Genomic DNA, 248,165 nt, shown 5'->3' with positions numbered 1-248,165 from the left:
ATATGGGGCCTTTCATACACACTGCATTTCAGGGAAAAACCACAAACTAGGCTGCCAAGCTTCCTGCACTGTGTTCCTGCCATCTGAGCTGAGCCTTATAAAATAGCTCCTGGTATTACATTTGGACCCATGAGACTCAGACCTTCTCATTCCAATTGGAGCTATGCAGTTATACCAGCCGTGGGCAAACTACGGCCCGCGGGCCGGATCCAGCCCATTTGAAATGAATAAAACTAAAAAACAAAAAGACCGTACCCTTTTATGTAATGATGTTTACTTTGAATTTATATTAGTTCACACAAACACTCCATCCATGCTTTTGTTCCGGCCCTCCGGTCCAGTTTAAGAACCCATTGTGGTCCTCGAGTCAAAAAGTTTGCCCACCCCTGCGTTATACCCTCATTTTCATCTTTATAGACTAATCTGAGCAGCTCAATAATGTCACTCAGAATGGGCAATTCTGGCCCTAACTGATTTGGCTCAGTGGATAGAGCGTCGGCCTGCGGACTGAAGGGTCCCAGGTTCGATTCTGGTCAGGGGCATGTACCTTGGTTGTGGGCACATCCCCAGTAGGGGGTGTGCAGGAGGCAGCTGATTGATGTTTCTCTCTCATCGATGTTTCTAACTCTCTATCCCTCTCCCTTCCTCTCTCTAAAAAATCAATAAAATATATTTTTTAAAAAAGAATGGGCAATTCTGACCAATCACAACAGTGCTATTGGGACCAATCAAACAGTTTGGAGTTGGAGTCCTCATTTGCATAGAAATGTGCCAATGGGACTACGGGAAGGAACTCCTCTCTATGTAAGCCAGCTTCCCCTCAGTCCAGTAGAATACACTTTCAGCGGCATTTCCTCTGCTTGGACTGTAACAGGTGCTGTAACACCTCAGCTGCTTCACTTGAATAAAGTCTCTCTTCACTGCACCCCAAATTTGGGTGTCCTGTTGGCATTGGATTGATGACAGTGAACTTGATTGACAACCTTTTTCAGTTGTGTGCATTTCTCTATTGTTTCAATTTTTGCCACATGCATGTATGTATCGCTTTAGGCTACTTTATTTCCTTTTAACTATATGTGTTTATTGATTTGAGAGAGAGAGTAAGGGAGAGGGGTAGAGAGATAGAAACATCAATGAGAAGTGTGGGAAACCACCTATTGTCTTCACTAGCAGAGAGGTGTAGACAGAGAACCTGGAAGGCTGGTGACCTTTGAAGCCCTAGCCAAGGTCAGAGCTGTGCACCACCTCTTTTAATCCAGGTAATGGTAGCTGAAGCAACCACCCCACCTTTAATCATGTAAATCCTTATTGATAAGAATAAATCTGTTTCACTGGAACCTCCCTGCCTAAGGGCTATACTATGGGTGGATCCTGAACCAGATAAAAGGTTGGTGCAGCCTGAGACCAGGGGAAGTCTTTCCTCTTGAGTTGGACTTACCCGCCTGGCCCCCCAATATTTCCAAATTATCTCTTGTCTTTTCTCTTTCATTTGTGTGAGGCTCCTCTTCCAGATCCTGAACCCTGAACCACGCGAGACGTGGAGGGAAACATTTACAACAGAGAAGGAAATATTGGTCAGTTATTCTCTGTTGTGCCCAGATTTCATGATTCCCAAGAACCCACAGGGAGCCAGCGAGTCCGATGCAAAAGCAAGAGTCATTCATTTCAAACCTAGGTTTGGCTCCCCTGCCACACTCACCAATGCAACGGTAAGCTCCAGTGGCCGAGAGAGAGAAAACTCTGTGGAGAGAGGTTTTATAGCGGTTTGGGGTAAGGGGAGGAGAAAGGACTGTGGGCCCTGCCGATTGGCCAGGGGCGAGTACACAGGATGTGGTCATAGTGATGGCGAGTACACAGGATGTGGTCATAGTGATGGCGTGATGACTGCTGGCTCCTAACTGCTTGCCTGCCTGCTGGCCTTGACTATCTTCTGGGAAGAAGCTTGCTGAGCACATCTCCAAGTTAAGATGAAGGGCATAGCCCTTACCCTGGGGCAAGGTGGAGGGCGTAGTCCTCGCCCTTTCATTCTCCATACGCCTCCTACTGGGGATTGAGCCCTTAACCCAGGAATGTGCCCCAACTGGGAATCGAATTAAGGGCCTTTTGGTTCATGGGTTGTTGCTCAACCACTGAGCCACACTGGACAGGTGCTTTAGCCTACTTTAAAAGGAAAAATGAAAAGCATGTAAGAAAGAATATACTAAAATATTAATAATGGTTCTCTCCTGGTAGGGAAATTACATGTGCTTTTTTGTGTATGTGCTTTTCTTTATTTTTCAAATTGTCAACTTTGAACAAGTAATCAAAGGGAAACATCCTTAAAATGCTTAAAGCTCGCCCTGACTGGTTTGGCTCAATGGATAGAGCCTCGGCCTGCAGACTGAAAGGTCCTAGGTTTGATTCCGGTCAAGTGCATGTACCTTGGTTGTGGGCACATCCCCAGTAGGAGGTGTGCAGGAAGCAGCTGATCGATGCGTCTCTCTCATCGATGTTTCTAACTCTCTCTCTTCCTCTCTGTAAAAAATCAATAAAATATATATATATTTTAAAAAATGCTTAAAGCTCAGCTCAATTACCATATTGCAGTTCATTTAAAAGTACCTCATAGCACTGTGGTTAACTTTACACTCAGCATTCTCCCCTCCTGGATGATAAGTTTTTTGATGGAAGAGTTTAATTCCTATTCCTCTCAGTATTCTCCCTGCTTATTACCTATTACAGTGTCCCAGCATCTTAAACAGAGTGTAATTTGTATTAAATTAATCATTAACTTTTCCTTGTAGGGGAAATTACTATTGTCTCAGAACAGACTGGTCGACTATCCTTTCCTTATTATATATTGCACTAAAGGCCTGGTGCACAAAACTCGTGCACGGGAGGAGGGGTTTCCTCAGCCTGGCCTGCACCGTCTCCAATCTGATACCCCTCAGGGAATGTCCGACTGCCAGTTTAGGCCAATCCCTATCAGGACTAAACCAGCAATCAGACATCCCTCTCACAACCCAGGACTGCTGGCTCCTAACTGCTTGCCTGCCTGCTGGCCTGATTGATCCCTAACTACTCCCCTGCTGGCCTGATTGCCTCCTTACTGCTCCCCTGCCAGCCTGATCACTCCCTAACTGCTCCCCTGCTGGCCTGATTGCCCCTAACCACCTTTGCCTCGGCCTCCACCACTGCGACTTTGTCTGGAAAGAAGTCCGGATGGTCGTTTGGTCTAATTAGCATATTATGCTTTTATTAGTATAGATTAGTATAGATATAGCACTTACTCAGAAGGACCCAGAGGATGTGAGGTTGACATATAATTAATATAATTCTTGTTTTAAGTAAACAACAATAAACACCAAAATGTTTTATTATTTATTGTTCTTATAGAATAAAAATGTCCATAAGATGTTAATGAAAACTACTTTTTGCCCTAACCGGTTTGGCTCAGTGGATAGAGCGTCGGCCTGCGGACTGAAAGGTCCCAGGTTCGATTCCAGTCAAGGGCATGTACCTTGGTTGCGAGCACATCCCCAGTAGGAGGTGTGCAGGAGGCAGCTGATTGATGTTTCTCTCTCGTCGATGTTTCTAGCTCTCTATCCCTCTCCCTTCCTCTCTGTAAAAAACCAATAAAATATATTTAAAAAGAAAACTACTTTTCATTTTACCAGAAATCAGTTTTACTGCATGATCTATGTCATTCCCTACTTATTTATGTTTTCAAGAGAACCATTATTAATATTTTAGTATATTCTTTCTTGCATGCTTTTCAAGAGTTTACCCCTATGTCAGTTGGGATAGAAATGAGGAATACAAAAAAAATTAACAACCAGTCCTGTGAATTCTTTCCTAACCAGAACTCAAGTACTAAGGTTGCCGAACCAAGGTCCGGTCTAACCCTACTAGTCTAATACCTGGTGCCATTCTCCCCACCAACATTCTCATACGTATGTATGTAATGAATTTAGTTATCATTTCTTGCTAATCTTTCTTCTATCTATTTAATTATTAGACCAGCAAAAAGAACCTTGAAGGTAGAGGAAATTTTGTTTCTCCCACACAGTGTTTTGAGACTTATATCATATAGGCTCCAGCCACTTAAAAGAGATATTATAAAAATAAGTCACTTAATCAAAAAATCTTCCTGTCTTTTCTAATTCCTCAATTTCTGTTCCCCCTTCTTACTGTGGATGAAAAAGGGGCCACATACTAAACCTAACAAGCTTAGAGGAGGCCTACCATGCAGAGACCTGTGATCTTCTGAACATAAAAATTCCTAACTAAAAGCAGTCATGGCAGGTAGTCACGTCCTGGGCGGACATCTTTCTTGACAAAGGCCAACCTTTAACTGAGCTGCCTATTGTCTTTTTTGCATCTATGATAACATTCCTCTGAAATGTCAGAGTAATCTTCTTTCCAAACCTCTCAGGGCACAAGCTCCTGTCAGAACATGAGACCACAGAAACCCTCACTGTTATCTTATTCTCCCTCATACCATCTTTCTGTGCTATAAATGTTAATTGTTAAGTATCCTGTATCCACCAAGGTAAAAGAAATATGTATCTATTCATTTTCCTTTTTATCCAATCTAGGGACCATCATAGATCTTCCCCTTTGATTCTGATGTGTAAAATAAATGGTAAAACTGCCATTTTCTGGAAAAATCTGTTGAGATTTTGCTTCCAAGCAATTGTCGTCAGTTTGGATCAAATAAACTCATAAAAATTCTTATAGGTTTGGACATTCTTACAGGTCTTATGTTGACACTACTAAATGTTTTTCTCCATCTTTTCCTTTGTCTCTTTGCTCCTCTTTTAATTTTCCTCCTAGCAATGACCTAAATCTGGCTTCCTATAGGTTAAGCCTTCTTTAACATACTTGCCATCTGTTCTCCTTCTGGCTCTGACGCACAAGATTTTATCCTAGCTCTGAAGCACAAGATTTTATCCTGGCTCTGACGCACAAGATTTTATTATACTAATCTTTGTACAGGTTACAAAATGCTTTTCAGTTCACAACTCTTACATTTCATAATTAGTACTTATTTTATTATTATGGGAGAAATTGACCTTCTAAGCAAATATCTAAATGTTATAAAAAAAATACTATGGCCCTGACCGGTTTGGCTCAGTGGATAGAGCATCGGCCTGCAGACTGAAGGGTCCCAGGTTCGATTCCGGTCAAGGGCATGTACCTTGGTTGCGGGCACATCCCCAGTGGCGGGTGTGCAGGAGGCAGCTGATCGATGTTTCTCTCTCATCGATGTTTCTAACTCTCTATCCCTCTCCCTTCCTCTCTGTAAAAAAATCAATAAAATATATTTTTAAAAAAATACTATGTAAACTGGCCCAGATCCTTTCAAATATGAAACTACATTTTATTTAGTAATTACCTTTTACATGACTGACCATTATACAATTTACTCAAGGACATTTTTATATACAATTTTGAAGACCTGTCTTAATGTCTGGAAAACATTTCCAATATTGTAACTCTTATCTTTTGTTACTACGTATTCCATAACTCCACCCCTGATTACTGACTTTTTGTCATTTCAATGCACATTCAGTTACCTAAAACCTCAGAACTTACTTTCTTGCTCACTCCCTCATGTCCAAAGAACCCTGACTACCATTCCCTTCTAGCATAGCAGAGGGTCAAAGGATGGTAAATTTTGGAAATGTAAAGAAATGTAGAAATAGGGATAATAAGGTAAAAGGTAAACTACATGCTAGCACACATTTCACTGGGCAGATTCAAGCATTGAGGAGATACCATTAAAGTCCCTTTCATTCTAACGAGTCCTAAAAAGCAAGAGAAAACCTTATTAAGCTTCTGTGAGTAAAGGTTTCCAACAACCGAATCAAGTATCAACTTTCAAATTTAAATTTTTTTATAATGCATTAATAGAAAGCTTCTTAAATTTCTTATTGAATTTATTGGGGTGACATTTGGTTAATAAATTTATATAGGATTCAAATATACAATTCTATAATACATAATCTGTATGTTGTATTATATGTTCACCACCCAAAGTCAAGTCTCCTTCCTTCACCATTTATCCTGTCTTTGCCCTCTTCTAGTACCCTGTTTCAAATTCAAATTTAAACCAAATAAAATTGGGAACAAAAATGTCCAAAAACTTTTTTTAAAATATATATGATTTAATCAGATTAGTTTCAGAACAAATAAAATAACACATTAGAGAAAAAATTACTTAAAAATAGTTGTATTTATATTCCACAATTTGCTCAAATACTGGTTTTCTTATAAACTTTCTATAGGATGGTTTTTAAACAAATTCTTCACATTGTGTCTTAGTGAGTATGACTTACAGAATTTCAGAGAAATAGTTCTGTGTTTTAATAGCTTAATTTGTACTAAAGAGATGGGAGGCGGTCACATGCAGTCCATGTGGAATTCTAACATAACATTTAGTGAGTTTTCTGACGTGGACCATCCCTTTGATGCTGAAGGTAATGCATCTGTTGGAAGAAGTGACTGTAGATTTGGATTACTGCTCTCTGCATCTTCCACTTTTTCTGTGTTATCTTCCCAGTTAATGTGGAATCTTGTGACTCTGGGATTAGATGCCAAAATGTTCCTTTGAAGCTTAGAAAAGTCTGGTTTTACTGCACTGGCCAGTGGAGTTCAGTTGGTTAGGCTTCCTCCCATGCACCAAAGAGTCACCAGTTCCATTCCAGTTCAGGGCACATTCCCAGGTTTCCTGCTTGATCCCCGGTGGGGGGCATGTGCAGGAAGCAGCTGCTCCATGTATCCTTGTCACTTCAATGTTTCTTTCCCTCTCCCTTCCTCTCTCTTTATTTGTTATTTTAATATTTTTAATATATATTTCTTTATTTCAGAGAGGAAGGGAGAGAGAGACGGAGAGAGAGATAGAAACATCAATGATGAGAGAGAATCATTGATTGGCTGCCCCTTGCAAACCCCACATTGGGGATAGAGCCTGCAACTGGGGCATGTGCCCTGACCTGGAATTGAACAGTGACCTCCTGGTTCATAAGTTGACACTAAACCACTGATCCATGCCGGCTGGGCCCTTTCCATTACTTTTTTTAAAAATATACTCTTATTGATTTTCAGAGAGGAAGGAAGAGGAAGAGAGAGAAACATCACTGGTAGAGATCCAGACTGAAACCTTGGCATGTGCCCTTGACTGGAATCAAACCCAGGACCTTCCAGGCCCCAGGTTGATGCTCTATCTACTTACCAAACTAGCAAGGGCTTCCAATGCTTTTTTAATCACAAAAAAACGTTATATCTCCAACTCCTTATTGATGACTGAAATTCCTTTAACATGAAACAAAGTCTTCATTCCACATTCAGAAGTTGTGGGGAAAGCGAAGATTCTCCCGCTTCCCATATTGATTCTTATGGCTAGTTGAATAATCAAAATGACAGGAGAAAATCATGTTTTAATATATACGCACAGGAAAAAAAATACACACACACACACAGACACACACTGAGTAGCCAGATTATTATGACCACCCCATCAGTACTTCATTGACACATCCAAAAATACTAAATATTGAAAACTTCTTATGCAAATACTCTCAAAGTCTTATTATTATTATTATTATTTGCATAACTAATTCACTTCATTGTACTGATGGGGTGGTCATAATAATCTGGCCACTCAACGTATATACACAGGAAATTCACATAAGCATGAAAATTCTAAAACATGGGGGGGAGGTTGGGGGTTAATGGGGGGGATGAAGACACATTTGTAATACCTTAATTAATAATAATAATAATAATAATAAAAGAAAATTCTAAAACAGTAAAGCAGAATAAGCTGTGTATGTTATTCTGGACTAAGAAGGAGATAACAGTCTGGGACTTGTGGTACATCTACACAATGGAATACTACGCTGCTGTCAAAAGAAAGGAACTCCTACCATTTGCAACAGCATGGATGGACCTGGAGAGCATTATGCTAAGCGAAATAAGTCAGTTGGAGAAAGATAAATATCATGTGATCTCACTCATTTGTGGATTATAATGAACAACATAAACCGATGAACAAAAACAGAGAAGCATTGATCAGATGCTCAAACCTCAGAGAGAAGGTAGGGGAGGGTGGGGGTAAGGGGAGAGATCAACCAAAGGACTTATATGCATGCATATAAGCATAAACAATGGACACAGACAACACGGGGTGAGGGTGAGGGCAGGACTGGGGGAGTTGGGGGACTATGAGGGGATAAGGACACATTTGTAATACCTTAATCAATAAAGAAAAAAAAAACATCAGAGGGAAGGCAGAGGAGGGTTGGGGTAAGGAGGAAAGACAAACCAAAAGACTTGTATGAACACATATAAGCATAACCAATGGACACAGACACTAGGGTGGTGAAGGCATGAGCAGGTAGGTGGAGGGGCATTTGGGGGTTAAGGACACATATGTAATACCTTAATCAATAAAGAAAAAAAAGCAGAAGGAACCAGGGAATATTGGGGAAGAATAAAACAATAAGAATATACAAAACTTTAGACAGGAAGAAATCACATTATAACAACTTTTGAACTAAAAAAAATTGTGAAATAGCTTGGGCAAGAAGCAATCTTCGGTGTAAAAAAGGCCAGTTTTTGTAACTTGACACTAGACTTAGAAAAATATTATGTTGAGTTTTCCTCTTTTCACTGGGAAATTTATGTTCTGGATGATTTCTATACTTTCTAATAGTCTCCTCCAATTTATTTTATTTTATTTTATTTTATTTTATTACTAAAGGCCCAGTGCATGAAATTCACTGAACCCAGCCTGCACCCTCTCCAATCTGGGACCCCTCGGGGGATGTCTGAATACCGGTTTAAGCCTGGATCGGGCCTAAACCGGCAGTCAGACATCCCTCTCTTATCCGGAACTGCTGGCTCCCAACTGCTTGCCTGCCTGCCTGCCTGACTGATTGCCCCTAACTGCTTCTGCCTGCCAGTCTGATCACCCCCTAACCACTCCCCTGCCAGCCTGATCGATGCCTAACTGCTCCCCTGCAGCCCAGTTGTCCCCACCTGCCCTTCCCTGCAGACCTGGTCGCCCCCAACTGCCCTCCCCTGCAGACCTGGTCGCTCCCAACTGCCCTCCCCTGCAGGCCTGGTCGCCCCTAACTGCCCTCCCCTGCAGGCCTGGTCGCTCCCAACTGCCCTTCCCTGCAGACCTGGTCGCCCCTAACTGCCCTCCCCTGCAGACCTGGTCGCTCCCAACTGCCCTCCCCTGCAGGCCTGGTTGCCCCTAACTGCCCTCCCCTGCAGGCCTGGTCACCCCTAACTGCCCTCCCCTGCCAGCCATCTTGTGGTGGCCATCTTGTGACCACATGGGTGTGGCCATCTTTGACCACATGGGAGTGGCCATCTTGTGAGAGTGCGTGATGGTCAATTTGCATATTACCTCTTTATTATATAAGTGGATTTGATAGGATATAGGGAAATCACACAGGGCCCATTAAATATTTTCTTACCCTCCTGGGGATCCCTGCATTTCATGTCAGTATCCAGAATGGGAGCTTTCCCAATGCACACAATGAGTGCATAAAAGAGAGAATTTCATGTAATAATTGAGACCATTCCACTTAATGTATAATATGAATACAGTGACTAGCCATGCAGGATTTAACGAACTTCTTATTTTCAAATATCAGTTCCTGTTGTTGCATAATTACATCCCAGTATTTGGTTTGGAAACTATGGTCACAGTTAAATGGAAGATATACATTCTTTTCCTTGAAAGGGTTCCGGCACATTGTTCCCGCCAGTGGAGCATCTGTTTGTTCTCTTCAAAGAGATCTCAGGTATCCAGAAAATCTCCCCTGTTGCTACCCTTCAGGGAGCGATTTAAAGATCATTCTACTAACACCAAAAAATTTCTATTAATCTCAAATGAAACAAATGTTTTCAGCTTTAGTTTTAGTTGAGAAATTGGTGTATTAAGCATTCTTTTAGGTGCTCTTTCTCCAACTACAATATGCACAGAGAAAAGGCATAGCCTTCCAGCTCTGCTCTACAAGGAGTTAACATCTGAAGAGCTAAACAGAACTGTATTAACTCCTCTCCTAATAAGCCAGGCAGACAAGAGGATTCTAGAGTACTAGAGGACACCACAAAAGTCAGAGAAAGGAATTAGAGCAGACTCTCTGGAGGAAGCAAAAACTGTAAGTTTATATCTAATACATATTTATGGTCTCCTATTTCTTTCCATGGGGTGTTTTTGAGAACAGTGAAGTAGTTTATTCATTTTTTATTGTACCACCAGCCTCCCAGGCATTAGGCACAGCATCATTCGGTCATCTTTAATCCTGTCACCCTCTTTATTCCACGCCACATCCAACTAATTACCAAGTCTTGATTCTCCTTCCTCGGGGTCTTTGTGATTCATTCCACTCTGCCCCTAATACCCCTCCTATTTCAAAGCTTCTTGCCAGAACCATGGCAATATCTATCCTCTTAACACTCCTCCTCTTTGCCAGTCTTTCTAATTAACAGCAGATGAGTCTTCCTACAGCTCTTTTGCTGCTCTAACTTTAATGTTCTTTTGCTCGAAATATATAACTTGCTGGCCATTTTGACAGAATGAATAGAACACCTCTATTTTAAAGGCAAGGTCTTCCAAAATATGCACTTAAATTCTCACAACTCTTTCTTAAACTCGTCATGGCTACCTGCTATTGTGCAAGACCACTCTGCTTTTTGCCCATCCCTGACTCTATTCAAACTGTCCTCTGTATGGAACCTGCCAAAATCCCTATTAGACTCCAACAACCCTCCCTCCATAATGCTTTATCTGATCCTTCAAGTGAATGTGAGCCTCAGTCTTCCTTTCCTCTCTCACTTTGTTTTGTTTTTCTTTGATTGATTGACTTTATATATTTTACCTCACAGTTAAACTTGTGCTTTTCTCATTCTCCCCCAGCCCCCTTTTTTTTAATCCTCACCTGAGGATATTTTTTTCCATTGATTTCTAGAGGCAGTGGAAGGGAGAGAGACACACATCATTGGTTGCCTCTCTCACACACACCCCTATTGGGGCTGGGGAACCTGCAACCAAGGTACATGCCCTTGACCAGAAATCAAACCTGTGACCCTTCAGTCTACAGGCCAATGCTCTAACCACTGAGCAAACCGGCCAGGGCTCATTTTTTCTCTTAATTATTCACTTCCTGAGAGAAAGGGCTCTATTTTTCTTTTAGGAGCAATTGAACAAAATGGACACACATTAATATTTGTCAAATTAAGTTCAATCCAAATTCCAGGAGTTCCTACCATCCTTTATGAGCATTCATACAATCCAGTTACGGAGACTACACTTTTCTCCACAGTCTTTCTTCGGCTCTGTTCCAAGTATCTTTCTCAGTGCTTACGTCTCATTTGCCTCTGTCCTCTTACATAAGATCAGCTCCTCCTGGGTTCCCGAACTCACTGGAAAACTATTCTCTTCAAGAATCTCTTCGTAATTTGTTACCTTCTCCCCCCAAACCTTCAACTCAACTGCAGTCCCCCTTTCAGAGACTTGAATATTTGTTGGAACTGTTAAAGTTAATTCCTTATACAGGAAATCTTAAATCTCTAATCCATATTAAATTGAAATGTTAAAACCCTGCTTCTGTATATTGCCACACAGGCCTACTCATCCCTTGAATTTTTAAAGAATAGAAATATTTTTGTAGCATTATTTCCCTATTAAAATGCTACTGCCCTAGCTGGTTTGGCTCAGTGGATAGAGCATTGGCCTGCAGACTGCAATCAAGGGCACATGCCTGGGTTGCAGGCTCGATCCCCAGTAGGGGGCGTGCAGGAGGCAGCCGATCAATGATTCTCATCATTGATGTTTCTATCTCTCCCTCTCCCTTCCTCTCTGAAATCAATAAAAATATATATTTTTTAAAAATGCTACTAATATTCCTTTAAGCATATTTGTCACCTGCTTTTTGAATTTTTTTTCCTCCTTCTCTCTTCTACTCAGATCTGTGATACCATTATGGCTCTCATCTCACTGTGTTCTCAGGGGGTGAGGGGATTAATGCAAAACTTTGTAAAAATCATTAAAACCAATTGTAAAAAGAAAAACAATTACTGTCACAATCCAATGTTGTACTACTACATCTGCTGAAAAATTATTATATGTCTCCAGATACCAGGTACTGTGTTAGGCAATATACATACAAAGATATTCTCAAAAGAGCTTATAAACTTGCCCAGCCAGTGTTGCTCAGTGGTTGAGCATCGACCTATCACTGCTCCATTCCCGGTCACAGCACATGCCCAGCTTGCAGACTTGGTCCCCAGTGTGGGGTGTGCAGGAGGCAGCTGATCAATAATTCTCTCTCAGCATTTATGTTTCTGTCTCTCTCCCTCTCACTTCCTCTCTGAAATAAATAAATAAAATATTTATTACTAGAGGCCCGGTGCAGGAAATTTGTGCACTGGGGCGTGGGGTTCCCTAATTTGTGCACTGGGGGGTGGGGTTCCCTCAGCCCAGCCTGCCACTCTCATAGTCTGGGAACCCTCATTGAATGTCCTACTGATGGCCACAGTCTGGCAGCAGAGGCTCAGAGCAGGCATCCCGTGTGTGTGTGTGTGTGTATGTGTGTGTGTGTGTGTGTGTGTCTGCTGGGGGCCTGCCCCCAGCCACACCGTGGAGGCTTGGAGCAGGCACCCCTCTGTGTTGATCTCTCAGGCTCCTGGCTTCCACTGCATGTTGTTCTCTCCCCTGAGCTGTGGCCAGGGTGGGGTGCTGCCGGGAGCCGGTCCATCCTTGCTGTTTCAAGGGACCTGGCATATATGGCATACTGTTCTTAATATGTTTGCTCACCTTCTTGGCACTATGTGTTTTAACCAAGGTCACCTCTCTGAGAAAGGTGTTTCCCCAGGTAGGGATTTTCCCCTGAAGTTAGGGAGGGAATAACACCCCTTAACTAAGTGCCAGGAGGGTAGTTAATCACTTTAACTACGAACAATCATGCTTAAACTACATAATCTTTACTCCCTGGAATGGAGATAAGAAACACCCTAACCTTTGGAATAGAGATTGATAGGATTGGAATCAACTGGTATAAATACAGATGTAACAAGACAACAGGAGACAGAACCTAGACACAGAACCTAGACACAGAACCTACACAGAACCTAGAGACAGAAGAACTTCGCTGGAGAGAACATGGCAAAAGATCCTGGACAGAAACTGGAGACAGAACCTAGAGACAGAACCTAGCGAGAGAACATGGCAAAAGATCCTGGACAGAAACTGGCCACAGAACCTAGAGACAGAACCTAGCGAGAGAACCTGGCTGAAGAACCTAGAGACAGAACCTGGCTACAGAACCTGGATAGAACATGGCAAGAGAACCTAACTAGAACCTGGCAACAGAACCTGGCTGAAGAACTTGGCTACAGAACCTGGCTGGAGATCCTGGACAGAACTTGGCTGGAAAACTGGCTACAGAACCTGGCTGGAGACCCTGACAAGAGAACCCGGCTATGATGATCACCTGAACGCTGTCTCCATGTCATTCCTTCTTCGCCGACTCCGTCCAGGGACCCCTGGACCTGCTGGGGTTGGACCCCAGCAGGGTGCTGCCTGCAGGCCGTGCTTTCCTGCTCACGGATCACCACGGAGACCCGGGGCAGGCCCTGCTGGGTGCTGCCTGGGAGCTGCGCTTTCCTGCTCATGGGTCACCACTGGGTCCTGGATGGCAGCGGGGCTTAGGCAGCACACGGGGGTCCCGGCTGGTGGCAGGGCTTAGGCGGCATGCTGCCCAGGGCCGCACACGGGGCCCGGATGGCGGCTAGCGCTGGCCTGCCCTGCCTGCAGTATGCAAATTAGCTGCCATCTTTGTTGGTGGTTGATTTGCATATCACTCTGATTGGCTGATGGTCATAGCGAAGGTATGGTCAATTAGCATCTTTGTCTTTTATTAGATAGGATATATACACACATAGACGCACACACATATCCTATCTAATAAAAGAGAAACATGGTAATTAGCATACGACCGCTACCCTTCCCATTGGCTAATCAGGGCAATATGCAAATTAACTGCCAGCCAAGATGGCGGCTGGCAGCCAGGAAGCTTCAAGCTAACATGGGGCTTGCTTGCTTCAGTGACAGAGGAAACCAACGTTCCCCGCCTGCCTTGCCGGCCTCTGAGCCTGCAGTTTGAAACATTGTAACAAATATAGAAGCTAAACAAAACCCCAGAAACCTGCTTTCAGCGAGCTGGGATCTCAGAGCTGGAATTATACATTGTTTCGATTATAGAATCCAAACAAACCAGATACCTGCTTTCAGCAGCAGAGGCCTCAGAGCTGGAGCCAGAGCTAAAGCTGGCCCAGAATAAAAAAAAAAAGGAGCAATTGGAAGCTTCAGTCACCCGTCAGCCTGAAAACAGCCCTCAGCCCCTCACCCAGACTGGCCAGGCACCCCAGTGGGGACCCCCACCCTGAAGGGTGTGTGACCAGCTGCAAACAGCCATCATCCCCTCATCCAGGCTGGCCAGGCACCCCAGTGGGGACCCCCACCCTGATCCAGGACACCCTCAGGGCAAACCAGCCAGCCCCACCCATGCACCAGGCCTCTATCCTATATAAAAGGGTGATATGCCTCCCGGCACCAGGATCAGCGTGACAGGGGGCAGAGCCCAAACCCCCTGATCACCCTGTGGCTCTGTGTGTGACAGGGGGCGGGGCCACAACCTGTCTATCTGCCCTGCTCTGTTCGTGACAGGGGAAGGCGCCCCAACCCCCTGATCAGCCCTGCTCTGTGCCTGATAGGGGGGAGCTCCCCAACCCCCTGATCGCCCTGCGGCTCTGTGTGTGACAGGGTGTGGCTCCCCCCCCACCCCCCCACGGGCCCTGCTGTGTGTGTGACAGGGTAGAGCCATAACCTCCCCATCCGCCCTGCCCTGAATGTGAGAGTGGCGGCGCCCCAACCCTCTGATCGGCCCTGCTCTGTGGGTGATAGAGGGCAGCGCCCCAACCCCCTGATCGGCCCTGCTCTGTGGGTGATAGAGGGCGATGCCCCAACCACCCCCCCCCCCGCCACGGGCCCTGCTCTGTGTGTGATGGGGTAGAGCCATAACCTCCCCATCAGCCCTGCTCTGTGCGTGACAGGGGCCAGTGCCCCAACCCCCTGATTGGCCCTGCTCTGTGCGTGACAGGGGGTGGCGCCGCAACCTCCCCATTGACCCTGCCTTGAGTGTGACAGGGGGCGGTGCCCCAACCCCCCAATTGGCCCTACCCTGAACGTGACTGAGGGTGGCATGGCAACCTCCCAATCCGCCCTGCTCTGTGCATGACAGGGAGCGGCACTCCAACTCCCCAATCGGCCCTGCTCTGAGCCCGACCAGGGGCTGCACCTAGGGATTGGGCCTGCCTTCTGCCACCCGGGAGCAGGCCTAAGCCAGCAGGGCGTTATCTCCCAAGGGGTCCCAGATTGCAATAGGGCACAGGCCAGGCTGAGGGACACCCCCTCCCCCCCCCGAGTGCACAAATTTTTGTGCACCGGGCCTCTAGTATATATATATATACCATGACCTCCTGACCTCCTGGTTCATAGGTTGATGCTCAACCACTGAGGCACACCGGCCAGGTGGAAATTCTTTTTTAAAAGATTAATTTGAGCCGAAGCCGGTTTGGCTCAGGGGATAGAGCGTCGGCTTGCGGAATGAAAGGTCCCAGGTTCGATTCCGGTCAAGGGCATGTACCTGGGTTGCGGGCACATCCCCAGTAGGAGATGTGCAGGAGGCAGCTGATCGATGTTTCTCTCTCGTCGATGTTTCTAGCTCTCTATCTCTCTCCCTTCCTCTCTGTAAAAAATCAATAAAATATATTAAAAAAAAAAAAAAGATTAATTTGAGCCCTCACTGGTTTGGCTCAGTGGATGGAGCGTTGGCCTGCGGACTGAAGGGTCCCAGGTTCGATTCTGGTCAAGGGCATGTACCTTGGTTGTGGGCACATCCCCAGTTGGGGGTGTGCAGGAGGCTGCTGTTCGGTGTTTCTCTCTCATCGATGTTTCTGACTCTCTATCCCTCCCCCTTCCTCTCTCTAAAAAATCAATAAAAATATATTTTAAAAAAAGATTAATTTGAAAGAGAGAGAAACATCGATTTGTTGTTCCACTTACTGATGCATTCATTGGTTGATTCTTGTACATGTGTCCTAACTGGGGATAGAACCCAAAACTCTGATGCATGGGGATAACACTCTAACCAACTAGGCTATCTGTCCAGGGCTGCAAGGGAATTCTTTTAGTCTTTCATTCCATTGAGTTTAAATGATTGATAAATTCTCCTTCCTTATATTTTCTCTCCACTCCTTTTTTCCTGAGAGATTAAATCTGGCCACTTCATTGGATTTAGGATGTTTCTTCATCACACCTTCACTGACAGTCTCTCCTGGATTTTTTTTTCTGACATTCTTATAACCTCCATTTCATTTTTAGAGCTTCTTTGATTTCAGTGTTAGTGCTACTTTTCAGTTGCTCCACAGCGGTATAGAGCTTTGGTGGTGTACTTTTAAAGGGTCATAACAAAGCCATCTTCTCTAGGCCCAGGCATTAAAGAACTACAGCATCTCTTCTTCCACTACAGCTCCATTTTTGTTTTTTAATGTTTTATTGATTTTTTACAGAGAGGAAGGGAGAGAGACAGAGAGAGTTAGAAACATCGATGAGAGAGAAACATCGATCAGCTGCCTCCTGCACATCTCCCACTGGGGATGTGCTCGCAACCCAGGTACATGCCCCTGACCGGAATCGAACCCGGGACCCTTCAGTCTGCAGGCCGACGCTCTATCCACTGAGCCAAACCGGTTTTGGCTACAGCTACATTTTTGCAAATGGCTTTTGCTCCAGAGGGCCAGGCCTGTGATGCAGTTACCTCTCCATTCTCTTCCATGTTACTTCTCTACAGAAGGAGGCTGGGAAGACAGGGTATCTTAGCATAACCGCAAAAGCAATCTTAAATGTGGGATATCCTTTAAAACAAAATCTTTTCTTTGGTTACTTCAATTCTGTTTTAATCCTAGGATTGTTGTCTAACGTGAAAGTACATCAACTTTTGGGTTATTGTTCAGCTTTCTTGAAATAAGCATGCTATGAAATCGGTATAGATCCATTTAACATTATGTCACTGGAAAGAGGTTCTCTGCTTACTGTGGTTTTAAAAAATAAAACATTGCAGAACAGAATGTGAATGGCACAATCAAGTTAAATTGTCTGGAAAGTAGATCAATAAAATGTTAATGTTGCCCTAGCCAGTTTGGCTCAGTGGATAGAGTGTCGGCCTGTGGACTGAATGGTCCCAGGTTCGATTCCAGTCAAGGACACATGCCTGGGTTGAGGGCTCAATTCCCAGTTAGGGGGCGTGCAAGAGGCAGCCAGTCAATGATTCTCTCTCATTGTTGATGTTTCTATTTCTCTCTTCCACTCTGAAATCAATACAAATATATATTTTTAAAAAACTATGAAGACCCTAGCCAGTTTGGCTCAGTGGATTGTTGTAAACGTTTCCCTCCACGTCCCGCGTGGTTCAGGGTTCAGGATCTGGAAGAGGAGCCGCACACAAATGAAAGAGAAGAGACAAGAGATAATTTAGAAATATTGGGGGGCCAGGTGGGTAAGTCCAACTCAAGAGGAAGGACTTCCACTGGTGCTCAGGCTGTGCCAACCTTTTATTGGTTTGGGATACACCCATAGCCCTTAGGCAGGCAATTTCCAGTAACAGGAAGACTCGCCCATCAGCAAGGATTTACATAATAACAAATGGGGAAGTTGCTTCAGCTACCATTGTCTGGATTAACAGTGGGTGCACAGCCCTGACCTTTGCCAGGGATTCAAGGATCACCAGCCTTGCGGGTTCCTTGTCCACACCTCTCTGCTAGTGAAGACAATAGGCGGTTTCCCAAGTGGATAGAGCGTTGGCCTCCAGATTGAAGGGTCCCAGGTTCGATTCTGGTCAGGGGCACAAGCCCAGGTTACGGACTCCATCTCCAGTAGGGGGCTTGTGGGAGGCAGCCAATCAGTGATCCTCTCTCATCATCATTGATATTTCTATCTCTCCCTCTCCTTTCCTCTCTGAAACCAATGAAAATATATATTTTTTAAAAAGGCTATGATGTGCCGAAACCGGTTTGGCTCAGTGGATAGAGCGTCGGCCTGCGGACTGAAGGGTCCTGGGTTCGATTCCGGTCAAGGGCATGTGCCTGGGTTGCGGGCACATCCCCAGTGGGAGATGTGCAGGAGGCAGCTGATCGATGTACCTCTCACATCGATGTTTCTAACTCTCTATCTCTCTCCCTTCCTCTCTGTAAAAAATCAATAAAATATATTTAAAAAAAAAAAAAAAGGCTATGATGTGTGATATACTATCATGAGAGTGTTGAAAAATTCCTGCTACAACTTAAGTGCAGCCTACAGAGGGCATGTAATTTGCTGGACTTTTGTTTTTCAATTTCAGTGTCCTCTGGGATCACTTACAGCTTGAGAACTGATATGACATCACACCTCCTGGTGGAAAATACATTAAAGAACCTGTTAGTGTCATAGATTTGATACCTCCAATGATACCAGCATCGAAAGGTAAATACAATGCCTGAGGATGGATGCTTTTTATTTATTATTTATTTATTTTAATCCTCATCTGGGGATATATTTTATATTGATTTTAGAGAGGCAGGAGGAGGTAGGGGAAAAGAGAGAGAGAGAATGAGAGAGAGAGGTGAGAGAGAAGCATTGTCACCCAGCTGGTGTAGCTAATAGTTGAGAATCAACCCATGAACCAGGAGGTCATAGCTCGATTCCCAGTCATGGCACATGCTTGGGTTTTGGGCTGGATCCCCAGTTGGGAGTATGCAGGAGGCAGCCGATTGATGATTCTCTCTCATTATTGATGTTTCTATCTTTCTCTCCCGCTGTACTTGTCATCATTTCCAAAAGATAGATCAGAGAGGTGATGATAGTGGTGGCTAAGGTGGTTCTGAGACTAAAGTTCTGAGCTCTCTTTCTTCCAAGGAAGGAGCTATATTTTGAACTCTGTGGTTTTAGAATAATTCCCATAAGATCAGAGCCAACCCTGGGCCAGTGAACACTCACTCACTGAAAAGTATGCTCTCCAGCTCCTTAAAAAACAAATAAACAAAAAATGTTGGATTTTAAACAGAAAATAAAAGGGGTTCCAGCTCCTGAAAAAAACAAACAAAAAAACAAAACTTGGATTTTAAACAGAAAATAAAAGGGGTTCCAGCTCCTTAAAAAAAAAAAAAAAAGCCCTAACCGGTTTGGCTCAGTGGATAGAGTGTCAGCCTGCGGACTGAAGGGTCCCTGGTTCCATTCCGGCCAAGGGCATGTACCTTGGTTGTGGGCACATCCCCAGTTGGGGGTGTGGAGGCGGCAACTGATTGATGTTTCTCTCTCATCGATGTTTCTAACTCTCTATCTCTCTCCCTTCCTCTCTGTAAAAAAATCAATAAAATATATTTTTTTAAAAAAAAAAGAAAGAAAGAAAGAAAAAGAAAAGTATGCTCTAATTTCCTTGATTAGACCAAGCAGAGGCTCTGTTCCAAGGAGGCAGTTTTGGAGCACTTTCTCCAGACCACAAAAACAAATGAGATGACTCTTGGTAATTAAGAAAGGTTTCTATCCTTTCCCTTTGTGGACAAAAGGGGCCACATGCTGACCTGACAAGCTCAGGAGAGGCCTGCATGGCAGTTTTGCAGACTCGGAGACCTAAAGTAACCACAAAGAATGGTCTGAAATTAAACCTTAACTAAAAGCAGTTATGGTGGGCAGTTACGTCCTAAGCCGATATCTTCACTGATAAGGTCAACCTTTACTGTAACTGAGCCTATCTGTCTTTTTGCATCTATGATAACATACCCTTGAAATGTCTGGGTAACTTGTGATTTCCCTGTATCTGGAGCCCCTGGGGCACAACCAGGTGTGCTAAGCCCAGGACAGATGCAGCAGATTCTTTCATTTATCATGTTAATTGTTCCTGCACCCACCTAAGTATGTGTCCATCATTTTACTTTTTATCCTATCACAGAGGTTTCCCCCACTTCGCTTAATCCCACCTTCTTAAATGTGTCACCAATGAATTTCATGTATAAATACGGATGTAACCCTGCCATTCTCCGGAGCACTTTCTCAATTCGTTGAGGTTCTGCTTCCCGGCATATGTCGACAGTTTGGCTCAAATAAACTCACAAAAATTCTTTACAGGTTTCAATGTTTTTTTTACGTTAACACCTTATGTGAGATTTAAAGATGGTTGTGGGCACAATCCTTGTCTAGGTCCAAATTATCTAATAAGGAGAAAAAATAGAATAATAAATGAAAAATTAAGTAGTCTAACAGCCCTATTTGATATTTTTTAAGATTATGTACTTTCTAGACAGAAAGTTGAGTCATATCTCATGCTCAAATGATATGGAATGATATTTCTTATTCAGGAGTGATATGGAATAATAAAGAGATCCATTATGCATTTCATAAACTTCTTCATTTCCTCTTAAATACTTGACCTAAGATAGATTTAAGCCCTCTGGACAAAATGTGATGAAAGACCTGTAAATGACATGTAAAAATAATCTCCATTTACTCTCCTCTCCTGGGACTTTAGGTAAGAATATTAAAATTCAACCAACTTTGAGCAAAATGAGCCAGGAAAAAATAGAGGACAGTTTGTTTCGTCTTCGTGAAGAACACATGTTGCTAAAGAAGCTTTCTTGGAAGCAACAGGATGAGATCAAAAGGTACCTAGAGTTCTCCTTAAGTCTTTAAAAGCTGTATCTACACCAGGCCTGCACGACACGAAACCAAAAAGAATACATTTTCCTGAGTTGTTTATACCAGAAAACAATTCAAATGTCAAAAATGGTTAACTCTTCCCCTGACCGGTTTGGCTCAGTGGATAGAGCGTCGGCCTGCGGACTGAAGGGTCCCAGGTTCCATTCCGGTCAAGGGCATGTACCTTGGTTGCGGGCACATCCCCAGTAAAGGGTGTGCAGGAGGCAGCTGATCGATGTTTCTCTCTCATCAATGTTTCTAACTCTCTATCCGTCTCCCTTCCTCTCTGTAAAAAATCAATAAAATATATTAAAAAAAAATGGTTAACTCCAAAAACAATATTTGGAGGCAATATTACTTATTCGGTTTTCTTGTCAAACACGTCAATAGACTGTGGCCATAGGCCACAAAGTATCACCAAGAGCTATTTCAGCTCACAGAGCAAGAGCCTGGACAGATTCCACAGAGGGAATAGGAACAGGGCAAATGCCCAAAATCTCAGGGGGACAAAGGGCAAGTAAGAAAGGGTGTGTTTGTTTGTTAATTTAGAAAATGAAACAAAAAATCATATTGATCATTTACTGTATGAAGGTATATTGCAATCACTTTATTAACTAACCAAGAGGTTAATTGCCCAAAATCACAGCTAGTGAGTGGCAGAGCTGAAAGCTCTTAACTCAAAAATCTAAATACGGTGCCCTTAGAGTATTGGCTTTCAAAAGTGCAACTCTTGGGAGGGGACCTGGAGAGGAATCTGAGATAGGGTATGGGTAGATAAACAGATGGGAAGAATGGTTGTTCCCAAAGTTCCGGAATTAACTCTAGGACACAGTTTGAAGATGTTGGTGTCAAAGACCCACAGGAACACATATATAGTTGCGCAGGTAGGGTTTATTACTCATCACAGCTACAGAACGTGCACACCACGGGGAACTAAGGGCATCTCAGCAGAATGTGTTAGAAAGAACCTATTATAGGATTTGATCGTCAGTGAGGTGAGTTGGGGGAGGGGCCAAGATAACAGTTTGCTCCAGATTTGGTGTTGTCAGAAAGCAAGGACCACTCTATGTTTGGATATCTCAAAAAACTCGTCTCCAGGGAGGGTAGACTAGAGTGAGGCTATATCTGTAATAAGTAAAGAAGTAGCAGTCCCTTGTATTAGCCAGGAGACAAGGATGTTTGGTGTTTTGCGGTGGCACGGTGACCTTGCTTTTTGTCTGTGCGTAGACAAGATTACAGCAGTGGTCTCAAATGGCCTGGTCTGATGCTTGTATTCTGTGAGAGGATGTCCAACAGGACAATCACATGGCCTCGCTGTGAGCACCAGGCCAGCTTCAAACAGCACTGAGAATTAGCTGTGTCAGACCAACCCCCAATGTCAGGAGCAGTGTTTTGCTTTCTCATTGATAGTGCCCAAGAAGAGTTCAGAGCTTCATCTACTAGTAGAATCTACAGGGTTGCGAGTTGCCTCTATCAGCCAGTGCTCTTCAGAGCTAGAGTGTCTTTTATATTATAAAGAATCAAGAACCTGACATCAGAAAGTTGCATTGGTCAAAAAATCTTGCTTCTTGGTTGGTAACCAAAAAGTACTTGGGATTATAGATATTAAGTGGCTAAATTGGATTCCATCCCCTTCCCTGGCTTTGAGCAAGTTACCTAGGTATTTTATGCCTTGATTTCTTTTTGTTTTGTTTTTTCAAATGACTCTTTTTTATTTTTTAATATATTTTATTTATTTTTTACAGAGAGGAAGGGAGAGGGATAGAGAGTTAGAAACATCAATCAGCTGCCCCCTGCACACTCCCTACTAGGGATGTGTGCCCACAACCAAGGTACATGCTCTTGACCGGAATCGAACCTGGGACCCTTGAGTCCGCAGGCTGACGCTCTATCCACTGAGCCAAACCGATTAGGGCATGCCTTGATTTCTTTATCTGGATATAAACATAAGTAATAATAGCTAACTCACACAGTGCTTAAAATACTCCATCACTGTCCTAAGCAGTTTTCATATATTAGCTTATTTAATCCTCATCACAACCTAATGTAGCAGGTACAGTTTTGCCTCTATTCATAGATAAGGAAACTGAGCACAAAAGGTTAATGACATGCCCAAGGCCACATAGTAAATGTCAGAACTAGCATGTTCTGATAGTAACAGTAAAAAGCATGATTTTAGGTCTAGACCAGCCGTGGGCAAACTATGGCCTGTGGGCCGGATCCGGCCCGTTTGAAATGAATAAAACTAAAAAAAAAAAAAAGACCGTACCCTTTTATGTAATGATATTTACTTTGAATTTATATTAGTTCCCACAAACATTCCATCCATGCTTTTGTTCCGGCCCTCCGGTCCAGTTTAAGAACCCATTGTGGCCCTCGAGTAAAAAAGTTTGCCCACCCCTGGTCTAGACAATAAATAGTGATTGACTATCCACATATAAGGCTTGGTGTTTACTAGGGGCTATAGAAGGCTAATCCTTAAAGTTGGACACATACACAGGGGTGTGCAGACAATTGGGATGAAGGAAGTAAATATTAAAATTTTACTTATGTTTAATTATCTCCCCTTTAGAAATTAGTATTTTTGTTTATGTTTTATAATGACCATTACGCATTAGTACAGAAGTAAATGTATATAATCCTATATAATAAAAGGCTAATATGCAAATAGACCAAACGGCAGAATGACCAGTCACTATGACCTGCACTGACCACTAGGGGGCAGACGCTCAATGCAGGGGGAGTGCTGCTCAGCTAGAAGCCAGGCTCACAGCTGGTGAGCACAGCAGCAGTGGCGGGAGCCTCTCCTGTCACTGTGGCAGCGCTAAAAATGTCCGACTGATGGCTTAGGCCCGCTCCCTAAACCATCAGTTGGACATCCCCTGAGGGCTCCCTGACTGTAAAAGGGCGCAGGCAGGCTGAGGGACCCCTCCCCGCCCCCACCCCAGTGCACAAATTTCATGCACCGGGGCCTCTAGTTTAAAAATAAATATACAAACAAGTAGCCAAAACCGGCTTGGCTCAGTGGATAGAGCGACGGCTTGTGGACTGAAAGGTCCCAGGTTCGATTCTGGTCAAGGGCATGTGCCTGGGTTGCGGGCACATCCCCAGTGGGAGATGTGCAGGAGGCAGCTGATCGGTGTTTCTGTCTCATCGATGTTTCTGGCTCTCTATCTCTCTCCCTTCCTCTCTGTAAAAAATCAATGAAATATATTTTAATTAAATAAATAAATATACACACAAGTATATTGAGGAATGTTCAAACATTTTTGTTAAGATGAGTGTGTGATCACTGCAACAGAATGGACAAAGATGGAACCACTATGTCCCTGCCCTCAAAATGTTACAGTGTTCTGGGGACTGAAAATATTTTCTAAATATATTTTTATTGATTTCAGAGAGGAAGGGTGAGAGAGAGGTAGAAATATCAATGATGAGAGGGAATCCTTGATTGGCTGCCTCCTGCGTGCCCCACATGGGCATGTGCCTTGACCAGGAATTGAACCATGACCCCCTGGTTCATAGGTCGAAGCTCAACCACCGAGCCATGCTGACCAGGCAAAAATATATATATTTTTTAGAAAATAACAAATTTAAGTGTAAATAATGGACTACAGTGGATAAATTTATATCACAGATTCCCCTAGCCGGTTTTGCTCAGTGGATAGAGCTTCAGCCTATGGACCAAAGGGTCCTGGGTTTGATTCCAGCCAAGGGCATATACCTTGGTGGCAGGCTCCTGCCTGGCCCAAGCCCTGGTCAAGGCTTGTGTGGGAGGCAATCGATGTGTTTCTCTCACATCCGTGTTTCTCTCTGTCTTTCCCTCTCTCTTCCACTCTCTCTGAAAATCAATGGAAAAATATCCTCGAGTGAGGAATAACAAAAAAAAAAATTAATATCACAGATCAGTTCAGATTATTTGCTACCAAATAAACTGTAGAAACAGCTGTCACAGAAGAAGTCACATGCCACCCACTCGATTTTTACCCATAGGATGAGGACAGCCTTGCAGCGGTTGACAGTTGCGGGCCGGGACCTGAGGGCAGAGGCGGCCACCCAGGAGCAGCTCTCAGAGCCGGCCAGGCGGAGGCGGGACGCGGGGCGGCGGCAGCATCCCCCTAAGCACCAGCGCCCCCTGATGCTGGGGCCGCAACAGCAGTTCCAGCGCCGCGGCGCCCCTGTTTCCCACCGCACGCAGCCTCGGGTCCATGTGGGACAAAGACAGCTCCACAGCGCGGGCGCTCAAGCGCCAGAGAAACCCAGGAGGGGTGAGGCGCAGGGCCGTGCCCACAGGCCCGAGTTGCCAGCCGCATCTTCCTCCTCATTGCTTTATTCCGCCCACCGCCACATTTTGTTCTTTTGTTCTCATTCCTTTCTACCTCCCTAAAAGGTTTTTCTTGTTTGTTTTTGTTTTATTTTTATTTTCTTTCCCCTGGGATGTGGGTTCAAAATTCTCAGTTCACCCGGAAATACTGGTGAGAGCAAACTCAGACAAGAGAAGTGGAAATGTGTTGGTCCAGTTCTGCAGCGGGCCTCGAAGACAGACATAGGGATAACATTGATGTGCTGCTCAGATGTAAGCTGCAATGATCTTAAGATAGGTCATGCTGCGACTCTCAGCCTAAACCTGGGGTTCTTAGCCTTTTGGGGGAAGGGGATTTCTTTGAAACCATAACCGAAGTGAGGCCTCCTCCCAAGAAAAAGATACACAGCACATAGACAAAACTTTGCATACAATCGCATGAGTTCAGAGATGCCTAAAGCCCACCCATTCCTGAAGTGCAGGCCCAGAACTCAGCAGTGAGTGAGGAGCTGCAATGTCTCTTCCTGTATCCAGGTGGCCAAGAGTCCCTGGGTGCTATGAAACCCAACATTGAATTAAGTAAAATTTTGTGTGTGAATTTCCTTCACCTAGTGAGTGACTCAGCCCTGATTTAGATCCATGGGAATGGAATTTCTTTACCCTGGGGGGTACAATGTTAAGTTTTGTTTAGTATGCTCCTCTATTTTCAAGCTCCCTATTTGAGCCAACCAAATCTTTGCAAAAACAGCTAAAAGTAGAAAAGCTAAAGTCTAAATTTCACTTCAGTTTAACTTCAGCATTACTGAGTGCCATCAATTATATAGCAGGCACTAGAATGAGAGATGCCTTAGAGTTAGACATACAGTTCCTGCCCTGGATAAACTTGTACCTTCTTTATATTTATACTCACTTACTTGAGAGTCTGTAGTCCCGTTGACTTAAAATTCTGTAGTTGCATATCTATGCAAGGGTAAAGACTGAGAACTCCTCTAGGATCAGTGGTCATTATAAAGATTTCCCCTAGCCTCAAGGCTCCCTACCTCCAACACTTGGTGTTCCAGTTCTAGCGACTGGTGTTCTAGAGAAATCGGTTGCCAATCTGCATGATCTCTCTCAACTTTCAGAGCCAAGAGACAGGCTGAGCTACACAGCCCCTCCCACTTTCAAGGAGCATGTGACAAATGAGAAAAACAGAGGTGAAATATCCAGTGGACCCAGCGAACTGTGAGTTCTTTTCATTTGTCCTGAATGGTAACTCTTTCAGCTTTAATTGAAAAATCCACCATTTAGGAACAAGTGGATGTTGGTATTTTTGAGTTTGTCCAGCATAACAAAAGATGAAAGTCAACCCTAGGTCAAATTCTAACGTCATCGTTTAAAATGGGAAATAAGCACCTCTCTTCTTCCAAGGAAAGGAAAACAAAGGCCTTTCCTTAATGAAAGGTTTTCCTTCTTTTTCTCTTTATATTTTTATTCCTTAGGTTGTAATGTATTTATATTTCTGTTTGAACTTAAAAGTTCTCTTTTGTCAGATTATCTTCCACACATACCAAGATCACTAATTCCTCTGAATTCTTTTTATATCCGTGAGAGCCCAGTTCTCCACTTCAACTTTTATGACGCAGTTTCTTTTTCTTCTTTTTGTGTTTAATGTTCCTAATTCTAAAAGTAGAATTTCTTTCAGCAAAGTCATAATTGTGAGTAAGCTCATTGGTTTATGCATGCCTAACAGTGCCCACAGTATGACTAGCAATACTATGCAAGTGGGAGAATCACCCAAGTCTCCTGAGACAATGTGGTCCAAAGATGAAGATTTTGAACAGAGAAGCTCTTTGGAATGCGCTCAGAAGGCCACAGAGCTTCGGTAAGAGTGTAGCATTCTGTGCCTCAAGCTGTAATGAACTGAAAAAGAAGAGATTCTTGTTTGTATCAGTCGAAGAGGAAAAAAGAATGCTTGAGATTAACTTTAATCTTAAAAGTTGCCCTAGCTGGTTTGGCTCAGTGGATAGAGCGTTGGCCTGCGGACTGAAGGGTCCCGGGTTCGATTCTGGTCAAGGGCATATGCCCGGGTTGTGGGCTCCCTCCTCAGTAGGGGGCATGCAGGAAGCAGCCAATCAGTGATTGTTTCTCATCACTGATGTTTCTCTCTCTCTCTATCCCTTCTTCTCTGAAATCAATAAAAAAAAAAAAAAAAAAGTAGAGCTGGGTTAAGAAGTGGATTAACCTAAAGGGGATGCTTATGTATAATAGAGCTTCTGCTTCACTTCATTGAAGAAAAACTATTTCATCCTCATGACCAGATAGAGGTGGATTCTTAGCCCTGTTCCTGGAGAACTGCTTTTAAATAGTCTTAAATTTTTTAAATTTATTTTTTAAAACTATATTTTTATTGATTTCAGAGAGGAAGAGAGAGACAGACACATCAATGATGAGAATCATTGATTGGCTGCCTCCTGCACACCCCCTACTGGGCATTGAGCCCGCAACCTGGGCATGTGCCCTTGATAGGAATCGAACCCGCAGGCCAGCACTCTATCCCCTGAGTCAAATCAGCCAGGGCTAGTCTTTAGAGTAGTTTTAAGTTCCCAACAAAATTGAGCAGAAAGTACAGATATTTCCCATAAACCCCTGTGTTATCTCCACACAGCTCCCGCACTGGCGACGTCCACACCAGAGTGGTACATTGTTATAATGGATGCGTTTATACTGACATATCACTATCACCAAAAGTCCATAGTTCACCGTAGGGTTCATTCTTTGTGTTGTACATTCTTTTTAAAAATATATATATTTTTTATTGATTTCAGAGAGAAGGGAGAGGGAGAGAGGGAAGTATCAATGATGAGAGAGGATCATTGATTTGTTGCCTACACACCCCCTCCTGGGGATCAAGCCCACAACCTGGGCATATGCCCTGACCAGGAATCGAACTGTGACCTCCTGGTTCATAGGTTGATGCCCAACCACTGAGCAATCCCATTATCTCTCTATTAGTGTGTTGTATATTCTATGGTACAAATGTATAATGGGCCCTAGCCAGTTTGGCTCAGTGGATAGAGTGTCGGCCTATGGACTGAAGGATCCTGGTCAAGGGCACATGCCTGAGTTGTGAGCTCAATCCCCAGTGGGGGGCCATACAGGAGGCAGCTGATCAATGATTCTCTCCCATCATTGATATTTCCATCTCTCCTCCCATCCTCTCTGAAATCAATAAAAATAACAAAAAATGTATAATTACATGTATTTGTCATTATAGTATCATACAGAATAGTTTCACTGCCCTAAAAATCCTCTATACTCTGCCTATTCCTTCCTTCCTACCTTCTTACCCCTGATGTCACAGATCTTTTTACTGTCTCTGTGATTTTGTCATTGTCCAGAATGTTGTATAGTTGGAAACATACAGTATGTAGCCTTTTCAGATCCGCTTTTATTTAAATTTCCTCCATGTGTTTTCATGGCTTGATAGCTCATTTCTTTATTATTATTTTCACTAAATTTATTTGAGTGACATTGGTTGATAATTCATTTCTTTTTAGCACCAAATAATGTTCCATTGTCTGAATGTACCACAGTTTATCCATTCACTTTCTGAAGGACAATTTGGTTGCTTCCAACTTTTGGCAGTTATGAATGAAACTACTGTAAACATAACTGTTGGTTGGTTCGTTAGGCATCATCCCATGCACCGAAAGGTTGCCAGTGTGATTCCCAGGCAGGGGACACGCCTGGGTTGTGGGCTAAGTCCCTGGTGGGGGTTGTGCAGGAGGCAGCCAATCCATGTTTCCCTGTCACATTGATGTTTCTCTCCCTCTCCTTTCCTCTCTCTCTAAAAATCAATTACAAAAATCTTGAAAAAAATTAGCTGTTATGTTTTCTCAGAGCACTGAATTTAAAGTTGGTAGTCTCTCAAATCTCAGCTGATATGAGGGGAAATGGGAGAAAGGAGATTATTATGGGAGTGTGCATACACTTCCTATTTCTGGTGTGTTATTGGGGAGATAGGCAGACAAGCAAGAGGAAGAGATTCTTTTTGGTGCAGAATCAGCGGGGAAAGATGCTTAAGTTTGTCCATTCTCAGACAGAATATTTTAGCACCATCTTCTTCCTATAGAGCTTCTATTAAGGAGAATATAGAGCTGATCCGACTTAAGAAGCTCTTACATGAGAGGAATACCACGCTGGTAGCGACAAAAGCACAATTAACAGAAGTTCAAAAGGTGAGTTGCCATCATCAGCTGTGCTTTTGGGGGTGAAACAATTATTAGTTGAGTATTATTGTCTCCGTTTTATACATCAGAGACCACAATTGAGAGAAATTAAGTTATTTGTCTAAGGTCACACAACTTACAGGTGATATTCAAATCCAAGCCTTGCAACTCAGAGTCCATTCCTTTCCCATTACTTCCCATTATCTCTCTATTAGGAAGAAGGCTGAAGCCCTGCCTGATAAGGTGGAATTAAATGGGGTTAATTTGTGTCAGGGTTCAGGTACCAGCCAAGAGTTATACGCAGATTGTAGGTAGGTTAGGAAGTCAAGATCAGAAGAGAAGAAGGACAGCTTTTACTGAGTTCTCTCTATGTGCTGGACGCTGTACTAGATACTTATAGACATGATCTCATTTTTTTAAAAAATATTTTTTATTGATTTTCTACAGAGAGGAAGGGATAGGGATAGAGAGTTAGAAACATCGATGAGAGAGAAACATCGATCAGCTGCCTCCCGCACACTCCCCACTGGGTATGTGCCCGCAACCAAGGTACATGCCCCTGACCGGAATCAAACCTGGGACCCTTGAGTCCGCAGGCCGACGCTCTATCCACTGAGCCAAACCGATTAGGGCGACATGATCTCATTTAAGCCTGACAACAACCCTCCAGGTAAGTACATTTAATGGGTGAAGGAACTGAGCCTCAAAGAAGTTAACTAACTTGCTCAAGTCTTGCAAATAGTAAGGGGCAGAGCAGGCTTTGAGTCCAGTTTATCTGCCACAAAGGCTTATGCTCTTTTCTCATTATCACACAATAGAAACTTCTATCTGAATGGTGGAAGTAGAGCATTGAGGGTCTAAGTGATAAATTGGCACCATTCTTCTTCTTCTTTTTTAAAAATCCTCATCTGAGGTAATTTTTTCCGTTGATTTTTTTTAAAATTTTGTTTTATTGCGTAAAGTATTACAAAGAGTATTACATATGTCTCCTTTTTCCCATTGATTTTTTTAAATTTTTTTTAATTGATTTCATAGGGGAAGAGAGAGGGAGAAAGAGATAGAAACATCAATGATGACAGAGAAGCAATGATTGGCTGCCTCCTGCACGCCCCACACTGGGGATCAAGCCAGCAACCTAGGTATGTGCTTGTTGGCTGGAATCAAACCTGGGACCCTTCAGTCCGCAGGCTGACACTGTATCCACTGAGCCAAACCAGCTAGGGCTTCTCCATTGATTTTTAGAGTAAATGGAAGGGAAAGGGAGAGACAGAAACACCAATGTGAGAGAGACACATTGATTGGTTGCCTCTGGCATGGCCAATCCTGCAACCAAGGTATATTCCCTTGACCAGAATCAAACCTGGGACTCTTCAGTCTCTAGCCACTGAGCCAAACCAGGTAGGGTGGCACCATTCTTTTATTGAATAAATATTTATTGAGTATCGGGAACTGTGCTAAGCACTGGGATACGAAGATTAAAAGATAAGTAAGATACCTCTTGCCTTCAAGAAACTTAGAGTGCAGGATCTGAAAAGGATTCATAAAGGAGTATATTCATGATTCAAATAGTGGGATACTAAAGGTTGATAACATAATCAATTCCCCCAGCCCCAGAGAAATCACTTTATCTTTTTATAATGTCTGAAATATTTTTGAAATACATTTTAATAAAGAAATAATACATTTGAAAAACTCCTATAAACCACTATTAATTGTTAATTCTGGATAATAGAATTATAGATGACTATTAGTATAATCTTTATACTCTTCTGAAATTTTCAACTTCTCAAAAATTACAAAATCACAAGGAAAGATCATTTGGCAGCAGCATGAATGATAGGTTGGCTGGTATGAAGATTGGAGGTAAAGAAATCAGGTAAAACCTGAGTGCAATGATCCAAGGAAGAAGGGATGAGGATCTCAACCGAGGCAGTGAGAGAGGCTTACTGAGAAAGGACTGTATTGGGAGAGGTCCAGGAAATAGAAGAATGGACTTTATCATCAATGGGGAGTGAGTGAGGGAAAAGGAGAAGTGAAAGGTGATGCCTGAGTCTCTAGCTTGGGTGAGTAGATGATGGTGGTGTCATTCAGTTAGAGTGGTTACAATTAGGACTGCCCTTGATATGTCTGCTCTGATGGAGACAAAAAGCATCTTTACAAGGCCAACCTCCAAGCCCATGTTTAGTAGAGAACTATGCATATGCTTACATTCTTTTGATCTGGTTAATTTTTTAAAAATACATATTTTTAGAAAGAGAGGGAGAGGGGACGGTAGAGAGAGAGAGAGAGAGAGAGAGAGAGAGAGAGAGAGAGAAACATCAATGTGAGAGGGAAACATTGATTGGCTGCCTCCTGCATACCCTCTACCAGAGATCGGGCCTGCAACCCAAGCATGTGCCCTAACCAGGAATCAAATCGCACTTTTGGTGTACTGGACGATGCCAACCAACTGAGCCACACCAGTAGGGCTGATTTGGTTAATTTTGGTAGCACTTAAAGGATGTGGAAATATGGAAAGGAAAATAATTTAAAATTGTGTAGGTAAATAGCTATACAGGTTCCCCCACTAACTGAATGTTTAGTGTTCTTATGAAGGCTTTTATAAGCTGAAATGGCCTAAAGCAAAGAAGCAGTTACCATTAATTTATATAGAAAATTTTGGGGGAATTTCAAGACCCCAAAAAATAACCTACCAAATCAAACCAAATAATATTAACATCCCAGCTTGCATTAGTATATTCCCTGAAACCCAAAATGAATTGTGCTAGTACAAAGTACCTATATGTTGGATCTATACACTACTCATTGTTTTCTGGGATTTATGCCCTTCAAACAGATATTGGCACCTTGTACAAAAATAAAGTAAAATAAAATTAATTAATTTGAAAAAATAAAATTACACTAACATATAATAAATGTAAGAATGATGAATGATATGATAGCCCAGCTGGTGTGGCTCAGTGGGTTTCAGGGAATATACTAATGCAAGCATTGACCTATGAACCAGGAAGTCCTGGTTTGATTCGTGGTCGGGGTGCATGCCCAGGTTGCAGGCTCGGGATCCCCAATGGGGGGCGTGCGGGAGGCAGCTGATCAATGATCCTCTCTCATCATTGATGTTTCTATCTCTCTCTCTCTCTTTCCCTTCCCCTCTGAAATCAATAAAAGTATATTTACAAAAGAGAACAAACCCTGGCTGGTTTGGCTCAGTGGACAGAGTGTTGGCCTGGGGACTGAAGGGTCCCAGATTCGATTCCAGTCAAGGGTTCATGCCTGGATTGTGGGCTCGGTCCCCAGTAGGGGGCGTGCAGGAGGCAGCCAATCAATTATTCTCATCATTGATGTTCCAATTTCTCTCTCTCCCTCTTCCTTCCTCTCTGAAATCAATAAAAGAGAGAGAGAGAGAGAGAGAGAGAGAGAGAGAGAGAGAGAACCATATCATAAATACACATCATACTTTGCACACCCATCAATCCACTCAAGCAGTAGACTCTCCATTTTATCTGTTACCGGGTGTTGACTAACAGAGACCATTTTGCTACTAGCAAAAGCAAGAGGAACTTCTGCAGCTTTCAAGATTCTTCCTCTCTGCCTGTAAATAGTATGCATGGTGGGTGCAGGCACGTTCATGCAAGCACAACATCTTCACTTTATTCATCACCATTGAAACATTTAAAGTGCACCCAGTGTTATGCTGCGTAACAACCTTATAAACCCTCTTAGGTTTTTCTGTTATCTTGCTAACAGATGCACAGAATAAATCGGGATAAAGTACAGATGCTCACAGACACAGTTCAAGCTGTGGCAGCTTGATGGTGAGATGCTGAGTGCAGTTCTGGGGAGGGAGCCTGGCCATGCCACGGCCACTGTGCTCTGAATAAAGGCTCATTGAAAGCAAATTCTGAGTGTTATTTTTGCATTTCACCTTTGCATGCAAATCCGCTTTGAAATGCAGATCTGCTTTGCATTTCTATTGTTTAGTGAAAACAGGTCCCGATGTAGCTCTTTCACAAAAGCTAAGTGGCACAATGTGAACTTTCAAAAAGCCGGGGATACCTGTTCTGTGGGATTAGATTTTTAAAAAATTGATCTATTCCTTCATTGCATTAAAGAAAAAAAGGAAGAAGGCCACTCTAAATTGAATGTCCTTACCTACGTCAGTGGCAGTGGTGGAGATAAGCTAAAATGGTGAACAATCATCCGCAATTTTTTATTTTATTTTATTTTATTATTTTCTTTAAACCTTTTTTTTTTTAAATTTTATTGATTTTTTACAGAGAGGAAGGGAGAGAGATAGAGAGTTAGAAACATCGATGAGAGAGAAACATCGATCAGCCGCCTCCTGCACATCTCCTACTGGGGATGTGCCCGCAACCCAGGTACATGCCCTTGCCCGGAATCGAACCTGGAACCCTTCAGTCCGCAGGCCGACGCTCTATCCACTGAGCCAAACCGGTTTCGGCTATTTTTTTAAAATAAGATTTTTATTGTTGACAGTATTGCAGATATTTCCCATTTTCTCCCCCTTTCTTCCCTCCCATCCACAATTTTTAAAAATGAAGGTTTACAATTTGGTTTTCTTTTTAAAAATATATATTTTATTGATTTCAGAGAGGAAGGAAGAGGGAGAGAGAGATAGAAACATCAAAGATGAGAGAGAATCATGGATCCGCTGCCTCCTGCATGCCCCACACTGGGAACCAAACCCGAAACCTGGGCATGTGCCCTGATCAGGAATCAAATGTGACCTCCTGGTTCATAGGTTGATGTTCAACCACTGAGACACACCTGCCGGACTCTTTTTGTTTTTGTTTTGTTTTTTGTTTTTTTAAAATATATTTTACTGATATTTTACAGAGAGGAAGGGAGAGAGATAGAGAGTTAGAAACATCATTGAGAGAGAAACATCGATCAGCTGCCTCCTGCACATCTCCTACTGGGGATGTGCCCGCAACCCAGGTACATGCCCTTGACTGGAATCGAACCTGGGACCCTTGATTGCACAGGCTGACACTCTATCCACTGAGCCAAACTGGTTAGGGTGAATTATTATTAAACTAGGGGCCCGGTGCACGAAATTCGTGCACCGGGTGTGTGTGTGGGGGAGTGTCCCTCAGCCCAGCCTGCCCCCTCTCACATACTGGGAGCCCTCAGGCGTTGACCCCCATCACCCTCCAATCGCAGGATCGGCCCCTTGCCCAGGCCTGACACCTCTGACAGAGGCGTCAGGCCTGGGCAGGGGACCCTCATTTCCCCCCATCACTGGTTCTGCCCCCAGCCCAGGCCTGATGCCTCTGGCCCAGGCATCAGGCCTGGGCAGGGGACCCCCAGACCCCTCCGATTGCTGGCTCTGCCCCTTGCCCAGGCCTGATGCCTCGGCCAGAAGAGTTGACCCCCATCACCCTCCAATGGCCTGATCGGCCCCTTGACCAGGCCTGAGGCCTCCGGCAGAGGTGTCAGGCCTGGGCAGGGGACCCCCAGCTCCCCGCGATCTCCCGCTCTGCCCCTGCCTAGGCCTAACGCCTCTGGCCTAGGCGTCCGGCCTGGGCAGCGGGGACCCGCAGCTGCAGCGGCCCCGCGATCGTGGGCTTCGCTTTAGGTCCAGGCAAGGGACCCCTAGCTCCTGGGACTGCCAGCTTCGACCGTGCCCAGCTCCCATCGCTGGCTCCACCCCTACTTCCTGCTATCACTGGCCAGGGCGGCAAAGGCACCTGATTCTCTGATCATGGCTGGGGGGCAGGGCAAAGGCGGCCCCAGGGCCGCCTTTGCCCAGCCCGCCAGCTCTTAGCTCCCCCCTGGGTTTCCGATCACTGTCAGTGGCAGGGGGCTTCTTCCTGCTTTCCCTTTCGCCTCCCTGCATTGTGCCTACATATGCAAATTAACTGCCATCTTGTTGGCAGTTAACTGCCAATCTTAGTTGGCAGTTAATTTGCATATAGCCCTGATTAGCCAATGAAAAGGGTAGCGCCGTATGCCAATTACCATTTTTCTCTTTTATTAGTGTAGATTTTGTTAATCCTCACTCAAGGATGTTTTTCCATTGATTTTTAGAGTGGAAGGGAGGGAGGGAGAGAGAGACATTCATGTGAGAGAAACACATTTATTGGTTGCCTCCTGACCTACCGGGGTTGAATCAAACCTGCAACCCAGGTACATGCCCTTGACCCAGAGTTGAGCCTGTGACCCTACAGTGCATGGGCTGATGCTCTAATCATTGAGACATACCATCCAGGGCGCTTCATTTTTTTTTTTTAAATGTTGTGGTCTATTATATTCATATACAATCTGGCAAACTAGCACAGGGGAATAGTATTAGCAATTAGTAATCAGGTACTCAAATGAGTTGATGTATGGGGATTTTTAATGATGATTTAAAAAATAAATATTTAGCCCTAACCGGTTTGGCTCAGCGGATAGAGTGTCGGCCTGTGGACTCAAGGGTCCCAGGTTTGATTCCGGTCAAGGGCATGTACCTTGGTTGTGGGCACATCCCCAGTGGGGAGTGTGCAGGAGGCAGCTGAACGGTGTTTCTCATCGATGTTTTTAACTCTCTATCCCTCTCCCTTCCTCTCTGTAAAAAATCAATAAAATATATTTTTAAAAAAAATAAAAAATAAATATTTAAACATTTGTGTTATAAACATCAAAATAAAAATCAATTTGCTATATCAATAGAATAATACTTATTTTTTTTCTTTCAGGCATATGAAACTCTGCTCCAGAAGGTACTTAATAAGGATTCCTTGAATCTCTGTTTCTGATCAATCAGAGTAATGAAACGCAAAGAATTCCGGATTCATCTTCAAGCAACGTGACACCAGAATTTAACCAACTAAATCAAAGTGATTGTGTCATATAATTTCTGTTAAGAAAAATGATACTACTGTTATCAGAAGCTACCTGTTGCACTGTTTCCACAAAAAAATTGAAATATGAGAGCTGAGTTGAGAAATATTTAGAAGAGTATTTTTCAACCTATTGCTAGAGAGAATTATAGCATTGACTCATAAATTCCTAAGACTAGTCTTTTAGCATGTGTGAGATGGCAAGATATAACAACGTTGCAAATCTTCTCTGATGCTATTAAATATTTGGCCCTCTTCATTCCTGAGATTGGGGTGCAGATGAGCCGGGGGGAGTGTTCGTGCTTTTACGAGTCACTAAGGCAGAGTTCCTCAACAGAAGTGTCCACCAAAAAATGCACACTTAACTTCTAGAATTAACATGTCATTTTGCTGGGTGTAAGGGGAGAAGTATATCATCATAAAAAGCATTCAAATAGCTTAGAAAGTAAAGGCAGCTGTGAAAGGCGGTGCTTCACGTAGAGCCAGGGTTTAATTTGAACCTTGGGAAAATTAAGGCTCCAATTATGAATTACAGTTTATCAGAGTGGGAAATCCTCACTAACAGGGAAACAACACTTCCTGGGAAGTGCTAAGGTGAACAACAAGGCCACGTTAGAGTGCAAATATAACACGCTGTTAATCAAAGCCATTCTTTGTGACATCCACTAGGGAGTGACAGGAAGGCTGGTGTCACTGGTGAGTGATACGACCATTCCCAGAGCACCTTCTGTTTTGCCCCAGAACCAGGGGATCCTGAGTGCAACCCATGATGCCCTCCTCAGCCAAGTGAGTGAGCTGAGGGCAGAGCTGAAGGAGGAGAGCAAGAAGGCTGTGAGCCTGAAGAGCCAACTGGAAGACGCATCCATTCTGCAGATAACATTGAAGGAGGTAAATCATAATATACAACAGATACCACTAATTGTAAGTTATGTTTCAATTTTAACGATGTTAAAAAGTATATCTTAGCAACACTATGGGTATTTCACTTTTTCAGATGAGAAACATGAGGCTCTAAGTCAGTGGTTCTCAACCTTCCTAATGCTGCGACCCTTTAATACGGTTCCCCGTGTTGTGGTAACCCCCAACCATAAAATTATTTTCGTTGCTACTTCATAACTGTAATTTTGCTACTGTTATGAATCGTAATGTAAATATCTGATATGCAAGATGTATTTTCATTGTTACAAATTGAACCTAATTAAAGCATAGTGATTAATCATGAAAACAATATGTAATTATATATGTGTTTTCCGATGGTCTTAGGCCACCCCTGTGGAAGGGTCGTTCGACCCCCAAAGGGGTCGCGACCCACAGTTTGAGAACCGCTGCTCTAAGTGGTTAAATAATTTGCTCAAGATTATAATATTAGGGGAATACTGGGATTTACACTTATGATGTCTGTTCTCCAAAGTCTTTGCTCTTTTATAGTGTTCTGCTGTTTCCCTAACAGTAGAAACTCAGATACCATGATAATTTACTTCAGAAATCTTCATTAATTCCAAGAAAAGTTTCTATCCTATTTTTAATTGGTTCAAGTCTTGGTAGTTGAGTGTCTCCTCATAAACATTGGAGGTGAATGTAGAAAACCTCCCACCCACGCCCCACTCTGCAACAGAAAAGGGAAATCTTGTGCAAGGCAATATATTTTAAAATTTTATCTCAGTCACTCTACTGTCATTCTTAGTTTCAGGAAAGAGTTGACGATTTGGAAAAAGAACGAAAATTGCTGAATGACAACTATAACAAACTCTTAGAAAAGTGAGTACCACGTTTGGGTCCCAGTGCATTGTTTGCTATAAAAGATGATTATAGACAAGTGCCTTCCCAATTGTAAAAATAATACATAGTTGACAAGGATATGGGGAAACTGGTACTCAATACTGTAAATGAGAATGTAGATCAGCACAGTCTTTTTGGAAGGGAACTTGATACTATCTACCAAAATGTTAAACCTCTGTATATCTTTTGTGCCAGCAATTCCATTTTTTAATCAAAACAAAACAAATCTTATTATATGTATATGCAAAGATATCATATAATAAGAATGTTAATTACTGCATTTTTTTTTTTTAGTTTTATTGATTTCAGACAGGAAGGGAGAGGGAGCGAATCATTGATAGGCTGCCTCCTGCATAACGCCTACTGGTGATCAAGCTTGCAACCAGGGCATGTGCCCTGACTGGGAATCTAACCTTGACCGCCTAGTTAGATTCTGAGCAACACCAGAATCCAACCACTGAGCAACACCAGCCAGGCTGCATTGTTAATAATAGTAAAAAATAATTGAAATCATCCAAATTTTCTTTGATAAGGATTGACTAAGTAAATCATTTTGCATTTCCACAATAAAATATGGTGAAGCTGGGAAGGGGGATGCAGGGGGCGAGCAGAGATTAACCAAAGAACTTATATGCATATATGCATAACCCACGGACACAGACAATAATGTGGTGAAGGCCTGGGGGTAGGGGGGCAGGAGCAGGGTGGATGGAGTCAATGGGGGGAAAAAAGGAGACAGAAGTAATACTTTCAACAATAAAAATAAATTTTAAAAAATCTGATGAAGCTATTAAAAATGATGTGGCCTTAGCCAGTTTGACTCAGTGGGTAGAGTGTCAACCTGCGGACTGAAGGATCCCGGGTTCGATTCCAGTCAAAGGGCACATATCTCGGTTGCAGGCTTGATCCCCGGCCCTGGTCAGGACTCGTGTGGGAGGCAACCAATCAATGTGTCTCTCTCACATCGATGTTTCTCTCTGTCTCTCCCCTCCCTTCCACTCTTTCTAAAAATCAATGGAAAAATATCCTCGGGTGAGGATTAACATAACAAACAAACAAACAAAAATGCTGTAGTCATATTTGCCTATTATTAAAAGAAAAATCTAGTTGCAAAAGAATATATTAACTCTGACCCAAAAGGATTGGAGTAGGGCAAAGAGGCACCTTCATTTTTATTCTACACACTTCCACATCATTTTACTTTTTCACAGCACACATACATTCATGCATTTCCTTTTTGGAATTAAAAATACCTGGAATTAATAAAAATTAAATGTTCCTTCTGATTCAGTTAGAGGCGGAAGAGGATCTATTGGGGAAGTTGAATGGGGATATCCTGGGAACAACTGATGCTTTTCACCTCAGTGAAATGAGGTAGTGGGGGATTACCACGCTGAAGCCTCCCTGTTACAAACACTACTATTGGTCTTCCCCTCATCATGCAGAACATTATCTTCTTGGACCGTCATCGAATGTATGGTCAGGAAGTGCCAAGAACTCTTAATATTAGCCTAAGCCAGTTGTTTTTAGACCACATTTATTGAAGCGATAAATAGGAAAAAAAGACATAAGCAGAAATAACAGTTTGTCAATATCACTCCACTTGTGTAAACAACTAAGGACTGGCCGTGTGTGTTTACATTCAAAATGGGTCTGCCCTGCCCTGGCCGGAGTGGCTCAGTGGTAGAGTGTCAGCCCAAGAACCTAAGGGTCTCGGGTTCGCTTCCTGGTCAAGGGCACCTACCTGGGTGGCAGGTTTGTTCCCTGGCTCCTGTTGGAGCGCTTGTGTGAGGCAGCCAATCAAGGTGTCTCTTTCACGTTGATGTTTCTCTCTCTTACTTCTCTCTCCCCCTCCCCCTTCTCTTCCTCTCTTACTAAAAATCAATGGTAAAAATATCATTGGATGAGGAGTAACAAAACAAACAAACAAACAAACAAACCCAAAATTGGTCTGCTCTGACAGCTACATACAATGGTGTTTGTAGGGTATAGTCACTGAAAAGTTGAAACTATTAGTTCCTGCCTTCCTAGTAATTTTTTAAATATTTTGATTTCAGAGAGGAAGGGAGAGGGAAATAGGGATAGAAACATCATGATGAGAGAGAATCATTGATTGGCTGCCTTCTGCACACCCGCCATGGGGGATGGAGCCCTGACCAGGAATTGAACCGTGACCTCCTGGTTTATAGGTAGATATTCAACCACTGAGCCACGCCGGCTGGGCTCAGTGTAGCAATTTATATTCTAGTTCAAAAGCAAGTATTCTCTAAACTAGCCACTGGTGATGGTAGATAGAGGAATAGAGCGAGGAAAAGAGGAGTATTTTGTTCCTCATTTTAATCCAGCAGGCCTGAGAATGTCCTGGTACACAGTTTCCCGACTAAAGAAAGCCGTCATGCTAGAGGAGTTCCTTGAGAAATAGATGTGACTTGGGTGGTTTGCCCAGCGGGCTATTTGGGGCCTAAACAGAAGTGATGCTAAAGAACTCAATAGAACCCAAAGTTCCAAGGCAGTTGGTAACTGACAGTTACAGATAAAGCAGGGGCAGAAAAAACATGTAGGGCAGTGAATGATGAACTAGGCCCAGGAGATGCTGAGACTGTGTAATACAGACATTTTGTCAAACACCTTTGAGTATCCATCTGACAAATCCCCCCTCCCTCCTTACTTCTTCTCGGGTTCAGCATGCTGGACAGCAGTAATCCTCCCCACTGGAGCCAAGAACGTGGAGGAGAACCGCTTCAGCAGAAGGTCTCTCAGTTGCAGCATCAGCTGGATGCTGAGCTGGAGGAGAAGAGAGAAGTCTTACTTCAGCTGTCCAGAGTGACAGGTAGGCTGGGTCTTGAAGAGCTGTCTCAAATGAGGCATCCTCTGCATCTGGTTGGGGAGAAAGGAACCTGGGTCAGCATTTCTCTAATCCCTCAGTTGTTCATAGTTGGCTAGAATAAGGACACTGGCAATGGGGATCAGCTTTACAATCCAGAAAGCACAACACCTACCTCACACTTATACTTTTTTCTATATAATGACTTTCCATTTGAGAGGATGCCAATTCTTAATTTATTATGCATATATATATACATATATATATATACTTTTTAATATTTATTTCGGAGAAGGGAGAAGGAGAGAGAGAAACATCAATGATGAAAGAAGATAATCAATCAGCCTGCCTCCTGCATGCCCCCCTACTGGGGATCAAGCCCAAAACCCTGGCATGTGTCATGACCAGGAATCAAACCGTGACTTTCTGGTTCATAGGTTAGCGCTCAACTACTGAGCAACACTGGCCAGGCTATTATGTTTTTAAACATTCACTTCATTCATTTATTAAATATATTTTTATTGATTTCAGAGAGGAAGATAGAAATAGAAACATCAATGGTGAGAGTGCATCATTGATCGGCTGCCTCTTGCATGCCCCCTACTGGGGATCGAGCCCACAATCTGGGCATGTGCCCTTGACCAGAATTAAACCCAGGACCCTTCAGTCCATAGGTCAACACTCTATCAACGGAGCCAAACTGGCTAGGGCCACTTTATTTATTGAAAGTATTGAAAATGAATTTCTCTGCCTTTTATTCTTTTTTTAAAAACTATATTTTATTGATTTTTTACAGAAAGAGAGGGAGAGGGACTTTTATTCTTATTAATCATTTTAGAAGTGATTGAGGGCCTTATTTATTTTTTTAGCATTTGATGCCTGAAATTGAGAAGCAAATTATTGCTCTTAGTTACCACTATCATTTTCTCCTATCCTAACTCTTGGATCACAGTAGATAGTTACTCCAAAAATGTTTAGGGCTCACCACATTGAGAACAACATGTTCTGTGTTTCCTGGCTGAGGAGGCAATTGGCAGGCAGGGTAGTAGCCCAGCAGCCTGTCCTTTTGGCTGAGTTGTTAGAGTTACATAGTTTATATAAACTGCATCAGAGGCCACATGTCAAAATATTGGAGCCAAAAAATTAAAGCTGATTAATCCCCAAGACTCACATGAAAAAAAGTCTCTTGATCTATACTGGACTTCTCAAGCCCAGACTTCAACCTTGTTGTGTTAAGCCAGGGGTCCTCAAACTTTTTAAACAGGGGGCCAGTTCACTGTCCCTCAGACTGTTGGAGGGCCGGACTATAGTTTAAAAAAAAACTATGAACAAATTCCTATGCACACTGCACATATCTTATTTTGAAGTAAAAAAACAAAACGGGAACAAATACAATATTTGTATTTGCATGTGGCCCGCGGGCCGTAGTTTGAGGACCCCTGTGTTAAGCCATGGAGATACAGCACATATTTGTTACTGCACTATACCGATATTAGTGTATACTGACTAATCACCAGACTATATCCTAAAAGTGAATTAAATATAAAGATTGAAAAAAAGACTCAAAGATTTTTAAATACTATCAAAAAGACCTTTGCCTCACTTTTTTTTGCTAGCCTAGACCTTGATATTTAGTCTTACTAAACTTCGATTTCATACTCTAGTATATTCACATAAGAGAGTGAAAGAAAAGAAATATGACACCAAAAAAGATAAAGCCACACACACAAAAAGAAAAACTGAGGCGGTCATGGTTATATAAAGTACAGCATAGATAACCAAATATTGTAATAATATGTATGGTCCATTTGGGTACTAGAAATATGAGGGGGAGCCCTAGTTGGTTTGGCTCAGTGGATGGAGTGTCAGCCTGCAGACTGAAGGGCCCCAGGTTCGATTCCAGTTAAGGGCACGTACCAGTGCAGCTTGATTCCCAGCTCTGGTCAGGGCGAATGCAGGAGGCAACCAATTAATGTGTCTCTCTCATTGATGTTTCTCTTTGTCTCTCCCCCTCCTTTTCACTATCTCTAAAAATCAATGGAGCCCTGACTGGTTTGGCTCAGTGGATAGAGCGTCGGCCTGGAGACTGAAGGGTCCCAGGTTCGATTCCAGTCAAGGGCATGTGCCTTGGTTGCGGGCACATCCCCAGTGGGGGGGTGGGGGGGTGTAGGAGGCAGCTGATCGATGTTTCTAACTCTCTATTCCTCTCCCTTCCTCTCTGTAAAGAATCAATAAAATATATTTTTAAAAAATCAATGGAAAAATATCCTTGGATGAGGATTAAGAAATATCAGGGGGAACGCTTTGTAAAGTATACTAATATCTAACCAGTATGCTAAACACCTGAAATTAATACAAAATAATATTGAATATAAACTGTAATTGAAAAAAATAAAAATAATTTTTAAAAAGAAAAATTATTTTTTTCAATTAGAGGCAGGAAGCATAAAAGGATAAAGCTAGGAGCACATGTTGACTTTGTAGTAGGTATGATGCACAAGTGAAGTCTTGCAAAGACCTTAGCAGTGGTTCTCAACCAGTGGGTCGCGGCCCCTTTGGCGGTCGAACGACCCTTTCACAGGGGTCGCCTAAGACCATCCTGCATATCAGATATTTACATTACGATTCATAACAGTAGCAAAGTTACAGTTATGAAATGGCAACGAAAATAATTTTATGGTTGGGGGCCACAACATGAGGAACTGTATTTAAAGGGCCAGAAGCTTGAGAACCACTGCCTTAGGTAATCTAATGTAACCCCCTGTTTAATGCATGATAATAGAATGATCACATTGATCACCTTCCTTCCCTAAACACACATACCCACAAATGCCCGAATGCCCACCGTCCCGCCAGATGAGGGTGAGTGTGGAGCGGGTGCCACAGAGTCAACAGATGGCAGTCTAAACGGAGTTGGAGGAGCTGTTGGCACACTGGTTTGGATGGTGCTGTCCAAAAAGTTTTGAGCTGTGCCAGGCCCGCCGAGTGGCTGTTTTTGTTTGTTGTTCTACCTTTCACTCTACAGTTCTGCAGGTGGCTTTTCGTTTTGTCTTTGGAGTCCAAAGATCAACTCAGTTTACGGGGTCAATAAGCTGGAACTCCTTTGTAGAAATAAAAGAGAATTGCTTTTCTCAGGGCAAATTTATAAAATGAATTAAACATTAGTGGGAAATTTGATTTATACTTGGTCCAGCTTTAACCATGGCTACTGATAACTACAGAGTTTCAACTTTCCGGATTACTTTTTCCCCAGCTCAAAACGAGGATCTGAAGCTTGAAGTCACCAACCTGCTTGAGAAACATAAGCAGGAGGTAGAGATCCTCCAAAATAAAGACACAATTTCCCAATCTACTGACAGGCCAGCTGAGCCAGCCACTCCCCCGCCTCTGTTCCTTGAGGCCACTCAGATAGAGGTATGTGCGTCTTTCATCCAGCAAGCTCCCTCTATAGAAAAGATGAAAGGATTACAACACTAATCCATACTTTTTTTCTTTCTACCCTTTACAGTTAAAAAAAAACTTAGCATCTTTTTCAGATGAGGGCTTGAAATGACCTGCTGAAGAGCAAGCAGCCAGTAGAGGCTGCATAGCTTCCTCACTGCGACTGCGCATGAGGGGCTAGGAGAGAGGGCACTTGTGAGCTTGCACCAGAACTCTCTGACATGTTGGAGTAGATTCTGCTGCTGGTATTTTACTGTTACCAACAACTGCTTTATGGAGAATAGTTTCTACCGGACCTGTCATATTTATACTCCCTTCTACCTATGCTTTTCCCTCTACAGCTCTGTGAACCAAAAAAACAAGAAGAAAAGAAACTGTCCCAGTTGTTAAGTGAGTTGCAAATATCATATGCAGAGACCACACTGGAACTAGAAAAGACCAGAGACATGCTTATTCTGCAGCGCAAGATCAACGTGTGTTATCAGGTGCAAGAGAAGAGGGTACAGGAAGGGGAGAGAGAAATAGGCACATGGGAACCACTTACAAGACTGGGAATGAAGCAAGGCCCGAGTTTCCAGGGCTGATGCAAGGTGACATGAGGTCCTGTGCAAACACAGAAAGTGCTGTCCTTTGAAAAATTTGAGAACTCACGCATGCCCACTGGCGACAGAAGCCAGTGAAGGGGCTGGGAATGGAAATGGCGGGTGTGAACCTGCTGAGTTTAAATTTTGCCAGTCCCAGGAAAACATTGCCCCAGGGCACTAATAGCACTACAGGTCCTGGAGGGGTCTGTGAGGAATCCAGATTTTTTCCTAGTGGCTGAATTGGCCCTGCAAAGGAGATAGCGGGGTGTCTTTTACCCCGCTAAATTTTAGATTTATTTTCTTGAGTTATATCTGGGCTCTTTAGTTCTGGGCCACTGAGGTAGAAAAATTCAGACATTATTTTGTTTCAGGAGGAACTGGATGCAATGATGACAAAAGCTGATAATGAGAATCAAGATCACAATGAAAAAATGGAGAGGCTGAATAGACTCTTAGACCTCAAGAACAATCGTATCAAGCAACTGGAAGGTATTTTAAGAAGCCATGGCCTCCCACTATCTGGCAAGTCTTAGTATTTTGTTCTCCTCTCCTTGGGACCCATCACAAAGCTACTGTCTGTGTCCTTGGCGTATGACTTTTCCCTCCTGTTCTTTACCCTACCATCTCTGTTGTTTTAATACATGGCCAGCAGCTTCTTTTGCTTCATCACATCAGCATCTTTCTCTGTTTTCTCTGGAGAGTTTCAACAGGGCCCAGCAATTGCTGGATCTATTTTGAGAATGAGAGCAGATCACCGTTGGCCCTCAGGCTGGTGTAAACACTCCCTCTCTTAAGATTGTTGCCTCAAGCCAGGCCTACATAGCAGTTTGTGTGAGATAATAGAATTTCATCACTCATTTCTCATCATCCTTTTATGTGATTTCTCTCTCAGCGTCTCTAAATTCTTTGTTGTAGTTTGAGGAGGTAGGCATAACAGGACATGTGGCTGGACACGTATGCAAATGTCATAGTGTGGTACTTCCTATATTTAGTACAATCCCTACTGACCAGGACCTGGTTTCAGCCATGCCTGTCAAGAAAATTGGCTTTGTTATTATACCCAGTGGTGAGAGACCTGACTTACACTAAGCGAAATTCATCAAAGACTGATATTTAAGCCAGCATGCTCATTTGTTATATCTGTGATAGCGGCTGCCACGAGAATATTTGAAACCACTGTTCAGGACAGCCCTCTCTCTGGAAGCAGAATCAGTAAGCAGGTTACTTAGTGAGCATGGAGCTAGAGTAAAGGGCGGTGGCCCACTCTGGGGCATGACTTATCCAAAGCAGGGTGAGTCTGTTAAAAGGTCACTGCCATATAACAAAGGAAACCCCTCCTTGGGCTGAAATTCTCATGTCTTCCAGTTTCACGGTCTTTCTCCTGGAAAAGTGCAGGATAAACACCCTTATCTACGTCTAAGGATTTATTTATTTATTTATTTATTTTATTTTATTTTTTAACAGATTCATTTATTTTAACTTAATAGGTCTGTCATTACTGGTAAGGCTAACGAGTTTTTCCTATGTTTACCAGTTATATGTATTATTTCTTTTGAGAATTGCCTGTTTCTGTTCTTTATCCATTTGAACTGTGCCAGTCAGGCAAGTGGCTCTGTATTTTATTGATTTGTAGAATTTCTTCATATGCTAAGATTGTTAACTCTGTGTCATGAAATGCAAAATTTTAGATTTATTTTCTTGAGTTATATTAATCTTATCAATTAAGAAACCCATGTCAATCTCTGTGTTCCATTTATTTGGGGCAGGACGAAATTCTAATGTGTGCAAAATATTTTTATTCTACTACTTTAACTCTTTAAATAGGACCTTCACCATCAACACACTGAAGACTCAAATACTCCCCGATATCAAGTTTCTGGTTGGTTGAATATGGGAGGTAATGCACAGATTTGTTGGACTGTCTTACATATCTTTGCATTCCATTGTCAATATTTTCAACCTCTTTCCAATAGGTGTCCTCCTCCACCTTTTTACTTCATTACTCTTTAACTTAAAGTGGATTTGCTTTGCCTTCTTATGATGAAATCAAATTCTTAACAGAATGAAGATTCTTGGCACTGATCTGGCTGGAGAAGGGGAATCATTTATTAGAAGGGGCCCAAGGTAACCTAATAGACTAGAGGCCCGATGCACGAAGATTCGTGCAATAATGGGCCTTCCTTCCCTTGGCACCGCCTTCGCTCTGGCCCAGAGCCACCTTTCCACCTTCCCATGCTGCCCAGAGGCCCAGAGTGGCTGGGGAAGTGCGGAATGCCTACCCCCAGCCACTCAGTGCCCATGCATGTAAATTAATCTGCCAGTTTTTATGGGTTAATTTCCACTCACTCCTGATTGGCTGGTGGGCATTGTGAAGGTATGGTCAATTTGCATCTTTCTCTTTTATTAGTGTAGATACCATGACTGTAACTTGCTATTTTTTCCATGGGTAATATCCCAACATTTTGGAAATATTCACATTTTCTGTTTCTAGCACTTCTCTGATGGAATTACCGATTTGCTGTAAGCCAAAATGTCATTTGTAGAATAAATTGTGCCTCCAGTGTTTTCCTGAGCTTAGTGTTTACTTTCCCATTACTCATTTTGAACCTTACTTCTAAAGGAGATATTGGATTGTTTAGCCACCGGAATTCAAAGCTCCTGGTTGTCATTCTGCTGCTTTTCCTTTTGAATCACATGGTTTCTTGAAATAATCCCAACTTGGACTTCCACCATGGTTTCTAGTCTCCTTTTGTCCACCTTCCTTTATTCTAAGAACGAGCTCCCTACCCTTTCATGGATAGGCAGTTTTCTTTCCCCTCTAGAACAGCTCAAAGATGTGGCTTATGGTACCCGACAGATGTCATTATATCTGGAAACACTGCCAGCCCATAGAGATGAGGATAAAGTGAACATTTCTCTGTTGCATCAAAGTGAGAATCTGTTTGAACTGCACATTCACCAGGCCTTCCTGACATCTGCTGCTCTAGCTCAGGCTGAAGACACTCAACCTACCACTTTCTGCACCTATTCCTTCTATGATTTTGAAACCCACTGTACCCCACTAGCTGTGGGGCCACACCCGCTTTATGACTTCACCTCCCAGTATGTGGTAGAGACAGATTCCCTTTTCTTGCACTACCTTCAAGGGGCTTCAGCCCAGCTTGAGCTTCACCAGGCTCTAGCCAGTGAGCACCACACCCTTGCAGCCGGATGGATTTGCTTTGACAGGGTGCTGGAGACTGTGGAGAGAGTCCATGGCTCTGCCACACTTACTGGTAAGTGCTATCAGCTTCCCACAGCTCCTGGGTCCAATGCAGAATTTCCCAACATCTATTGTTGCTCCTCTGCTGCTCTCCCATTTCCTTTCCCTTTATTCTTGATCCTCGCCACGCCATCTGTGTCCTCCATGCCTTTCATACTTTCTGCTGCCCAGGAGCTGGTGGAGAAGACTTTGGGGTGCTAGAATACTGGATGAGGCTGCACTTCCCCATAAGATCCAGCCTACAGGCATGCAATAAGCGAAAAAAAGCTCAGGCCTACCTGTCAGCCTGGAGGGCCCAGGAGGATGAGGTGAGAAAAAGGATGTGCCCATGCATCTCAAAGGAGCCTCATCCCAGCAGCTCATGATGTCAGCTCATCCTCCCGTTGAATGTGAATGGAAGAGAAAAACTGTCACACCACAAGTAGTTCAGATTTTTTCCTTGGCCAAGCCTGAGTTTGAAATGAAACCATGCCCTTGGAGCTAGTTACCTCTCCCTGCTGTGAACAAAATAGCTTTTCTGTTCCATTCTCTCAGACAAGGCCTGAGTGCCAGCATCTCCCTCTGATAGCCATCTGCCGGAGTCAGTGTGCAGGCAGGTGAAAGTTATTAGGTTTCTTTGTGACCCAGTTCGCTAGGTCAGAGCTCTTGCTCATTAAGGGTGCTGGGCTTCACCTACAACAACTCTCCTAGGTTGCCCTTTCTCTCCATCCAAGACCAACATCTCTCCAGTCCAGATCAGAGACTTGGAAGCATCAGAATGAGCTGCAGGTGGAAATCACCAGATGCTGTGGCCTCCAGAGTCGACGGCTGGGAACCCAACCCAGTCCGTATGCCATGTACCGTTTTTTCACCTTTCCTGACCACGACACGGCCATCATTCCAGCCAGTAACAATCCCTACTTTAGAGACCAGGCTCAATTCCCAGTGCTTGTGACTTCTGACCTGGATCAATATCTGAGACGGGAGGCCCTGTCTATATACGTTTTTGATGATGAAGACGCAGAATCTGGCTCCTACCTTGGCAAAGTCCAAGTGCCCTTGCTGCCTCTTGCACAAAACAAATCCATTAAAGGTGGGAGTTCAAGGTTACTGCATTGTTATGGTCTTTGCCCAGTGTTATCTTCCAGTCCTAATTCTACTTTTCTTTGATTACTTGCTTGGAACAGTCTCTCTTAAAAACCTGCTGAAAGGACTTTAGAATATTGTCAAAAGTGACAGTGCAGACTTAGAGTTTCACTGGTCAGTGGAAACATTGGCTTCTTCTGCTTCAACAATTAAAGCAAGATTCCCGAGTGGGTAGACCCCCCAACCTGAAGTCATGCCTTTATTTCTGAACAAACATTTTCCAATTCTATAATGCTTCCCAGTATTTGTCTTTACTTAAGAACTATTGTTTCTTAGCACATGACTACATACCTGATTATAAACTGTCCTTAACAGTCCCTCATAATTCTCTTCCTTTAAATATTAGACACAAGTTAGCAAGGGTTCTATGCTATACCACAACTAAGGGAAATTTCTTAAAAATATCCCTTCCCCCTCCCCCAAATGGAGCTTAACTTCATACTACCTTACTTTACTTTCATACCCAGGGTTGTGGGGTGCACCCAGGAAGGGTCAACTCTCTGGAAGGGTGAGGCAGGAATATCCACACTCTCATTTATAAGTGTGATGGAGCCCTAACCGGTTTGGCTCAGTGGATAGAGCGTTGGCCTGCAGACTCAAGGGTCCCAGGTTCGATTCCGGTCAAGGGCATGTACCTTGGTTGCGGGCACATCCCCAGTAGGGAGTGTGCAGGAGGCAGCTGATCGATGTCTCTTACTCTCTGTCCCTCTCCCTTCCTCTCTGTAAAAAAACCAATAAAATATATTTTTTTAAAAAGAAAATCTTGTGTATTTTAAATGAAAATGTGTAGAAAATGTTACTAATAAGATAGCATTTAAAAAAAAAATTTTAAAAAGAAGTGAAATGGATGCAGCCAGTAAACCAACCATATTTAACAAGCATCTGGATGTGCCAGGAAGTGTGTGAGGACTCTCTCCTCCCAATATCACAAGTGCTCTAAACAAACAAACAAAAAGGCTGACACTTCTGCTCACAAGCCATCCTTTGCCAAAGAGGAGATAAAATGTGAGTCATCTGTTAAATTAATCAGCATTACAGATCAGAAGTCTGGCCTTTGGGAAAAAGCTATTTTGCTTGAGTTTCCTTGGCTTTTGTTATTTTAGAAATAAGGACCACTTGAGTATAGATAATGGTTTCCTTGGTGTGCTTAAGGCATAGCAAGCATTTGGTAATAGCAATGATAAGGCGATCCTGTTTACTGACTGAGTGACTGATGACAAGCAAGCTCTACCTATCCATACATCCTTTGCCTATCCCTTCTTGAAACCTGGAGATACCCACCTTCCCCTCCAAATATTTTAAGGGAGTATTATAAGTAAATATTCTTAATGGGAACATAAATATTCAAGACCATTCTATGTCACTTCTGAGTATATTAGCATCATGATTATTTGATGAATGTTAATTGTAAACAATATGGTGAAATTTAAAAATGGAGGGAATAGACAAGGTGCTGATTAAGCTCACTTACCTATTTCATTTGATCAGATTTTATTAATGTCTGTGTGTGTCTCAGGTGATTTTAGCCTCACTGATCCTGCGAGAAAACCCAATGGATCTGTTCAGGTACAGCTGGATTGGAAGTCTTGCTATCTACCTCCCGAGAGCTTCCTGAAAGCAGAAGCTCAGACTGATGAGAACGGCGCCAACCGCAGTTCAGAGATCTCATCTGATGAGGACAAGGCTTCCTTTCCTTCTCAGGTAGCAGGCCTCCACCAATCCTGTGGAGCATATGTGAAGAAAATAGTATTAAAATTGAAGGGGGAAAAAGTTCCTTCTGTGAATGTCATGCGTTCTGCAGACCTAGTCAGCACCCTTCATAACGCCGCGAGGCGTTTCATGGAGCCAAACGCTGGGTTTTATTGTGGGGAGAAGAAAGAGATGGCATCTCTCAGCTCTGTGACAGGAGAGACATGAAGTCTAATGCTAGCCTTCAAATTCCTTTCTTGAGAATCAAGGCTGTCAACTATCATCTTATAAGGCTGTTTCTGCTCCTTTTATTCCGGACCAGGTGGTATCTGCTGAGATTCCCATCGCAGCTGACCAGCATGCAACTAAGAGAAAACCTCCTTATGTGGGAGAAAGAAAGGAAAGGGAACACCAGGTTGTAAGCTACTCAAGAAGAAAACACGGCAGAAGAACAGGTATCCAAGGAAAGAACAGAATGGAGTATCTTAGTCGTAACTTCTTAAGTGGAAATACACTACAGGTAAGGCCTTAGAAACCCGAAGAACTAACATGTGGGTTGTAGTATCCCCAAAGATATTGTTCTCAGAGGAAAAAGCAGAAGCAGACACACAGGATAAGCAATAATCATGGCTTTTTGTGGCTACTATGTGTTTCCACAAACAAGTAGTTTAATAAACCTCTGGACTGTTCAAGTCAATGTAACAGATTATGTAATCTGCAATTTATGCTTAGAACTTTAGTACCACAGTTTTAACCAGTCCACTTCAACTATAATGAAAACAAATTAAAAGGTAAGTATTGCCCTGGCTGGTGTGGCTCACATGGTTGGGCGTCATGCTGTACATTGAAAGGTTACCAGTTTCAGTCCCAGTCAGGGCACAGGCCTGGGTTTTGGGCTCAATCCTTGATAGATGGCATGGATTGGTGTCACTCTCTATGTTTCTCTATCTCCCTCCCTCTCCCTCTCTCTCTAAAAATCAATTAAAAAAAAAAAGAACAAGTATTTATTGAACACCTACTGTGTGCTTGATACTGCCTTTTCTTTATAGGAAAGTTACTATGTAACACCTAAAAATATGTTCATATAAGATTATAAGCCCTGACCGGTTTGGCTCAGTGGATAGAGCGTCAGCCTGTGGACTGAAGGGTCCCAGGTTCAGGTTCGATTCCAGTCAAGGGCATGTATCTTGGTTGCGGGCACATCCCCAGTAGTGGGTGTGCAGGAGGCAGCTGATTGATGTTTCTCTCTCATTGATGTTTCTAACTCTCTATCCCTCTCCCTTCCACTCTGTAAAAAATCAATAAAATACATTTTTTTAAAAAGATTATAAATATGTGTGATATGATTATATATTACATTATTATGTTATAACTAGAGGCCCCTCGGCCTGGCCTGCAGGGATCGGCCCGAAACTGGCTCTCTGACATTCTCCGAGGAGTCCCGGATAGCAAGAGGGCACAGGCCAGGCCAAGGGACCCCACCAGCGCACAATCAGGACAGGGGAGGGACCGCAGGAGGGCTCCAGGGTGTGTCCAGCCCATTTCGCCCAGTCCCAATTGGTCAGACCCCAGCAGCAAGCTAACCTACCGGTCAGAGCATCTGTCCCCTGGTGGTCAGTGTATGTCATAGTGACTGGGTAAACAGTTGAATGGTTGGACACTTAGCATATTAGGCTTTTATTTTATAGGATAATTTGCATTGCATTAATTATATATTAATGTGATTATTAATTTTATTAAATAATTATAATTATACAATATCATTATATGTAATTTTATTTATTGTGTTTATTCTGTAGCAGGTGAACTACACTGAATGGAAATTCTCAGGGTTTAACATCTCCATAGATGATTATTTAAAGAATCAGAAAAAGGAAGAGGAAATGACATCATTCCCTTCAGCACTGATACAAAATGAAGCTCTCCATCCTGTAATTGGTATTGTCTTTTTAAAATCTGATTTTCCTATTTAATCATTGAATTCTTTGATCAAGACAGTTACTTCTTCATCTTCATTGCTAAAGTTTTTATGGGAATGTAGTACTGAAGACCCTAGGCTCAGTTTTATGTTACAGTGGGCTGGTTAGGCCAATTAAGGTTAGAATTCTCAAAGAAAGTAGATTTCTGTGTATTTAAAGCTAGCTATAGCCAGTTTAGTTACCTAGCGATTTTAAGATGTTAATCAATCCAGGGTCTTATGAATTATGGTTACAAAGAAATAGAAGAAGGAGCATAATTGGCTCATTTGTGATGTTAATCCAAATTTTTTATTGTTGTTAATCCTCACCCAAGAATATTTTTTCCATTGCTTTTTTAGAGAGAGTGCGAGGAATGGAGGGATGGAGGGATGGTGGGAGGGAAGGAAAGAGAAACATCAATGTGAGAGAGACACATCAATTGGTTGCTGCCTTCTGCACATGCCCTGACCACAGACTGACAACTAGCCCCTGAGCCAAACCAACTAGTGCTCCAAATTTATTTTCTTTTTTTTTTGTTTTTTGTTTTTGTTTTTGTTTTTTTATTATTAGTTAAGGTATTACAAATGTGTCCTCATCCCCCCCATTAACCCCCAACCTCCCCCCCCAAATTTATTTTCTTTTCTATTTTATTCACCAGTTTATTTTGTTTTTAGATTTCTTGTTTGTTTATTTTGATTTTTAGATTCAATTGTTGATAGATATGTATTTGTTGCCATTTTGTTGTTCATATTTTTTATTTCTTCTTCTTTTTCTTCTTCTCCTTCTTCTTTGTTTTTTTCTTCTTCTTAAGGAATACCTTCAACATTTCATGTAATACTGGTTTGGTGGTTATAAACTCCTTTAGCTTTTTCTTGTCTGGGAAGCTCTTTATCGGACCTTCAATTCTAAATGATAGCTTTGCTGGGTAGAGTAATCTTGGTTGTAGGTCCTTGTTTTTCATCACTTTGGTTTTTTTTGTTGTTTTTTTAATATATTTTATTGATTTTTTACAGAGAGGAAGGGAGAGGGATAGAGAGTTAGAAACATCGATGAGAGAGAAACATCGATCAGCTGCCTCCTGCACACTCCCTACTGGGGATGTGCCCGCAACCAAGGTACATGCCCTTGGCCAGAATCGAACCCGGGACCCTTCAGTCCACAGGCTGATGCTCTGTCCACTGAGCTAAACTAGCCAGGGCAGGTAGTATTTTTTTTTTTTTTTATTCATCACTTTGAATAATTCTTGCCATTGTCTTCTGGCCTGCAAAGTTTCTGTTCAGAAATTAGATGACAGTAATATGGGCACTCCTTTGTAGGTAACTAACTGCTTTTCTCTTGCTGCCTTTAAGATTCTCTCTGTGTCTTTAACCTTTGGCATTTTAATTATAATGTGTCTTGGTGTGGGCCTCTGGGTTCATCTTGCTTTGGACTCTCTATGCTTCCTGGACATGTCAGTGGTTGAGTATTGACACAGGAAGGTTTTATTTTTTAATAACCTTTACCAACTTGGGCTATTTGGGAGAATACCACACTCTACAGTGGGCTGTATCACTAAGCAAATAGCTCACTACTATTTGTGGCCTACATTACATAGAAAATAGAAAAAGAAAAAAAAAAAGTTAAGCATATAGTTCACAACCTGGCAATTCTCTTCCTTAGCAGATAAAGAATCCTGTGAACGAGCTTCTGAGGTCAGTGAAGCACAAACTACAGACAGTGACGACATAGTGACAGCCATATCTCAGAAATGTCCGAAGGCAGTAAGTATGCTGGGTGATCATTGAGTGGGTGGCAAGACGGTAAATTATGACAGCTAGTATGTTTAATGACCAGGCATGTGAAGTTCAAGTCTAGTTGTTTGTTTTTTTTAAATATATTTTCTTGACTTTTTACAGAGAGGAAGGGAGAGGAATAGTCAGAAACTTCAATGAGAGAGAAGCATTGATCAGCTGCCTCCTGCACACCCCCACCGGGGATGTGCCTGCAACTAAGGTACATGCCCTTGACAGGAATCAAACCTGGGACCCTTCAGTCCCCAGGCTGACGCTCTATCCAGTGAGCCAAACGGGTCAGGGCTCAAGTCTAGTTTTAATGATGCTGGTAGGGAATTTAACTTATTCAGTTAAGTATACATTGAGAGTAAATAGAACTCTGTTGATGCAGTCAGATGAAAGGATCGTTTTTCTCGATATGATGTGAATGAGGAGTTGCTTCCACACTTCTCTCTCCTGTTTGAATCCCTTGCCTGCCTTCTTCATTGTGTGGGCCGAGCCAGCTCAGCCAAGGGTTCAAAAGCCTGAGTGCAAGAGGCAGCAAAAGGATGAAGAAATGACAGACAAAGAGAATAAGCTGGGTCTAGGTGGATCTTCCTGTGCCTGGCTGAGGCCACAGAGAGATCCAGAGGCAAGCTGAGCCTTTATGTTATAGCCAGAGGTAAACAAGGTAGTGCTCACCGTAGTTACAATGTTCTTGTGAGTTTCACTTGTTTTGGCAGCACTTGCACTTCCCACAGCCCATTAGCTACCTAGAAAGGATCTAGGGAGCGTCATAAGGTCAAGCCTAATTATCCTAAGAGGACTGTGCCCTCTAAGCTGGGACTTGTTTGTGGCTTTGCCAACAGGTCAGTCCGAGGCTTAACCCTATAGCTGCGCCCTACAATTGTGTAGTTGTGATTCACCCCTTCCTTTAACTCCACTGGAGGAGAGCAGGTTTACTTGGGGAGGTGGAGGCGGAGAGAGAGGGAGAGGTTCTTTCTGGGAGGGCTCAGAGGACTCATCCCGTTTTTGAAGTTTCCGACCCAACCTTTAAAACCTGTCATTACAATTAGTTATTCAACATTTCAGTCTCAAGTCTCTTCGGAACTCAGTGAGGATACACATGCGCAACAATCATTATGTTAGAGTCTTGTGGTTTATACATGAGGTAGAAAGCAATCACTCTCTTGAGCCACTAGAATGCTCCCTGGCAGGTTTGTAGGTGCTCAGTGAACAGTTGTTGAATGAGTAACTGAATGAAAGACGAAAATCTCATTGAGGATTAGGAACTTCATTAGAAACAGTAAAGTATAGGTGACTTAGAATCAAGGGAGTAGATTATGTGATATAAACTCTAAGGTTTTCAAGAATCTAGAAAAGGAAATTCTGTAGAGGTCAGAAAACTTACTTGAAAGTCAGACCTGTCCTGAGGATTTGCAGGAAAATGAAGGATACTGGAGTGGGGAGAAACAACTCGAAGTCTGTAGACTTAAACAGTGAATATGGCAAGTAGTTAAGTTTATCTGTTTATTGAACTTTTATCTGTCATATCTTTTTTAGACATTATGTAATTAATGTCTTGAGAAATGTTTATAAGACAGCTCAGAGCCCTTGAATGTTAGAGCTAGACAACAACATCTTAGAGATAATAAAACAGGTGAACACGATTAAAAGATGTGTCTGGGATTACAGAGCTCGCTAGTGAAGGAGCCAGAACTCCAGTCAAGGTTTCCAAACCATGCCACCTCAGATCAACACAACAAGCAGCCAGCTGGTCAGCACGTTTGTGAACTGCAAGGCAGACGGATTACATTGAAATATTACTCTAAATTAAAGGCTGCTAAATTAACCTCCTTTTTGAAAAATCTTTGTGTACCCAAAAATGTTACTTGAGAAACTAAATATAAAAACTGAGCCTACTTGGCAAGAAAAAAATTAGTGTTGTTATTGTCGAATTAAATTTGCAACATAGACATATATATGATTGTATATATGTCTACTCAATCATGATTATATTTCAAAATAGTTAGACATAAAAGATTGAAAGAGTTGAAGGCCCAGATTCAATACTTGAACTCTGCCACTCTTCTGCCTGGATCAGCCCAGGTAGCAGAGGAGGAAGAGTGTAGTTTAAGAGCATGGAGATTTGGTTCATGCAGAAGTGGTTTAGAGCCTGCTCTGCTGCTAAAATCTATGCAATGTTGGGGGAGTTATTTAACCTGGATTAGGCTTTGTTTCCTCACCTGTAACGCATTAATATTAAGTATGCCTCCTGTATAGTGATGAGGCAAGATTTATTTATTTATTTTTAAATATATTTTATTGATTTTTTACAGAGAGGAAGGGAGAGAGACAGAGAGTTAGAAACATCAATGAGAGAGAAACATCAATCAGCCGCCCCCTGCACATCTCCTACTGGGGATGTGCCCGCAACCCAGGTACATGCCCTTGACCGGAATCGAACCTGGGACCTTTCAGTCCGCAGGCCGACACTCTATCTACTGAGCCAAACCGGTTTCAGCAAGGCAAGATTTAAAGAAGGTGATGTGTAGTAAGAGTTCAGTACAATGCTTGAGACAAATTAAGCACTGAATGATAGGGATGATGATGTTGATGATGTCAGTAGTCTATTCTCTCTGAAATATCCTAGTTCTCAAGGGTAAGCTTTTATAATCCGAGGAGGTCCCTACAAAGAAGGTCCAGGTCCTGAGGGGAGGGGATTAAAATAGGAGTGTCATTTCTATTCTGCCTGACAGGTCAATCGAGGAGTAGGTTGAACAATACAACCTAAATAAGACCCTTTCAAAATGCCTTTCCCTTATACTTTCTTTTCCCAATATATTTTTATTGATTTTAGAGAGGAAAGGAGAGAGAGGGAGACAGAGAGATAGAAATATCAATGATGAGAGAGAATCACTGATCCGCTGCCTCCTGCACGTCCCACAGTGGGAATGAAGCTCACAACTAGGGCTTGTGCCCTGACCAGGAATAGGAATTGAATCATGACTCCTGGTTCATAGGTCAATGCTGAACCACTGAGCCATGTTGGCTGGGTCCCTTTTACACTTCTAAAGAAGTGAAACAATGACAATACATATGGATCTTTGAGAGCCTTTCTTAGAGTCCAGAATTAGGACAGTTCCTGTGTTCACAGGATTGGTGTGGTACCAGTATAACTGGACAATCAATGAGTCCATGCTGCCTGTCACTACTTGAGCCAATTAAGCAGAGACAGGGTTGAATCATATATGAGCGGTTATTCCAATACTGCTGGCAATCCCCCAATGCTTATATAGAGTAGGACAAAGATTACATGGGGAAGCAGGGATTATGGGCATGGGGAAGTAGGCTATGCAGGCTGGGGTGGGAATCCATTGTTCGGGCAACCAGGTTGTTAATCTTTCCATGATAACAGGCAGTTCTTGAATGAGAATGAACCACATTTAAAGGTTGACTCCCTGGTCCAAGGTTGACTCCCAGGTCCCAGGGGCACACAACTCCCAGCCAGGTCAGAATGTCCTTTCTTTAACCAACACAAGGCAATCCTGGTTAACAGAGCATGATTGATATTTCAAATAACCACAGCTAGTCCCCAATATTCTTTGTCCCTAACACCAGCACAATCTTCCTAAAGGCCCTCTGTACTTATCTTCTCCCTAAGACTCCCCAAGAAATGATCTCAATGCCCTAACCGGTTTGGCTCAGTGGATAGAGTGCCGGCCTGCGTACTGAAAGGTCCCAGGTTCGATTCTGGCCAAGGCATGTACCTTGGTTGTGGGCACATCCCCAGTAGGAGGTGTGCAGGAGGCAGCTGATCAATGTTTCTCTCTCATTGATGTTTCTAACTCTCTGTCATTCTCCCTTCCTCTTTGTAAAAAATCAATAAAAATAAAAAATAAAAAAAGGAAATGATCTCAATCCAAACGTGGTTTCCTCCAGATGAAGTCCCATTCCTGGTCCCAGGGTGCAGTCTCCCACGCTGAGTGGACCATAGAAAACATTTCCCTCCCCGTCCTCGCAGCTGCTAATGAAAAGGGAACAATCATTTACATTTGCTCCATGGCCCCGGGTTACTGTCTTTTAGCTGTAGTGTGTATCAAAACCTCCAAGTTTATTCTCTTTCCTTATACTCTTAATTTCAGGTGTGGAGGATGTCCTGACCCCTTATATATGCTAGCCAATTAATTTTAGTAACTCTGCCCCTCCCCCCCCCATTCCCAGCAATATTAGCTAGCACACCTGAACTAATAAACTGAGGGGAACTGCCTATCTGACACTAATGCTGGCTGCATAACTAACTGCTCTTAGGTTTCTGCCAGCAAATCAAATGTGTTAGTATATACAGTGGTTAGTGTGATTTAATATTACTAATTGAATATATTTTTCTTCTGTTCAGTCCCAATAAAATTATATAATGGAACTAGCTCATGTAAAGGATTCCGGGTCAAATTAAAATATGGAACCATATCTTAGTCAGTTTGGGCTGCTATAATGAAATAGCAGAGACTTGGGTGGCTTATAAACAACAGCAGTTTATTTCACAGAGTTCTCAAGGCTACAAGTCCAAGATCAGGATGCCAGCCTGGTAAGATTTTGGCGAGGATCCTCTTCCATGTTTCAGACTGTCAGCTTCTTATTGTATCTTCACAAGGCAGAAGGAGAATGAGCTGGCTCTGACCTCTTCCTATAAGGGCACTAATCCCATTCATGAGGGCTCTACCCTTGTGACCTAATTATCTCCCAAAGGCTCTATCTCCAAAAACCATCACATTGGGATTAGGGTTTTGTATGTTTTTTGTTAATCCTTACCCAAGGGTATTTTTTTCCATTGATTTTTTTTTTAGAGAGAGTGGAAGGGAGGGGAGGGAAGGGAGAGAGAAAGAGAGAGAAGGAAATGAGAGAGGGAGAAACACCAGTATAAGAGAGACACAATGACTGGTTGCCTCCTGCATGCACTCTGACCCAGGCTAGGGACTAGAACTTGAAACTCAGGATGTGCCCTTGATCAGAAATTGAACCCAAGACCCTTCCATGCATGGGCCAACACTCTAACCACTGAACTATGCCAGCCAGGGCAGGATTAGGGTTTTTATATATGACTTTAAAATATATATATATATTTATATTTCAGAGAGGAAGGGAGAGGGAGAGAGAGATGGGAGCATCAATGATGAGAGAGAACCATTGATTGGCTGCCTCCTGCAGGCCCCACACTGGGGATTGAGCCCACAACCAGGCATGTGCCCTGACCAGGAATCAAACTATGACCTTCTGGTTCTTAGGTTGATGCTCAATCACTGAACCACACAGGCTGGGCTTAATATATGACTTTTGAGGTGGTACATCCATAACAAACCATATAAAGTTATCATTTTTATAGATTAAAATGTTGTGTTTCATATGGTTCTATCTAATAGAAATGAATAAAGCCTTCATATGTAACTGGCTCAAATGTTAATCTTATTCATCCTCCTAATTCACCTTTGTTATCAGAATAAATTTGATGTAGTGTGCATAAATATAGGTTTCTGATCATCTGCTATAGGTTTATTTGCAAGTTAAAAATTTATTAAATTACACAAGGTAAGAATACATTTTTCCTTTAAAACTAGAATATTATAGATAAAGCTAAATCTCTTTTGACCACTACTTATAATCCCTGCTGCTTCTTCTGCCCCCCACCCCTGCAAAGAAAATTATTGTTTTGAACTTGGGGTGTATCTTTTCAGATCTTAAAGGACTTTAGCATTCATATTGCTTTGTGTTTGTCTTTATGCTTTCAAATAAATAACATTAAACTGTACATATTATTTTTTCTTAAACTATTTATTTGAAATAATTATAGATTTACAAACAGTTGCAAAAATATGTACAGGGAGGTGCCATATATTTTCACTCAGTTTCCCCCATTTTTTTAATGCATATTATTCTGAAACGTGCGTTTTCCAATCAGTAGTGTTTGGTAGTCTGTCCATGTCGATAGTCTGTCCATATTGAGTTTTTCTATTTAATTTATCTTAAATACTGATCAGTATGCCATTAAATTAATATGTGACCTTTTCCTTAGACCTCCATGTGTAATGCTGCTTGAGCTTTTATGCTATGTGCGTGCCTGTCTAAGTATTTGCCAGGCTCTCTTTTTTCCCTAGAAAATGTTTAGCAGCTTTAGTCATATAGCCCCAAAGTGGAAGCATCAATGTATTGATCAGTAAGAGTATGAATAAACAAACTGTGGTAGATTCCCACAATGTGGCCAGGCTCTCTTCACACAAAATGATGAATAAGACAGAACTGGTCCCTTCCCTCTTTTTTTTTTTTTTTACTCTACATTTTTTATTGATTTCAGAGAGGAAGGGAGAGGGAGAGACAGATAGAAATGTCAGTGATGAGAGAGAATCATTGATTGGCTGCCTCCAGCACGCCCCACACTGGGGATCAAGCCTGCAACTTGAGCGTGTGCCTTGACCAGGAATCGAACCATGACCTCCTGGTTCATAGGTCAATGCTTAACCACCGAGCCACACCGGCTGGAACCCCATGTTGTTCCTTATGGCTAGTTGAATAATTAAAATGACAGGAGAAAATCATGTTTTAATATGTACGCACAGGAAAAAATATATATATGCACAGGAAATTCACATAAGCATGAAAATTCTAAATCAGTAAGGCAGAATAAGGTGTGTATGTCATTCTGGATTGAGGAGGAGGTAACAGTCTGGGAGTTGAAAGGGAAATGGGGCAATTCACCGTGAGTTGAAAAGAGTTACTGTTTAGTAAACAAATGTTTGCTGGGCCATCTAGAGACAACGGATCAGAGAGAGGACTTTGACCCAAAGGGGCCTGCTAGGTTCCTCCCTATCTACCATGCTAGTTCATGTTGTACTATGGTCATCTATGGTGGCAGTTCTTCTTGGGACAGGCCTTCTATCTCAAATGCTTTTAGATATTTTTGGGGGGAATGTCAGTAATTCTTCCTGAGTCTTTTGTTGCTGTTTTTTAATTAAATGTATGGGGTGACATTGGTTAATAGGAGCATATAGGTTTCAGGTGTAGATTTCTATGATACAAAACCTGTGTATTGCACTGCCCGTCCACCACCCAAAGTAAATCTTCCGTCACCATATATCAGGCTCCCTTCACTCCCCACCCACCAACTTCCCTCTGCAACCACCACACTGTTGTTTGTGTGCACAAGTTTCAGTTATATTTCCCACATACTGTTACCGAAAGAGGCGCCTGGCCCTTAGTGGGTCGGCTTAGGACCAGTTGGTAGTGTGTGGGTTCTTGACTTCATGCAGAAAAATAGTTCAGGTGAATTTTAGAGCATGTTTATTAAAGCTGGGGACAGGGAGGGAAAGAGAGAGAGAGAGAAGAGGGAGATGAGAGAGATGAGAGAGAAAAGCATTGATAGGCTGCCTCCTGCACACACCCCAGCAAGGGATCAAACACGCAACCTGGCTATGTGCCCTGACGGGGAACCTAGCCCGCCACCTTCTGGTGTACTGGACAACACTTCAACCAACTGAGCCACACTGGCCAAGGCTGGTCCCTTCCCTCTTGAGTCTTACCTTCTGCTGAGGGAAAACAAATATCAAATCAGCGAAGAAATAAGCCAGATATTTTCTGATTCTAAATACTATGAAGAAAATACATAGGCCCAGCTGGCATGGCTCAGTGGTTGAGTATTGACCTATGTACCCAGAGATCAAGGTTCAATTCCCAGTCAGGGTACATGCCTGGGTTGCCGGCTCAACCCCACTTGTGGGGCAGCTGATCGGTGATTCTTTCCCATCATTGATGTTTCTATCTCTCCCCCTCCCTTCATCTCTAAAATTACTAAAAATGTATTTTCAAATATGTATATTTTTTTAAAAGAAAACAAATAAGGTGACAATAGTAGATTGCAATGAGTGGGGTTGAGTTAGGTAAGGCCACAGTGAGGAAAGACTGCTCAGAGGAGGAGACGTTTGGACTGAAGCCAGGCTTTGTAAACGAGCCTTGAGAGGAACAAATGACCATAACTGGCTTTTAAAGAATTTGCCTTCTGGTCTGTAACTGTACCGCACAACTGTACCGGGACCTTGTCACTCTCATTTCTGTGCCACCAGTTACCTACAGTAAAAGGGTGTGTGTGTGTGTGTGTGTGTGTGTGTGTGCTGTAGTAACAGCCTTATTCACATGTATCTCTGTGCACTTGCCAAATGCTTTAGTGAGGCAGATTCCTGGGAGTGGAACTGCTGGTTTTAAAAGGAATTGTGCAGCCCTGACCAGTTTGGCTCAGTGGATAGAGGGTCGGCCTGCAGACTGAAGGGTCAAGGGCATGTACCTTTGTTGCGGGCACATGCCCAGTAGGGGGGGTGCAGGAGGCAGCTGATCGATGTTTCTAACTCTCTATCCCTCTCCCTTCCTCTCTGTAAAAAATCAACAAAAAATATATTTTAAAAAAATAAAAGGAATTGTGCACTTGAAAATTTCATGCCTGCCACAAAATTATCACCCCCACCCCCACCCCCAGTTATACCAATTTGTACTCTCACACTATAGTGGCTTCTTTCTCACAGTGTTACCAACAATATTCCCCCACCATTCTCAGTTCCTAACTTTAATGAAATGAGAGTGTTTGCAAGGGAAGGAGTCAAAACTAATTTTGAAAATTACTTAGGTCTAAGTGCATGGAGAGGAAACAAATTAGGGGCATGCTAAATGCTGGGACTGGAGAGGTTAGAGAAACAGACTCGTGGTCCTAGACCTCGTGGAGCTTACAGTCCATGAAGTACTTTCCAACAGAATCACAACGTGAGCTACAAATGCAATTAAAATTTCTCTAGTGGCCACATTAAAAGTGTAAAAAGAAACAAGTAAAAATTTTGAAGAGATAAACTAAAAAATATATTTTATTTAACCTAAATATCCAAAGTATTATTATTTTAACACCAAGCCAAGAGAAAAAAAATATTGAGGTAGCTTACATTCATTTTTTTTTTTTAATGCAAAGTCTTCAAAGTCCCATGTGAATTTTACACTGATAGAAAATCCCAGTTCAAAAAATAACACATTTAGATGTCAACTTAAAAAAAAAATAAATCCCAATTCAGATTAGTCACATTTCAAGTGCGCAACAGGCACATGTGGCGAATGGCTATCGTGTTATAGGCCATAACTCTAATGCAATGCTTTTCAACTATGAGCTGGCATCCATTGTCGGGTAATGAAATCATGGGGGCGGGGGAGTGGGGTAGGGGCAGTCCCAGCCAGCACTATGACGACAACAACAACAAAAAGCCCAGTAGGCAGCTCCTTGCTATAGAGGCTGAAACAGCTATTAACTCTCCAATATCAGTCAGCAGGTCTCCTAGGAGCTAATCTCAGGAAAATGCTGGATTGGTTTTCATCTAGAAAGTTGAAGAAAAGCTATCTGCTCAGGAAGTTTCTTGATTCTTCCTGTATGTGGAGATGGCTGAGGAAGGCTGGTCTGAGAACAGGATTCACTGGACCAGGAGACAAAACGACTGGATTCTCGTTACCAATTTCCCCCACATTAGCTGGGACAACCCAGTCACGTAGTCTCAGTGCCAATATTACTGACACACTGATTCTCAAGGAGGAATACACGAGACGGAGTATGCCTGTGCTTGGCAGAGAGCAATGTGTTAATTAAGTGGAGTATAGACTCGGAGCATCTCTAACCGACAGGAAATAAATGTCTTTTTCTTATCAGGATTCAGAGAAGATGTGCATTGAAATTGTCAGCCTGGCCTTCTACTCAGAAGCTGAAGTGATGTCTGATGAGAACATAAAACAGGTGTATGTGGAGTACAAGTTCCACGATCTACCCTTGTCGGAGACCGAAACGCCTGTGTCCCTGAGGAAACCGAGGGCAGGAGAAGAGATCCACTTCCACTTTAGCAAGGGTGAGGCAGCCCCGCAGTCAGTGGGGAGAGCGGGCCGACAGACGTTAAGACTGAGGGGGCAGCACTACTCTGGACTTCCGATGGGGCGGATCCAACCCTTTCTCTTTTATTTATCAAAATAGTATATGCATGTGGTTTGAAAAGATCAGATAGCCTTAAAAGGTTTTGAAGTAAAAGTAAACAGTCCTTTGCCCCTCCCCTTCTCCCCAAATCACTCCCGTGCCCCTTCTGTCATCCCTCAGTCCACTGTACCACTTTTCCCCTTGTCTGTTATTTCCTCTGCTATTTAACTCCATATTTCTGAGTAATGTTTTATTGCAATTTCTTTCACACCACCCCCATGTTCACTTCCCCCTTTAGATGGATCACAATTTTTATTTAATCTAATCTTAATTGTATCTATTATTATAGATATGTAAATATTAATTCTTACAGAGCCAAGGAGATTAGTACACCATGATATTTCCTTTCTTGTTTACATTTTTTGCTTGCCTCAATTTAAAAAAAAAAATGTTTTTACTGAGTTCAGAGAAGAATAGAGAGGGAGAGAGAGATCGAAATATCAATGATGAGAGAGAATAATTAATTGCTGCCTCCTGCACACTCAACAATGGGGATGGAGCCCGCAACCTGGGCATGTGCCCTGACCGAGTCAAACCGTGACCTCCTAGATCCTAGGTCAACGCTCTATTCACTGAGCCATGCCGGCCTGTCTGAAAACTTTTTTTGGGGGGTGGGGGAGCGGGTGAAAACATTTTTAAAAAATGTTTTAAAATTCATTTTTAGAGAGAGAAGAAGGAAGAAGGGAGAGAGAGAAACATAGATGTGAGCGAAACATCCATTAGCTGCCTCCTGCATGCCCCCCAGTAAGGATCAAGGCCCATCCTGAACTGGCAACCTTTCAGCGCATGGGCTGATGCCCAACCCACTGAGCCACAATGGCCAGGGCTGAAAACATTCTTATTGAGAATTTCAAAGCGTTTGGTCCACGGTTCTCTAGATCCAGGCCAGGAGTGAAATCTGTTTATGAAAACTACCCCCTTCCTCCCCAGAAGTTTTTAACATTTTCTCTTTATTGCTAGTGTTCTTAAATTGCAGTAATGTGCATATTTTTTTCTTTAATTGTTCTGGCCATATTGTGGGCTATTTCAATCTGGAAGCTCATAACTTTTAGTCCTGGGAAATATTGCATTTCTTTGATAATTTTGTCTCTAACATTTTCTTATTTTTTTTTAGTAGAATTTTGATCTTCCACATTAATCCTCTAATTTTGTAATTTTCCTCCTAATCTTACCTCTGTTTTTTCTTTCTTTCAATTTTTGGGAGGTTTCCTTCATTTTATCTTCCAGTCATTGACTAAATACTTTAAATTTCTAAGTGCTATTTCTTGTTTTCTATACCATTAAAAAAATAAAAGCATATCCTCTCTTTATAACATACCAGATAGAAGTTTATTTCTCACTGCGTTAAATGATTTCAGAGGTGGGCAGTTCAGGGCTGAGGCTCCATGATACCATCAAGGTCCAAACTTCTATCTTGCCTTCCCACCATCCAAGTGTCTGTCTTGCATCCTTTTAGTTGCTCAGTTACACCATGGTCCTTAAGGGCCCAGGGGAAAGGAAGAATGCCTCCTGCTGAGCCTATTCCGCAGGTTTCCTGCGACATAATGGCTAGCACTTAAACATGTGGCCAACCCTAGCTACAGTAGAGGCTGGAAAACATAGGTCAGTTTATTGGAGACTGCAGCATTCTTATACGAAAATGAGGAGGAAGGGAGAAAGGGATGTTGAAACAAGCATTTTAAGTTGAACTGCCACAAAACCCACATCTCTAGGTCCCCCCCAAAAAAGTGCCTCCTAGAATTCTTCACCAGTGAAGTGGTAAGGGCACATCTATCTTGCCATGTGACAGAATAACTTTCATTGTAGATTGTAAGGCTTTCTTTATATCAGAGATTGGCAAACGTTTTCTTAACGGGCCAGATAGTAAATATTTTAGGCTTTGTGAGCCCAACTGTCTACTCAATTACAACAATTCAACTCTATCATTGTAGTTGGAAAGAAGCCACAGATAATCTATATATATAAAAGGCTAACATGCTAAGTGTCCCTCCCATCATCTGACCGTCTCTATGGTGCACACTGACCACCAGGGGGCAGATGCTCAATGCAGGAGCTGCAGTGACTTGGCAGCAGCGGTTCTTGGGTGACACACCCCAAAACCAGAGAGGAGGAAGACCGATTCCTCATGGGGCCATGCGATTCCACCTTTGGCCATGGGTTATGTTGTTGCTGGGGCACTGTCAGCCCCGAATCTGGTTTACTGCACACTTGCGTTTGTGTTCCACACCCTGTACGACACCAACTTTGCAGAGTGCCCTCTTGCACTCTGGGACCCCTTGGGGGATGTGGGAGAGCCGATTTCAGCCAGATCCCTGCAGGCCAGGCTGAGGGACCCCACCTGCCAGAGGGACTTCAAGCCACAGTGCCACTCCAGGTGCGGCTGGTCGGGGAGGGGCTGCAGGAGGTTGGCTCCAGGGCATGTCAGGCCCATTTCACCCAGTCCCGCCCCACCGGCCACCTTCTAATTAATTTCCTTTCAATGTGCATGAATCTGTGCATATTACATACCAGGTCACTAGTATGTAAATAATAGGTGAGGCTCAGCCAGTATAGTTCCGCAGTTGAGCAGAGACTCATGAACCAAGACTCGCTGGTTGATTCCAGGTCATGTTGCAGCAGGCTCAATCCCCAGGAGGGGGCGTGCAAGGAGGCAGCAGATTGATGATGTTTCTCTCTCAAGGATGTTTCTATCCCTCTTTCTTCCTTTCTCTCCAAAAAATCAACTAAAAAATATTTAAAATAAATAAATAAATAATAGGCATGGCTGGGTTCAATAAAACTTTATAAAACTGGGTGGCCAGCCCATGGGCCCTACTTTTCCAACCCCTGTTTTATATGTACCACTTATGAAAATCTTGGTGCCCAAATAGCAAAGGGTATGATTCTTTGTTCTTTTCCCTCGTACCCTAATATAGTGATAGACCTGGACCGTCTGGAGCAAAAAGGCCGGAGGCAGTTTCTGTTCGACATGCTGAATGGACAAGGTTCTGAGCAAGGACGGTAAGCATTTACTCTCCACTTTGAAATAAAGGAGATACTCACCCGAGAATCCAAGAGTTTTAGTTTGGTTTTGTGCTGATATTGAATATGTTAACTACTTCTTTTATATTGATTTACCCTTATTGAATTTCTCATCTACTTGCGTCTAATTTATGTTCATGGCTAACTATCTGATAAAATATATCATCTTGTAGATTTAGTTCATTTCTCATGCCATACCAGCTCCTATGTGTGTTTTTGTGTGTGTGTGTGTGTGTGTGTGTGTGTGTGTGTGTGTGTGTGTGTGTTTTAGGCAGCAATTTACTTAATACTGACAGTACTCTGGATGGAATGGACAAATGCTTCAATATTTTGAGATAATTAGATTCATTTTGCATAAACACAGTACCATTACTACCTTACCAAATATTATGGCGTTATAATATTAATTTTGTTTGATTTTAAATATTTATTAGCAGGAAATACTTTGATATAACTGAAGTAAATTCTAGATCTACTATAAGTTTTAGGAAAGCCAATCGTCATTATTCCTGTCATCTGAGGAGTTCTCCTTTTAGAGGTTCCAGATGAAACATACGGGATATACCTATACTTACAAAAATTATTCATTGTTTAGCTGAAATTTGAAATTCAAATTTAAGTAAGCATATGTTTGGGGTTTCTTTCTTTTCTTTTCTTTTGCAAAATCTGCCAACCCTAATTCCTTAATGTGTATGTGGGTAAGAAATAAGATAGGGCCAGTGTTTTATTACTTATCTAAAAGCCCAATACATTTATTTAATTTGCATTTACTTTGTCTCCAGTTAGTCATAGAGAGACCTGAGAAAGGAGACAGCTGAAATAAAGAGTGAATCTGACTTCAATATCACAATGGACTTTTAAAATAGATAAAAGCTTACTGATAACTTTTGGGAATGAAAAGTGATTTGGTTGTTTCTGCATTCGTGTTAAATTTAGCTTTTTCTTTTCTTCTTTCTCTCAGCATTCCTAGAGCTCTCTTTTCCTTTACTTCCTTATACTGGTCACACTTTTTTCTTTCCTTTTTGCAACCTTCTACTCAATTTCAGAGTTCAGTTTATTTTTACTTTCTTTTGCCAATATGGTACAAGGGACAGAACATTGTCTTTGTAATCAGACAGACCTGGTTTTGAATCCTGACTCTTCCACTTACTATGATCTCTAAGTTATTACTTAACTTGAAGGCTACTGTGAGCATAAAATTGAAATAACATCACTTACCTAAAGCACTTGGTATTGTGTCCAGCATGCAGTAATGACAGTTACCATCCTTTCCTGGGAAAATTGGGATGGGGGAGTTGGTATTATCCCTTGCAGTTTTGAAGTTCGCAGTAACCATACAGAAACATAACCACAAATGAATATTGCTTACTGTGCTAAAAATGTATCATTTTCAGAATTCTTCTTTCAGCTTAGTTATCTTTAGCTATAATTTTAAGAGCTTGAATTTTTAGTCCTATGCTTGTTCCCTTAGTACTATTAGCCACCAATGTTTGCTTTTTAAAAATACATATTTTTATTAATTTCAGAGAGGAAGAGAGAGGGAGATAGAAACATCAATGATGAGAAAGAACCATTGATCAGCTGCCTCCTGCACGCCCCACGCTGGGGACTGAGCCCGTAACCAGGGCATGTGCCCTGACTGGGAATCGAACCATGATCACCTGGCTCATAGGTCGATGCTCAACCACTGAACCACGCTGGCTGGGCCAATGTTTGCTTTTAAAAATATGTAGAATTATGCCCTGGCCAGGGTGGCTCAGTTGGGTTGAGTGTCGTTCCATGCACGGAAAGGTCATTGGTTCAAGTTAGGCCAGGGCACACACCCAGGTTTCAGGGTTTGATCCCTGGTGGGGAGGCAACTGATCAATGTTTCTCTCTCACATCAATGTTTCTCTTTCTCTCTCTCCTTCTCCCTCTCTGTCTCTCTAAAATCAATAAAAACATTCAAGAGAAGTACAGGATTATGAAGTGTCCAGAATAGGCAAATCGAGAGACAGAAAGTAGATTAGTAGTTGCCATGAGCCGAGGGAGAGGTCAATAGAGAATGCCTGCTTAATGGGTACAGGAGTTTTTGAGGGGCGATGAACATGACCTGGAATTAGATAGTGGTGATGGTTGCACAAGATTGTGATGACACTAAGAAATACTGAATTGCACACTTTAAAATGGTTAAAATAATGAATTTATGGTACTTGAGTTTTTCTCAAAAAATTTAGTAGGTACCAGTCTCTGGAACTCAGTTACCATTTTTTTTTGCTAGGCTAAGTCAAGGTAGTAATTGTTGACTGCTTATCCTGGCTGGGTGGCTCAGTTGGTTGGAGTATTGTTTCGTATACCAAAAGGTCACAGGTTTGATTCTGGGTCAAGGCACATACCTAGGATGCAGGTTTAGTCCCTGGTTGGGGTGTACAAGAGGCAATCTATCGATGTTTCTCTCCCCCTCTCTCTCCCTTCCTCTCTCTAATGTCTATACTAGTAAACATATCCTTGGGTGAGGATTAAGAAATAATAATTGTCGACTGCTCACTGCTTGTGAGGCACAGTGCTGTGTGCTTTATAGTGTCATCTTTCAAGACGTACAGCTCTAAGGAATACACATTTTATATTCATTTTGCAATTCTGTATTTCTTCTGTTTCCTTTACTATGCTCAGGCTTGGTACCCAACTTTTATTTAGAAATTGAAAACCTTTTCTTCTAACTGCTCCTGTTTATTGGTTTTTGTGCAACTCCTCCATATCAAATCTTTCATCAAAATTGTAAACCAGCCCTAGTCAGTTGGGCTCAGTGGATAGAGTGTTGGCTTGGGAACTGCAGAGTCACGGGTTCGATTCCGGTAGAGGGCACATGCCTGGGTTGCGGGCTCAATCCCTTGTGGGGGGTGTGCTGAAGGGAGCCGATCAATGATTCTCATCATTGATGTTTCTATCTCTTTCTATTCCTCTCCCTTCCTCTCTGAAATCAATAAAGATATGTTTTTTAAAAAATTGTAAACCATCTTTCAAGGAATTATATCTCAATGGTTTTGAGACAACTTGATCAATTACATTATCTTGAGTCTTATAGTTCCCTCTTCTCAAGACCAGCTGTTAAATTTTTTAATATACTTTTAAAAATCCTCACCTGCAGATATCTCTTTAATGATATTTTTTAGAGGGAGAGGAGAGAGAAAAACACACATACACATGATGCCAGAGAGAAACACTGATCAGTTTCCAACTGAATGGGGGATTGAAGCCGCAACCTAGGCTGGGAATTGAACCGGCAACCTTTTGGTGTACAGGATGATGCTCCAATCAACTGAGCAAGCTGACCAGGACCCAGTTGTTACTTTAAATTATACCAATTCCTCACTCTTTTGCTGTTGTAATTAGACATTGTCTAATTTATGATTACTTTTAGCCTTATTTTTTTTTAAGCCTTAGGGTATCAGCAGTGCTCAATTAAATGTACTTTCCCCCCTCTCAGTTTAAAGTTCACAGTGGTAAGTGATCCTATGGATGAGGAAAAGAATGAATGTCAAGAAGTAGGATATGCATACCTGAAACTGTGGCAGATCATGGAATCAGGAAGAGACATTATAGAGCAAAAGCTAGACAGTGAGTAATAAATTTTTGTGCTCCTCAGTTCCATTTATTTCAGAGCAAGTCATCGTAATAATGAATACTTTTCCTGTTTTACCTTCAATACACAATTACTGCTACAAAGTTTATGAGACAAATTGGATCAAAATCCCTATAGCTCTACTTACTTCTAGATCAAGCCTGAGCGTAGTCAGTTGTTGACTTTATTTTTTAAAATTTTTATACCTTTTTAGCTGTCAATTTTAGTTCATATACCTCTTATTTATTAGAATCTACTAGGATTCTCCAATGTTTGAGATAGGAAGTTTGAAAAGACAAGTTCTTTTAATTTTAATCAAATTTAAACGCCAGAATTTCTGACCTCTCTGAAGCATATAAAGTTTGTAAAGGCAGCTAATACCCCTTTTCTTTTAATGCCTGATCATGCACCCAGTTTCTTAGACACCAACTTTCTACTTCTCTCACCTCTCACAATATTGGTGACCAAGTCTTATCCATTCTGCTTCAGAAGTGTCTTGACTACATTACAACTGCTAAACTAGTTTTCTGAACTGGTCTCCCTGTCACTGGTTTCTTCAACCCATATCTATCTACTACAGTATTTCTATACATTTGCTAACCACATTCTTCTTAAATCTGTTTTTAAGACTCTTTGTGATAAGGCCAACACGTCTTAACAATATTTGCATTTGAATGCCTTTAGGTGGGCCTGTCCAGTCCTCTGTTCCCTGTTACCGTATACAGCTGGGACTTCACACATTTACCTTAGCTGCTAGGCTGTAGTAGGCATTTACTATTCACCAGACTAATGGTTTTTGAACTTCCTGTCATAACCCATTAGTGGATGGTGAAATTAAATTAGTAAGTCAGATTTTGAAGACAAAACGACACACCAGAAAACTGTAGAAAAGAAGGTATGAATACATTGCACAGAGTAAATATCTTGTGAAACTAGGCTTAATGTACATGTTTGAGTCATGATATAAATTTTTTACTAATTATAAGAAATTTTGAGCAGAACTCTTCAGACCAAGGGTTACAAAGTTCAAACTTTCACTGGTAGACAAGATTCTTCATTATATTCCACTAGTTAACTGTAATATTGGGCAAATTATTTAACCACTCTGTGCTTGTTTCAACTATTGGAAAAATAGTTCCTATTTCATAGTGTTGTCATGAGGATTAAGGGAGTTCTTAAGTGAAGGGTTAAGAGCTTAGGACATGGCAAGTGCCCTCTGTTAGCTGTTTTCCAACTGTCACTCACAATTTCTATTCCTGTCCCATTTCCTGCACGTGCCATACTCTTCCTGACCTCCTTGCCCTTTGCACATAAGGGAAATCCTCTAGAGCAGTGGTTCTCAACCTTCCTGCCGCGACCCTTTAATACAGTTCCTCTTGTTGTGGTGACCCCTCAACCAAAAAATTATTTTCGTTGCTACTTCATAACTGTAATTTTGCTACTGTTATGAATCGTAATGTAAATATCTGATATGCAGGATGTATTTTCATTGTTACAAATTGAACATAATTAAAGCATAGTGATTAATCACGAAAACAATATGTAATTATATATGTTTTCCGATGGTCTTAGGCGGCCCCTGTGAAAGGGTCGTTCAACCCCCAAAGGGATCGCTACTCACAGGTTGAGAACCGCTGATCTAGAGCCTTTTCTAGTGACTTCAAAATCCCTAAAGCCAAAGAATGTTTCTCAGTTTTTTTAACAATAAAACAATTTATAGTAATTTCCTTTTTATTGCCTTCCTTCCATTCAGGCTTCAAAACTCTGTAGCTACATATTCTATTACTTCAAAACTCAGCTCCTTGAAATATTTGCTGAATGGTCAGTCCACAATACTTTTTATTTTGGCACCTCCTATCTTCTTCAATTAAGATGAAGTTTCTATCCAAACACTTTGCACTTTGCTCTTACCAATTTTTCTTATTGCCAAGTCCAATGGTTTTCTTAGTCATTCTACTAGACCCCTGGTCGGCAACCTGTGGCTCACGAACCACATGCGGCTCTTTAGCCCCTTGAGTGTGGCTCTTCCACAAAATACCGACTACTGCGCATGGGCCACGAAGTTTCAATCGCACTGTATGTGGGCGCTCGCACATGGTATTTTGTGGAAGAGCCACACTCAAGGGGCCAAAGAGCCGCAGTTTGCTGACCATTGTACTAGACCTTTCTCATTCTCGTTTTTAAACTCTTCTCCCTTGGTTTTTAGGCCAGTTTGACTGTCCACATCACTCCCTAGGGGATCCTTGTTTATCTTGCAGGTTCTTCATCCTGAGTTTGAATGGTGGGTTCCCCTGGTTCAATTCTTGGCCTTTTTTCTGCATATACCCTTTTCCTGCATGTTTGTGTCCACTCTTAGGATTTTAATTAGAACCTAGAATTGATCTCAGATCTAGGTTTCTAGACCAGATTTTTAATACAATTTAGCATACAGCAAACTAAGTCACTGCTTGTATGTCCTTAGTACAGCCCCACCCCCACTACAAGCTTGTACCTTATGCTCCCTCTTACCCAAATAAGAACGGTCATCTTTGACTCCAACCTTCTTCTCACTCCCAACATTCAATCACAAAATTCTATTTTACCTCTTTAAATATTCTGAATGTCCCCATCCCCATCCCCTCATTGTTGTACTTCAGACCCCTTCATTTCTCCCCTGAATTAGTGCAACAGCCCAACTACCCTTCCTGATGTATTTGTATCCCCTTTGAATATATTACCCAATAATGGAGTTACTTTTCTAGAACCCAAATAAAAACTGTCACTAATAACTACAGCAAAAATCAAATTACTTTCAAGACAAATAAGACCTTTTATGATCTGGCCCCTGCTTATCTGCATAGCCTTCATTTCTGCCACTCCTTGCAATTTTCTAAACTTGTCATGTTCTCATGAATTGGCGTAAGCTTAGGTATCTTTTACTTTTTTAAAAAGACTCAGTTTAGGGATTGTCTCCGGAAAGCCTTTTCCAGTTTCTCCGTCCTGATTAGGTGCCGCTTCTGTGTGTTCCCAAAGCACCTTGTTTTCATCACAGCACTTACCACACTGTAACTGTTTTCCTTTGTCTTCCATTCAACTGAGTCCCCCGGAGAAATGAAGTAGCTTAGTATCCCTAGCACCCAGTGTTTGTTAACGGAATGCCGCTGCTGCCTGATGGACTTTCTTTTTCCTTTCCCAACAGTTGTTAGCCCTGCAGACCAGGCTACCCCAATAGGAAGTCTGAAGGTGTCCCTTCAAGCTGTTGCTGCCTTCCATGCTATTCACAAGGAGATGACCGAAGATTTGTTTTCGTGATAGAATAAGGGCTATTCCATTCTAAACTCTGTGAGGGAACCATAGTAAAAAAGTCTCTTATAAAGTAACTTGCTAATCCATAAGTTTGGTTTACTGTGATGTCTAGCTAGTATCTCTCAATCTGATCATAAAAGCTTAGAATATGAAAGTTTGTTTTTAGGATACTAGCTGGACAAAATCATTATTTTCTAACGCTTCAGCACTTTACCAAGCGAGCAGGCTTGCTTTTAGGAACTGCAAAAAAAACTATCACAGAAGTTGAATTTACAAAAAACAAAACAACAACAAAAAAACCCAGTTTATTTATCTTTTAGTTCTTCCAAAATTGAAAATATCAAGTCCTACTGCTAAAGAGAAAAAAACAAACAAAATCTGAGACCCCTCCCCCCTCCTCTCTTAAAGTCACAAAACACAGAATTAACTGCAGTGGAACAGGTGGGTGCAGAGAACCAGGAGGGGGAGTATGGCAAGATAAACTCCCCAAATACTTAAAAAAGCTGTTCAACAGAAACTGGGATAAATACAGGACAATGCAAGACAAGTAAAAATAAGGAGCAGCAGTGATGAGAGGCCATGTTGCAGAAGTGACCTCCCTTCTTCTCTTCTCTTCTCATCAGGGTATTCTAGGCCCAAGGCATGACTATTGCCCCTTCCAGATCTAAATGTTGATTCCTTAATAATGAGCCTCCTCCTGGATTTTACCAGAAGCAGTACATGAAGCACGGCTGTTCTTACTCAGGTATATCACAAAACAAACAATGGTAGTTTTGTTTCTGCCAATATACCACGTGTGAATTTGAAAGGATGAAACCACGCCTTGGAGCGTTGCTGCTGCTTACGTCTTCCAAGGCAGCAGATACCCCAGCATCTGCATGAGGCAAGAAAGCAGGAAAACTCAGACGGAGGTACCAGCCTGATCTGCCTTACTAGCTCAAGTTGTATGGTTTATCACAATCATTAGCAAATTCCAAGAACCTGTCTGTTCTTGAGTACTGCAAAGATGCAACTTAAAGAGATGTGAGGAAGGTCATGGCTGTAGGGTAGGATGCTGGATCAAATCTGCTGGTCAAGAACCATGGTGCAAGTAGTTATTCACCTTGTACTAACATCTTGGAAATATACTTTGAGACATCAAAGAATAAGATGTCAGAAGCCACTGACGTCCTGGCAGAAGGTGACAGGAAGAGAGGAATGAAATGGTATTAACAGCGGAAGCCTCTGCCCTTCTTCAAGAACACCTCCTGCCTTGCCATCTGGATGGGGCCATTGGCACGTGTCCTGGTGGGCCTGGAATTCCCCGAGTAGATTGGTCCACACAAATGGCCCCCTAAACCCATAAACACAAATGGCAAAACTTCAAAAGAAAAAAGGAAAAATACAGTTTCTGTCATGTAAAATTTTCAGGGGTTGGCTAGAGGAAGAATGGAGCTGAGGGCCAAAGTTCAGGAGTTACTTCCTCTTTTTCTTGGGGGGCGCAGAGCTGTGTCTGGAACCACGGTTAGAGCCACGGCCTGAACTGTGCACAGATGCCTTCCTCTTCCGGCTCATACTTCGACTCTGTTCTTCCTCTTCCTCATAACGACTTTCACGGTCCGCTAAACAGAAGAGGTATTACTAGTTGGATATAGGTTGGCTTTAGTACCTAATACTACTGGATAGCATGGAATAGTACTGAGAATATAGTTTGGAGTTAGACCTTTTATTTATTTATTTACTTTTATTTTTTATTTTATTGATTTTTTTACAGAGAGGAAGGGAGAGGGATAGAGAATTAGAAACACTGATCAGCTGCCTCCTGCACACCCCCTACTGCGGATGTACCCGTAAACAAGGTATATGCTCTTGACTGGAATTGAACCTGGGACCCTTCAGTCTGCAGGCCGATGCTCTATCCACTGAGCCAAACCGGTTAGGGCTGGAGTTAGATCTTTTAATCTGGACTCAGTCACTTACCAGTTATGTGATCTTGACCAAGTACTTAACATTTTTGAGTCTTGGTTTATTTATAAACAAAGAAGGATTAAATAGGGTAATTTATGCAAAGTTCTATCATAACTTTGGATATCATAATTTAGGATACAGTAGATATTTCCTTTCATCTATTTTTTCTTTTTAAGTTTTATTTATTGATTTTATAAAGAGAGGGAGGGAAGGAGAGAGAAACATCGATTTGTTGTTCTACATATTTATGAAGTCATTCGTTGCTTCTTGTATGTGCCTGGCCAGGGATTGAACCCACAACCTTGGTGTGTCAGGAGGATGCTCTAACCTATCTGAGCTACCCGGCCAGGCCACTATAAAAATATTCCTAACCTGGGAGAGGCCTAAAAACTTAGACTATTATATAACTTAGATTTGGAAACTGAATAACCTAATTCTAGAGCCTTATAAGACTATGTGGCTATCATGACTATGGGTCCATTGGGGACTTGACAGATGAAAAAAGTATCCAATTAGGCAGTCATACCTCTTGGAGAATACAAATTACAGACCTTGTTTTCTCCACTAGTTAAGGACTGAAATCTGTTAGAAATTTGTGTCTCAAAAAATAAAACAAACAAAAAAATTTACCTTTTCGGGCTTCTTCCTCTAGTTCATCCCAATCTTTTCCACTCTCTTCTTCACTGCCCAATGATTCCTTGGAATAGTCTGAAGAAAAAAAAAAATGATTAGTAAGCATTAGTCATTATACTGGAATGGAATGATAGAACTTTTCCCTTTTGCAAAAGTGGCTTCCAGAAATGGCATTAGATTAGAAAGCCACAGAAACTTTTCCTTGTAAAGACTAACCTGATTCTTCAGCTTCTGATGAGTAATCTTCATCACTGTCCTCTTCTTCTTCTTCATAGTCATCCTCTGAAGGATTAAATGTCTCATCTTCGATTTCAGATTCTGAATCCCCTTCCTCAGCATCACTACCCTGATGAATTAGAGAAAAAAACCCAACACTATATACTGTTTTAATGGATACCCTAAATATATAATTCATATTTCTTAAAGTTTCACTTCATCTTTCCTTGCCCAGGAATATTAACTGCAGAAATACTCTTGGTAATAATGCATTATGCTGAGGTGGGAGGACCATTTTTTAGAGAACAATTTTTGAAAAATTTCCAACAGTTTTGATAATTTCAAGGAAATCTTGTCAGTGACTACAAATACTTAATTTATTGTTTACCTGTAAAACTAATTTGGAGAAATAACATCAGATGTGTTCAGAGATTTTCCCACTTAGTCTGGTCGTTTATGTGCTACTTCTCCTAATTGCCCAAATAACGGACAACTATTATATAACAGAAAAGAAACCCCACACTCACGCACCTCACCCTCAGGCTCCAGGAAAGACCAGCCACCTTGTTCAAAGAAGCCCTCAGGGTCATCAACAATAGTCTTCATGATTTTAGTCCAGTTGAGGGACTGTACTCCTTCTGTATACTTTAGGTCACAGGAACTGAGAGAAATAATATTACAAAGTCAAAATCAATCCTCTATATTTTCTGAGAATATCCAGTTGTCAAACTGGTGATTATAACCTGAAGAGCAGTTAACCTTTTCTTAAATGAATGGGGAACAGGTATGCTCTGCACTGTGCCACCAGAACATGCCCAGACAGCTGATATTTGGTCTCCCAAAGCACGAACCCTCACATCAAAGCAGCATTCCAACTGCAGCAATCTCTGTCCCTCAACTGAACTAATCTAAGTTCACTTTCTTCTTTTCTATTTTCTTTAGGAAGGCAGAACCCATATAGAACTTGGAAGGCTGTTGGAGTTGAGAGTGAGAAAGAGAAAGAGAGAGAGGAGGATTTGGGGAGGCAGACAGCTAGAATGTGTGGGACAGAGTACTAGAGGACAGAGTGATGGGAAAGCTCTGAAGATTAGCTGAGGATGGATCCCCTCAAATTCTATGGCTGAGGATCGATCTGCACAAACATGAGAGGAAACTAATTAGAACTGGGCAAAGAATCACAGAATTCCCAGATCGCACACAGAGGTGGAAATAATTCTCGTTCCCATCAGCTTTAGTGCAAAGACCTCAAAACACTCAGGGAATCGGGTAGAATCCTCAGAGGAGTTCTACCTCAGCAATGGGGCCAATTAGCCCCAGACTCAAGGCTGTTCTGATCCAGCATTCATGACACTTTGTAAAATGTCCAAGCCTTGACAGATCAAATGGAATCTAAATAACTTAACTGTAGCTTAGAATAGAATCTAAAAAATTTGAAATAACAGAACAGAGCACCCAAAAATGTGGAGTCACAATGTATGGCAACCAATCACAAATTACCAGGCATGCAAAACAGGAGAAAAATCAACCAATGAAAACAGACCCAGAAAATACAAAGGTGATGAAGTAGCAAATAAAGATGTTAAAAAAGCATTGATACATGTTCCATATAAAGTTTAAGAAGAGGGAACCTTAAAGACAATGAGATGAAAAAATGAAATTTGTGTAATTACTCTCAGAAAAAAAGGCAGACTGAGGAAAGAGCAAAAATATTTAAAGATTCATGGTCAGAACATATCCAAATATGATGAAAACGACAAAGCCCAAAGATCTAAGAAGCTCAATGCACACCAAACATTTGAATAATTATAATAAAGAAAACCATACCAAAACACCTGGTTATCAAAATGCTAAAAACCAACCAGAAAAAAACCCCCAAAAACAACAACTTAAAGAAGCTCGAGAAAAAAAGACAGAGGAAAGAAGAATGATAGATATCTCATCAGAAACCCTTGAAAGCTAAAAGACAAGAAATAACATCTTAAATAGTAAAAGAAAAGACCGTCAAGTTAGAATTCTATATGCAGCAAAAACACCTTCTGAAAGTGAAGTACTTTCAATAAGTTGATGCAATTTACACAAAAAACCTGCACCTCAAATACTAAGTTTATGAGGCAAAGGAAAATTATAGCAGAAGGCTACAGGTAGAAGGTTGGAACCACACGATGGCATGAAGAGCACTAGGTATGGAAGATACGAGTTATACAAAAGACTTTCCCCTCATTTTGTAAACTGAAAAGTAACCTTTTTAAAGCTAAAATAATGATAACAAATTGTGGAATTCATAACAGAAGTACAATATATGGCAATAGCAGAAAGGACAGAAGAGAAATTGAAGCATAAAAACCTTCCAACAGTAAGGATGTATTATCTGAAAGCAGATGGTGATAAGATGTATATGTAAACTTTAGAGTGATTATTATAAAAGTAAAACAAAGAGGCCCAGCCAGTGTGGCTTAGTGGTTGAGCGTTGACTTATGAACCAGGAGGTCACAGTTCAGTTCCTGGTCAGGGAACATGCCTAGGTTACGGGCTCAACCACGGGTGGTGGTGTGTGCAGGAGGCAGCTGATCAATGATTCTCATAATTGATGTTTCTATCTCTCTCTCCCTCTCGCTTCCTCTCTGAAATCAAGAAAAATATATTAAAAAACAAAAAAAGCATAGGACAGATGAAAAACAAATAGCAAGATGGCAGATTTAAACCCAACCATATTGATAACTACATTAAATGTAAATGGTCTGTTTTCAACAATCCAATGAAAACGTAGACATTCTCAGAATGGATTTTAAAAAGTGAGACTGGCTAGTGTGGCTCAGTGGTAAAGGATCAACCCATGAACCAAGAGGTCCCCAGGTTCGATCCCTGGTCAGGGCTCGATCCTCATAGGGGGCATGTTGGAGGCAGCCAATGGATGTTTCTCCCTCATCGAAGTTTCTATCTATCCTTCTCCCTTGCTCGCGCTCGCTCTCTCTCTCTCTCTAAAAAAAAAAAAAAAAAAAAAGTGAGCCCTACATGTAAGCTATATGTTATCTATAAGTAAGTTACTTTCATATAAAGTAATATAAGTTAAAAGTAAAAAGATAAGCCATATTAACCAAAGCCAGAAGTCTATAGTAATATTGCACCAAGCAGATTTCAAAATGAGGACTATTACTAGAAATGATGAACATTTTATAATCATGAAAAAAACCCTCCCAATAAAATTGATAATCCTTTAGTCAGATTAACCAACAAAAAACAAATTATCAATATTAGGGATAGAAGGGGACATCATTATAAACAGACACTAAAGCTGGTAACTTAGATGAAACAGACCAGTTTTTTGAAACACACAGTTAATTCTAAAATTTATATAGAATAGCTAAATTAATAATAGCCAACTTTGAAAAGGAACACAATTGGAGGACTACCCTACCTGATTTTAAGACTTACTATAAAGCCACAATAAATAACATGTATAAGAAAACACATATACCAGTGGAAAAGAATGTAATTCAGAAATAGACACTCCCCAGAAAATATTTGGCAATGATATATCTGATAAAGGGTTAATATCCAAAATATATAAAAAGCTCATATAACTTAACAGAAGGAAGACAATCCAATTTAAAAACGGGCAAAGGACCTAAATAGACACTTCTCCAAAGAGGACATACAGAAGGCCACGAGACATATAAAAACATGTTCAAAGTCACTAATCATCCGAGAGATGCAAATCAAAACAACAATGAGGTATCATCTCACACCTGTCAGAATGGCTATCATCAACAAATCAACAAACAAGTGCTGGAGAGGATGTGGAGAAAAAGGAACCCTCGTGCACTGCTGGTGGGAATGCAGACTGGTGTAGCCACTGCGGAAAACAGTATGGCGTTTCCTCAAAATACTAAAAATGGAACTTCCATTTGACGCAGTAATTCTACTTCTAGGAATATATCCCAAGAAAACAAACACCAATCAGAAAGGATATGTACACCCCTACGTTCATAGCAGCACAATTTACAATAGCTAAGATTTGGAAACAGCCTAAGTGCCCATCAGCAGATGAGTGGATTAGAAAACTGTGGTACATCCACACGATGGAATACTACGCTGCGGTAAAAAAGAAGGCATTCTTACCATTTGCAACAGCATAGCTGGAACTGGAGAGCATTATGCTAAGCAAAATAAGCCAGTCAGAGAAAGATAAATACCACATGATCTCACTCATTTGTGGAATATAATGAACAACATAAACTGATGAACAAAAATAGAACCAGAGTCATAGAAGCATTGAACAGACTATCCAACCTATGAGGGAAGGTGGGGGGTGAGGGGTAAGACATCAATCAAAGGACTTGTATGCATGCATTATGAGCATAACCAATGAACACAGACCGGGGTGGGGGGTGAGAGCATGTGCTGGGGGGTGGGGAGGGCCGGGGAGTGGTCAATGGGAGAAAAAGGACACTTATATAATACTTTAAACAATACAGAGAGATGCAAATTAAAACAACAATGAGGTTATCATCTCATACTTGTCAGAATGGCTATTATCAACAAATGACAAGTGCTGGCGAGGATGTGGAGAAGAGGAAACCCTAGTACACTGCTGGTGGCAATGCATACTGGAAAACAGTATAGAGTTTCCTCAAAAAATTAAATATGGAACTGCCATTTGGACCCAGTGATCCTACTTCTAGGAATATATCCCAAGAAACCTGAAACACCAATGAAAAAGAATGTATGCACCCCAATGTTCATAACAGCACAATTTACAATAGCTAAGATCTGGGAACAACCCAATGCCCATCAGTAGATGAGTGGATAAAAAAGCTGTGGTACATTTACACCATGAAATACTATGCAGAAGTAAAGGGTGAGACTCTCTCACCCTTTGAGACAGCATGGTGGGACATGGTGAAATAAGTCAATCAGAGAAAGACAAATAACACATGATCTCACGCATATGTGGAATCTAAGTAACAAAACAAACTGATGAATGGAGTGGATCCAGAGACATGGAAGCATGGAACAGAGTGCAGAATCTTGGAGGGAAGGTAGGGGAGTGGGAGGTAATCAACCAAGGTACTCGTATGCATATATGCATGGCCCATGGACACAGATAATAGGGCAGTGAGGGCCTGGGGCAGTGGCGAGGGCAGGCTGGAGGGGGTCAATTTGGGACATATGTAATACTTTCAACAATAAATAATTATTAAAAAAAGAATAGACCCTCCCCTACATGGTGAAAAAAATTTTTTTTTACAGAAATGCCAAGGTAATTTCATGGGTAGGAGATGATCTTTTCAGCAAATCATGCTAGAATTGGAGATATTCCCGCCCCCCACATCTATAATAATAAAAGCATAATATGCAAATCAAATGAACAGCAGAATAACCATCTGGACAGTTGTCTGGAGGACCTTCCAGACGACCTTCCGGATGACCACGCTATGACACCAACTGGCTCCAGGCCAGCCAAGGCGGGTGCTATGCGATAGGTCCAGACATTGCCCCATGATCACCTTGCAGAGGGAGGCCCAGGCCACCGACTGGTGGGCGGGCAAGGCCTCCCTCTCTGGGGCTATCAATCATGGGGTTCCCAGACTGTGAGAAGGCACAGGCCCAGCTGAGGGATTCCCCCTCCCATGTGCACAAATCTCACGCACTGGGCCTCCAGTATATCCTATATAATGAAGAGGTAATATGCAAATTGACCCCCACACTATAACACCACACAAGATGGTGGTGCGCACAGCAGGGGTGGGGCCAGCGGCCGCTTGAAGCAACTTCTGCTGGGTTTTTGTAGCCCTGCATGCACTCCATTGGGATGGGGCCCAGCGGCCGCTGCACACAGCCCGGAGGCAGGGCATCAGGGCAGCACTCCAGAACTCAGGGCCGTCCCGCGGTGTGCCAGCCACGCGGGGAAGAACTTCAGGACTTGGGGGGGGTTCCATGGCACCGGGGAGGGTGGGAAAGGGATCCCGGGTCTTGCGCGATGGGTCACTAGTATATATCTATCTCCAAAGCATGAACTTTGACCCTTTTACCACAGTAAAAAATTAACTCAAAAGGAATCACAGACCTGAATGTAACACCTAAATCTATAAAACTCTAGAAGAGAACATTTTTTATGACCTTGGGTGAGGCAAAATTTATCAGATAAGCTCTGGTCAGTGTCACTCAGTGGTTAGAGTGTTGGCCTGTGCACTGTAGGGTCAAAGGATCGTTCCCTGGTTAAGGGCATGTACCTATGTTGCAGGTTCAATCCCCAACCTGGGTCAGGGTTTGTTTGGGAGGCAACCAATCAATGTATCCCTCTCACATCGATGTTTTTCTGTTTATTTTTCCTTCCCTCCGTCCCTCTCTTCCTCCCTCCCACTCTCTAAAAACTAATGGAAAAGCCCTAGGCAGTTTGGCTCAGTGGATGGAGTGTTGGCTTCTGGACCAAAGGGTCCCAGGTTTGATTCCGGTAAAGGGCACATGCCTAACGTTACAGGCTCCTTCCCAACCCGGCCCTGGTTGGGACTCGTGCAGGAGGCAACCAATTGATGTGTTTCTCCCTCAATGATATTTCTGTGTCTTGCCTTCTCTCTCTTCCACTCTCTCTAAAAATCAACGGAAAGCCCTAACTGGTTTGGCTCAGTGGATAGAGAGTCGGCCTGTGGACTGAAGGGTCCCGGGTTCAATTCCGGTCAAGGGCATGTACCTTGGCACATCCCCATTGAGGGGTGTGCAGGAGGCAGCTGATTGATGTTTCTCTCTCATTGATGTTTCTAACTCTCTGTCCCTCTCCCTTCCTCTCTGTAAAAAAAATCAATAAAATATATATATATTTAAATAAATAAATAAAAATCAACGGAAAAATATCCTCAGGTGAGAATAAAAAAAATAAGAACCAATGGAAAAAATACCCTTGGAGAGGATTAACAACAACAAAAATTAGGTAAGACTTAAGAGCAACATTACAAAAGAAAAAGTTGACCAAAAATTTCATGAACATTTTACACTTCTGGTTTGTAAAAGACACTTAAGAAAATGTAAAGGCAAAGAAACTATTGGAAGGAAATATATGCAAAATCTGTATTTGTTGAAAGACTTGTATATAGCCTAAAGAATTCTTCAACTCAGTAACAAATTTTCAATATGGGCAAAAAATATGAAGATATTTTTTATCAAAGGTACAGAATGATACATAGCATATGAAAAGGTGCTCAACACCATTAGTCATCATGGAAATGCAAACTGAAAGCATAATGAGATAGCACTACACACCCACCATAATGGCTAATATTAAAAAGACTGACAATAACAAGTGCTGGTGAGGATGTGGAGCAACTACAATTCTCACACACTGCAGGTTTTCTAGCACCCTGGACAACGATGTTATAGTTTCTTATAAAACTAAACATAAATTTAACCATATGGCCAGCACTTCCAATATTATAGGTAGTTTACCCAAGAGAAATGAAAACATGTTTATACAAAGAGTTGTATATAATGTTTATAAGAGCTATTCATAATAATCCCCAAATAAAAACAACCCAAATGCCTATTAACTGGTAAATGGGTCAAGTACAGACTATTCACACAGTATAATATTCCTTAGAAATAAAAAGGAATGTAGTACTGATGCACAACTTGGATAAATTTCAAAAGCATTATACTAAGTAAAGGATGCAAGGAAAAAAAAAGTTATATCCTGTATATTTCCATTTATGTAGCAGTCTAGATTCTTCTGCAAAGTGTATAGTGACAGAAATCAGGGACAGAGTTAAGGGGATTGACTGTAAAGGGGTATGACACTTTTAGGAGTGAAGGAAATGTTCTAAATCCTGATTATGATGATAGATATGAGATTGTATATGTTTGTTAGAACTCATCAAATCATATATTTTAATTGGTAAATATTATTACATGGAACTTGTACCTCAATAAAGCTGATTTGAAAAAGTCATAGGCATCTTACACATAACATTTTGATCCTGTATCACTTACCTGCACATACTTCTTAGGAAAATCCTCATGGAAACCATAAATTTCTATTTTTTCTGTTTATTTCTAAGCTCTTGAAATATTTCTTATGAAGAGACTACATTTATAGCACCTTCCTTTTCCAGATAATGAAGGGGGAAGGAGAGAGGGCAGAGCAAATTATACTCATGGCTATTATACTCACACATTACCTAGGGAGTAACGGACATCCCCCTGTTTATTTGGGTTCTGGTACTTCCACGAGAAATTCTTTTAGCTAAAGTGTGAGCATATGGTGTTAATGGCTAAAAAACCCCCCCCAAAAAACCTGGCTAGCATGCTCAGTGGTTAGAGCATCAGCCCACACACCAAAGGGTCTCTGGTTTGATCCCTAGCCCTGGTTGGGGTGCATGCAGGAGGCAACAAATTGATGTGTCTCTTTCACATCAATGTTTCTGTCTCTCTACTCACCCTCCCATGCTCTGAAAATCAATGAAAAAATTATCCTTGGGTGAGGATTAAAAAATAAAGTAGCCGAACCGGTTTGGCTCAGTGGATAGAGCGTCGGCCTGCGGATTCAAGGGTCCCGGGTTCGATTCCGGTCAAGGGCATGTACCTTGGTTGCAGGCACGTCCCCACTGTGGGGCGTGCAGGAGGCAGCTGATTGATCTCTCTCATCGATGTTTCTGACTTTCTATCCCTCTCCCTTCTTCTCTGTAAAAAATCAATAAAAAAATATATTAAAAAAAAAATAAATAAAGTAAAATAAAATAAAACTTTATCTCTCTCATCTCAGTAATAAAAGAGAACAAGTAAGAAACACTCCCCACTTTTTGTAAATATTATTATAAACGAGTATAGATCTTTTTATACATATATCAAATAGAGTTAGAAAAGATCTGACTTTGATTTTCCTTGTATAAGTATCCATAAATTATTGCTGGGTATTCAGAAAAAAGTGAATAGCTCTAATGGATCTTGAATTTTCAAATCCCAGTCTATAACTCAAACCAAAGACAGGTTCATCTTAAGTATATCAATTTTTATGTATAACATACCATACTTATATTTTACTAGAGGCCTAGTGCATGGATTCGTGCACCGGCCGCAGCTGCGCTTCAGTGTTGAGCCCAGTGTCTGACACCAGCCCATGGATCAGCTGATTGACGCTCCCGCTGTGGGAGCACACTGACCACCAGGGGGCAGCTGCTGCATTGAGTGTCTGCCCCCAGTGGTCAGTGCACATCATAGCAACCAGTCGCTTAGGCTTTTATATCTTTACTAGAGGCCCGGTGCACAAAAATTTATGCACTGGGGGGGGGGGGGTCCCCTCAGCCCGGCCTGTGCCCTCTCGCAGTCTGGGACCCCTCGGGAGATAATGACCTGCTGGCTTAGGCCTGCTCCCAGGTGGCAGAGGGCAGGCCCAATCCCTAGGTGCAGCCCCTGGTCGGGCTCAGAGCAGGGCTGATTGGGGAGTTGGGGCACCGCCCCCTGTCACGCACAGAGCAGGGCCAAACAGGGGGTTGGGATGCTGCCCCGTCACTCACAGAGCAGGGCCCATCAGGGGGATTGGGGCTCCGTCACGCACAGAGCAGGGCCGATAGGGGAGTTGGGGCACCGCCCCCTGTCACACACACAGCAGGGCGGATCAAGGGGTTGGGGCGCCCCACCCTGTCACACTCAGGGTAGGGCCGATGGGGAGGTTATGGCTCTACCCCGTCACATACAGAGCAGGGCCCGTGGGGGGCAGTTGGGGCATCGCCCTCTATCACCCACAGAGCAGGGCCAATAAGGGGGTTGGGGCACCGCCACTGTCACACTCAGGGCAGGGCCGATGGGGAGGTTATGGCTCTACCCCGTCACACACAGAGCAGGGCCTGTGGGGGGGAGGGGTGTTGGGGCACCGCACCCTGTCACACACAGAGCCGCAGGGCGATCAGGGGGTTGGGGAGCTCCCCCCTATCAGGCACAGAGCAGGGCTGATCAGGGGGTTGGGGCGCCTTCCCCTGTCACGAACAAAGCAGGGCGGATAGGGAGGTTGTGGCCCCACTCCGTCACACACAGAGCAGGGCCAATCAGGGGGCTGTGGCCCCCCCCCCCCCCCCCCCCGTCACACACAGAGCCGCAGGGTGATCAGGGGGTTTGGGCGCTGCCCTGTCATGCTGATCCCGGTGCCGGGAGGCCTCGCGGCTCTGCCGATCCCAGTGCTGGGAGGCATATTACCCTTTTACTATATAGGATAGAGGCCTGGTGCACGGGTGGGGGCCGGCTGGTTTGCCCTGAAGGGTATCCTGGATCAGGGTGGGGGTCCCCACTGGGGTGCCTGGCCAGCCTGGATGAGGGGATGATGGCTGTTTGCAGCTGGTCACACACCCTTCAGGGTGGGGGTCCCCACTGGGATGCCTGGCCAGTCTGGGTGAGGGGCTGAGGGCTGTTTTCAGGCTGGCGGGTGACTGAAGCTCCCAACCGCTCCTTTTTTTCTTTTCTTTTTTATTCTGGGCCAGCTTTACCTCTGAGGCTTGGCTCCAGCTCTTAGGCTTCTGTTGCTGAAAGCAGGTATCTGGTTTGTTTGGGTTCTATAATCGATATATAAAAGCCTAAGTGACCATTATGACCGAACAACCGGATCCAGTCAACCAGTTACTACAGTCACTATGACGCACAATGATCACGGGGGGTGGGGGGCGCAGACGCTCAATGCAGGAGATGCCACTCACTGGGCAACCTCCCGTGTCACCCCCCCCCCCCCATTGGCCTTGATTGCCAGCCAGGCTGAGGGACCCCACCCATGCATGAATTCATGCACCAGGCCTCTAGTATATAGATAATATAGGATTCATGGGGTAAATGGGAGATTGCTGGCACATTTACTTACTTCAACCATTCCTTGATGGGGTCAAGAGAGGCTACAGGAATGGCATTTATCATCGTCACTTTCTTGCTGTAGTCCTTGTAGACAATTACCATATCAAAGTTCTTCAGGTGAAACTGAACCCGCTCAAAGTGAATCAGCTCAACTTCATCCAATGTCACCACAAAAGGTGGCTGTCAAGAAGGAACTGGATATTATCATATAAATACTTTGCCAACTATTATATATTAGCAATTTCAAATACTTTCAGAATCCATTACTTAAAGGATAACTAAACAATTTTTGGGTTTTTTTTTGGAAAGACTAATAGCAGTACAACATATTAAGGAGCCCCAGTAAAAGAATCTGCAAAATTAAATTATTCTCAAGAATAAATTTAAGGAAACCATATGAACTATCAACAAAACTAAAGAGGCTTATAATCATTTGTTCAATATGTTTTATGTCTAAGATAAGTGAATATCAAAAGAAATAACAAGGATCTACTTTTCAAAACACCTATCCTCTGTTTTCTCTAAGAATTTTCTTACTAAAAGGGGGTTTAGAAATACTCACCCATTCTGTAGCATTTACCAGCGCACTACTAGTGGGCTGAAGGAGGCAGGTACTCCTATAGGGAGCTCCATTAAATCTGAAAGAGAATAAGAAAAGAAACCACATTAAGACTAAACTTGTTGTAAGAGAAACTGTTATTGCCACAATAAACTTCTGTTTCCCATTCCCAACAACTCCAGCATATTCAATACAGTCATTCCCAACGGAAGCCACTCATCCCAGCCCTTAAAGTTTCAAGAGGAAATGGATATCTCAAAGGATATCAGTTATATGAAAAAGGAGAAGGTATGTTAAATTATTATTAAAGGAAGAATAACCAATTTTTGTAAAAGGTAGATCCGTGAAACTTCAGGCTAGAAAATAGAGATATGCCCGACCAGCGTGGCTCATTGGTTGAGCGTTGACCTAGGAACCAGGAAGTCACAGTTCCATTCCCAGTCAGGACACATGCCCGGGTGGCAGGCTCAGTCCACAGTGTGGGATGTGCAGGAGGCAGCCAATCAATGATTCTCTCTCATCATTGATGTTTCTCTCTCTCTCCCCCTCTCCCTTCCTCTCTAAAGTCAATAAAAAACAAACAAAAAAAAGACGAGATAGTCTGATTGGTGTGGCTCGGTGGTTAAATGTCCACCTATGGGCCAGGAGGTTGAGGTTTGATTCCCGGTCAGAGTAAATGTTTGGGTTGTGGGCTCACTCCCCAATGGGGGGGGGGAGGGGGGGGTGTATGCAGGAGGCAGCCGATTGTGATTCTCTCTCATCAGTGATGTTTCTATCTCTCTTTCCCTCTCCCTTCCTCTGAAATCAATAAAAATATGTTTTAAAAAATAAAGAAAGATATGTTACCCCAAGTCCCTAAAAGGCACTTCGAATTCCAGTTCCTCCTTAGTTAGAGCCTCTACTTTCTCAATGAAATTTTTAAAGGCAGTTTTCAGTTTGTGCCTCATTTCTCGTTCCATCTGTGGAAAAAAAAAAAAAAATACTAATTAACTATAGCTATTACTTTACTTGTTAACAGTGAAGTGCTTTTGCAGTCATAACTATGATACTAATGGGTATACCCAATTAAAGGTCACCATACCATTAACTGTAGAGCTGAGTCTGCAACTTAAATCTAATCCATAAGCCACTGTAGCACACGAACTCAGCAGATACCTAAGTTATTCTCTAGATAGATTCAGGGGTTCTTTATAAAATATAACAATTACTGAACTCAGATTTGGATTACATCCTACCTTACTACCCTGCAAATAAAATACTAAATTTCAGACCTGCTCAGCATAGAGGTCATCTCGGTCATGCATATGCTGATGTTTTCCCAAGTCTGTGGTGATCTCTCCCACTTCTGTGTAAAACTGTACATCTGTGTGCCGCTTTTTTCCAAACATGATGGCATTCTGAGGGCAAAAAGCAAAAAGTCAGAAAACTTAGTCTATACAACAGATAAGAAAGCAAGATAACAACAAAATGTGAAAATATAAAAATATCATTACTAAAAATGACAGCATTTATATAAAAACTAGAGGCCTGGTGCACAAAATTGTGCACGTGTGTGTGTATGTGTGTGTGTGTGTGTGTGTGTGTGTGTCCCTCAGCCTGGCCTGCGCCCTCTCACAGTCCGGGAGCCCTCGGAGGATGTCTTGCGGGGAGCGGGCCTGACATCCTTAGTGCTGCCGCAGACATGGGAGAGGATCTGGCCACCGCCGGCTGTGGGAGTGCACTGACCACCACGAGGCAGCTCCTGCGTTGAACATCTGCCCCCTGGTGGTTAGTGCACGTCACAGTGACTGGTCGTCCCGCCATTTGGTCAATTTGCATTTTACCCTTTTATTATATAGGATAAACTATTCCTGAAGTCACCATAAACTAATGACATTTGGGAATGTAAAAGGGGATAAACTTTAAAAATTACTCCTACTTATTACAATGGACTTTGGAGAGATTATGTTGGTAATAAATTGTGTCTAAAGCAAAGATTTTCTATTTCAGAAAGAGGAATGTGGAGACCTAATACGCTTTGGTGATCATTATGTATCATCACCAAAGGGACAAAGACACTTAGCACCTTCTAGATGTTAGGCACTGTGGATTTATAAACATTATTATTATAACTATTTATTTATTCTTAATCCCCAAAAGAGGATATTTTTTGCATTGATTTTTAGAGAGTGGAAGAGAAGGAGAAGGGAGAGAAGATAGAGGAGAGAGAAACAACAATGTGAGAGAGATACACTGATTGGTTGCCTCCCACATGTGACCTGACCAGGGCCAGGAATTGAACCAGCAACCCAGGTACATGCCCTTGACCGGGATTTGAACCCATGGGCCTTTGGTGTGTGGGCCGATGCTCCAACCACTAAGCTATGCTGGCCAGGGCTTTATAAACATTTATTTTATTCAATCTTCTTAAAGACCATATGTGATCGGTAACGTTTTCATCAATATCTTAAAGGACAGAGGGTGACAGAGAGATCTTGCCCAAGATCACATAGCTAGTAAGTAGAAAGGTATACCTTGAGGTGAAAGTGCAAGACAATAATCATTTCTCCATCACAGGGCTGGAACAATGCATGCTTGATGTTATTGTACAGAATATCCACTTTGTCTCCTCGAACAGATGTGAAGCGGAAACCTGGGGGAAGAGTGGAGGAAGTAGCTAATTACCAAGCAGCACCCTGAGCTTGGCCAAGAGGCACTGCATCTTTCTTTATTGATTTGAACAGGGTCAGAGGAAATGCTGACAACTGTACAGAGTTTTCCTTTTGTTCTGTCCATACAGCAATATAAGCAGATTCCTTCCAGCATTTCCTTGTCGTACTACATTATCTGATGTGTCATTCTTACAAACGTGTCCCTGATGACAAAGCCCAGGCACATGAGAGATGGTCCATACCATTGACATGGGCCTCCAGTGAACCTTGCATCCTCTTTTGGGCAATGTTTGGCCGAATGTATAGATCTTTTAGTTTGGGGTTACTCCGGTTTAGATTGATCACCAGGGAGTCTTGTTTCACAATGCCCTAAGCAGAATGAAAATTAATGTGAATCTTCATGTATCTTTACACATCCCCCAAACCCACGTGTCCTTTTGCAGAAAGTTTCTTTGTCTGTGGTGTTCAGGCTTACCTCCTTCTCCTTCTCTTCTGCTTCCCGAGTCTTATAACGCTTCTGTACCTCTTTTATAATCCGGAAAGCATTCTGAAGGTTCAAGGCTGGTACTGTCTGTTCTCCGGGTGCCTTCATATTTGAAGCTCGGTATGTACTGTAGAAGGGGGGAAGCATTTATATGAGTTTCTTCATCAGGCTAGGTGACCTGCATTTTTCACTATATTTTATAACTGGCTTAATATTTATACTAGCTGGTTTGGCTCAATGGATAGAGCGTCAGTCTGTGGACTGAAGGGTCCCAGGTTCGATTCCGGCCAAGGGCACATGCCTGGGTTGCGGGCTCAATCCCCAGTAGGGGGCGTGCAGGAGGCAGCCAATCAATGATTCTCATCATTGATGTTTCTATCTCTCTCTCCCTCTCCCTTCCTCTCTAAAATCAATAAAATATATTAAAAAAAAATATTTTTAGAAGAAAACAGCACCACTGAATGGAGAAACAACGTTTGAACATTTGGAAAGCTAAACAAACAAACAAACCACCTCTTTTCTTCTCTTTTGAATAGAGAATGTTGGCTAATCCACTGGGTGGGGCAATCACACTTATTTTTCAAATCTGTCATAACCTCCCAAATGATCCCATTCCAAACCATGAAAGAATAGACTCCAATGCGGCACACCTTTCTTGAGATTCTATTGCAAAATATGTGTAGCAAGTATAAAATATTTTCATGAGGATTCTAAATTATGTTTCATCCTCAAAGTGATACAAAGCCTGAAAGGTGATTCTAAACAAGTGTCACTGAGGGAGACTTTGCCATTCACTAACTAGATGGGAGAGGACAGCACAGAGAATGAAATGCTTCTGAGAGTGCCATTCCAGCTAGCAAGGAATTGGGGATGGTTATTTTCTTGGGAACTCACATTTCCTTGACAAAAGTGGCTTCTGGGTTAGGAAAAATGTTGCCTTCATTCCTGCCCAGAGCACTGCCTGGGCAATAGAAGTTAATTCGCAAATAAGTATAATCTCCTTCCACCGACATACTTATATTCTGTTAAAAAAGAAACAGCATTAAAATAAACAAGATTCTTTCCTTGATAAAAATTAGGAGTTATAATAGAAATGCTAAAATTAAGTTAGAAGTTACAAGCTGATTGCTAAACCTACATATTTAGCATCTTTTTATATGGCCAAATATGTTTCAAAAAGAATCATGAGCTTTCCAACTACTTACGCTACGTGTACAACTACAGGCTAAAAAATGCTAAAAAAAAAAAAAGATTCAAGGAAAGAGGACAATTATGCTTCTAAACTACACCAATAAACCCTCTACAAAGTGCAAACTGAAAGGAAGGAAAATGATAGCAGAAGATAAGTGAGAAGGGTAGAGTCTGAAGAAGAGTTAGAGAAATGATTTAGATAAAACAATAATCTATGGTAAGCCCAATTACTATTTTAAGAAGAAGTTTGAGGGGAACCTAATTCAATGTTAGTACCTTGATCGTGGCAATGTGAAAAGGCGTCGCTATGCCAAACACAGGCATTATTACAGTCTCATATTTCTTATCAATATAGATCTTCATTTCCCGAATATGTGGTTCCTTAGGCATCAAAGATGGGTTTTTATAGGACACATTAGATTTCCGAGCTCTGGAGTGGGGATAAAATATTTTATGAGAAATTTCTGCAAATTACATATAATTCTGAGACAATGCTCAATGCAAACTCAGTTACTTCTGAATCTGCTGTTCTCCTTTCTGTTCAGTCAGTCGCCTCTTTGCTTCCTCATTGAGTTGAGCTGCCAGTTCTTTTTGATGTGCTCTTCGCTTCTCTTCTGCAGTCATCTCATTCTAGAGAAGAAAAAACCCCAAGCTATCAAAACATGTGAACCATGACCAATACGAGATCAATGTAGTTAAAAACAGTAAACTCACTCGTGTTCTTTCTGTAAGTAATGCTGCCCGTGAACCTCTTCCCAACAGGTCCTCAGCCTCATCTTTCTCTTCCTCCTCTTCTTCTTCATCCTCATTCTATGGGGAAAAAAGTCATAATCAGAAATTCGAGTTTTTACTTTTTAGCCAATATTTTATATCTTCTTCACTGTACCCAAAATTCCCATACCACACATTCATCCTCTTCCTACCTTTAGAAAAATCCCCACATTCTTTACTTTCTTCTTCACGGAAGTGAGAACAGTGGCTGGACCATCCTAGAATAAAACGGAGAAGTCAGATACCTATAAGAACATTGAAATGAAAACACTTTCACCTTCTAACCTAGTATGTACCTGGGAAATGCTTTGAACCTTTGGATGCTAGACTTTTTGATAATGAATAAGTACAGTTCTTAGGTCCCAATCTCTCAGTAGGAACTAGAATTTGGAAGGTAACACTGGGATAATAGTTAAAAATACAGGCTTGAGCCTGGCCGGCGTGGCTCAGTATCGACCTACAAACCAGGAGGTCATGGTTCAATTCCTGGTCAGGGCACATGCCCGGGTTGCAGGCTCAATCCCCAGGGTAGGGCTCATCATCATTGATTCTCACTCATCATTGATGTTTCTATTTTTCCCATTGATGTTTCTATCTCTCTCCCTTCCTTTCTGAAGTCAATAAAAATATATTAAAAAAAAAAATATCCCTCTCTCTCCCCTCCACTGTGTAACCTGCTCCAGTGCCTGCAGCCTATGGGCAGAGGCCAGGCTATGGTTCAAGGTCACAGCTTGCTCTGGCATGGGACACTATGAGACCCAGGGGGATGGGCCTGCCACAAATCCAAACCAACGCACACAGATTTGATTTGAAATCTAGCTCAATCCCTGTCTAGTTGTGTAATATTTGATTTGGCAAGTTACTTAAACTTCTCTGTGCCTCGGTTTCTTTTTCTGTATATGAGGATAAGAGTATCTACTTAATAGGATTATTGTAAGGACTCAATTAATTCATGAAAGTGCTTAGCTTATAGTAAGAATACTGAAATATTTGCTATCATCATCATAATCAAGAATCAGTTCCTGCTAAGTGGAAAAACAAAAAACAAAACAGTCACAGAAAACCCCAAATGTACAGAACTACCTTAGAGACAGAAGGTAGTTTAGTCATTGTGTAGACCTAGGAGACTTGGGGGTGGGGTGGGGGGTGGAATGGGAATGACTGCTAATGGGTACAGGTTTTCTTTCTGAGGTGATGAAAATGTTCTACAATTACATTGTGGTGACGGTTGAACAAATGAATATACTGAGAAGTCACTAAACTGTACACTTTAAATGGTTGAATTATAAATCAGTTTCATTAGAATCGGCTCCTGATATTATCATTGTTGAAGCCATAATATGGTAACAGTGTGGTTTACATTATTCCCTGTGCGTGGACTACAATCTCTATTCCTAGCTATATTAGGACAGGCTGTCACATGAATTTCTCCCCTTGGCTAGCACTTAACAAAGACTTTTAAGAAGTACAAAATGCTCCTCAAAAGTCAATTCATGAGCACTCAAAAGTTTAAGCAATACAGACCTCATCCACAAGAACTGTGTCACCAATGAATAGGGCATAGGTTTTCTCTTCTGGTTTCTTCCCTTCTTTGTTAGTTAGGTCTGAGAACCCTAAATTGATGCTGAAAACCATCCCTAAAATAGCAAAACAAGAATCAGACTAAGACTGTGAAAGGATGGAAAAATGTACATTTTATACAGAAAAGAGGAAGATAAAGGAAATTATTCAAAACAGTATTTTCCTACTGTATGCATGTAAAACTCACCTTTCTTCAGTTTATACTGATTTTTACTATTAATTACTAAAGAGCCTTCACGGAATTCAATTCCCATTCCAAACCTGAAAAAAGAAACAAGAAACTTTAGCAATAGGCTAATAGATCTCATACATGGGACGAGTATAATATATTCTATTTTTTTTTTTGAGTTTAAAATGAAAGAGTGTATTCGTGAATAAGTAGGACAGAGATAAGGCTACTCCACAGGCAGAGCAGCCCCCCTCCCCCGCCCACCACCCCCAATTAGAGTTCAGTTGAGCCAAACTAGTGACATATGATGGGGAGCAAGATCTCAAATGTTCCCACAATTTATTCTATCTTAATTTTTTTAAAAATATATTTTATTGATTTTTTATAGAGAGGAAGGGAGAGGGATAGAGTCAGAAACATCGACAAGAGAGAAACATCGATCAGCTGCCTCCTGCACACCCCCCACTGGGGATGTGCCCACAACCAAGGTACATGCCCTTGACCGGAATCGAACCTGGGACCCTTCAGTCTGCAGGCCGACGCTCTATCCACTGAGCCAAACCAGCTACGGCCTATTTTAATTTTCAAGATAAGGCAGGCAAACATGTTGAGTGATTTGCTGCTGCTGATCAGTATTAAGGAAGAGGATTAGAGAGAATAGTCTTTGCACTTTTAATAAGCTAAGAATATCCTAATAAAGTACCCCAAATAACATTTATTATATCAAGTGTTCTTTATTTTAGCTTATTTACCCACATTTAAATTTTAACCTCTACCATGAAATCAAGTTAGGAGTTTTCCTATATGCTTAGCAGAGACCATTAAGAGACACATTATTAAGACAGTAATAACTGGATTAAGAGAGGCAATTTTCAGTGGAATGTTGATAAGTAGACTCATTACGTCACCTGGGCCAAGACTTGCCATTTAGATCAATATATTTCCTCTTATCCATCAGAGAAGCCCAGAAAGTAACTATATACTCCAGACTACTTTTCTTTTTCTTTTTTTTGCTTTTTTATCTTTAAATTCTTTATTAGTTAAGGAATTACAAATGTGTCCTCATCCCCCCCCCCCATTAACCCCCATCCTCCGCCCCCCCCCCCCCCCCCATCCAGACTACTTTTCATCTAAGGAGACTGCCTACAGCTTTTGTTTCCCAAAATGTCTTGGATTCTATAAGATGTTATCAGTTATTTCCAGGTATTCAATGGTCAAATACATTTGTGAAACACTGGATTAAATAAAAATTCAAATATTTTTTTCTAAAACAATCGGACTTCTCAGAGTATTTAATTTTCGTATTTTTAAAAAAATTATTTATTTTATTTTTCAAAGTTTACATTCAATACTGTTTTGTAGTAGTTTCAGGATCACAGTATACTGGTTAGACCCCTGGTGGGCAAACTGCGGCTCACGAGCCACATGTGGCTCTTTGGCCCCTTGAGTGTGGCTCTTCCACAAAATACTGACTTCTGCGCATGGGCCACGATGTTTCAATTGCGCTGTATGTGGCGCCCGCACGTGGCATTTTGAGGAAGATCCACACTCAAGGGGCCAAAGAACCGCATGTGGCTCATGAGCCACAGTTTGCCGACCACTGGGTTAGACAATCATACATTTTACAAAGTGTTTCCCCTGATATGTCCAGTACCTAACTGGCATCTACATAGTTATTATAATATTAATAACTGTATTTCCTATGCAGCACTTTATATCCCCATGACAATTTTATAACTACCAGTCTGTACTTCTCAATCCCTTCACTCCCTCGCCTCTGGCAACCATTATTCTGTTCTCTGTATGTATGAGTCTGTTTCTGTTTTGTTTCTTCATTTATATTGTTCTTTAGAGTCCACATGTCAGTGATATCACGTATTTGTCGTTCTCTGACCGGCTTATTTCAGTTAGCATAATACCTTCTAGGTCAGGGGTGGGCAACCCTTTTGTGAGTGAGTGCCAAAACCAGCAAAATCTCTGACTCAAAATTCTTCTGCTGCCAACCCTAATTTTTTGAGAACATGTTACGCCTACTTGATATCTCTTAAGGTGTACGTATGTGAAGAACCTGAAGAAATAATAAAATTCATTCAAGAGACAAAAACAGTATATGATGATGAAAAATACATTTATTTTTTAATGTATACATGTACACTGATAGTCCGACAGAAAACTTTATGACTCCATTTGATATTATCAGTGGGACTTTTGCTGCTGCATCACTGATGACAGACACTTCCATCAGGTTTATATTTCGTGACCTTCAGAGATATGCACGAGCTACTACTTTCATCTGTCAGGCTACTCCTATTACTAGACTTAACAAAATTCATCACTGAGAACAAAGATTCAAAAGTGTATGTGAATGAAAACATGGAGAGTAACGCTGTTGCAAAGTTTTTTAAACAGAAAAAATTTTCTAGAATGGCATTCCAAATCCTCAATAGTTTGTTTTCGACACTTCTCTCTGGTACTCCTGTCTCTAATCGCTTTTTTTCAATGTTTTCCAAGTCAACTTTAAGATCATTAAATTTCTGCTTCCAAATTGAGCTACTCTGAAATTCAATCAACTGCATTTCAAAGTCAGCCATGCCTATCCATGAAAACATTTGTAAGTTTAGTTCCTCCAGTTTCATGCTGTCTGGAAACCTCATGAATTTTGTTGTCTCTTCCAGTTCTCTGAATTTCGCAAATCTTGAGAAGAACTGCTCAATAGTTGACTCGATGATGTTTAAAAACAGTTTTTGAAGGCTTTGACAGTCTGTTCTGTCATCTTTTGGGAGGTCTTTGATGTGCCTCTTGAGGTTTGGGAAATATCTAAAATCTCTCACCATCCACATCCCTCTTAAAGACTTTCAGTTTCTTTTCAAAAGCCTTTATGTAACCAAACATAACATCAAGTGTCTTGCCAGTTCCTTGTAATTTAACATTTAAGTCATTCAAATGTTCACAAAAATTGTAAATGGAAGATTATGAGAGGTTTTCGAGTGCCAGCAAAAGTTACTGGCGTGCCATGTTTGGCATGCGTGCCAGGGGTTGCCCACCCCTGTTCTAGGTCCAACCATGCTATCGCAAATGGTAAGATTTCCATTTATATATGTACCACAGTTACTTCATAGCTTGGCTATTGTAAATAATGCTGCAATGAACATGAGGGTGCAAATATTCTTTCGAATTAGCGTTCTGGGTTTCTGCAGATATACACCCAGAAGTGGAATTGCTGGGTCACAAGGCTCACAGTATTTAATTTTCAAATGTGAGCTGAGGTGCTCTAAGAAAATACAGCATGTGATGTTTCCTAACATTTGTAGTTTAAGCCTGGAACCTTTCTTGATTTCAGTCTAGAAAAATCTCCACCCCATTTCTCGGAGAAGAATTTAAATTTCTCACATTCTCTGATAACACGATGCGTCTGGCACACAGTTAAGTACAACGGTCCATAAATGTTGGCTGAATCAATCTCAAAATAGTTTGCCTGAAGACAGCCAGTCATAAAAATTTACTCAGAGTGACAACTTACATTCATAGCATCTTACCCTAGGTTTTTGGTAATTTTGTTCAGCAGTTCCGGCTTCTGCTTTTTAACCATGTCAATGACAGCATTATACACATCACATATCTTCACACCTAATGACAAGACAGAAAGAGAACATTAAGTATCTTCCAGAAAATAAAACCCCCCACCATATTTAAAAATCAACTTTTCCTAAAGCAGTGTTTCTCGAAGTGTGAAATACGGAATATAGTTTCTTTCAGGAATGGTAGGGCTTAGAAATTTGTATTTTTTAAAACAATCCATCCTGTCATTTTAAATTACACTATTTGAGAATCACTGACCTGGGAGGCTGTGGAACACCAGGTGGTCTCAGAGAAATCGCTTCTTAAGTGTTGATAAATGGCAATACACTAAATTATAAATTTTGAAAAACAGGGCTACAGAAGGAGTGAGTTACTGTTAGAAGGACTCTGGCCTTAATTTTTCAGGGTTTAGGATAGAAAAAGATATTTCAAACCAGAGTAGTCCACGTATGATAGCCTTAGAGGGATCTTTATCCTCATTAAACCACCTGTGACTATGATTTCCAATAGGATTTCTCAAAATTGACTTGAAATATCATGGGAAATGATGTCTGGAAGCTCTGGGCAACACAGATGGGCTTACAAAGTGGCTTAAAGGTGGTAAATATAAAGTCCCACTTAGCCATTTGGGGGTGACGGTCTTAAAAGAGGTTGTACCTTGCTGATTAGCAGGATTACTATTAGTTCTGCTCTTACACTAAGATTAGTCTATCCATTCAATGTAGAATTAACATGACACATTCTGTTGATAGAGATACTAGTTCTTTAACTTTCTAAGGTGCTTCTAATTTCATACACTAAGAGGATCATACACTATGATCAAGAGGGATTTAGACCAGGAATACACGGATGGTCCCACACTCATAATTCAATCAACACGATACACCACATTAACAATACAAAGGTAAAAATCATATAATTACCTCAATAGATGCAGAAAGAGCATTTGACAAAATTCAATGTCCATTAAAAAACTCAAGAAAGTGGGTATAGAAGGAATGTACCGCAACATAATAAAGGCAATATAGGACGAACCCACACCTAACATCATACTTAATGTTTATTAATACTGAATTGCATATTTGAAAGTTGCTAAGAGAGTAAATCTTAAAAGTTGTCACTCATCACAAGAAAAATAAATCTTTATGTATGCTGACAATCACTAACTAGACTTGCTGTGGAGGGCATTTTGCAATATACTAGTATACAAATACTAAATCATTATGTTGTACACCTGAAACTAACATAATTTTGTATGTCAATTATACCTCAATTAAAAAAAAAGAACTTTCTAAAATTCTAAAGAAGAGTAATAAGGCCATAATATTTCATGAAGATTTGGACACAGTGGTGTATCCAGTCAGAGAGGTTTTTGTAAAAATCAATGTAAAACCACAATAACCACACATGCCTAAAAGTAGATTCAAGAACTAAAATGCTAGGATAATTAGAAGTTAGTAAAATCTAATTCTATTTTTAGTATGAGAGTCCCAGGGACATAAAATCACATGAACATTAATAACACTTTTGTTACTTGATTTCCAAACCTTCTTTTCTAAGGCACCTCACCGTGTCTTAATTCCTTTAGCAGCTCCTCTTGAAGCTGGAGCAAAAAGTTGTAATTTTCTTGAACTTCCTGAGAGGGGTCAACCATCAAAGTGCGAACAAGGTTGGAGCAGTAAGATTTGAAACGAATACCCATGGCGCAAGTGATGGCCCCAAAATGCATGTGATTCTTATCACTAGAAACCAAAGGAAGAAAGCATTTCATTGATTACCCAAACTAGGAAAGGCCTTACTATCTCTGACATACAACATCTGTAACATTGGTTAACTTTCACTGCTATATCCCAAAGCTGAACCAGAAGGACCTAAATTTTTTTTAAATAAACCAGTTTATAAAAGACCTGGAATAAAATTAGTGATCAAAACTTTGAGGATGAAAATTCAGTGAGAAGTTGAGTTGTTTCCTAATTATGCAAAGGATATACTACATTCTATTCTAACTAGAGGCCTGATTCACAAAATTTATGCAAGGGGCTCAGCCCTCACCGCCAAGGCAGCTTGCCTTGGCCCTCGCAGCCCTGGCTTCGTCCAGAAGGCCATCTGGCTGTCTGGTCTAATTAGCATATAATGCTTTTATTATTATAGATAGTACAATGGTAAGGAGTCACTTATCCACTGGTCCAGCATGAACTGCAGTATTCACTCTGAAATAATTCCTTCAGGTTTGACCAGGGAAAAAAAGCATTCTTTATAGTATTTTTTTAAAATTAAAGAGGTTACATTATACAACACCTAATAAGGTTTTTATGTTGTTTTTTTTTTTTGTGTGTGTGTGTGTGTGATGTTTTTGCATTTTTTTGCCAGGCATTTTTAATCATTTGGAAAAATGCTTACAATCAAATGCTCAAGTAAGAAATGAGTAACTGTGAAATAAAAGAGAAATATGCATGGAATAAGACAAGAAGACAATATAGAAGGCAGAGTAATAGTTATTCTGTCTCCCACTTTTTTGAATTCCAGAATGAGTCAAAAGAAAAATAGGCTAAAGGTTGAAATGTTCTAGCTGTTTTATTTTGAAATTCTCAAACTTACCTCACCACACTGAACTTGAGATTATAGTTGCCACCACTCTGAATGATAGGAGGATAACACATTTCCACAGTAGAGGGGTCTGCCCCAGCTAGGTATTTTTTCTCTTCAATGGCCTTTTCCACAGATTCAGCCAGTTTGCTGTGTCGAACTTTCTGTAAGTGTACCCAGAAATGAAACAATACTTACTAGAGGGTGGCAAAAAGGGGTGCTGCAATTTTGGATGTTATCAATGGAAGACAACATATATCGTGGTATCCCTTAGTATGCTATAAAAATCTTATGATTTATGCATCAGATAACATACTGGTATTTGTCCAAAGCAAATTTAGATGATAATAATATGTGTAAATCACAAGTATTAAAGAAATTCTCAAGTAAAATATTGGGTAAACACAGAAACTATAGTGCAGGCCTTTAGTTATTTTGAAAGAGAGCTGGCACAATGATATACCACCAACTTAATTATCAAAGTCTTCATTTCAAAGGAACCTGAACAGACCAAAACACTGCATGGTAGGGTACTTCTGGTTTATTAAAACAGTAAAAAGACTTTCCCCTCTCCATTTACCTCATCTGCATCAACTATTTCCATGACTCTTTCTTTGAAGAATTTGTTGAAGACCTCAGAGGTGATGCTGGCCGCTTTCTTCATTAAATTGAGCTCCCCATCCTCCTTTACAGCAATGGTATAGGCCACAACTGCACTGATATCTATCTGTAGTCAAAGTGGTAACAGTTTTTAACATGCAGATATAGAACTGCTAAATAAATTCCTCTCTCCAAATGTGCATATTATAAGTGACAATATTAGGTTATTTAGCAAACGATTCATCAGTAGTTTACAGAATATCTAAATATTCCTTTCTTGGATTGAATAAACATCTGAAGTAACTCTTTAACAGGTCATTGTGTACATTTAAGAGGCATTAAACTACCATTTTAAATGTAAATGCCCCTCTCCAGACATTTTTGTAAAGGTTGAAGAAAGATAGGCAAGAGATCAGGAGACAAAAAACCAAAATTTTTCTGGACAAGAGACTTACTCTAAACTAGTGACCCAGCGTGTGAAATCGCAGGAGACCCAGGACCCCTGAGTCCCGCCAGCGCCACAGGACTCCTCCGAGTCCCAGCGTGCCGCGGGACCGAGTCAAGTCCCCATCCACCGCACACGCCTCGCCGTGCACGCAGCCTCCTGGTGACCGGTTTTTGGTCATTACGGCATTATGACCACTAGGTTTTTATTATATAGAAGATAGCTCAACTATCTCCTGAATGCCTCACACCTGAGTGAAAAGTAAAATGGCTTACTGGCTTGGCTGGTGTGGGTCAGTGGTTGAGCGTCGACCTATGAACCAGGTCAGGTTTCAATTCCCAGTCAGGGCACATGCCCAGGTTGTGAGCTCTATCCCCAGTGTGGGGCCTGCAGAAGGTAACTGAACAATGATTTTCTCTCATCATTGATGTTTCTATCTCCCTCTCCTTCTCCCTTCCTCTCTGAAATCAACAGAAATATATTTCCAAAAAAAGGCTTACTGGTCAGCCAAATGGAACGTAAAATGGAAATGTAAAATCATGTACAGTTTTCCCACATTCTCTGCACTATCTGTTATGGAGGTCCGTCACACTTTTGCCTTCTCAACTCTCAATTTGCTTCTTTCCAGGAGTATTCTTACTTTGTCAAAGCCCTCTTTGTTGAGGCAGTCATTCCAACTCTTCATGAACTCTCCAGGGAATTTGTCTTTGCTGAACACTCCAATCTTCTTGCCATTCTTGCTTTCTTTAATGGCTTCAATCATTTTGTCAAAGCTGCTTTTATTACTTTCATTCTATTGGTGTCACAGGGAAGAAGAGGGGTTTGTCAATTGGTTTTAGAATTAGACATCTATGTACTACTAGTAAAAAATAGCAGAGACAAATACTCTAAACACTGGAAAGAAAGAATTCTATCCCCAGGCCCTACCCACTTCTTTAGGGTAAACAGTAACAAACCAAAAGTTAATATATTTCTTTGTATATTTTTATATGCTTAGGTGAAGTGCCATAAAAGTTGATCATTTCCCCCCAGGAACAGCTGAGAAACTCAAACACATAGGTGAACAATATTCTGAGAAAAAAATCTGTCAGGTGAGCAGTATGAAAAAAACAAACAAACTACATTTAATAAAAACTAGAACTAAGATATATCTAAATTTCCTTAAGGATATTTGAAGCCATTTGTTCCGATTAAGGTACTCAGATGAAAACAAGCATAAGATGACAGTATCCTCGAGAATGGAAAGATTATTTAGCCAAAGAACTGACAGGGTTGTTCAATTCTTTTCTTCTTAACAATGAAGATGCGACAAAACTTTGAAATTATAACCACCCTCAGTTACAACCTTTCCCTCATATTCTACTAAATTCCTAGAAGGCATTTCTGTTTATCACTTTTACAAACATTCTTTCACATTTATGACACACATTCTTTATTAGTTCTGACCTTTTCTCGTATCAGCAGTGTGATGGCAGGGGCTCCATTAGCATTCTCATTGCCCTTAGTATTGGCAATCTGTTTCAAGAACTCCACTTTTTTTTTGCTGGCCATAAAAATGATTTTGTCATCACAGAAGACCATGATAGTATCAGTTAGTTCATAACCAAAGAGCCATGTCTATTGGAAAAGATAACGACAACAGTTTTTATAGATAAAAAAATTAATGTACTTGTATAGAAATACTTATAAAATAAGATTATGTGAAATTAACTTCAGAATAATCTGAGGTAGGAGGGGGCCTGGATGTGGACAAATGAAATAAAATTGGCCAGGAGTTGACAATTTACTGAAACTAAACAACGGGTATACAGGAGTTCAATATTATTATTTTACCTAGTTTTATATGTTTGAAATATTCTGTAACAAAGACCATCAAATCTTGGGACAATTTGTGTTTATTGAAACTATCTTATTTTTAGGGCAGCAGTGCATAAAATGGGACCCAATAAAGCTCTAGGGAACAGTGCATTCTACCTCCCCCAAAGATTGCTAGTTGTGTACCAACTATTAATTTTTTCTCTCCAAAAAAGATGGGATTTTGCCCAGCTGGCATGGCTCAGTGGTTGAGCGTCAACCTATGAACCCAGAGGTCAGGGTTCGATTCCCAGTTAGGGCACATGCTTGGATTGCGGGCTCAATCTCCAGTAGGGGGCGTGCAGGAGGCAGCTGATCAATGATTCTCATCATTGATGTTTCTCTCCTTCTCCCTTCCTCTATACAATCAATAAAATATATTAAAAAAGATGGGATTTTGAGCTGGGCAGACTGCTCAGCATGAAGACTTATTTCCATTCATTTCTTGCAACTAAGTATGGCCAACAGATTAAATTTTGGCCAATAAATTATAAGTAGAAGTATTCCATAGGACTTTAAGCAAGTCTCCTTAAAAAGGGAAGGAGATAGCCAATTTTCTTCCCTTTCTCCATTCTTTTTGCTTGGAATGCAAATGTACTGACTGAAGCTCTAGCAATTTGTGTATCATGAGCACAGGGCTAAACTCTATAAATGGTTGAGATGTGGAAAAAAAACTGGATCCCTGAAGACTATCCAAGAGAAAAATAAATACTGTGTAATCCACTGTTCAGATTTTTTTGATATATAAATTTGTCCCAATTTATATACCTCTCTTTTTTCCTTATTTTCTGATCAGTGCTGTCTACTGAACTTTATGTGAAGATGAAAATATTCTCATCTGCTCTAATATGGCAGTCAGTATAGCATACTTGAGATTTGGGACTGAGGAATTAAATTTTTACGTGGCAACTATACTGAACAGTGCAGTAGATGATTCAATGATAGTCAGGGCTAAGAACTGCTCACCTGTAAGGCAGTTGACTTGGCATAAACAATTTCTTCATCAACACCCACTGATACAACAATGGCATCAATGTTAGCATATTCATCTTCTCCTTTCTGAAAAGTAAAGAGTTGGTAATTTGGTCATTTTCTTCTTACACCAGGCAAAATAGGAATAGTGACTTCAGTATTTACTTAAAATGTATATAATTTTTCCCTAAGAGAACTTGCAAGTTTAAGAAATTCCATGTTTACTTGACAACTTCACAGTCATTGCTCTATGCAACTGTCACCACAATTTAGAACATTTTCACCTCCCCCAAACAAACCCACTAGCAATTATTATCCATCTCCCTCTAACTCATCTAATTTGTCTATTCTGGACATTTCATATAAATGCAATAATAAAACATGTGGCCTTTATGTCTGGCTTCTTTTACTTAACATGCTCTCAAGGTTCATCCATGTTGTAGCAAGTTTCAGTACCTCCTCCTTTTTATTGCTCAATAACAGTATTCTATTGTATATATGTATCATATTATATCCATTCATCAACTGCTACACATTTGGGTTATTCCTATTTTTTGGAGATTATAAATAATGCTGCTATGAACATTCATGTAAGTTTTAATGTGGAGCTATTTCTCCTGAGTATATGCTTAGGTGAGGAATTGCTGGGTCTTATGGTAACTGTTTAACTTTTTAAGGAACCACCAGCCTATTTTCCAAAGTGATTATACCATTTTACATTCCCAACAAGCAATGTATGGGATTTCCAATTTCTTCACATACTGACTAATATTGTTGTCTTTTTTACTACAGCCTTCCAATAGATGTGATGTACTATTTCATTGTAGTTTTGAGTTGCATTTCCCTAATGGCAAATGAGTTGGGCATCTTTTCATGTGATTACTGACCATTTGTATACCTTTTTTGGAGAGGTGCCTATTCACATCCTTTGCCCGTTCTGTAAGTGGGTTATTACTGTATTATTAAATTGTAAGAGTTCTTTTTATATGCTAGAGATGTCTCTTATTAGATTATTTGCAAATTTTTAACACAGTGGGTTCTTTTCACTTTCGTAATGATGCCCTTTGAAGCATAAATTTTTTAATTTTGGAGAAATCCAAATTATTTTCTTGTGCTTTTTAAAAAAATCCTTACCTGAGGATACATTTTAGAAAGAGGGAGAGGAGGAGGGAGGGGGGGAGAGAGAGAAAGGAGGAGGAGGTAGAGGGAAAGAGAGAAGGGGAGAAACATTGATCGGTTGCCTCCCATTAGTACTCGACTGGGAATCAAAACCACAACCTAAGGGAGAACTAAGATGGCGGCATAGATAAAAACCGGGAAATTGCTGCCTCCCACAACAATTGAAAAATACGTCAAAAACACAAAACAGACATCATCCAGAACTACAGGAAGGATGGCTGAGTGTAAATTCTACAACTAGAAGGAAAGAAAAGCACACTGAGAGCCAGAGGAGCTGCGGAAGTAAAGTGCAGAGGTAGGGGGCTCGCGCGTGGAAAAGGGCTGGCACCTGACGACGCGGCTGTCTTTTTGAATCCAGAGGGAGTCACAAGCTCCCGACGGCTCTGAACTCCGGTTCCGGGAAGTCTCTGGGGACCCAGGACTCATACGGGGAGAAACTGGACTGTTTGGCAGCGGGCGAACTTGAGGGCGGCTTTCCCTCAGAGGTGCTTACAGCCGTTACGGGGACACTGAGACTCGCGACTCCTTAGGGCAGGGCTGAGGCTCCACCATAGCTGCTTGCTCCGCCCTTTGATTCCTTGAGCCCCCGCCCCACCCAGGCTGCAGCAGAGGCTTTTGCATATGAATGCCCTGGCCCTTTGTAACCTATAAATACCTAACTGCAGCCTGGCCAGACAGACCCAGAACTTCCAAGAGAAGGCCCAAGGCCCCACAGCGCTTGCATTGCTTCACAGCTGAGCCTCATCAGGGCCAAAAAAAGGAAGGGGAATCTGCAGTTCTCTTCGTAGATCCTGCTGTGTAACCTCAGGCAGAGGCTAAATTAGCACCTCCTTAGACCCAAGAGCCACTGTACCCAGTGTTCAGAGGGGGACCATCCAGATCACAACTCCTCAGATCCATAAGGGACACACTCAGGGTGCAGTCTCAGTGAGCACCAAAGCCCCACTGAAGCAAGTCTTGCCCCAGAAGGGTGTCTCCAGCACAGAAGTTCTCCCACTGCAGACACAGCTGATTCTCACTGCCAATTGGCCTGGAGGTCAATTCCTCCCAGTGACCCTACAACAACCAAGGCATAGCTACCTCAGGTAACTGGGGAGGCTGAGACACTGGGCCCTACAAGACACCTAGCACACAAAGCCACTCTATCAACACAGGGAAGCAGCCAAAATGCAGAGACAAAGAAACAGGTCACAAATGGCAGAAATGGAGGGAAGCAAACGACTGGATATAGAGTTCAAGGCCACGTTTATAAGGTTTTTCAAGGATTTTATGGAAACCGCAGATAAATTTAATGAGTCCCTCAATAAGTATAGTGAGACCCTGGAGGACATGAAAAAGGACCAACTAGAAATTAAGCATACACTGACCGAAATAAAGAATAATTTACAGAGATCCAACAGCAGACAAGAGGATCCCAAGAATCAAGTCAAAGATTTGAAATACAAAGAAACAAAAAATACCCAACCGAAAAAGAAAAAAGAAAAGAGATTCCAAAAATATGAAGATAGTGTAAGGAGCCTCTGAGACAATTTCAAGCGTACCAACATCAGAATTATAGGGGTACCAGAAGGAGAGAGGGCAAGATATTGAAAACCTATTTGAAGAAATAATGACAGAAAACTTCCCCTACCTGGTGAAAGAAACAGACTTACAAGTCCAGGAAGCGCAGAGAACCCCAAACAAAAGGAATCCAAAGAGGACCACACTAAGACACATCATAATTAAAATGCCAAGAGCAAAAGACGAAGAGAGAATCTTAAAAGTAGCAAGAGAAAGACAGTCAGTTACCTACAAGGGAGTACCCATACGACTGTCAGCTGATTTCTCAACAGAAACCATGCAGGCCAGAAGAGAGTGGCAAGAAATATTCAAAGTGATGAATGCCAAGAACCTACAACCAAGATTACTTTATCCAGCAAAGCTATCATTCAGAATAGAAGGTCAGAGAAAGAGCTTCACGGATAAGAAAAAGCTAAAGGAGCTCATCACCACCAAACCAGCATTATATGAAATGCTGAAAGGTATTCTTTAAGAAGAGGAAGAAGAAAAAGGAACTCTTACCATTTGCCACAGCATGGATGGAACTGGAGAGCGGATAAATACCAGATGATCTCACTCATTTGTGGAATATAATGAACAACATAAACTGATGAACAAGGACTGATCCAGAGAAGGAGAGGCATTGATTGGACTGTCGGGCTTTGGAGGGAGGGTAGGGGAGGGTGGGGGTAAGGGGGAAAGATCAACCAAAGGACTTACATGCAGGCATATAGGCCTAACCAATGGACACGGACAACGGGGGGGGGGGGGGGGGGGGGGGGAGGGCATGAGCGGGGGGGGGGGTAGAGGGTAACGTGGGGACAAGGACACATATGTAATATCTTAATCAATAAAAAAATATATTAAAAAAAAAAACAAAAACAAAAAAACCCACAACCTAAGTATGTGTGCCCTGATCAGGTGTATGGCACGATGCTCTAACAACTGAGCAACCCAGCCAGGGCATTTTCTTATGCTTTTAAAAAAATATATTTTTATTGATTTCAGAGAGGAAGGGAGAGGGAGGGAGATAGAAACATCATAGATGAGAATCATGGATCGGCCGCCTCCTGGATGTCCCCTAGTGGGGATCCAGCCTGCGACCCAGGCATGTGCCCTTGACCGGAATTGAACCTGGGACCCTTCGGTCCACACGTTGACGCTCTAACCACTGAGCCAAAACAGGCCAGGGCTTCTTAGGCTTTTGATATCATATCTAAGAAGGCTTTACCTAACTCAAGGGCATACCTATACTTTTCTTCTATAGTAGTTTTATAGTTTAGCTCTTATATTCAGATCTATGATTCATTTTCAGTTGATTTTGTATATGGTGTGAGGAAGGAGCTTAACTTCATTCTGTTGCATGTGGATATGCAGTTGTTTAGCACCGTAAGTTGAAAAAACTATTCTTTCCCCATTGAACTGTCTTGGCACCACTGTCAAATATCAAATGATGTAAACGTGAAGGTTTATTTCTGGATTCTCAATTCTATTCCATTGATCTACATGTCTGTCCTTACACTAGTACCACATTGTTTTGGCTACTGCAGCTTTGTAGTAAGTTTTGAAGTTAGAGTTTACATGTGAGTCCTCTAACTATTAACCACTTCTGGACAGCAATATGAGCCCAAAGGACTGGTAATTGTTTGTGGGTTATAAGGTTAAACCTTCTTGACTTGGTAAAGTCAAGAAAAACATCTACTAAGACTCTTTTCCACATTTTAAGGGTTATAGCTGCCAAATAATACAACAAAACATATAACTAAAAGAAGTTACCAGAAACTGTATTCATTCACCCATTGATTTGCAGTGAGAAAATGTTTTTCTTTAGGTTGCTCAAATTTTTGCTATGTACACTCCAATCTATCTATATAAAATCCTAACATGCAAATAGACCAAATGGCAGAACAACGAACAACCGGTCACTATGACATGCGCTGACCACCAGGGGGCATGCACGCAGAAAATGGTAGGTGTTGCCCTTGTTGGGATGGTGGAGTAGGTGAGCGAGGGGTGCCAGACCAAGGAGGGTCACTGGTTGCTGTCACTGGGGCGAGACTCTGGTGGTTACTGAAAATTCTTTACTCCCATGCACTGTGGTCCTGCCCGGTGCTCGCACCTGCTGCTGGAACCAGCCCCTGATACCCGCTGCCGGCCCTGATCACCCCTTAGGGCTTCTTCACCTCCTCATGCTCCTAAAGGGCGTTTGGAGCCAGCAGCCGCCTCTCACACCCACTGCTGGTGCTGGCCCCAATCGCTGTGCCATCAGTGGGGTCAGCAGGTGCAAGCGGGGCCAGTGCCGTCAGTGCGTGGGAGCGGGGCTGCCAGCAGACAGACCAGGGGCCATGGCATGGGCATGGAGGATGGGCCGAGACCTGCCTCTGTGCCCACCACAACCTCGCAGCCCACAGTTCCTTTCATCGTGCATGAGTTCGTGCACAGGGCCCCTAGTTTGTTAATAAACATGGATTTTGTGTAATATTACTGCTACCTTGATAACCTCCCAAAATTAGTAACAGGCAGTCCTCTATATTTAATGCTCATGTGTTTTAGATATAAAAAAGCACCACTGAAATTAAACAAAGTCCCTTTTAGTATTTTTTGATATTTAGTTGAGTCAAAAATTTCAACAAAGAAAAAGGCATCAACATGTACAAAAATTCAAAAGACACAGTGATTCATTTTTTAAAGTGTACAGAGTATAATCATGTGACTTAATCATTAATAATATGGGAAAATCATCCAAAGGAACCTAAGTACAATTAAAAGTAGGCAGAGAAAAAAAAAAAAAAGACCCACACATTCAGCTTTTTTTTGATAGAGAAAACAAACCCCAAAATCTCAAGGATTTCAACTCATATACTAGTAAAATGTGCAGTTTTCCACTGCTGATCAAAAAAGGTAAGGGGATGGTCTGGATGGTATGATTCAGTGGTTGAGTGTCAACCTATAAACCAGGAGGTCATGGTTCAATTCCCAGTTAGGGCTTTTGCCTGGGTTGTGGGCTTGATCCCCAGTGGGGGGGGTGCAGGAGGCAGCTGATCAATGACTCTCTCTCATCACTGATGTTTCTATCTCTCTCCCCCTCCTCCTTCCTCTCTGAAATCAATAAAAAGAAACACACACACACACACACACACACACACACACACACATCCTATATAATAAAAGCCTAACATGCAAACTGTCCCTTTGACCCCTCGCAATGAAATGCGCTGACCACCAAGGGCAGCATGGAACATGGCAGGCGTCGGCGACACAGCACTGGCAGTGGGTGGCAGTGGAGGCACTGCTGGTCCCAATGGGCCCTGACAAGAGCGGGACCATGGCGGGATGGTGGAGCAGGTGAGTGGGCGGTGCCAGGCCAAGGTGGGTGCAAGCAGGGCCCGATCGCCCGGTAGATGGCGACGAACGGTGGGCTCCCAGGAACTGAGGGAGCCCAGCAGGGGCCCAATGACTCAGCAGAGGGGGGCGTTCAGGGGCCTGGGAGCCCAGGGCCCAGAGGTCAGCTGGGACCTGCCCTTCCATGCCAGACGCTTGTGCTTCGATCTCTGGCCAGGCCTAGGGACTACACCCGTGCATGAATTTCATGCACTGGGCCGTGTGTGTGTGTGTGTGTGTGTGTGTGTGTGTGTGTGTATATAAATTTTTTTTTTTAAAAAAGGTAAGAGGATGAATCCTAATTTCTCTTGGAACCAGTTGCTCTGACCATATATTCTTGGTTGAGTCCTTATAAAAATGAATGAGCTCTAACCCCAGAAGAAATATAATAACACCAGAATTTAAGATATCAAAAATAATACTAGCAAATTTGGATAAATTTTTTCTTAAAATGTGACTCAATGAAAAAGATTACAATCAAACCAAATATTTTTACAGCAAAATCCAGAAGAGTACTTTTTATTTTCAAACTCTTTGAAGAGTACAAATGCCTTATATAGATTACATTTAAAAAGTCTAAAATTGGTCCCAACCAGTTTTCTCAGTGGATAGCATGTCAGCCCATGGACTGAAGGGTCCCAGGTTCGATTCTGGTCAAGGCATGCGCAGGTGGCAACCAATTGATGTTTCTGTCTCTCCCTCTTCCCTTCTACTCTAAAAATCAATGGAAAAACATCCTTGGGTGAGGATTAACAACAATAACAACAAAAAACAAGAAAAGTCTGAAATTGTGGGAGATTTTAAATAATCTTCTTGTGAAACTCACAGGATAAGCTATATACAATACTAAAATATTTTGATTTAGTAATATCTGGAATTCGTTTTGAAATACTGGAGTGGAGGGGACTAGTTTTTTTTGTGTGTGTTTTTAAAGTGCCAGGCTAGCTTAGCAGCCCCTTGCCCCTGGACCGGCCCCACAGCCAGCTACAAATGCCAGCCTGGCTATTTGAGGGGGTTGGGGCTCAATTCTGTGCTGCTTACAAGGTCCCCAATTCCTAACCTGTTCTCTCCTGCTTAGGCTGGTCTTCAGGACTTAGACTGGAGCCCTTGTTAAATCTGGACTTGCAACCCCTATGCTCTTCTTTATAGATGAATTATCTTGCAGCAGTGACCCCCTGGTATGCATAGCTTCTCAACATCTACCAAATCTTTTCTGTCTCCAAATTCTGACACCTTCCAATCTGTCTGTTCCATTTCACATTCAAGTCAGACTGTTTTGGAAGAGGAAATGGACAGAGTGGTTAAGTGACTAAGCAGAGCCCGGATAGCAACACCCTAAGTGGTTGACAAGTATTCTCACTGGGTCGATACTGATGATAAATATGCATATCTCATAGAGCCCCAAGGGGCTTAGATTCAGGAGGCACCAAGTATCAAGGAAGGGAGATAGGGTATATTGTACATGGATGAGCTCAAGGCTAAAAACAGGTCTGGTCAGAGAAGGACCCCTCCAGTTCTTGGAAATCCTGACACAATCCCTAATCTCTCCACAAAGAGACTTACTTTATTCTCTGAAGAAATGAACTCAGAAAGCTCTAGACTCAGATAGTAGGCCCAGCAGAAGGAAAGTGCAAAATGTTGGGGAATTAAACAAAAGTCTGCATTTTAATGACAATTGGGAAAAAATGCCCAAGGAAAAGAATTAGAAGATTTTCTCTCTGTGCATCTTCACTGAATTTAGAGAAAACACTTCAGACACTGACATTTGTGGGTCCTCCATTGACTGAGCCAGCCTATTCACTCTAGAATAACCCCAAGTCGAGAGGCTCCATTCATGCAGAGCTTCCAGTTTCGTATTGCCTTTTTCTTTATATGGATGAATATAGCCAAGCCTCATTTTGATTTTTGTGACAGGGAATAGCATCAGATCAGCCTTCCCAAAATACTGTAAGCTTGAAGACTGACAATAATAGCTTCAATGCTGACAATCCTGAGTGATTTTCAACCTCAAATTTTATACCCACTGAACTGTATTATTAACAAAAAGTAGAGACAAAACCTTTTAAGACATACAAGGGCTCAAGAAATACGTATTTTCTGTATCCTTTCTTAAGAACCTCTTAGAGAAAATGCTCTTAACAAAATAGAGAAAACTCAAGACATGGGCTATAGAATATAGGTCACTCAACATTGGGAAGTCCCAAGGTTCAATAGGCCTGGAGAGCAACCTATCCATATAGAACAGTATAATGTAAGGTTGAAGGGTGGGGTAGGTGGTGGTGGTAGTACTTAAAAAACAAACAGAGAATTAATAAAATGTCTGAAGAGTGCAAGAATTTCAGAATGATTGATGAGATTATAACAGACCCACAGGAATATTAGGGCTGAGGACACTTAAAAAGGGAGAAAAATTGAGGCAATCATGAACGCCAGAAAAAATAAAAACCATAGCAGAAAAGGGAAGGTAACTGTTCTGTTACTTCACCCACCAGTGAAACTATTTATATGAGCACTAACTATGTAAACTGACTACTAATTTTATTAAAAACTATGAAAAAAAAAAGTATAGAGGGGTGAATGTGAGATAAAGCAAGTGTAATAAAATGCTAATTGTATAATCTAGTCAGCCGTGGGCAAACTACGGCCCGTTTGAAATGAATAAAACTAAAAAAAAAAAAAAAAAGACTGGACCCTTTTATGTAATGATGTTTACTTTGAATTTATATTAGTTCACACAAACACTCCATCCATGCTTTTGTTCCGGCCCTCCGGTCCAGTTTAAGAACCCATTGTGGCCCTCGAGTCAAAAAGTTTGCCCACCCCTGATGGTGGTTCGTATATGGGTACAGGCAGTCCTTGGGTTACTTTGGACTCGATGTACGTCGTCTCATGGTTTCATGGTTACGTCGCCATCTCCCATTTATTTATAAAAAAAAAAAAAGTTCCACCATTTTGATGTATGTACATATGTGCTTTATGTTTTTTATTATTTATTTACCACAAGTAAAGGTCAGGAATTGTTATCTTTCAAGTTTTTTTTACTGTTTCACTTCATTACTGCTGTGTATGTGCTCCATGTGAGTGACGTAAGTGCTATATAGGTGGGTGAAGATCACGTTACCTCGTGCAGTGGGAATAGGTCTCCGACTTGGACTTACTGTATTTAGTGTAGAATTCGTTTACCTTTCTGAATGTTTAAAATCTTTAATAACAATGTATTAAGAAGAAATTTTAAGTGTCAGGAGGTAGAGGAAAGTTAAAATAGGTGTGATGGCATAAAAAATTAAATTTAAATCCTAATTTACCAAAACAGTTAACATGAAAAAGAGACAAACCAAGAACTAATAGTATATAGATATTAGTTCAAAATATGAAAGAGAACTAAAAGTGGTTGTTGCTGGGGCAGGTAACTTTTTTTGTTGTTGTTAATCCTCACTGAAGGATATTTATCTATTGATTTTCAGAGAGTAGGAAGAAGGGAGGGAGGGAGGAAGGGAGGAGAGAGAAACATTAATGAAAGACACTGACTGATTGCCTCCTGAATGTGCTCCCACTAGGGCAGGAGGGGTTGGGGGGGTGTCGAACCTGCAACCTGGGTATGTGCCCTTGACTGGGAATCGAACCCAAGACCTGCGGGATGATGCTCTAACTGCTGAGAATGGCAAGGGTGGGTTACTTTCTAAAAAGGCTTTTAAAACTATTTGCTGCTGAGGCTGGTTTGGCTCAGTGGATGGAGCATCGGCCTGTGGACTGGGAGGTCCCGGGTTCGATTCCGGTCAAGGGCATGTACCTGGGTTGCAGGCATATCCCCAGTGGGAGATGTGCAGGAGGCAGCTGATCGATGTTTCTCTCTCATCGATGTTTCTAACTCTCTATCTCTCTCCCTTCCTCTCTGTAAAATATCAATAAAATATATTAAAAAAAAAAAACCAAAACAAAACAAAAAAAACTATTTGCTTTTTTCAAGCCTATGTATTACTTGATTAAAATAATTTTTAGAATGCAAGTTAATAATATAGGTGGTTAGGAACCAGCAAAAATTGTGCAGTATCTGAATGATAAAAGTTGGGGAAATATTGCAGGGCACAGGAACAACTACCTTCCTTTGAACCAATTAGGTATTGCATTAAAAGAGGAAACACTTTGAAGTTTCTGGTGATAGCTGGGATACCCACATAATTTATCATCCAAACGGAGACAATTTTGAGAATAAAAAAAACCAACAGTATACCATTAATAATTACAGAGGGGCTCAGCTGGCGTGGCTCAGTGGTTGAGCATCGACCTGTGAGCCATGAGGTCATGGTTCAACTCCCGGCTATGGCACATCCCCAGGGAGGGGTGTGCAGGGGGCAGCCGATCAATCATTCTCTCTCATCTTTGATATTTCTATGTCTTTCTACCTCTCCCTTTCTCTCTGAAATCAATAAAAATATATTTTTAAAAATAATTACACAGGGGCAGAAGGTGGATAGCTTCAGGAAAGGTAGGAGGACTTCTGGTCATCCTAAGTATAGCCTGGGAAAAATCTTTTCAAACCAAGAAAGGGAGGCATGTAAGCTCAGAAATAATCATCATCGTTCACTGGATGCCTACGCTACGCCAGGCACTAATTATACTTGGTAATAGGGATAAAAAAATAAACATAAAAAAGTAGATAACAGAGTAGACTATAAAAGCTGAGTAAGCAAGAATAAACGAATCCCAACCTGTCCAGGCATTTACTTCCTTCTTTATCCCTCTTTATGAGACCAAAGCATTATTTAAACCTTTCCCTATTTCCCTCCAGAGAGAAAGGAACCATAAGAACTGAGATGAACATTATCTGGGAGAAAGCAGTATGGGGCCCTGACCGGTTTGGCTCAGTGGATAGAGTGTCGGCCTGCAGAATCAAGGGTCCCAGGTTCGATTCCAGTCAAGGGCATGTACCTTGGTTGTGTGCACATATCCAGTCGGGAGTGTGCAGAAGGCAGCTGATTGATGTTTCTAACTCTCTAACCCTCTCCCTTCCTCTCTGTAAAAAAATCAATAAAATATATTTTTTAAAAAAGTAGTATGGGAATTGCCTATATTTCTTAAGTCACAGGAGATAACTGCCTAGTCTTGGAAAGCAATCTGGAGCAAAAAAAATTTATCCATGACAAAAAATCAGCAGAGCCAGGGAGCAGTACTCAGGAGAAGCACTGATACTACAGGTTAGTTTTCTCCAAGGGCAAAAATTTTCTTTTTAAGGTTGGAGCCTCAATCTTGATAGGTTGAGTCACATAAATTAATGCATTGGATCAGCATTCCTTTTGAAAACAGCTGGTGTTTTCCCAGCAGGAGTGGTTCAGTTGGTTAAGCGTCCCTAATCCCATAAACCAAAAGGTCACCTGTTTGATTCCTGGTCAGGGCACATGCCTAGGTTGTAGGCTTGATCCCAGTAGGCAGCTGATTGATTTTTCTCACATCAATGTTTCTTTCTCCCTCTCTCTCCCTCTCAAATAAATATATATTCAAAATAGAAAACAGCTGCTATTTTGACATTTTACAGAATTCTTTTGGGATAAAAGGAAGATGACTAACGTCCAGTTTCACTTATAACAGGATGTCCTAACAGGCAGGTCTCAAATGAATTATAGTTGTAACTGAATATTGTATCCCTCAGTTCTCAAAGGGGCCAAGATCGCAAAATGATGGGAACCTCTACCCTTGTATCACATGCAGTACTAATCCCATTACTTGCTTAAAAATAATTACAATCATGAAATGGTTGGGAAGCCCTGAATAAGGACCTAGTAAGTATAAGAGGACAGAGGAGAAGACCATCGCCCCTCTCATGACCTACCACTAGCATCCAGAGTTTCCTATTGCAAAAATACAATGGTGCTGCAAACCTTTTCTGTTTGTAGCAGGCCTAATTGATATATATAAAAGCCTAAGCAACCGGACTACCGGCCAGTAGCTATGATGTGCACCGTCCTGGTGGTCCACCAGCCCGGTGGCAGCCACTCACTCCCTCAGTAGTCCTGCAGGTCCAATCTCTGAACAGGCCAGGCACCGATGGACCAGTGCCACCGGCACAATCCTTACAGCACCGCCGGCCTCCAGGCACCATGGCTGCTTCCCCTCCCTAGATGCTCCATAAGAAATGATATGAAAGCGGCCACCAGGTGGCTCCCAACAACCGGTGCGAAGGTCAGCGGGACAGATCTGGATCCTGGGCTGGCATGGGCATCCCAATGCCCGCCCAGAGGGCTGATTGCTTTCCAGCCCCCCACCCCCCTTGGGACAGGCGCCAGGCGCAGGGCTCATGGCTGGTGAGTGCCACTGCGGAGGTGCAAGCCTCTCCCCATCAGGACTGACTGGGCGCGAGCCCACAGCTGGCACAGCAGGGCCGGGATGAGTGGGAGCAGCAGGTGGTGTTGGACATGCACAATCCCCGCAGGCCACGCTAAGGGACCCCACCAGTGCACAAATTCATGCACTGGCCTCTAGTTTTAAAATAAGAGGCAGGACTGGACTAGACTCAAACATCCCAGAGTCATAAAACAAGTTCTAGTCACTATGAAGGTCTCCTGTTTGATTTTTGGCAGAGCCTATTTTCTCAGGTATGAGATTTAATGTTTTAAAAATTTCTACTCAATTAAAAGTGTGTAACACTGCAATTGTTTTTAGGACATAAGTTATGAAATCTGTTAAGTAAGAAATATATCTTATTTGCAGTAGCTTCACAATATATATATATATATATATATATATCTAACCCAAACTCAACTTGCAGATAGGTGAAATTAGGACCCAGGTTAGGTCCCACTTTTATTTTTTTTTAAAAAGGAGAGGGGGCAGTTGTAGCTTTCTGGTTTTCTACAATTCTATGTAGTTGAAGAGAGTTTGATCTACTTTGTGTTAGCTTGTGCAACCACATAGTTCTGAAAGGCTTATGCTTAAAGGTATCTAAGACTAAAAAGTGGATGTAGAACACAAGCTAACTTCTCAGTTATCTATATATATAAAAGCCTAAGCGATGGTTACAACCAAACAACCGGTCACTATAACACACATTAACCACCAGGGGGCAGACGCTCAATGCAGGAGCTGCCCCCTGGTGGTCAGTGCACTCCCATAGCCAACCTCCCCCAGCCAGCCAACCTCCTGTGGTCCCTCCCCCCAGCCAGCAGGCCCCAATCGCCTGACTGGGGCTGAGCCCTGGGCTGGAACGGAAAACTGGGGATGGGTGGCTGCAGATGCGGCCCCTTTCCCAGGGGGGCCAAGGACCAGCTCCCTCCTGAGGGCCAGCGGCCAACTTCCCATGCCCTGTTCCTTCCCCTGGCCGGCAGGCCCTGATCAGCCCGCCACCCACCTGCCACAATGGCGGCGAGGGAAGGAGTGGGGGAGGCGGGAAACTGCACGGTACCGGATTAGCGTTGGGAGTCCATTCCTTCTGTGCCTGGCCCGGCGACCACTGCCTCCTCTCCCGACCCTATAGGAACCTTTGGGCCCCGATAGGCCCTGATTGCCGGCCAGGCCTAGGGACCCACCCGTGCACAATTTCGTGAACTGGGCCTCTGGTTTTTGTCATAATAGAGGTTTGAAGATGAGAGCTGACAACACAGGTTTGGGAGTTACATAGTTAACTTCAAGTTCTTCTCTTATTTCAATGCCAGTTTTCTTAAAGGAAAAAGTGCAAACAAACCAAATATAGCATGCACCTACATATTTCACTCTTTCTGGACAGCTAAGAGAATAAACAATCAGAAATTATCCCAAAAACTATCTCTGCTTAAGCAGAGCAGAATGAAAGCACTCTACTAGAAAGACTGTGCATAGAGAAATTCTACAGGTAGGTTCTTAGCATAGTTATTAAAATGTAATTATAAAAAAGAAAGTAAATTTGAGTAAGATTTTATAATAAGCCATAAATTTTGCTATTAATTTTTATGACTTGGCTCAACTGTATAATGCCAGGGTCTTATCAACATCTAACAATCCCCCTTTCAAATGATGTCATTAGCTAAATAGGAGGGCCAACATAAATTTTAATTATTTTTGAGAAATAAAAAATGGGGGCCAACAAGTGAACTTTCATGGGTTTAAAGACTATCACTTGAGATTAAGTTTTTCCTAGTTTCATGCTTTGCATTTAATTATCACATAGGGGAATGGTGAAGTCTAAATTAATCTGTTTTCATGAATGGCTTCGAGAGGATGAATAATTTGATAAAGTCTGAATTACCCAGACTAGAAACAACCTCCACATCAAAGGTATATGATTGTAGGGTCTAGGGGGGAAAAGAAGGGCTTTTGATTATTACCAGCACATTAACACGTATTAATCTTTAAAAGATATCGGGACCCTTACAGTTTTTCTAACATGCATCCTGCTCAAATTTTAAAAGTTGACATTTGTTAAAAACCAACAAAAAATTTTAAAAATAAATTTTATGTTCAAGACTTGTCTAGCATAGAGTCCTTATTTTTGCTTTTCATAAAATGTAACTTTTATGAAAATTATCTAATTTTATTTTATTTTCAATTATCTAGTGCATTTTATTTTCAGTTACTTAATGCATTTCTCCTCAAAAGAAGAAACATGCACAGGAACCTTTAATGTGAATGGCAGGGAAATGATCAATTTTAATAGTTTGGTTTTTAGTAGAGGATCAATTTGGAAGGCAACTTACAATGCTGAAATCAGAACTGAACATTTTTTTACCAGGACGTTTTTCAGGTTTTTAAAAGTCTTTATTAGCTTATCTTCCCTGGTTGACAGAGTTCAGAGGCCAGACTTAATCTAGACAGCTCAGGCTGCACCACAGGATGCAACCAAATGTTTGAATTGACAAATTACTTTCATAAGAATAAATTTTAACAGTGAAGGTTTTTCAAGCAACAAAACTGCCCAATCTTTAAAAGACTGGGAATTGCAACAGCTCTTTTCTGTAAACGTGCCCTGGACACTCTACCAAGGGGGAAAACTAATCAGGTTTCATGCATCACATCGTTTTTTGTATTACTAATGCCTGCAGGTTTTCTGTTACCCACGGCAGGGCCTAGAACATGAGGCGGTTGCAGGTAAACAGCATTTGTTGAACTGTAGCAAAAGGCCCGCAAAGAATAAACGCGAAGTGCCCGATTCACATCCTCCTCGCCCCTCTGTCCATCCTTTACGAAGACCGTTGAGATTCTGGCGGGACCTGGGCAGAATACTCTGGTTCGGGAAGGACAGAGCGAGTGCGTGGGTGTGTGTGAACACTGCAGGAGGGGGCGGCCAGACGTGGTCACGGAGTGGGAGGGAATGATGATGCAAGCCTCTTCTAGGGCGGGAAGAAACTACGAGAGGTGGCTGTTATGCATGACCCGGGCCGGCACGCGGAGAAGATGGTGGTGGCCGCAGGGTGACTGCGGGGGATTCCCTGTTACGGGGCAGCGCTCGGGGCCGCCTCAGGTGAATGCTCCTGGAGCAACTAAAGGGGCGCGACACTGAAACCGGGATTTCTCGAAGGAAAGGGAAAAAAGGGCGCCGAGAAACGGGGTTATTATGGGATGTAATAGAGGGGCTCCCTAGGGAAAATTACGGGATCTAGCTCACCCGCCAATTGCTGTACAGTCTCTTCACTCGCCGGTAATAAGCATCTTTATCCAGAGTCACAGCCATAGCCACAGACGCCGCTCCTCCTCGGGTCCCGAGATTCACGCGAGGTCCCGGCTCCACCACCCGCTCTCGGCCCCGGAATCCCGCACTCTCCCAGTGACCCGGAAGTGTCGACCTCAAAGATGCCCTTTCCGCTTCCGGGTCCCGACAGCACTGGGTTTTGCTTTTTTTTAAAAAAAATCCTCCCCTAGGAGGTTAATAGGAAGAAGGAAGTGTGGGGAAACCAACAAAATGTGCAAAGTCTAGATTTTCGCGGGATTTTGTTAACTTAGTAACCGCACGCTAGTCGACGTCATCACGTGACGCTCTGCCTCCGCCCTTACTCCCCGCCGGGCCGCAGTTCCCAGGAGCTCCGAGCTTTCGCCGAGGCGCCGGCTGGGGAAAGCTAAGGGGGCGGGAGGCCTGACGCGCTGGCCCCGCCCCTCGCAAGCTGCCGCGCGCGGGTGGAACGGCCCCACCCATCGGCAAAGGAAGGGGAAGCAGAAAGAGCGGGATCTGGCGTGGGAGTGGTACGTTCCACTCCTGGAAATGGTGGGGAAGCAAACGTCTCTGCTGCTCCGGGGCTGGAAAACTCTTCGCTGTCAGGACGCTGGGTCAGGGCCTCCAGGAAGAGGAGAGCTCAAATCAGGGAGAGGGAGCCCATCCTCCCAAACTACCACACCAGTTATGGGTAAGGACAGAGGGGGGGAAATGCCCAGGCTTCATCTGAGCGCTGGAATGGCAGGGGAAAGGTTGTAGGAAACAAATGGCTTAAGAGGATTCAACCCATACCCTGCCCAGAGTCCTGACAAACTCTTGCAGCAGTTCAGTGACACCACTCAGGCTTCCCTAAAGCAGTTACTTAATTTGAAACAAAAGTTTCGTGATTCTTGCCAAAATTCTTCCATCTCTTCTCAGAACTTAGAGTTTGAATCTGGAACATTTTGCCTACTATTTAGCTTAATCCCCTTGCCTTTAGCAAACTGGACAGCCTACACTTATCTATAACCTTTAATGCAGTACAAATGACTGCCCTATCCAACTTAACTTCGCATGAACAGTAATGGACTTTCGGAAAGTGGTGTTGAAATTACCCATCATGAACAGCAATACTTAAAATTAATATTTATATTGGATTTGAGCAGATGTAGAACAAGGGAAGAGTGGGAAAGGATTAACTTAAATTTATTAATGCCAAGGGAAGGAAGGTAACAGTTCCTGACCCTCCCGCTGTATCCACAGTTCAGCCAGGAACAGGCTCTGCCAGAGGCTAGGGCCAGCGCTACATAGTCTGTGGTTAATGGAGGTTTCTAGGGAGGGGTGAGCACCTCAGCTGCTCTAGTCTCCTTTCCTTCCCCCGAAATGAGGAAGTGGTCGTGTATTATTTAAGGAGTTCCCCTGCCCACCCAATCCGCTCAAATTTGGAAGCAATTAGGTATAAGTTTTCTTTTTCCTTTCACCTCCTCGAGTGGGAGTCTTGGGTTTCCCCACATCTCCCCTGCCCCTCCCATTTTTCCATAGTCCAAGGGCCAGAGTAAATGAAAATACAGCAGCCACCCAAGCAATGGGGCCAAGCTGAGGCTTCAGTCATCCGCATCTTCGCTGGAGTCTGAGTTGGCTGGCATCATAGGATCATCAATGAGTGAGAAGTCCCTTTCTGAGCTATCATAGCCCTGAGATAAATCATCATCATCATCTTCATCCTCATCGTCCTCATTGTCCTCAGGTTGCAGTGATGGCAACCTCAAGGCAGTACCAGAGGTGGTAGAGGCTGGTGAAGAAGGATAACCAGTGGCTCTCAGGCCTGGATGGTGATGGTGATGATGGTGGGGGTGGGGGTGGGGGTGGTGGTGGTGGTGATGAAGCATGGTGCTGGAGTCTACATGAGGGGATGATGTTGCACCACCCATCACAAACGGCATAAAAGGCAAAGATGCAGAAGCAGCACTGCTATGGCCCAGAGATGACACAGACTGCAGACCACTACTGCTGTGCTGGAAGGTATTGTGCAGAGGCAGGGAGCCAGTGCCTCCACCCTGCATCAGGGCCATCATCTTAGAAAGGTCTGGTCGCATCCTACGGGCTCGCTTCTTACTGTTGTCTGGTGCAATAGGCCCTGGCAAAACTCGATTGAATACAGTTTCAGCATGGTGACTCTGTGAGGAAGAACAAAAAAAGACAGTAAAAAGAAGGGGAAAAAATGAAACAAAAGTAAACAGTTATAGGAGCAAATGCTGGAAGTAGTTGGTTGAAGCATTCTGATGCTAAGATCAAAGATTTCATACTGACACTCATGCCCAGAGTTTTGCTTTTTTCCCCAGGAGTACATTGTACTTTTACTCTGGCCAACCACTTCACAAATGCTTACTTTGGTTAATGAGGTGTCTGAGTAAGACACTGAATCAATACTTGTACAGTATACTTTACTGACAGCAGTTTGTTCACACAATCTTACCATGTGAAGTGCTCACAACTGTACTGATATTTACGATACTATCCTTCATCAGATCAGAGTGGGTAAACCAAAGAGAAGGTCAGGTTACACTTTTGGATGTCTAGAACACCAAAAAGATTCTGGCTAGCTCCTCACCAAATGTAATACATTTCTCACAATGATAAAAACTTACGTATCTGCTGAATTTTAAATTGCTTCTTTCAAATGTTCTGACTAAATTTTGGTTAAGTTCACTGGTGCTGGAAATTATTTCTTTTAATGCCTCTGCTTTGCTAGACATATGTATAATACTGGGTAAAAACAGTCACTGAATTCAGACAATGGGTATCTGTGTCTTTGGACATTGCCCAATCTAAGCCTACCATCTCACATGAGAATATACCTTTCTATCTTACAAACATCTCAAAACTCTATTTGTAAAGACTTTTAAAATATTATAACAGCACCTAAACTTCAATAATAAAGTATGTAGTGCTAGACACAGTGATCAATTCTATATAAGAATTCTGTACTAGTCATAATTTTCTATGATTCTTTTTTAGAGTTATCAATAGACTATAAAGAATTAGCAAAAGTAGTTGAGGTAACACTAGTTTTAGAATTAAAGGAAGGAAAGTCTTTTTTTTGACAGGCTGCTCTACAATGATAAATTCAAGACAGAGAAGGTACCAGCCTTCTAGCCATCAGCCTCTCATATCAACTATTCTGCCTATTACCCACTTGGTCCCATGGAGACTAAGAGGAAAAATGAAAACATTCTTTATTTTATATGAAACAAAATATTTATATGAAACTATTTATATGCAACACTTTCACCAAAATAAAATAAGCCTCATAAATAAATATATATTATATGCAAAATGATGTTATAAGAATTTGTTAAATACAAAAGATATTGTTCATTTAGAAATCAATTTTAAGAGAAATTATGTAAAAAGATGTAAAATGATCAAATGAGTAATGATTAAATAAAGTGAGTATGCAAAAGTGCTACTCCATTATAAATGCTTACCAAACCAAACCATGATTTTTATCTGTTTAAAAAATACAACTATTGCGTGGCCAGCATGGCTCAGTGGTTATCAACCTATGAAATGGAAGGTCATGGTTCGATTCCCAGTCAGGCTCAGCATGTGGAAGGCAGCCAATCGATGACTCTCTCTCATCAATGATGTTTCTGTCCCTCTCTCCCTCCTTGAAATCAATAATATATTTAAAAAAATACAACTATTACTCAAAGTAAGAAAAACACAGCCAAGAGAAACTTTTGCAGTTTTATGTTGGTGGAAAGGATAGGAGGTACTTAATCCAGAAGGTCTGTAACCATGATAAAACACATAATAATTATTAAATAATAACCTACTGAATTACTGGCATATTATTAGTGATTCTCAACCCAAACCCCATGACTGTTTTCCTTAGTAGGTCCCAAATCACTTCTAAAAATATATAGAATCATAAAACTTTTAGAAATTATGTGGTCCAAACCTCTCTTTTCAGGCAGGCTGTGCAAAAAGAAAAGGTTAAAGGATTTGCCGAAAACCCCTTAGTAGAAGAGTAGGATAAGGCTTTAAATGCGCTAACACATCTTACTAATTCTTATATTTTAATATGCTTAAAGTGCTGAAATTAGTTTTTAGAATTTTATGCTTTTCTAGAGATAACGATGCCATCAGGACTATAAAAATACCAATAAAATTACTCTGGCTTCTTTATTGGTGAAGACACATTTTCTCTGACACACATTGGAAAAAAGATAAATAGCATTAAATTTCTCCAGTCATATTTAGTGGGAATAGAGCGGTAATGCCTCAGTCTCACTTACCTTTTTTCCATTCCTAGAGTTGGGGGTCTGTACTGGTTCCATTCCCAAACAGTTCAATTCTACCTTATTATTTTTTTTACATCTCTGCCACTTTTGTTTTCTGCGATCCTCCATATACTGCAATAGAAAAGCATCAGTTATCCTAGAGGAGTAAAAATCTGCTCTAGAGTAATTACTAAGGTATTAGTGTCTAGTTTGACAGTAAGTGCTTATTGCATGGATAAACAGATTAGTCCTAGTGGAAAACTGCAATGAAGTAGATCTCTCCAGAAATTTTAGGTGGTTATATAATAATTTGATAGCAAATATTTGCCTAGCAATTTAACAGGTGCTTTAACATTATTTTATTTTTGATCCTTACAACTCTGTAAGGTAGGATGACTGGTAGGTACTACACCTATTTTAAAGATGCAGAAACAATGACATAATATGGCATGCTTCCTCCGTCTCGCACATCTTAAAAATCAAGGGAATGACTTTAAATCTTGCTGGATGGAACTGCCACTCACCGCTAGAAATCGGGGATCGACAGCGAACTCTGGATGACCCTGTAACCACATCTCCAGTTCAGCCCGGCGAGGGGCATCCTCACCCACCAGCAAAGTACCATCCACCTTATTGATGACAGGGATCCGAGTCTCCAGGTCCACATCAAGGTGATTAGGCTCTTCCATGCACTCCACCTCCAGCTGCAAACCCAGAATCCACCCCCATGAGCACATACTCTTCTTTGGGGCAGGAAGGGAGGGGGAGCAGAGCCAATGGTAGCCATAAAATAACTCTAACATCTTCTAGTCCCTCAATCCCAAGTGCCTTCACCATTACTGAGAATAAAAAGCTCTTATCTAATCAACTTGTTAAAGACTTTCTCTACCACTCACCTCAACTAGCTTCTTTCTGTTCCCCTTCTTCTTATGAAACAGAGGATGTCCATCTCCCATTACTCCATTAGCCATCAACTTGTGCTTCTGGAATGTTAGCTTCAATCCTTCCTCCTAGTAAGACAACCCACCAACCCAACATGTCATATGGCACATGTTTTTAAAATAAGGGTTAAGCTTTGGGGGACTTGGGGTAGAGCAGGGGTCCTCAAACTTTTTAAACAGGGGGCCAGTTCACTGTCCCTCAGACCATTGGAGGGCCGGACTATAGTTTTAAAAAAAACTATGAACAAATTCCTATGCACACTGCACATATCTTATTTTGAAGTGAAAAAACAAAACCGGAACAAATACAATATTTGTATTTGCATGTGGCCCGCGGGCCGTAGTTTGAGGACCCCTGGGGTAGAGTCATCTTCTGACTCAATGATAGTGAAAAGGCCATTGCACCAAAGGGTAGAAACTAGAAATATAACAAAATGTATAGGCTTTTGCTTGATCTCAGAGAGGAAGAAGGAGAGAGGGATAGAAATATCAATGATGAGAGAGAATCACTGATCGGCTGCCTCCTGTATACCCTCTACTGGGGATCGAGCTTGCAATCCTGAGCATGTGCCCTGACCAGGAATCAAACTGGAGACCTCTTGGTTCATGGATCAATGATCAACCACTGAGCAACACCAGCTGGGCTAGCTAAAATTTCTTTTCCTCCTCTCATTTTTAAAGTTAGCTAACCAAATGAATTTAGTGAAAGGAGTTAGCAAGAACTGTAACCTCCTTCCCCACTTCCCAATACCTAAATGATAAGCTTACATCTTTGATCTGAACTGTAAACTCCTTCTCATCCATGCCTCGGCGAAGTTTGGTGAACTGAGCTGCTGCTGTGGTGACTGCGGACACTTCCTCCTCTGCCATGGAAGCTGCACTGCTACTTCGTGGTGTGGGGACTGGAGAGTCACCATATTCTCCTGGAGTCAATGAAGGACTGTCTAGCAAGTGGTTGCCTGGCCCCAAAATTCCTCCTGTTAGCATTTCCTGACTTCGGCGGCTAGAAGGCCACTTCCCTGAGAGTACAGCCTGGCAGACGAGGTCAATACGGTTGATCAGGACACGATCCTGAGTGGGGGAAAAAGAAGTCAACACTGGTTTTAGGGCCTGAGTATTAGCTATGTGATCTTGTGATAATCACAATGCCATCATTATCAAGATGGGTACAATCATAAGGCAGAAAGGAGGGAGGTAATAGTATCAGAATACTTAGTCAACTGAGAAGAGTTTTATAAAAAACATGTAGCACTAAACACAATCAAAGAAAATCAGAACGATCTGTTCCTTTTTTCTTGTATGTTACACTGTATTTCTAGACTCTACATGTCCAGGAATGAGGCTATTACCTTGGGCCACTCAGAGGCTCTTTGTCTTTCTTGTAGCAGCAGAAGCTCAGGGGTCATCTGTTCTCCATCATCATTTGGGAATCCATCTTGAGACATAGTGAGGGACAGGAGGCTCTCTTCATCATAGAGCTTTGAGTGGGACCTGTCAGCAGCTAGAGATCATACAGAATGTGTGAGCAAAGATGAAAGAATAAGATTATATAGGAATGGCATTATATAGACTTTTAAATAAAGACTCAGAGAATAACAGATCTCTGGATATTCTATCAAATCAAAATCTGAATCTCTTTCAGAAGATGCATTTAGAAAAGAAGGGGAAGAGCAGAGATGGGGGTAATAAGGAAGAAGGTTAACAGCCTGTCACATGCACTCACTTAGCTTCTCTTCCTTCTCGTCCTCACTCTCATCAGTGCTGGAGCTGGAGCTGGATGAGGATGAGGAAGAAGAGGATGATGGTGACAGCTTGCTCAAGTCCAGCTCAGAGTCTGAATCATCCTCATCTTCCAGTTTGACTGGTAGGACACTCCGGGAAACCAGAGGGGTAGTATCAGAGGAGGCTACTCGCATCTCATAGACTTGAGGGGTTGGTCGGCTCCTGGCTACCATGTCATGCTCTAGCTTTAAAGTTAGACTGTCCAGACTGGGGGCCTGGGCAGCTGTCTCCTCAGGTGGCTTTTCAACAGGAGCATCTGGGCGCAGGGGCAACGGTGAGGCAGTGCGCGAGGTATACTGCTGGTGTAGCAGTGGAGTAGAGCAGCGTGACAGGGATGGAGCTGGTGCTCCTGCTTGATGGTTCTGCATATAATTCATTCGGGCAGCCAGAAAAGAGAAGTCTGGGTCCTGCATGATATTGCAATCTGTTTGGCTCACCCCATGACGGGCTGCCCCTCGTAGAAGCTCCCCATCATGTCGAACAGGTTCCCACCATTTGGGCAATTCAGGACCTGGAGGCTGACATAATGCCAGTCGATCTTCTAAAAGGGGGTGGCATAAAACTTGTTCCCGTAAGCGCCGAAGCAATTCGATACGGTAGAGAGTTCGTGAGGCCCTCTCCTCAGTGATGGGCTCAATAAACAGATTAGGGTCTGGAGGCTCTGCAAGAGATAAATGTGGAAGGAGAAATGAGCCATGATTGCTTCTGTCACCATCCATCCCTAGACTCATCCAAAAATCTCTAGTTTCGCATACCATCTCCAGCTGCTGGGGGAAGACGGCACACTTGGCGGCACATGGCCACAAAGCCATGGAAATACTTGGTAAGGCTTTCGTCTGTTTTTTTGTCTAGTCGAGCAAAAGTGCGGAAGCGATCCCAATGGAATTGCATGGTGTCAGGGTCATACTCCACACCAAAGGTAGACACTACTCGATAGAAATCAGTTTGTTCACGCCTTGTCCATCTACAAAGGGAAGAGGAATCAGACAACAGTGATCAGAAGAATATAGGGAAACTGGTTACTTCTTAGTGTGGCTTAGAGAATCTGAATACACAAAAATTGAAATTAGTGGGAAAATAAAGGTCCAGAAGATAGCAGAAGAGGTAGTTAAGAGGTACTCTGTAACATGTAAGAATTTAATAATTAGCAAGCTAAAGGGAAAAATGATGTGGGCAAATAATGAGAATGTCTACACAGGAGATCTTCCTGGGAGTTATAATTATGCAGAAAGTGAAGTTTATGTCAAAGAAGTGTAACAATTAAGGGCAAAGAAGATGGTCCCTCTTTAGAGAATTTCAAATAATTTCTTAAGATGCTTTTCAATATAGGGCCTATAGTAAAGACAAGGTTACAGTTTAGCCCAAATTCCCAGCCATATCTTACCGTTGTTGTTTTTCCCGCCGTGCAATTTCTTTTAGCTTGAAGGCTGCCTCACAACGTCGCCGTCTCCGGTCCCCACGTTCTGCAGCCTCTATCTTCATCTGCTCTCTCTTGTAGCTACGCTGATAGGCTGTGACTAGGCGCCGAAGCCTAGCTGTCAGGGCAGAGCCTGGAGGCCAGAATAGATGGCCTGGCTGTTGGGTTACCTGGGCTGTGGGAACCAAAGTAGAATGAAAAAGAAGTACAGGGAAGACCGTACAGATAATACTGGTAATTCAACCCACCCAAAGGCAAAGCTCTTAGAAATCCCAGGATAGGATAGAATCAGTTGATAATTCCCCAAACGCACCATCCCACACAAATTGTACTAGGTGACCTAGACATTTACCTTCTTCTCCATCAATTACTGAGATCTCCTCATCCATCATCATCAAAGGATCACCCTAGAGAAGGAGATCCACCCCACAGGATGGAGGGAAGAGGGAAAGGGGAAGAAGTTGATACTCTGAAATCACTTTCTCATGTGTGTCCTTCTATAGTACCAAGGGATCAAGAAAATTTTCTATTGAAAGGAACCCTACGAAACACTTGAAGTAACTAAGTGAATAAGAAAGAAGAACCTGAAAAGTCAGTTCTTATTAATGGCTTGAAGATAACAGGATTCAGGAATTTATTAAAAATAGTATTTTCCAATGTCCAGTTTAGGTCTTCCACAGAGTCATCCCTGATCTCCCCCAGAAGCATTACAATCCTTTCTATAATAATTTATATTCTCAAATGGTAATTACTTTTCATTTTGTATTATAAATTAGTCAATATACTTCAGGATTAAAGGAATGGGAGAATACTTAACTATTAATAAGAGAGAAAATAGACTTAAATGAGAATTCTCACCTCATCATCTTGGTCCTTTGGGGGACCCTGGAGTGGTTTATATTCAGGATCTTCACAATCCTTATCAAAGTCAACCCTAAAATTACACAGAGGCATGAGAAAATGCTATTAGCAACATATCTTTTTTCACTAAGAGGAACCTAGGATGAAGAGCTGGCCAAACATACAATCCAGCATGGAATAGTCTTTTTTTTCATGCTGGAAGGAAAGGCAGGCCAGGTGCTAAGCTCTGAGTAAGTTAGGCACAGCATCCAAAAGAACAAAGAACAGGGAAAAATTGACAAAGAGCACTGTTACGTTGCTTTAATTTAAAATGAAACACCAGCAAGCACACTTGTTGTCTCTTGATAGCCCTGTTTATTGTTTAACCCATTACCTACCCGCTTCCCAACTATATACTTTTATTTCATTCAAATGACCCATGCTTGTTTATTTTTACAACTTTGCTCTACTGAGCAGAAGAGTGACATAATAATTAAATAATTTATTATTGCAATGAATAAACGGCCCGATTTCCTTTGAGGGTCCTTCACTAAGCAACCTGAGGTTTTGATCATCAAAGAGAAACCTCTCAATCATGAAGATGAATGGGTATTCATGAACTAAGCCAACTCTCTCACATGCCCCTCAGGTCTCCACATGAGAAGTTTTGTTCAACTCACTGGCACCCAAGTAGGGCAACACTGCCCCACCTGATGGCTCAGTATTAGCATGGCAATTCATCATCGAGGCATGTATCCAGACAGAGTAATGCTTTTATGTGTCAACCACCACTAAGAGATGATAAACCAGAGCTAAAATTTCCTGAGGCTCTACCACGTAAGTGGTATGGAAGAGCTACATGGCTATTATTTTTTAAGAAGACTAGTTATCCTTTCAGCTACTGTGGCTGTACAGAAAAGTATTGCAAAGAAAATGGAACAGAACATCAAATAAGCCAATTGGGAGTAATATTAATTTTCACCCTTAGTTGTATCTTATGGCAATGCATGGTTTTAAGCCAGTTTATGGAGTCCTTTCTGCTGGTCTCACTCTTTGTTAAGAATTTATCATTCACAAGTATAACCATCATTGTGGTTAATCCCAATGTGTTCAGTTAAGGCTAAAGTTATCTCTTAGCACAAGTTATCTAATAGCCTTTAGAGGGTTGCCTCAGAACTTTAAGAGAATTAAACACCAATGCTTACCCTTCTACTATGTCAGAGAAATTATCCAACACTCGGTGTTCTGCTGCAATAGCTTTGTCATCTGGTCGACCAGCCTTTTCCAAGAAACATAAAGCTGGGTCTGCTCTCATAGTATTGTATTTTTCATAGCCTAGAAGAAAAAGGGCCATAAATTGAAGAAAATCATGGATTCATTTTGTTTTTATGCTTATTTCATATGCTTATTTTGTATATTATATGGATTCCTTTGTTCACAATGCAAAATATAGTTTAAATGTTAACCTGGACAGCTGTTGAGTTATCCTATATAATAAAAGCCTAATATGCTAAGTGTCCGGTCAACCAATCAAAGCATAATATGCTAAGGCCGTTCAACTGCTCTCACTATGACATGCACTGACCACCAGGGGGCAGACAATCAACTGGTCAACTGGTCAACCAGTCACTATGATGTGCACTGACCACCAGGGGGCAGATGCTCCGACCAGTACGTTAGCTTGCTACTGGGGTCCGGACTGAGCTAGACAGGCCAGACACACCCTGGAGCCCTCCTGCAGTCCCTCTCCCGCTGGCCAATCTCCCACATCCCTCCCCAGCCCTGATCGTGCACCAGTGGGGTCCCTCAGCCTGGCCTGTGCCTTCTCGAAATCTGGGACCCCTCGGGGATGTCAGAGAGCCGGTTTCAGCCTGATCCCACAGGCCAGGCCAAGGGACCCCACTTGTGCATGAGTTCGTGCACTGGGCCTCTAGTATTACTATATTTAATATTTCTATAGCAATTTAGAGTTATAAAGAGCTTTAATACTAGTTATTAAAAACAGTAATTTAATCAATTTTTATACATGTAACTTAGATGGCACAACATACAGATTGGTAACAATTATTAGAGAACAGATGGAAGACTCCCTACATTGGGATTTAACTATCCATCTGGTCTTTCTTGCACATCTATTTATAGGGACAGCCATTTAATTGGTAGTCTTCCTATTATTTTTACTACATAGATGGGGAAACTAAAAAAGTAAAAAAATTTAGGGAAAAGTCACACATTTTCAAATGAAGGATTAAAAACTTGTACCGCAAACAGACTGAACTTTTCATGAATGGTAAATGAATGAATGCTCACACTTTAGGATGTTTATACTTTTCTAAACCTATGTATCTCACAAGTAAGCCCAAAATTACAAAGGCTCACACTTTTTCTTATCCCATTAAACTTCTCAAAAACATGTGGATCAGTGCCATTACTTTTATTAAATAAAAGTAAACAGAAGTTTTTTATTATTAAAAATGGATTTTTAGAGAGGAAGGTGGGGGTGGGGGGGAGGGAAGGAGGGAGGGGAGGGGAGGAGAGAGAGAGAGAGAGAGAGAGAGAGAGAGAGAGAGGAGAGAAACATTGTTCAGCTACTCCTGCATGCCTCCTACTGGGGATTGATCCCACAACCAGGGCACATGTCCTGACAGGGAATCAAACCAACAATCTTTAGGTGCACGGGGAGATGCCCAACCAACTGAGCCACAACAGCCAGGGCAGGAAAAATATTTTAAAAAAAGAAATACTATTCCAATTCACCAAGTCAGTGGGCTGGAATTTAGCGCTCAATGCTTTTAATGCCTAGGATTTGTCATTAGGCAAACATGAAGAGAAAGTATTTTCTCTCACACCCCTCCTTTTTATTTCACTCAAACACTATTGTTTACACACACATCAGAAGTAGAAAGTATTCTACTTCTATAACATCCTATTTCAATAAAGGTTCGGAGTGACTGCTGAACATTTAGAAAAATGGATGTTATAGAACACTTTCAGCAAGCCACAGTAAAGTCATACAAATTAAGTACATTTAATGATAGTGAGCATATACTACCTCCCCTGATTTGTGGAACCTTAACTTAGACACCACAACATACAGATTGGTAACAATTATTAGAGAACTGATTGAAGACTCCCTACATTGGGATTTAACTATCCATCTGGTCTTTCTTAAAAATCTATTTATAGGGATAGCTACTCAGCTCTGAATATTTAAGAACTAGTTTCCCACTCAAACGTAAGTTTATTGAAGATCAATCACAGAAGTCAGTTATTAGTCATGAGCATTTTGCTAAATGTTCAATCTGTGGATATAAATCTACAACAGGAAAGGAACAGACTAAAAGAAGGTACCTACCATGTTTAAACACGCCAATGAGCAGGGACTTGTCAGCCTCACTGTCCCACCATGTTGTCGGAACCTCCAGCTGATCCACTACTGGGAACCATATGTCAATCTCACTAAAGGTATAAGAGGACAACACCAAAAATCAACAGAAAACTGAAAAATAAAATGCCACATGTCTTTCCAAGAACATGGACAACTAAAAGTATACTTGGGAATGAAGGTAAAGGAAGATTTCAAATATAACCTAGATGTTGGTAAAGTTAAAGTGTGTATTAAAATTTGTAATGATAATCCTAACTTGTGAAGGAGGGAATCTACCAATGTAACCACAGACAGGAAAAGGTGCGGGAGGACTAGAAAAAAAGATGGCAGGATTAAATAGGAAAAAAAAAAAAAGTAAAAGCTGAACTCTTATAAAGAGGATATTTCATTTACCATTTATCATAATGTGAATCTTGAATTTTTATAGTAAACATTTTCCTTTGGGGGAAAAAAGGTGTAAGAGGGCAGAGTCAGTACGGCAATGCAAGAAATTAAAATAATAAACCTTGGAGAGAGTACTACAAGAATCTTCTTTTATCCATTAATTTAAATGCTTATGCAGCCGTCTACTTCCTTCTGCTGGTATCAGATACAGAACTAAAGACCTACTAGATAAATTTTAATTATCCAGTATAAATATAAAATTAAATAAATAAAACAATCTTTTCTTCAATAAGGCATGACAAGAAAACTACAGAAGAACTTTACCTGGCAATGGCACCCCCTAACACCTTCTCTGCCTGGTCTCCAATCACCTCCTGCCTCAGATAGTATAGCATTCGTACCCGTAACAGCACCCTACAAAGAAGAGAGGAAGAAATGGCTCAATAATAGTGTAGAGAAAGTCTGAAGTGGAAACATTTTAGTCTTCGTCAAATTCCATCCTTACTTGTTACACTGATGTTTCAAGTGTTTCTTATAACTTTCATCTTGGAACAGAGTGTCAGGGTTGTATTTCCGGATCCAATCTGCCTTATGAATATCAAAAGTGCTTTGTGACTTTACCTTTTTTCCCTTGCGACCACGAGGCACAGGGATAGATAGACCTGGAGAAGGGGAAACATTGAAGACTTGGATTGAGAAAACTCCTTGGACCTGAAAAGGATTAGATAACCTAAAGAAAGATGAAAAGTAAAGAGTTGGTAATTACCAGAATGATTCTGCAATTCTTTTGTCTTGCCATTTTCAGCAGGGCTAATCAAGTCCCAAATGAAGCCTTTAATATTTTCATCCCCACGATAGTGTAAAAGACAGTACACGAGGATGGCCCGGCAAATTGTCTCCACATCTCGCTCAGTCATACGTCGCTTAAAGCGTCCGTGAGATAAGATATCTCGCCACCGTCCCCAACTAGAAGAACAAAAAGGAAATTATATTAATATACTAGTAGCCCTGCGCACGAATCCGTGCGCCAGTAGGTCGCTGCCGCCCTCCTGTAGCTCTCCACCCGCTGCCCCACCCTCCTGAAGCTCTCTGCCCACTGCCCCGCTCTCCTGTAGCTCCCCTTAGCCTCCTCCCCACCATAGCTTGCTGCCCTGCCCCTTCCTGTAGCTCTCCGAAGCCTGCTTGTATCTCGCTGGCCCACCCTCCTGCTGATCCGTGAGTGATCTCCTGATCTCATGAGTGAGTGATCTCCTGATCTTGCTGTGATGCGCTTGGGTCATAATGGCTAATTAGCATATTCCCGGGGACTCTAATTCAATAACATTCCCCAGTCCCCAGATCACATATCCCAAAAAGGCGTGAGACAATAAGATCTTGGGAAAACATGGTAACAGAATAAAGTTTGTCCTATTGTCCCATTTGAAATCTCCAACTTGAATGACAAACAGGGTGCCAATCAAGATGGAAATGCACATACTCTGATGGGAAGGTGGGTTCTTACCCATATACCAATAGGTGCTTTTCCACCCGAAAGCAGTCAGTGCGTCCATAGGTGTGGTGACGGTCATGCCGGCGAGAGCGTGGCCGCTCGTCATCTTCACTTTCCAAATCAGAGAATTCTACCAGGTCGTCATCCTTCAGAGTGCTGAAGTGGCGGGTCTGTTTTCGTACTCTAGGTGTGTCAATCACCAAGTTATTCTATGCAAAGAATAGAAAGAGATGTAACTCTTCATGATATGATCATGAGAAAGGCATTAAGACAATTATGGGTTGAAATAACCTTGGATGTAACGTTTGTAGATACTCACAGAGATTTTTTAGGACATGCTAAATAATCTACAGGGATTCAGGAAATAAATGAAGTGGTAGATATCTAAGAAGTTTTCTGGGGCCTACTATGTAGAAAGTTTTTTCAACAGCCTTTGTATATAATACACTATTATAAACCAAGGTCAGCATCTAAGAAACTGAGCAGCTATAAAGATTCTCGAGAGTACTGTGTCTTCTGTAATATTTCCTCCCTAAAGGAAAAGGCAGCTCACCTTGCTATTGAGTAGATCCATGTCTAGGTCAGCCTTTTTGGCCCACTTTTGCCAAAAGTTGGGGTCATCCAAAGAAATATCTGTTCTATTTTCAGAAGCAACAAAGCTTGCCTGGTGAGGAACAAAAGAACAGAGTAAAGTTGACTATACTACTTTTCTGAGCAATGGGAAACCAGTTAACTGTTTTTACAACACACAGTTAGCTTATCCTAAAAGCAGCCTGAGGTGACTTCTGAAAATGGTTCGCTATTCACTTGTCCCAGAAAACCCCACAAAATCATGCAAACCAAGAGGTTCAAATCTTCACGTTCATTTTAAGAACACTTGTGAAACTGTCCAGGCCATCAAGGGTACACATATCCTAAAAGCTACCAAGTATCTGAAGGATGCCACTTTACAGAAGCAATGTGTGCCCCTTTGTCGTTACAAATACTGGAGTTGGTAGGTGTGTCCAGGCCAAATAGTGGGGTTGAACACAGGGTCAGTGGCCAAAAAAGAGTACTGAATTTTGCTGCACATGCTTAAAAATGCAGAGTAATGTTGAACTTAAGGGTTTAGATGTAGATTTTCTGGTCATTGAGCACCTCCAGGTGAACAAAACTCCCTAGGTGCAGCACAGAATTTACAGACCTCATGGGTGGATTAACCCACACATGAGCTCCCCTTGCCACACTGAGGTGATCCTCACTGAAAAAGAGAAGGCTGTTCCTAAACCAGAAGAGGAGGTTGCACAGAAGAAAAAGATATTCCAGAAGAAACTGAAGAAACAAAAACTTTTGGCCCAGGAGTAAAATCAGCATAAAATAAATGCTAATAAAAGTTAAATATATACCTCCCCTGCCTAGAGATTCTTGTGTCTATCTCTGCTTGTCTAGCCTCTGGCACAGATAGAACATACCTTGGCAAAGGTAGAACCCTTTCCTTCAGACTCAATGGTGATGGTTGTGGTTCGTCTTAACAAGATCTGGTCAATGTCCTCTTCACAAAACTTAGAGCCTTCATCATCTTCCTCCATTATGGCTGCATATGCTCCTTTTCGTAAAAGGTCTTCAATTTCCTTCTTGGAGAATTGCTGGATCTACAAAATCCAATAGAAAGATGAAAAGACTACCAAGATAACATTATCTAATGATATCATATTTTAGTTTGTTATATTTTAAGAATTATAAAGGTTGCTGGTTCGATTCCTGGTAGGGGCATACAAGAGGCAGCCAATGTTTTGCTCACACATCAATGTTTCTCCCTCCCTTCCTCTCTCTCTAAAAATTAAAAAAATTAAAAAAGAAATAAAAATTGAAAATCCAAATAAGGTGGTCAGATTCCAATGCAAAAATAGTTTTTTGTCTCTCTCTCTCTCTCTATCTCTATGACCTGGTACAAACATTATCAATAGACCAAGAGAACTCACGCCAGTAATGTTGCCATCCCGACCACTCATTGACTGCAGCACAGCCTTATCCAATCCCAACTTGAGGCTAGCTTTATCAAACATTTCTCTCTCATAAGAATTCCGAGTGATCAGACGGTACACCTTCACAGCTTTGCTCTGGCCAATTCGATGACATCGTGCCTGGGCCTGGATATAAAAAATGGAAGAAAAGGGAAAGATAACTTAAAATGGGAGATGGGGATGCTGATTAAAAATACCAATTCACATCTATAAAGCAGCCATGAGATCAACTCAAAATCAAAAGTATATTTCAAGATGAAATTATTGCCCCATCATGTAGACCAGGGGTCAGCAAACTATGGTCTGTATAGACACCGTGTTTCTATAAATAAAGTTTTACTGGAATATACCCCTACCCATCCATTTACATATTGTCTATGTCTGCTTTTGTGTTATAAGAGTAGAAGCTATGTGTTCTGGCCTGGCTGGTGTGGCTTAGTGGTTGAATGTCAACCCAGGAACCAAGAATTCACTGGTTTGATTCCTGGTCAGGACATATGCATGGGTTGTGGGCTCAATCCCCAGCAGGGGGTGTGCAGGAGGCAGCCAATCAATGATGTCTCTCTCTCATTGATGTTTCTATCTCTCTATCCCTCCCCCTTTCTAAAAATCAATAAAAACACATTAAAACAAAAAGTAACTATATGTTCCGCAAAGCCTAAAACATTTACTATCTGGTCCTTGCAAGAAAGAGTTTGCTGACCTCTGATCTAGACTGCCACCCTTACTAAGTAAACAATTCCATATTCTCCAAAGTACAAGTTTCTAAGAGACCCTGATCCCACTGAAAAACTTCCCAGGTTAGGTAGTTAGTCCCTAAAACAATGATTTCTTTTACCTGCAGGTCATTTTGTGGATTCCAGTCTGAATCAAAGATGATGCAGGTATCAGCGGCTGTGAGATTAATACCAAGTCCACCAGCCCGGGTGCATAGCAAGAAGACAAAGCGGTCTGAGTCAGGCTTGCTGAAGCGGTCAATAGCAGCCTGTCGAAGGTTCCCTCTAACTCGCCCATCAATACGCTCATATAAGTACCTGTTTGGGAGTCACAGGGAAAAAAAATTTAATTGAATAAGGAGAAAAAATAGATTAAAAAAAGCAGAGTAGGGTCAATACCAGTACTTCCATGTCTCTAGTTGACTAAAAGCTGAAGAGAAAGTTGAGAATCAGAGTCTTAAATACTTCTCCTATCCCAGTCTTGATCAAATTAAACTCAGATCCTACTACTTTTTTTGCAGCTTTATGATGATACAGTAAACATAAGGCAAGGAATGACTCTCTGCTCACCTCCTCTGGATTAGATAATCCTCTAGGATATCTAGGCAGCGTACCATCTGGGAGAAGATCAGAACCTTATGGCCACCAGCTTTAAGTTTTGGAAGTAATTTGTCAATAAGAACCAATTTGCCAGCTGAACGGACCATGGCCTGCAAGTGGAAGTCATGAGGTATAATATGGCAAGCTTCTCGAAATTCTGTTAGGATTTTTTCTTCTGCACCTGTCAAAAGAAAAATCAAACTTGATGGCAAGGTCCAGAAAAACATACTAAGGCTATAGTTTATTTAACTGAGATAAAGGAGAAAAGAGTAATCTGACTTGAGATCAACACATCACACAGAATTTCAGCACTCCTGAAATTCTAATCATCTTCAACTGTATTAAAATATTCCAAGTAAGGCTTAAAATTATTAATTGGGTAAAAAATATGTTAATGTGTGGACAAAAACATTCGATGCTACTTGCATCAAAAACAAAAACAGCAAAATGGAGTAGCAATAATGACATTAACCAGAGAAGAGAATGACTTGAATGATTATTCATGAAATTCAAAACAGCAAATCCTAATTAATTTGAGAGGTTTAGGATCAAGCAGGCAGAAAAAATAGAGAAAGATATTTCACATAATGGGAATGGAGTGAAGGGGATTAATGGGGGAAAAACAGGGTACATCTGTAATACTGTCAACAATAAAGATTAAAAAAAAGATATTTCACATAAGAATTGTTTCAAAAGGAAAACTCCCTCCCCTCCACTCCCAAATTAGGCTGAATCAGTCAATGCACCAATTGTTCCTAGGGAATATAATTTAGAAAGTAAAACATGAAATATAGAAATGGAAGGTACTGACCAGCTGGTGGTGTGGCTCAGGTACTGAGCGTCAACCCAACAAGAGGTCGATAGTTTGAGCCCTGACTGGTTTGGCTCAGCGGATAGAGCGTCGGTCTGCGGACTGAAGGGTCCCGGGTTCGATTCTGATCAAGGGCATGTGCCTTGGTTGCGGGCACATCCCCAGTGGGGGGTGTGCAGGAGGCAGCTGATTGATGTTTCTCTCTCATCAATGTTTCTAGCTCTCCATCCCTCTCCCTTCCTCTCTGTAAAAAAATCAATAAAATAAAAAAATAAATAAAAAACAAAAAAAGAGGTCGATAGTTCGATTCCCTGTCCGGGCACATGCCTGGGTTGTGGACTGGATCCCTGGTAAGAGGCATACAGGAGGCAGCCAATTGATGTTCTCTCTCATCGATGTTTCTATCTCTCTCCCTTTTCCTTCCTCTCTCTCTAAAAACAAAAAATACACACAATAAAAATGTTTTTAAAAAAGTGAAATCCAGACTGTTTGGCTCTAAAACCCACACTCTTTTTTAAATATATTTTTATTGATTTCAGAGAGTGAGAGGGAGAGAGAGATAGAAACAACGATGAGAGAGAACCATTTATCGGCCGCCTCCTGCACGCCCCCCACTGGGGATCGAGCCCGCAACCCAGACATGTGCCCTTAATTGAACCTGGGACCCATCAGTCCACAGGCTGACACTCTATCCACTGAGCCAAACCAGCCAGAGCTAAAACCCACACTATTAAGTACTATGCTAAACTCAGTCTTGTCTTGCTCTCCATTTGAAGGGTATATCAGTTTTTCTTTAAAAAAAAAAAAAAAAAAAAGAATGGCAGGTATTTTCCAGAAATTTCCTCACCATTGATGAGATAGGGATGGTTGCAGCATTTGCGCAACTCCATCATTGTGTTGAGTAGATTAGGCATGTTAGTGTGACCTGCCCCTTTGGAAAGAAAGGAGAAATTTTTCTCCAAAATAGCCCGGTAGTATTTCTTCTGGATGTTGGTCAGCTCTACTTCAATAATAGTTTCCTGTTTGGGTGCCAGGTTTTTTTCAACATCCTCTTTCAGTCTTCTCAGCATCATTGGCTTGAGAATGGCCTGTAGCTTTTGAACCTGAAACAGAGAGAAATGAAATCACTAACATGAGGACATTCTCACAGTATGTGGAAACATTAAGAAATACAATGAGAGCTTTCCAGTATCTGAAAAATGTAGATTTTGGACAACGCTACACATGATTTAGGCACAAGTTTATATGAAGTTCGGAAAGACCCTTGATGCCTATGGAAATAGATGCCTGTTTAGTACAAACTTTATCTTTCTTGTCTGAGGTTAGCACCTCATCAGATACAGTCATTCTACCTGTTCCTCTGTCTTGAGATCCCCAAAATCCTTGAGGAATTCTGATTCCGAGGGGAACTGTGATGGTTCCAAGAAATGAAGCAAGCTAAACAGCTCCTCCACAGTATTTTGCAGTGGTGTTCCTGTGAGTAGTACTTTGTGTTCCTAGAAATGGAGAAAACAGAAGATTGAGAAGACTCAAAAATACAAAGGTCTTTTGGGATTTTCTCTCAAGCATATAACTTTAGCTTTACTTTCTTTATCTGTAAAATTATGGGAATGGAACAGATTACTCTCTTAACTTTTTTTCACTTGCTCCCTCTTTTGATAAACACAAAACATTTAAGAAAACCTTTGATATTATTCAACATTTTTTAATTAACTTAATTATTATGATTATAAACAGAGAAATATTCAGAATGGCCTTTTTTGCAATTACATATACTTCTCCACACTCAACTCCTATATACTAATATGTCCTCTTTTAGGGAAGGTGTCGGATTAAATATAGCCATTAGTTCTTTGTAGTTCCTCCTATCAAGGTTCACCCCTTGAATCTGGGCTTGCCTGTGACTTGCTCTGAAAAAGAGAATGTAGCAGAGTAATATCGTGTTGAGTTTCAGAGTCTATACCTCAAAGGCATTGCAGCTTCTGCCTTTGCCCTCTTGGAATACTGCCCGGATGCTACCATTTAAAGAAGCAAAGTCTGGCCAACTGGAGGATAACAGGCCATGTGGAAGATGACCCAGGCACCCCACCCAATAACCAGCACTGACTGCTAGCTGCGGCTGCATTACTGACTCCAGGTAAGACCACCAAAAGAAATGGCCCAGCTGAGCCCAGCCCAACTTGCTGAGCCAGAGAATCATGAAAAATATAGTTACTGTTTTAAGCCAGTAAGTTTTGGGGTATTTTGTTGTACAGTATTAGGTATCTAATAATAGTATTCCACCTCTCCACTGGTTGAGAACCACGAACCCACAGTTGCCTTCCAATTCTAAAATTTCTATGACTTTAAGGTTACCATTCCCATAGACTATAGACACCACCCAATATCAAGATCCTGTTCTTTTCTCTATTAAGTTAGGAGTTTATTAATTCTACAGGAATTAAGGCTTATTTTAATTCCAGGTGTCTCTGCCCACAAGTCAGTGTGAGGAACTCACCAGGTCCATGTGCTTGAGACTATCAAGCAGCTTGCAATTACGGTTCTTTAGTCGATGGGCCTCATCAATGATAACACAGCGCCATTCAATTTCACGAAGCTCAGGACAGTCTGACAATATCATCTCAAAAGTGGTGATAAGAGCATCAAACTTGTATGCACCTGGGATGAGGCGCCCCTAAGCATGAAGGTTGTAAATCAGAAAAGTACCTAAGTAAGGAGCTCTTTTGAAGTATACCTTTTCTTTTCTATATTCAGGTAGGCTTAATAGGCAATAAAATTGCACCACCAGCCTCTTCAGCTGCTGTTTATCTTCCTGATAAATAGTGCCAAATCACCCAATGTGCCAATCATTCAACATATTCAGCTCCTTAGAAAAATAATAGGCCTTATGAATAAAGCTGGACATTTTCAACTCTGTAGTATACCTAGCTCATGTATCTCAGCCCCTAGATCTTTTGGTGGTTAACACTGAAATCCACACATGTTGAGTATTGCTAAAACATACAAGATAAAACTAAAAATGAAAGTCACTAATATAGTATGTGATAATACTGGCTACTGTCTAAAAATGAACAGAAGAATAGAATCATCTCAATAAAATTAAGAGCAGAAAAATGTAACTTGAATAAATTTGGATTGGTAGAACTAAAAATCACAGTAATGATTTTTCTATAAAACAATTTGTAAAATCTGATGTTAAGACTAGATTATTCAAATTTTTATTTTCAGAGTTACATAGAAGAAACTAATCTTAATGTAAATTTTAATAGATGTAAAAGAAAAAGAAAATGGCTTCTTAAGTTCACCAATATATGGATCAAGGAATTAAAGTGGCTAAATGAATTTCATTCTGGAAAATAATTTCTTGATGAAAACTCATCAATTCTGATAAAATTCTATTTAAAATATATGTATTCATAAATAGAGTCAGGACTTCCTCTGGTTCAAAATGTCCACTGGGTTAAAATAGCAAAGTCAAAATCATGCCCTGCACAATCTAGATTCAAATGCCTTAAATTAGAGCCTCAGCAAAAGTCTCTTATTAATACAAAAAGCCTCTAAAGCCCTAGCTGGTTTGGCTCAGTGGATAGAGCGTCAGCCTGTGGACTCAAGGGTCCCAGGTTCGATTCCGGTCAAGGGCATGTACCTGGGTTGCAGGCACATCCCCAGTGGGGGGCGTGTAAGAGGCAGCTGAATCGATGTTTCTCTCTTTCTCATTGATGTTTCTAACTCGCTATCCCTCTCCCTTCCTCTCTGTAAAAAAATCAATAAAAAAAATTAAAAAAAAGCCAAGACCTGCTTGGCTCAGTGGATAGAGCATCAGCCTGCGGACTGAAAGGTCCCAGGTTCGATTCTGGTCAAGGGCATGTACCTTGGTTGCGGGCACATCCCCAATGGGAAGTGTGCAGGAGGCAGCTGGTCGATGTTTCTCTCTCATCGATGTTTCTGACTCTCTATCTCTCTCCCTTCCTCTCTGTAAAAAATCAATAAAATATATTTAAAAAAAAAAAAAAGCCTCTAAAATACCAGGCACCTTGGCCTACTCTCTAAAGTGTAACATCCCATGAACTACAACTCACCCGTGAATCTTTGCAGTACATTTCATATTGCTGAATCATCTGCCGGCTGGCCAGACTGCCATGGTACACAATAGTGTTCATCTCCGTCCATGTATTGAATTCCCGCTCCCAGTTAGTAATTGTGGACAGTGGGGCAATGACCAGGAAGGGACCATGGATGCCTACATTATATACCTCCTGCAAGAAGGCAATGGACTGAATAGTTTTGCCCAATCCCATCTCATCAGCCAGGATGCAATTCTGCCTGCAGAGTCATCATGGAAAATGAAAAGCATGTCAAAAGCTATCATCTTTTTAAAAGTATGTAAAAAAACCTGTTTACACAGAAAAAAAACAACACCCAAACTAAACCTCCATCTATAGGCCCATTCTTTTCTTTACCTGTTATACCAATTAAAGAGCAGCCAATTGACCCCTTCCAACTGATATTCCCGTAACTGGTTTCTGTTTTTATACTCATGTGACAGCTCCAACTTCTTCCAGGCACTTGCCTGCGGACGATTCTTAAAAATAGAAAATTTGAATAAATGGGATGGAGACATTAACAAAATTACGCAAACTTACTAGGTAGTTCTAGTAGTTGAAGTCCATTAAAAGTCACAATTCTTGCCCTAGCCGGTTTGGCTCACTGGATAGAGCGTTGGCCTGGGGACTGAAGAGTCCCGGGTTCGATTCTGGTCAAGGGCATGTACCTTGGTTGCAGGCACATCCCCAGTAGGGGGTGTGCAGGAGGCAGCTGATCTATGCTTCTCTCTCATCGATGTTTCTAACTCTCTATCCCTCTCCCTTCCCTGTAAAAAAATCAATAAAATATATTTTTTTTTAAAAAAATCACAATTCTTTGGATTAAAACATGTTAAATATATTCAAATTCATGAGTTCATAATGACACTTTTTAAAGAAGGAAAATCCCACTGGTTATCTTTGGAGGATGCTGATGAGAGGAAACTACTTCATTATTTTGAAAAGAATAAAGTATTTATCCTCCTTTCCTATACCATCTGTACCTCAAGATAACCAAACAGTAAGTGAAACATATTTCTTTGTATAGAAGATTCTGGCTAATAAAATGAAGAATGATAAAATTAAAATATCATCATTTAAAAACCCTTAAAGAATGGATCTAGGCAATGATGCTAAATGGCTGATAATATCACAAAAGACAACCTAAAAGAACCACCTATAAAGTAGATTTAGTGGCCTGCCTCCCCATTTGATCAAGCCTCTAGAATAGTGACATCAAATGGAACTACTGACAATGGTAAATGTTTTATTATTAGCCACATGTAACTATTGATTATTTGAAATGTGCCAAGTGGCTACGACAGCAGACAGCAGAGCTCTAAAATGTACTAATGCACAGTGCTGCCCTACATGCAACCATTATGTGAAATACAAGGGACGGAGAACATGTTAAAAGGTTCCAAGGGGAATTGGCAAACTTCAAACTATGGAAAATCCTAGAGAACAAATCGCCTGGTTTCTTCCAGAGAAAATGGCAAAGGAGGGAAAGGAAATCAAGAGAGACATATTAACTAATAATAATATATGGACCTTATTTATAATTGAACTCAAACAACTTAACAAAAATTAGGAGAGAAGCAGGGAAATATATATACATATATATATATATATATATATATATAGTGATTGGTTATTTGATGATATTTAGGAATGGTTAAATTTTTTCAGGGATAATAATGGTATTACTTATCTTTAGGTATAAACACTGAAATATTTGCAAATGAAATATAGAAATCTGGGATTTGCTTTAAAACAATCTGGAAAACAGGGAAGTGAGTGGGTAGAGATATAAATGAAACAAGATTGGCTATGTGTAATTATTAAAGTTGGGTGATGGGTATATTATTTTTTCAACTCTTGTATATGTTTGAAATTTTTCATAAGCTAAAACAATATAAACTTCTATAGGAGAAAAATTAAGCCATTGCCTATATGGACTTTATACTCTAGTCTAAATGCAAATGTACTTACCACCCTTTTGAGTTCTGGGTGCCTTGACTGGATGCGTTTAAATTCTCGAATCTTGCCCTCATCAACATCTTCTTTCAGCTCCCATGTACTATCCTCATAGGGCAGAGAGCACCATTTCACCAGGTAGTAAATTACGGGCTAGAAGAGAAGAAGCCAAAGCCTTTATATACTGACTCTCTGTTATCTGCTGTTGTAAAAGGGTAAGTATTTGACTATAGAAGCAGATCACAAACTGTCAATACCTTAAAAAGATGCTGTAAAAGTCAGGCAGAACATACATTCTCACCTGCTGATGGCTTTAATCATTCTTCCATACAATTTATTAGAATCTGTTTCTAAAACAGGTAAGTAGTTTCTAAAACAATAAGCACTGAAACATTACGCTGATCAACCAAGACAGGAGAAAAAATCTATTTTCCTATATATTGTGTTGAAATTAGGTTGAAATTAAAAGATATGGCTCTATTCCATACTATTCTCCTGGCACTAAATTTGACACAGTAGTAGCCAAGTTACTTTTAGAAGTAGGAACAGCCTAAACCCATAGGAGCAAAGCAGGGTGAAATCAGTGGGCTTCTGAGCTCTTGCACCTCTCTGAGTGCAGATGCTACTTCAAAGAGCAGTCATACGATAGAAAAGAGATTTCCTTGAGAACTTCAGAAAGCTAGGACATAACTAGAGAGCTTTCACGGAAGAGAGATAATAGTGAAGAGGAAGAAAAAATGCTGAAGCTCCAACTACAGTATTATACTTTATGTATGCATTCCACTGCAAGAGAAGGGGCAGTGACCAATGGTAAGCGGCTCGTATCCTTCTGACTCACAATGATCACTTCATAAATTGCATTTCCATTTTTGGCTTATATGAAGCAAGAAGGGCCTAGCATAATCAACAGAGGCCTCTAATTACCAATTTATGAAACAGGCAGAAAGATATTTCCAGTTACAGAACAAGGATCCCTAGAGTTAATCTAGTTGCTCTTATACCTTTTTCTTTATTGTACTGACTCACAGGTCATTTTCTTTTTTTTTTTTTTTAAATCCTCACCTGAGGATATTTTCCCATTGGTTTTGAGAGAGAATGGAAGGGAGAGAGAGAAAGAGAGAGAAACATTGATGTAAGAGAGACATATCGATTGTTTGTCTTCACACATGCCTTAACCAGGACTGGGGATCAAGCCTGCAACCTAGGTACATGCTCTTGACTACAATCGAACCCAGAACCCTTCAGTCCCCAGTTGACACTCTTTCCGCTGAGCCAAACTGGCTAAAGCTCACAGGTCATTTTCTATGTAAAGCCACTTGTCCAGGTCACATATTTCCAACATCATGCCTTACTTATCCATGGACTTTAATATTTATTGTAATACTAGAGGCCTGGTGCATGAAATTCGTGCATGGGTATGGTCCCTAGGCCTGGCCGGTGATCAGGGCTGATCTGTTGGGCGACTGGCAGTGATTGGGGATACCGCTCGCACTCGCCTTGGCTGGCCTGGTGCCGCCCGCTTGCTGGCCCCACGAGGCAACCGGCAGGGCAACTGGGGGGGAGGGGGCCCTGCTCACTCCCACCTTGGCTGGCCTGGCGCCACCCCCTGCCGCCGTCAGTTGGGGCCTATGGGCTGGGGACAGCTTTGTGTTGAGCGTCTGCCCCCTGGTGGTCAGTGCACATCATAGCGACAAGTTGTTCTGTCGTTTAGTTGATTTGCATATTAGGGTTTTATTATAGATAGATTTATTTCTACTATGAGGTAATGTAAAAAGGATGATAAATTAAACTGACTTTGGAGAGGGGAATAATGGGTACAAAGAATGCTATTATTCAATATTGGGAGCATAAATTACAGTACCAGCATACTAAAACATTTTCATCTGTCATGCTCATCGCAACACATTACAAAGGGATCTAATCAAAAGCCAATTACTTTGGAAGGGTAAGTGTAGTGGCAGAGAACAAGGCGGAGAAGGTCAACCTCCTGAAAAGCCTACATAATCAAGAGGTAATATGGAAATTGCCCTCACACCATAAAACCGTCACAAGATGGTGGCACGCACAGCAGGGACAAGGCCGGCAGCAGCTTCCACTGGGGTTTCTGTGGCCCCACGGGGGCACCGGGGTTCCGGTGGCTGCTTCATGTGGCTTCTGCCGGGGTTTCCGCGGTCCCACATGCATGCCACGGGGGCGGGACCTGGTGGCTGCTGCACACAGCTCGGATGCAGCTCATCGGGGTGGCACTCCAGGACTCGGGGCCGTCCCGTGGTGGAGGAGGAAGGGGGGAGAAGGGGAGGAGTCCCGGGTCTCACACAAAACCAGTCACTAGGATAATAATAACTAACCTGTTTTGATAATTGGTCTGTTCCCACTCACCTCCCACAAATAAAAAACAATAACTCCCACTCCAACCCAAAAAAGCAGAATATATGTGATCCCAGAAATGCTTGTTATGATTTAAAGACATATGGAATTGTAATAGGCCTTAGATATCTAAGGTCTACCTAAGTGACCCTGAAGGCTTATAAAATAAACTTAGTATTTTATAGTGGGAAGACTCTGACTTTTAGGTTCTATAAGGATGAGCCCAGTTCACCACTCAGTACTGATAGCTTAACAAGATCCTGTTGTTTTCTACTCATCTTGGTGTAACTAATAAATGTCAGATGTGATAAAAATTTTATGAAATATGGACCTACAAAGCCAAACCAACAACTACTACTTAAAGTGAAAAGAAAATGAAGTTATAAGGAAGTGGTCAGTCACAGCCTAAATAAGTTTAAAATAAATTTAAATGAGAGAATGCTGAATTCAATGGTGGCTTAGATCTCTATGACTCTTATTTGGAAAAACGAAAAAGGTGATTTATAAATCTATATTAGCAAGTGTTTTAGCGTATTTAAAATCTGCTCCCCAGCTGAAACCGGTTTGACTCAGTGGATAGAGCGTCGGCCTGCGGACTGAAAGGTTCCAGGTTCGATTCCGGTCAAGGGCATATACCTTGGTTGCGGCCACATCCCCAGTGGGGAGTGTGCAGGAGGCAGCTGGTCGATGTTTCTCTCTCATCGATGTTTCTAACTCTCTATCTCTCTCCTTTCCTCTCTGTAGAAACTCAATAAAATATATTTAAAAAAAAAGAAAAATCTGCTCCCCAATCTAAAAAAGCTTTAGTGCAGTGATTCCCAAATCGAGCTATACATGAGAACACATTGGAGAACCAACTTAAAAATACAGATCACTGTATCCCATCTTAGACCTACCAAATATGAATCTGTGGAAGTGGGACTCCACCATCATTTTAAAGGGACAGATTCAAATTCAGTAGATCTGTTTTAATAACAAATGAAAATGCATTTAACTGATGGTAAGCTCAGGAAATAAATAGCTCTCTCAACAACACAGAGAAAGCTATTAGCCTGTATAAGTATTTTTAATTCATAAATTTAGATCTCTGTGAAGTATCCTCCCCCTGACCTCTCACCCCCAAGTGAATGTTGAGGATCTCCCATATAAAATCTGAGAAAATGAGAACAAGGTTAATGAATACTTGTAAACATAGCTCCTAGTACTTATAATGTATGTATACTAGTAACTTTATGGAAATCTTTCCTTTTAGTCTCTCTCTTTACTCCCTTTCCTTCCCAATATCATTCTAAGAATCCCTCTGAAAAAAATGTGAAATACCTTTTCCATCTAAGGGATTTTTCTGAAAAATAAACAAAGGACAAGCAGACCAGCAGAAATCTTTAAGAGGCCTTTCATGTTCCTCTATGACCCAACTCACCTCCCCATTGTCCTTGTCAATACTGTGAGATTCATCCAATATCCTGTCTACCTCTACGTAGTCAGGATTGAAGGGCTCTTCATCCTAGAGAAGTTAGGAAACCCAATAATAAGATCAAAAGGAAGTTCCACATTTTCATATCAAATCTTATAAACCTACCTGTGTCTGCATACACCTTCTTGCCTATTTATTACCAATAGTGTCTCTTCTCCCTAACACAGGCCATTCTCTCCATATACGCTTTGGTTTAATCCCTTCTCAACTTTTCAGGAATCTCTCTCTACTGTATCATTCCCATAAACACACAAATATGTTCCATTTGACAGCTTAAAAAGACTTCTTTTGACTCCACATCCCCCTGCACCTATTTTTCTGTTCTCCTTCCTACTTGAACTTTCTAAGAATTCTAAATACATGGTATCTCCAATTCATCACCTCCTTCTTTATTTCCTAGCACTTACCACATCTTGAGTTATTTTTTAATCTCCCTCCCCAGACAGTGAGGTGCATGCAAACACAGACCTTGCCTGGTTTGTCTACCATAGTGACTAGCACATAATAAATGATGAATAAATGAATGACTAATCTGATTAAACGCCTACCTATAAAAGGCAGATTTAAATGGCATCTGAGTTAGTAGAGCTCGGTTCAATGGTCACAAACTGTACATCTAACACCAGCTGGAATGGGATTAGCTCCATTGTACATTTCACAAATTAGGCTTTAAAAGAACATGGATGAAAAACGCAACCCAATTATTATTATTTTCATGTAAAAAGAAATTATAAAGCCTGCATGGTCCTACTTGCCCTAGGTAATGTGGAAAATAATCCATTTATGGGCAAACCTGGAGGTATAAAGTTAACTTCATCAGACATATTCAGTCAGAACTGTTATTTAGCTAAAGCTACACATTATTCCGTCTCTCAATCTTTTTTTTACTGAACCTTATCCCGTTTATTTCTAAGAAGCTTTGGGAAAAATAATCCTTTCTCTCAAGGCACTTAGTACTCTATATAAATATATAAAGATGAAAAATCCCAGTTTGGCAAAGGGATATGTACCAAAACTTTCAAAACAAAACGGAGAGCTAAATATGGCTAAAGAGACCGTTACACATGCTCCAGTGTTTAGTAGTAACACTATATATGGGAAATTAAAGTTCCTTTATCACTATTTCTAGTTATACTGGATTAGAAATTTGAGAAAATAAATGCAGTCTCTTAATGATATGGTTGCTTACGGCTACCGATACCATCAACTGCTGAAGACCAGCATTATAGATATAAGAATGCCTCAAGTAGACCAGGGGCTGGTTTATCATCCGTGTTGAAAATACTTCATGACTACTAAGCAAGTCAATATTAAAATACCCTATAATTAGACGACCATATTTAGACCTGGCCAAACTCTGCATGGGAAAATTAAGGAAAGTTCAAAATCCAATGCATATACTCATGTATACAAAGCAACTGTAAGTCTTTTAAAGAACCAGTCAAGGCTGATAACCCCAGTAATTTATGTTTCTATAAAATAAGTAGGCAATACCTATTCCTAATTACCTCATGGAAGAAGTGTCTCATCTGAGCCATTTTGGTTTTGAAGCGCTTTAGTTTTTGATGGATCCTCTTATCTTTCTCTAGTTGGGAGATGGTAGCCCATTCACAGTGCAGATAGGAACTGAAGGGGATGGAAAGAGTCAATCGTCGTGCAAAAAAGGGGAGTTGACAGGCTGTTATTTGAGATTTGGAGATTAGCAAGAAGCCGACATAATGACTACAAGCTTAAATCAGAGACATGCTCTTAAACTTGCATTTGCAGAACACAAACAACCTGGTCTGAAGCGGGCTTAAAAGTTCCCATTTCTAACAAGCACCCAAATGATGCTAATTCTGCTGATCCATGGATTACACTTTGAGTATCAAGGGGGATCAGAAACCACCCTCATCCCACCTTCCTGCCGGGAAACCATAACAGTCATGTCAATTCCTAAACTTCTCTCTGAATACCCACTTTTCCTCACTAAAAATAATTTGGGCTAGGAGACTATAAAAAAGAGACACATTCCCACCCAGGATAGACTATACAGGAGAACTTTTTACAACCCTGTGGAGTTTGGGGTAAAAAGATTTTTGCACAGATCACATACTAGTTCTTGTACTTGACAAAGAATTCTTCAGCTTCAGTATATTGTCCAGAAGGAAGCTGAGAAGAAAAAATTTACAGTTATTAATATTTGGTTAAAGAAAGAACCTTTAATTTTAACCATACATGGTAGAACTTCCTATCAATGCTCCCAGAATATATTATTGACTGAGGGATTAAAAAACTAACCTGGTACTTCAATACTAAAGTCGTGATAGGAAAAAAATAAGCCTTTACCCATTATAAACAGAGAAGCAAAAGAAGAGGCAATAAGACAGTTCCTATTTTCGAACTAACATTCCTCGATCATTTCTTATAACAACACTGTAGCAATTATCCTGACATCCAAAGGTGCTCATTAAATAAAGCCTGTGAATGTAATACTGGTTGACAGATAAGAGGCTTCCATATGGGATAACATAGATTTGGAGAGTATCATGCAAAGCGAAATAAGTCAGACAGAAAAGGGCAAGATCCTCATATGTGGGATATGAAACAGAAAGCAACAAATAAAGTCATAGACACAGACAACAGTATGGTAGTTACCAGAAGAGAAGGGCATAGGGAGAGGTTGAAGAGGGTGAAGTGGGTCAAGTATATAGCGATAGAAGGAGACTAGACTTTGGGTGTTGAGCATACAATACAATGTATGGATGATGCAATATACAGATTATAGAACGGTACACCTGAAATTTATACATTGTTATAACCCAATAAATTTAATTACAAAAAAAAAGAAGATAGAGGCCTCACCTCCTTCTTCACAATCCGCATAGAAAGCACTTTGTCCACAATGGCTGCATCTTCTTCACTGGGATTCTCCTGTAGCAGAAGGTGCAGTCAATAGAGAGTGTGAGCAAGCAGCTAGACAAACCTGACACACTGCTTAAGTAGACAGCTTACCACAAAGAACTGCATGGAAGGCAAAGTCTCGCCATCTGGTTCCTGCACTGGTTCAGGAAGGATAGGCTCAGTTTTTATTGGACCGGTTACATCCACTTCTTCTTCTTCTTCATCATCTGTGATCTTTATATCCAGATCTTCTGTATATTTTTTTCGCTTAACTTGACGGTTTGAGCGTCTCTTCTATAAAGGCCAAAATTATTAAATTACCTTTAAAATTATTTGCTCATTGTCATACTTAAATTTGACTTCAAAATCCCATGAAAAAAATCAAACCAAAGGAAGATAAAAAGCTTATTTGTCAAACCATGAATTTTGTTCTATGTACTGAATATAGTATAATATTTTGCTGAATTGCTTTATCAAAGAACCAGAATCAAACTGAAAGAAACCTGGGAATTACTGGCAAAATGCTTTGGGAAATGAAACAGGCCTCTTAGTCTGCAGGATATAATGTACTTCATGCCAGGAACAACCCTGATGTGCAACGATACAAAAGGAATATTTTGTTTCTTAGTTTTAATTTTAAAGTGTTTTTGTTTTATTAAATAGAATCATATGTATTGTTCTCCTGTTTATTTTTCTAGTTAACAATATTTCTTACATGTGTTCTCCATATCAATATATTTTAGATTGACTATATTCTTTCAAGTGGTTGATAAAAAATTTTTTAAATATATTTTTTATTGATTTCAGAGAGAAAGGGAGAGGGAGAGAGAGATAGAAACATCAATGATTAGGAAGAATCATTGATCAGCTGCCTCCTGCATGCTCCCCACTGGGGATCGAGCCCACAAACCAGGTATGTGCCCTGACCGGAAATTGAACTGTGGCCTCCTGGTTCATAGGTTGATGTTCAACCACTGAGCCACGCCAGCCAGGAGATAAAAAAAATTTTAAATTAAATAATTTAAGCAATACTTGAAAGATCATGATAAAAAAAAAAAAAAAAACTGGGAAAAATTGCTCTGGCTGGTTTTCTCAGTGGTTAGAGCATCAGCCCATGCAGAGGAGAGTTGCGGGTTTGATTCCCAGTGAAGGGCATGTACCTGGGTTGCAGACCTGATCCTCCCCTTAGTGAGGCACGTGTGGGAGGCAATCAATGTGCCTCTCTCACAGAGATAGATGTGTGTGTCTCTTTCCCCTCCTTCCTTCTTCCACTGTACTCTAAAAATCAATGAAAAAAATACCCTCACTCCTTGGGTGAGAATTAAAGAAAGAAGAAGAGCCCTGACCGGTTAGGCTCAGTGGATAGAGTGTCGGCCTGCAGACTCAAGGGTTCTGGGTTCAATTCCAGTCAAGGGCACATACCTCGGGCAGGCTTGATCCACTGCCCTGATCCAGGCATGTGCGGAAGGCAACCAATTGATGTCTCTCTCACATCGAAGTTTTTCTCTCTGTCTCTCCCCCTCCCTTCCACTCTCTCTAAAAACCAATGGAAAAATATCCTGGGGTGAGGATTAACAACAAACAATTAAATAAATGTGGAGAAATAAAAGTATTATTTTTAAATCATAACTCTATCACTTGAAAACACAAATGAATCAAATGAGTTACTATAAGCAGAACTTCTGAAATTGAGCAAACTTGCTTGGCATAAAATCAGTTTTTTTTGTTGTTGTTTTTTTACTTTGGAGTTTTGGGATTTTATTTAACTGGGAAATAATAGGATCCAAAACTTTAAGATATAAGTAAGACTGAACTTCCCCCCCCTTTATTGATTAAGGTATTACAAATGTGTCCTTATCCTTCCATTGCCCCCCATCCCCCAAATCCTGCCCTCAACCTCACCCCCTATTGTCTGCGTCCATTAATAGCATTCCTACATAGACACAACCAGAAAATATAATGAATCTATGAAAGAAAGATTATCTACAGGATACAATTTAGTAAAAATACATAAAATCTATACGATTAAAACTTTAAAACATTATAGGAAGACGCAGAGAAGACTTGAATAAATAATACATACTATTCTGGAAAAAGAACACTTAATTCTCCCTAATAACATAAATTTGACAAAATAAGATTAATAAAATTTTTAATGAGACAAGTTGATTCTGAAATTCAAATGGAGAAATAAACATTTAAGAGTAAGCAGGAAAAATATGAAAAAGTACTAAGGGGCCTTAGCAGATATTAAGGACAATATAAAGCTATACTAATAACAAAGCTTGCTACCTTTCCAAGGAGAGATAAACAAGTCAGAAACCAAGATGGCGGCATAGGTTAACGCCGGAGATTGCTGCCTCGAACAACCACTTCAGAGATATAACTAAAGGACAGGACAGGCATCATCCAGGACCACAGGAAGGCTGGCTGAGTGGAAATTCTACAACTAGGAGGAAAGAGAATATCATACCCAGACTCAGAGGAGGCACAGTGCTGAAGTGAAATACTCAGGTGCGGAGTGCGCGCACGGAGCGGGCTGGCGGCGGAGGGCGCGGTTGTTGTTTTCAATTGGGAGGGAGTTTCAGACTCTGAGCTCCAGATCCCGGCAAGTCTCTAGGGACCCAGACTCAAACGGGAGAAGCGGGACTATCTGGCTTCGGTCAGAACTCGAAGGCAGCTTTCTCTCCGAGGTTTGCAGCAGTTGCCGGGACTCTGAGAGGCAGAGCCCCTAGGGACGGAACTGAGAGCAGCCATAACTGCTCGCTCCACCCGCCCTGTAGATCCCCGGGGACCCGCCCCGCCCAAGCCCGGCGCAGAACCATTTGCTGGATAGCCTCAGGCAAAGGCTAGATTAGCACCGCCCTAGAGATCCAGCACAGAAGCTCTCCCACTGCAGACACAGCTGACTCTCATAGCCAGTTAGCCTGGAGGTCAAATCACCCCTGGTATCACCGACAACAATCAAGGCTTAACTACAAGACTGCACACGAAGACCACAAGGGGGTGAACCAAGAAAAGATAAAAAAATGCGGAGACAAAGAAACAGGACACAAATGTCAGAAATGTAAGATATAGAGCTCAAAACCACACTTTTAAGGTCTCTCAAGAACTGTCTAGAAGCTGCCGATAAACTTAGTAAGGCCCTCGAAAAGACTGGTGAGACCGCCGATAAATGTAGTGAGATCCTCAAGAAATCTAATGAGACCCTTGATGTTGTGATAAAGAACCAACTAGAAATTAAGCATACACTGACTGAAATAAAGAATATTATACAGACACCCAACAGCAGACCAGAGGAGCGCAAGAATCAAGTAAAAGATTCAAAACGCGAAGAAGCAAAAAACACCCAACTGGAAAAGCAAAATGAAAAAAGAATCCGAAAATACGAAGATAGTGTAAGGAGCCTCTGGGACAGCTTCAAGCGTACCAACATCAGAATTATAGGGGTGCCAGAAGATGAGAGAGAGCAAGATATTGAAAACCTATTTGAAGAAATAATGACAGAAAACTTCCCCCACCTGGTGAAAGAAATAGACTTACAGGTCCAGGAAGCGCAGAGAACCCCAAACAAAAGGAATCCAAAGAGGACCACACCAAGACACATCATCATTAAAATGCCAAGAGCAAAAGACAAAGAGAGAATCTTAAAAGCAGCAAGAAAAAGAAACCGAGTTACCTACAAGGGAATACCCATACGACTGTCAGCGGATTTCTCAACAGAAACTTTGCAGGCCAGAAGGGAATGGCAAGAAATATTCAAAGTGATGAATGCCAAGAACCTACAACCAAGATTACTTTATCCAGCAAAGCTATCATTCAGAACGGAAGGTCAGATAAAGAGCTTCACAGATAAGGAAAAGCTAAAGGAGTTCATCACCACCAAACCAGTATTATATGAAATGCTGAAAGGTATCCTTTAAGAAGAGGAAGAAGAAGAAAAAGGTAAAGATACAAATTATGAACAACAAATATGCATCTATCAACAAGCGAATCTAAGAATCAAGTGAATAAATAATCTGGTGATCATAATAGAATCAGGGACATAGAAAGGGAATGGACTGACTATTCTTGGGGGGAAAAGGGGTGTGGGAGATGCGGAAAGACTCTGGACAAAAATCGTGCACCTATGGAAGAGGACAGTGGGTGGGGAGTGAGGGCGGAGGGTGGGGCGGGAACTGGGAGGAGGGGAGTTATGGGGGGGGAAAAAGAGGAACAAATGTAATAATCTGAACAATAAAGATTTAATTAAAAAAAAAAAGTCAATTAAATAGTGCCCAAATTAGACTAAAATATTTATGGGGATTAAGAACATGGTAAAAATAACACTTCTAATCAGTGAGGCAAAAGTAGATATTTATTTTATAAATGGTATTGAAAACAAATGGCTAGCATCTAGGATGGAAGAAAAAAATTACAAAAGGATCGAAGATTTAATAGTAAAACAGAGACACATTTCTATATAATCCATTATAAACAAAGTTGAGACAAATAATAAAACTGATGCAGCCCAGCCAGTGTGGCTTGGTGGTTGACTGTCAACCTATGAACTGGAGGTCACAGTTCCCATTCCCAGTCAGGGGACATACCCAGGTTGCAGGCTCCATCCCCAGTAAGGGGCATGTAGGAGGCAGCCAGTCAATGATCCTCTAGCATCATTGATGTTTCTATCTCTCCCTTTCCCTCCCTTTCTAAAATAAAAAAATATATATTCAAAGAAAAAAACTAATGCAGAAAATACTATATGATACGTTTCCTAAGAATAAAGAATTTTTTATAGGGATCTCATTTTATTTTTTAAAGATTTTTAAGTTGATTCTTAGAGAGGAAGGGAGAGAGAGAGAAACATTGATGTGGGAGTGCAACATCGATTGGCTGCCTCCTGAATGCCCCATATGGGGGATTGAGCCCACAACGAGGGCATGTGCCCTGACTGGGAATCAAACCAGCAACCCAGAGGTGCACAGGAATTCATACACTGTTAGTGAGAGTATACATGGGCATGGCCTCTATAGAAGAAAATTTGACAATATCCTTTGATCCAGCAATTCCACTTCAAAAATATTACCCTACAGATGAATTTGTACATGTGTACAAATTTTGTAACATTACTTATAGAAAACTAGAGAATTGGTTAAACAAATTATGGCATAGTCAAAAAATGGAATACTGTCAACAAGACACAACTACAACTGGGGGTGCACATAACCCACAAGCAACATTCCTGGAGCACAGACCTCAGATGATCTGGACTCAAAATGGATAAAAGACTTAAATGTAAGTTAAAAAAAACAACACATAAAAATCCTAGAAGACACAGGCAGTAAAATCTGACATCTCTCGTAGCAATATTTTTGCCAATACGTCTCCTAGCGTAAGGGAAATGAGGGCAAAAAAATAAACACACAGGCCTACATCAAAGAAAAAGCTTTTGCAGAGTAAAATGAAAAGAGAACATATATGGGAGGACATATTCGCCAATGATACATATGATACAACCTATAAAACTCAACACCCAGAAGACAAATAATCCAATTAGAAAATAGGCAAAGAACTTGAATAGACACTTCTCTAAAGAGGACATACAAATGGCCAGTAGACATAAAAAAAGTGCCCAAAGTCACAAATTATCAGAGAGATGCAAATTAAAGCTACAAAGGCATATCACCTCACACCTGTAAGAATGGCGATCATCAAGAAATCAACAAACAAGACACAGCTGATTCTCACAGCCAATTGGCCTGGAGGTCAATTCCTCTCAGTGATACCTACAACAATCAAGGCTTAAGTACAACAAAACTGTGCACAAAGACCACAAGGGGGTGCACCAAGAGTGTCCTCCTCAGGTAATTGGGGAGGCTGAACCACTGGGCCCTAGAGGACACTTAGCACAGAAAACCACTTTATCAACACAGGGAAGCATAAAAAATGCAGAGACAAAGAAAAAGGACACAAATGACAGAAATGGAGGAAAGCAAACTACTTGATATAGAGTTCAAAACCACACTTTTAAGGTTTTTCAAGAATTTTCTAGAAACTGCCGATAAACTTAATGAGACCTACAAGAAATCTAATGAGACCTTCGAGGTTATGATAAAGGACCAACTAGAAATTAAGCATACACTGACTGAAATAAAGAATATTATACAGACTCCCAACAGCAGACTAGAGGATAGCAAGAATCAAGTCAAAGATTTGAAATACGAAGAAGCAAAACACACCCAACTGGAAAAGCAAAATGAAAAAAGATTCCAAAAATACGAAGATAGTGTAAGGAGCCTCTGGGATAGCATCAAGTGTACCAACATCTGAATTTTAGGGGTGCCAGAAGAAGAGTGAGAGCAAGATACTGAAAACCTCTTTGAAGAAATAATGACAGAAAACTTCCCATACCTGGTGAAAGAAATAGACTTACAGGTCCAGGAAGCGCAGAGAATCCCAAACAAAAGGAATCCAAAGAGGACCACACCAAGACACATCATCATTAAAATGCCAAGAGCAAAAGACAAAGAGAGAATCTTAAAAGCAGCAAGAGAAAGAAAGTCAGTTACATACAAGGGAGAACCCATACGACTGTCAGCTGATTTCTCAACAGAAACTTTGCAGGCCAGAAGGGAGTGGCAAGAAATATTCAAAGTGATGAATGCCAAGAACCTACAACCAAGATTACTTTATCCAGCAAAGCTATCATTCAGAATTGAAGGTCAGATAAAGAGCTTCACAGATAAGAAAAAGCTAAAGGAGTTCATCACCACCAAACCAGTATTATATGAAATGCTGAAAGGTATCCTTTAAGAAGAGGAAGAAGAAGAAAAAGGTAAAGATACAAATTATGAACAACAAATACACATCTATCAACAAGTGAATCTGAAAATCAAGTGAATAATCTGATGAACAGAATGAACTGGTGATTATAATAGAATCAGGGGCATAGAAAGGGAGTAGACTGACTATTCTTGGGGGGTAAAGGGGTGTGGGGGTGAGGGAAGAGACTGGACAAAAATTGTGCACCTATGGATGAGGACAGTGGGTGGGGAGCGAGGGAGGAGGGTGGGGTGGGAGCTGGGTGGAGGGGAGTTATGGGGGGAAAAAAGAGGAACAAATGTAATAATCTGAACAATAAAGATTTAATTAATCAAAAATAAAATAATAATAATAAAAAAAGAAATCAATAAACAAGTGTGGATGTGGAGAAAAGAAGCCTTAGTGCGCTGTGGTGGGAATGCAGACTGATGCAGCCATTGTGGAAAACAATATGGAGTTTCTCAAAAAATTAAAAAGGGAACTGCCTTTTGACTCAGCGATCCCACTTCTGGGAATACATCCTAAGAATCCCAAAACACTAATCAGAAAGAATATATGCACTCCTGTGTTCATAGCAGCATTATTTACAAAAGCCAAGATTGGAAACAGCCCAAGTGCCCATCAACACAAGAATGGATAGAAAAGATGTGGTACATATACACAATGGAATACTATATGGCTACAAAAAGAACTCTTATCCGTTGCGACAATATGGATTGACCTGGAGATTATTATGCTAAGCAAAATAAGCCAGTCAGAGAAAGACAAATATCATTTGATCTCACTTATATGTGGAATTTAATTTAATGAACAAAATAAAATGAGGAACAAAATAGAACCAGAAGCATGGGTACATGGAACAGACCGACAGATTTGAGAGAGGAAATGGGTGGGGCATACTGAATGAAAAAAAGGTAAAGACAAGAGTCAATAATATATATGCATAACTCATGGACACAGACAACTGTGTTGTGAGGGCCAGAGGGAGGAGTGTGGGGTCTGGGAGGAGGTGGGGACATCTGTAATAGCATTAACAATAAAAGTAAAATAATAAACAAATGGAACACTATTAAACTATTTAAAAAGAATGGGGTACATTTACAATACCAAATGTTGAAGATGTGGAAGTGGAACTCTCATTACTAGTGAAAGTGTAAAATGACACAATCACTTTGGAAGCTGGTAAATTCTTATAAAGTTACTAGAGGACCAGTGCACAAATTCATGCACGGGTGGGGTCCTTCTGGGTGGCCTGCAGGGATCAGGCTGAAACGCACGGCCCAATGCCGCCTGCAGCTCCTACCTGCTGGTCCCACTCATCCTGGCCCCACTGTGCCGGCCGCAGTGGCTCGTGCCCAATCAGTCCCGATTGGGAGAGGCTTGTGTGCTGCTGCAGCAGCACTCACCAGCCATGAGCCCTGCATCCAGCGCCCTCCCAAGGGGAGTGACCTGTGGGATCAGGCTGAAACAGCTTTCTGACATCCCCCAAGGGGTCCCAGGTTGCGAGAGGGTGCAGGCCAGGCTGAGGGACCCCACCAGTGCACGACTGGGCCGGGGAGGGGCTGCGGGAGGGCTCCAGGGAGTGTCCCGCCCATCTTGCTCAGTCCCGATCGGCCAGACCCCAGCAGCAAGCTAACCTACCAGTTGGAGCATCTGCTCCCTGGTGGTCAGTGCATGTTATAGCGACTAGCAGATCCATCGACTGTCTGACCCCTGATGGTCAGTGTACATCACAGCAGTGGTTGAGCAGCCTTACCATATCATGAGCATATTACGCTTTGATTGGTTGTTTGGTTGTTCTGTCATTCGGTCTATTTGCATATTACCCTTTTATTATATAGGATTATATAGGATATGATCATATGTTTACCCTACAGTCTATTCCATTCCCAGGTGTTTAGCTATGAGATATGCAAACCTGTATCCACAAAATACTTAGACTAAGACTTCATGGAAGCTTTATTCATAATAGCTCCAGGGGTGCCATCTGTCATTGAGGGACATGGCACATAATAGCACCAAACTGGAAACAACCCAAATGTCCATCAAGAGGATGGACAGAAACTAAAATATTTCTCAAGAAAAAAATAGAATGAACTACTAATATATTCAACAACATTAACAAATCTCAAAAATATGCTGAAATTAGTGAGACTCAGAAGTACATATTATGAAGTTCAAGAACAGGCTAAGCTAGTCTATGATACTAGAAATCAGAACAATGGTTGCCTATGGGGGAGGGGTGGACTGACTGCAAGAGGGTTTAAGGAAACTCTGAGGTGATGGAACATGGAACTTCATTAAATAATCTATGTTTTAAAATAAAATGAGGGTGGAGAGAAGAATGGGCTAAGTCTATCTTTTCAGATAAAGGGCAATTTCTGAGAAGTATTGGGGGAATAAAAGCAAAGTACAGAAGAGTAGGTATGGAATACTAATATTAAGTGGATGTAGAAATAGAGTGCTCATGAAAAGAAAGAATATTTCGGGAAAAACACATGAAAAAAATGGTAACAGCAATTACCTCTGGGGAAAAGAATTGGGGTACTGTGAGGCTGGGATCTAGACTGGAAGACTTTTTTTTTTTTTTTAAATATATTTTATTGATTTCTTACAGAGAGAAAGGGAGAGAGATAGAGAGTTAGAAACACCAATGAGAGAGAAACATCGATCAGCTGCCGCCTGCACACCCCCTGGGGATGTGCCCGCAACCCAGGTACATCCCCCTGACCGGAATCGAACCTGGGATCTTTCAGTCTGCAGGCCGACGCTCTATCCACTGAGCCAAACCGGTTTCGGCTGGAAGACTTTGATAGTGTCCACTCTTTTGCACTACTGTCATTTTTCTCACAGTTGTGAGTAGGTGAAACAGTTTATTCTTATATTATTATTTATTACTAGAGGCCCGATGCATGAAATTCATGCACGGGAGGGGAGTTCACCCTCAGCCCGGCCTGCACCCTCTCTAATCAGGGACCCCTCGGGGGATGTCCGACTGCCTCTCGCAATCTGGGACCGTTGGCTCCTAACCACTCACCTGTGTGCCTGCTTGCCTGATCCCTGCTCAGCCCCTCTGCCTGCCTGCCCCACCCTGTGTACGTTTTTAACCTAAATAACAAAATAATAAATGGTCAAAAAATTAAAAAAAACACCACTCACACCCACCTCATGATTCCAAAGAACAAATTTGAAACTATGTAACCATGACCCACTTAGCCTTCAACGCGTTTCCTCAAAGATTATCTCTATATATAACTAAAGGCCCTGTGCACGAATTCATGCACCAGTAGGGTCCCTCAGCCTGGCCTGCAAGATCGAGCTGAAACTGGCTCTCTGGCATCCCCCAAGGGGTCCTGGATTGCAAGAGGGCGCAGGCCAGGCTGAGGGACCCCACCATTGCACAATTGGGGCCAGGGAGGGATGTAGGAGGTTGGCCAGCAAGGGAGGGATGGCGTGAGGGCTCCAGGGCGTGTTCAGCCATCTTGTTCAGTCCCAATCAGCTGGACCTCAGCAGAAAGCTAACCTACTGGTTGGAGTATCTGCCCCCTGGTGGTCAGTGCATGTCACAGCGAGTGGTTGAGCAGCCTTAGCATATCAATAGAATATTATGCTTTGATTGGTTGAACAGCTGACTGGACAACTTAGCATATTAGGCTTTTATTATATACGATATCCTAATATGCAAATAGACCGAACAGTGGAACAACCGAACAACCAGTCGCTATGACGTGCACTGACCACCAGGGGGCGTGTGCGGAACATGGTGGGCATTGGCTGCGGCAGGATGGTGAAGCAGGTGAGCGGGGGCACTAGACCAAGGCTGGGTGCCAGTTGCTGTCATTGGGGAGAGCCTTTGGTAGTTACTAAAAATTCTTTGCCCCCGCGCACCGGGGTCCCACTGGGTGCTCACACCTGCTGCCAGCACCAGCCCTGCTCACACCCACTCCCAGCACCGGAACCGCTGCTCGCTCCAGCTGCCGGTCCTGATCGTCCCTCAGGGCTTTTCCACCTCCCCTTCTGCACCTCCCCCTGCTCCTGAGGGGCAATCGGGGCCGGCAGCTACCTCTCGCACACACTACCAGTGCCAGAGCCACCGCTCACACCCACTGCTGGTGCCAGCCCTGCTCGCATCCACTTCCAGCACCTGGTGCAGATCCTGATTGCTCAGAGGGTATAAGCGGCTGCTGCTGGCCTCCATTGCCCCTGAGGGCTTCTCCACCTCCCCCTGCTCCTGAGGGGCAATTGGGGCAGCAGCCACTGCTCGCACCCACTGACGGCGCCGGCCCCAATCACTCCGCGCTGTCAGCAGGTGCAAGCGGGCCCGGCACCGTCAGTGCATGGGAGTGGCAGTGGTGGGAGTGGGGCTGCCAGCAAATGGGACCTGGGGCTGTGGCAGGAGGGGCCAGGTGAGGGCGCGGAGGATGGGCCAAGACCCACCCACCCCTGTGCCCAAAGCAGCCTCGCAGCCCACAGTTTCTTTCAAAGTGCATAAATTCGTGCATTGGCCCCTTAGTATATTATATACTCTTAAAAATGTGTGTATCCTTCAGAAAAAAAAAGAATGCATATACATGTATACAGTCTCTCTCTCTCTTAGTGTACTATAGCATTATCTCAAAAAAAAAGTAGATATTTTAATTAAAACTACTATATTGCTAAAAAAATTGCTAACCATCACCTGAGTTCTTTCAGCAAGTCAAAACCTTTTTGCTGATGGAGGGTCTTTTCTCCAATTTGTAAAAAATGCAATATGTGAAGAACAATGAAAGGAGACATACCTACGTTATATACACTATTCTACATCTAGCTTTTCCTTTTAATGTGGAGAGTTTTCCAGATTAGCATACCCTACTCTACTTCATTGTTTTTAATTGCCATGCAGTAGTCTATTACAAAAGTTTTCATAATTTTATTTAACTTTTTCTACACCAATGGACATTTAATATTTGTAACTATTTATTTGAGCCAAACTAACGACATGCTAGGAAGCAAGATCTCAGATGCTCCCTTGGCTATTCTTAATTTCCCCCAGAAGAGCTCAAACATCAGTTTGTCAATGTATTGAATGTATATTAAGAAAGAGGGGAGGCACTGATAAATATTAATAGCTACAGAGGCACTTAAGATTTGTTTAGTCCAAATCTCCATTTACAGAAGAGGAATACAGATACAGCTAAGTTAAGTAAATGGGCCAGGCCCAAAGAGCTACTTAGAATTACCATGAGTGTCCTGAATCTTAATACCAGGTTCTATCTATGGTTGGAAACGAGTCAAAGATGGTATCTCAAGGCAACAATCAGAGATAGAGAACCAAAGTTCTGCTGGTCTGGCTTCTTTTATTCCCTTCCAATGCCCCTCATCATCAAAAGGTAGAAGAAAACATTGCGCCTAAGCACCCTAGTTCAGAGTCAGAACCCTTGAGTATAGAGAAGGTAAGGTAAAAGGGATACTTCTAACAGAAACCAAAGTACGGACATATCCATGATAACAATCATGCAACATAATTTCACTTTTGTTTAGTGTTTGAAACACTAGAATTTAAGGAAATGAATATTGCTATTTTTACAGTAATATGCTTTTTGCCTAAAAAGGGAACATTTAAAAAGACATGATCATGACCAGGTCCCATCTCTTTTACCTTTTAGGCCTAGCTCTGGATTAGAAAAACTGTTGAAATATACATAGGCTTATAGTCTTTTAGTAACTACGTCTCTCAGAATTAAACATGATTTTTCTATAAGTTCTTTAGGGATTCTTTTACCTGAATGCTGCTTTCTTCATCTTCCCGGGGTGATTGGGCCGGCATGACTTCTACATCTGAATTATCAGATGAGGTATTACGTTTTCTCTTTTTACCCACCACAGGAGTGATGGTGCTAAAATGGAAAAAACAAAATAACTTTCAATGAGGGCAAGGAAAATTAAGGAGTAAGAAAATATAATTAATCTAAACCATTACAGATAAAGCTTCCAGACAGACAGAAGGATCTAGATCTTTAGTCTGTGGGGTGTCTGGAAAAGATTTTGGGGTTTCTAAACCACTGGCTGACCTTTATACCAGATTTGTCAAATCCTTACTACCACTGTATTTACAAATATCTGAGGCAAAGTAGCATAACAGAGCAGAATGAATACTAGACTAAGAATTATAAGGCCTTATTTTAGTTCCAGTTCTGTCACTAGCTGAGCATGTTTCCTCTTTTGTAAGCATTGATGATACCTGGTCTGATAGTTGTTGAGGATCAACTAAAATAATAGACATGAAATTTGTTTTTTAAAAGCTAAAATATTAGATACAAATATAAAGCATTATTATAATTTCACCATAAATGCTGAAAAATCCTAGGGAATAGAAGCTGAGGAGAAAGGAGAAAAGCCAGAAGACATGAAAGAGAGAACACTAGGTGTGACAAGAATGCATGGCAAGCATGGTGCTGTCAACACTGCTTAAGACTATCAGCAACAGGTTCTATCTAGTTCACAGATGAGATGAAGAACAGGGCAGCTATGTCTTCAGCAGCTCTTTTCCTAATGTAGGGGGTAGGGGGATAGTGAGGAATTCTTCGCACTACAGTGATGCCAAATCAGGACAAATATATAAAAACATAGTCACAGCTTTTAAATGTAACCCCAAACACAAGGATCTTTTCCTGTGCCTTAGTGATTCTCTTTCAAAATATGCAAATTTCTGTTTAACAAATCATGTAAGCATTACGACAGAAAAGGCCTTATTATCTTCTCTGACAGACACCAGCAGACAGATCACTTTGAACTATGTTGCTGCTAAACACAAGTATTTCCTCAGCATTAATGTAAAAATGAGTGCCGTGCCCTCAAATGTCCCCAGTGCCAAAGGGTAGTACTTACTTCAGCTTACTCTTGCCCTTGGTTTTGGAGGTACCAGATGTTTTGCTCTTCTTTGGCTTTTCTTCCTTGAGCCTCTCCCCACTGCTCTTTTTCCTGCGTTTCTTTTCACCTTCCTCCTCAGGCCGAACACTGGGCAACTCATCCTCATTCAGGACTCGAGGTATATTCTGCTCACCTCGAGCCCGGGCCCTAGCAATGGCCTCTGCTACAATCCGATTTGCTTTCTCTTGTTTTTTCTGGTGCTCCAGCCTGCGGTTTTCCTCCATTCCTGTTTTGCCCCCCATGTGAGGAGCAGAGCTAGCTGGTGAGGACAGAGCTGCCACTTCACTGGCACTCAGGACTTTAACTACAGAAAGTCCAGAAGAGGCCCCTTGGGAAGAGCTAGCCTAGAGAAATGAAAACACTGAAATGTTAACATGCTTGTAGCTAAATAAAACAACTCTGAAGCAGATGGGCCAGAAACTTTAGTTCTCTAATTCCTCAAGAATCAGGTTCAGACCCAAATCCCACTAAATCTGGACACTTTTTTTTAATTTTTTTTTTTTTTTTTTTGTGGGAAGAGGATAATAAAAAACAACAACCAGAATTGTGCCAAGTTAGCCCTGTCTGGCATGATTCGGTGGTTAGAGTGTCAGCCTCGGCACTGAAGGGTCTTGGGTTTGTTTCTTGGTCAAGGGAAGTATCTGGGTTGCAGGTTCGATTCCTGGCCTCATCCCTGGCCCCAGGTGTGTCCCTTTCAGGTCAGGTCCAGGTCAGGGCACACGCAGGAGGCAACCAATCAATGTGTCTCTCTCACATCAATGTTTCTCTCTCTTTTCTCCTCCATCACTCCTTTCCACTATCTCTAAAAATCAATGGAAAAAATATCATCTGGTGAAGATTAACAAAAAATAAAAAAATTGTGCCAAATTAAACATCAATATCCTTTAGCCCTGCTCCTAATGTCAATACCCATCTCCATTACTCTAGAAAATGTTCATACAATATAGCCAATTCTGGTCTCTGGACTTAAAAGTAAAAAAACTCAAATTCTACTCTTAGCCTACCTTTTATCTCCCTGGGGGGTGGGAGGAGTGATAATCTCTTGGCCTCATTAAGACTATTTCTTTATCTTTCAAATGAAGATATTTAAAACCATCTTTATTTCACAAAAGTAGGAAAAGATTGTAAATGAAATACTTCAAAGACAAATGAGATAAATCACCCCTTATCCCAAAGCCAACAATAACCTTCAAATCTTTCCATAATATAATTAAAACAAGGTTTCCATGGGTGAAAGAAATAAAATTCTACATCTCAGTTCAGAGGTATGAATCTAGACTGGCCCCCACCCTCACCAAGGAGTGGTTACTGAGGGTACTAGCAAGACTGAGGTCTATTTTCCTCCCTAACCATGTAAGTCTCACCTGTGGCTGAAGTACCACCTTGAGTGGTACTGAAAGTCTTTGTCCTGGGCTCTGTCCCGGTCCCATTATCTGAGCCTGCTGCACAGAGGAGAGCGTTACCGGCTGGGATGAGGGTGGCTGCTGGGGCTGCGGCTGTGATGATGGAGGCTGTGGTACGATCTGGATTTTCTGCTGTGGCTGTTGCACCTGCAGCTGGATAGTTACTACTTTGGCGGGCTGCCCCTGGGCATTCTTGGCTTGAGTCAGGGCTGCTAGTTGGTTGCCCTGTAACACTATCTTCCCTGGTAGACTCCCTAGCACGACATGCCGATGTCCTTGGGGACCTCCAGACTGTGGCTGCTGGAGGACCAGGGTGATGCGTTTCGATTCACCCTAGAGTGAAGAAAGGAAATTGCAAGAAGTACATTAAAGAATAATATACACCTAAATATTTACAGCAGTTTTCCTCATCCTAAAAACATAAAAACTGAGAGGTAGAACACAGTATAATTCATTTTGTTCATCCTCCTGTCTTGACAGAATCTTTTCTGTAGCACAGGTATCAAGCCTATTTTTGAAAAACCCGATAGGAGGGTTATCTTCCAAGGTAGTCACTCCACTTTCTGGAACTCTCTTAGAACAAAAGTCTATATTGAACTGAAATCCACCTTCTTAATAGTTTCTTTCTACAGGTCCTACTTAAATTAATACTACTGCCCCCCGCCCCCAAAACTCTTTGGCCCTTTTTTCAGAGGCAAGAGCCTCGATTTTCTTAGAATAGAAACTAGCCTTTTCAATAGGCAAAGCAGGAGGAAGACCATCAGTAATAAGAACAGGGGAAAGATACACATAGCTTGTCTGTCTTACAAATATTTTCCCCCAAAATGATTCTTTGTTCCCATAGCATCCTATATTCCTCATAAAACTTTCTATCATACATTATCGTGAATTCTTGTCTAGCCATTTGTCTGGCCTGGCAGACCATGAGCTCTGTTAAGTAGAGGGACTGTAGCTGTCCTGTTCAGTATCAGCTAGGTAGTGTAAATAGGTAGTAAGGGTTCAAAAAAATGTTAACACTAACTGCTTCTACCTGATAGGCAGTAAGTACATGGATGTTAACACTAACTGATAAAAAACAAAGATGGGCCCTGACCGGTTTGGCTCAGTGGATAGAGCGTCGGCCTACGAACTCAAGGGTCCCAGGATCGATTCCAGTCAAGGCATGTACCTTGGTTGCAGGTACATCCCCAGTAGGGGGTGTGCAGGAGGCAGCTGATCGATGTTTCTCTCTTATCGATGTTCCTAACTCTCTATCCCTCTCCCTTCCTCTCTGTAAAAAAAAAAAAAAAAAAAATCAATAAAATTTATATTTTTAAAAAGCAAAGATGGAATTTATTCAGGATTTCCTAGAGCTAGCTCTGTGTGCTCTCTCTCACACAGTTGCTGGGCCCTCTACTAAACCAAAATTCACCTCCCCCTTTCACTCAAGTCACCTGAGTAGGTGTAGAGGTCAGTGTAACTGCAGGCTTCAGTGGGGGCCCTGTGGCCCCAGGGTTTCCAGCAGGAGCTGAACCCTTAACTGGCTGTAGGACCAGCTGCTTTACTGGTCGGCTGGGCTGGACAATGCGCTGAACAGTAGCCTGGTTCCCAGGGACCTTGGCGGCCAACACTGTATTACCAGAGACAATGGAAACACCTGGTCGAAGGGGAGTGCCGGTTAGCACTTTGGTAAAAGTGACTTTTCCACCATTGGCTGTGCCAGCCACTAGGGGCTGAGCTGTGCTGGTGATACCTTGGGCCTGAATTTGTGCCACATGGGCACCAGTGACTGAGGAGCTCGGTGGGGCTTTAAGGATAACAATCTTAGGGGCTGACTGAGGTGGTTGCCCTCCAGGACTACTAGAGGACACAGCTGTGGCAGAGACACCCATGAAAGGATTCCCTTGGCTCAGGATCTCCTGGTTCTTGGAGACCTGCAAAAGTCCTGCTGTTGGCGCTGGTGTCTGTAAGACAGGTTGAGCTGGCTGCTCCTGGCTGATGGGCTGAGTGGTATAATCATGCAAGGTTAAAGATTCTGGAGCTGGAGCTGTTGATTCCTTGGGAAGTTCTGTGGGGGCTGTTTCCTCTGGTGGGGGGACCAGGTCACTTGCTGATGGATTCCCCACATCACCACCTCCACCATCCTGGTTCATTTGATCCAAGGAGTCCAGAGAGCTTGGTAGTCCAAGGGCTTCCTCAATGGGGTCTTGTGTGACCTGGTTGAAGCTGTCATCAGTCAGAGAGTCCAGGCCAAATAAATTTGGGTCATCAAACAGATCCATGATGGGGTCTGCCATCTTGGGAAAGCAATGGAGGGTACTTCCCCCAAGATATAGGGAGGGAAGGGGAGGGGGGGTATTGGCTCTCCCCTCCCCTCCCCTATTAAGAAAAAAATGTACACAATGGAAGACTACTCTTCAGGTAAAGAGGCAAGAAACAAGTGCATGTCAGATTGTCCTGACCTTCATGGAGCAAGATGGCTAGGTCTTCAGAGGAAGATGGTAGAACTCCTGTTGTGGGAAGACAAATGAAAAATAAGCAAAGTAGGTAACCCCAGGAAAAATTTCTCCTTCTTAGGTACCATCCTTAATATCAAATCACATCAAAATAATAAGAGGGAAATATGGGTAATCTGAGGCAGAGATAAAGGTTTCTTAAGTTGACAGGCCTTAATGATATACTAGCAGCATTTCAGAGACTGCAGATAGAGGTTTTTGAATACATTGTATTTTATAAATTTCCCTTGTGTTTTAGATACTTTTACTTACTACTGGCAATAATCATACCTTTAACCAAGCTCATAGTACAGTCTTGCTAATAAGCTTATAGTATAATTTTACCCAGGAAGTTTTGTAAAGTTTATTCTAATTAACATATGAATTAACCTATACATAGTATTTCTGTTCTGAATCCCCTCCCCCCTTTCTCATATTTAAGATAAAATACTTGGAACACCCCTAATCTCTCTCCCAGCTGAAATCTTTCCCACCCTCAAAGTCTTCTTCTCCATAAGGCGAGCCCCTTTACCAACAGAGCAATTTGTGATGACCTGGTCCCACCTTTAAATACCACAGCACTGTTTACACCTTCTTGAAAGTATTTATAGCCCTGGCCGGTTTGGCTCAGTGGATAGAGCGTCGGCCTGTGGACTGAGGGGTCCCAGGTTCGATTCCAGTCAAGGGCATGTACCTTGGTTGCGGGCACATCCCCAGTGGGGGGGGTGCAGGAGGCAGCTGATCGATGTTTCTCTCTATCCCTCTCCTTTCTCTGTAAAAAAATCAATAAAACATTTAAAAAAAAAAAAAAAAAGAAAGTATTTATATCTAATATTATACTAAAATGATAAGTCTCTTGTTCATATCCTCTGAAGGCCCAAATGATTCCCTCGTGCAAATTATAAAACGCTGCCTGCTCCTGAAGATGCTTGTCTGCCATCTGCTGGAAAACTGTCATATTATCATTTTTGATAATGAACATGTACAGTGTACACCCTGCACAATCCTGCATGGTGGCCTAGCTCCTCCTTCGCAGAGACAAAAAAGTTCCTGATAATGGGGACCATGTCTTATTTATCTGTGGATCCCTCAAGAACCAGCAGGATATCATATATACAGTAAATACTAAAAAATATTTAATGAATTAATATATTAGCTTGCTGTATCTGGTATGAACCATTCAGGCCTTACAGACACTAAATGGTATTCCCTAATTTTAAGATGAGACAGTAGATAGCTTTCCATCTTGAAAAACTGTTCTACAAATAACTGAAAGTATGTTTACTAAACCCACATCTGGGGCTTCAAGTTCATGAGAATACTGGAAAAAGCAAAAACTAAGAAAAGAGATTATAAGTACATCAGCAATAACTAAACTATATAAAAAGTAGTATCTGTTCTTTGTCATATGATGTCAATATTTGACAATCTTGGAAAGCCTTGATTGATAAAACCATTTCTCCTAAGTTTTAGAGGCAGTAGAGAGGAAATCTGTCAGTGATACAGTAGACTTTACCGAAGAAGGCTTTTCCACACAACCCCAAAACTTTTCCTCTTCCTTAACACATTCCAGTTATCCTTACAAAACAATATAGTAATATGGGTAAATATATCCTGGACACAGATAAAAAGAACAGACATATCAGTAGCTGGTACATCAGTCAAAATTACGAAGTATACATGGCATCTCCACCAATGTTAAACAAAATCTTCCTTGCTTCAGCAATTATGTACCCTCGTATCTCACCCAGAATCCCTATCATTTCCCATCCCTGACTAACATATTCCACCAGCATATTCCAGCCTCTCCTAATGCCTGCCCCAAACTTACTCAAAATGGTGATCACATCTGGCCAGTGTGGTTCAATGGTTGACCACAGATCCATGAACCAAGAGGTCCCCGGCTTGATTCCCAGTCAGGGCACATGCCTGGATTGCAGGCTCAATCCCCAGTGGGGGAGGAGGGCATGAGAGGTTACGCAGGAGGCAGCCAATCAATGTATCTCTCGCGTGGATGTTTTTATCTATCTCCCTCCCTCTTTCTCTCTCTCTAAAAAAATCAATAAAAATATTTTTTTTAAATGATGATCAGAAAAGTAACTGTTTCTTGATTTAATGAAAATCTACTCTTACCATTTTATAAACTTCCTCAACACTATTATCAACTTTTTTCTAGCTATGCCCTCACTTTGGTACCTATTATCTTTCACCTCCTATTTACTATCAGAGAAGTTACACTAAATAAGAGATGCCATATAAAAACTACAATGAAAGTCTCCACTAATTAGTTTATGCTGGTAATAGTTTATAACTTGCCTTTTCTTCCATGGGGTATTTTGTCCTTTCCACGACTTCTTGCTAAGTCTCTACAGGTCAATGCACTTACCATTTATCTCCCTTCCCAGTTTTTAGGTCAAATTTCTGCTTCTCTTGGTTCAGTCTGGGCCCAATAATTTAAAAAACTCCATCATTGACTTAAAGACACACCACCAAGCTTCACTGCTTCTTAGTCCCATCCCATCAACTCACTTCTACTAATCTAATTCATCTTGTACATGTGTTGTTGTTTTTTTTTTAATATATTTTTATTGATTTCAGAGAGGGAGGGGGAAAGAAAGGGAAAGGGAAAGGGGGAGGGGGAGGGGGAGGGAGAGGGAGAGAGAAACATCAATGATGAGAGAGAATCATTGATTGGCTGCCTCCTGCACACCCCCTACTGGGGATTGAACCTGCAACCCAGGCATGTACCCTTGACTGGACTCAAACCTGGGACCCTTGAGTTCACAGGCCAATGCTCTATCCACTAAGCAAAACTAGCCAGGGCTCTTGTACGTGTTTTTAATCCTCACCCGAGGATATTTTTCCACTGATTTTTAGAGAGAGTGGAAGAGAGAGGGAAAAAGAGAAATACTGATGTAAGAGAAACACGATTGGTTGCCTCCTACACGAGCCCCAACCAGGACCTGGGCCAGGGAGGAGCCTGCAACTGAGGTACATGCCCTTGATCGGAATCGAGCCCGGGACCCTTCGGTCCACAGGCCCACCCTCTATCCACTGAGCCAAACCGGTTAGGGCTTGTACATGTTTTTAAATCCTAGTCTCCTGCTCCTTTTCTAACTCCTACCTTTAAGATGTCCTTTCCCCTCAAAAGATTAAACATCTCCCAGCACATCTCCAACTTTCTTCACCCCTCCTTCTATTCCTACTTGTGGATCATCCTGGCTGTATCCACAGCTGGCCTATCCTACAAAGCTCATCTATCCCATGGTTCAAACCTGGGAGTAAAAATAGGTGTTAAGCACAGAAATATATGAAGCATTTAGATGCCCCAAGTAAAGCAAGTACCTACATAAGGAAGTCATACCTGCCCAAAACACATAAACACATGTATATGCTCCAAAGGAAAGACAGAATTTAATGGTTACAATCCATCACTTTCACTAATTCCAAACTAACGACAGAAACCTTGAGGAATGAGTTGGGGAAAAGTGGAACAAACTAGTCAGTTAAGGTTAAAATCCAAGACCACCACCTATATTCTCCAAATAACAAGCCAGTTAACACTAAGAAATATTTTATATAATAGTCCGGCATCTCACCTCCTCCTCCTCTTTTTTTTTTTTTTTAAATATATTTTTATTGATTTCAGAGAGGGAGAGATAGAAACATCGATGAGAGAGACTCATCGATCAGCTGCCTCCTGCACGCCCCCTACTGGGGATCAAGCTCACAACTGGGGCATGTGCCCTTGACAGCATTAGAACCCAGGACCCTTCAGTCTGCAGGCTGATGCTCTATCCACTGAACAAAACCAGCTAGGATTCACCTCCTTCTTAAAGAGCTAACTACGTTTTTCCTTCAGTGTAATTCTAAACTTGTTCTTCTGCAGTTTTATCACCTTTAATATAGTTCTTGAGGTGTTCTTTTTTTTTTTTTTTTTTAGAGTTCTAACTCTCCTTTTCTTATTTTACAGGTCTTCTTCCCCTTGCCCATTTCAATTGTCCAATCATAAAGGACTTTAATTCTACTCTACTTTTCCATCTCAATCTCCCCATACTGTATTTTACAATAAAGCAGTGACTCTCAACTGGGAGATGGAAGGTACAGTAGTTTGAAAATGTGTATTCAATGTCCTTATTTTATATTTAGCAAATGGAAAGAGAAAACACACCTCAGTGTTTAGGTTATTTATATTCAGTAAAACAGGACAAAATTTTCTTGGCTAGTAAGGATGTATAAAAGATGGGGGGCGGGGAGTGCTGGAGCAGAGAAAAAAGAAGCATCCCTGCTCAGGGGTTATCGACACCCGTAGTGGGGTAAGGTTTCTTATGGTCTCTCAAAAGGGAGTTTATCATAGTTATTGCTTATGATGGATGAGAAACACTGCAACAGTTGTCTAACAGATAACATCCATTCTCTGTTTACAGATTTCTCTGTACTGACCATCCTCTTAGAGATAATGAATGTATGCCATATTGACAAATGCTGACTTCTTCTTTTTTTCTTTTTTGGTAATAAGTACTTTTACAAAGTACCACTGATGCCCATTTAACCTCTAACTGCTCAAACATTCAGAAAATAAACTATTTTATTTCAAAGTATAAATCTTGTTATTGGAAACTGTATCCTTTGAAGAGAATCAGCTGCAGACAGATATAAACACATGCTACTGAAACAAGATGCTCAGAAGCAGCTTAATTTGAAATGAGAAATCCCTTGAAAATAAAATAATCAGAAGGCCTAAAATGAAAAATCACCAATATAATTTTAAAAGAGAAGGCTTTAAAAACTGTACCATGAAGACATCTGTGAGACCCAAAGGGTCTCAAATCTTATAAAGAAATGGGAAACAAACACCCAAGGTGAATTTAATCACAATTTAGGGTCAGCAAGGGATCTACAGCAAAGGATGGAAGGGTACAGACGATAAGAACTGGAGCTTTTAACTTGGAGCCACTCAGATTTCCTCAAGAAGACTGAGATCCTAGGCCATTTCCTCTATCTTCGCTATTCTCATTGCTAAATGTGACTACCCTGTTTTCGTTTTCCCAATTACTAAGGAAAAAGCACTCACACCTCAATCAGATATTTGGGGGCAAAGGTGTAAAGTGAGCCCTCCTGAATAAACAAGAAAAGCAAAATAGACAACTATGAAAGCTAAAAGAATGTACGTATGTCCAGGGGGTAAAGGAGGAACTACAGAAATCATATACTCACATGAAAGGAGGGAAGGGGCAAGGTAAGGAAGTCAGAGGTTTATGAACAGGGAAACGCGACTGGGGGTGGGGGTGGCGGGGACCCGGGTAGATTACCTGCTCATACTGCCGGGGTTGGTGCCAGTAAGGCCCATACAGCAGAAGCGGGAGATTTCTGGCAACTGGCGCCCCCAAAATGGAGATGAGGTACATGCACTTGAAGGAGGGAGCTAGCGGGGTGCCCTCCAGAGTGGGGATGGCCAAGACGGGAAGATGCGGGGGGGGGGGGGGGGCGGAAGGGGGGATGTGGATGCCCGGGTGGGAGCAATGTTAGGGCGGAAGCTACAGGCTGGAAGGCCCAACAAGCCCAGAGGAGAAAAGGAGCTGTGCCTCACCCTCGTGTAGGAATAGAGGTGCCTTTACCTGCAGCGGCGTGGGGGGCCGGTTCGCCCCTCTCGCTGTCTCTCCAGCACCAGTTCCCCCTCCTCCTGCGCAACCTACCCTCATGCTCCAGCCCGCCCCGCGTCCTCATTGGCTAAACTGGACTGCCACTCACAGAGAAGCAAGGACGCAAAACAGCGTAAAGGGTGGGACTTGGGAGAGTTTCCCCTCCCCCGCCACCGCGGGTTAGGTTGAGAGCGCACGGAGAGGCCTATCCGGTTTCTAGGGCCCAGGCGAAGCCTGCAGCTTGCTTGGAAAAAAAGGGGCCTGGCCAGAGGAACTGTCTCATGCTGCGGGGAAACTAGTCCTAGGGATTAAATTCCCTACCACCAGCACTGTGTTCTGTACACCAAAGAGCATAAACTCAGGAGGGAGGGTTCCACGCCAGGCAAACTCTGCCTCCTGAACTCCCTGCCTTCTAGCAGCCCTGTCAACTCTTGGGCTGTAGTGACTACACCTTATCCCCATCCCCATTAAGAGGCCAAATCTCTCCATCATGGGAGCGAGGCAGTCCAGTGCTGGGTATGGAGGCCTTTCACTCTTAAAGGATAAAGCACTCTTTCTGCCACAATTCCCAGTGCTGGTTTGCATTTCTGACACTGGAACCCGTGGCCAGCAGTACCTCTTTCCAGGAGCCCTCCGATAATTCCCAGCCCCTCCCCTCCAAAACAGCCCCTCAGCTCACCACAAAACCTGGTCTCCTGCCCCCATCTCATTTCTGCTAAAACTCAGCTGCTCTGGCGTACTGGCCAGTGTCCACTTTGCTATGGCACTCAAGATCACTCTAATCCCCAGTGAGACTAATCGACTCCAGAGTGATGGTATGCAAGCTTAAATCCCCCAAAGTAAACTGTTATTAAAAAGAGTTGCTGATGATCTGACCACATTTCCTCTGAAATGTAACCATTGAAATTCTACTTTCTGTACTCTAGGACACAAACGAGGAAGCAGGTTAACTTGGCTGTAGAGCTCCTATTTTTAAACATTCTAGCATTACCGCTACTGCTAGGAACATCCAATTACCACTTCTGTAAACAGCAATACTGTTGTTTTCCCATTCACTCAGGCTCAAAACCTCATCTTTATTTCATTTCTTTGCCTTATCAAAATCTTATTTATCCTCTAAGATGTACATCAAATGCCTCTTCATTTTCTTTACATTTGAGTATATGATATACCAAGTAATGTGGTAGTATTAGAGAACCAAAGATAAATAGATATGACCTCTACCTTCAAAATATAGGAGTATATTTGAGTATAAATGTGGGGAGAGGGTAAAGAGTAGGGAATTATGACAGTAGTGACAAATGTAAACAATTATAATACAGGGTGATATGTGCAATGAAATAAGCAGGGGGCTATTACAGAAACAGATGAAAGAGACTTAACTCAGTACTTTCTTAATGAAGAGTTAACTAGGGAAGGTAAGTGGGCTACAAAAAGAGGTATTCAGGTAGCAGGAACAGTAAAGAGGAAAACAAAACAAAGCACAGCAATGAGAAACAACATGAGGCATGTAGTGGAAACTCTAAGTAGTTCTGTAGTTCAGTCTTGCCAAAGTGTAAATCACAAAAAAAACAAATTAGAGGGAGATGAGATGGAAAGGATAGGTAAGGGCCAGACCCTGCAAGGAGGACCTTGAACACGATGCTAAAGCATTTTAAGAAAATTTTGTTAATCCTTACCCCAGGATATTTTTTTCATTGATTTTTAGAGAACGGAAGGGGGAGAGACAGAGAAACATCAATATGACAGACACATCGATTGGTTGCCTCCTGCATGTGCCCTGACCTGAGCTGGGGATGGAGCCTGCAACCGAGGTATGTGCCCTTGACCAGAATCAAAACCAAGACTCTCCAGTCCGTGGGCTAATGCTCTAACCACTGAGCAACCGGCTAATGCTAAAGCCTTTTCTTTTTCTTTTTTTTAAAAATATATTTTATTGATTTTTTACAGAGAAAAAGGGAGAGGGATAGAGAGTTAGAAACATCGATGAGAGAGATCAACCAGCTGCCTCCTGCACACCCCCCAGTGGGGATGTGCGCGCAACCAAGGTACATGCCCTTGACCGGAATCCAACCTGGGACCTTTCAGTCCGCAGGCCGACGCTCTATCCACTGAGCCAAACCGGTTTGGCTAAAGCCTTTTCTTATAGGTGGATGAGGAACCACTGAATCAGGGAATGGCATGGCCAGAACTGCATTTTGGTTAGCTAGCTCTGGCTGTTAGAGAACTGATTTGGGGGATGAGGGTAAAGAGTTCACAGAAGCAGTTAGGAGGTTACTATGGTAGTCTAGAAAAGAGTTGTAGAGTGGTATTTGCTGATTTTTCTTTCTGCCCAATAACCAAAAGCCCCCTTCCTACATTGGGGTAATAGCTCAGATAGGAGTCTTCAATGGAAGGCTAGATATTAATTTCCACTACAGGGCCAGGGAGCAGGGGGATGCAGGAGGATGCTGGAGGCAGAGGTCCCACCTTCACTTCCTGGCAGAGACAAAGTACACACATGGCCTAGACCAGTGATGGCGAACCTTTTGAGCTCGGGTGTCAGCATTTTGAAAAACCCTAACTTAACTCTGGTGCCGTGTCACATATAGAAATTTTTTGATATTTGTAACCATAGTAAAACAAAGATTTATATTTTGATATTTATTGTATATATTTAAATGCCATTTAACAAAGAAAAATTAACCAAAAAAATGAGTTCGCGTGTCATCTCTGACACACGTGTCATAGGTTCGCCATCACTGACCTAGACTAATTTACCTGGACAGTCCTTAGGGCAGTGGTTCTCAACCTTCCTAATGCCGCGACCCTTTAATACAGTTCCTCATGTGGTGGTGACCTCCAACCGTAAAATTATTTTCGTTGCTACTTCATAACTGTAATTTTGCTACTGTTATGAGTCGTAATGTAAATATCTGATATGCAGGATGTATTTTCATTGTTACAAATTGAACATAATTAAAGCATAGTGATTAATCACAAAAACAACATGTAATTATGTATGTTTTCCGATGGTCTTAGGCGACCCGTGAAGGGTCGTTTGACCCCCACAGGGGTCGTGACCCATAGGTTGGGAACCGCTGCCTTAGGGGAACTTTGACTTTGAAGAGGTAATGCAAAGGCCCAAAACAAGCAGTTAGACAGCATTCAGCAGTAGCAGACAGCAGAGTATTACTGCATCATCTTAAACAGACTGTTCAGTGGTGTGACCTTGGCTATGTTTTCCACATCTCTCACTTCCCTTGGTTTTAGATCTTTTTAAACCAGATTCTCTAGCATTTCCATTGATTTCGTAAGCCATACAATATCCTTCCCATAAATTCCCTTTCTTCTTCAGTTAGCCAACATGATTTTTGTTGTTTGCAAACAAGATGATTAGAGCCTAAATCATAGCAATGTGGTGGTTTAAAAGGTAATGATGGGAAGGAAGGGAAAGAGCTGATTAATGCTTATGAGATAAAAAATGGTAGAACCTGGAGTTTAGAGGCAAAGATGAGTTCAACTACGTTGAGTTTGTGGCCTATAGTATGTTGAGTAGTGATATTCAATAGGAGGTTGGATGTATAAATCTAGCAGTTGGCTTGGTGATACATGTAGAGTTATCAGTATCTAAATAGCAGTTTCAAGAGTGAGGATTACACAGGGAGTGTGAAGAGCAAAGCAAGAATATAAAAAACTGCACCAATACTGTTGGGGAGACAGTAGAGAATATTGGGGTCTGTGAAGAATTGGAGAACCATGTCCATTCCAGAGAGTGGCTGCTATTTAGCTCTAGTTAAGTGTTGCCCATATGTACATCCAATGTTGAGAGAGAACTTCAGATTTTTCTCAAGCCAGAAATAGTTTATGTAAATCTTCTAGGTTTTAAATGTACACTGCATAAATAAATAAAAAAGATAACTAATTTTTAAAAATATGTTTTTACTGATTTTAGAGAGGAAGGGAGAAAGAGAGAGAGTTAGAAATATCAATGAGGCAGAACCACTGATCAGCTGCCTCCTACACCCCCCAACCCCCCTGCAGACTCCCTACTGGGGATGGAGCCTACAACCCCGGCACCTGCCCTGACCAAGAGAACCAGTGACCTCCTGGTTCATAGGTCGATGCTCAACCACTGAGTCACACTGGCCAGGCATTTTTAAAAAGTGTTTAAAACTGTATAGAGGCTAAACAAAATGCTTAGCTGGAAATCCAATTAATGAGCTTTTTGGTGAGAAAAGCTAAGGAGGAACTCAGGAAAACAACAGGATTTAAGAATCAGAATAAGTTATACCTACCAAGCAGGTAAAGAAGGAAAAGCTAGAGAATCAGAGTGGGCAATGTCACAGAAGCAAAGAGAGTAGAGTATTACAGGGGAGAAAGAGAGAGCGATTACACTGAACAAGCAAAAATGTCCAATAATAAATGTCCATTGGATTTAATTGAAAATCTTCTTGATCCCTACTTTTCATTGTCAAGCCAAAAGTAATCAGTCCGATACGAACTTACACAGCATATTAAGTACTTTTTAAAAATAATTATCTTCTATTTTGTATTTCATTATATTTGTACATGGAGGTATTAATGAGCTTTCAAGTCAGAGGGATGAGGGTTCAAATCTTTGTCCCACAAAGTAAATTAACCTTTTTGAGTCTAGTTCATTTCTCTCTACAAAGAGGGATCAAGGCACAGGACCAGTAATGAGGATTAATAAAACACCTAGCACAATATTTGGCATATACCACTATGTCCTAGTAGGTACTCAACAAACATTGTTGGATAGACAGTTGGAAAAAAATTTTGTTTCTGCCAATGTTCTCCACCTAATCAGTTTTAGTGGGATCATCACCCCAATTAATGGCCTCTAAAATAATTAATTTCAGCAAGTTAATTCCTATGAGCTTGAATGTGCACTCTAGCTCTCTTCCTCTATATTAAATCTAATTTAAGGCAAATGGGAATAACTACACTCTGAAGACCATGTTCAACTAACTGGCTTTGTTCAGCCTAAACCTACGATCAAGATGTTCTAAATCACTAGTATCCAACTTTGAGTGGTGAGAGACCTAAGTTAAGACTCTCAGGGATCCAAAGAAGGGCCATAAAGATTTTTAGAAAAGTCAGTCACACTCTGAAACACTTTTCTTAATTGACTTCCAATATACCACACTTTTCTGGTTTTCCTCCTACCTCTAGCTAGTTCTCCTTTGCCATTCTCCTCTACCAGCCTTTAATTGTTGAAGTTCACCAAGCTTTGGTCTTAGAACCCTTTTATTTATCATTCTATACTTCCTTTTCAAGAATATCTAATTCACATGCATGGCCTCAATTATTATTCACTTTTTCCAACCAAATTATCTATATGCTTATAACTTACTTACTCAATAGCTCTTCTTGGTAGTCTCTCCATTCTCCTTGGTTGATCCACTTGTCCAACTCTTCCTATAAGAGGCTTATTGACTTTAAGGAGACTGATTCCTTGGTCATCTCTCTAGTTTCCTCCATCCCCACCGCCATGCACGCACACACACAAAGATGGTCACCAACCTCCAGTATCTCCTATTCAGTCATAGCTGCGGAGACCAGAAACCCTCTTCCTTACCAAATACATCCAATATTCGTAAATCCTACTATTACCTCCTAAATATCCCTCCAATCCATCCACTTCTGTCTCTACTGCCATTCTGGATCAATTTACTCTCCTCACTTCCCTGAACTAGTGCAACTGCCTTCTAACTGGTTCCCCTCCATTCTGCCTGTTTAGTTTTTATTTATCCTTCAGAGCTTATTTAAACATCATCATTTCAAAAAAAGCTTTCCCTGACCTTCAGACAAAAAGCCAAATTTATGCAGTATATGTTACATGACAGGCACTCTTCTAAAACAATGCAAATATAGAACCCATTTCATTTTCTTAAGACTAAAATAACTATCTTTATTTTATAGATGAGAAAACTGAGGCACAGAATGATAATTTTCCCAACATCCACAGCTAGCAAAAGCAGTGCCAGATTAAAATTCAGGCAGTGTGGCTTCAGAAGTCACAATTTTGCCCTAGCCGATTTGGCTCAGTGGATAGAGCGTCGGCCTGCAGGTTGAAGGGTCCCAGGTTTGATTTCGGCCAAGGGCACATGCTTGGGTTGCGGGCTCGAACATGCCTGGGTTGGGGGGGTGCAGGAGGTAGCTGATCAATGATTCTCATCATTGATGTTTCTATCTCTCTAGCCCTCTCCTTTCCTCTCTAAAATCAATAAAAATATTTTTTTTAAAAAGAAGTCACAATCTTAACCACCTGACTACATTATGCTGTAGGTTACATGCCCTGTTATAAATTTTTGTAGTACATATTGAACTGATTATAGTATAATTAATAGCTTGATGCCCACCCCCCATATTAGAATGCAAGTTCCACAAGGTCAAGGACTGTGTGTGACTTTTCATTACAATATTCCCTTTGCCTATTGGGTGGCAATGGACATTCAATATACATTTGTTGAAGGAATGCATGTTCAACTTCCAGCCAAAGGTTTGTGGGAGTGAGAGGTAATGGGGAGGTTTCTGGCAAAAGCAAGGGCTTCTCTCAGAATACAGAGATAGTAACAAATTAATGAGCAGTGGCACATTTTCCTACCAGAAGCATTCAGAAGAGGCATCATAAAATCATATGCATCTTCACTTTTTAGGACCTGCAGCGGACACAGCTTTTACATATAGCAAAAGGGGCAACAGGCAATACCCATAAAAACACTGTTTTTCTATAGTGCGACAGTATTGAGGGTAATGAAATTTTAGTCATCCTCTTTAGGCTTGGGACCATAAACACTCAGTGGTGGCCAATTTAAAGCTGTGGCAAGCGGCAACTAGATGACACTATACCCATATGACTCGAAAATAGGGCATGGATTCATTTTTAAGTGAGCCTCATTATGTGTTGTTTTTCTTTTTCCAGTAAAACCTCCGAGTATTGCTCTCTTTGAAACAGAAAATAAGAGCCTAATCTTTAGGTCCTTTGGTGAAGTTAGACTGGATCTTTCTCTTCACTGGCACATGGTCACCAAGGTGAAAGTAACATTCTGGATTACAGATGAGGAATATATAACTGGATCAATACGTCCACCTTGTATAAGGCCACTTTTGGTTATTCAGCACAGTAACAATATATATGTAATTTAGGTAACAGAATCCTGGTCCTCTTTATGCCCCCCTCACCACCCCCCCCCCCCCCCGCACAACACACACACCGCTCTTACATGCTCTACTTTTACTGAGGCAATATACATAAATTTGTTCAGCCTAACAGAAAAATATAAACATTTACTTTATTTATGAGGGATTGTTTTCACTGCAACATTTGTGTTAAAAAGGTGTGTGTGGCAGGGGGAGGAGAAACATTATAAAGCACTGTTATCACACTTGTGCCTCTAGGCACAAAAAATGACCCCAGTGACATGTGACTAATGAAAACTTAGTGTGCTACTTGGACGTGCATTGGCTAAAAATATGGAGTTATTTGCAAGACTGACCAAGTGATTTCCCCCTGTGGAGCTTAAAGTATTTCACATACTCTTATCTTCAAAATAACCAACTTAAATAAAAGAAACAAACTATTATTTTTTTTGCCTTTTAACAGACATGTTAAAAAAGAAATGTTACATTCTCAAGGTTCTACAACTGCTAAAGGTACAGCTTTAACAGGCTACCAGATGCCTACTTGTCTCATGTTGTGGTCAAACAGAGTTGTCCCACAGGGGTCAACACTGAACCTTTCAGTGGGGAGGCTAGATAATGAATGGGGCTTTGAAGTCCAACAGACTAAAGTCCTACTCCTAGTTAAGTTACCTAACTTCACTCTTTTATTCTTTTCTCCTCTGTAGAATGAAGCTAACATCACATACATTTCAGGATTATTCTGAAGATTAAAAGATAATGTACAGCCTGACCAGTGTGGCTCAGTGGTTGAGCATCGACCCATACACCAAGAGGTCGCTGATTCAATTCTTGGTTGAGGCACAAGCCTGGGTTGTGGGTTTGTCCCCGGTGGGGGCGTGCAGGCGGCAGCCAATTAATGTTTCTCTCTCTCCCTTCCTTCCTTCCTCTCTTTACAAATATCAATAAAAACATATCTAAAAAGAAAAAGGTAATGTACAATGTTTGGCACACAATAGGAAAGAGAAGTTTATTATTCCCTGTCCAATAATTTAAAAGAGTACCACCAAAGATTTCTCTCAAAGCAAAATTACTCCTTTGAGACTTGGCTGAGCTGATCTACTGAGCATAACGGTGGAATACAGAAATAGATGTAAAAGTTTCACAATTACAATAGCAGGAGTGCTGGGCAGGATGAAAAGACTCTGCTGAGAAAGCAGTAAAACCCTTTAACCTCAAGCCCATGGAAAAGACTTCAACCAGCACTGGCGTCTAGGGCAACATCCAGGTAATTCAATTAATCATTTTTCATCTTTGTAGGAATGGTGCCAGTGTCTCCTACTGCTCCATTTACTTCACAATGCCTGCTCATGGAGCTTACAGTTCTCCAACTAACCACGCTGTCCCTTGGTAGTTCATATGCCCAGATCCAGCTGCCTCAACTTCTGACTCCCATGATCTTTGGGAGAGGAGTAAATGTGAGTGATCGCTCCCTGTATATAAGACCTTATGAAAAAGATTGCTCCAACAGGAGGCATACCTGAGAAATAAGCAAAAGCACTACATTTTACAGGAGAATTGATGTGTTACTAATGTGCTCCACTCCACAGACAAGAGGTAAAAAAAAGAGAATGACTGGGCACTGATTAGAAGCAATGAAGAAACCACCGAGTAAAGGTTCAGTATCCATGCAACTTGGCAGCCCCTATTAAAAAAATCCAAAGTTTTTCCCATTCTGTTTATTTAGGCAGATGTATATCTGATAAAATCATGTTCTGTTACAAAATCCTGCTATGGCCCTGGCCAGTGCTCAGTGGTTAGAGCATTGGCCACAGGCCCAAAGGGTCGTGGTTTCAATTCCTGGTCAAAGGCATGCATGTTTTCTCTCTTTCTCTCTCCCCCCCCCCCCGCTCCTTTCCTTCCGTCCACTCTCTCTAAAAATCAATGGAAAAAATATCCTCAGGTGAGGATTTAAAAAAAAAAATCCTGCTATGATTTGGACTTTAAAAAGGTGGCCCAACTACTGAAATCACCATTTCCTCAAGAACTTAATGAAAAAGAAAATGCCATATCATTAATGGGACAATGTACAAATTATTCCATGTCCCAAAGGAGTAATTCCCAAAGATGTAGTGGACCCCAAAGTATGTAGTGAAAGAAAAAAAAATGAAAGTATATAGTGGGGGCCCAGCCAGTGTGGTTCAATGGTTGAGCATCGACCTATGAAACGGGAGGTCACAGTTTGATTCCAGGTCGGGGCATATGCCCAGCTTGCAGGATTTATCTCCAGTGTGGGGCATGCAGGAGGCAGCCTATCAATTATTCTCTCATTTGATGTTGCTATCTCTCTCTCCCTCTCTGAAATCAATAAAAATATATTTTAAAAAAAGAAGAAGAAGAAAGTACGTAGTGGGGAAAAAGAAAACACAAAAGCTTTGGATATTCCAAGGATTTCTGTAATGACAATGAAAGACAATTGGGGAAATCTGAAAGAGTTTACAGCGCTTGAAGTCCTTTCTCTCAGGTGAAATTAAGAATTAAGTTAATATACTTCCTTTCTCAGAGAAGTACTGACATTGTTTTAGAAAAATTACAGACTCTCAAAACCAAAAAGTCTTATTATAAAATTAGTAATTACTGGAGTATTGGGGCATTACCAAAAGAATTAGAACTATCACATTTAATGTGCTGATATACAGTGGAGAAAAGAAGCACCGTCCTATTATTGCCTAGTAATCTGAGTAGCATGCCATTTAATTGCCTTTTTAAAATGAAGTAAAGTCTGAAAATGCCAAATAAAATGAAGCCATACACAATAAACTTCTCTGGAAGTGTACAGAGGAAAGGGATGTTTCATTCTTTCAATGACAAACCCAATATTTTCTTAATAATTATGCTTAAGAGTAAGTTTCTTGTTAAAATCCTTGATTTGTCTTCGACTTTTTTTGGCATTTTTATTTGAGCAGGAGCCTGATGTTCTGGGAAGTCCTCACAAACACACTAACAAGAATATATTTAGACAGTCCGAAACTGAAGAGGCCAGAGCACTGTCGAGGTCCCTACACTGTTTAGAATACATTCCTGGATCCGTCCCTGCTGAAGGTGAACGTAAAGCAGTTATCCATGCCGGTCTAGTTTCTGTTTAAGCCTGCTGGACTTTATGATTATCATGTAACACACATTAGTGGGTAGAAATTAAGTGTTTTATTTTTAAAAGTCTCCTGCTGCAATCTGAAGGCAAGAATTAAGATATTTTTTAATTGATCATTTTGCTTCATTAAACAACCAAGAACCTGGTGAAGGACAGAAAATAATGGATAAGTGAAAAGTAAAAAAAAAAAAAAATTACAGATACTTATAGAAGAGCGTAATGAGAAATTTGTAGTTTAAATTTAAAACAACCAGTAACTACAAAAAGATGGACTTATTTTGCAATACAAATACAATGAAAATCTTAAAGGCACTATGAGAGAGTTAGAACACACACAAAAAGAGCTAAATTACAACTTCATACATGTACACACATAAGACAAAACTGAGAGGATAAAAGAGGGAAAAATCATTCAGGATAAAATTTAGAATGTAATAAGTGCTTAAAAAAACTTTCAGGCAACAGTGAACAGTTTCATATAGAAATATGACTATCCCTTGGGTACTAGAAACCATTTATTGTTTCTCTACATTCCTTAAAAGGCCTCAGCAAGACAGAAGCAAAAAGGTGCAGTGTCAGTGAGTAAAAAAACATGAAATGAACAAAATCGTAATGGAGGATGAAAGGAAGACCACTAACTTTGTAAAGAAAAGAATAAAAAATTTATTAAAGAGGAGCTCTATAAAGTTAAACTGAATAAAATACGAAATGACTGCCTGTGAGAGAATCAAATGTTAAAGGTAAGATAGTAAACACAGTACTAGGTTGGTCCCGGTAGTGTAAGGGTAGTTCATGCAAAGGCCTGCAGATTAGGAGACTTGCTCAAATGCAAGCCCAGAAGTGGACTGACTTCTAGGGGTGAGGCTGAGGTCCACAAAAATATTTGTCTCTGTTTATCCTCGAGCTATTAGGCTCAATGTAAGCTCAGAAGCTAGCTTAACTCTTGCAGGGCTGTGGACACAGTATCTCTAAAGCATTTGGTATCTCTCTGAATGTTCTGAAAATGTTACAGTATTTGAGCAGATGGGAATAGCAAATCTCATTTTTTCAGTAAGCAAGCACCGTTCTTGGCACCCACCAATTACTCTTAAGTGGTAGTTTTGCTTGGAAAGATGTGTGCAATGGTGTGTGTTTGTTTTTTAAGACAGATCCCCCTCACCATCCTACCTTACCTATCAGAAACTCGACCCTTCACGTAAAATGTCAAGTTTTTCATTTTACAACCAAAACTCTGCAGTGGTGGTGATTATAATGCCAGGATTCTTCCACTCCAGCACCCAGCGACGCTGCAGACAAGGCTGTCCTAGGAAATACAAGATCTGTGTTTCCTGGTGATTCACAGCCAGCTCAGCAGATTTGTATCATTTTCTATCCACGTCTAAGTGGATTTTGTCAACTTGGGAACTGACAAAATCAAAAGGCCAGATGCAGAAGAAAGATCAAACCACCTGGGGAAAGTGTGAATTGTGCAAGTGTCCGCACACTGCTTCATCAGATGCCTTATCAACATCCATCACGTCTTTGCTACTTCAGCTGTAAACCTCCCACCTGAGCCTGTACACACACACACACACACACACACACGCCCGCCTGCCCTGTCTTTGGCCAGTGTACTTCATCCTGCCTCGCACACCCACCCACTGGTGTGCCACTCTTGCAACTCAGGCCTTCTTAAACGAAAAATGTTTTCCTTCTCATAACTCTTGTTAAGGGGGCAGGATTAATTCCAAAATACTTGGAATGGGAAGCCTCTCACATTCTGGCCCGAAAGAGGTTGACAGTCTGTCCCGAAATCTATTTGGTGACCAACTCCAGAGAAATTCTGCCGCGGAAGACAGGATCTCATTAAACTAGAGGAGGTCAGTCTTCACATCGCAGACTCAGCATCTAGTGCCGAAGGCGCCCCACGCCAGGTGGGCCCGGGCCGGTGGCAGGATGACCCCGGCGGAGAACCCCTGGCGGCACCGACAGGCTCAGGACGGCGGGGGAGTAAGTAAATGATGTAAAGGATCTGGGGCCGCGGGGTGCGGGGAGGCAGGAGGCAGGAGTCACCCATTCACTCTGCAGCTCCTCTGGCTGGTGCCTGGGACGTTCTTTAAAAGAAAAGGACCTCGAATGCTCGGTCTTTGGCTTGCGGCTCGCCGTGCTCAGTCGCTGCAAAGAGTGGGTTCACTGAACGTCTGCCCCCCCCCCCCCCCATGTCGCTACACCGGGCACCTCCTCCTCGAGGGCCTTCCCCACGCCAGGACCGCCCCGACAGGGCAGGCAGGCGCTGCTGCATTGGCCCAGCCGCTGCCAGGGCAGGGAAGTTTCCGGCGACACCAGAGGCAGGTAAATAAAGAAGCTGCCCTCGCCCCGAGGCAGGGGGAGGGGGCTGCCGCCCGAGGAGAGTTTACATAATGCCACGGAAACCCCGTCCGCGCTGCGGACCTGTCAATGGCCGGGCCAGGCTGGGGCGCCCTCCACCCCCACGCCCGCCCCCACCTCCAACCACTCTCCCAACGCCTGCTCTTCTCCCCCGAAGACCCACCGGCATTACACGCAATAACATCTAACAACCTGCACACGCTTACCCCATGCGTTCCTACCCACTTTTACTGTTAAAACACAAGAGCACAAGCCAAAAAAAAGCAAAAAAAACCCCACAAACCCTAATCTCCCACTTCTGAGTCCAAAGTATGGAGTAACCAAACGGAGCCGGGGAGGTCTCCCTCCTCCGAAGGGGCAAGGAGAACAAGGAGCTGCCGTGAAGTCTGCACCACGCCCAGGAACGCAACGACAAGCCCCCAAACTCCACGGCGGCCGGGGCAGCTCCCTCCGCGGCGCGCGCGGCTCGGGCCCCGCGGCCGGCGGCCGGCCGCTCCCCCGGCCTCTCACAAAGGAGAATGGTTCAGTCCAGAGCATCACCCAGCACCTGATCCCTCAACAACTGGCGGGCGGGCAAGGGGCGGTGGATCGAGGAAGGGGATGAGTTACTGGAAGCAATTCTAAGAGCCTTCGCCTTTGCAAAGACCCCTGGACCAGCACTGAGGAGCGGGCACGAACGGGGAGCCTACCTGAACCAGTCCCGGCACTTCCTTTCCAGCCAGCGTTTCAACTCACCCTTTCGGAGAACAAGGCGCCTTCCGGCGGAGCATGGCCAGCCCTCGCCTCAATCTAGCTTGCTAGTAGTCCATTCTCGCCCGGCTCCGCCCACCTACGCTTCCTCCGACCAATGGCAGAGCCGACGCCCGGCCTCTTTCCAGCAGGGTTGTGTGAGTCCCATCCCGGAAGTCTCCCGAGGGTGGGAGGTCCTAAAAGGCTCCGGAGTGTACGTAGGCAACCACAGATGTGCCTGATTGAAAATAAAATCTGGCGGTAGCTCCTGTCGGCAGGCTCAGTCCACAGGCGTCCAGGCCTCTTGGCATTTCTCCTGCCCCCGCCGTTGGGGGCGCTCTGAACGAATACATTTAGTTACCTATTCCTGGGAAGCCATCTTGGGTCCGGCTGGTGCCCTGGGGCAGGAGGAGGGAGTGCGTGGAGAAAGTGGAGCGCTTTTCGGCCTTGTGTCGGGCTGCTGAGGTCCAGCCCCAGCTCCTTATATAATAAGAATGTCCCTTGCTCACGATGGGGAGAAGCTGGGATGTTGCTGGATGTGGTGAGAGCAACGCCACCCCTCTCATAGGAGTGAGGCGATCTTAGCAAATCAAAGCAGCAGAAATGAGTTCTTAGAAAGACTGGTTTTCCCAGTTCCTGGAGTAATCCCAAATGGTCCCCTCGCTCCCCGGGACATCAGGGTAAGACCAACATAAGTGATGTCTCTATTCTAGGTGCTTCTAATCCTCTCTTGCAAGTTTTCCAGTGTTCTGTTCATTGGACTGGGAGTCCATTGGAAATGAGAAAACAGGTTTTAGGGAAGAACTTTTTTTTTTAAAGGACTAAATTCATCAGTAGACCCAAACTACCTGTGAATACAGACAGAGCAAATGATAGAAGTCTTAAGAGAGAAATTATATGTAAGGAAGAGAGCCATGAAGGGACAGCCTTAAAAACAGGCTGCAGCGAGTAATTTCCTAATAACTGCATTTAAATAGGAAAGGAGCCCTGACCGGTTTAGCTCAGTGGATAGAGCGTCGGCCTGCAGACTGAGGGTCCCAGGTTCGATTCCAGCCAAGGGCATGTACCTGGGTTGTGGGCACATCCCCAGTAGGAGATGTGCGGGAGGCAGCTGATAGATGTTTCTCTCTCATCGATGTTTCTAACTCTCTATGCCTCTCCCTTCCTCTCTGTGGAAAATCAATAAAATATATTTAAAAAATAGGAAAGGAAATAATTTTATCTTTTTATTGAACTTATTGGGGTGACACTGCTTAACCAAATTCTATAGGTTTCAGGTGCACAATTCCACAACACACAGGAAATAATTTAATGGCGGCTTAAATTCTCTTGTGGTCAATGAGATTTCCCTGTGTCCTGGTCTAAATCTCTCCGTTACCGGAAGTTTTTGTTTTTGAACTGAGGAGTGGAGCCTTTCCAGATCATGACAGGAGTTTCTAAATGAATGACATGTTTGCATGGTCACACATGGTAGGAGTTCAGAGGCCTTAAGGAGTCATATGAGTAATACTTTATCACAGAAGTGATAAGACTTGGCCACATACATTTCCCTGTATGTTGTAGTCTGTTGACCAAATTCCCTCCTATCATTCTATCAAACGAGGTATTAGTATTTATCAGAACAATGTGTTTGTTTGTAACTGCATATGCAGATATTATCTTAATAGTTTCTAGAATGAGAACCTATTATCCTGCTTGATATGAAATAAACTTGTTATCAAAGGAACCAGTTATAGACATTACATTATAGAAGGGAGAAAGGGTGTGCCTGGTCTAATTACTGCTGTCTGCAATGATCTACAATAGTAAGATCTAGACTGCTATAAATAATATGGTTTCCAATGGTGCTGGCCTTCAAAAACCAATCAACACCCATATTATCACATAGCTACCATTCTTCATCAGGGGTGGAAGATCCATTTTCTTTTTTTTAATATGTATTTTTATTGATTTCAGAAAGGGAGAGGAAGAGATAGAAACATCAATGATTGATTGGCTGCCTCCTGCATGCCCCCCACTGGGGATCGAGCCTGCAACTTGGGCATGTGTCGTTGACTGGAAATGACCCTGAGGCCCTTTAGTCCGCAGGCTGATGCTCTATTCACTGAGCCAAACCGGCTAGGGCATGGATGGGAGAACCATTTTCTATGGTAATTCATGACCATTCCACTCAGAGCATTGGCAATGATCAACACAAGTCATGAATTTGTCCAGAAATGTTTCTCCTGTTTATCTTACAATTGGTGAAATACCCAAGTATAGAAGGTTATGAATGATTTGGATAACAGAACTGGATATAGGATTTTTGGGTTAAAAAGATATGCTCCAAAACATCCAAATGGTACGCTTTAATGGCTCTGAAAGCAGCTGCTCCAGGCAGAATGCTCTTTGATCAATGCCTACAAACACTAAATATTTTTTGGTTGATAAAGAAAAACTGTACCAAAACAATAGTTATATTTACTTTAGTTTTGTCCCTCGTGTGAAGGTGCAGGCTAACCCCAAATTCAACAGCCTCAAATCCTTTTTGGAATGAGGTCATATTTAAAAAAACAAAAGCATAACCAAAGCAATATCCCAAATGTCTCTCAACTTCCTGTGGTGCAGTGTTAACTGGGGGCAGAACCCTCTATGGCATGAATGTATCTCAAGAAGTACCTCCTCCAATATCTTTGATAGAATTTCCTAGGAGAGTATCTACTTATGCTTGAGATAAATCAGAAATGACACATGAAATATGAGCAGCTTGGATACATGCATATATATTTAATAATGAAGCAGTTCACCACCAACAACAAAAAAATTAGAAAAATTCACGAGACTCAGTGCTGTGGAATAGAATGGGACAGCAAGGCAAAAAGATACAGCAACTGACCCGGAAAGCTGAATGAAGAGGGAAGCAAGGCAAATTTGGCTAAGATAGTAGTATATGCTCTTGAAAAGGAGAATGGAAAAAAGAAAAGAAGAATGGCTGCTGCAATACCCACTTATTTGACTGCTTAGGAGCAGGCAACTTTACGCTGCATGGAAGGGAAGCAAAGAGCTAAGAAGGGAAAGAGAGGAGAGGGAGAAGAGCAATACAGAATCCAGGGTAAGCAGATGGAAGAGATTGAGATAGAGTTACAAGGAGATGACTCTAAGGCCTTTTGTTTCCTCTGAGCCTGTAAGTATGTCAGTTAAATTCAATGATCACATAAATAGCACTAGGCACTGTGAAGGAATGGTGGAGGGAGTGCTTCACAAAGTACAGGGATAACGTGGTCCCTGCTCTCAAGGAGCTTACATCCTATGTGGGGAGACAGATTCCACACACAAAACAACTATAAAACATATTTATAAAGCAACATAAATACAAATAAATATACATATGAATAAACAACATATGAAAGCTAAGGGGTACTGTGTCAATAATTGCTTAGAATCCCTAGGTCAGTCAAAGAAGACTTTCTGAAGGAAAAAGTTTTGGACTTTGACTATATAGGGCATGTGCAAAGGCATAGAAGTGGAATATGTCATGTCCAGTAAGTAAGCAGAATAGCTTGATTAGAGTAAAAAGTCTCAATAGGTCTCATTAAGTATGATGAAACAGTAGGGGTCTATTTGGTGAAAGATACTGCAATGTTAGTTCTGGTCCCTAAAACAAACAAACAGGGAAAGATGTTTTCTTTAGGTAATAAGTGGCCACAGGTCCAGGAGCAATTCCACTGCTCTCAAAAGTTTTGTAGTTACTCTAAGACTAGCAATAAGGTGGTAGAGAAGTATTCAGCATTCTTCAGCAGCTCAAGAACTCTTGCAGCCTTCTGCAAGAACTCTTATGAAGTGACAGGTGGAAAAACAATGAAATTCAAAGACTGAGGATCTATCATCCAAAGGCTAGCCAGATCCCAGTAATCTCAAGTGCTCAAGCAGAATGTCCCAGACCCATGTTACTGATTCCTGGTGGGGAGTAGATTATGTATACTTCTAAAATAATTTATTTTTTAATTGCCATGACAATCAACTTTGATACTAACATTTTAGAAATAAAATTAGGGTATAAGAAGAGCCCTAATCTATAAGGAATGCTCACGTCCCCGAAGAAGGGACAGGTCAGTAAGGGCTCAAATTCTCCCCGGTCTTTAAGTGGAAAGGCAAAACATCACACCTTGAAAAGAGGCTTTTCTCAGCCAAAGTTATGAAGACCTCTGTAAACCTATTGATCTGAAGCTGTTCCAGGAAGGAGAAAAAAGAGTCCAGGCCAGACATTCAGCAGCAGCCAGAGTTAGACTCTATGTCACCAGAGTTCCGCTGGGAGGCGATAGGTGCCACTGATGTTGAAATACATTGTTGAGGACCGATCTTGATGCCATTTGCCTGCAAAAGAAAAGAAGCAGTAGTGCCCACCTCAAATGCTCAAGTAAACGGGAGAAAGGAAGGGGATAAAAGGAGAAATTATTAATTACACTTTCTAGAAGCAGATATCACCTTGGCAAGTAGCCATGTGCCCTAACCAGACTGTTGTAGAACAACAATCTGAGACAGTGAAGATGAGATGGCCATCTGTGTTACAAATATTAGATGACTAGATGTGGCTAGTTATACTATTAGATGACTAGAAATGGCTTTTGTGCCCCTTTTTAAGATGACTGTTATACTTAAGATTCACAGCTATGTGCAGAATCAGGATGTGATTAGGAAAGAGTAGGAGCAGGCAAAAGAGTAGAAGTAGTATATAAGCATATAATTCTTTTATGTTTTGCCCCAAAACTTGCTTTATATAATAGTCCTGCTGAGCAATTAAGTATTACACCTCTCTCAAGCACTGAAATAGTGAAGAAATGAGGTTGAGAAGAAAACCTCTCATACTGTATAAGCTTTTTAGATCACCAACTAATAAAATCACTTGAAGCATTCTAGGGTCTCAGATTTGAGAAAAAACAAAAACAAAAACAGAAAATAATGACAGGTCTTCGTGCACCTACATAAAAAATAAGTATGAGTTGGCATAGCTTCAACTAGTATAATGTTAGTGGATGCTTACATTCTAAGGAGCTTATTGTAGCATTTAAGACAAAGCAAATTTAATTGTCAGCCCCACCCTTGCTCACCTCATTGTGGACATCAAATAAACCCTGCTGGATCTTCCTATATATTTCTTTGGCTGTGTTAATGAAGGCCTAAAGGAGACATAAATTATATTATTAGGCTCCAGATTAGGTAGAGAAATAAGGAAAAGAGAATACAAAGAGTATTCCTATTTGAATTTCTAAAGTGAATTAGAGCCCTAGCAGTTTGGCTCAGTGGATAGAGCATCGGCTTGTGGACTGAAGAGTCCTGGGTTCGATTCCGATCAAGGGCACCTAACTCAGTTGTAGGCTCCCAGCCCTGGTCAGGGGCATGCAGGAGGCAACCAATCAGTGTTTCTCCCTCTCCCTTCCACTCTCTCTAAAAATCAATGGAAAAAATATCCTCGGATGAGGATTAAAAAATAAAGTGGATTAGGAACCATTAGAAGAACAGAGTAAAAATGTAGAAGGTCCCTCACAGACCCTGTAAAAGCCATTGTGAGTAGTTTTAAAAAGAAAAAAAGAATTATATGGTATTTTGGTACTGATCCAAGATGTTCCTAGGTTGGCAAACAGGCTCTCTTAATTGATACAGTCAACACCAGGCTGAGGAATGACTACAGTAGAACCCATGAGACCTTCCAACTAAAGTAATTTACAAGTAACAGTGCTGACTAATCCAAGCTTACAATTAATGTTACCCAAAGCAAAAGTAAAACCTTAGAAATCAAGGTAAAGAAATGGGGTGATTCCCTTAAGAAGACACTTTCACTACATAACATTCTTTACCCATGTCTCTGAATAAAAGGACAAAGATACGATGTAATCTCTGAAATGCTTTCCCTACTTTTTTCCAAATAGTACCTCTTCAACATTGCAGGCTGTTTTGGCTGAAGTTTCCATGAATATAAGTCCATGCTCCCGAGCAAAGGCCTCCCCTTCTTCTCTCTTCACATCCCTGCGGGACTCTAAGTCACTACAAGAGATTAATTGGGGAGAAAACGAAAATGAGATCCAAATGAAAGAAGAAACCCTCGTTCTAAAAGAATCCCGTAACTGTTTCAATGGTTAGTTAACCCATAAGGAATACAGATCCTATGTGATGTTTACAGGGTTACTCATTTCTGTGGTATCTTGGAAAATATTCTTCAGATCCAGGTCGGCTGCTGCATGGTTGAGAATATCTTACTCTATTAGAGAATAGTGTTTATAAATGGTTAGACAAGCTCATAGTTGCTCGAGGCTTATACCCCGTGTTTTTTTTTCAGATAAGATCCAGTGAATGCAAAGCAAAGAAGATGAATGGGAAATTCCAGTTGTCAGAAAGGAGGAAAGTCATAGATGTCCCATCCCATTGTAATGAGTGTCTTCCTCCTTCACTGGAAGCAATTCATAAGAGAGAAAACCAGGAATAAGAACACAGGTGCCTTAACTCTCACTAGTTTCATTATTAACATGTACAATAGCAGCTTGCCATCAGGTAAATGAAGGATTCAGAAAAAATTACAAAATTGGGTAATATGGGGCAGAGGAATAGAGCAAAAGACTTAGAAAGGGAATGGAGAGTCACACGGAAAAACTTTAGGAAAGACAGAATAAAAGGCTGTAAAATAAGGTAAGGATAGGCTGTTTTTTTACTTTTCAAATTAGAAATTTACATTTGGGAGGCTTCTAGTATTTCAACCATGAAAAAAAAAAAAATCAAGGAGTAAGTCCATTAAAGAACAACAAATGTACAAAATGTATATTTATTGTTCATCAGCTGTATACAGACCAGGGAGAACTATCCATCTAAATGTCAACACTCAGAAGCTGTTGTTCTAGTCCAGATGCTCCTCTAAGCTCCAGATCTGTTTGTCCGTTTGCCTGTTCTTCATTTCCACTCTGATGTGTAAAAGGAACTTCAAACTTACATCAAAATGGAACTTGATATTTTCCTCCCAACCTGCTTCTGTGGCAGGCTTCCACATTTCAGTAAATGGCACAAGGCAAAAACCAAGATACCTTTATTAACACCTTTCCCTCCTTCACTCCAAATACCCAATCCACCCCACAGTGAGGTGCTCCCAAAACATACCTTAAAATTCTTTTCTCTTTCTCTCCATCATTATCACCCTACTCCAGTGATGGCGAACCTGTGACACGTGAACTCATTTTTTTGGTTGATTTTTCTTTGTTAAATGGCATTTAAATATATAAAATAAATATCAAAAATATAAGTCTTTGTTTTACTATGGTTGCAAATATCAAAAAATTTCTATATGTGACACGGCACCAGAGTTAAGTTAGGGTTTTCAAAATGCTGACACGCTGAGCTCAACAGGTTCGCCATCGCTGCCCTACTCCAACCCACCATTCTCTCTCACTCAGAGTACTGCAACTGGGATCCCACTTCAACCCTTGCTCCCCTCCAGAGAGACCTTTTAAAATTTGATCAAGTCACTTCTCTGCTTAAATGCTTCCCATTGTGTTTATAATAAAATCAAAACTCCTTACTAAGGCCTGTAAATGCTACTAGATCTGGTCCCTGAACCTCATCTGATACCATTCCCCCTTGATTCAGTCCAACCACACCAGGTTTCTTTCAATACCATAATTTGCACAGCTTGTTCCAGTTGAGGCTTTCATACACTTTGTTCTCCCTCTCTAATATCTTGGGGCGGGGGGGAGGTGTTTTTAAGTTTTGAAAATGTTCTTATTGGTTTCAGAGAGAGGAAGGGAGAGGGAGAGAGATAGAAACAACGATGAAAAACATCTATCAGCTGCCTCCTGCACACCTCCTACTAGGGATCAAGCCTGCAACCTGAGCATATGCCCTGATGGGGAATCAAACTGTGACCTCCTGGTTCATGGACCAACGCGCAACCACTGAGCAACACTGGCTGGGCTTGGGTTGTTTTTTTCAAATCCTCAACCGAGGATATGTTTGTGGTGTGTGTGTGTTTTAATTGATTAGAGAGAGAGGAAGTGGAGAGAGACAGAGAGAGAAAGAGAAATATCAATGTGAGAAAGAAATGTAGATTGCTTGCATCCTGTATAAACCCAGGGGATTGAACCTGAAACCCAGGTATGTGACCTGACCAGGATTGGAACCTGCAATCTTTTGGTATACAGGATGATGATCCAAACAACTGAGCTACCCGGCCAGGGCTGTTTTATTGCTGTTGTTTTTAAGTCTTTGCCCACTGAACTCTTACCCATCCTTCATATTCCAACTTAAATATTACTCTTAATAAAAAAAAACCAGCTCGTTACTCTTTTATAGCAGTCCTTTTTTCCCTTCATTGCATTTGTCATAATTTGTAATTAGACACAGATAATTTATATTTAATATCTGTGTCCCCTCTAAACTCCATAGGAGCAGGGGCATGAGTTTTGTTGTTTTTGGGGTTTTTTTTAACCTTGTACATTCAAGGTCTGGAACAGTGTTTAGGACATAGTAGGTTTTCCATAAAACTGAATGACCCAATAAATGAGTACAATTAGTCTGTGGCCAATTCTCAAATGGTGCAACCTCGGGACTACTACAAACTCAGAAGGGTGCCACAGGATACTTCAAACGTTTGTGGGAAATACAGCAACATTCAATATAAGAACACTGTGTGAATTACAAGCTAAAGATAGTTCACAGAGTCAACATTAGATCAGAATAGATGCCGTTTAATATCTTCATCTCTTCGTAAAAAGGTTTTGACAGCTGCTGTAATAAAAAGCAAGTACTGTGCAAAAATCAATTTGGAACAAGAAGTGGGAGTGAGTGTCCATCTTGATCCCAAGGTTTGAGAAGCTAGGCAGTGCCCAGCAAGGCCCTACAGGTCATTAATAAGTAATTATGGTTACTTAAAAATGGCTTTCTTTTAATTTATGTTTTTCATTTCTTTCTTTTTTTTTTTTCCTTTCCCAGCTGTGACTCCAGACAGATTCCAAAGAGGAGTTTTACCATCTCTTCTCTGGGTTTTATCAAGACTTACTTTTTACCCTTCTGTGTTAGCACCTTAAGGCACTGCGTATGTTTTCTCAGTTATTAAGTTGTCATAACAAAAATACTTGTTATTTTGTTTAGATCTAACCATTTAATAACAAAACTGCTAGGTATTTCTTTTGGTTTATGGGTGTCATAGAAAATTTACTGAGAATAATAAGTGTTGAGGAAGATGCAAAGAAACTCAAACCCTTATATACTGCTGGTAGAAATGTCAAATGGTATAGCCATTATAGAAAACAGTATGGCAGTACCTCAAAAATGTAAATGCAGAATTACCATGAGATCAGCAATTCCATTTCTGGGTATACACCCAAAATAATAAAAACCAGGGACCCAAACAGATATTTATAAACCCATGTTGACTGTAGCATTATTTACAAAAGCCAAAAGGTATAAGCAACCCAAGTATCTATCAATGGATGAATAGATAAACAAAATGTGGTAAATACTTTCGATGGAATACTATTCAGCCTTAAAAACGGAAGGAGGGGTGGTGGAGGTAGAAGAGGGCAGAGAGGGGATAAACAGTGATGGAAAAAGTAAATAAACGTTTTTTTAAAAAAGAAAGGAAAAATAGATGCATCTAGAGGACACTATGCTAAATGAAATAAGCCACAGTCAGCCCTGGCTGAGTAGCTCAGTTGATGGGAGCATCTTCCCGATACACCAAGGTTGGGGGTTTGATTCCTGGTCAGGGCACATACAAGAAACAACAAATGAATGTATAAATGGATAGACCAACAAATCAATGTTTCTCTCTCTCTCTTCCCCTGCCTCTCTCTCTAAAACTCAATAAAAATAAATAAATAAGCCACAGTTACAAAAGGACAAATACTATAAGATTCAATTCTGCTTATATTAGATGCCCAGAGTAGTCAAACTCATAAAGACAGAAAGTAGAATGGTATTTGCTGGGGCTAGTCGGATGAAGAATGTGGAGTTAGTGTTTTATGGGAACAGAGTTTCAGTTTGAGATGATAAAAAAGTTTGGAGATGCATGCATGGTAGTGATGGTTATAGGACAACATGTACAAACTTAATGCCACAGAACTGTATACTTAAAAATGAGTAAAACTGTAAATTTTATGTTATATATATTTTACCACAATAATTTTTCTTTACTGAGATACTAAGAGCATCATAAACTAAAAAAGTTTGGGGACCAAGTGATTCAATGTCCATAGAGTACCCAGATGACTGTTGGTATTTATTATTTATTCAAATTAAAACTTACCACTTATTCCCAATCAGCATGATAACCATGTTGGAACTAGAGTGCTGCCGGGCATCCTCTAACCATGAGGTCAGGTGGTTGAAGGTTTCACGCCTATAGTAGAAAAGTTTAGAAAGTGGGTCTAAGGCCCATTTCAAAATGCCAAAGAAATTCCAATGTATGAGAAGGAGAAAAGATAGATGTGTAAAGAAAAATATTAAGATGCCATTCCTCTTTAGCATTCCAATTTTGAGAACAAAGAGATCTGACTCACCTTGTAATGTCGTACACAAGCAGTGCTCCAGCTGCTCCCCTGTAGTAGGAACGGGTGATAGAACGGAAGGATTCTTGCCCAGCCTTTCCCACCAACATGCCAACAAAAAAAATCCCAACAAAGCAAGGTTATTTCCAGAGAACTGACTTGATCACATGCTTAATAGTTTAAAAAATTCCTATAAGAAAAGGGAATTAGTGAAAGGAAACATGACTGCCCACGGAGAAAACCAATATTTTTCAAAGGGAATGCAATTGATATTTCAAATGGGTCAATTATTCCTGTGAGACCACCTATCAAATTGTTGACTAACATTCTGGTTTCTAGGCACTAAATGCCAGTTACACCCCACAGTCAATGTGACAACCAAAGACATTTACCAATATCCACTAGAATAACTAGAACTAGGACTAGAAACTCAGTACATGTACTGTCAATCCAAACATGATATTGAACACATCACATTAACCTTTCTTTTCTGTTTCTGTTCCTTTACCTATAAAAAGAAAAATTATCGCCGAAACCGGTTTGGCTCGGTGGATAGAGCGTCGGCCTGCGGACTGAGAGGTCCCAGGTTCGATTCCGGTCAAGGGCGTGTACCTGGGTTGCGGGCACATGCCCAGTGGGAGATGTGCGGGAGGCAGCTGATCGATGATTCTCTCTCATCGATGTTTCTAACTCTCTATCTCTCTCCCTTCCTCTCTGTAAAAAATCAATAAAATATATTTTAAAAAAAAATTATCTTAAAATGCTAATACCCTGTCAAATGAAAGTTTCATTTCAATGAATCAATACAGAAAATTAGTCAGATACAAAGCACTTGAACAGGGAAAGAAGCCCAGGGCCCAGAACAGAGTTTTCCTTAAAAAAAAAAAAAAAAAAAAAAATTCAACTGTTCACACTCTAATTTCCAGTTAGAGTCAAGATACTAAGTTTTATTTATAAATGAGTAATTTGTTAATGCCTCCACATAATGGGTACTTTTGTTTTCCTGATGGGATTTCCCCCCCTCCTTATAGGAAACAAAAGCATCTTTTAAATAATAGTATGAATAAAAAAATAATTGAATCTATAATATTAGTAGAGTTTTCACATTCTTGAAATCAATTAATCTCATATTCCTACATGAAGATTGGGTGCCCTGACAAGATAGCTGTTGATCAGAGCGTCATCTTGATACTCCAAGGTTGCGGGTTCCATCTCTGGTCAGGGTACATACAAGAGTCAAACAATGATTGCATAAATAAGTGGAACAACAAATCGATGTTTCTCTCTCTCTCAAATCAATAAATAAATTTTAAAAAATTAAAGCTTGGGACGGAAGGCTACTATTCATATTTTAAAGATGAAAAAACTAAAATTGGACATGGGAAAAGAAATGACTTTCTCATAGTAGAATGACAATATGATGCCAGTAATACCACAAATGGAAAAAATAAGGTTCAAAGCGATAAGTTCAGTAGCTGGCCAAAATTTATAAAGTTTATAAATGCTGAATCTATAGCTTAAACTTAGTATCATAATACTTCCTAGCACAAAAGTTTGTTCTCTTGGTCATGACATCATATAATCTAAACCCGGGTTTGAAGATGAGAAGAGAATTCCAGTACACTAATTGTAAGGTTACTTTTCCAACAACACTAAATCTCTTTCCAATAAGAATCATTCAAATGTTTTGTTGAGTTGCATACCTGTTAGAACATTAGAATCCAAAAATAATTCTAAAGAATTTGTTGGTAATATTAGTAATAATTTAAGATTTAAAACACATGTTTTCCTTCCAAGAACTCAACGCTTTATTCTCTAACAGTTTTTTAAAATATGTTTGTATTGATTTTTTAGAAAGAGGAAGGGGGAGAGAGACAGAGAGAGATAGGTAAAGAGAGAGAGAAAGAGAGAGAAAGAGAAAGAAAGAAAGGGAGAAAGAAAGAAAGAAAGAAAGAAAGAAAGAAAGAAAGAAAGAAAGAAAGAAAGAGAGAAAGAAAGTCAGTCAGACCCCAACTGGGAAACAAACCCGCAACCTGGGCATGTGCCCTGACTGGGAATCAAACCGGCAACCTTTCAGTGCATAGGATGATGCTCAACCATCTAAGCCCACTCTGGCCTGGGGCCCTAATAGTTTTGTCTTAAATTTATTCCTGTTTTGCTTTTATCTCTTACTGACTTTTTCTCCTCTATTGTTGAAAGGCCCTCCTATCCTGTGGCCTAGTAGGAACTAACAGGGAAAGTTTGAGGGAGACCCACATGATGGTTGAATTATATGGTAGCATTTAACTTTAGCAGCTGAAAATACTTACAGTGGGTCATCAGAATATGTCTTTTAAAATCAAATCACACCCTAGCCACTTTGGCTCAGTGGATAGAGCTTTGGCCTGCAGACTGAAGGGCCCTAGGTATGATTCCAGTCAAGGGCACATGCCCAGGTTGTGGGCTCAATCCCCAGTAGAGGATGTGCAGGAGGCAGCTAATCAATGATTCTCTCTCATCATTGACGTTTCTATCTCTCTTTCCCTCTCCCTTCCTCTCTGAAATCAATAAAAATATGTTTAAATAAATAAATGAAATAAAATCACTTCGTCTCAGCCCAGTTTATGAATCAAAGTTTGTGAGCTAATAAGCTAGAAAGACTGGTTCAAGTTGGGCTGGTCTGCATCAGTCTGAGGTATTTGCCCATCCAAGTAAAAAATCTGAAACAGCAAAGGCTAAGATGGAGGTCTGATAAAGAGAATTAAGTTTTCTAATTTCTTCCAAGTGGAAGCATATTGTACTTTCAAGACATATACTTGGAAGCATAAATTCCTACAAAGTCAGATACGCTCATTTCCTAAGAACCAAAGTGCATTCCAAAATAAAATACAAATTAATTTGGGATTATTTAATTAATATTTTATATTAGCTATAGTACAATGCCTCTTCAGTTAGCATGGTTATTTGGGCAAATATAGATAAAGGATGAAGAAAGATAAAAAGTAATATGGCCCTAGCTGGTTTGGCTCAGCTAATATGCTAATTAGACCGGACATCTTCTGGACAAAGCCATGGTGACGGGGGCGAAGCAGGCAATTAGGGGCGATCAGGCCAGCAGAGGAGAGTCAGCAGGGGAGCACTTAGGGGTATCAGGCCAGCAGGCAGAGGCAGTTAGAGGAGATCAGGCAGGCACGCAGGTGAGCAGTTAGGAGCCAGCAGTCCTGGACTGTGAGAGGAATGCCGCCTAAACTGGCAGTCGGGCCTAAACTGGCAGTCAGACATCTCCCGAGGGGTCCTAGATTGGAGATGCTGCAGGCCGGGCTGAGGAACCCCACTGTGCACTGGGCCTCTAGTTAAGTAAATAAAAATAGAGATTTTAGCTAAATATTAGGAACTATGTGCTAGCTCCCTTTAACTTAAAATAGAGACTAGAATATTATTTTTCTTAGGGAAAATAAAAGTACAAACCAAATGAGATAATGTATATGAAAGCAATTTACCTGGATAAAATTACACGAAGTCAACTAAATTTTGGCAGGATAACATTTGTCAAATTTTAAAATATGCATAACCCTTACCCAGAATTTCCATTTCTGGGCAGGTATACCACAGAAATCCTCAAATATCTGAATATAGATGTAGTAAATAAGAATAAACAATGAAACGTTGCAATTTTGGTAACCACCTAAATTTCCATCATGGGCAATGGTTAAATTAATGATGGTACAGACATTCTATGATTGTATGTAGTGATTATAAGAAGTGAGGTAGATCTATATGTATCAACATGGAAAAATCTGCACAACTTAGAGATTGTTTATAAAACAAAAACCCAAGTCACAAAGCAAGTCTACTTTGTCACAATTCTAAAAACAAAATAAAACCACTACCATATATTTGTTTATGTTTCTATTTCTGTATTTAAATACAGAGGAAAAGTGTGAATCATTAATAATGGTTTACTCTGGCAAAGTAAAAAACCAACATTGGGAAGGAGAGAGCTTTATGTGACATTTACTTCTGATTCTGTACCCTTATATGGTTGGCTTTTATTTTTACTAGAACAAACATATATATTACTTGGGTAATTTAAAACAAAAAATTAAAAATATGGCATTCAGGACTTGTAACTGTAACAGAGGGAAGTGAAAGCTTCCCTAGCTCTTTGATTTCATTCTTCCCCATTAGCCCCACCCACAAAGCCCATCCCATGCTCATCGGCCTTCAGTGTTATTTTGTCCTCTCTCACCGTATCCCAGATTTGCAGTTTGATTTGTTTTCCATCAATGTTGACCATACGGGCCCCAAACTCCACACCTGTCAGTGAAGACCAAGAGAAAGAATGTGATTCTCATGAACAGCCATGGTAAGTGAGAAGTTCCTCTTTTCTTCAATATGCTAATGACTTTGCCCTCCGTGCCACTAAACCCATTATCACAGCCTGTTTGCTCCAATTAATTTGTGTTTCTTGAAGTTTCATTTCTAAAATTAAAAACTGTTCTAGGTGATAATAACCTCAGAAATGTAACCAAAGAACAGATATGAGGACAAAACAAAGTAGAAAAGGTGAATACATTTTTAGCAATATTACTTCATGTTTAAGATTGATTAGGTAATGTTTAATTTTGTAATTTTTTAAAAATATATATTTTATTGATATTTTACAGAGAGGAAGGTAGAGGGAGAGTTAGAAACATCGATGAGAGAGAAACATCGATCAGCTGCCTCCTGCACACACCCTACTGGGGATGTGCCCGCAATCAAGGTACATGCCCTTGACCGGAATCGAACCTGGGACCCTTCAGTCCACAGGCCGACGCTCTATCCACTGAGCCAAACCGGTTTGGGCTAATTTTGTAACTTTTTAAAAAAAACTTCTAAAAATTCTGAAATATTTCCTAGCATTTTTCTCAAAGTCATTCTTTAGTCCTCTATATAAAACAATTATTTCTATTTTTGCAATTCCAGAATTTTTTGTTTGACAAAAGAGCCTACCTAAGAAATAGGTTCTTAAGAATGATACATTTCAGACCTCCAAAAATTCTCAAGAGTTCAATAGAAAACAGCTTTCCTCATAGGAGTATGGAAACTGACAGTCTGAATAAAGGTTCTGGTTTTCCTGGCATCTATCTTCTTTCAAGGTAACGTCAAGACAAAACTTAAAAACAGCCCAGCCAGTGTTGCTCAGTGGTTGAGTGTCAATCTATGAACAAAGAGGTCAGAGCACATGCCTAGGTGGTGGGCTCCATCCCCAGTGGGAGGCTTGCAGGAGGCTGATCAATGATTCTCTCTCATCACAGATATTTCTATCTCTCTCTCCCTCTCCTTTCCCCTCTGAAATAAAACTTTAAAAATAATAATAATTTTAAAAATAAAGAATAGTGATAGCTACTGAAAAATGTCCCTATTTTTTCCCCCCCTTTCTGGAAAATAGGAATGGAATTTCAATGGGGAAGGTTAAAAAACAAACACAAAACTTCATCTCCTTTTATGCAACTTTCTCTATTTAGAAACTCAGAGATGCTTGTATTTTGCCTATGTTTTCTATCCAACTGTCTTGTTTATCTTGGTACGGAAGACTGAATTCATCTTGGTACTGAGGAAAGAAACAGAGCCTGTAATGGACTCTGGGGAAAACATGATTGATCACATCATTCTTCAGATTTAAAACTTGTCATTTCCGCCCTAACCAGTTTGGCTCAATGGATAGAGCGTAGGCCTGTGGACTCAAGGGTCCCAGGTTGGATTCCGGTCAAGGGCATGTACCTTGGTTGCAGGCACATCCCCAGTAGGGAGTGTGTAGGAGGCAGCTGATCAATGTTTCTAACTCTCTATCCCTCTCCCTTCCTCTCTGTAAAAAAAAATCAATAAAGTATATTTTTAAAAAAACCAAAAAACTTGTCATTTCCTCCTATTACTCGGGGTATTTCAAAACTTGGTCCCTAATTTATTCTTTGCCTTTCATTTTTACCACTCTTCACTGCAAACTCTATGCTCCAACCATGTTAAACTACTTTCACTTTTCCAAAGGTAGCCAGGTCTCCATCATTCCTGAGCCTTTGCACGTTATTATTCCCTCTTGCCCTGATCACTTTTCAACCTCATCTCTACAAGCCCTTTGCCTAGCTAACTCTTGCTCATTCTTCAATTCCCAGCCTTTCCTGAGAGAGGTGACAGTCTCTCCTTCCCCTTTGCAATAGGAATTTACATGTCACTAGACGGTATCTACTCCCAGCTCCACCTCCTACACTGGAAGATTGTAAGCTACTTAAGGGCAAAGTTTGCCTTGGTAGGCACTGCATCATTAGCACCTATCATGGTGTGAGTGTCCACTTAATATTCATTTCCGAAAATATTTTCCTGTTTTTGCTAATTCTCTAAGTCCTTTTGTAACCACATTAGGTATTTGGCTCTGGGTAAGCTCTTTGGAAGCAGTAGTAGCTACAGATTTCCATAACCTGGGGCTTGGAGGTGGCAATATGGTAAGAATGGGAGTCAGGGATTTGATTCAGAAACTGCATTTGCATGGCAGGAAGGCTAGTTTTATACATTTCTTTGTCTGGGGTGAAGTTAGGGAGATTATGGGGACGGGAATACTAAGGCCCCAGCAGGCCATGCCTTATCCCAAATGTGTGGAAGATGTTTATACCTTCCAGGATCACCAGTGCGTTTTTTTGGAAACCTACCATACTCCTTTCTTTATAAATTATTAGTGTCAGCTGCCTTTTAAGTCTGGGATGGCTCTTCCCTTTGCTTCTTCCTCTCCAACACACAAAAAGACTACACATTGGTAATTACTTTACAAAACCTACGTGAAGCTACCCGTAATTTCCGGCAGAGCGAGTTTGTAAATTATGCTTTCGGGCGATTTTCCATAAATATTCAGATTGCGTTTAGGGAAGAAAAAATCAAATCCTACAGCAACTAATTCATACCTCACGCTCACTTCTAAAGTTACCTTTCAATGATGTACCCCCCCATTCCACTATTCCCCATTTACGGCGTTTGATCGGTCACTCTTCATGTAATATAACTTTGGACTAATTTAAAAGGAGGGAAAGCTAACGTTTTACTTCCCACCCTGACGGCGGCTCACTTTCCTCTTTAGCTCGTCGGGTTTCACTCTCTGCTCCGGGACAGGCACAGGCACTTACCTATGGTGAGGTCGTGGACAGGCTGGAACCGTTTGTCTGTGAACTGCAGGAGGAGACATGACTTCCCCACACCTAAGGGAGGAGGACGCACAGCCTAGCCTTCGCGCGGCCGGGGAGCAGCCCCGAGTCCGGGTGCCGGGGCCTGGGGACTGGGAACCGGGAAAGGAGACCCCGAGCCCCGCCCCGCCCCGCCGCCCTGCCCCGCCCCGCCCCCGCCCGCTCTCACCTTAACCGCCCAGCCCACTGAGCCCCGCCCCCACGACCTGATTTGGGAGCTGGGGATCCCCGCCCCAGCCAGGAGGGCAGTCGCCCGCCGGTTACCTGTGTCCCCGATGATTATGTATTTGAAGAGATAAGCATAAGTCATGGTCCTGTTTCCTCTGGATTCCGGGTCCGCCCGATTTCAACAGCCACTTGCCTCCGGCCTCTCTAGCCACTCAATCCGCCCATCTCCGGCCCCTCTAGTCCCGATCGCGTCTCTATGGCTCTCCCCAGAAATCCTCTCTGGGTGGGAGCCACGGTCGTCCTCAGGCGCCGCCTCCCGGGACGCCTCTAACACACCTCCTGCCATAATTCCTCCAAGCGCCAGGGGGCGGTAGCAAGTCTCTCCGTCCGCGGGGCCTTCCCGGCGGGAGTCGCAGCAGCCGGCGCGCCTGCCAATCGGCGGAGAGCGACGCGCGTCCTTGCGGAAGTGACGGCGGTCGCGGGTCCGGCGGGGGCGGCGGGGACGATGTGAGGGGACCGAGACGGTGGTAACCGTTGTGTGAAGATGGAGGTAGGAACGAGCGCTGCGAAGGCTGGCGAGAGAGAGCGCGGCTGGCCGGGTTGGAGCGGAGGCGGGAAGCCGGGCGGAGAGACAGTTGACGGGACCGCAGAGAGCGCGGGGTTGGGGGAGTGTTGGTCTGAACGTCGGGGTCGGAACCCGTCACTCCGAGCGAACTCCCTTCCTCCCTAACTTATCCCCGCGGCTTTCTTTTGGTTTCCAGTTTCCCGGAGGAAATGACAATTACCTGACGATCACAGGGCCCTCGCACCCCTTCCTGTCAGGGGCCGAGGTGAGCACGAGCGGCCGGCGCTGGGGGGAGGGCTGGGGCGGGAGGAAGCGGCGGGGAGGCGAGGACCCCGGGGCCGGGGGCTGGCAACCGAGGCCGCTGCTGGTGTTTCGGCTCCTCTGGACCCCGAGGACGAAGGGGAGGCCCGGGAGCTGCTCTCATCAGGAAAGCGGGGCGGAGGGAAGAGCTAACCTATTTCCGAGTGATTCTTGGGGGGAAGACAGCGTGAAAGTGTCTCCTTCGGTTGGGGAGAAGTAACTGACCATCTCGAGGGAATCGCAGAGGGAAGAGAATATATCAGCTAGAGAATCTGGGGGGAGGGAAGGAGCTTGCCTTAAAAGGGGCTAGCCGTGGGCATGTGTTCCTTCCATATATATATATATATATATATATATATATATATATATATATGATTTTTGATAGAGAGGAAGGGCGAGGGATAGAGAATTAGAAACATCGATCAGCTGCCTCCTGCACACCCCCGACTGGGGATGTGCCCACAACCCAGGTACATGCCCTTGACCAGAACCGAACCTGGGACCCTTGAGTCCCCAGGCCGACGCTCTATCCACCGAGCCAAACCGGTCAGGGCTGTGTTCCTTCTTGAAACAACTCTGTTGAGAGGGGAAGGGGGTCTTTGTTTCATTCAAATTTCCTACTCAGCGATGAAAACAGAAAAGTTAGCTTGTTTTGCTAGTGACAGGATGAAAGGAAGTCGTTACCAGAAAACATGAAAGAAGTTAAGTGAGACAGGGGCTTCTGTTCGCCGGTGACTCGGGTTGCGTCACCTCTGTGTGTCCCAGTTTCTCCAGCTGTCAGACGGCTTCAGTGGCCGCTCCTTGTGGTGTTGAGGCGTGGCTCCGTGGCCGAGCGTGGAGCTATCGGCACCGGGAGGTCACGGTTCCATTCCGGTCAAGGGCACATGCCTGGCTGCGGCTCGGTCCCCAGTGGGGAGCGTGCAGGATGCAGCTGATCAATGGTTCTCTCTCATCATTGATGTTTCTCTCTGTCCCTCTCCCTCTCTAAAATGAATAAAAATGTATTTTTAAAAAAGACTTAAAAGAAAAAGAAAGTGCATCATTGCCAATTTCTTCTAAATCAGGTCTCCACATTTAAGTTTCTTTATTTAGACTGTGGCAAATTTCACATTGTCCACATCTAGAAACTTGATGGGTTTGAGCCGGTCCTTTGTTTTTGTTTTTATGACTTTAAGACAAAAGTACTTTGCGAAGAAGCTGATAACTAAATTTCAGTGGCTTCTTTTAGCCCAGGATTTTGCCATTGTTAATAGTTCTTCTCCTCATTGCCACTTCACCTTCCTTTCCCGTTTTTTTTGGTTGTGTTTTTTTTATTTTTTTTTAGCTTTATTTTAATTGGTTTATGGTTTTTGTTGTGTCTGGTCTTATTGTGAGCCACTTAGAACTAGTAAAGGTAATTTAAAAAATTTTTCTTTTAGAGAAGGGGGGGGGGTTAGAGAGAGACATCAATTTGTTGTCCAACCCATTTATGCATTCATTGGTTGCTTCTTGAATGTGCCCTGACAGTGGATGGAATCTGCAATCTGGCATGTAGGACAATGCTCTAATCAACTGAGCTCCTCAGCCAGGGCATTCATTATATTGAGTACTTTCTAGGTGCTGAATTTTTTGCAAATATGTCATGATAGGAAGTAGTGCATGGTGATGGAGAGATCTCTGTTTAAATCCTGTCTCTCCCTATATTTTTTGTTACAGTTGACATAGTGTACAACATAGTGACTACACATTTATATAACTTAGGAAGTGATCACCTGATAACGCTAGTATGAGCAAAAGATTTGAACACATACTTCACAAAAGAGCGAATCCAAATTGCCACTAGGCATATGAAAAAGGGTCATCATCACTCATCAGAGAAATGCCAATTAAAATTAAGGAGATACCATTGCACATCCACCAGAATGTTTAAAATTAAGAAGACCGACAATTCCAAGAGTTGAAAAGGATATAGATAACTCTTAATCATTGCTGCTAAGAGTGTAAATTGATTCAACCACTCTGGAAAACTGGCAGTATCTAGTAAGGATAAGCATATACTTACCCTGTGACCTAGTGATTCCACTCTTTGATACACACATGAGAGAAATGAGTGCATATATTCACCCAAAACATGTATGCTCACAGCAGTTTTATTCATAGTAGCTAAACATTGGAAACAACCCAAGTGTCTATAAACTGGTACATGTGTAAACAGGAATACTACACAGCAATAAAAAATGAACTATTAATAAATGCAACTCGGATGATCTCAAAAATACATTGTAAGTAACAGAAGCCAGACATAAAAGAATAGACACTATATGAGTTCATTTTTAATGAAGATAAAAAATATGCAGTACTAAACTATAGTGATATAAATCAGAATAGTGATATCTATTGTGGAAGGGGGGAGCATTGACTGGGAAGGAGCATGAAAAAATATTTTGGAGTGATAGAAATGTCTGTATCTTTGATCTGAGTGGTGGTTAATTGGATGTTAGCATATGTAAAAAATCCATTGAAGTATATATTTAAAAATTGTGTACATAAGTTATACTTTAGTCAATAAAAAATAATTTTTAAAGAGTAGGTGTCCAGAGAGAAAAGCATAGCATTTGTTATAACATTGCTTGAAATAGGAAATGTCTATAATCTAAAGGGAGTTTAATCTTTTGTTTCATTCAGGTTGGCTCCTATCCTATATAATAAAAGGGTAATATGCAAATTGACCCTAACAGCAAAATGACTGGGAATGACTGGTCACTATGACACACACTGACCACCAGGGGGCAGACACTCAGTGCAGGAGCTGCCCCCTGGTGGTCAGTGCACTCCCACAGGGGGAGCTCTGCTCAGCCACAGGTTGCCAGTACTGCAGTGGTGGTGGGAGCCTCTCCTGCCTCCTCAGCAGTGCTAAGGATGTCTGACTGCAGCTTAGGCCTGCTCCCCACTGGCAAGTAGACATCCCCTGGGGAGCGGGCCTAAGCCAGCAGGTGGTCATCCCCCAAGGGGTCCCAGACTGCGAGAGGGCACAGGCCGGGCTGAGGGGACCCCCCCCCCCAGTGCACAAATTTTTGTACACCAGGCCTCTAGTATAATGATAATGTGTTTTGAGTACTTTGGGAAAATAGTAATCATAAACATACCTTAATTAGAAATAGCATTTATAAGATTAGACCCAGTTAATGATTTCAGGCTGAATAGTTAAAAATCACTACTATATCAGTTGTTTTTTTAAAATGGGTTTTTGTGAGGACAGAGAGAGAGAAAGAAACATTGATGTGAGAGCAAGACATAGATCAGCTGCTTCCTGCACACCCTCTACTGGGGATGGAGCCTGCAACCTGGGCATTTATCCTGACAGGAATGGAACTGGCAATCTTTCAGCGCTAGGGCTGACTCCCAACCGAATCACACCAGCCAGGGCTACTATATCAGTTTTTAAGAACAATAAGTTATTTAAATAACACATAGTACTAGTGTATTATTGAATAAATAGGTGATGGATTAAATTTCTTTAAAATGAAAAATTTACACAAGAAACTAAAGAAACGCTGGATTGTGTGTTTTGGTATGGAAGTGTGAAATGGGAAGGAAATGGTTTGTTGTTGGTTTTTTGTTGTTCTCTCAATAGGTAAGCCTCCTTATTTTATTAAACATTTTTATTGATTTCAGAGAGTAAGGGAGAGAGAGAGAGAGAAACATCAATGATGAGAGAGAACCATTGATCGGCTGCCTCCTACATGCCCCACATTTGGGAACGAGCCCGAAACGTGGTCATGTCTCCTGATCGGGAATCAAATCATGACTTCCTGGTTCATAGGTCAACGCTCAACCACTGAGTCACACCAGCTGGGCAGCCTCCTTATTTTATAAACTGTAATTCCCAAACTGCTTCTTCCCCCTAAAAGGCCCAGGAATTTAACAGAGAAGGAAAAGAAAGCTGAGTGAGAAGGTAACTGCATCATGTTTCTATTTTCTCCTTCTGTGCCCAATTCATTTATATTTACTTTAATACTTGCTACAGTTATCTTTGTTTTATATTTGACAGCCTAGTTTAGAATATGATCTAGTTATGTAGTAGATCCACTAAAATAAAATAAGTTTGGATTTTCATAATTGGATTTTAACCATAATCTTTCAAATCATTTGTAGTAGTAAAGGGATTTTGAGGGAGTCTCTGTGTTTATTCTAGCATGTGGTTTACCCTTCCGTATTCTTATTCATTGCCATTATTTTACTCTTCATACTTAAAGGAAGAAACCCAAAATAAACAAAACAACACAGCCCACCTCTCCGCTTTCCCCCCAAAACACACACAATACTATTAAAGCCACAGATAGTGACTAACAAAGCTGTTTTCAGAAGGTTACATACAAAGAATGCCTTGTTAATTCATACAGTGGAATCTCTGCATGTCTGTTTTTTTAGTGTAGTGCATGAGAGCACTCCAGATGGTTTGTGAGGGCTAGTCCTTTGTAGAACACTGGTCTCTTGTTTTGGATATGAATTTTTACTCTTTTAGAGTTTTCATTAACAGATAGTATCATTTTTATATCTCAGCAGGGTTGCTTTTTTATTTGTATGGTAAGCATCATTTGTTGAGGATAGGCATCTTTTACTTTGCCAAAACAATCTGTATCTTTAAAAATTTTTTAAACTGCTATTATATAACGATTGATCTAGCACAATAAATGTTTCCCCTGTTCTTTTTCCTGTCTCTGTAGCTTGTTTGTTTGCATGAGAATTTGGTTAAAAAAAATAAAAATCTTTGTACCCACTTCCTGAAAAGTGCTCACATGAATCTAAACTGAAATTTCAGTGTCATGTAAGCCCTGGCTGGGTAGCGGGTAGCTCAGTTGCTTAGAGTGCTGTCCCAATACTCCAAGGTTGTGGGTTTAATCCCTGGTCAGGATACATACAAGAAACAACCAATGAATGCAAAAAAAGGCAGAACAACAAATTGATCTCTCTCCTTCCCTCCTTCAATCCTTCCTTCTCTCCCTCACTCAAATAAAAAAACAGTATTTTTAAGGTGGTAAAACGAATTCAGAGTCATGGACCTAGAGATAAGAACTTTCACACAATAACAAATTATGAATTGTGTACTAAGAAGAGTTCAGTTCTTAGGGAGATATTTACTTTTTCCATCAAGAACTGCCTGCTTTTGTATTCCTTATGCTACTGTCATATTATAGCCCAGACAACTACCAAATTTTTACCCTAAGTAAAATAGTAAGGATCTTGGAAGAGGAAAATAGAAATGAAGCTATATACGATTCAGAGAGATTGGGCATTTCAGAAACATACCTTTTTCTCCCTAGTGTCTACTGCCTGGAAATATTCTTCTAGCAATGTCTTCATTAAAATAAAAATGATATTACTGAGACCCTTTCTGGGTGTAGAAAAACCAGAGGACCTCTTAGAATGCATTATTTAATCATAAAAAAAATATGGATGTGTACTGCATTTTATCCATTTTATCTGAATCAGTTGACATTTACTATGCCATGTGACAGGTTGATAAAATTTAAAGCTTCCAAAATTTCACTACCTATGATAATTGGTTGGGGCAGATGGCAAGTTAATAATAATTCAGATGTTAATAACAGTTATTAAGCAATTATGTATATCAAGCAATGCGATCAGCTTTTGTGTGCTGAATCCAATTAATCCTCATAAAAACCATATAAGGAAATTACCATTACAACTACTGTTTTATAGATAAGGAAATCTCATTTAAGATTATATAGCCCTAGCCAGTTTGGCTCAGTGGATAGAGTGTCAGCCTGTGGACTGAAGGGTCCCAGGTTTGATTCTGGTCAGGGGCACATACCCAGGTTGTGGGCTCGATGCCCAGGTTGTGGGCTCGATCCCCAGTAGGGGATGTGCAAGAGGCAGCTGATCAATGATTCTCATCATTGATGTCTCTCTCTCTCTCTCTCTCTCTCTCTCTCTCTCTCTCTCTCTCTCTCTCTCTCTCCTTCTCTCCCTCCCTCCCTCTGAAATCAATAAAAATATATTTAAAAAAGAAAAAAAAAGATTATATAGTAAGTGGCAGAGCTGGAACTTGAACCAAGACCTCTCTTGACGCCAATGTCTCTCGATATTATTTACAGGGTTGGGCAAATATAAGTTTTTAGTTCATATGGAAAATCATACAATATCTAATAGTACAAGAATAAACTGTGTTTTGCATACTCATAACTATAAACGTGCTTTTGTCCTACCCTGTGTAATGCTCTAGTGCTATAGATTCATCTTACAGTTTTTTTACTTTATTTTGTTTTTAATATATTTTTTATTAATTTCAGAGAGGAAGGGAGAGGGAGAGAGATAGAAACATCAATGACGAGAGAGAATCATTGATTGGCTGCCTCCTGCACACCCCCAACGGGATTGAGCCTGAAACCCGGGCATGTGCCCTGACCAGGAATCAAATCATGACCATCTGACTCATATGTTGACACCCAGCCACTGAGTCACACTAGCTGGTTGCCATTTTAGTTTTTTTAATGTCAAAAGAAACCGTAACATTTAATGTGTCTTATGTCAGCAATTGGTCTGTTAGCTCTGTGTATGGTGGCCCCATTCAGAATAGAAAGAGTATATTATTTTTGTAGTGGGACTCAGAGGAAGGGATTGAGTCTTTAGCCAGCTGGAGTAATCTTTTTCTTCCTCACTTAACAGAAAGGCTTGGTCAGAGCAAGATTAAGAATATGTTCAGGAGCTGATAGAAAACCAGTTTGCCTTTAAAAAAATATATATATGGAATGCTTCATGAATTTGCATGTCATCCTTGTACAGGGGCCATGGTAATCTTTCAATTTTAGCTTATGTGCTGCCAAAGTGAGCACCAGTTTGTCTTTTGACTGTAGCTCTTATGTTTTTCGCCTCACTATTATCCTTCTTTTGGCATTGTTGGATTTTCCAAAAGTACTGTACAAATGGGAATCTTATTTGTTGTTAACATCATGATTTCTAAAATGGAAAAGATGTAGGAAACTCTGAGTGCATACATTTTAGAGGGAGATAAGGTACCCATGATAGGAAAAGCTTCAAAGGAACCTAAAACAACAAAATATAATTGTCTGGTTGACAATGAATTTCTGTGGTCTAAAAGCTCAGGCATAGTAGTAGTGAAATCTTTAGAATATTTGGAAAGATTTTAAACATCATAGCTAAACAGGTAATAAAGTCTGAGTCCTTACTAATGCTGCTGAAAGGATCATTCATTAGAATAATAGACATAATATTTTAGGACCACTGAGATGATAAAAGTAGAAAAGAGATAAAAGAATTGAAAATTGTGATTGATGTTGGCAGCTTTGTATGTGCCATATATCCAAGGATATGAGAAAGAGAGGTTTATTTATAAAACTAAATAGAATAGGCCCTAAGAAATTGATAACAAAAGTAGGATCCAGGCTGGAAAGAGGTACACTGAGAATCTCCAGTACTCAGCCATGTTCTTCACTTAGAAGTATACAGTTTCTCCTCTTCCCAAATTATTTTCCCTCTCTTTTTCCCCCTACAGACATTCCATACACCAAGCCTGGGTGATGAGGAATTTGAAATCCCACCTATCTCCTTGGATTCTGATCCGTCACTGGCTGTCTCAGATGTGGTTGGCCACTTTGATGACCTGGCAGACCCATCCTCCTCTCAGGATGGCAGCTTTTCAGCCCAATATGGGGTCCAGACATTGGACATGCCTGTGGGCATGACCCATGGCTTGATGGAGCAGGGCGGGGGGCTCCTGAGTGGGGGCTTGACCATGGTAAGGGGCAAGATATGTTCAGGCTTATCCAAGCTCATGGGCATGGTGTTAGGGAAGATAAAAATGATTCTGTTCCCTACTGCACTTGAATATTACATGTTTCTCATTTTTGTGGATAAAGGCTCATTGATAAAGACTTAAAGTCCATTGAATGAATGAAATGTATCATCTGAGTCAATTTTACTTGAAAAATGGTTTAAAATTGTAAAATGTCCAGTTACCTGAGGATTAACTCTGAATTGAAGATGATTTATTGTGACTTGCAGGAGGTCTCCCCCCCTTTTAATATAGCCTTCACATTCTAGAATTGAAATGTGAGTGTGATAGTTGGCACATTGATTTATTCAAAAACAGTCTGAACAAAATGTATCAACTGTGGGTTAGTGTTATAAATCAGTATATTGGGCTTCCAGCACATCTCATTAGTAGCAAATCTCTACACATTTTATTTGATGTGAAACATCTTGACTTCGGCCTTATTACTCACATTGCCTGTGTATTGCAACTTTAAACCCCATTATTTTAGCAGGGTACAGAGAAGAAGCTTTTCTTTACTCCTTGTGTCATTACTACCTCCAGATTACCAAATAATTTATTTACTCTTTAATTTGTCCAAAATTAAGACCTGTGGTTATTTTTAGTTGTTTTGGAATAGGCTTTGGAGTACAAAGAAGTGACTTTACTAATTTATATTCTTTATTTAAAAGCTTAATGTTATATATGTAGACAGATTATTTTATGTTTAGAGTCTAAACAGTGATACAATGTAGATGAGTAGGGTGTTTATAAACTGTCCTGAACTCGGTGGGGGGAAGAGTGGTGTTCTTTATATTTAGTGTTAATTAGTCCTTCTGCTTCTCTCAGGACTTGGACCATTCTATAGGAACTCAGTATAGCGCCAACCCACCTGTTACAATTGATGTACCAATGGCAGACATGACGTCTGGCTTGATGGGGCATAACCAGTTGACCACCATTGATCAGTCAGAACTGAGTTCTCAACTTGGTTTGAGCTTAGGGGGTGGTACCATTCTGCCACCTGCCCAGTCACCTGAGGATCGTCTTTCAACCACCCCTTCACCTACTAATTCACTTCATGAGGATGGTGTTGAGGATTTCCGGAGGGTGAGGCATTCCCTGCCAAAAATCAAATCTGCCATGATATTCTGGGATAAAACTCTTGGCATATAGAGCTACTTAGTATCTTTGCACCTGTTCTGCCATCTCCTCTGCTCTTTTCTGGGTATGGGGTCCTGCCTCTCAATTTATAGTTTGTAACGTTCCTCCCAACCTTCATTCTTATTGGTCCTCACATACTTTACTAATATCTTAATCCTATTGCCTCTATTCTTAGTATTTCTGAAAATTTCTCCATGTAGCTAGTTTCCCCATATAAAAGTCCTTTTCTTGCAGTTCTCCAGATATACATCCCTTCTTCCTTCTTGTAATTCTCTCTTTTCTCCCCTGCAGCAACTTCCCAGCCAGAAGACAGTTGTTGTGGAAGCAGGAAAAAAGCAGAAGACCCCAAAGAAGAGAAAAAAGAAAGATCCTAATGAACCTCAGAAACCAGTTTCAGCATATGCCTTATTCTTTCGTGATACACAGGCTGCCATCAAGGGACAGAATCCCAATGCTACTTTTGGAGAAGTTTCAAAAATTGTGGCCTCCATGTGGGACAGTCTTGGAGAGGAGCAAAAACAGGTGAGCAACTAATCAGGATTTGTTTTGCTAATAGAAGTGGGCATGGGTTGGTGTTAACTTTAGAAGTGTAGTTATTCTGGCAAGCTACTTTTTTTTTTTTTTTTTTTTAGTTTTATTCTTTTTCTTTTTTAAATATATATTTATTAATTTCAGAGAGGAAGGGAGAGGGAGAAATAGAAACATCAATGATGGGAGAGAATCATTGATTGGCTGCCTCCTACACACACACACACACCCGTACTGGGGATTGATCCTGCAACCTGGGCATGGGTCCTTGACTGTACTCAAACCTGGAACCCTTCAGTCCGCAGGCTGATGCTCTATCCACTGAGCCAAACCAGTCAGGGTTGGCAAGATTCTTGTTGATTGGCTGGCTTTCATATGCTTGGTCACTGGAAAGTCTGACATGAAGGCTGTCTTGATTACTAGCTTTCAAAAGTATATTCACTAAAAGGAATTGTCAGTATTCATTTTGAAAAATATATATATCTTGATTTTGGAGAGGGGGAGAGAGAGAGAGAAACATCAATGATGGGAAAGAATCATTGATTGGCTAACTCCTGCACGCCCACACTGGGGAGCAAGCCCACAATCTAGGCATATGCCCTGAATGGGAATCGAAACATGACCTCCTGGTTCATAGGTCGACACTCAACCACTGAGCAACACTGGCCAAGCTGGAGTTGTCAGTATTCAGATTGAGATTGTCATGCAGTGATGAATAATAGGATAATCAGTCTTTTCTAGGTGTTTGGGCACTTCTTAAACAGTTTTTCTTTCCTGCAGGTATATAAGAGGAAAACTGAGGCTGCCAAGAAAGAGTATCTGAAAGCTCTGGCTGCTTATAAAGACAATCAAGAGTGTCAGGTAAGAGGGTTATGGCAGATGGATATTTAAACCAATAAAAGATTTTTTCAAGCTGTTTATTAGTTATAATACCACCAAAAACCTGTGCAACCTCTTAACTAGTAGTTAAAGCTTAGAAATATATACAGCATGGTTTCCTGTTGTTCCCATCATAAATCTTACCAACCAGTCCTTGTGAGTTTATTTTCATTGTTTACTTTAGACAGGGTAGCACCCACAGCTGGTTTTTTCCTTTTTTTTTCTTTTTTCTTTTCAGTCTATCATTGTCTTTTGGGCGGTGATTAAAGTGAATATGTCTCAGGGAATACAGAAAATTTCTGAGTGACTTTTTTTTTTTCTGGTCTTCTTTTAGGCCACTGTGGAAACAGTGGAGCTGGATCCAGTGCCACCATCACAGACTCCTTCTCCACCTCCTGTTGCTACTGTTGACCCAGCATCTCCAGCACCAGCCTCAACAGAGCCCCCTGCTCTGTCTCCTTCCATTGTTGTTAACTCCACTCTTTCATCCTATGTGGCCAATCAGGCATCTTCTGGGGCTGGGGGTCAGCCTAATATCACCAAGTTGATTATTACCAAACAGATGTTGCCTTCATCTATTACCATGTCTCAAGGAGGGATGGTTACTGTTATCCCAGCCACAGTGGTGACCTCCCGGGGGATCCAACTAGGCCAGACCAGCACAGCTACTATACAGCCCAGTCAACAAGCCCAGATTGTTACTCGGTCAGTGTTGCAGGCAGCAGCAGCAGCTGCTGCTTCTATGCAGCTGCCTCCACCCCGACTACAACCTCCTCCATTGCAACAGATGCCTCAGCCCCCCACTCAGCAAGTGACCATCCTGCAGCAGCCTCCCCCACTCCAGGCCATGCAACAGCCTCCACCTCAGAAAGCTCGAATCAATTTACAGCAACAGCCACCTCCTCTGCAGATCAAGATTGTGCCTGGACCCACTCTGAAAATGCAGACCACCTTAGTCCCGCCAGCTGTGGAAAGTAGTCCTGAGCGGCCTATGAACACCAGCCCTGAGGCCCATACAGTGGAGGAGACCTCTACTGATACAATCTGTGAGATGATCACAGATGTGGTTCCTGAGGTGAGCCAGTTTTCAAGTCTTTCCTTTGATGATCAGTTTCCTCTGATGATCCAATAAAAGTAGGCGTTGCCATTAGCACTTAATGCTTGGCAACCAGGAGTATGAAACATCCTGTAAAGGACAGTTCCCACCCAGGATACTCCGTAGTGTTCTTGGTGAGAAGCATTAAGAGGACCTCCTTTCCCAGACGACTCCTTAACTAAGAAAAATACTGTGGTCTGACTAGAGAGGATACAACCCAAGCCCAGAGTTATTTTTTGGAGGTATCTACCCAAGGATCCTAAACTTTGGAGGTTTAAGTGCTTCCATTTCTCCTATATCTGGACTGCTTGGCTTGATGTTTTCAGTGGGGGACTAGCGGATATAGCTAGAAAAATTCAATTGGTTCATATCAATGAGTCCAGAGTGACAAACAGATGTCCATTACCCTAGCTTTAACTTACACATGACCAGTGGTTATTTTTAAGTATGGGTCTGAGACTAGCTCCACAATTGATGAAGCAGTAATTTTAAAGAAAAATAATCCTTCTATCAGGAGGAAACTATGAATTTGCAAGTTCTTCACATTTTCTAATGGCACATTTTGTCTTCTCTTAATTCTCGAAATCTTAGTTGAGGTGACCCAACCTCTTTTCACATTCTACTTTTGATTTTATATTTTCAGAGGAATATTATCCAAGTGTGGACTAAAGTCAGTGATGGGTAAGATTAAAATTAAAGAGAACAGTGACCCACCGTGCACACGTAAAACTAGTAGTTGACCCTCCACATACATGGATTCCTGACCTGGATCAAAAATAATGACCCTTTAACTGTGCAGGTAAATCTGCATACACTTGAGTGGACCCTCGCAGTTCAAACCTGAGTTGTTAAAGGGTCAGTATACCAGCATATGCCAGCATTCTCCTAATGGGAAGAAACTTCATGTCAGTCTGCTTGGCGAAGTTCTAAAACTGGATAAAAAGCAGGAGACCAAGAACTCATCTTCTTTAGAAATGTACCCCATATGTAGGGATGTTAACTCCTGTTTGCTCCATTAGGTCCCAAAGTTAATTTGACTAGTGTCTGGCAAGGTAGGTAACAAATCTAATCCATCTTTGGTGCTCTCTTCCTCTCACAGGTTGAGTCTCCTTCTCAAATGGATGTTGAATTGGTGAGTGGGTCTCCAGTGACAATCTCACCACAGCCTCGCTGTGTGAGGTCTGGTTGTGAGAACCCTCCCGTTGCGAGTAAGGACTGGGACAATGAATACTGCAGCAATGAATGTGTGGTGAAGCACTGCAGGTGAGTTATAGTTTCTCTTATAATTCAGGGGTTGCTAAAATTAACTGTTGGAAAACATGGTAACCCTGAGCATGTCAGTATTACCTTAGAGTATACCTTACCTTAGGTAAAGTAAGTTGGTATATACATGTATATGTCTACTAGACATGTAAGACTACTAGAAAAGTTCCCCTGCTTATAAAGCGCTTATATATATAATTGCTACACAAAGATAATTAGCAGTCACGCTTCTCAGGTACCACATTTACCTTTAGGTATGCTCTTTAAATGTATGATGACACATTAAGCAGTTAGTGACTGAATATTAGCTTTGCTTATCTCCTTAGTGCAAATCAGAACACTTAGGGAATTAGAATTTGAGGAGGAATGGATAAGTGATAAATAGCATAATAAGGTGCTAAGTATAGTATGGCAGGAGTTGGAGGAGTTCTGAAGATTTTGTCTATCTCCCCAAATTTTCTTGGGATTTATCTACATTCATGAAACAAGGCATTGGTATTTTCTATGTCAAATCCTCTTCAGTAAACTAGGATTGCCTATACTGCTGACTTTTAGGCCTGTTGCCCTAATATTTCTACTGAGTGATACCATTTCACTTTGATGCTATAGGTAGTGAACTGAGAACCTATTTATTTAAGACAGAGTTAAGAAAGAATACACTAAGCTATAATTCTGTTTATGTGTATCTTTTTTTCTCTTAGGGATGTCTTCTTGGCCTGGTTAGCCTCTAGAAATTCGAACACAGTGGTGTTTGTAAAATAGTCCTTCCTGTTCTCCAAGCCAGTGAAGATTTATCTGCCAGGAACATGTCCAAGACCCTGCTTTGAAAACTCAAGCCGGGCTTCTCATAGTACCTGAACTGAGCCCATGATGGTCCCTTCATGCTTCTCCCCTTTCCTCTCTTCAGCAAGGGGCCAGGCTATGGAGCAGGGTCATTGAGTTTGCTGTAATCTGGGGTTGCTCTTTACTTTCAAGTACAAGCAGAGATGCCAGTGATAATAGCAGAGGAAAGGGTGAAGGGGATATGGACAAGCAGAACATAGGGGTGGTGGGAAGGGGGGTGGTTTGAAGAAACTTGTTAGTATAATTGTCATAGGACTTGCCTAAAAGAGTAAAATTATGAGTACATATCAGCTTTGAGCCTACCACTGTGTGCACCATTTTAAAAGTAATTAAAGGTTGAATTAAAGGATACCTTTTAAACAGAGAGCTAGTAATATCACATCTATACATTGCTTTGAGAACAAAGGTTTTTCAATACAGTAGGCACACTGGGCTATAGGGAAAATAACATCATTTAGGATTTTCTTATTTATTCTTCTTTACAAATATTATTTTTATAGTCATTGTCTTTCCTTACCTCAGCTATCACAGTATCTGAGTGTGAAAGGCAGAATTCTACATGTTTAACAAGCGGTTTCACCGAAGTCTACAGTTGTATTCAGTTGTGTTTGATAAGCTATCTTTTAAAAAATATGCCAGAAGTGGTTTCACTTACATAATTTATATAAGCCTATTCTCTGCACACCCTAAGCATTTAAATTTAATCTAAAATGCACTTATTTCACTTTTCTTGAAAATTTAAGCGAAAGAATAGACTACCAAGCCACATAGTTGTAACAGAATCAGCAAATATTTAGAGCATATAGCCCTAGTGATAACCTTAAGGGAAACTCAAATCTTACCTTGAGAAATGCTGTCCCAGAGCCCCTTTTTTATTATCCTGTTCATGTAGTACTAATTACTAATCACTTCCATCCTATACTGTATAATCAACATTTTAATGCTTTCCATGCATTCATTTAGTTTGAACCCTTACCACAACCCAATGAAGTAGGTAATATTTCCAGTTTACATGATCAGGAATCATACTGAGGGATGAGTTACATGAGTTCACACACTGTTTAGTGGCAAAGCCAAAATCTGACCTCAGAATCCCTACTGAGATACAAACTTTTATTTAAATAATAAAAAAAGTTATGGTACAAATATTACTCTTTAGATGCAGCCTGCAGAGCCATATCTATGGATGCTTAGTTCTGTGAGGAAGTGCTTCTATAGATTTTTAGGTTTAGAGATGATACCATCTGGATACCGTTGCTTGAACCGGGCAACCACATCTGGATCTAGTAGGTGGATCCCATCCAGTTGGTTTCCAAGGGTGATCCTGAAGCAAGGGGAAAGATGGGGCAAACCAAAATTCCTGGAATTAAAAGGCTTAATATTGTTAAAATACTAATACCTTTTATTAAGACTGCCTATCATCTCATCAAATACTCTTTTTAAAAGACCTTAATAGAATAGTATGTGGAAGCATGACTGATTAGGAATGGGAAGAATCTGGTGGTAAAATAGGCAGGATCTGTGTTACTTAAGGGTTAATAACTGATGGCTAACCAGGCCTACTTTTCAAAGCTGTTGCTGCCAGTGAGTATTCCTTGGATAAGTACAATGCTAGCAGCATGTCTCTTATTTACTTTTTTAAAATTTATTTTTTTAATTGAATTTACTTAAAACCTGTATGGTTTTATGAACCAATGTCACCCAAATAAATTCAATTTAAAAATATTAATTAGCGTGTCTTTTAAAGCTCTACTAATAGAATGAAAGATATTAAAATTCTTGACAGATTAGATTCTTAGTAACCACCAGGGGAAAGATTCAAAACATCCATAGAGCCCTGACCAGTTTGGCTCAGTGGATAGAGCATTGGCCTCCGTACTGAAGGGTCCCAGGCTCAATTCCAGTCAAGGGCATGTACCTTGGTTGAGGGCACATCACCAGTGAGGGGTGTGCAGGAGGCAGCTGATCGATGTTTCTCTCTCATCGATGTTTCTAACTATCCCTCTCCCTTCCTCTCTGTAAAAAATCAATAAAATATATGTTTTTTAAAAAACCATAGACTAATAGGAATATCATTAGGTTGTAAAAGTGGAATCTAGAGAACAGTGGTTTGAATCCTAAAACCTATGGGATTTCCAATGAATGTTGCAGAACCCTGTAAAACAGTCTAAAATAAAATAACTTAGTCGGCTTATGAATCCTCTGAAGCCCATTTACAGAATACTGGAATATGATGTGAAACGCTACTAACTAATGTCCTTGACTATAAATACTTTTGCCCATGGGGGCTAACATGTTCTTTGGTCACCTTACCAGTTGGGTTGCACATTGTGAGGTCGTCCAAATAATTCAATCTTGCGAGTGCCAGGGGATAGTCTCTCAATCATGCCATATATTTCATCTGGTTTATGACTGGTAGAACGAACCTAGAAAATAAAGGGTCTAGCTACTTTTAAGTTACCCAAGATTGCAATTCTAGCCCTTTCCATTTATGTTTTAAGATCCAAATGAGAGAACTCGGGACAAGAATACCCTTGACCTCAATAACTAATATCAATTAAAATGTGAAAACGTTGGATGCCTGGGAAGCACATACCTCAGCTACGATCACATCACAATCCAGACCCTGGTTGAAGCCTTGGGGATTTCCTTTGACACCAACCTGCTCACCACAGAGAACAGATTACCTTATGAAGCCCTACATTTGAACTTTTTCTCAATAAGAAGTCACATAATTCCTCTATTTTGCTCCACCTAATGAATTGAACCCCACTGCTGCTCACCAAGCAGTGTTCCTTTCCATGGTTCAACCAGTGACCTGTACGGCCTGTCCGAATGATGCGTTGCAGCTGATTTGTCTTCACCCAGATAATTTCATCTACCCGTTCATAACTGTGGGGCATAAGAAAGAACTAGAGCTTTAATCAGGCTTTCACAGTTTAGGAGTAGTACCATCTACTCTACAGTGGTAAGGAATCACAGGAATACTCGGGGAGAAATAAACAGATATCTCAACTATAGCAATTATGTATTTCCCCCAAAGGAAAGCAACACTTACCCCCAGAGGTTCAGACATTCTCGGCCCAACTCCATGGCCCTAGAAAGAAAAAAGAGTTAAACAGCTACTTCCAAGCCTGTTTTTTCTTTCGCTTCAAGATATGTGTTGTTTTCAATAGATACTCAGTGAACATCATTACATGCAAGACACCATTAAGGCAACAGGATGATTTAAGAATGTAAAAACAAAACAGTATCCATTCTCAGTGGCCTTACCTTTCACAAGGAACAAATGTAAAGTTAAATAGGACTTAAGGTATAATTTGTTATAAATAAGCATTAGGTCTCAGTAGGAAAAAAAAGGCTGACTCAATCTTAATAGCACAGCTAGGAAAACCCAGGATTTTATCCCCACCCAGTACTCACTCTGTACTATTCCTGCCCATAACTACACATCTTTGAACTGCATTACCTGCCTGTGACCCAGAGGAAGAGAAAGCCATCATCCTGCAGTACTGGTATGTTGAGCCTGCGCATCTCATCATCTGTCAGGGTCCCATAGGGCAGCTCCATGTGAATATCCCAGGGTGGGTCAGCCATCACAACTGCAAACTTGCCCAAGATACTGACGTCCAGGTAGCGGATATCACAACAGATCCACTGCATGAGGTGGTATTTGGTCATCTTCCCTTCCTCCACTCTGAGATTCATGGCCCCAGTCCCTCTTTTCCAACTATTTTCCTACTCCCTTTTAAGCATATCTATCCCACTCCATTCCCAATCAGCAAAACAAACTGCTAATTATGCCCTGCTTTCCTACATGTATGGCTGCCCTATTCAGATTAAGTCCATAAATTGAGGTAAGTTTTCTTAGCCAACAGGTACCTGAGGTGGGAAGAGTCGATCTACATTGGAATCACCTCCAACACTCTGTGTGAGAGCAAGCTCCTGGCTTGGTGTATGATCTTTGCTCCCAGGAGCCTCAGAATCCATGCAAGCATCAATTTCATAGTGAACATATTTGCAGGTATCCATGTGGAAACATGTATTCAGGAAAGAGCAGTCACCTAATGACTCATCAGTGTGTTTATTGATGATTCTCCTGGGGAAATAAAAAGATAAAATCAGAATCAAGATAGTGTTCCACAGTCAGAGCCAACAGTTCAAGTAACAAATTGTTTCACAATTTCCTATCTACCAATTTTCTCTATTGTTAGAGCTTCCTTCAAGAGTTTTCAGAGAAGGGGGAGGCCAGGGGACATGAAAATCCGTAATTCACACTAATGAAGAGTTTTAATTCCTCTCTGAGCAAAGACATAACTTGCTTATGACAGGAAAGAAGAAAGGGCTTGCTGGTTAGAGCAGTATAACACTAACCTAAGAGCCCAGAATCCTGTTTCTCCTAAGATAATCTTCCTTCCAAAGAACTTTAACTTGCACTGGGGCTCAGAGATAGAAGTGCCTTGCTATTGCAAGAAAGGAGCATTAAAAAAACACATACTTGGCCCTGGCCAGTTTGGGTCAGTGGATAGAATATCGGCCTGCAGACCAACAAGTCCTGGGTTCAATTCCAGTCAAGAGCACATACCTCGGTTGGGTTACAGGCTCCTCCCCGGCCTGGACCCTGGGCAGGGCACGTGCAGGAGGCAACCCATCGGTGTTTCTCTCACATCAATATTTCTCCCTGTCTTTCCCTCTCTTTTCCACTTTCTCTAAAGATCAGTGGGAAAATATCATTGGGTGAAGATTAAGAAAACAACAAAATAAACCCCACACACTTGCATTTACTTGGGAGTCCAGCCTGTATTCCTCCCACAGAACACTACTTCTAAAAGTATACTTTCAGCCCAGCTGGTGTGGCTCAGAGGTTGAGCATGACCCAGAAACCAAGAGGTCACCAGTTCAATTCCCAGTCAGGGCACATGCCTGGGGTGCAGGCTTGATCCCCAGCAGGAAGCGTGCAGGAGGCAGCCAATAGATGATGTTTCTCTCTCATCAATATTTCTATCTCTCTATCCCCCTCCCTCTCTAAAAATAAATAAAACATAATTTTTAAAAAGTATACTTTCAGAATCTGGAGGTCTTTGACAAACTATTGAAACCTTTTTCTTTTTCAAATATAATTTTATTGATTTCAGAGATAAAGAGGGAGAGAGAGATAGACATCAATGATGTCTCTCAACATCAATGAGAGAATCATTGATCAGCTGCCTCCTGCACGCCCCGTACTGGGGATTAAGCATGCAATCCTGGACATGTGCCCTGACGGTGATCTCCTGGTTCAAAGGTCGACGATATTCAACTGCTGAGCCATGCTGGCCAGGACATAGGAAAACCATTTAATAACAGGATTAAATACATAATCCCAATGATTGGAAGCAACGTGCTGAAAAGGAATGACTATTTCTAGGAGACCCATCCCACCTCTCTCCCTCTCAAGAGACCTGAAGTGCAGCTTGCGACAGGGCCGATCAGCATCACTGGCTTTCATACACTCCTCCTTGGTTCCATAGTCACAGAACTCTTGCACTTGGGCCCGACCTCGTGACCGAAACTTTTCGACAATGGATTGTTCCTTGGCTGTTGTAGTATTTAATAGCTCTAGAATCTCCTGACTGACCTATGACAGAAGAAGCTTTGGACTTAACAGGGTTTGTAGGTAAAATTAGTCTTAAACCACCTGTGTAAATTCTACTTGATAATACCTGTAATGCCCACCAAAACCACTTACGTTAGGTACTGAACCAAGGCACAATGAACTCTACTGTCAATTTAACTTGTCAAATTCACACACCTAGAAGTAGCAAATGGAGAGAACTCATGTGGTTCCATTACTTATACCAAGAACCACTATACAGTAAAGTCTTCAACATTGTTGATAGGTTTTGTAACTTTAAGTGAAAAAATGTATAACTAATTTTACCATAGGCTAATTGATATAAACAAAGTTCTTGTATGTGCCCTGAACCCACAACCTTGGTGTATTAGGACACTGCTCTAACCAACTGAGCTACCCAGCCAGAACTGGATTCCCCTGACCTTGATCTTATGATTCTTCCAAACAGATCCAATAACAAAGATTCTCTAAATCCGAATTTCTAACATTGACATTATTAGCATTTAGGGCTGGATAATTCTTTGTTGTATGGGGGTTGTCCTACTATGACTGTAGGATGTTTAGCAGTATCCCTTGCCTCAACCCACTAGATGCCTGTAGCACTCCCCTGTATTGAGACAACCAAAAATGTCTCCAGACATTGCCAAATGTCCTCTGTAAGGAGGGAGGAAGGCAAAATCATCCCCTGTTGAGAACCACTGTTCTAAACCTTCAATTCTAAGAATTGCTCCTTGTGCCAGGGGTAAATTCCTCTCAACCAAAGTTATAATCCCAAGTATATGTATGAAAACATTTCCATCTGCCCCTACCTTCTTGCTCTGTTGTTCTTTAGTAGACTGTTGGTTCAGAAGGCTTTCTATCTCCAGGTCAACATCTGAGGCAGCATGTTTCCTTGATTTCTTGGTTGGCTCCTTGGCTGTTTCTGATGCTGAAGAAGCCAGACCAGAGGCCAAAGAGCTAGCAAAGGCAGCTACTGTGGTCGAGTCCTGTTCTGCACGCCGCTTCTGACCTGTGATAGTCCCTGTTACCTCCCCAGAGCCCTTTTCTGCAACAGCGACCATCATGGCAGAGAGCTTGGAATGATCAGCATAGGTCACAAGAGTAGGATTTGCATCATCTTGTAGGAGACCTCGCTTTACCTCAATCAACTCCTGAGCTGCAAACTTCTGTAGGAGGCTTTCCACCCCTTCTTGAGTAGCAGGGGCATCTGGCTAGGGAAGGAAGAGAAAGCAGTAAGACACTGACCATGAACTTAAGAAAAGAAGTGGTAGATCCCAACCCTGTCTTATCAGGTCATTACCGTGGAGATGGCAAGACAGATGGACACAGCATCAGTAGGCAATGTTAGGGATAGGTCAGAGAGATGGTGTAGCAACTTCTTCTCCAGTTCAGGGTCTGTAGCTAATTCAGGAACTGAAGCTGTGCTGGACTTGGAGCCACCAGAAGTGGGTACAGTAGGCACTGGGCTGTCACTGCGGAAGGTTGGAGACAGTGCTGCCTCTGGATTCCGTAGATCTAGGAATGAAGAGAATATAAACTGAAAAACGGTGCCCTGGCTGGTTTGGCTCAGTAGATAGAGCATCAGCCTGTAGACTGAAGGGTCCCAGGGTCGAGTCTGGTCAAGGGCACATGCCCGGGTTTCCGGCTCCATCCCCAGTGTGGGGCATGCAGAAGGCAGCCGATCGACGATTCTCTCTCATTGATGTTTCTATCTCTCCCTCTCCCTTCCTCTCTGAAATCAATATATATATATATTTTTTAAAAAAGGGGCAACCACTGCCAGCCTATATATTCCTCGGGAGTCAAATTCTCCAGCATTCACAGTACACAGTTCTTTCATTTCATGGGGGAAATCCTCCGACCAAATTTAGCACTAGATAACTTTTCCTCACACATATTTAAGCATTCATTCACTGCTTTGCCAGGATAATCCTCAATTCTCTGGGAAGAGCTCACTTTTTCTCTATTGAATGAGAGTTTTCATAATTCCTTGTCCTTCATGTACTTTACAGAAAATGAGCAGCATGGTAGATTTAAATGTCCATACCAACTCCATTCAAGCTATTCTAAGTGACAACTGATATAATCAACCTGAATCTAAAAGCCAGAAATATTTTCAATAACCTAAACTATGATAAAATCTCTCTGAGGAATGGAGTTTAAATGTTTATGAATTAAGGCCACTAGACATCAGAAGATATACAAAATGACAGTGTTAGAGGTTAGAATAATGGGACCTTTAACATCAAACATAAAAATCTTATAAAACTTTGCTGAAGCCTAGTCACAAAATATTTCCTGACTGTATTTTTTTTAAAATCTATTTTTGCCCTAGCCGTTTTGGCTCAGTGGATAGAGCATCTGCCTGCGGACCAATGGGTCCTGGGTTCGATTCCGGTCAAGGGCACGTACCTTGGTTGCAGGCTCCTCAGATCCTGGCCCTGGTGGGAGGCAACCAGTCGATGTGTTTCTCTCACATCAATGTTTCTCTCTGTTTTTCCCTTTCTCTTCCACTATCCCTAAAAATCAATGGAAAAATATCCTCAGATAAGGATTAACAAGAAACAAAAACCAAACAAATCTATTTTTATTGATTTTTAGAAAGAGAGGAAGGGAAAGGGAGAGAGAAATATCGATGTGAGATTGGCACATCAGCTGCCTCCTGCACACCCTGAACTGGTTGAACGGGCAAGCTTTTGGTGTGTGGGACCACTCCCAACCAACTGAGCCACACCAGCCAGGGCCAGATGAAATATTAAGCTCCGGACCTATCCTGGAATTCTGTTAAATTAAATATTATAAGGTATAAATGAGGCATTAGTTTACATGTAAAAATATTTTGATTACTTGGAAATTTCCACTCTCATGGAACTAACTTTAGTAAAATTTGACTCAGAAATTCCAAGGACATCAGAGCTGAACTATACCAAACAATTTGTTGGAATAGTTAACATTTTATGAAAATAAGTTATACCCTATTTGGAAAACAGATTCCACAATTCCATATTAGCTGCAAATTTTAAATAATTGACGTAACTTTCTTCACCTTGATTACTTATAATTCCTTTATGTTCTGCTGAATCTTAACTAGAACTCAGATGAACTGATAAAAGTTCCTTGTGGCAAAAAGGTGTTATGCAGATGGAAGAGTCATGGGAGCACTTTGAAGGCCAGGATGAGAAAGAGTTTGAGAGCAACTGACTTAAGCTAAAAATATATATTAAATATAAGTGACAGTTACTACTTAGCTTACTTGAAAAACTATAGGCAAAATTCCTGCATTGAACAGGACTGATTTGGTGACTACTGAAATCCCTTGCAATTCAGAAATTCTACAAATGTAATAAATTTGAGCTAAAATACTCCTATTACATTTTACACTAGGATCAAACTGATTTTTTATTTTTATCAAGTATAAAATTCTTTTAAAGTAAACAAAAATTTCTTTCTTTCTTTTTTTTTTAGGGCATGATGGTCAATCTTTATTATATAAGATTTCTTTTTTCAATAATCTAATACATTTACAATCTTCTATTTAATTTTTTTAAGTTTTGAATGTTGTTGATTTTTTTATAAAGTTGCAGTAAAACACACATAAAATTGATCACCTTAGCCATTTCTAACTGTACAGTTCAGTAGTGTTAAGTACAGTCAAATTGAATTTTTTCACCTTGCACAAATGAAACTCTGTATCCATTTAGCAGCAACATCCCCTAACCCCTAACAACTGCATTCTGATTTCTCTTTCTTTGAATTTGAATACTCTAGTCTAGATACTTCATAGAAGTGCAATCATACAGTATTTACCTTTTTGTGACTGGCTCCAAACAAAAATTTCTTAAGCAACCCAACTAAGAATAATCAATGATAAATTTCATTAAGGCAAAACAAAAACAAAAAGTACAAGGTGCTTTAAAAATGAGGATTTCAGGCATCGCATCCACAAATTGTTTTATATATAACTAGAGGCCCAATGCATTCAGGCACGAGGGGAGTGGAAGGGGGGGGAGAGGGGGCCCCTCAGCCCGGCCTGCGCCCTTTTGCAATCCGGGACCCCTTACTCCTAACCACCTGCCTGCTCGCTCCTAGCTGCTTGGCTCATCACCCCTTAGTGCTGGCCAGCCATGAGCCCTGCATTGAGCGTCTGCCCCCCGGTGGTCAGTGTGTGTCATAGCAACCGGTCGTTCTGTTCATTCTGCCATAATGGTCACTGGGTTTTTATATAGATAGATACTTGACCTTTTTATTTATTTATTTTTATATAAGTACAAATTAGAGACTTATGGGGTTGGTCTTTGTTTTTTAAAAAAATATTTTTTTTATTGATTTCAGAGAGGAAGGGAGATGGGGAGAGAGATAGAAACATCAATGATGAGAGAAAATCATTGATCGGCTGCCTCCTGCATGCCCCCAACTAGGGACCGAGCCCACAACCTGGGCCTGTGTCCCTGACTGGAATTGAACCTGGGACCCTTAAGTCCACAGGCCAACACGCTATCCACTGAGCCAAACCAGCCAGGGCCAAAACATTCTTTAAAAAAAATAAATTGATAGAGAGGGAGGAGAGAGATACATCGATGTGAGAGAGATACATCAATCAGATGCCTCCTGTTGAACCTGAAACCTGTGCATGTACCCTGACCGGGAATCAAACCGGTGACTTTTTGGTGCATGGGATGATGTTCAACCAACTGAGCCACACTACCCAGAGCTCAAAAACACTTATTGCCCTGGCTGGGTAGCTCACTTGATTGAAGCGTTGTCCTGAAGTGCCGAAGTTCTCTTGGGTTCAATCCCTGGTCAGGGCACATACAGGAATCAACTAACAGGTGCATGAATAGAAGGAACAGCAAATTGATGTCTCTCTCTCTAAAATCAATTTTTTAAAAAGTGACTTTCGCTCTGAAAAAAATTCTTATTAATTTAATCTAATCAAAATTCTGTTTGGGAACATACTTATTCACTACCATATTATTTTTCATTACTGCCACAAAAAAATGGTTCTTCAGACACTTGGCTTAAATATATAATAATACCACATTATTTTTATGATAAAGTTCTCTATTAACTTTATTTTAAATGAAGTCAAGAGCTAGCAGTTCACATAAAAAAAGTAACCCATTTGACATTATTATACCTGCTATTATATTTAAAATAACAATATATAGCCCTGGCTGGTGTTTCTCAGTGGTTATTGTTGCCCAGAGGGGCTCAAGTTCAATTCCCTGTCAAGGGCAGGTACCTGGGTTGCAGGTTCAACCACCGGCCCTGGTCAGGGCACATGCAGGAAGCATCGGATCAGTGTGTCTTTCTCACTCTCTCATGTCCTTATGTCAATATTTCTCTCTTTCCTCTTTCCCCTCTTATCCCATCCCTTCCAGTTGCTAAAAAAAATCAATGGGAAAAGTACCCTCACTCTCTAGTGAGGAATAACAACAAAAACAAAAAAACACCACAAACATTTAAAATAACAATGTATAAATTTGGTTAGATGTTAATCCTCTCAATTTCTTTCCTACCAACTTTTCATGCAAATGTTATTTGCTATTTCTAAATTAGACTACATGGAATCTAGACAGGAAACTCTCAGTAAAAAAAAAATTGGAAATAAAGCAAATGAGCTGAGGGCAGCAATGTAAGACTTCAAATGACGTTGAGGGATAAGAAAGCCATCAGGGGAGATTAAAAATGGCAGCAGAGTAGGAAGATGTTGCACAGACATGCTCCCAGGAACAAACTGGAATTACAACTGAAATACGGAAAGGCTTCCTGAATAATCAACGGAAAACTCACAGGAGAGAACCCTGATACCCAAGGACCAAAGGTGGAGACCCACCGCATAGAGACTGGTAGGAGGGGCGGAGGCGCGAAAGGGCTGGCCGGACACCCACAGAAGGCAACTGAAGTCCTGGAGAGATATCTCAGCTTGCGGGGGGGGGGGGGGGGGGGGGGGGGGGGGCGGGGCGGGGGGTGCCACTGAGAACTCTGGGACCTAAGCCCGAAGCTGGGCTCCCCAGCAGAGAGCACCAAACTGAGGAGGGTACCCACATAACATCTAGCTGTGAAAAGCAGTGGGGTGCTGTCTGCCAGGGGTGGCAGCTGAAAGTCCAGGCACCCTCTTAAAGGGCCAACACACAAAAATTCCCTGTGGAGCCATCCACCTTGTGCTCCAGCAGAGGGAGGGTGAAGTGGACTGGAGCTGTGAGAGCAGAACCCAGGACTGGGGAATTGGGGGACAGAGCTCAGAAGGCAGACACCCCAAGTTTCCTGGGCTGAGCCATTCCCTCACACAGCGGAGGACATCTTTCCCACACAGACATCTGCCTTGCCTGGGGGGAAGACAGCCCACACACCCTATTTGAAAACACCTTGTCCTGAGGCCACTTAAGAGATTAAAAGTAACAATTAGCCTCCAGGCAGAAAACAACTGCCCCACTCTGTGGAAAAAACCCTCGCCACTCCTGAGGATAATTGGGGCAATTCAAATTGGAATCCTATTAGTCTGTAGACCAGTGGTTCTCAACCTTGGCTGCACATTAGTATCACCTGGGAATCTTTTTTAAAATCCTGATTTCTGGCCCTAGCTGGTTTGGCTCAGTGGATAGAGCGTCGGCCTGCGGACTGAAGGGTCCCAGGTTCAATTCTGGTCAAGGGCATGTACCTTGGTTGCGGGTGTGTGGGAGGCAGCTGATCGATGTTTCTCTCTCATCGATGTTTCTAACTCTCTATCCCTTTCCCTTCCTCTCTGTAAAAAAATCAATAAAATATATATTTTTTAAAAAATCCTGATTTCTGGGCCTCATCCTCCAGAAATTCTGTTTCTTTGTTATGGGGTGGGGCAACATTAGTAACAAAGAAACAGAATTTCTGGAGGATGAGGCCCAGAAATTAGGATTTAAAAAAGATTCCCAGGTGATTCTAATGTGCAGCCAAGGTTGAGAACCACTGCTGTAGACAGAGGCAGTATCTGGAGGCTTTGAGTCTTTGCTTGATCCAATTAGTCAGAAACAGCCTTTAACACTGTCCTGCAGGATCGGGCACACACTGGCAGTCAGACATCCCCCAAAGGGTGCCGGATTGTGAGAGGGTGCAGGCCGGGCTGAGGGACACCCCACCCCCCAGTGCATGAATTTCAAGCACCAGAACTCTAGTTGGTTAATAACATACAAGTTTCAGGTGTACATTTTTATAATACAACATCTGTATACTCCATTGTGTGCTAAGGAAAATGTTTTTGTTTTTTTAAATATATTTGATTGATATTTTTTTTTTTTTACAGAGAGGAAGGGAGAGGGATAGCGAGTTAGAAACATTGATGAGAGAGAATTATCGATCAGCTGCCTCCTGCACACCCCCTACTGGGAATGTGCCCGCAACCAAGGTACATGCCCTTGACTGGAATCGAACCTGGGACCCTCCAGTCCGCAGGCCAAAGCTCTATCCACTGAGCCAAACCAGCTAGGGCGAAAGCGTTTTTTTTAATAATTAAACCTACTGATACTATGGAGAATGAAATCACATAAACATTTTACTTTCTCCAGTTAGTAACCAAATTTAGATCTTCTTTGAGCAATGTATAATTTTTATTAAAGGGAGCAATAAGTCTGTAAAATGAACCACTTTTTTTTTGTTAATCCTCACCCAAGGATATTTTCCCATTGATTTTTAGAGAGAGTGGAAGGGAGGAGAAGAGACAGAGAGAAACAGCGATGTGAGAGACACATCAACTGGTTGCCTCCTACATGTGCCCTGATAAGGGCCAGGTATGAATCTGCAACTGAGGTACGTGCCTTGACCAGGAATCAAACCAGAGATCCTTCAGCCAACACTCTAACCATTGAGAAACTGGCCAGGGAAAGCCCTGCTATTTTTAATGCAGGCTTTTGCAGAAAGCAAAGTTTTTCAGGAACGCATATATATACATATAACATATGTATATAGTAGAAATGCCTCGAATCATATCCTTCCAGAATGCTGTTTTTGAAAAAGTTGATGAAATACTTTAATTCCAGTTATAGGAGTCTATAATAAATTAAGAAGCAATTGGGGACCCAAGCTAGGTAGTTCAGTTGGTTAGAGCATTATCTGATAAACTAAGGTTGTAGTTTCAATCCCTGGTCAGGGCACATACAAGAATCAACCAATGAATGCATAAATAAGTGGAACAAATCAATGTTTCTCTCTCTCTCTCCCTTCCTCTCTCTCTCTCTCTAAAATCAGTAATTAAAAAATAAAAGAAGCAATGGGTCATTTGTCTATGATAGTGATGTAACTGTTATATTTTCTATCTAAAATTGATATGCATGTCGCCTGACCAGCATGGCTCAGTAGTTAGAGCATCAGCCTGCAGACTGAAGGGTCCCAGGTTCAATTCTGGTCAAGGGCACATGCCTGGGTTGCAGGCTCGATCCCCAGTGTGGGGTATGCAGGAGGCAGCCAATCAATGATTCTCTCCCATCATTGATGTTTCTATCTCTCTCCCTCTCCAAAAATCAATAAAATCAATAAAAAATAAATAAAACAAAAAATAAATTGATATGCAAATATAAAAGGCTCAGAAACAGAGGAAACCAAAGAATAAGAAAAAAACAAACCAGAAAACTGATCTACAAGAGGTCAAAACCTTAAGTTTATATACCAAGAAAAGAAAGTCTGCCTCTTGGGTAATTCAGTAACTACTCCAATACTTAACTACTAATTAATCCCTGACGATATGACTTGCACTTCTTCCTCCACTCACCCTACCCTCTTAACTTCTTTTTTAATTATCTAAGTACAATATAGCCCTCAAAACTAAATTCCAGCCCTAGCCAGTTTGGCTCAGTGGATAAAGCATCAGCCTGTGGACCAAAGGGTCCCGGGTTTGATTCTGGTCAAGGGCAGGTACCTTGGTTGCAGGCTTCTCCCGCCAGGGCCCTGACTCTCACATAGATGTTTCTCTCTGTCTTTCCCTCTCTCTTCCATTCTCCCTAAAAATCAATGGAAAAATATTCTCGGGTGAGGATTAACAAAAACAAACAAACATAAACAAACAAACAAAGAAATGTGATTAAATGTTAAAAAAATAATTCCAAGAGTCAACCTCTCCATAATGCCTTCACTGACTAAACCAACCCTTGTTAGTTCTCCTCTCACTGCACTCTTGTGGACATTTTACATGTGTCATACCCTTTATCCCCAACTAAATTTCAGATTCCTTGAGAGCATGGTCAATGTCACACTTATTTTGTCTAACTGCACTCATGCACACTGACTCAATCGATATTTATTTATTATGGTGTGAGAGTCCTGCCAGGGCATCCAGTTCCAAGGGCCAGAATGTGTGCATGGTCCTGAATATGTTGACAAGATTTAGTGATGGATTTGAATATACTGAGAAACACTGGAATAACCTACCACAATAGTGGTACAGAGATTCGCTCTTCTTGTAGAGCTTTTATCATTGACCTGCCTTAGATAGTTCAGAGACTGTACTGGGAATGGGTGGTGAGGTTCCTTCGTTTTACCACTGTGACACTGAAGCAGGGCTGGGGGGGATTAAAAAACAAACAAAAAACGAATGCTTTCAGATTCCTGCTCCGTGTGTAAGTGACTGAAACAATGCCAGTTCCTCAGCTGATTGCGCTACACCAACTCTGTGAGGGCACTGAAATGGGCACCATGGATCACAAGGCCCAGTGCTTGCTCTCACTGTGCCCACAGTCGCCAAGAAAAGGCCACTGCAAACCAGTCCCCAGAACCTCGGGGAGAACAAAACGCCGCGGAAGCAACAGGAAGAGAGGACGTTCTGTGCCAAGGAACGGGGCCTCTTGGAGACTTAAGGGGAATCAGGCAGGTGCGCCACGGGGCCCGGGCGTCAGGGCCGGGAAAGCGAACGGAGCGACCCGACGCCCGGGTGGGAACCTCGACTCCTTGCAGGAAGGCGAATGTCTGTGCTGCTGAGGCGAGAGAGGGAGCACCAACGCAGGAGGCGTTAAAGAAACAGCCACTTGGAGAAGGGCTTCCACTCGGGAGCTGTCTTTCTCTCCAAGTCCCCTCCCTCCCATCCCGGCTAAGCACCGGCCGGAGACACGCGCCTCACCCAAGTGCCCCGAGTCCTGCTTCCGCCTCCGCTGCAGCCTCTCCCGCAGCGAGTCCAGCTGCTTTTTGTGGGCCTGGATAGAGCTCCACGTGTCCGACATCCTTGTCTCCCAGCCTGGACAAGTCTCGAATCAGGCGCGGGAGACTAGCACCTCCCAGTTGAAGCTCCGAGAAAATCTAATTCTCACACGGACACCTCAAGGCTAAACGGAAAGAGGTCCCGGCGTTGCGCTAAATGAAAAGCCACTTCCGGTTACGCGCAGCTTTGACGCTGAAACAGGAGCCATCTTAAGTGTTGGCAGGAGAGCGGATGTTTTCTTATTGGCGCTCTCCGGTGCTTCCGGGTGCAGTGAGGCTGTGGTCGCCATCTTGGTGCCTGGCAGAGCGGCCATGTTGCTTATAGGCGCGCATGCGGCCATGTTGAATATAAGATTAGTCTGTGTGTGTGTGTGTGCGCGCGCGCTCATACCTGAGATTTATTACAGTGAAAGACCAAAGTAAAATCAGCAAAGAGCAAAGGTTATGTGTGTGAGAAAGGGGGGAGGACACCAGGCACAAGCTTCCAAGTGTCCTCTCCCTGTGGAGTTACCAGGAGGTCTTCATTACTCCAGGGTCAAATTCTGACAACACCCGTGAAACAATGTCATCTACCAGTCTTGTTAGGCTCAGTGACAAGGTTTTTAGGGCACTATAGTCACATGGGCATCTCCCCCGTAGCATGTACCAAACTTCTAGATTCCCAGAAGGAAAGCAAGTGTTCACCATGAGCCCCATTGGTTGTGCAAAGTGTTTAGGCACAGGGAGCCTCTATTATCAGTTTAGAAAATGTGAAAACCCTGCTCGCATTCAGATTTTCAGACACCAACTGAAGGCGATGCGTGTAAGCAGGACTTTCTAAGGATAGCAGTCTTAGGCCTGCTGCATGGAATGTTTCTGGCTGGTTTGGCTCAGTGGATAGAGCGTCAGCCTGTGGACTGAGGGGTCCCAGGTTGATTCCAGTCAAGGGCACATGCCTGGGTTGCCGGGTCGACCCCCAGTAGGGGGCAAGTAGGGGGCAGCCAATCAATGATTGTTTCTCATCATTGATGTTTCTATCTTTCTATCCCTCTCCCTTCCTCTCTGAAATCAATGAATATATATATATATATATATATATATATATATATATATATATATATATATATATATAAATGTTTCTGCACAGCAGGTATAGCCCTGACTGAATCTTTGATGCTCACCAACAATTTTATTTTAAAAGCAAGTAATATAACATGGCACTAGTTTCAGTCGCATCATCCATAATTGCCTGCAATGCTGACTACATTTATGACTCTTGGTGAGTATTTAACAGGTATTTGTACATAAATTACTATTGCAATATTAGGGAATGATAAACTTTTCTTTTTATCCAATTACCGTTTCAAGATAATTTTTAGATAAAATCAGCATAATAATTTCTGATTTAAAATTAGAATAAAAAGTGCCTTTTAATTACAAATAAGAAATCACTTTTTATTTGTGTTGCACTAAATCCCCATTTATAATTATCGAGTAAGATTGGTATACTTACCAATTATTTTCTTGTCCTAGTTTACAATTAAAATTATTGGCTTTATTTATGTCTTTCCATATGCTTCACTCAATTTTGTGGATGATACCCATATTCTGATACTTTGATCTTTTTAAAAAAAAAATTTTATTAATTAAGTTTTTACACATGTGTCCTTATCCCCACATTACCCCCCATCCTCCCCACTCATGCCCTCACCCCCCTGTTGTGTGTGTCCATTGGTTAGTCCTATATGCTTGCATATAAGTCCTATAGTTGTTCTCTCTTCCTTACCCCCGCCCTCCCTTATCTTCCCTCTGAGGTTTTGACGGTCTGATCGATGCTTCTCTGTCTCTGGATCTGTTTTTGTTCATCAGTTTATGTTATTCATTATATTCCACAAATGAGTGACATCATGTGATATTTATCTTTCTCTGACTGGCTTATTTCACTTAGCATAATGTTCTCCAGTTCCATCCATGCTGTTGCAAATGGTAAAAACTCCTTTTTTAACCACCACGTAGTATTCGATTGTGTAGATGTACCACAGTTTTCTAATCCACTCATCTGCTGATGGGCACTTAGGCTGTTTCCAAATCTTAGCTATGGTGAATTGTGCTGCTATGAACATAGGGGTGCATATATCCTTTCTAATTGGTGTTTCTGGTTTCTTGGGGTATATTCCTAGAAGTGAGATCACTGGGTCAAATGAGAGTTCCATTTTTAATTTTTTGAGGAAACTCCATGCTGTTCTCCACAGTGGCTGCACCAGTCTGCATTCCCACCAGCAGTGCATGAGGGTTCCTTTTTCTCCTCATCCTCGCCAGCACTTGTCGTTTGTTGATTTGTTGATGATAGCCATTCTGAAAGGTGTGAGATGGTATAAGATTAGTCTTGAGAGTTGACTAAGATAGTCCTCCTAGAGCAGTGATGGCGAACCTATGACACGCATGTCAGAGGTGATACACGAACTCATTTTTTTGGTTGATTTTTCTTTGTTAAATGGCATTTAAATATATAAAATAAATATCAAAAATATAAGTCTTTGGTTTACTATGGTTGCAAATATCAAAAAATTTCTATATGTGACACGGCACCAGAGTTAAGTTAGGGTTTTTCAAAATGCTGACACACCGAGCTCAAAAGGTTCGCCATCACTGTCCTAGAGTGACACTTGTAATACAGATATTTAAAATGAGGGATCATGAATTCCTCTGACAGTTTGATACATATCTTTCTCACTGAAGGTGTAGGTTTATGTTTCCATGCATTCATTTACAAAGATAGCTATTAGTTCCAATCCATGGGTGTGTATGGGTGGGTACACTTCTCAGAGGGAAGAAGAGATGGAGCAGTGATATTATAAGGTATCTATGTATAATCTCACTCTTCTTTTAAAAAAATATTTTTCTATTATTTTTATTCATTTTAGAGAGAAAGGGAAGGGAGAGAGACATCAATTAGTTGTTTCCCTTATTTATGCATTCATTCCTTGATTCTTGCATGTGCCTTGACAGAGATTGAACCAGCAACCTTAGCACATCTGGATGACTCTCTAACCAGCAGAGATACCCAGCTAGGGCTTCTCACTCTTCTTATACCAAAACTACATTTACCATAGTAGTACATTGAAATAGAGTCCTCATAAAGGGATGCAAGGGGACGGGGGGGGGGGGGGTGCTTCTGAGATTCGGGTTGCATGTGTTTCTTATTCTGGTAGCTGGTTACATAAGAATGTTGTGAAAATTAAGCCAATTTTGGTATGTGCACTTCTCTGTACATGTAGTAAGCTTAAATACAAAAGTTTGTTTTTTTAAAGGGTCCTCTGAATGGGGCATTTAGAAACCACTGGTTCATCAAAAGCCTACATGATGCCAAACACTGTGTCAGAAAGAATTGCTTAAAAAAGGCATGTCCCTAACCGGTTTGGCTCAGTGGATAGAGCATCGGCCTGCGGACTCAAGGGCCCCGGGTTCGATTCTGGTCAAGGGCATGTACCTTGGTTGGGGGCACATCCCCAGTGGACAGTGTGCAGGAGGCAGCTGATCGATGTTTCTCTCTCATCGATATTTCTAACTCTCTATCCCTCTCCCTTCCTCTCTGTAAAAAATCAATAAAGTATATTTAAAAATAATAATAATAATAAAAAATAAATAAAAAAGGCATGTCTTCTGTTTTCAAAGAGTTTCTGGCCTGGTAAAGGAGCCAGGACCCTTTATTAATATTGAACCATCTTTACAACATATGGTAGCATGAGCATAGGCTCTAAAAATAAATGTGATTGCAAAGAAGACGAGGCTTCCAAGCCCAGGTGACCCAGGAAGGCATGGGAAGAAGGTGGCACCAAGGTTCAGGCTTGAAGTGACCGATAGGTCTGCAGTAGGTGAAGCCATAGGACAAAATTCCAGGATGAAGACATGATTAAAAATAAACACCTAGCCGAAACCGGTTTGGCTCGGTGGATGGAGCGTCGGCCTGTGGACTGAAGGGTCCCAGGTTCGATTCCGGTCAAGGGCATGTACCTGGGTTGAGGGCACATCCCCGGTGGGGGATGTGCAAGAGGCGGCTGGTCGATGTTTCTCTCTCATCGATGTTTCTGACTCTCTATCTCTCTCCCTTCCTCTCTGTAAAAAAAATCAATAAAATATATTTAAAAAATAAAAAAATAAAAAATAAACACCTAGACTAGAGTTAGGAAAGCAAATGAATGCCCTGTTAACCCAGATTAGTTCACTAGAACATAGAGAATTATATTATTTGAGAATTTAGAAGGATATTTGTTTCCATATTTGAGACCAGATTGCAAAAAAAGCACATGTTACCTGAGTAAAGAACTTGCAATTTAATCACAATATAACGGGATAATTTAGAGTTTTTGAATAGGGAGTGTTTTAAGGTTGATCTTATGTTCTAATTAGATTCAGATGGGGATAAAGGAGAGTTTAAAGACAGGGAAAATAGTTAGCCTATTGTAACTAAGTCTTTGATGATAGGAACTTCAATTAACTAAAAAACTGGTTATGGATAGTAATGTAAAGCAAGGGATGAATATGAACAGAGTCTATTGTGAAAAAATGATGTATGTGGCCCTAGTCGGTTTGACTCAGTGGATAGTGTCAGCCTATGGACTAAAGGGTCCTGGGTTCAAATTCCGGTTAGGGGTGCATGCCCGGGTTGTGGGCTCGAGCCCCAGTGTGGGGCGTTCAGGGGGCAGCCAATCAATGATTCTCTTTCATCATTGATGTTTTTCTCTCTCCCTCTCCCTTCCTCTCTGAAATCAATTTTAAAAAATTATATATATATGTGTGTGTATATATATATATATATATATATATACACACACACATATATATATATTCAAATGTATGTGAATTGGAATGTGGCAGTTACATCCATTCAGCAAATATTTATTGAGTGACTACTACGTAATAGGTATTTTAGAGATTTAGTAGTGACCAAAATACTAATTCCCATCTCATTTTCTGAATTTACTTTACTTCTTAGGTATTTTACACTGCCTTTTGTGATGTGTAGCTTTATATATGAGCCTAGAAGTAGAGGATGCAGAAATGAGTATGCACACACATGAGCATCTCTGAACATTTAATTCTCGGGATTACACTGAATGAGAAGCAAAAACACTGTCTTCCTCAGTTGAAATACTGTTGGGAAAGTTGGCTGATATGAGATCAGGAAGACTTTATGGGGTCTGCTCTACCTAAGCGTATTTGCTTCTTAATAACCTTGGTCTAGCAACTGCCCTCAGAAAGCTAATAAGAGTTGCTTTTGTACTTTCATTTGGGATGTATCCTTGATGGCCCTACGGTTAGACACTTGTATTATTACTAAAGTAAGGTAGCCCTATTATTGCAGTATTATAGAACTGTTAAATTAACGTTTAATTATTCACAAGTCTGAATTTATCATTTGTTATATAATTTCTGTTTCTTTCAAGGACCTGAACAAATAGAAATGAAATATATAGAAGTTTATATAGCAATAAGACTAGAGTCTTGGGGGGAGAAAGAGAGTACTGGATATACCTTGCAGAAGATGAAAGGAATTGATTCATCTTCAAATCAGAATTCTGCAGGTCAACCCCTAAACAGTATAAGCATTTTTGTCTAGGAAAGGAAAGGTTTTCTAGAAGAAGAGACTTAGTTTCTAAAAAAAAAAAAAAAAAGAAAAGAAAGGAAGAAAGAAAAGAAAAAAGGAGACATATGTAATACTCTTTGTAATACTTTAAGCCAGTGGTTCTCAACCTTCTGGCCCTTTAAATACAGTTCCTCATGTTGTGACCCAACCATAAAATTATTTTCGTTGCTACTTCATAACTGTAATGTTGCTACTGTTATGAATCGTAATGTAAATATCTGATATGCAGGCTGGTCTTAGGCGACCCCTGTGAAAGGGTTGTTCGACCGCCAAAGGGGTCGCGACCCACAGGTTGAGAACCACTGCTTTAAGCAATAAAACAAAATTTTAAAAAATAAATAAACATTTTAAAAAACTCTAAAAAGAGAGAGAGAGAGAGAGAGAGAGAGAGAGAGTGTGTTTCTGGTAGGCTCTGGGATTCCTAAGGCCTGGATTGCCTCCTCTCATCTTCAGAGGAAGCCAAAGAAGTAACACAAGTACTTTTGAAAATAAGTCAGATGAAGAGCAGCCCCCAGAGATATTTGCTTTCACATTCACTTTGGGTAAATCATTACAGAAGTAAATTAGGCAAATTTTAGGAGCACAGGAGGGTCACTTAGCATGATCTGCATATAGAGTCTTTTTTTTTTTTTTTTAAGGAAGCATTTATTTATTTATTTATTTATTTTTTATTTATTTATTTTTTATTTATTTATTTTTTTAAATATATTTTATTGATTTTTTACAGAGAGGAAGGGAGGGAGATAGAGAGTTAGAAACATCGATGAGAGAGAAGCATCGATCAGCTGCCTCCTGCACACCCCCCACTGGGGATGTGCCCGCAACCAAGGCACATGCCCTTGACTGGAATCGAACCCGGGACCCTTTAGTCCCCAGGCCGACGCTCTATCCAGTGAGCCAAACCAGCTAGGGCTTATTTATTTTTTTAATTGTTTTATTGACTTCAGAGAGAAGAAGGGAGAGGGAGAGAGAGATAGAGTTTTCTGCTAAAAAAAAAAAAGGAAACCACTGGGGGCCAAAAAGGAAAGCCGCTGCTTTCTTGTCTGCCCACTCTTGGTCTGCATACAACCCTGAGCCCTGCAGAAGGGAAGGAACCTCACCTAGGTCTCTTCTACCCAAAACAGGTGTAAGCCTAGTTGTGAGCTGATGAGTGCTGCATACACTACATTTCTTAACTTTTCTTCATATACTAGAGGCCCGGTGCACAAATTCGTGCACAAGTGGGCTCCCTTGGGGTGGCCGGCGGAGATTGGGCCCCAGCTCACACCCCCAGCCTCGCAGCCCTGCATCCCTGCCTGGCACTCTGCCTTGGCCTGGCGCCGCCCCCTCATCTGCTCCACCATCCTGCCTGCTGGGCGATTGGTCAGGGGCAGGCCCCCTGCCCGGCTCCCTCAGCACCTGGGAGCCAGGCAGCGGCCCCAACCCCAGCCACCGCCACCACTGGTCACCATCTGCGGGGCGATCAGTGGGGCAATCAGGCCCCTGCTCCCACCCACCTTGGCCTGGCACCTTCCACTCACCTGCTCCACCATCTTGCTGCAGTCCAACTCTCATCAGGGCCCATCGGGGCCTGCAGCACCTCCACTGCCTCCTGCTACCGACGCCCACCATGTTCCACGCTGCCCCCTGGTGGTCAGCGCATGTCACAGCGAGCAGTCGAACTCCCAGTCGATCGACCATCCGAGGGGACAATTTGCATATTAGGCTTTTATTATATAGAACTAGGGGCCCGGTGCACGAAATTCGTGCACTGGGTGTGTGTGTGTGTGTGTGTGTGTGTGTGTGTGTGTGTGTGTGGGAGAGTGTCCCTCAGCCCACCCTGCCCCCTCTCACATACTGGGAGCCCTCAGGCATTGACCCCCATCACCCTCCAATCGCAGGATCGGCCCCTTGCCCAGGCCTGACGCCTCTGACAGAGGTGTCAGGCCTGGGCAGGGGACCCTCATTTCCCCCCATCACTGGTTCTGCCCCCAGCCCAGGCCTGATGCCTCTGGCCCAGGGGTCAGGCCTGGGCAGGGGACCCCCAGACCCCTCCTATTGCTGGCTCTGCCCCTTGCCCAGGCCTGATGCCTCAGCCAGAGGCGTAGACCCCCATCACCCTCTGATCGCTTGCTCCACCCCCTGCCCAAGCCTGACGCCTCTGACCCAGGCTTCAGGCCTGGGCAAGGGGACCATCATATCCCTCCAATCTCCGGCTCCGCCCCCCACCCAGGCTTGATGCCTCTGGCCCAGGCCTGATGCCTCGGCCAGAGGAGTTGACCCTCATCACCCTCCAATCACCAATCACCGGATCGGCCCCTTGACCAGGCCTAACACCTCTGGCCGAGGCATTAGGCTTGGGCAGGGGACCCCCAGCTCCCCGCGGTTGGAGGCTCTGCCCCTGCCCAGGCCTAACGCCTCTGGCCGAGGCATCCGGCCCGGGCAGCGGGGACCCGCAGCTGCAGCGGCCCCATGATCATGGGCTCCGCTTTAGGCCCAGGCAAGGGACCCCTAGCTTCCGGGACTGCCAGCTTCGACCGTGCCCAGCTCCCATCGCTGGCTCCACCCCTACTTCCTGCTATCACTGGCCAGGGCGGCAAAAGCGCCTGATTCTCCGATCATGGCTGGGGGGCAGGGCAAAGGCGGCCTGGGGCCGCCTTTGCCCTGCCCCCCACCTCTTAGCTCCCCCCTGGGTTTCCGATCACTGTCAGTGGCAGGGGGCTTCTTCCTGCTTTCCCTTTCGCCTCCCTGCATTGTGCCTACATATGCAAATTAGCCGCCATCTTTGTTGGCAGTTAATTTGCATATAGCCCTGATTAGCCAATGAAAAGGGTAGCGCCGTACGCCAATTACCATTTTTCTCTTTTATTAGTGTAGATTAGTGTAGATGTTGTAGTAGACTTTTCAGAGTTAGTCACAACAATGCCTCCCATCCCACATGCCCTTATGCAATGTGACGTTGCCACTCTTCCTGTTAACAGGTAAAGCTCATTTCCCCTCCTCTTGAGTCTGAGCTGGCCCTCTAACGTTGGCCAACAGAATGTGGCAGAAGTGATACTGAATTTCAGAGCCCAGACTTTAAGAGGCCTTGCAGTTTCTGCTTTTGCCTTCTTAGAGACCTTGGCCTTCATGAACATCCAGTTATCCTGATAGATAAGTCACTTGAAAAGAGAGAGTGAAAGAGAGAGATATTCTGCAGTGGTTCTCAACCTTCTGGCCCTTTAAATACAGTTCCTCATGTTGTGACCCAACCATAAAATTATTTTCGTTGCTACTTCATAACTGTAATGTTGCTACTGTTATGAATCGTAATGTAAATATCTGATATGCAGGATGGTCTTAGGCGACCCCTGTGAAAGGGTCGTTCGACTGCCAAAGGGGCTGCGACCCACAGGTTGAGAACCGCTGTTCTAGAGATTGAAAGACCTTGAAGGGAAGAGGCCCTGGAGAATGAATCTATGAAAGAGGCTCCATCACTTCAGCCATTCAGCTGAGCGACCAGAAGTAAGGCCAACTTGGATGCTCCAGCTCAAATCAGTGCTGCTTGGGCAAGCTCATCCCTCAGCACATGAAACTTAAGCAGGCCATCCTAGTTGAGGCCTACTCAGACACATGAAATCACAAGCAAACACATAATTATTAAGACCCTAAGTTTTGGGATGGTTTGTTACACAGCAACGAATTACTGAAACATCTACAGCACTAACCAAAGGATCTTTGGCCAAAGGTTTTTTTTTTTTTTTCCTTAAGTATTTTATTTTTTAAAAATATGTTTTATTGATTTTGAGAGAGAAAGGGAGAGATGGAAGCATCAATGAGAGAGAAGCATCAACATCAATGGGCTGCCTCCTGCACGCCCCTTGCAGGAGATTGAGCCCACAACCCTGAGCATGTGCCCTGATGGGGAATTGAACCAGTGACCTCTTGGTGCATGGGTACATGCTCAACCACTGAGTCACACCAGCCAGGCCCTAAGTTTCTTTGTGTGTTTTTTTAAAAAATATATTTTTATTGATTTCAGAGAGAAAGGGAGAGGGAGAGAGAGAGAGATAGAAACATCGATGATGAGAATCATTGATCGACTGCCTCCTGCACGCCCCCTACTGGGGATCAAGCTGGAGCCCTGACTGGGAATCGAACCGTGACCACTGAGCCACACCTGATGGACCTAAGTTTTTATGATCAAAAGCAAAATAAGTCCACTGGGGTTAGACAATCTGTTATTAAATTAAACATTAGAAAAGACAAGGAAGGACATAGAAAGGGAAGTCTGTTTTGGGAATCAGGAAACAGATGTTCCTTAGTTTACTGAGAAGTCCAGGGATGGTAACCAGAGTCACAGGAGTTTGAGAGAGATGAAAATATGTCAGTAGGATCTAGGCCTTTTTAGGAGTGACAAAGGTTGAAATATCTGAGAAGCAAATGCTGAGACAGGACATCAAAAGTTTTATTGGGGGAAAACGTTTTATTGGGGAGTAACAGTTATTAAAAATTGGTAGGGGGAGCTCTAGCTGGTTTGGCTCAGTGGATAGAGTGTTGGCCTGCAGACTGAAGGGTCCCAAGTTCAATTCCAGTCAAGGGCACATGCCTGGGTTTCGGGCTTAAGCCCCAGTAGGGGCGTGTAGGACACAGCCAATCAATGATTCTCTCTCATCATTTGTGTTTCTATCTCTCTTTCCCTCTCCCTTCCTCTCTGAAATCAATAAATATATATTTAAGAAAAAATTGGGGGAGGGGGGCACCCTGGCTGGTGTTGCTCAGTGGTTGAGCATCGACCTATGAACCAGGTCATGGTTTGATTCCCAGTCAGGGCACATGCCTGGGTTGTGGGCTCAATCCCTGGTGTGGGGTGTGCAGGAGGCATCTACTAATGATTCTCTCTCATCATTGATGTTTCTATCTCTCCCTCTCCCTTCCCCCCTGAAATCAATAAAAATATATTTTTAAAAATGAAAAACAAAAACAGGGTCGGGGGTCAGGCTAGATGGGGTCAATGAGGGAGAAAGGGAACATATGTAATACTTTCAACAACATAGATTTTAAAAACATGGGGGACAGGAAGGGAGTTTGGGGAGGGAGAACTGTCAGACTATAATGCAGACCTGACAAAGTCTCTGCCAGCCTGATGGGAAGTTCCTCAGAAAAATTGCTCATTAGAGTCCCAACTTCCAAGGGAATGACTAGGCCCCTGTACCACCCACCACCTTGCTCAGTCA

At 41.7% G+C, this 248,165-nt stretch overlaps 6 protein-coding genes, 4 non-coding genes and 2 pseudogenes across 26 annotated transcripts; 4 read left to right on the top strand and 8 right to left on the bottom strand.

Annotated features, from left to right (window-relative positions):
* The first annotated feature begins 40,516 nt into the window (after nt 1–40,516).
* On the top strand, nt 40,517–74,554 carry RPGRIP1 (RPGR interacting protein 1). The gene is given in 16 exon segments (XM_036356482.1): nt 40,517–40,585; nt 40,588–40,756; nt 44,004–44,164; nt 44,533–44,676; nt 45,147–45,297; nt 47,598–48,050; nt 48,209–48,345; nt 48,767–49,109; nt 50,679–50,863; nt 51,144–51,371; nt 52,651–52,789; nt 54,472–54,569; nt 64,282–64,474; nt 67,512–67,596; nt 71,084–71,214; nt 74,397–74,554. Coding segments are annotated over 16 exon segments (2,799 nt in total). The 3' UTR covers nt 74,510–74,554.
* On the top strand, nt 54,258–54,397 carry LOC118661844. Its single transcript, XR_004969495.1, has one exon. It is a non-coding gene; the product is annotated as a small nucleolar RNA SNORA4 (small nucleolar RNA).
* Nucleotides 74,555–74,790: 236 nt separating the features above from the next.
* Nucleotides 74,791–121,405, bottom strand: SUPT16H (SPT16 homolog, facilitates chromatin remodeling subunit). 2 transcript variants are annotated; one of them, XM_036356458.1, is made up of 26 exons: nt 121,233–121,404; nt 105,557–105,649; nt 104,183–104,353; nt 103,377–103,529; nt 102,272–102,418; nt 101,704–101,855; nt 100,675–100,847; nt 99,063–99,153; nt 95,545–95,618; nt 95,301–95,413; nt 93,929–93,994; nt 93,720–93,815; nt 93,520–93,635; nt 93,282–93,435; nt 92,709–92,836; nt 91,806–91,941; nt 91,573–91,699; nt 91,193–91,311; nt 89,951–90,076; nt 89,526–89,638; nt 88,683–88,758; nt 88,131–88,300; nt 77,831–77,960; nt 77,300–77,429; nt 77,081–77,158; nt 74,791–76,104 (listed from the first exon to the last, which is right to left on the bottom strand). In XM_036356458.1, exons 1-26 carry the CDS (start codon nt 121,296–121,298, stop codon nt 75,959–75,961), a joined length of 3,144 nt encoding a protein of 1,047 aa, XP_036212351.1. In that variant the 5' UTR covers nt 121,299–121,404; the 3' UTR covers nt 74,791–75,958. The 2 variants fall into 2 exon arrangements, with proteins under 2 accessions (XP_036212351.1, XP_036212361.1); XM_036356468.1 differs by lacking the exons at nt 74,791–76,104; nt 77,081–77,158 and having other exon boundaries at nt 77,836–77,960; nt 121,233–121,405.
* On the bottom strand, nt 94,440–94,571 carry LOC118661883. The gene has a single exon (XR_004969518.1). It is a non-coding gene; the product is annotated as a small nucleolar RNA SNORA42/SNORA80 family (small nucleolar RNA).
* A 979-nt stretch (nt 121,406–122,384) lies between the features above and the next one.
* On the bottom strand, nt 122,385–189,345 carry CHD8 (chromodomain helicase DNA binding protein 8). 12 transcript variants are annotated; one of them, XM_036356346.1, is made up of 39 exons: nt 175,902–175,920; nt 170,198–170,298; nt 169,243–170,133; nt 167,771–168,142; nt 166,365–166,750; nt 165,259–165,373; nt 152,805–152,987; nt 152,655–152,723; nt 151,906–151,961; nt 151,319–151,436; nt 149,757–149,840; nt 145,985–146,122; nt 144,371–144,492; nt 143,990–144,233; nt 142,408–142,584; nt 141,263–141,406; nt 140,758–141,013; nt 139,070–139,280; nt 138,622–138,817; nt 137,742–137,909; nt 137,232–137,411; nt 136,334–136,444; nt 135,793–135,989; nt 135,058–135,257; nt 134,797–134,977; nt 134,616–134,705; nt 133,875–133,978; nt 131,725–131,854; nt 130,538–130,613; nt 130,032–130,086; nt 129,647–129,854; nt 129,018–129,226; nt 128,204–128,923; nt 127,830–127,981; nt 127,249–127,551; nt 126,436–126,549; nt 126,064–126,243; nt 125,555–125,671; nt 122,385–123,430 (listed from the first exon to the last, which is right to left on the bottom strand). In XM_036356346.1, exons 3-39 carry the CDS (start codon nt 170,083–170,085, stop codon nt 122,858–122,860), a joined length of 7,782 nt encoding a protein of 2,593 aa, XP_036212239.1. In that variant the 5' UTR covers nt 170,086–170,133; nt 170,198–170,298; nt 175,902–175,920; the 3' UTR covers nt 122,385–122,857. The 12 variants fall into 12 exon arrangements, with proteins under 12 accessions (XP_036212239.1, XP_036212268.1, XP_036212286.1 ...); XM_036356375.1 differs by lacking the exon at nt 175,902–175,920 and adding an exon at nt 189,258–189,345 and having other exon boundaries at nt 169,243–170,298; XM_036356393.1 differs by lacking the exon at nt 175,902–175,920 and adding an exon at nt 189,304–189,345 and having other exon boundaries at nt 169,243–170,298.
* LOC118661823 lies at nt 131,160–131,268 on the bottom strand. Its single transcript, XR_004969488.1, has one exon. It is a non-coding gene; the product is annotated as a small nucleolar RNA U6-53/MBII-28 (small nucleolar RNA).
* On the top strand, nt 136,572–137,124 carry LOC118679585 (annotated as a pseudogene).
* Nucleotides 189,346–192,043: 2,698 nt separating the features above from the next.
* RAB2B (RAB2B, member RAS oncogene family) lies at nt 192,044–207,440 on the bottom strand. 2 transcript variants are annotated; one of them, XM_036356325.1, is made up of 8 exons: nt 207,257–207,440; nt 206,936–207,007; nt 204,031–204,098; nt 199,815–199,897; nt 199,562–199,654; nt 195,207–195,318; nt 194,385–194,453; nt 192,044–193,650 (listed from the first exon to the last, which is right to left on the bottom strand). In XM_036356325.1, the coding sequence occupies exons 1-8, from the start codon at nt 207,300–207,302 to the stop codon at nt 193,543–193,545; spliced, it is 651 nt and encodes a 216-aa protein (XP_036212218.1). In that variant the 5' UTR covers nt 207,303–207,440; the 3' UTR covers nt 192,044–193,542. The 2 variants fall into 2 exon arrangements, with proteins under 2 accessions (XP_036212218.1, XP_036212226.1); XM_036356333.1 differs by lacking the exon at nt 207,257–207,440 and adding an exon at nt 200,940–201,016 and having other exon boundaries at nt 206,936–207,117.
* LOC118662228 lies at nt 198,245–198,367 on the bottom strand. The gene has a single exon (XR_004969643.1). It is a non-coding gene; the product is annotated as a small nucleolar RNA SNORA26 (small nucleolar RNA).
* Nucleotides 207,441–207,553: 113 nt separating the features above from the next.
* TOX4 (TOX high mobility group box family member 4) lies at nt 207,554–223,297 on the top strand. Of its 3 annotated transcripts, XM_036356288.1 has the most exons (10): nt 207,574–207,710; nt 207,922–207,990; nt 211,916–211,959; nt 215,542–215,784; nt 216,649–216,909; nt 217,255–217,485; nt 218,272–218,352; nt 218,705–219,445; nt 220,566–220,729; nt 221,431–223,297. In XM_036356288.1, the coding sequence occupies exons 4-10, from the start codon at nt 215,716–215,718 to the stop codon at nt 221,489–221,491; spliced, it is 1,608 nt and encodes a 535-aa protein (XP_036212181.1). In that variant the 5' UTR covers nt 207,574–207,710; nt 207,922–207,990; nt 211,916–211,959; nt 215,542–215,715; the 3' UTR covers nt 221,492–223,297. The 3 variants fall into 3 exon arrangements, with proteins under 3 accessions (XP_036212165.1, XP_036212172.1, XP_036212181.1); XM_036356272.1 differs by lacking the exon at nt 211,916–211,959 and having other exon boundaries at nt 207,554–207,710; XM_036356279.1 differs by lacking the exons at nt 211,916–211,959; nt 215,542–215,784 and having other exon boundaries at nt 207,554–207,710.
* Nucleotides 214,767–214,861, bottom strand: LOC118661452 (annotated as a pseudogene).
* Nucleotides 222,636–237,513, bottom strand: METTL3 (methyltransferase like 3). Of its 2 annotated transcripts, XM_036356302.1 has the most exons (11): nt 237,268–237,513; nt 228,487–228,701; nt 227,996–228,397; nt 227,014–227,189; nt 225,455–225,671; nt 225,042–225,229; nt 224,631–224,669; nt 224,356–224,464; nt 224,169–224,234; nt 223,886–223,998; nt 222,636–222,896 (listed from the first exon to the last, which is right to left on the bottom strand). In XM_036356302.1, the coding sequence occupies exons 1-11, from the start codon at nt 237,365–237,367 to the stop codon at nt 222,785–222,787; spliced, it is 1,737 nt and encodes a 578-aa protein (XP_036212195.1). In that variant the 5' UTR covers nt 237,368–237,513; the 3' UTR covers nt 222,636–222,784. The 2 variants fall into 2 exon arrangements, with proteins under 2 accessions (XP_036212195.1, XP_036212204.1); XM_036356311.1 differs by lacking the exon at nt 224,169–224,234.
* Between the last annotated feature and the right edge of the window lie 10,652 nt (nt 237,514–248,165).

Source organism: Myotis myotis, unplaced genomic scaffold, assembly GCF_014108235.1.
Source record: "Myotis myotis isolate mMyoMyo1 unplaced genomic scaffold, mMyoMyo1.p scaffold_m19_p_1, whole genome shotgun sequence".
NCBI classification, from domain to species: domain Eukaryota; kingdom Metazoa; phylum Chordata; class Mammalia; order Chiroptera; family Vespertilionidae; genus Myotis; species Myotis myotis.
The sequence above is the reverse complement of the archived record's forward strand: the minus strand, read 5'-3'. Positions and strand labels throughout refer to the sequence as shown.

Excerpts from the sequence above, each read along its gene's own strand:
- TOX4 (XM_036356272.1), top strand. Across the intron at positions 217,486-218,271 it reads TTGGAGAGGAGCAAAAACAG|GTATATAAGAGGAAAACTGA; the intron begins GTGAGCAACTAA and ends TCTTTCCTGCAG. Across the intron at positions 219,446-220,565 it reads TCACAGATGTGGTTCCTGAG|GTTGAGTCTCCTTCTCAAAT; the intron begins GTGAGCCAGTTT and ends TTCCTCTCACAG.
- METTL3 (XM_036356302.1), bottom strand. The coding sequence starts at position 237,367 with ATGTCGGACACGTGGAGCTCTATCCAGGCCCACAAAAAGCAGCTGGAC. Across the intron at positions 227,190-227,995 it reads AAGAACAACAGAGCAAGAAG|GTCAGTCAGGAGATTCTAGA; the intron begins GTAGGGGCAGAT and ends CTTCTGTCATAG. Across the intron at positions 222,897-223,885 it reads CACAATGTGCAACCCAACTG|GATCACCCTTGGAAACCAAC; the intron begins GTAAGGTGACCA and ends CCCTTGCTTCAG.
- RAB2B (XM_036356325.1), bottom strand. The coding sequence starts at position 207,302 with ATGACTTATGCTTATCTCTTCAAATACATAATCATCGGGGACACAG. Across the intron at positions 207,008-207,256 it reads CATAATCATCGGGGACACAG|GTGTGGGGAAGTCATGTCTC; the intron begins GTAACCGGCGGG and ends CTCCTCCCTTAG. Across the intron at positions 204,099-206,935 it reads TGTCCACGACCTCACCATAG|GTGTGGAGTTTGGGGCCCGT; the intron begins GTAAGTGCCTGT and ends CTTCACTGACAG.
- SUPT16H (XM_036356458.1), bottom strand. The coding sequence starts at position 121,298 with ATGGCTGTGACTCTGGATAAAGATGCTTATTACCGGCGAGTGAAGAGA. Across the intron at positions 93,436-93,519 it reads GGAGAACAGCAGATTCAGAA|AGCTCGGAAATCTAATGTGT; the intron begins GTAACTGAGTTT and ends TCCCCACTCCAG. Across the intron at positions 76,105-77,080 it reads AGAGGAAGAAGCCCGAAAAG|CGGACCGTGAAAGTCGTTAT; the intron begins GTAAATTTTTTT and ends TCTTCTGTTTAG.
- CHD8 (XM_036356375.1), bottom strand. The coding sequence starts at position 170,085 with ATGGCAGACCCCATCATGGATCTGTTTGATGACCCAAATTTATTTGGC. Across the intron at positions 131,855-133,874 it reads CATTGGCGTGTTTAAACATG|GCTATGAAAAATACAATACT; the intron begins GTAGGTACCTTC and ends TTTTTCTTCTAG. Across the intron at positions 127,552-127,829 it reads GAGCCTCTGAGTGGCCCAAG|GATCGTGTCCTGATCAACCG; the intron begins GTAATAGCCTCA and ends TCCCCCACTCAG.